Genomic DNA, 264,421 nt, shown 5'->3' with positions numbered 1-264,421 from the left:
TCTTTATGGTTCATCTCTCACATCTGTACATGACTACTGGAAAGTATGTATATTCTTACATAAAAATTCAGTTTTTAAAGAGATGGCATGTACTAATAGTAAGTTTTTTTAGTGCTAGACAGGGAGGCCTGGTGTGCTGTGATTTCACAGGGTCACAAAGAATCGGACACAACTGAACGACTGAACTGAACTGAACTGAAAGATTACTATAAAAATGAAAATAGTTCAACAAGTATATTAAATATAAAGACCCTGCTGCTCCTCCTTGAGTCTGCTCCCAGAGCTCTCCACCCTCCGTCATGTCAGGGAGTCTCCAGCTCTCTCTCCAGCCCAGATCTTTCTCCTGACCTTGACCATAACAGCTGCGCCATGGGTTGGATTTTGTCCCACAACCCTGTCTTGCCCCAAACTCATATGTTGAAGTCTTAACCCTGAGAGCCTCAGAATGTGTCCATATCTAAATTTAGGTAATTAGTTAAGATGAAGTCACACCGCATTAGGGTGGGCCCCTAATCCAATATGACTGGTGTCCTTATGAAAAGGGGAGGTGTGAATACAGACACACACACACTGGGAGAACACCTTCTGAACACGAAGGCAGAGATCGGAATGAAGTGCCCACAAGTCAAGGGATGCCAGAGATTGCTGGCAAGCTACCAGAGCTCAGGGAGAGGCCTGGGACCAGTTCTTCCTGGCAGCCCTCAGGAGGATCCAGGCCTGTTGATGCCATGATCTTGGACTTTCAGCCTCCGGAACTGTGAGACAATAGATTTCTATTGTTTAAGCCACTGGGCTTGTGGTACTTTGTTACAGCAACCCCAGGAAACCAATACAAGGGTCTCCAATTCAGATGGCTCCCTGTCAGGGGGACAGCTTACCCTGATGGTTCACTGCCTCTGACTCAGCTGGGCCAATCGGATTGTCCCTTGCAGGAATTTGGCACTTGATTCTGAGAGACCTGGAACTGGGAGTTGTCATAACTCCCTAGAGCGCCACAGCTCCACAGCTCTCTAGAGACAAAGGGGCTTCCCAGGTGGCGCTAGTGGTAAAGAACCCGCCTGCCAATACAGGAGACGCAAGAAAACTCACTGGTAAAACTTACCTAAGCCTGGAGTTTGTAGGAAAAGTTTGATAAGAAATTCAATTTCTATAATAGATATAGGACTACAATATTCAGATTTTCTGTTTCATCATGTCAGTTTGGGAAAATTGTGTTTTTCAAGGAGTTTGTCCATTTCATCCCTGTTTTCTAATATATTGGCAAAACATTGTTCAAAATACTCCCTTAATATTTAAAAATTTTTTATCTATTTATTTGGCTGCATCAAGTCTTAACTGCGGCATGCAGGCTCTGGGGCAAGTGGGCTTCGTTGCTCTGCCATATGTGGGCTTTTAGTTCCCCAACCAGAGATGGAACCCATGTCTCCTTCATTGGAAGGCAGATTCTTAACCACTGGACCATGGGGAAATCCCTCCCTTAAATACCTGTGGAATCTGTTATGATATTCCCTCTCTCATTGAACTTGATATTTTCTTAGTCATTACTCATCTGATGGGTGAAATTTCAACTTGCATTTCTTGAGACGTGAATGAGGTTGAACGTGCTTTGTTCTCTGCGTTGCTGACAAGTTCCTTTGGCAGCCTCAGTGAAGAGGGCCACGGAGATTCCCTCTGAGGCCCGTTCCAGATCACGAGTTGGTTCCAGGAAGTGGCCGAGCTGGTTCCCTTGTCACCTACTGGCAAACCACAGAGCTCACTGCTCCAGGAGGCTGATGGTATCTGGCCTGTCTGAGCGTAAACTGAACCACAGCTGGTCACTCCCAGAGAGGGACCAGACACGCCCAGTCCTGGCTCTTGGCTGATGTCACCCGCTGCGGCATCCTGAGCCCTTCCCGGGCCCCTGGATGCTCAGATGGGGAGGGGGAGGTTTCTGCACGGCTGGCTCACTGGCACGGTCCATCTTCAGTTCACATTCCACCTGCTCAGAACCTGAGGGCCCGCCGAGCCAGTGTGGCACTCCCACCCCTGGGGCCCTGGTCCCTCACCTGTGACTGTCTTCATAGCACTTGGCACTGTCTTGGGCCAATGTGTTCATATATTTATTTTGTCATTTAATGTTTGTCTCCGGGCCTCTAGCAGCCACTGTTTTGTATCCCCAGGACAGTACCTGGCAGGCCCCTCTGTGGTTCTCTGCTGACATTACCCCTGGTGACATATCATTAATATTTATGAAATAAACATTGCGGAATGGGTGCTGGGCGGGGTGCTTGACATATCTTGTCTCATTTCTCCTTCCTCCCCCACCCTCCTCCAATTTTTGACAAATTTTAAACATTAAGGAAAATGGAAAGCACATCCCGTGAACACGAACACTTGCAGAGCCTCCAGCGGTTAGCATATCATCATATTTGCTTTGTGGTTCTCGCCACACAAATGTACTTTTTGTTGGTGTTGAACCACGTGAATGAGCTTCAGACCTCAAGAAAGTTGTGCCTAAATCCTTTAGCATGTTATCACCCACGAATATAGTGTTCTATGGAGGTCCATTGGCTTCCCTGGGGCTCAGTGGTGAAGAATCCACCTGCAATGCTGGAGGCACAGGAGCCACAGGTTCAGTCCCTGGGCCACGAAGATCCCCTGGAGGAGGGCATGGCAACCCACTTCAGCATTCCTGCCTAGAGAATCCCATGGACAGAGGAGCCTGGCGGGTTACAGTCAACCGGGTTGCAAAGAGTCGGACACAACTGAAATGACTCAGCACAATATGGACCATCCTTGTGCCAAGAAATGAACAAGTACTCCACACCAGATGATGTTACAGAGACATTCCCCCAGTGAAATCCCCCCATTTTAAATTCCCCCAATTAGTCTCAAACTAGGATCCAGTCAGTTTATTTTGGTACAGTGCATTTGGCTGTGAGGTCTATTTACTCTTCACCTTAATAACCCTGTGGAGAAGACACTAAAATTACTAAAATTCCTACTTTACAGGAAATTGAGAGTGAGAGAGGTTGAGGCACTTGCCAGGGTCACATGACCACGAAGTGGGAGACTCGGGATGCAGTCGTGTATCTCTGAACCCCAGACACGGCTTTTCTCCCCATTTCCTACTTCTTGCCCACCCTGGCCCTCGGAGGTTTCTCTCCCAGTCTCTGGAGGCTCCCTGCAAGTCATGGGCTGAGGCCAAGGTGAAGGAGCTGACCCAGTTACTCGGCAATTATTTGCTTTCAAGTTCCTCCAGCCACCTCCTCACCCTGATCTTTTCTCTGTTGCTCTCTGAGATGGTAGCTGTCGGCTGAGAGTGACACGGCGTCCTGCTTCTGCCTCGGTTATTTGGTGGAGGGTCCACCTGAGCTGGAGGAGGGATAAATGTGGATCCAGTGGAGGAATAAGTGGTGGCCTTCAGTCAGGTGTGCAGATACAGGGAGGGCTGCAGCAGGGATGAGAAAACGTCCCACCTGGAAGCATGCAGGCTCACCAGAGGAGACTCAGGAGCCATAAACAGGAAAACAGCTCCCTGAGTCATTGGTTGCTCGCTCCCTGCGAGTCGAAACAAAGAGCCTCCCTTGCTGGGAGCTCCACTCCTAGAATCTGTTCCCCTACAACACAGCACACTGAATGCTCTGCACTCAGGCTTGAAAGTGACTGACCTGTGTGAACAGAGAACCCTGATGAATAGACAGTGACACGTGGGACAGACCCAGCCCTCCTGTGGATTAATGTTCCCACTGTAGCTGACTGCTAGGGGTCTGGGGCTCCACACGTGGAAAGACCTGGATTGGGGCAGGTGCAAGGAACAGGAGACCAGGGGCGGAAAGAGACAAGGAGGGGCAAAGGGGATTGCTCAGCCTCTATAATGCGATGAGCCGGCTCCTGATTATACATACAGGAAAAAAAAAAAAAAAAATATATATATAGGAAATATATATACACGTATGTCTCTAATGGGCCTCCCTCGTGGCTCAGGGGTAAAGAGTTTGCCTGCAAATGTGGCAGACTCAGTTCTGATCCCTGGGTCGCAAAGATCCCCTGGAGAAGGGAATGGCAACCCACTCCAGTATTCTTGCCTGGGAAATCCCATGGACAGAGAAGCCTGATGGGCCACAGATCATGGAGTCGCAAAACAGTTGGACATGACTTAGCGACTAGACAACAACAATATGTCCCCAATGTTTCTGTCTCTCTAAAGACCCTGACAAATCCAGCTTTTGTGGTACAGACTGCCTCTTTCCTGCCGTCCTTCCAGGGCCGCACCTCCCAGAGGCAGCTCCACACCTCCACACCTCCCCGGGCTGAGGTCCTGCCCCTCCCTGACCCTCCTGGGCAGGCACCTGGCACTTTAGGAGTGCCTGTCCCCACCCAGTCCTCGCCAGCCTCGGGCTGTTCTTTGGACTCAGTCCATGGAGTCTTCCTCTATCCAAAACCTCTTGTGTTATGATTATTTTATGAGTCCAGGCAGGCTTTTTAAAATGAAAGCACTCAACTCTCCCCTGGGGCTAGGAACAATTCAATTTCTAGGACACAAAGTCCAACCGCCCTCTGAAGAGGAAGAAGCAGAAAAACACTGCTCTTTTGGTAGTGAGTCTATTGGAAACCGAGGTGGCTAACTTGAAATCAGACCATTCCTACCTGTCAGCTTTGTCTCTTCCTGCTGTCGGGAGCAGAGGTGATGAGATGCTGGGCTTGCACTCACATCAGAGTCCAGGGGAGTTCATGGCCTGCACTGTTGAATGCACACCCGCCGCTGAACTCTGTGCCCAGGCCCCAGGGGTGAGTGACCACAGTGGAAGATGTGGGGGTCTCCCTGCAAGACGCCAACTACCTTCTCAAGGCCTACTGTGCAGACCTCAGATCAGATCAGATCAGATCAGTCGCTCAGTCGTGTCCGACTCTTTGCCACCCCATGAATCACAACACGCCAGGCCTCCCTGTCCATCACCAACTCCCAGAGTTCACTCAGACTCACATCCATCGAGTCAGTGATGCCATCCAGCCATCTCATCCTCTGTCATCCCCTTCTCCTCCTGCCCCCAATCCCTCCCAGCATCAGAGTCTTTTCCAATGAGTCAACTCTTTGCATGAGGTGGCCAAAGTACTGGAGTTTCAGCTTTAACATCATTCCTTCCAAAGAAATCCCAGGGCTGATCTCCTTCACAATGGACTGGTTAGATCTCCTTGCAGTCCAAGGGACTCTCAAGAGTCTTCTCCAACACCACAGTTCAAAAGCATCAATTCTTTGGCGCTCAGCTTTCTTCACAGTCTAACTCTCACATCCATACATGACCACTGGAAAAACCATAGCCTTGACTAGACAAACCTTTGTTGGCAAAGTAACGTCTCTGCTTTTGAATATGCTATCTAGGTTGGTCATAACCTTCCTTCCAAGGAGTAAGTGTCTTTTAATTTCATGGCTGCAGTCACTATCTGCAGTGATTTTGGAGCCCAGAAAAATAAAGTCTGACACTGTTTCCACTGTTTCCCCATCTATTTCCCATGAAGTGATGGGACCGGATGCCATGATCTTCGTTTTCTGAATGTTGAGCTTTAAGCCAACTTTTTCACTCTCCACTTTCACTTTTATCAAGAGGCTTTTGAGTTCCTCTTCACTTTCTGCCATAAGAGTGGTGTCATCTGCATATCTGAGGTTATTGATATTTCTCCCGGCAATCTTGATTCCAGCTTGTGTTTCTTCCAGTCCAGCGTTTCTCATGATATACTCTGCATATAAGTTAAATAAACAGGGTGACAATATACAGCCTTGACGAACTCCTTTTCCTATTTGGAACCAGTCTGTTGTTCCATGTCCAGTTTTAACTGTTGCTTCCTGACCTGCATACAAATTTCTCAAGAGGCAGATCGGGTGGTCTGGTATTCCCATCTCTTTCAGAATTTTCCACAGTTTATTGTGATCCACACAGTCAAAGGCTTTGGCATAGTCAATAAAGCAGAAATAGATGTTTTTCTGGAACTCTCTTGCTTTTTCCATGATCCAGTGGATGTTGGCAATTTGATCTCTGGTTCCTCTGCCTTTTCTAAAACCAGCTTGAACATCAGAAAGTTTACGGGTCACATATTGCTTAAGCCTGGCTTGGAGAACTTTGAGCATTACTTTACTAGCGTGTGAGATGAGTGCAACTGTGCAGTAGTTTGAGCATTCTTTGGCATTGCCCTTCTTTGGGATTGGAATGAAAACTGACCTTTTCCAGTCCTGTGGCCACTGCTGAGTTTTCCAAATTTGCTCGCATATTGAGTGCAGCACTTTCACAGCATCATCTTTCAGGATTTGGAATAGCTCAACTGGAATTCCATCACCTCCACTAGCTTTGTTCATAGTGATGCTTTCCAAGGCCCACTTGACTTCACATTCCAGGATGTCTGGCTGTAGGTCAGTGATCACACCATCGTGATTATCTGGGTTGTGAAGATCTTTTTTGTACAGTTCTTCTGTGTATTCTTTCCATCTCTTCTTAATATCTTCTGCTTCTGTTAGGTCCATACCATTTCCGTCCTTTATCGAGCCCATCTTTGCATGAAATGTTCCTTTGGTATCTCTGATTTTCTTGAAGAGATCTCTAGTCTTTCCCATTCTGTTGTTTTCCTCTATTTCTTTGCATTGATCCCTGAGGAAGGCTTTCTTATCTCTTCTTGCTATTCTTTGGAACTCTGCATTCAGATGTTTATATCTTTCCTTTTCTGCTTTGCTTTTCGCTTCTCTTCTTTTCACAGCTATTTGTAAGTCCTCCCCAGATAGTCATTTTGCTTTTTTTTCATTTCTTTTCCATGGGGATGGTCTTGATCCCTGTCTCCTGTACAATGTCACGAACCTCATTCCATAGTTCATCAGGCACTCTATCAGATCTAGGCCCTTAAATATATTTCTCACTTCCACTGTATAATCATAAGGGATTTGATTTAGGTCATACCTGAATGGTCTAATGGTTTTCCCTACTTTCTTCAATTTCAGTCTGAATTTGGCAATAAGGAGTTCATGGTCTGAGCCACAGTCAGCTCCTGGTCTTGTTTTTGCTAACTGTATAGAGATTCTCCATCTTTGGCTGCAAAGAATATAATCAATCTGATTTTGGTGTTGACCATCTGGTGATGTCCACATATAGAGTCTTCTCTTGTGTTGTTGGAAGAGGGTGTTTGTTATGACCAGTGCATTTTCTTGGCAAAACTCTATTAGACCTCAGTGAGGACAAAGAGCCTGGTCTTCCCAGGAGGGTGGGCTGCTCCAGTGTGGCCCGATGCTAGGCTACATGATGATGCTGGAGACAGCAGGCAGCCCAAGGCCACTCAGGACAAAAACGTCGAGATGAGAGGTCTCAGCAACCCCATAGCCCACAAGGGGGTCCCCCGACTGTCTTTCAGGCCCTAGACTTGGCTCTGTCAGGGTTGAACTGACCTGGTTACTTCTGCTGGTCAAAGATGAGGGGCCGCCAGTCTCAGGCATGGAGTCGTCTGCCTCCCAGGCCCCGGCCCATCCCAATTCTCTAAGGGCTCCCTCTCCCCGCTTCCATCTGTCCCCTGAGTCCCTCCACCCACCTCAAGACAGGTGGTGCTTCCCGAGACCTGTCTCAGACACTGGAAGTGCCCCACACCCTCAAGGACTTTCCATGTGAAAAATAAGCGGGTCTCACGCTTACACTGTGACGCTCCCCCCTGAGATACCCACCCCCTTCATGAGGGAGCAGCCCCGGGACACAAGGGATTCCCCACACACTGCCCTCAAATCCTGGCCACCTCTCCTCCCTGCCGACCTGATGCCAGGACACCGCATGGCCACAGAAGCAGGCCTTGTGAGGCTCCTCCCTGCCCAGGTGAATAACACTGGTAATGATCACAGCCTTCAGGGGAGGCCAGGAGCAGGTGACAGTGTGACGCCCTGGCACTCATGCCCGTGAGGAAGTCTAAGCCGGGGAGGGGGTTTTCATCAGACCTGGCTCTCGGTGATGTCGTACAGATGCTTTCCAAACAGTGAGTGTCTTTGTGCAGACCCTCCCCAGTCCTGCACCCGTGATGCGTGTGACTTGGCTGCCAGCCTGTCAGATACAAGGAGAGGGATGGCTGAATGGAGATGCTCACAGCACAGAGTGAGGTGGAGATACTCCCAGGTGTGGTCCACATGCATCAAAATACCCCAGCTTTCCAGAAGATGTTAAAACAATAATGCAGGCAAGTAGAAAACAAGAGGCTTTCTCCCCCCAAAATAAAAGCCAAATTCATCCGTTAGTGAAACACTGAGGTCTGATGGGGAGACTATTGGAGATCTCTGGCTGTGAAGGAAACTTTTAGGAAACTATTAGTTTTAGGGAACTATTTAGGAAACTATTTAGTTTAAACAGCTTGCTAAAATTTCTTTTATTTCTGTAAAATAAATCTGGCAGGGAAAGCTAGATTTTTTATAATAATGCAGACTGAGAACTTTCCCTACCATGTACCATGAAGGTATACAGCTATCTGTCTAACATCTTTCTTTCATCTATCCATTTACCATAGAGGAGAGTAGTGGCAGAGGGCTCCCTAGGTGGCGCAGTGGTAAAGAATCTGCCTGCCAATGCAGGAGACATAGGAGACTCAGGTTTGATCCCTGGGTTGGGAAGATCCCCTAGAGAAGGAAATGGCAACCCACTGCAGTATTCTTGCCTGGAAAATTCCATGGACAGAGGAGTCTGGCAGGCTACAGTCCATGGGGTTGCAAAGAGTCAGACAGACTGAGCATGCCCACACACAGTGGTGGCAGAGGGTGAGACAAATGAGAGACAGAGAGAGAGAAAGAGAGACAGGGAGAGCAGGACCAACTTAGTCTTAAATACAAACACTGTGAATCTTTGGTCAAGTAGAAGTCGTCGGTCACTCAGCTCTCACTCAGCTCACTCAGAACAAAAACCCTCTAGAGAGGCAAACTTCTAGGGAAAGGGTCTTACATCGCTGTCAGTCTTGGGACCAAGCTCATGGACTCCATCAAGGTCCATCTTTCTCTACAAAGGAACAGATATTTCTATTCCTGGGGACCCATAGAGAACCCAGGCCACAGGGACCACACTGCATGCTATTCTGTGACCACAGAACCTAGCCTGCATCAATCCAAGTTATAGAACCTCATACACAGCCCTGAAGTTCCTTCGGGGCTCAGATAGGGAGACAACCATTGTCAAGATCAATTCCCAATTTCACGATGAACGTCTATGCTTTAGAAGAAAATTGAATCTACTCATTTACCCTAAAGATGTGTGCGGGGATGAGAGTTTTTAGGACAGTATTTCTTAATTGGTTTATGTATAGATTCCTTTGACTCTGCAGTGAATCCTGGGAACATCCTCCCTGCTGCTAAGTCACTTCAGTCGTGTCCGACTCTGTGTGACCCCATAGACAGCAGCCCACCAGGCTTCCCCGTCCCTGGGATTCTCCAGGCAAGAACACTGGAGTGGGTTGCCATTTCCTTCTCCAATGCATGAAAGTGAAAAGTGAAAGTGAAGTCGCTCAGTCATGTCTGACTCTGTGCGACCCATGGACTGCAGCCTTCCAGGCTCCTCCATCCATGGGATTTTCCAGGCAAGAGTACTGGAGTGGGGTGCCATTGCCTTCTCCATCCTCCCTAGTAAAATATATATACTTTGCAGTTTTTGGTGTTGGGAGGCGGGGTCACAGATTCCCTGAAGCCCACCCATGAGCAGCAAGGTAAGGACCCCTGGTCTACAGGCTGAAGCTCTAACCATCTGGCTTATCTATTCCACTGCGTTTTTGCCCATGAAGCTTCTTTCATAGGCCATCGGAAGTCTGGTTTCCACCTGTCTCCTCAGACCCTCAAACTGGGATTACATGACTTAAATACCCTGACGCAGACAGCAGGAGAGCCAGTCTGGTCACTGTGCCTGAGAATTAGACACAGAACCGTGCCGTTTCTGCAAGCAAAATACAACAACTGAAACAGGCATTTAAGCTATGGCTAATTTTGAAGAGACCTTCACTGCGATGATTAAGACAAGGTATAATTTAAAAAACCTGAAGGGGTAAACGCCTGCAAGGATGATGATAGCTCTGGCCAAGGAGGCCAGCTTTTCATAGCCTTATGTTTCTTTGGCTGCTGAGACAGCTCAGGGTCTGTTTGGGCTACAAAGCCTCCTTTTGCTTTGGGGTCTGGAGACACATAAATTTGAGACTGTCTGGCTTGTTTATCTTAAGAGATTTTATTGGAGATCAGACAGGTTTCTGAATCCAACCTGACACAGAAAGAAAAGCTTTCTAGTAACTTTTATGAGCTGAATTTCTCTGTCCCTCCAGCCTCCCCTCCTCCCATCACCATGGCAATGGAGGAGAAGATGAGGGGTTTAGTGCTATCTTGTTTGGGGATCTTAATGGTATCTGCTGAACTGTGTCCCCACAAATTCATATGTTGAAGTCCTAATCCCTAGTAGCTCAGAATGTAACTTTATTTGGAGCTGAGGTCCTTGCAGATGTAATTAGTTAAGGTGAGGTCATTAGGATGAGCCCTTCGTGCACGCATATATGCTTAGTCACTCAGTCAGGTCCGACTTTTTGCCACCCCATGGACTGCAGCCTGCCAGGCTCCTCTGTCCGTGGGATTCTCCAGGCAAGAATATTGGAGTGGGTTGCCATTCCTTCTTCCAGGAGATCTTCCCAACCCAGGGACTGAACCAGTATCTCCTGTGTCTTCTGCTTTGCAGGTGGATTCTTCACCCACTGAGCCATCAGGGAAGGTCCTAATACATCATAAAAAGGGGAGGTCTAGACACAGACATGCATGCAGGGAGAACGCCACGTGAGCATAAAGGCAGATGGGGGAGACGTGTCTACAGGCCAAGGAACACCAAAGATGGACAGCAAACCACTGGAAGCCAGGAGAGAGGCAAGATTCTACTTGACAACCCTCAGAAGGAATGAACTCTGCTGATGCCTTGACCTCAGACTTCTAGACTCTGGAACTGTGAGACAGGACATTTCTGTTTTCTAAGCAAGTGATCCCCAACCTTTTGGGCACCAGGGACTGGTTTCACGGAAATCTTTTCCACGGACCGGGGAGGGGATGGTTTCAGGATGATTCACGTTATTACATTTACTGTACACTTTATTTCTATTATTATGATGTCAGCTCCTCCTCAGATCATCAGGCATAAGATCCCGGATGCTGGGGACCCCGTTATGTCACCTCGTTTATGATACTTTGTTACAGCAGCCCCAGGAAACAAACACACTGACCCGGGCCTTTGGTAGCCCACAAGGAAATGCCTCATTGTCCCGTTTCAGACATCATCAAAAAGTGCTCAACTACACAGATTTTTATAGACCAGGTGGTGGGAACATAAACTCATTCTTGGCCCACCTTAATCTCTGTCTGCCGGAACTGTAACGACATTTCTATTTACAGAGGAGTGTCTGTATATCTGAGATAGTCTGGGAACAAGAGAAATGAAGGTGAGCCATTCACAGCTTGGCTTGAAGAGCTAGGCTACAGTCAGCAGAATGGTGCAAGCACGTTTTCTGCCTGAAAACCTTATGATCAAATACAGAGGTAAGAGTCTTGACGTTACACACCGCAGCTGCACCCCCTGGTGGAGACCACAGGCACAGGAAAAGATTTGCCACTCCAGCTAATACACGGAGCAACTGGGGAAGGGATTTCTACCTGTAGGAGAACACAGGTGAGAAGGGGTCCGGAGAAGCCAGGGAGTCATGAGCTGGGACTCCATGCAGGAGCCTGTTCTCCAAGGAGCCACCTAACTCCCCGAAAGCTGCAGTTGGCCCCTATCTGTGAGAATTAGGAAAAGCCCCACCACTCCCATCCACTGTGGGCAGGCTCACAGAGAGCAGGTGGATTTGAAAAATGTGCCCTTTCCTCCAGGTGACATGGCTCTGCGATCAGGTAAGAGCTGAATTCCAGGTCCTAATGGCTTCACCACCCCCCGCCCAACGCCCCCACCCCCGCCCCAGGCCAGGCATCGGGTGTTCAGTGAGCAGCTTACACAAACGTAAGTAGCCTGTTCTGATTGCTCTCTTGGTTCTCAGTCTGTATCTGCTTCTATTCATGCACTTGTCCCACATGGGTGGGGGACAGCCTGTTGCTCAAGAATAACAGCCGGGACTTCCCTGGTGGGCCAGTGATTAAGACTGGGAGCTCCCAATGCAGGGGGCTTGGGTTCAGTCCCTGGTCAGGGAACTAGATCCCACATGCCACACCTAAAGATGCCACATGCAGCAACTAAGACCCAGCACAGCCAAGTAAGTAAAAATAAATATTAAAAAAAAAAAAAAAGAATGGCAGCCAAGGCTCCAAAAGTGGGTAAGAAGTTCTGGGTGGTCCACATTTTAAGTCCAAAGAGGCCAACAATCAGACCAAGCCTATCCACAGGGCTTACTGAGTGGTGCCTATTGAAAACTTTCCCTTTTCCTCATCCTCCTCCCCAACAACCCCCTCCCCCCAGTAGGGAAGGAGGTCAGCAGCCTTTGCGAGCTCAGTGCTTGTGGGGAGAAGCTATTCTCTTAAAAGGCGGGTGGTGCCTTCCCTCCGTGAAGCCAAGTTGGGGACTGCAAGAAAACCCCTAAGCGGGGTGTCTGAAAAGAGGAGAGTGGAGTCCTTTTCCACCTGATTGTTTGCTGAGCTGCAGAAACCACTTGCCTCCTGAGTTTTTTCTGGAGCAAGTGGGCTGGTGGGGATGAGGTGGTTTTCTGGAGCAGGTGGGCTGGTGGGGATGAGGTAGCTCAGGGCCAGGCCGGCCCAGAAACTTCGGAGGTCGGTCCGGCCGGGTCTTCTGAGTCTCTAACCCGGGTGCACTCAGGGAGGGTGCACTCAGGCTAACCCTGGTGATGCTCCCTCTGACACCCTGGTCTCCCCGAACACCTTCCCCAGTCCCGACAAATAGTGGGGTATCTTGAACCAGAATTCTCCCAGAGAGGTCTTATGCCTAGTGTGGCTCTGAGCCGACCTCTGTGGGGCCACCGGCCTGCCCTGCTGAAGAGCAAGGCATCCTCAACAGGAGGCCTGACTCAGGGCTTGGACCAGACCCGCCTCCACCCGCGGAGATGGCCCCAGGCCGCGTGTTGTTGTCGGGCAGGGAAGCGCCATCCCTCATCCGCCCGCAACAAGGCCTTTTGGAACGGGGTCCAGTCCGCTCCACAGAACTTTCCCGCACTCATCAGAACGTTCCACAGGTGTACTTCGGCCACCCGAAGTTAGAACGTGGTAGTATACCCTTAGATATCGCTAGATGGCGACCCTGCGTTAAGAGAAAGGGAAACATCGCTGGCAACAGCGCCGCTCACGGCCTGCTTGCCTCTCCTCAGAGGCGGGGTCCCTGGAGGGAATCGAGACGGTAGACGGTGCAGGAGGAAGGTGCTGGCTTTCGGGTTCGCCCGGGGACTCCGGGGGCGTGGCTCCTGGGGGCAATTCCTCCCCCAGACGCCCCGGGAGCGGGTGCTGTCCTTCCCCAGGAGCGCGCCCAAACGCCAGCCCAGCTTCCCGCGGCTCCGGAGCTGTGCGCACTCGCGGAGTGGCTCCTCGCGTTACCCGCTGGGGACCGGTTTTGCCCCTAAAGGCTGTTTTCAGGTGAAGCCCATCTCAGGGCAAGGACGTGAGCCCTGCGAGGGGGGAGAGAACACTCTCAGCTGAGCACCGGCCTCCAAGGCACAGGCTCAAGGCCACGGCCAAGGTGGCGCCCGCGCACCGCAGCAAGGTCAGACCCCGGGCGGGTTCCTAGAAAAACCAGAGTGGATCTGTGTGCTCGCAACTGTACAATTTAAATAACAACAACAACAACAACGGGCTTCCCAGGTGGTGCTAGTGGTAAAAAAAACCTTCCTGCCGATGCAGGAGATATAAGAGATGCAGGTTCGATTCCTGGGTGGGGAAGATCCCCTGGAGGAGGGCTTGGCAACCCACTCTAGTATTCTTGCCTGGCGAATCCCATGGACAGGGGGGCCTGGTGGGCTACGGTCCGTAGGGTCGCAAAGGGTCGGACACAACTGAAGCGACTTCGCCAAAACAAACAACAGCAACAATAATGAAAGCTCTGCAGTGTTTGGAAGCTTGTGGAATTGGTCTGAGGGTCCTCAGTTGTGTCCGACTCTTTGTGACCCCATGGACTGTAGCCCCGGTTCCTCTGTCCATGGGATTTCCCAGGCAAGACTCCTGGGATGGGTTGCCATTTCCTCCTCCAGGGAATCTTCCCCACTCAGGGATTGAACCTGCGTTTGCTGCATTGCAGGTGGATTCTTTACCAGTGAGCCACAAGGACGCTGTCTGGGCATATTTGAAAAGTGGCAACTGGAGGCCGCTTTCGAATCTTCACCCTTTATATTAATTTGCAGTACTATATATTTTGTGTATGTTTCATTTCAGTCCTGAAACTCCCTCAGGGCGATGGGGAACAGAGCTTTACTGCAGGGAGGCAGTGGAGAAGGCAATGGCACCCCACTACAGTACTTTTGCCTAGAAAATCACATGGACGGAGGAGCCTGGTGGGCTGCAGTCCATGGGGTCACTAGAGTCGGACACGACCGAGCGACTTCATTTTCACTTTTCACTTTCGTGCATTGGAGAAGGAAATGACAACCCACTCCAGTGTTCTTGCCTGGAGAATCCCAGGGATGGGGAAGTCTGGTGGGCTGCCGTCTATGGGGTCGCACAGAGTCGGACACGACTGAAGCGACTTAGCAGTAGCAGCAGCAATGGTAAATTAATAGCCCAACTAGGGCCGAAACTAGTCCGTGCCGTATCACAGGAAGCTTTTGCCAAGATGGCTTCTGTGCTAGACGCTGTGTAAGGTTCAGGGAATTCAGCACTAAATAAGATGCCAGGTTCCTCTTTTTGATAGTTGATAGTTACTCAGAGAGATGTTGGGCCCTGATCACCCCACCTAAAACAGCGCCCCCTACCTGCCAACAGTCATTACTCTGTCTCCTTAAGTCTCCTCATAGCAAACTACCCCACCTGGGTAAGGTTTATTGCCTATCCCTCCCCCCACTACAGCATCCGCTCCGGAAGCCCAGGAAGATACCTGCAAGTCTCCAATCTCCAACCCGCCCCCTCACCCGGGCTTTCTTGCTCAACCTCTCTTTGGGCAGGGCTGCCCCAGAACTTGCAGTTCTCTAGACGCGTTCCCTGCCACCACAGCTGCTGCCCCAGAAACCGAGTTATGGGTTTCTTGTTTGGCTTCTGGCCCCCAGAGGACACTCTCCTTCCCTGTGGGCTATTCACTGTGCCCCACTGTTGCCAAATTCGGGCTTCTTGTCTGGATGAGGGAAAACATCTTACAGTAACTACCGGAAGTCCAAAGCAGTTCACATGGTTGGGGGAAGAGTCCCCAGCAGCTGCTTTGTCTTCAAGAGACCTGTTTCCCAGGGGCTTCTTAAATCTTGAACTGTTCAAACATGGCAATGGCTCTAGAGAATTTAATGACTGTCACAAGTGTGTGTGAGCGTGTGTGTGTGTGTGTGCGCGCGCGCGCGCGCGCGCACGCTAGTGACATCTAGTGGATAGACAGACACCAAATTGATGCTTTTGAACTGTGGTGTTGGAGAAGACTCTTGGAAGTCCCTTGGACTGCAAGGAGATCCAACCAGTCCATCCTAAAGGAGATCAGTCCTGGGTGTTCATTGGAAGGACTGATGTTGAGGCTGAAACTCCAGTACTTTGGCCACTTGATGCGAAGAGCTGACTCATTGGAAAAGACCCTGATGCTGAGAAAGATTGAGGGCCAGAGGAGAAGGGGACCACAGAGGATGAGGTGGTTGGATGGCATCACCGACTTGATGGACATGGGTTTGAGTGGACTCCGGGAGTTGGTGATGGACAGGGAGGCCTGGCGTGCTGCAGTTCATGGAGTTGCAAAGAGTCGGACATGACTGAGTGACTGAACTGGACTGAACTGAATGGTGTCATTAGGGCTTCCCTGTAGCTCAAATGGTAAAGAATCTGCCTGCAATGCAGGAGACATTGAACCCAACCCGGGTTCAGTCCCTGGGTTGGGAAGATCCTCTGGAGAAGGAAATGGCAATCCAGTCCAGTATTCTTGCCTGGTGAATTCTGTAAACAGAGGAGCCTGTTAGGCTACCGTCCATGGGGTTGCAAAGAGTCAGACATGGCTGAGCAACTAAATTTCACTTTTCATTTCATGCTGTCATTACACATCCCACATTGCACAGGACAGCCCCCCTCCACCCACCTACTCCAGTAACAAAGAATCATCTAGACCAAAATGTCAACAGTGCAGAAGTTGCAAAACCCTGGGACATGGCTTTTTGGGTTTATTTGACTCCTGAATTGCTCCTTAAAAAAAAAACAACTCAATCTGAAAGAAGTTTTGGTGTATATATACATAACGGAATATTACCCAGCTGTTAAAAGAGTGAAATAACACCATTTTCAGCAACATGGATGGACACAGAGATTATTATACTAAATGAAATAAATCAGACAGAAAAAGACAAATATCATATATCACTTATATGTGAAATCTAAAAACAAGAATACAAATGAATCTATTTACAAAATAGAAACAGACCCACAAACATAAAAAACAAACTTATGGTTACCAAAGGGGAAGGCAGGGGTGGGATAAATTGGGAATATGGAATTATCAGGTACACACTGCTATATATAAAATAGATAAGCAAGAATGGTTTACTATATAACACGGGGAACAATATTCAATATCTTGTAATAACCTATAATGTAACATAATCTGAAAAATACGACTGACCCACTTTGCTGTACACCTGAAACTAACACAATATTATAAACCAAATATAGTTTAAAAAAATCTCAATCCAGAGTGTTCCTGTGCTTATTCTCATACTGCGAGTTAACTACTTGTTAACTTGTCTACTTGTTACTAGTTTCTTTTTTACTTTGTGACCTTTTTTCAAACCATCGTGCCAGTTTGTATCATTTCTGGAGCATCGCTTAATGTTCAGTAATATACTGCATGCATGCCTGTGTGCTAAGTCGCTTCAGTGTCTGACTCTTTGCGACCTTATGGTCTGTAGCCCGCCAGGCTCCTCTGTCCATGGGATTCTCCAGGGAAGAATACTGGAGTGGGTTGCCATTTCTCCTCCAGGGGATCTTCCCAACTCAGGGATCCTCCAGGGTATCTTTGCAACCCAGGGATGGCACCTTCATCGGCTATGTCTCCTGTATTGGCAGGCAGGTTCTTTACCACCAGCGCCACCTGGGAAGCCCTCAGTTATGCAGGGACAATGGCAGGATTGCAGTGAGAGGTGGATGCTGGCTAAGTGAGCCCCACTCACTGGATAACTGTTCTACACCTTTGAAAAACTACACACGACTACATATCATGGCACTTTGGTCACACAAAATGAGAACACTAAGACTCAGACTCACTACAACTTACCCAGAGTCTTCTTGGGTTCTATGGTATTACTTTTCTTTAAGAGGTTTAGACTGTGAGTATTTACTGGGTGGGTTTAGAGGAAGTGAGAAACTAAGCAGGAAGAGATACAGCCCCTTGTGTGAGGACAGGTGCTGACACCTAAACGCCTCTTGGGGGCGCTGCTCTCTCTTCAGAACAGCACTTAGTAGGAGTCTGAGGGCTTAGGCTCACCTGTGGTCCCTTCCCTCCTGTGATCAACTGATGTGTTCAGTCCATGAATGATTCTGATGCTGCCATCAAAACCCTTCACACATTCCCGTCAGTGAGGTCAGGGAGACCCGGTTCAGAAATCCTGCTTTGCTGATTTCCTGTCCTCAGGAGGAAAGTGGAATATTTCTGACCAGGCAGTGCAAAGGCACGAAGCATACCCTTGGGCACACTTCAACTCTCACTCTGAATAATTAATCTTGTGCATTATTTTATAACTCTCGGCTCTGCAGAATGTTTACTCACAGTGTTTTGAGTTGAACCATTTCAGATAACTTTTTACCCAGTAATTCCCCTTCTAGAAATTTCTTCCACAGAAACACCTGTACAGGGCACAGAAGTAAATGTGCTGGAATATTTATCGCAGCACTGCTCGTACTATTTAAAAAATTACAAATAATTTAAATGTCCATCCATAGGAGAATAATGAAGTAGTAATAATTATGGTATCTCCATACTGTGGAATTCTATATGTTAAAAAAAAAAAATGCTATAGAGCTATAGGAAGTGACACAAGAAGCAAGTTGCAGGATGTATTAGCTTCATTTTTGTAAAAAAAATCATAAATACTTATTTTACATATATTAAAAGGTGTTTAGAAGCACACGAAGTATACCAAACTCTAGCAAAAGGTTATTTAAAAATTTACATATTGCCTGCATGAAAACATTTTCTGTATTAGCTTTATAATTTAAAAAATGTGTTTATTTTGGTTGTTTTAGAAAAAAAGGCACAAAGTCAGATTTGGTTTTCATCTTCAGCCAGTGTAAGTTTTTTGTGTCCCTTACAGGTTCCTGTTACCCTCCAGGGAGAAGGCTAATGCATGAGGCAGCGGTTTGGAGCAGGATTATTATTGAAGACATCATTCTTATCCTAAAGTCAATCTTTTGGCCAACACTAGCTTTTTTTTTGGCTGCAGAGCATGTGGGATTTTGGTTCCCTAACCAGGGATCAAACCTGCTCCCCCTGCACTGGGAGTGTGGAGTCTTAACTGCTAGACCACCAGAGAAGTCCCAAGACTAGCTTTTCTTGACTGCAGAAGTTGCTTCCATCAGCAAATACAGCTCACTGTCAGAGCTGGTACCCAGGACGCTCACCAAGCGACCCGGCTTCCACGCACTGGTGGGGCCCTTGTCATGAAGCTCTGAGTGCCAGGGCTGGGTGTGTCCTTGGCCTCTGTGTTCCCAGCACCCAGTGCCCTGCTCAGTGTGTATTTGCTGCTCAGAAACTGTTAACAGAATTTGTTGAAGGAAGGCTGTTTGATCTCTTTCGGCTTGATTTTCAGATTTTGGGGCAGTGGGGTGTCTGTGAAGGTGGCTGGAAGTTCCTGGGTCATGGGTGTCTCCTGGGTTCCTAACTCTGTACAGTTGTGAGTTGGCTGAGCCACCTGAGCAGCACCTGGTAAAGTCTTAACACACAGGAGCAGACACTGTCCTGGATTCAGACAGGATGCCATGGAGTTGATGTGACGCGTTTTAGCAATTTGCAGAATGTTTCTCCTACACAGTTGCTGTTGTGTTAGTTGTTCAGTCATGTCCAACTCTTTGCGACCCCATGGACTATAGCCCGCAAGGCTCTCCTCTGTCCATGGGTTCTCCAGGCAAGAATACTGGAGTGGGTTGCCATGCCCTCCTCCAGGGGATCTTCCCAACCTAGGGATCGAACTTGCATCTCTTATGTCTCCTGCTTTGCAAGCAGATTCTTTACCACTAAGCCACCGAGGAAACTGTGATGTAAATGGTAATCACCTTAAATAATGGTAAGTGGGTTCATGGCTGAAGCAAAATCAATCACTTCTGGGGTGTCTTTGGAGCCTGGGTGCCAAAAAGGGATCTAAGTGGACTTGTAACTGCTCTGAGCTCCTTTCAAAGATGCTCTGGACTCCAAATCAGGCCCACCCACATGCCGACTCTCTCTCTGTTTCTGAAAAAGGAGGGTGGTCCCCAGTCGTGAGCTCTCAGAGCTGAGCCTCAAGCTCCCCTTCCTTCTGAAGGTCTCCCCAGCCTCCACCCCTGACACAGAAAACATGACTGGTGGCCCTGCTTTGCCCAGCTCCTGGCCCAGGCCCCTGGCCTTGCTATCCCAGGTCCGTTGCCCCTCAGTCAAAATCTCAGCCAGACCTCAGAGTCCTTACTCCCAGTGATCTTTCCCGGCTTCTGTGAGATAAAAATTCTGACATAGGTGCTCTGAATGCAACTTAAATATGGGGCCTGTGGTCGGTTGATATTTAATGAAAATGCGCAAGAACTGAAAACAAAAAATATTCTTCCTTCCACACCCCCTAGTTCTACTGTACAGAGATAAATATCCATTAACCCTTTCTTGTGTGTTCTCATAACTATCTTCACTCCCGTGCCAGCGCCCACGCACACATCCTCGCCTTTTGGTGGCCAGAGATGGACACACCCTCTGCCAGTCTTATGCATCTTCCTTTTTTTTTTCTTTTTTAGCTTAGCTTGGAGACTGCTCCAAATCAACAGACACAGATTTACCTTATTCTTTTTTAAACGAACTTCTATTTTGAAAGAACTTTATTTGCCTGCACTAGGACTTGGTTGTGTCCTGTGAGATCTAGTTCCTTGATCAGGGATTGAACCTGGGCCCCCTGCATTGCGAGCACAGAGTCTTAGCCACTGGACCACCAGGGAAGTCCTTACCTTCTTCTTTCTAAAGGGCTTTCCTGTTCCACTGTCTATATGGGAAACGCTTGCTGTATTCTTCCTGCCCAGCAGCCTGGGAGAGTAGCATTTCGTCCTTTGAGAGTTCCTTTGTCTCCTCCCCACCTTCAGTCCTATGACTTGGGTGAAGATGGCCTTGACCTCAGCTACAGCCTTGGACATACGACCCAGATCTTATCATTGAGACTAGTTCAAGGGTGGACACGTGACCCAGATGCCAGCAAGGTCAGTGAGGGCCACAGTTTTATCTGAATTATTAAGGTAAGAGAAGCTCTCTTTCTCCTGCTGAACATGCAACCAGGAGAATGTGGTCCTGGAGCAGTTTCCATCGTGTGGAGTCTGAGAATGAAGCCTATATGAAGAAGAATGGAGCCAAGATAGGGAGATGCTTGTCTTGATGGCATGGTTTTAAGAGTCTGGTTCAGGTTTACCTGGAGCCCTCCCTCTCCACCCTGAACTTTTAATTACATGTGCCAATGGATTCCTTTTTTGCCTAAGCAAATTGGGCAGGGCTTTCTGCAGTTCACCCTAGGAAGAGTCTTGCTATAGAAACTGGCATCAAGAATGAGGAATGGCAAGACTTCCTGGTGGTCCAGCGGTTAAGAATCTGCCTTGCAGTGCAGGGGACATGGGTTTGATCCCTGGTTGGGGACCTGAGATCCCACGTGCCTTGGGGCAACTAAGCCCGTGCACCACAACTACTGAAGCCTGCATGACCTGGAGCCCACACGCCACAAGGAAAAGGTCCCACATGACTCAACAGAGATCCTGAGTGCTGCATCTAAGACTCAATGCGGCCAAATAAATAAATGAGGGATGGCAAGGGACCCCAGCATGCTGAATCAGCCCAGTCAAAGAAGGTGGAGATCCTTCTCTTGGTAGCAAGTTGGCCATTCTTATCACATAGTAATGAAGCAACTAATTAAATTGTGGCCATTCAGACTAAGGGCACTGTTCTACTTACATGAGGTGCCTAGACTAGTCAAATTCAGAAGGAGAGAGAGTAGAGCAGTGGTTGCCAGTGGCTGGGGGAGCTGGAAACAGAAAGTGGTTGTTTGCTGGATACCGAGTTTCAGTTTTGCAGGATGGAGGGAGCTCAGGAGATGGATGGTGGTGATGGCTGCACAAAACGTGAACGTACTGAGAGCCACTGAAAAATGGTTAAGATGGTAAATATTACTTTGCATGTATTTTAGTTAAAATAAAACATACACGGATGGAAAGAAACACAGCTCTATTAGGAGAAGCCCCTTTTTGCCTGGGACCTGCAAGCCAGTATGGCTGAGAGTCTGGTCAAATTCTATTGGAAAAGCTGAATTTTCTGCAACAAGCTGAGGGCGCTGCAAGTACAGGCTGAGAGGCAGAAAACAGCCAGAAGAAGGTTGAGACTAAGGAGGCTAGTCACACGACCCGACACTTTGGTGTCTCTTGTATGGTTCACATCTATGAGCTCATAACTCCTAACAACCCACTGGAGTAGATGCTGATTTTCAGATAAGGAAAATAAAAGCAGGAGGAAGTTAAGCAAGGAAATCCTGATGAGGTAAAGCACGGAGTCCTGGCTATGACCTGGGCAGTCAGTGGTTTCTACTCCATGGCACTTGGGAAGAACAGCCTGGAAGCCCCTGGAATCCCAACTGGATTGTGTTGTCAGAGAAACCAGCGCTGGCTCACGAAGCCTCTGCCCCAGGGCAATCTCCAGGTCCTGCTGCACCAGCCTGTGACCCGAGGTGCAGAAAAGCCCCAGCGTGGGGATGTGACGGCTGCCCTGTGCCCCCTCTCCTTCACTCTCACATGCTTCAATTTCCATGGACTCTCCTCTTACCCGAGAACAGTCTATGGAGAAGTTTTGGAAAACCGCTGGCCATACAAAATTATTCAGTGCTTCCAAGATTCATTCACCACAGTCCTCTTTTTATTTATTTATTTTTTTTTGGTGGGGATGATATTAAGTTTTTCTTTAATTTTTAAACTTTTTATTTTGTATTGGAGGCTTCCCAGGTCGTTCTTGTGGTAAAAGAATGTGTTTGCCAATACAGGAGACATAAGAGCCACAGGTTTGATCCCTGGGTGGGAAAGATTCCCTGGAGAAGGGCATGGCAACCCACTCCAGTATTCTTGCCTGGAGAATTCCCAGGGAGAGAAGCCTGGAGGGCTACAGTCCAAGGGATCTCAAAGAAGTAGACACAACTGAAGCGACTTAGCACACGCATAGCTGATTAACAATGGACATCAAAGGGACTCAGCCATACATAGACATGTATCCCTTCTCCCCCCAACTCCCCTCCCATCCAGGCTGCCATATAATGTTGAGCGGGACCTGCTCAACTCCATTGAGCGGAGTTTCCTATGCTATACAGTAGGTCTTTGTTGGTTATCCATTTAAAATATAGCAGTGTGTACATGTCGACCCCAAGCTCCCTAACTATCCCTTTCTCCTATAGTGTAAAGAAACACTATTACAGCTGTCTTTTTAAATTTTTTATTTATTTATGTGGCTATGCCGAATCTTAGTGACAGCATGCAGGATCTTCCATCTTTGTTGCCACAGTGGAATCTTTAGTTGTGGCATGCGAACTCTTAGTTGCAGCACGTACTATTTAATTCCCTGACCAGGGATGGAACCTGGGTCCCCTGCATTGGGAGCACGGAGTCTTAGCCACTGGACCCCTAGGGAAGTCCCTCACCACACCCTCTTTTGTTGTGCACAAGTCCAGGAACTGACACTCATTTCCTTGTTTCATGTGTCTCACAGTTGACTCTGGGATTGGAAAATCTCCTGACTGAAGTCTTTTGGCTATGCTCATTACTTCTGCTTGAACAATCTGCTTGTGTGCGCTACTTGGGGTCCTAAGCTTAGCCTGTGTATTAGGGTTACGTTGAGGATGAGAAAAAGTCAGAGTCATCATCTGGCCTGATTGAAACTGGCAGAGGACAAATCACATCACTGGGGACCCAGGACAAAGAAAGACAGGACAGGGGAGTGGAGACTTATTTCAGCAGATGAGCCATGCTCTGGAGAGAAACACAGGACAACTTGACAGGGGGTGCTTTGCCCCAGTGGAGAGGAACCTCAACAGATAATGTCTCTTCTGTGCTACAAAAAGGACAATGACTTCCCTGGTGGCTTAGAGGGTAAAGAAGCTGCCTGCAATGAGGGAGACCCGGGTTCAATCCCTGGGTCGGGAAGATCCCCTGGAGAAGGAAATGGCAACCCACTCCAGTATCCTTGCCTGGAGAATCCCATGGACAGAGGAGCCTTGTGGGCTACAGTCCATAGAGTTGCAAAGAGTTGGACATGACTGAGCGACTAACACTAACTAACTGACTTCCTGAACTCAAGAAAGAAGGACCTTGAATACCCCATGATTCCAAGCAGCATTATGAGTCATATGGCAAGACTCACATGGACTTGACAATGAGAATTTGATTGTTGACAGCCAAGAATGGACTCGTGAAGGAGATGATGCCAAAATAAGTCATGTGACAAAATATATTCTACTACCAGGCTTTAGTTTCTCCTTGTGTTGGCTTCACAATTTTTTACTTTATTAACTTATGGACAATAAAGTGAATTATTTATGTTTGTTATTATAAATGATCTATTCCTATTCCTCTTATTGCCAAGAGCAAAGACCTTCTTGGTATCCCACGGTAATATGCAGTCTGCTTGCAGATCTCAGGTGATGCCATTGACTTATGGGGAGAAGGTAGTGTGATTTCTCAAGCCCAATCCAAAGGAATAAGAGGAAAAACCTATAACCAGTATATAGGTTCAGCCTTCATCTGTATGGAAATGCCTTTCCTAATATCCTCCCAGTTCAACACCTGCTCAGCCATAAGGACCCCCACACCCTATGCTCACATAATAAGCAGTGAGGAAGTTTCCTTCCAGATGACGGAGACAGGCCAGTAAAGGAAGCCCTTGCCTATTAGGAGACAATTGCTCTCATGGGTCTCATCCAGTGACCATTTTTCCTAGGGGTTTGTGATGTCTTGTGTTATATGGGGTCCCTGACATCAAGTATGAGATGGCTGGATGGCATCACTGACTTGATGGATGTGAGTCTGAGTGAACTCAGGGAGTTGGTGATGGACAGGGAGGCCTGGCGTGCTGCGATTTGTGGGGTCGCGAAGAGTCGGACACGACTGAGCGACTGAACTGAACTGAACTGACATCAAGTATATCCTTAAATCAGAGACTGTCAACTGGTACCTCAGAGGCTGAATCAATCCTGTAGATGTGTGTGTGTGTGTGTGTGTTGTTATTTTTTTGGCTTGTACAAGTTTTCTATTAAAATATGAATTGTTTGCCAGAACTAGAAATGATGAAGTTTCATATAACCACTCATATTTCCAACTCCTGTGGAAAATACCCAAACGCTGGGAAGTGCTGATAACAGTGGAGTGGTGTTCCCACTTGGCCATGACCTGCTGACCTGAGTGAGGGGGTCCTCCACAGTCCCCCACTGATAGGATTTACTCCCTCTTTCCTTCAGATGTCTGCCCCTGGGCATTTGGGTTCACAATTCTGTGCCCTCCTGGTCTAGCAAACACCATAGCAGACACCATCATTCCAGAACAACTCTGCACGTGAGGACACGGGTGCAACATACATCACACTCTAACAGCTAGCAGAAAAATAACCTGTTCTAATGACATTTATTTGGCAGCATCAGGTCTTAGTTGCAGCATCCGGGATCTTTTGTGTGGCCCACAGGTTTGTCTAGTTGCACACGCAGGCTTAATTTCCCTGTGGCATGTGAGATCTTAGTTCCCGGACCAGGGATCAAACCCATGTTCCCTGCATTAGAAGGCAGTTCTTAACCACTGGGCAACCAGGGAAGACCCTATTCTAGTGAAATTTTTGTTTGACAGTTTACGTATTTCCTGTGCCTATTCAGTTGCTCCAGTCATGTCCGATTCTTTGTGACCCTATGGACTGTAGCCCGCCAGACTCCTCTGTCCATGGGATTCTCCAGGCAAGGATATTGGAGTGGGTTGCCATGACTCCTCTAGGGGATCTTCCCGACACAGGAATCAAACCCTCGTCTCCTGTGTCTCCTGCATTGCAGGCAGATTCTCTATCCACTGAACCTGATTGTAAGCAATTCACCAGGCTTTGTATGTCCTTGCCTTAAGAATTTTGGTGGGGCAGAGAGCACAGCAGCTTGAAAATGAAGCTGATTTATACTAAGAACCTAAGGTCACTGATGAGATGATGGGGTGTCCTGGAGAGTGACCTTGGAGAAGTGGTGGAGTGAGGAGGGTGGGCCCCAGCCCAGGAAGGGCAGAGAAGTCTGGAGGCTCCTTCAGGGCAGCAGGGCCACCACAGCTCCATGAGAGCCTATGGAGGGGCCACATGGCCCAGTGGCCTGGAGAGGCAGCTCTGGCCCCAGCACCCCAGGGCTAGCAAAGACTCCACATCTCATGAAAGCCAGGAAGCAGAGTCTGCTCAGCTCAGAGGACAGGTGTCAGCCAGGATGTCCCTTGTAAGCTTTGGGGATTCTGATACAACCTTGAAAGGACAGCAGCTCTCAAAACAGAACGAGATGAAAAGGAATGAAGGACTGACACGTGCTACAACCCAGATGCTGCTCAAAAACAGGCTAAGTACAAAGAAGCTAGGCACCAAAGGCCACATAGTGTATGACTCCACTGATGCAAAATATCCAGAACACGCAATCTCACAGAGACAGAAAGCAGCTAGCAGTTGCCAGGGGCTGGGGGAGAGGGGGATGAGGCGTAACTGCTTGATGGGTACCAGATTTCTTTCTAGGATGGTGAACACATTCTGGAATTAGGTAGTGATGATGGCTGTGCAACGTTGAGGGAGACTGTTAGGAGGCTGGGGTTGCAATCAGACAAGAGGTGAAATGGACTTGTGTTTGGTGAGTGGCTGCAGGAAGAGAGAAGGATGGACAGATGGAGCCACTGAAAGGGAGAATTCATAGGAGTTGTTGGTACCTTACTGGATTTGGTGGAGGAGAGAGCAGGAGGGCTGAGAATGAGGGATCATAGACTCAGGAAACAGATGTGGGATGGGGCCTGGAGAAGGACATGGCAGCCTCCGCATGGAGCCTGAGGTGACCTGGGGTCAACCACAGAAAGAGCCCGGCCCGAGTGAAGACCATCCAGGAAGCCCTGGCCCCAGAATAGAACAGTGGCCTAACACGCGCCTGCACGGTGCTGCCTTCAGCATCGCTCTTGACCTCTCTAACTCCCCGTTCTCAACCTAAACTGAGGATGTTGTCAGTTAAGTTTTGTAAAAAAAAAAACTCCTGGCACGTATTAGAGGCTCAGTCAACTTTAAGTGAATCGGAAATGCTGTTCCACGCGTCCCCTCGGCCCTCGGCTCTCTCGTGCTCACCGATTCCGTCGTTTCTCTCATCTGCCAAGAGTCTGGGCCACGTCCCAGCCCTCACCCTACTGCTCTGGCTCCAGGGTGGCCCGGAGGAAAGCCCCTCATCTTCCTTGAGCCTCGCTGCGTCGGCCGCGGTAACTTGATTCCCGTTTTAATAGAAACTGGCAGGTGGACTGGGAGCCAGGACTCCGGGCTCCCGGCGCCGCGGTCCCCGCTCCGCAGCATCTGGACTCCTGCCGAGGGGGCGGGAGGCCGGCGGCCCCAGGCGGTGGGGCCGTTCGCGCTCCCGGCGCCTCCTCCCTCGCTCCCTGCCCCCGCCCTGCCCGGGTCCCCGCGCCTCCCCGCGCTCCTCCCCCGCGCCTCGGTTCTGCGCTGAGGTTGCGGCTCCGCCGGGCAGGCGCGCGGGGACTCAGGCGGCGGCGGCGGCGGCGGCGGCCACCGGGTGCAGCGGGTCCGGAGCGGGGAGCCGGGCTCAGCCCCGGCCTGCACGAGCCGCGGCCCTCGCCCACCGAGGCCGGCCTGGGGGGCCCGCAGGGCGCGCGGAGCGCCGAGTGCGCGTGGGGCTGGGCCCCGCACCCCGGCACAGGAGCGCGGGCGCGGCGCGGCGGAGCGCGGGGCATGGAGCCGGCCCGGGAGCCCCCCGCGCGCACCCGGCCGCCGCCGCCTCCCGCCGTTCGCCCTGCGCCAGCCCCTGCCGCCCCCAGGCCGCGCTCGCCCGCCGAGGCGGAGGGCCGCGGTCCAGAGGGGCTGCTGCGGCGATCGGGGTCGGGCTACGAGGGCAGCACCAGCTGGAAAGCGGCCTTGGAGGGTAAGCGGTGAGCGGGACGCGAGAGGCGGGACAAGAGTCACCTTGGCCGATCTCCCGTGGGGAGGGCGGGGAGGGCAGTGAGGGCGACTCTGGACCCCCGAGGATGGATGTCAGGGCATCGGATGCCACACTGCGGGGCAGTGGGGAGGAGGTAACTGGGGACCACCTATCTCTGCAGCTAACTCACACTCTGACCTTGGGAGTAGGTTTCTCGCGCTGAGCTTCAATTTCCTCATGAGTGAAGGGGGCGGTTACTGTCCCGCACTCACCTGGGAAGCATTGAGAGAGTGGCTTGACCCTCCAGCAGTGAAAACGCCCTGGGCAAAGCTCAAAAGCTGTAGACCCCAGTCGCGGTGCTAATGCCCTGTGAGAAGGGGTTGGCTGGGAGGTGGGGGTGAACGCCTGGAGGTAATGGACTGGAGAACCTGCAGGGGTCCCACCTACCTCTTTCAGTCGGAGGGGCTCAGGAGGTGACCCCTGACTGGCCAAGGGGGGCGGTTACCAAAGTGGAAAAGAGAGTTTAAGTTCATGAGTTCTCCCAGTCCGCTTGGGTGGCCACTGGTGGTGTGTGGTGTGGGAGGTGTGGCCAGAAGGCTGGTCCTTTGGAAGTTTCTTGGTAAACTTGACACCCAGAGTCCCAAGGCGGAGGACCTGGACAGCATCAGCTAAGGGAAGCCCTTAGCTGGATTACCCAGCCATTAGGGAAGGAATATCAGGATAGGAGGACTTCCTGGAGTAGGTGACCTCATAGATATATGGAAAGAGAAGGAGTGACATGTTCAGGGGTCAAATAGTGAGAGGTAGCCTGTCCCTTGTGGGGAACTGACCTTCAAAGTACAGGATCGGGGAGGGGTGAGAAGAGAGGAGTCCGGAGGACCCAGATTGTGAACGGCGACCCAGGCCTTGCCAGAGTTTGGACTTTGTCTGAGGCAACTACTGAGAGATTTAAAGCATAGAATGAAAATGAAGCGGGTTTCATTTTCCAAGCGAGTTTAACCTTGGAAAAGTGATGGTGGCCCAGAGGGGTCAGACCAAGGCTAGGTCAGCGAGGAAGGTGGAGCTGTGGTCGGAGGAGGGACATAGCCAGTGGCAGCCAGGGCAGGGGCCTGGCCGAGGAGGGAGAGATGGGGCAGCCGTGTCTGCATTTGGCCCAAAGGTGGGTGGACCAGGAGACATGGATGGCCTGAGGGCGGGGTGGGGAAGTGCAGACTTGGGGGAAAGCTGGACACCTGGGTGGTGATTTGGGACAAAGGAGGCAAAGATGTTGGAACTTGGAGAAGAAGAACTTTTGCAGAGAGGCTTCGGGCTGAGAAGGGCTGAGCCCTCTTCTCAGGATAAAGGTGGACAGACCCCTCTCTTTGACGTGCGTCTCCAGGCACATTGTTAGATTTGCATGTGACACCCTGCTTCCCTCCCACCCAAGTTATTTCTTGGTTGCTCACGCCTCTTATCTGTATTCTCCACTCATTCATTTGTAAGCATTTCTCCAGCATCTGCCCCAACCTAGCTCTAACCCCCAGGGGTTAGGGCCATTTCAGAGGTGGTGTGGCCTCTTTCAACACCTCTGGCTTGCCACCTCCTGTCTTATTCCTCATCCTGACCTTGGCCCCGTCTGCTTCCTACTCCCAGGGGTGACTGGGCCAACCACCTGCAAGTTAGGCTGAAGAAGAGGCTGCACGCCCGGCAGGAAATGGTCCAGGGGGTCAGGACACTGGGTCTTCCGGGCCACCCTGTGGTCCGTGTTTACCTGTGGCCCAGCCTCATCTCACCTGTCCGGGCATGGCTCCCTACCTCGCCTGACTCTGGGTCTCGGGGCAGCTCTGGTCCCTTGCCCTTGTTCACATGGTCCATCAGAAACAGGCCCACTCTGATGCCTGTGGACCTTGGGGGCTCAGCCTCCGGGGCCTATGGGCCTTTCCCATTGTTTTAGCACGTGGAGTCTGTGTCCTTGCCAGGGGCCTCCCCTCTGCCAGTCCCCTGAGCATCTCCTGGGTGTTCCCTGGGTGCCGCATCTCCCGTGGGGAGAGGGGAGCTCTCAAACCAGGATGGTGCTCTCCAAGGTCCTGCCCTGTGCTGGCCGCCACACCTCCCCACCCCAACTCATTCATTCTTCCTCACCTCCCACACACACTCCTGGAGGGCCCACTGTCCTGGCGCACCTCTCGGCACAGGGAACATCCCTGTGCTTGAAGAGATCGTGGGGCAGGGGCCGAGGCAGCCTGTTGAGGGGCAGAGAGAACGAATTCTGGGGTTGGCCAAGCCTGAGCCAGATCCTTTCACTGCCAGTGTGCTGGCAGGTTTTCAAACTTGTCCGAGTCTCAGTTTTCCCACCTGCTAAGCTAGAGAAGGATTTCTGCCTCTCAGGGCTACACAGACAGAGGTGCTGGGGTGTAGGGTGTGTGCAGGTGACCCCTTTCCCCAGTCCCTAGAGCCCGGTGGGGGAACCCAGGCAAAGTGTGTGACTGTCTGCTCAACCAAAATCCTTTGACTGCTGGTCTGCCTACTGAGTCCACAGCCCACCCTGAACTGTGTGCATGCTAAGTCCGACTCTTTGCAACTCCACGGACTGTAGCCCGCCTAGCTCCTCTGTCCATGGGATTCTCCAGGCAAGAATACCGGCGTGGGTTGCCATGCCCTCCTCCAGGGGATCTTTCCGACCTAGGGATTTAACCCAAGTCTCCCACATTGCAGGCGGATTCTATACCATCTGAGCCACCAGGGAAGTCTAAGAATACTGAAATGGATTGCCATGCCCTTCTCCAGGGGATTTTCCTGACCCAAGGATCAAACTGGGGCCCACCTAATAAGCCCATGATGAAACCCTCGTTATGGAATGAGTGGTCTGCCATGTCTGTGGACCAAGAGATCAATTTTGCAGCCCTTGCTTAGCCAAGCATCTGTTTTGAGACTTCTTCTTTTGGCTGAGCTGCAGGGTATGTGGGATCTTAATTCCCTGACCAGCTATTGAACCCTCACCCCCTGCGTTGGAAGTGCAGAGTCCTAACTACTGGACAGCCAGGGAAGTCCTTGTCTTGAGACTTCTTGATTTGACCAAGCTGAGCCCTCAGGGGAGCTGTGCTCCTTTATTACCACGTGCTGAATATTTATCAAACCCCTACTGTGTGCCAGCCCCGTGCTGGGGCTTTCCTATAACCGTCACATTTAACCCTCATGTCTGCCCTTCCACGGGCTGGGTAAGTGTCGTGTGTATTTTATACAAGAGGAAACTGAGACTCAGAGAGGCTCAGTGTCTTGCCCAAGGACACACATCGCTCTGTCACAGGTGAAACCCCATTGGGTTTGCCACGAGGCCCTCTGATGTGAGAGCTCTTACCCTGTCCTGACCTGACCAAGGGCATGGGGCTCGGTGAGGCTAATTGGAGAGAAGTTATGCTTGTGACGCACGCAGCTCTCCTCCGTGTGCTCCTCAGATGACCCTGCTGCCTCCAGCAGATATTTTTTTCCTCTTCACAGGTTAAGTGACGTGGAAAACATCTTAAATCTAAAGCTGAGATTAGAGCCCAGGTCTTTAAGACTTTCCTTTGATGAACAGTTAGCTTTATAAATAGGAAGCCAAACAGAAATTCTTCCAATTGAGTCCTCTCCCTGTGGCTATTAACCTTTCCTTCCACCCTCAGCCTTGGGGGACAGGTTGCAAAAGTGATCCAAAGCTGCCATCTGGGTGCTGGAAAGACTGGAGGTGATTGGAGATGGGAATATTTCTGGCACTGGGGGTGCGGGGGTGATGAAAAGCAGCCTGGGGGGTACAAGAGGGGGGCCACAGATGATTCTGCAAATCTCAGGCTATAGATTTTTCAGTGCTCACCAATTCTGAATTTTTAATGTTGAAAGTTTCTTGATTAGGCATAAACCCACAACTTCCTGCTCAAAACCACACACACGCATTTAGCAAAGCCTCTTAAAAATTTAAAAATTACCAAACTCTACATTTGAGAGTTTTTGACTGTCAACTTAGGGACGTCAGCTATGAGTCTCTTTTGTGCTGTGATATGAACGTTGTCGGGATTTGTCTGGGCTTGGAAGCCAAATTTTTTTCAGTTGTTCTTTCTAACATTAGGCTAAATCATATGCATTTATAACGTAAATAAACTGCACCCTCAAACTCCATTTAATAAAGGCCAGTGCATACAAGGAAGGATTGCTGAGTTAGACATTTGTTCTGGCTTGAATTGTATCCCCCTAAAAGATGTGTTGAAATTGTAACTCCACAGTTCCTCAGATTATGACCTTATTTGGAAATATGGTCACTGCAGGTGTAATTAGTTCAGATGAGGGCATACAGGAGTAGAGTGGGCTTCTAACCCAATGTGACTGGTGTCCTAAGAGATGGTCACATGAAGACAGACACACAGGGAGAAGGATGTGACAATGGAGGCAGAGGCTGGAGTGATGCAACTGCAAGCCCAGGAGGGCCGGAGATCACCAGTAAACCAGGAGAAATGAGGACAAAGCCAGGAAGAATTTGCCTACAGGTCTCAGAGGGAGCATGGCTTGCTGACACCTTGACTGTGGACTTCTAGGCTTCAGAGCTATGAGATGACACATTTCTGGTGTTTTAAGCCACCTAGTTTGTGATGGTTTGTTATGTTGACCTAGGAAACTAATACCACATTGTTTGGGGTTGTCCAGCTCCAAGGCCACCCTCGGGAGTGAACGAACTGTCAGATCCTGTAGCGTGTCTTCTGTCTGTCCACAGCACAGTGTCCAGGGCAGTTATCCCGTGAAAGACGAGGAGAGTCCTCCATTCTGGTGATGCTGGAGGTGCGGGCACAGACTCCGCTTTCTCTGAGAGCAGGTGTATATACACATGGTCAAGGGCATTGTCATTCAGGGCAACTAGATTCTCTGTGCGTTTCCAGCCCCAGTTGGTGCTCTGTAACATGCCAGGCGATGACTGCGCCCTGTTAGAGGGAACCCAAAGGTGAGGAAAGTACAACCCTTACCCCAAAGGACCAACTCAATGGACATGAACTTGGGCAAGCTCCAGGAGATGGTGAGGGACAGGGAAGCCTGGCGTACTACAGTCCACGGGGTCGCAAAGAGTCGGACACGACTGGAGGACTGAACAACTGCCCAGAAGGAGCCTGTGGGCCAATAACCATCATGATGGTAGTTGTTGACACTGAAGGAGAGCTTACCGTGCCAGGCACTGCTCTAAGCACAATTTGTTGAATTCTCATAAAATTCTAAGAGGCAGATACTATAATGACTTTGTCTTAAAGACAAGGAAAATGAAATAGAAGCTAAGTAACTTTGCCACAAGAAAGTGGCAGAGCTGGGATGTGAACCCAGGTGAAGTGGTTTACAATGCGGACTGAGAGGTGTTTATGGAAGGAAAAAGAAGGATTCACACAGCGTACTTGCCATGGGCGCCACCATGCAGCTCAACGGCATCAACCTTACAACACGCAGCCCCTGGGGACGGCAGAGCTGACCCAGATGGGGTTCAGCCCTCTGCTCTTAACGGGCCTGGGGCCACCCGCCTCTGGATCCTGCTTAGTTGTCAGTACAAACCATGCCCATAGCAAGGACTCCCGAATGTCTGTTGGACTTGCAAATAAAGACGGCAGACTAAACACATGCATTTTTCTTTCCCTTCTGAAACTCACTAATACAATAGTAAAAGGTTTTTATTTTTTTCCTTTTATTTGGGAGGGGGTCACTGAAGCATGTAGGATCTTAGGTCCCTGACCAGGGATCGAACCCATGCCCCCTGCAGTGGAAGCACAGAGTCTTAACCACTGGACCGCCAGGGAAGTCCCAATAAAGGGACTTTCAAGTAAAGATGGCAGACTGAAGACATGCATTTTTCTTTCCCTTAAAAATCCAATAAAGGGATTTTTTAAAAAGACCACAAGAATAATAAGAACAGGAGAGAAAACAATAGCAACACAGTTGGGAGCTAGGGATCAATGATGATGATCAATGATGATCAGTGATCAATAACTGACACTGACTTCCCTGGGCTTAGAAAGTTCAGGAAGCAGAGGAGCACGCAGGACCCCACACTGGTCAGCACAGCAGTGAGTGAAGAGGGAGCTGATGTTAGGAGGGCTGGGTGAACCCTTGTTAGGAAGACTTCAGGTCCCCAATCCTCTTCCCACTCTGTGAGCCTCTCCCCAGCCCTCTGCCCTGGGGAGAGAGGACATCCAGACACGAGAACATTTGAGAGCAAACGAGGCAGCATCTGCGGCTTGAGGGCTGAAGACGGCCTCCTCACCTCTTGTCCCAGCCAAGACTACATCCTCCAGGAGTGAAAACAGAGGGACAGCCCCCAGGGACGCTGACCCAAAAGGAGAAACCCAAGAAGGTCCACAAACAGAGAGCTGGACTTCCCTGGTGGCCCAGTGGCTAAGACCCAGTGCTCCCAAGGCAGGGGGCCCAGGTTCAATTCCTGGTCAGGGAACTAAGATCCCACAGTCAAATAAATAAATATTAAAAAAAAAATAATAAAATCAAGTGTTAAAGAGAGAGCCTTGAGGACTGACCCAGCCAGGTCACTCTGCTGTGACCTCCACAGTTAATAAGCTCCTCTCACGGTCTCAGAGGCGCCAATACAGTCTTATTCCTCCTGCCTTAATCATGAACAAATAACCAAGGATCTTGAGATGTATGAGGAAAGTCCCTGACATGGAAGCTAGAGATTAAAACACATGAATGGGGGGGTGGGGGAAGCAGTTTGGAAAAAACAGCGATTATATAGACTAAACTTTCTGCCCACCTCTCCCCCAACCCTCCTGCTTCCCCCACAAAATATCAACTAAAAAACTGTCAGTATTATTCAGAGAGAGAAGAGAAAATTTCGCATCATTAAAGAACAGGATGTTTTAAGAGGGAGTATTCAGGGAACAGCAGCAACAAATCCCCCAAAACCTTGCAAGTTAAAAATAATCGTAAAAATAAAAGATTCAGTAGAGAGTGGGAAGGTAAAGTTTAAAAAAATCTTCAGGAAATAGAGCAACAGGCAAAGTGGATATGAGGGCTTCCGCTGTCTGCTCTGGTGCCATGTCCTCTTCTTGTAAGGGCATTAACCCCACCATGGGAGCCCTGACCAAGAACAGATCTGCTGGTAACCTTGATCCTGCACTCGCCAGCCTCCAGAACTGGGGGAGAGATGTGTTGCTTCAGCCATCTAGTCTGGGGATTTTGTTAGCCTGTGAAGACTAAGACAGAAGTGGAGTAGAATTCCTGATTTTGCCTCATCAGCTTAAAGGAGCTTTGGAATTGAAATCAGGATGAGCACACAGAAGTGTAGGCAAAGGGAAATAATTACTTACAGGGAAACAAGAAGTTGTGTAGAAATAATACGCTGCATAGCTTGCTGGGAGCAGCATTTACATTGTCGTAAGAAAAGAACACTCAACTTCCCTGGTGGTCCAGTGGTTACGATTCCTCACTTCCACTGCAGGGGGCGCAGGTTTTATCCCTGGTCAGGAGAGCTAAGATCCCACAAGCTGTGTGGCATGGCCAAAAAAAAAAAAAAAAACCACAAAAAACCTCACCAAATTATCAGTCCAACCCAAACTATGATGTTGAGAGGGTAAGTAGTATGTGAGTGGTCAGGGTGGGACAATAATGCAGAGAATTAAATCTTCCTCATTGTTGTGGAACGTCAATAAGTAATGTCTTAAATAGAAAAGTTGAGCAGTATTGACTTCTTGACACAAAGCTTTTAGAGATTTGGAGGTAAATACCGAAAGAATTTGCTGAAGGAATTGGAAGTAGTTGCCTCTATGGAAGGGGCGATGTTGTTTGGTTGTGTAGTGAAGCCTGGTAGAATTTCTTGACTTTGGATCTGTTGCTTTGCAGATCCTTGATAAAGGACCAGGTTTCTTTTCCCAATCTGTTGTGAAGTACCATACAGATGAATTACTAGAAACAGTATCAGGCACTTGGATGTCACAGGAATGCTGAATTGCTGTAGACGTTTCTACTAATAGATACTTCCTCTTGACTTTGGTACTTAGTTCATACGGGTGGACAACCCAGTGGTGGGCTGTGGAGGTGGTTCTTTCATCTATGCACATATATAATATAAAACAATTTTAAAGGACTTAAAAACAAAAAGGAAGTTCTCATCTACTGGTGGCTCAGCTGGTAAAGAATCCGCCTGCAATGTGGGAGACCTGGGTTTGATCACTGAGTTGGGAAGATCCCCTGGAGAAGGGACCAGCTACCCACTCCAGTATTCTGGCCTGGAGAATTCTACGGACAGAGGAGGCTGGCAGACTACAGTCCATAGGGTCGCACAGAGTCTGACACGACTGAGTGACTTTCACTTTTCACATCTACTAGGATGGCTATAACAAACAAAACTGGAAGCTAACAAGTGTTGGTGAGGAGATGGAGAAAGTAGAACACGTGGTGTCAGCATCTCTGGTAGGATGCAAAATGGTGTTGCAGCTGTGGAAAGCAGTTTGGTGTGTCCTCAAAAAGTTAAATGTAGAATTATCATATGATCCAGCAATTCTACTCCTAGGTATATACCCCAAAGAGTTGAAAATAGGGACTCAAACAGATCTTTGTTGGCCAATGTTCACAGCAGGATGATTCATAATAACTAAAAGATGGAAACAGTCCATCTAACTGTCTGTCAATGTATGGATGGATAAACAAAATGTATGTAATCATACAATGGAATATTATTCAGCCACAAAAAGGAATGAAATTTTGATACGTGCTACAATATGGATGAACACTGAAAACAATATGTTAAGCAAAAGAAGTCAGACCCCAAAAGACAGATATGATTTCATTTACATGAGGTACTTAGGATAGGTGAATATTAGAGTCAGAAAGTGAATGAGAGATTAGCAGGGGCTGGAGAGGGTTGGGAATGAGGCGTTAATGCTTGATCAGTACAGAGTTTCTGTTTGGGATGATGAAAAAGTTTTACAAGTAGATCATGGGGATCAATGCACAACTTTGTGAATGCAATTAACACCATGCATCGCACCCTTGAGCATAGTTAAAAAGGCAACTTTTATGTTATGTGTATTTTATCACAATTAATAAAACTTTCAAAGACCCTGTGTCTAAAGTCTATAAGCGTTCTTTCATTAAATATCAAATTAAATGCCATTTGCAGCAACACGGATGGATCTAGAGATCGTCATACTGAGTGAAATAAAGTCAGACAGAGAAGTACAAATATTGTATGATATCGTTTATATGTGGAATCTGAAAAAACAGAAGAATACAAATGAATTTTTTTACGAAACAGAAACAGACTCATAGATTTAGGGAAGGAACTTATAGTTACCAGTGGGAAGGATTGAGGGGAGGGATGGTAAGGGAGTTTGGGATTGACATGTACACACTGCTATACTTAAAATAACCAACAAGACCTACTGCATTGCACAGGGAACTCTGTTCAATATTATGTAACAACCTAAATGGGAAAAGAATTTGAAAAAGAACAGATATATACATATATAAAATGAATCACTTTGCTGTATACACCTGAAACTAACACATCATTGTTAATCAATTACACTCCAATATAAAATAGAGAGTTAAAAAATTGCTGTGCAGGATTCCACTGAATGAATGCCCAACATTTTATCCATTCTCCCTTTGACAAATATTTAGCTTCTTTCCATTTTCGCACTGTTATGAATAAACCTGCTATGAGCATTTAAAAAATCAAATTAAAATTTGGAGTGAGAACAATAAATAAATAACAATTTAAAGGGAGAAGCCAGAGGATCAGGAAAGCCTTCCTGAAGAAGATGGAGGGTGTGGGGCAGAATTTCAAGAGACAGCAGTGGAAGAGGAGCACTTTGGGAGCAAAGATCCAGCCACAGGGCTAAGAGAGCGAGCTGGGTATTTCAAGGAGTCTGTCTGGCTGACATTAGGGGTGAGGCAGAGAAGCAGCAGGAGATGAGAGACAGCCACAGAAAGAGTTCAAGTGCGTAGCCTTGAGGGAGGGTTTTTAAGCAGAAGTATCACAGAATCAGACAAACCTGTGCTTGAGAATGGCAATTCAGACTTCAGCACCAGGATGGCCTGGACCAGAGGTCTCCAACCTCCAGCCTGTGGACTGGTACCTCCTATCAGATCAGCATTGGCATTAAATTAGAAATAAAGTGCACAATACATGTAATGCACTTGAATCATCCCCAAATCATCCCTCTCCCTCATGGAACCCCTCATGGTCCATGGAAAGATTGTCTTCCACAAAACCAGTCCTTGGTGCCAAAAAGGTTGGGGGCCACTTCCCTGGAGGGCTTGTTCAAACACAGAGTGCTGGGCTCAGCCCCAGTTTCTCAGTGTCAGGACTTGGGGTTGGCAGTGGGAATGGGTGGTAGGGATGGGCCATAATCAATCCCTTTCTCTCTCCTCAGATACCACCACGCGTCTCCTGCTGGGGGCCATCGCAGTGCTTCTGTTCGCCATCCTGGTGGTGATGAGCATCTTGGGTGAGCATGGATGTCAGAGCATTTGTAATTCATTTCCTACACACCTTTCAAAAGCATGTCTAATTAGGTCAAGAAAGGTTCCAGACATATCGTCAACTTTGTGGGGGTCAAAGTAAATAGGAAATAGAGTGTTGGCTCTAGATGACATTTTAGCCTAAAATAATATGTTCACACATCGATTATATTCATCCCCTTAACTAAGCCATGCAGCGAAAGTGGAGACGTTACTTAGGTACCATTACAAAAATGCTTCAAGAACGCTGAACAAACTTGGTGTGCGTTAGGCGGGCAGTGCTTCATGAAAGAGACAGTTTGGGGTTAAGGGCCTTAAAGATCTCATTCACTCACTCAACAAACAGTTATTGATCCTAGCTGTGTGTTAGGCCCTGGGCTAAGTGCTGGAGATATATATATTTTTTTAAAGTGTAGTATGACATCAACTCCCTTGTCCAGTGATAGGGTATTGCCTGGAGGTCTCCCATGTGGTAAACTCTGAAGAATGAATAGTTTCCTGGAGACCAGGAGGAACACAGACCAGGGCATTCTGAGAAGGAGAGTCCAGGGAAACACCAGTGGCAGGCAGGACTGAAAGGGTTGAAGGAGGAATAAAAAAGAGGAAACTGCTACAAGTAAGGCAGGCCAGGCTATATGACCTGGGGCTTTGCTGCTTGTAATGGATTCAAGCCAAAGTGATTTCAGGACCTCTGTCTTTAATCTTTGAGAAGCATCCCAAGACCTCAAAATGGGAGGAAAATCCACGGATAATATCAGTTCTATTCAACCCGCACTTGCAAGGCATGCAGGCTAAGCAGGGCACTGTGGGTGTTTAGAAAAGAAGGTGGTGACCACCAGCTTGGATCCACCTAGACTAATTGCTACAAATTAAACTGTTCTACTGCTGTGTTGGGAGGCCAGGGCAATGTGTAAACAGAGCATATTGTGATTGGAGGAAAGCACAGCAGTCTTCGGACATCCTCATGGAAAAGCATGGCCTATACTTCTAGGTGAGCCTGCAGCTCACTGAGCAGGAATGCCCAAGTGCCCATTAATTAATTAATTGGTGTTGGCATAGGGGTAGCTCCCTTGGGTGCTTGAGTACCATGGGCCTGTTCTTGACTCTGTCCTGGTCTACATTTTAATCAACCTTCTTATATGAGAACAAATGAAAAAAATATGCTTATGGAATTTGTAGGCAATACAACCCAAAGGGGGATGTTCCACAGGCCAGGTGAAAAAGAAATCGAGATTAAAATTCATCCTTAAAAACTCAAATGAGCCAACGTGAATGAAGCGACTGTGTAAGAAATAAACACAAGACCCTGCATTTAGATTTAAATGTGATTTACACGTGTTCTGGGCAGGGGGGCCTGGTTTGGAAGGAGATCATAGGAAAATAGTTGAAGAGTATGGCTGAATTCCTTTTGGCAAGGAGGCCCTTAGAGAATTGCATGGAAGCTCCGGGCTTCCTTCCCAGAAAAGTGCACCTATGCACATACCCACAGATTCTCCTCATTGGAGAGTCTGCAGACTGGAAAATCCACGGCAGCCGGTAGGGGTATGGCGATCACTGCTGGGTGGCAGAGCACAGCTGATGTATCGCAGCCTGTGCTGGTGGCAGCGTTTTAGGGGTGATGTGGGCGCATCACAGTGAGGCAGGCAGGATGGAGAAGGTCTGGAGAGCATCCCCTCCAAGGGATTGTGGAAGAAACGGTGTCTGTTCAGTTCTGGAAGAGGGGGATGTGGGTCCTTCCTCAAGGAGAAGGCAGAGCAGGTCTGTCCGGGTCACTCCAGAGGCAGATCCTGGGTCCGCGGTGCTAGGTCACAATGGGAAGGCAGGTTGAGACTCAGCATTGAAAAGGAATTTCCAGCGCTTCCTCAGCGTAGCCGATGAGGGTGTGGCCAATGAGAGCGGGTGGGAGTGGGGGTCAGAGGTGGGGGGGGCTGCAGGTGGGAGTGGGGGGTTATGGAGCCCATGGAGTCTGGCATGGTTCCCACCCTGGCTGAAGAGAGAGGATGGTCACCAGGTTCAAGTCCGAGTTTCTAGGATTCCACGGCCTCCAGGAGCTCAGAGAGAGAGGAGAACATAACCTGCTATAATACTTCCCCTCACAGGGGTGTCCCTGCCAAATTGCTCTTCCTAGTTCATGTAGTCCTCAGCCTCCGACCTGCCAGGCACTGTGACAGGCCCTCCCCTGAGATGAATGACTGATGGTCACCAAAGACAGGGGAAGTGGGATTTTGGGGGGCCAGGCAGAGGCTCTCCGTGCTGGCAGCTACTGAGTCCCTCCTTTTCCCTGCAGCCTCCAAGGGCTGCATCAAGTGCGAAGCGCCCTGCCCGGAGGACTGGCTGCTGTACGGAAGAAAATGCTACTTCTTCTCGGAGGAACCAAGAGACTGGAACACGGGCCGGCAGTATTGCCACAGCCACGAAGCGGCACTTGCTGTGATCCAGAGTCAGAAAGAGCTGGTGCGTGCGGGGCGGGGCCTGGGCGTGTCGGGGAAAGGGGCGGGGCCACCCGGGACAGCCACGCCCAAGGACATGGTGCCCCTGTGACCTGTTTCCAGACGGGTGGGGTGTGCACGTGGGCTCCACAAGTGGAATCTGAGCAGCTCCACGAGGGGCTCTTGTTCTCACTGCTCTTGTCAAGGCCAGCTGCGTCCATTCCAAGGCTGGTTTGCTGAGCTCAACACAGTTAAGTGTAAGCATTACAAATTATACAGGCACTTGTGAAATGTGAGGGCTTCCTTGGTGGCTCAGACAGTAAAGAACCCGCCTGCTATGCAGGAGACCTGGGCTCAATCCCTGGGTTGGAAGGATCCCCTGGAGGAGGGCATGGCAACCCACTCCAGTATATCAAATTGGCATCTTCAACTAGTCCATGTCAGGATCTGAGGTCCCACCTAACACCCCAAACAGTTATATCACTAGAAATATGAATGTAACACAATGAACAGGTCTCTTGGCCATTTTTGGATTTTGTAGGCAACAGTTCGTGCAATTCAAAATCTAAAATCACTTCTGTTTGTCTCTGATACACAGTCTAATAGCCTCTTTCTGCAGAGAAAGGCCCAGGACAGCCAGTCCCAGATAATCCATCAAGCAATCCCAGGCTTCCTGAAAATCAGGAATGTTGGCATGCTGGGTCCCCAAGCTAAGAGACAAACCCTGTTCCAGGGTTCCTGCCCCATTGGCACATCCCCAGAGTCCAGGTACCTTGAAGGCCATTGCAGTGCATCTGTAAACCCAGCTCCTCAGTCTTGGGGTGCAGTGAGGTGTCTCCTTCACGGTGTCCACACATCTTGAGAGCCAGTCTTCCAAGTTGAGGTTCATCTGTGGATGTTTGAGCAGTCAGGAGGCCACACCTGACTCTGCGGTTTCCCTCTTTCCTTGGTGCAGGAATTCATGTTCAAGTTCACACGGAGGGAGCCCTGGATTGGCCTGCGCAGAGTGGGGGACGAATTCCACTGGGTCAACGGGGACCCATTTGACCCGGACACGTGAGCTGAGGCTTCATCTCCTGGCCACCGAGCTTAAACCGGGGAAGACCTAGCCTCCCAGACGAACCCCCTGAGGGAGAACTTGGTTTTGTGTTAGCTAGAGCCACTCACCTGTAGGGTCAGGAGTGAGGGACAGAGACCTGGGCGTGGGAATGGCTTTACTGTTCCCTCCCCAGTAAAGTCCAGCCTGGTTTGGTGGTCCTGTCCCATGTAGGCATCAGAGCTTCCTGCTGCTGGAAGGGGCCCAGGCTCTTTCCATCTTGTGACTCCCTCATCCCTCTGCACAGCTCAGTGTGGCTCAGAGAAAGGGGAGGACATCCCAGGACAGCCCTCTGCATTGGGCAGAACTTAGCCATATGGCCCCACCTGACAGTGAGAGAGGGGAGGAGCTGGGACTTCTCTGCTGGGCAGTCACATGCTACCTGAACAGTTTTACTATGGAGAAAGGGGATCTGAACTATGGGTCCCAGGAGGGTCCTCTTAGAGAAAACACCTTGAGGGTGTTGGTGGTGTGTGCCAGGATGGTATTATTTGTGTGGCCCACGTGGTGTGGCAGCGAGCATCTGATTTGTGTGGTGCATGTGTAGGGTGATGGTGGCAGCAGAGAGGGGGGCACTTTAGGCTTAGGGAGACACAGGTCAGCACACACAGGGGCGTAATAACCTCAGCCTCTGATCTAGACCCTAAGGCTGGAGGACTAGGCCCGAGGAGCTGGGTGCGGGCACAGCTGCTGACCTGATGTGACCCTCGGGCCACGAAGACTTCCCTGTTCCTGTGTCTCCCTGTCTCCTGCACTCTTCATTCGGTGCCTCTCTCTGTCCTCACTGCCCCTTCCTTTTTTCTCCTTTTTCCTTGTCCTGTCTTCATCCCCAATCTGTTCTCAGAGCTGCTGAGAAAGTCTTACCTTGCTGCTGCCCCTGCCTCTCCCCTTCTGGAAGCTTCTTGCTCCCAGAACCCGGGGAGCCCTGGAGGCTGGGACCCCAGGATGTTGACCACCCAGCAACCAGCAGGCCTTGGGGCCACGCTTCTCTGACCACTCTGACGTGGTTCTGGCCTCCCCACTCCCTCTTGGGGTCCTTCTGATGCCCTCTGAGACCCCTGTTCTGACCTTGGTGGTGGGAGGCTCAGGTCAGGGTGACCAAATGAGTTTAAGAAGAAATGTTGAGATTCAAAAGGGATGATTTTAGGCAGGGAAAAACCCCTGTGCTATTAATAGCTGTAAGAGGTGCAGGCAGGGTGCCGTGGGGAGGTGGGGTCAGGGGAGGCTTGTCCTAGATAGGCTCCCAGTCTCCTGGCATGAGTGAGCTGAGCCTGGCAGGATGGGGAAGCCGGATGGGGAGTGTAGGGTGCGTCCAGGACACGTCTGTGGGCGTCACCAGGGCGATTGGAGCTGTGGACAGAGTTGGGAGATGGTGGGAGCCACACTAGCAAGGTCTATGGGGCGGACTGTCCCAGAGCAGGGCAGCTCCAGAGGGAAGGATGAGTCACAGGGCCTCCGGGGCTGCCCAGCGATGGGTGGCATCTGCCAGCGGTGAGTGCCTGGTCTCGTCTCTCCCGGCCACAGGTTCCCCATTGCGGGCCCTGGGGAGTGCGTCTTCGTGGAGCCCACCAGGCTGGTGTCGACAGACTGCCTGATGACCCGGCCCTGGGTGTGCAGCAAGATGGCCTACACGTGAGGTGGGTCACGCCAGAGGCCACCCTGCAACCAGGCTCCGAGACCTGCTGGCCCGGGGCCCCACTCCAAGGCAAAGCAGCGAGGAGGATGCTCTCTGCCCCTGGGTGCTCTTCCCCAACCCCTGAGTCCTGGTCCCTGGTCTCCTTGGCCCCAGGCAGGTCCTGTGGCTCAGCAGTCAACTCCCACGAGCTCAGTAGTACAGTAGGCACCTGTCCTCAGACACACACGCACACCAACGCACTTGCTTATGCACACATGTGCACACAGCGCCCGCTCAAGTTCACAGTCTACCCTTAGTCAGCCCAACAGGTCTCTCCCTGGCCCCACCCTGGAGCATTTCTTCCTCTGGAGGCCCCGGTGCTCTGAGGAAGGCTGGGGGCTGACAGTCTGCCATACTGTCTGCACACACGGACCCCCCTCCCCAGGCATCTCTCTTCTGGCACCTGGGGAGGCAGGAAGGGCAGCCCCCTCACCTGGCCCCTGCATCCACCTCTCTGGCCTTGCCCGGAGTCTCAGGCAGGCCCCTGCTGTGTCCGTGGTGCTGCTCTGTTGGCCACCGGTGGAATAAAGAGATGACTGGCGTCCAGAGAAGTCGGCTGCTGTTTGTTCCATGGTCGTGGATTGGGGGAGGGGCCATGGCTCGGGAGGACTGTCTAGGGAGGGACCACCAAGAGGCACCTGTGTGGCCGGAGACACATGTAGGAACCAAGGCCAAAAACACGCTCAGTGGCCTCAGGGCACTGTTTAATGTTGCCAGGCCACTGTGTTATTCTTAGATGTCTGAGGGGTGTGCTCCATCTGGCGGCGTCATTACTATTCGACTCAACATGACAAACATTTATTCACACCTATCATGTGCCAGACACCACACCAGGCAGGGGGATCAGCAGCTGTATCCCCCAAGTGAGCACACAGGGAGTAGAGGGGCCAGCTTGGGAAGCACCAGAACATTCTGGGACATGGCCGGGGGATGGCTTATTCTGCCTTAGGAGAGGATGGAGTGAAGAAGGCGGAAGGATGAGAGGAGATCATGTGCATGTTGGGCTGGTTAAGAGTTTGTGCAGGTCCAAGGGCCCCTTCCTGTTCTCCCTTGGTCTGTGGGGAAGGAAGGGGGGATGGGGCAGAGGCTGGCAGTTCCCCTGGGCCTGCAGCGGCTGCAAGTGCCACCCTCTCCAGCACACACCTGGAGCCCTGAGCAAGCGGTGGGGCGGCCTGGGCCTCCCCAGCCCATGGCCGGGTGAGATACAGGCGGGAGCTGCCTCGGAGTTGCATCTGTGAATCTGGGTCCTGGCCCCTTTTCTGAGAAAAGAGCTTGGAGGGAAACACATCCTGCTCTGCTCTGGTCACTTTTACTGTCAGTTTTCAGACAAAACTGTCAGCTTCGGTTTTGTTGATTCTTCTGAAAGCTTTCCAGATATTTAGTAAAATATGGGTATTTTGTGGTTTCATATTTTATCTTCATGGGGACCCAGTGTAGAATCTGTGTAACGAAGAGGTTAAAGGAATGCAGTGTGGTGGTGGTGGCCTGTCGGGGGTTGGCTGAAGCCCACTGCCTTCCCAGCTCCTGTGGGGAAGTGTTTTGAGGGGCTGAGGACTGAGGAAGTGGTCAGCTGCTGTTGCTGCTGCTTGGGTTGGGCAGGAGCTGAAGGGTGAGTAGGGGGGTGTCTCACACTCACACCTGTTCTCAGTCATACACAGGCCTGGGGTTCTCACCAGTATCCTCCCATCAAAGGCTTTGCTGTTGTTGTTCAGTCACCAAGTTGTGTCCGACTCTTTGCGACCCGACAGACTGCAGCACACTAGGCTCCTCTTTCCTCCACTATCTCCCAGAGTTTGCTCAAACTCAGGTTCATTGAGTCAGTGATGCTAGTCTTACCTCATTTAATTCTCTTAAAAAGGACCTGAGGCGGATTATGCTGCCACAGATGACCCAACAGTACCCAGGCAGGGCCCCAAGGCACAAGGAGCGGGGCTGTGCTCTCATTCTGTTTTGTGGGTTCGAGTGGGAAGAAGGGAGCCATGAGGCGGCAGGGAGGAAGCACTGTGGGAGGGCAGGGAATAGGAACCCAGGCCCTTGGGATCTGATCTTTCATTCAGCGCGCCACAGCCTGCTGCCTCAGGGCACACTGGCAGGTGAGCTCGCCTAACCTTGGGTTTGTCCTGGGGTGGCTCAACAATTCTAAATCAGTTCAGCAAAGTTAAAGGAACTCTAAAGCTAAAAGAGATCAAACCAGTCAATCCTAAAGGAAATCAACCCTGAATATTCATTGGAAGGACTGATGCTGAAGCTCCAAAACCTTGGCCACCTGATTTGAAGAGCCGACTGACTGGAAAAGACCCTCTTGCAGAAAAGATTAAGGACAAGAGGAGAAGAGGGCAACAGAGGATGAGATGGTTTGATGGCTTCACTGACTCAGTGGACATAAGTTTCAGCAAACTCAGGAAGGTAGTGGACAGGGAAGCCTGGCCAGCTGCAGTCCATGGGGTCGTAATGAGTCAAACAGGACTGAGCGACTGAGTAACAACAAAAGGAACTCTGACCCAAGGTCATGGATGTTTTCAGAGCTTTCTTATCTATTCCTACCCAGGAAGGAAACACAAGAGCAAAACAAAACACCAGCACGCCAAACTTGAGAAACGTTGAAAATCCTTTCCAAGGTTATAAACCAGCCAGGGACTTCCCTGGAGGTTCAGCGGTTAAAATTCCGCCTTCTACTGTAGGGGGCGCGATCCATCCGATCTCTGGTCGAGGAAGATCTTGCACACTGCCCTGCGCGACCAAAAGCAAAACAAAATACCGATAAACCCACCCAGGCACCCACGCCATCCTGGTGGGCAGTGAGCCAGGCTGGGTGGGCATGCAGTTCCTCCTGAGGCCCCAGGCGGCAGCATGGAGTCCAGACCCTCTGCGGGTTTCTAAGCCTGGAGCTCAGAGCTGTCTCCCTGGGTCGGGGGCTGGGGGGTTGGGTGGGGGTGGGTAGGGAGAGGCCTAGGGTAGGGCTTCCCTTGTGGCTCAGCTGGTAAAGAATCCGGCCGCCATGAGGGAGACCTGGGTTCGATCCCTGGGTTGGGAAGATCCCCTGGAGAAGGGAAAGGCTACCCATTCCAGTATTCTGGCCTGGAGAATTCCATGGATTGCATAGTAGTCCATGGGGTCGCAAAGAGTCGGACATGGCTGAGCGACTTTCACTTCACTTCACTTCAGGCTAGGGAGAAGGGTAGGGGCAAGGTGCAAAGATCCACCCTTCTGCCCCAAAGGACCACCCTCCAGCCCCACTCCTCAACCCCTTTGGAAGATTTTCCCTTCTGAGGCGACTCGCCTGGAGTTGAGAGTGTGCTTAGCTTGGAACCTGGGTGGATTTGAAGCCACACCGCAGCGCTGTCCTCTGAGTAGCCCCTGGAGGGGACGGAAAGGCTGGAGCTCACCTCCCAGGCCACCCTCAGACGTTGGCTATGAAGATGGCGCGAGGAGGGATTTTATTAGCAGGACACAGTGCGGGGTAAGGTTCGTTGCTGTGCTGGCAGGTTCACTGGTGTTTGCTTAGTAAATTCTCTTACAGCCTTAACAGATGAAGAAGCAGGTTCAGGAACGTTAAGGGGCTTGCTCTATCTACATCACAAGCCTAGGGGGTGGGGGATAGAAGGAGCCAAAGGAGCCACCTTGGGAGAGGACGTGGGGTGCCCCTCGGCGATTTTTTTTTCCTGCGCACTTTTATCGCTTTCATATGGTTTTCAGGAGGAATTTCCCATAGAGCGTGAGTGACGCAAATACTGACTACTGCCCTTCTCTCGCTTCAAGGTCCAGTTCGCACTCCCTGGGACTGCTTCTGGGTCGGCAGCAGCCCTCGGTGACCACGCCTTCCCCCAACACCTCCAGCACCGAAGACTGAGCCTCTCACACGGCCGAGTGTGTGGAACTTCTCATCTGTGACGCATCTCTTCACTCATCTGACTGCTCTTGTCTGATTATAAGCCTCTGAATAGCAGGGATTATGTGTTGCTGGCTCTTTGTAGCACACATAACATATGCTCAAAAAAATTGTTGTTGGTGACAATAAGATTGCTGGCGAGTGTCATCTCTTCACCCTTTGCCATGGGGGCAGACAGCCGTGGCTGGCTGCCTGTTAGAGACTTGCCTTTTAGGCTTTAGTGGGCGTGGCATGATTTTAGAGGTCCGGCCAAGATGAGATCTTTAATTTGTTTTGCTTCAGCTAAGTGAGCTCACTCACATTCCCTAAGCACGTACATACTGGGCCGCCTGAGTGGGGGTGGCCTGGAGCACGTGAGCCGAGAGGGAGAAATCCCTCCACCTCTTAAGATGTTCTTTGCATCATACACAGAGGACCAAGAGACCAGGCCCAGGGAGGGCTTCCAGCAGTGACTGGGGTTGGCTGCTGAAGATTCCTGTGATCTCCAGGATAATTATGCTAATGTCGCTGTTCTGTGTGTGAAAGACCACTTGGTTTTCAGAAATGTCCACTGTCAGCTGTGTACTTACACCAGGAGGGGGTAAAGAACTTCAAACTGGGAGCAAGTATGAGATTCACACAGAAGGGCATCCGGAAAACTTCCTGCCATACCCTTCAGAGATACATTCTCAGCCTGGAGGGGATGTGCTTCCTCTTGGCTCTGAAGACCTGCTGGAGTCTAGTCTGGACTATCTCTACCAATGAGCAGGTGTGCAGCTCAGACTGCTGTGCTCAACCTCCCAGACCCCAGGCTTTACTTCTAATAAAGTAGAAATCGTGCCTGCCTGGCCTACCTCACAGGGTTATGAGAACTGTAGATGTTAGAATTTCAGGGATAAAAAATGATCAACCCTGTTCTCACTATCCATGAGGCCCAGAGAGGGTTAAAAAACACGTCCAAGGTTGCGCATCTAGTGGCAGAGCTAGACCTCAGGTCTTGTGGCTCCTCTCTTTGTTGATCTTCTTATTGTTGCACGTATCATGCTTTATTTGTTCACTTGTTCACCATCCACACGGAAGTGTAAGCCCCTAGAGGGTGGGGATCCACTCTCATGCTCCTTTGTTTCTCTGGAGCCTGGTGCATACTAAAGGAACTTAATAAATGTGTGTTGAACTGATCTTGGCTCCTAATTCACATGCTCCTTCCCTCTATACCATGCCGTCTCTGATCTCAGAAATCTGCACTGCCAGTCCAGCTGCCCTCAGAAAGTATGAAAACTTGCAGATGTTTTAGAGAAAAAGAAAAGATGCTCAACTACCTTGCAATGTCGATTAGCATCTTTTAGAGCACAGAATCCATCTGAACAAAGACATACACATCTAAGACAAAATTGGAATAATAACAATGAATGCTAATTAAGAGCTTATAATAAGGCCAGGCATTGTGCGAAGCACTTCACACACATAGTAAGTGCTTAATAAAAAGTTATTATCTTTTTTCACTATGATGTAAACTGAGTAGGGGGTTGGAATATGCTAGCTTCTGTAATACCTGCATTTCAGAGGCTTACCTGAGTAAAGATCTCTTTGTGGCTCACACCGCAGACTAACGCAGGTCAACCACATGGAAAAGCGTTGCTGCATCCAGGGCTTTTGAACATAGAGGCTCACACAGGACGTGTTTTAGGGGATGTGGTAGATGAGGCTACCAGGTACCAATTTTTCCTTTCCTTTCCTTGTGGGTATGTAGAAGGACTGCACTTCCGGGTCTGTTTGAAGGTGGGTGTCAGGTGACACCAGAGCTTTAACCATGGAAAGGTGACATGTCGTTTCCTGGTGGAAACATTTAAGAACCAGTGCACACTCCTCCATATTCTATACTGCCCCCTCCTCCACTGCCAGTCATAATTTTTCTATTTGGAGGCTTCCTAAGACTGAAGCATTCTGAAATGCTAAGTCAGTATGTGGAGGATGGGTTCCCTGGAGGGTGTCTGAATCTGCAGCAGATGTGTAAGGGAGAAAGCCTCTGAGATTTTGGATTTGTTGTGATCATAGCGTATCTTACCCTAGACTAGACAGAGACCTGGAGGTGGCACACGTTCCATCCACAGTTCATTGACCAGGAAGGTTGTGGGAGGCTGAGAAATATCTTCAGCTGTATGCCTGTTGTATGCATGAGATTCTTTTTTTTAATAAATTTATTTATTTACTTAGTTTTGGCTGTGCTGGGTTTTTGTTGCTGCACGGACTACTCTCTAGTTGCGGTGCCTAGGCTTCTCATTGTGGCGGCTTTTCTCCTTGTGGAACGTGGGCTCTAGGGTACTCAGGCTTCCGTAGTTGCAGTGCATGGGCTCAGTAGTTGTGGTTCCCAGGCTCTAGAGCACAGGCTCAATGGTGGTGGCACACGGGCTTAGTTGTTCCTCGAAATGTGGGATCTTCCCAGGGATCGAGCCTGTGTCCCCTGCATAAGCAGGCAGATTCTTTACCACTGAGCTACCAAGGAAGCCCTGCACGAGATTCATGATTCTAAAAGTTGAGGTTTTCATAAATTTTGGAAGATTCCTTACCTTTGTCTCTAAATATTTCTCCTGCCTGACTCTTTTCTCTCCTTCCCGGACTCCAATTAAGGCTGTTGGGTTTGTCATACCTTTTATCCTGTTATCTTACCAGACTGACTTGTTAGTTCTATATTTCAGCAGACTGATCAGGCTTTTTAATTGCACGTGCATCCAATGTTTTATTAAAACAAAGCGTGGGTCACCATGATTCCAACTCCTGAAATCAGCTTCATTTCTCTGTCCAGCTGCTAAGCCAGTGCCATGGATTTTATTTTACCTGTTTGCTACAGTAGTACCTCACTTTCAGAAACCAATGTCTATATTAGTCAGGATAGGCTAATTGCTATAATTTATTGTTGTCGCTTAGTGGTTAAGTTGTGTCTGACTCTTTGCGACCCCATGGACTGTAGCCTACCAAGTTCCTCTGTCCATGGCATTTCCCAGGCAAGAATACTGGAATGGTTTGCCATTTCCTTCTCCAGGGGTATTCCCAACCTAGGGATCAAAACTGCAATTGCTGTAACAAACAACCCGAAAATTTCAGTGGCTTAAATATTATAAAAAGGCTTTTTCTTACTCTTTGTGGCTTTGTCCAACGTGGTTTTATTAGGAGGCCATGAAGTCATTCGGTGGTCCCACGGTTCTCCGAGCTTTCAAAGTCCTTCATTAGCTCTTCCACACTTGGCCAGAAATTGAGGAAAGAGAGCTCGGATAAAAGTAGGAGAGTTTTTTTAGGGCTATTTAAAAAAATATATTTATTTGACTGTGCTGGATCTTAGTTGCAGCACTTGGGATCTTTGGTCTTAGTTGTAGCACACGGGAGCTTTTAGTTCTGGTGTGTGAACTCTTAGTTGCAGCATCTGGGATCTAGTTCCCTGACCAGGGACTGTACCCAGGCCCACTACATTGGGAACTTGGAGTCTAGCTATTGGACCACCAGGGAAGTCCTGGGCCAGCCATATCTATATGCAAAGAAAGCTAGGAAATATAATCTGGCTCTATGCTCAGCAAGAAGAGGAAACGACTTTGAGAGTATCCAATTAGTCTTTGCCACTGTTGGCATTATCCCTGTTTTACAGAAAAGAAATCTGAGGCTTGAGAGGTTAAGTGATCTCTCAGCTTTTACCATCATAAACAACAGAGCCTGGAATTGGACCCAATATGGCTGACTCCAAAGCCATGCTCTGAATTGCTCTGTTACGGATAATGCCTTCTCTCTTATGCCTCATTGGCCAGTGCTATCTTAAGACCTGGGGCAATCGTTTCTCCTTTAGAAGGGCTTCTTCCAAGCACCCACTTTTTCTCTTCTGGTTCTGCCTTTTTATATATCAATGGGTAATTTTTTCTCTTATAAGCAGTCTGGTCCATGGGCTTTTCAGTTCAGTTCAGTCGTTCAGTTGTATCCAACTCTTTGCAACCCCATGGATGGCAGCATGCCAGGCTTCCCTGTCCATCACCAACTCCCAGAGCTGCTCAAACTCACGTCCATCGAGTCAGTGATGCCATCCAACCATCTCATCCTCTGTCATTCTCTTCTGCCCCTGCCTTCAATCTTTCCTAGCATCAGGGTCTTTTCCAGTGAGTCAGTCCTTTGCATCAGGTGGCTGAAGTATTAGAGCTTCAACTTCAGCATAGTCTTTCCAATGAATATTCAGGACTGATTTCCTTTAGGATTGACTGGTTTGATCTCCTTGCAGTCCAAGGGACTCTCAAGAGTCTTCTCCAACACCACACTTCAAAAGCATCAATTCTTCGGTGCTCAGCTTTCTTTATGGTCCAACTTTCACATCCATACATGACTACTGGAAAAACCATAACTTTGACTAGACAGAACTTTGTCAGTAATGCCTCTGCTTTTTAATATGCTGTCTTTGGTCATAGATATTCTTCCAAGGAACAAGCACGTTTTAATTTCATGGCTGCAGTCACCATCTGCAGTGATTTTGGAGCCCAAGAAAATGAAGTCTATCACTGTTTCCATTTTTCCCCATCTATTTGTCATGAAGTGATGGGACTGGATGCCATAACGTTAGTTTTTTGAATGTTGAGTTTTAAACCAGCTTTTCTACTCTCCTATTTCACTTTCATCAAGAGGCTGTTTATTTCCTCTTTGCTTTCTGCCATAAGGGTGGTGTCATCTGCATATCTGAGGTTATTGATATTTCTCCTTGTGATTATGATTCCAGTTTGTGCTTCATCCAGTCTGGCATTTCGCATGATATTCTCTGCATATAAATTAAATTAAGTAGGGTGACAATATACAGCCTTGACATACTCCTTTCCCAATTTGGAACCAGTTCCTTGTTCCATGTCAGATTCTAACCGTTGCTTCTTGATTTGCATACAGGTTTCTCAGGAGGCAGGTAAGGTGGTCTGGTATTCCCATCTCTTGAATAATTTTCAACAGTTTGTTGTGAGCCACACAGTCAAAGGCTTTGGTACAGTCAATAAAGTAGATGTTTTTCTGGAACTCAGTCTGCAGCAGATAAACAGTCTGAGAGCCACAGCAATAAGACATCCAAACAGAATACAAAAAGACATAGAAGCGGAAGTTAAGTGGTTCTGGAGAAGGGTACCTGCACTCCAGTGTTTTATATGTGCTGTCAAATGCCGAGTGTGTCGGTAGATGGGACTAGATCTATAGATGGACGTGTGTAAAGAGAGCACTCATGAATGGAATTAGATGGTCGTCTTACCAAACCAACGTTGTCTTGCTGATGCACAGTGATTGGAAAAAGGTTTGGAATCACTGTCTGTGCAGATGTAACCAAGCTACCAGCCTCTGCAGGGGTCCAGCTGGAGGGTCGCTGGCCTATCCATTTTACCGGGCTCAGTTGAACTAGATGCAGCTGCAATTCCAAATTCCTAGAAAACGACTCAGGCAAAGATCTTACTGTTCAGGTTAAAAGCTGCTTGGAGGACACGTGATTGTGAAAGTGCTCTGGATCAGCGGAGGCAGGTGGAATGGACTTGATTAATCATTGTGCATGGTTTCAGGCTCACAAGACTGGAGGACTATCTGACTTCTGGCTGTTTCTTCTCTGTAGAGTGAGGATTGGAGAAGGCAATGGCACCCCACTCCAGTACTCTTGCCTGGAAAATCCCATGGGCAGAGGAGCCTGGTAGGCTGGAGTCCATGGGGTCGCTAAGAGTCGGACACGACTGAGTGACTTCACTTTCACTTTTCACTTTCATGCATTGGAGAAGGAAATGGCAACCTACTCCAGTGTTCTTGCCTGGAGAATCCAGGGACGGGGGAGCCTGGTGGGCTGCCGTCTCTGGGGTTGCACAGAGCCGGACACGATTGAAGTGACTTAGCAGCAGCAGAGTGAGGATTAGGGTTGTTGCTGAATAGGGTGTTGGGGGGGGGGGTTGGTGGTGGGAGGGAATGGTTTCCAACCTCAAGCAGCACCAGGCAGTGTAAGGAAAGTAGATCTTCTAAGGAAGATCTGTTGGAGGATGTTTGCATGGCTCAAGTTGGGCCTACATCGTGCCAGGTGGGGGAGGGAGGGCCCAAGGGCAGAAGGGAGGGACTGAACACAGTGAAGAGGTCATGAAGACACCTGCCCCATCACTGTTACATTTACACTTTGCTCTTTGTGTATTCTCTGCTTTTACACTTACTTGATATTTGCTTGTGTGTGTGTGCTTAGTTGCTCAGTTGTGTCTGACTCTTTGCAGCCTCATGGACTGTATAGCACGTCAGGCTCCTCTGTCCATGGAGATTTTACAGGCAAGGATACTGGAGGGGTTATTTGCTTAAGCTTAGCTATTCCTAGGGAACAGTTAGGAAACATGTAAATCAGACTCTTGCCAAAAACGTAGTGCACGTGGCTGTTCGGCAGGACCTCCAGGACCCAGCAATATGCCCCCAAAGGAAGGGGAGCTTTGTGAGGTGAGAGCACCTCCCCCCAGAAGCAAAGCGCCAGGGAGCAGAGTCCAGAGCTGCCTGCTGCGTGAAAGCGCCACCTACCTCCTGGCTTGGCCTTCCTCTAGGGGCTCCTTGGCTCTGCTGGGAAATAGTATTTATTATTGGCCTCTAGAGTTCCACTTTCTGTTCATCATCAGTTCAAGGAAAGCAGTGTTTGTTTTTTTTTTTTTTTTTTTGCTTGGAGGAACATATTGACATCAGTAGCTTTGTCTTTTCACTTATTATTTTACAAATTTTATTTATTTATTTTCCTGCTGTACAACAATGTGAATCAGCCATGCGTATGAGCTCAGTAGTCTCAGCTGTGTTGACTCTATGCAACCCTTTGGGCCATAGTCCACCAGGCTCCTCTGTCCATGGAGATTCTCCAGATAAGAATACTGGAGTGGGTTGCCAAGCCCCACTCCAGGGAATCTTCCTGACCCAAGGATCGAACCTGGGTCTCTTACCTCTTCTGCATTGGCAGGCAGGTTCTTTACCCACTGAGCCACCTGGGAATATGTGTGTGTGTGTGTGTGTGTGTGTGTGTGTGTGTGTGTATATATATATATATATATATATATATATATATATATATATATATATACATATATATCCCCTGCCTCTTGAACCTCCCTCCCACCCATTTCCCCATCCCGCCCCTCTAGGTCATCACAGAGCACTGAGTTGACTTCCCTGTGCTCTACGGCAGCTTCCCACCAGCTATCTATTTTACACACAGTGGTGTCATGCAAAGAGTTGACTCATCGGAAAAGACTGATGCTGGGAGGGATTGAGGGCAGGAGGAGAAGGGGACGACAGAGGATGAGATGGCAGGATGGTATCACTGACTCAATGGACATGAGTTTGGGTAAACTCCGGGAGTTGGTGATGGACAGGGAGGCCTGGCGTGCTGCGATTCATGGGGTCGCAAAGAGTCAGACACGACTGATCGACTGAAGTGAACTGAAGTGAACTGTCAATGCTGCTCTCCCAATTTGTCCCACCCTCACCTTCTCACTGTGTCTACAAATCTGTTCTCTATCTCTGTGTCTCTATCCTTGCCCTGCAAATAGGTTCATCGGAACCATTTTTTGTAGATTCCATATGTATGTATTAATATACAATATTTGTTCTTCTGTCTTTTCACTTTAGATTTAAATAACTTTCCAGAGACACTAATGGTGAGATCTTAAACACAGCTGCCCTGTATCTCCCGTTGACATGCTCTTATCTCACTTGGAATATAGGCTCTGCTTCTTCCTCCATTTCCATGGGCTGTGATCCCTGGAGTGCATTTCTCACTGAAGAAGATTGTTGGACGAGTTCTGAAGTTCTGTCAAAATTTTTTGCATGGATTTTTACGGAACTTGAGTTTTGGTTGAGTTGCATTTAGGGTTTATTTGTCCTGAATTCTGGGACACATGGAATTTGGCCAGCGGGAAGGTGGGTTGATTGGGCAATGAAGGCAGCCTGATGTAGCGTGTTCATTTATCCAAATATTTCTTGACCTCCTACTCTGCCTAGCAGGGTAATAGAAGGCATGGAAATAAGAGATGAGAGAAAAATCCTTACCTGCAAGGAATTTGTGGTCCCTGGGGAAGGAAAATCAGGGAAAAAAGGTTGACAGTGTGGCTTACTAAGAAGTATGCACAAGAGGTTGTGGTCAGGGACACCCACCCTATCAGGAGCCTGAGGACGAGCCCACCAGAGGGATGACTCAGGCTGGTTCTCGAGGGGCACCCGGTGTGAGACAAGCAGGAGAATCCCAGGTAAAGGGCAGATGCTTGACAAGAAAGAGCTCTGAAGAGAGGAAGGGACTCTGGGTGCAGGCCCTTCTTCCTCTGAGGCTGAAGGGAGAAAGGCTTGTGAGGCACAGGCTTCAGGAGGGCGTGGGATTGAGAGAGCCCTGTGGGGGCCTGGATTTCTCTGGGTGACTCTGCAGAGTAGGGATTGTGGCTGGAGAGAATGGCAAGTTTTCAAGCAGCCACACATGGAGCCAATGACGAGCACAGATGCTGGCCCAAGGTCCCCATGGTTCTGGGAGCCAGGGTGGAGAAGCAGAGCCATAGATGGTTGAATTCACAGCGAGTAGGTGTAGCAGGAAGCTCAGGGTACCAGCCAAAAGGGTGTGCATGCAAAGTCACTTCAATCGTGTCCAACTCTGCAACACTATGGACTGTATCGAGCCAGGCTCCTCTGTCCATGGGATTCTCCAGGCAAGAATACTAGAGTGGGTTGCCATGCCCTCCTCCAAGGGATCGTCCCAACACAGGGACCAAGCTGCATCTCCTGTGTCTCCTGGATTGGCAGGTTCTTTACCACTAGCATCACCTGGGAAGAAGGGATTCCCTGGTGGTCCAATGGTTAGGACTCCATGCTTCCACTGCTGAAGGCATGGGTTCAACCCCTGGTCAGGGAACTAATATCCCTCAAGCCTGGTGGTATGGCCAAAAAAAAGAGAAGGTGGGTGGGGAGAGTTTAGGCTGGTTGGGGACCTTATGAAACCTGGAGACACAGAAAATGGAGGCCCAGGAGCCTGGCATTCCTGAGGCCTGAGAACACTGGCCACGCAGGACAGGATAAGAGTGCTGGGTGAGGAAACTGGAGTTGCCGGGGGTGTAATATGGTACAGCTGCTGTGGAAAATTTTGGCAATTCCTCAAAAAGTGAAGAATCACCATATAACCCAGCAATTCCACATTCAGGTATTTATCCCAAAGAACTGAAAGCGGGGACTCAGGCGCTTACATCCCCGTGTTTCCAGCAGCATGGTTCACAGAAGCCAGAAGTTGAGTCGTTACTCACTTGTCCATTAACAATGAATGGACAGACCAAATGTGGTGTACACAAACAATGGAGTGGCCCCAGTCTTTGAAGGGAATGAAATTCGGATGCGTGCTATAACATGAGTAGACGGACCTTGAAAACGCTGTTGAGTAAAAGAAGCCAGACACAAAAGGGCAAATATTGTACTGATCCACTTACATCAAGTGTCTTTGTTGTTGTTCAGTCTAGAAAAGGAAAATTTAGAGACAGAAAGTAGGAGGTGGTTTGGGACGATGAAAGTTCTAGAAATAGCTAGTGGTGAGGTTTGCACAACGTTGTGAATGTAACTAATTGATAGTACATTTTAAAGTGGTTAAGATGGTAACTTTTATGTATATTTTAACCACTTTAGAAAAGATTGCTGGAAGGGTGAGAAGGCCCAGTCAGAGGGATGTGGAGTTTCTCACGGTGGTAGAGTGCTGGTGGGCAGTGCTGGGGGCCCTGGTGCTGGTGAGTGGGGGGCTGCCTGGCACTGAAGTCTGGTGAGATGGTGGGCCTGGGTGCACAGGATGGTGACCTCCCACTCAGATCTGGGATGACTTTGGGGAGTGCTTGGGACAGCAGATGATAGCAATGCCTTAGCCCTTAGGGATGGAGCTGGGAAACGGCGAGCTGAGTCAGTGGCAGTGAGGAGACGACCCCCTGTCCAGCTGCCCTGTCCAGCTGCCCAGGAGCAGGTAGTGACATGACCTCAAGACCTCCCCTCTTCAGGCACATACATTCCTGCTGGCAGATTTAAAATGCAGTGGTGGGTTATGAATGTGTTCAGAGGTATTAAATATTTTCCAGAGGGCTAAATAACTTAAGCTGTGACTCGTATTAACAACCTCTGCAGTCTCAGAACTGGTCTGGCTCTAGAATAAATAAACGTGCCAGGGCGAGTGTACAGTGATTCCAAACAGTTTAATGTAATTCCAAGACAAAGTGTGATTACATTTCTACACATATACAATATGCATATGTGAGTTTACAAATTTTAATTAATAACTCGTTTCACCTCAGAGACCGAAAAAATGATCAAAAAGAAACTGTGAGTAACAAGCTATAACATAGTTCACCACAACGGGACCCCCCCCTTCCTCACCCTACAGTTAGTAATATTACAATTAAAATAACTATATTCTTCTATAATTTTTTTCTGTTAAAATCATCTCATAAATTTACAATGCTATTATTAGTTTCCAAGACTAATATAAATTCACTCCATTTTTCTACAACAAAAATGATCATTAATTTAGAAGCACACGACGTCATGATGAAAAACACAAGCATTTTAGTAGCAAGGACTGGATCAGTTAAGAATTATTTTTCTTGTAAAACATTCTAAAGCCAAGTAAAATATCCATTCTTATAACATACCTATAATATGAGACTAAGGAATAGGTTACATATAGGCCTACGACACATTGGTTTGTCTTTTTTTAAAAAAAGTAGACATTTATAAATAAAAAAAGAAAAGAGGGACAATTCACATAGGAAAAAGAGGTACACGAGAAAATACTGTTGCACGCAATAATTTTCACAAAGATTAACATGGATTAACACTTTTTTTTTTTTTTTATTACAGAAACCGTACAGTGAAGGAACACAACAGACCAGGGCTTCTGTAGGGTAACTGAGCTGAGATGACCTGGTAGAGAGAGATCTGGGCGAGATGGCCCTGGGGAGGAGCCACGTTCCTTGGACCGGTGACCGAGCCTCACCGGATCTCCTCTTCCCTGCTCTCTTTCTGGGGAGTGAGTCTTTCTATCCAGAGTGTCCTGATGTGTGGGCAGTTGAAAGGTAAACATTTCTACAGATGCCTTCTCTTTCCATCCTAATGGATACCATTTTTGGAAACGGGATATAATATCAGAGGCTGCAGCTCAATACATGTGGTCAAAGCAAAACGGGATGGAAAATTCCAGTCATTCTGATGTGCTGTACCGCCCTCCCCCACCCCCCAACACTCATCTCTGCCCTGTTACTGGGGACCCAGAGAGAGCAGCAGTACCCTTCGGGGCCACCGGCCTCCACTGCAGCCCGAGGTGGTGCCTGGGTCCCCCGCATCCTGCTTTTCCAGTCCATGTGCGACGGCGCAGCCTGGGTCATCCCTGGCTCCTCTGATATACCAACCAGCTTCCAAAAGCTCCTCTCCTTCCTCATCCATAAAGCTATACTTTTCCTATCCAAAATTTGGTTTGATATATATATATACACACACATATATATCAACATCTATTATCTATACAGTGATTCTCCTAGACTAGAAATCCTACCGCCCCAAAGTATGACTTCCGGGTCTACTTCATTTGGTTAAAGAAACGCACACAAAGAGGATGAGGAGGTGCTTTGGGGGCCAGAAATGATTGTGCCCTGGAAAAGCCATGGGAGAAAGCTTTAAAGGAGCAGTAACGCAACGGTGAAAGGGTAGAAAGTGACGATGAGACGGCAGGGAGAAACCACGAGCCATGGAGGCGTCTACAGGAGTCTGCCGGAAGGGAGGAGAGGGAACTGGGGTGGGGCACGCTTTAGGTTCCATTCAGAAGTCACAGAAAGCTACGAAGGATGGGCATGGTCAAGTCACTTTCCATTTCCCAAGTTCTTCCTTATAACCTGAGCCAAACTATTAAAATAATAATAATAAAAATAAATCCATTGCCCCTTCAACCAAGCAGGCGAATAGCTAACAGGGAGGCAAGACCACCATTGGCAAGGCTAAGTGGATCCTTCTTCCTGGCTCTTGAGAGCTTCCTGGGCGTTCTGGGTGCCTGGGCATGGATGGGGCTGTGGGGACATCAGGGCGGAAGCCAAGGTGGCCACGTGTGGGGGCGGTGGGGGGAGCAGTGCCCCAACACAAGAGGGCAAGGGTGCTGGGAGGTTTGCGTGGAGGCTGGCTGAAAGGAAACGAGAGAGAAGGCAGAGCCCTTTTTTCAGATACAGCATATTTAATAAAAAAAAAAAAAAAAAGCTAATTTCTATTCCTCTGTTTTTTTAAAAATATGATTAAGCCCCAAAGACAATGACATAAAATATATTTGGTTATTTAAATCACGGGAGAAAACCAGAGGAAAGTGATAGTTGAATTAGGAGAGGCAAGACAAAAACTATTTTACAGTGACATTTCCAACCGAATACTGTGATAAGAACGTGCTATCAACAGAGTTCACAAGGAAAAAGCAAGTGCATTAAGAACCACCACCAGTTCCCTGGTCCCAGGTGTTCTGCAGCTTTTAAGGTGTTATTTGCTAAAGGAATGCCCTTTGGATCACAGTAGGTCCTCTGCGCTAAGGTTGTGGCACAAAAGAAGAAATGAACCAAAACATTTAGGGCAACTGGTGCCCTCCAGGCTGCTTCTGCATGGCGACGGGGCCTCTCAATTGTGACCTCTACTTGGATAGATCTCATCATCTGCCCCCCTAGCTGCCCTTCAGTCTCCAGTCCCTTCCTCCTGCTCAGCAGCACTTACAATCTCTAGAAAAAAAGAGTCTAGGCCTCTCCTTTGGGGTCGGCCCACCCCCACGCCTGGAGGATGTACTACTTACCCTCTGTTTACTGAATAAAACACTGAGCTGTTAAAAAAAAAAAAAAAAAAATCTAGATCCCACCTCCTAATGACCTAGGCTTCAAACAGAAGTTTGATAAAGAGTAAAAAGTAAACATATCCTTTTACACTTTGTTTTAAAGGACAAAAGGAATTAAATGACAGCAGATATATGGAAAACTCAACCAGTAAATATAGGCACGGGGGTGTATGACTCTCCCCTGCAAAACACCAATCAGAGTATTGCTGGGGCCCCAGAAATAGCAGCTGTACCCTTGGGGCCACCTGAATCCCAGTGTCTTCTACTGCCTGGTGCCTGCAAGTCAGTGGGTCGATTAATAAATTAAACATTCAAATCAAGACAAAATCAATGAACCAGATGTCTATTCTCTCTGCCTCTTCCAAGATGTCAAAAGGAAGGCCTTGACCACCAGTGTGCATATCACGTGGCAGATCTTCGCACCTGGCCCAGGCTGTGGACTCACCCCTTCCTGCTCAGCCTGGAAATCCCTTTACATTCTCTCGAGTTCCCATGGAAACCAGCAATACGGATGGAAATGCTCATGGTGTGCTACAGTAGGGGCAGAACACGCCTGCCTTGGGGGAATGTGGCCTCCAACTGAAGAGGCAATTGCTGGGGTCCGAAGATGTCAGTTATAAACAGAAATTTTCTTTAAAAAGTACCAGTTTAAATGTAAACTATAAAATACTTTAACTATAAAACGTGGCCAGAAATATGTTTAGTTATCCACAGTCAATTGTTTATAGTTTATGCACTTAAAACGTGACTCTCTTGATATCTTAGAAGGCTAACAGCATTTTACAGTAGCTAAAAACATATATACTTAAACATGTGCATTTGAAACTCACATTTGAAAACACAAAGAATATTCTCTCCCTTGGTTTAATTTCTGTTGTAAAGATTACCTATTTTCAGAGTTCACTTAAGCAACAACGACCAGGATGTGCAGTAATCATTGTTTTCAGCCCACACAGAGTTTATATTTATAGTCTTTTAAATTCCAAGAGCAAGCTGGCTACATGATTTCAAAAAAGGCTAAAACCAGGATGAATGCCCACATTTGAGGTAATTATTGCCATCAGGTCACAGTTTGTGTAAGATAACGTATCTAAAACCTTCTTAAAAAAAAAAAAAAGAAGTCTTCAGGTGTTCTGTCAAGAATTCCAGAATACCTATTCAAACCAACCAGGATCTCAAATTCTGATTAGCTGGGTTTGCTTCCAATGGAATTAAAGCTCTAGAAGACTCTAGAACTTGTGTAAACTACCTAAGAATTGAGGCAAACATGTCTGGAGCCAGTCAATAAGGAAATTTTTAAAGGAAAAAAAAAAAGAAACTGAAAACCCCATTCCAAACAACTGCAGAGATATTTCGTAACAAATGGTAATGGTTTTCCACAAAATGAAAAATCTAGTTCTAAAGCATTGCTAAATTCTTGCCACCTTTCAACCAAAGGAAACACGTTTCTACCTTACTGTTAATCTCCCACCTCAGCCAAAGGCTCCCCTTCCTTGTATCCTGAAAGTTGGCTAATTTTTCTTCAGTTTGCACAACATGTTGCTTCCCATTTCTTTGAGAAGGCTATCTTGAAATAAAACTTAATTTTGTTCCTCTTTCTAAATATCATCTTGATCTTGTCTCTTTTTTCCTTTTTTTTTTTTTTTAATTTTTTAAACACAAAGAAAAAACAGTTCCTGGACACCAGACTCACACGTGATTATTTACAAATTTGGTGTGAATCCTGCCTTTGGTTCTACCCAGAGCTGAAGGGTGGATTAATTACAGAGACCAGAGTCGTTATGATATTTATCAGTGCAGTAAAAAATAGTATTTTGAAGAAAATATATACTTTTAGTATTGCCTTTCTAGAATTAACTATAAGCAAGAAAAAAATATTTTTTTAAAAGAAAAGAACACTTTTTTTTTTCTTCACTCTTATAAGAGTTTGTCGCAGCAGCAGCACTGCTAAAGCTAGTTGGTGCACTGAAAAGGAATCGAAAATGAACCCTACTATGATTAATCAAAAGAAACTCCCCTAAGATTTTCTCTAAAAGTCAAACTAATTCTGCCCTTGCTGCCTGGATCAGATTCAGGACTCCCTCTACATACAGACCTTCTGCTGAGCTCTTCGCACAGGGCAGGGGTGGTGCGGGGCAACGCTCCTGTGAGGCCCTTCTTCGCACACACTCCCAGGAGACAGCTGAGGCCAGCGTCTGTGAGCTGGGCAGACCCAGGTCACGGCCGGCCTTCCCTACTGGCTTGTGTGACCCTGGGCTGGTTACCAGTTCACCAAGCCATCTGCCTCATCTGTAAAGGGACTAGTACTGCCGATTTCATAGGGCTGTTATGAAGACGAAATGAAACGGGATAAACAGGAGCGACTTCCAGCACAGTGTCTGGCACACAGTCAATGGGAGCATCATAGATGGATCACCAGAAACACGAGGCCACTCACTGATGATTATTTAACAAGGGAAACAAATTCTGTTAGTAAAGGTCTCAAGAACACAAAATTTCACTAGAAGCTCGGGGATTTGGGGCCACCCCCAATCCTTGTATTTCCTTTCCTTAACACAGCCTACTTTCTCAGAGAGTCGACTGTCTCATCAACTTCCTCCTCTGTAAATGGAGGAGAGGGGTGTTGTGAATAGGGGTGGGTCTGAGGGTACCGGGAGGCCGTGCTCACTAAGGGCTTGGGATGAGCCTGGTGTATTGAAAGCATTCAACAAATGTTGGCTCCTACTCGAAGGACATGGCAAGTTTTAACAAAGAGACAGTCAACGTGAAATTCTAATGCAATGAGAGTGCAATTAGGGGCTCGCAGAGGCTCCTGGGACTCAAGCTGGGGCGTCAGGAAGCTCCCTTCTGGCAGAGGTACCCTGAGCAAGCATGCCCCGCAGAAGGGTCACTTCTCTGCAGATTCTCACTGAGTCTCAAATGAAGAACTGGCTCAGAGCTGGCTCTCTTGGACTTTTGGGAGCTGCCAGAAGGATGGGAAAAACTTCTCCTAGGTTGGGTTGCTCAAGTGAGTGAGGGTGCCAAAAGCCTTCAAGGGGTTTCTACTGCCTTTAAATATCAGTTCGCCATCTCCATCTCTCCACTGAGTCCCGTCTGTGGAACTCAGAAGTGAGAGTCCTAAGGCATCGAAGTGGAAAAATACTGACCCCCCTGAGCCCGGTCCTGGCGTGCACCTGACCCAGATAGAGCCGCACCTCCTGGCTGGTCTGCTCCGGCAGATACCCGAGGTAACTCAAGGTGAGTTCCACCCACAGATCCATGCAGTACTTCCAGTTTCCTGACAGCAGCAGCATTTGGGGGTTATAAACCTCCACTCCACTTACAAGATGAGCACAGTTTTAAAATAAAGTCAAAAACAAAAAACCCAAAACAAGTCAGGCAAGAGGATATAAACGGGATTGCATCACTGACAGAGTCATTATTGCCGGGAGAGGAAGGACAGAGGAATGCCATTCTGTCCACATCTGGGGGTGTCTTTGAGGAGAGGGTCTTTGGCTAAAGAAAGGAACACTTTCACTTTCCTTTCCAATTTGGTTAGGACAGCTCTAGCTTGCTCAACTCTGAGCCTTCCCCATCTGAAATCTCTAAGACACACCGGAAAGAAAACACAGAGAAGGGGCGAGAAGCAAGTTGGGTCCCTGGGGCTGGAATATTTCATGGCAGAATCGCTTGGGCTGGTGTTGAGCAGTGCTGGGCAAGGTCTGCGACCCACAGAAGGAGCCCTGGCCTCTCTGCTGCTCGAGGGCACCTCGTTTTTCTCTTCTGTTCTGTCCCCGCAGCTACTGAACAGGCCATGGAGAGCCCCACATCCCACCCCACCCCCAGCACCAGAGAACCCAGGACGAGAGCTGGGGCCGGCCGGTCAGCCCACCATGTTTCATCAACCACAGCCCATCAGCAATATTTCCTTAAGCCTCCTCATCTCCTTCTTCCAGTTTCCAAGAAAGTCTGCTCCACTCACTCACACACACTCACACAACCCAAATCCTCCACCACGAGCTTGTTCAAAAATGAGTGTTTGCAATTCCAGAGATCCGGTCGAGGGAAATCTGCCTGTCAGCAGCTGGGCTGATCTTTCCTTGCCTTCCTTACATCCCACAATCTGGTGTCTGGGCGGGTAACGTCTTCCAGCTCCCACAGCCCACCAGCCACTCACCACCAGTAAGGCCAGAATGCAAAGACAGTCCAGGAGACAACCAACCCTTCCTTTCCCTCTGAATTCGACCAACCACATGCTCCACGTCACAGTATTAATTGGCACCAAGCCTCAGACCCTCCCACCCATCGGCCTGCTCACCCTTCCCTTGGAAACAGCCAAAACATCATGAAAGGAGGCACTAAGCACAGAGATGGCGGTGCAAATACCCGAGGCGCCCGCGAGACGACACGAGCAGAAGCAAATCAACCTGCGGTTCCCAGGGCTCCGGTTACGAGGCTCCCCTTGACCTGTCTTTTTTAGCCTGCCCCTCTGAGCCGTGACCATGTTGCTTCAGTAAAGGAGGATGGAGCCAATTCCAGAGCAGATGATGTTCTAGGGTATTTGTGGTCTACATGAAGACTAGGTTGGCATCTCTCCACTTGGGAGCTGGGTCCTGGGGATGGGCAGCCTTTATTCAGCCTATCTGCCAGGGCGACTCAGGGTTGGAGGATGGGGTGGGAGTTCAAGCAGCTGCTGAGGAACCCACAGAGGGGCTCATCTCTCCCACTAGGGCCTTCTCCGAGGGCTTCAGACCCACAGCTCTGTGCTTGGGTTGGAAGAAAAAGGCAGGCGGGGATGCGGGGAGGATACTAATGTTCGCTGAGTGGTGGGGGGCTGGGCATGGCCTGGCGTCTCCCTTCATTAGCCTCAGTGAAGCCCGTCATTCCAGGCCTTATTTCACCCACCTGGGGCCTGGTAGTTTCTGGGTTTGGTGGGCGGTGTGTGGGCACCTCAAGCTGATTTAGAAAGCCCATGGCACCCAGCATGGTGGCCTAAAGGGCACAGTCAGAGCCCAGTGGGCATCGCTGTAAGGCCCCACTGTGCCCCTCCACTGGCCAACGAGTTCATGGGGGCAGCAGCTCACACTGTCCGAGGACCTGCCGGACACGGTCAGTGCTCTTCTGGCCTCCTACTATCCCTATTTATTATTTTTTTGGCTCCACAGTTTGTCCCTAGAATTGTGTGCAGAGATGTACTGGGTGGGGGCAGGGACTGAAGAAGTGGGCAGTGTGGTTTGTGAGGGGCAGGGAGGCTGACATCTCCCAGGGGAAGGTACCACCTGCCTAAGCACCTTCCATCAGCTCGTTACCTTCAATGGCTTCTAGGAGGCAACATTATCTATACACTGAAGGGTATAAGCCACACTTCTGGTGGGCTGATGGGAAAAGGGGGGACTTTTAGGGAGGGCTGGGTCAGCTCTGGGCAGAGGGCTTTTTTTTTTTTTTCCTTGACAGGTCAGTATCAGATGCGAGGCAGGCCCAGGGTCTATTTAGCAGATTTCAGAAGCACAGGGAAGGTTGGAGAGGACCATGCTGAGGGTTCAGCCTCCAAGGAGCCTCCTCAGATCTCTTCCCAGGCCACTGAGAGTCTAGAAAAATCTAGTCTTGATGGTGACCACGAACCATGCTGTCCAGAGCCCAAGTTGGCTTACACAGAGATAAAGGCTTTGATTCTTCTTCAGACTTTTGTTCTCTGGTGGATCATTCTTGACAGCTTTTTCCTGATTCCTGAATCCTTCCTTCTTTTCTTTTCTTTTTGGTCTGACAAAACTGGACATCTGGATGTCCCTCCTGTCTACTCAGATACTCACAGATACAATAAAATAAATTTAAATATTAAAGAGAAAACACAAAGATAACTTGGAATAAATGTGCACTTTAAACCCCCAACTAAAATATCAAAATGATGATTAGGATAATAATTACAAAGGTTAATAACCAAAATAATTAGTACAATAATATTATCTTTATGAGCAGCATGAAACTTTCATTTCCTGATCAGGAAGGAAAGGAAAGAAAATGTCAGGTGAAAGTAACTTCCAACTTAAGTAGACAAAATAATTTTCATTAAAGTGGAAGGCTACGTTGTCTTTTCCTGTTAAAAGATCAGATCTAGAAAGCGCTGGAAGTGAACAGTACCAGGGGTCCAGTATGCTACCCAATAAGGCAAAAACGCTGGCTCGTTTGCAGCCATGACTTGTGCGACTGGGCACGGGGAGGGTTGGACGGGGCACTGCTGCCCTCTGGATGCCGCGAGTCCAGAACAGAGATCCGTCCGCAGGCTGGCGTGGCTCCGTGAGTGCTCGGGCTCACGAGTCCTCTGGCACATTCCCCGCCCCCACCCCCATGGACCACTTTCTGGTTGTCTCAGAATGGCGGCACTTCCCCACGTCCAGATAGAAGATGCATTGACTGTGGCGCCATGAAGACACCATTGTGTCCTGCTGTAGGCGGCTCCCCGGCGGACACGGGGTCCTTCCTTCCTTCCAGGCTGAGGCCGGGACTAAGCTGGTTCCAACCTGGGGACCGATTTCTTTGTCGTTTAAGTAGAATTGATGCATGGAGAGGGGATATTTTCCAGAGTTATTTCACATTTCACAGCTAAGAGCTAAGGTAAGGGCTGGGCTTCGTTACTGAATTAGGTCGGATATCAAGATTAAAAACACCTTTCACAGTAGATCGTTAAGGGATACCGCAGGACGGGGAAGGAAAGTGAGGGAGGCGGGTGCGGACTGCTGTTCGAACCCGGGAGCGATCTCTCTGCACCTTGGAAGCTTGGCTTTGGGGTCAGGGGCTCCGCATCAACCATCGAACAGTGAGGACCACAGTTAAAAATCCCGTCTGGGACCAGACAGCACCTCCCAACGTTTTCGTGTGTAACAATAATTTGCTATGGATAGAGACACCTCTCCACCCCCACCCCCACCAGTGTTCAAAGCCTGAGGAAATTTCCAGAACGTTATCAACGATGCACAGAGGGCAAACGGCAAACTTCCTTGGAAATTTGACTGCCCGTGGGCGTGTTTTCCCAAGGGCGGTCCAAGATCACCGGCTCACCCTCGTGAATGTCCCTCCAGCCTTCTGCCCACCCGAACCCTCAAAGACCAGAAACGAAGGCCTGCCTGGGGTAGGCCTGGGTAACGCGAGGAAAGATTTAGCAGCAAATGACGGTTGGCGGTTGTCTACAGAGAAAGGGATCAGGCAAAATGGTTGAGAGAAAAACACAGCCTGGTGGGGTGGGAGGGTAGAAGCAGAGGCCAGATGGGCTGGGCTGGTGGAGTGGAGTGTGGGGCGGGTCTGAGAACACGGGGCGGGCCCCCAGGCCTGCTCTCCGCCCTGCGGACAGGTGGCGACCGACCCGAAGCCAGTGCCCGGCCTGGAGGCTGCAGGCCACTCCTCTCCTTTGCTCCTTGCGTCAGAAGCAAAGCCAACATTCCTGAAACTGAGATGGGATCTGTGATCCCACAGATGGCAGAGCTAGCCCGCTGGGGGCAGAACTGGGTGAAGGTGCAGGGTGGGGAGTCAGTCTCTCTTGCTTTGTCCACCAGGCGAAGAGCCACGCCAAGCCATCTCCAGCGTCAGCCTCACCCACCACCATCCACCTCCCGCAGCCGTCTCCTGACCCACTGGCTCTCCTAGCCCCTGCCAGTTCCCTGACACTCCTCTGCTAGCAAACAGCCCGGGGAAAGACAACAGCTTATTAAAATAAAATTAAAATTAAAAAAAAAAAAAAGGAAAAGGAAAAGACCAGAGTAAAATGTTGCAACAGCACAGAAGAAGGGCTGAGAGGCTGAGACTCGCCTCAGCCGGCTTCTTGGAGTACCGTGGAAGTAAACCCTCAACCGCGTCCCCGGTCGCTAAGGCACTAGGAGGAAAGGATGTAAAAACCAAGTCTGCGAGAGCCGGAGGCGGTGCCCGGGGGCGGGAGGGCGCACCTGGACCACCGCGCGGGGGACGTGCCTGCAGGAGATCGCCTTTCTTGTGCAATTACAGTGAGGATAGTCTATTGGTATCAATGGGGTGAACGAAAAGCAGCACAGATAGGTGCACACTGCTACATTTACCAGGGTGCTGGCCACGCCGCGAGCCCTAGGCTATGAGACGCGGGATGCACTCAAAGAGAAGAGACGTTTTCAGAAAAGACCAAAAAAAAAAAAAAAAAGCGAGTTTGCAACACACATCATTAATGACATTTTGAGGAATATCATTGCTTAGGGATTTATCCAGAGTGCTCAGAAAAACACACCCTCTCCCGGGGTCCTCCTTCAGCCCAGCTGCCTGCCCGCCCTCCCCAAAGGTCCAGGCAAGTGGACCAGAACTAGGCTCCGCCAACCCCTAGACACCAGCCTCCTCAGGCCACAGCCTGGCCTTTCCAGAGGGCTCCCGACCCTTTATAGAGTTCTGGAAAAATCCCTAATCCTTACGTTCAATCATTAAAAATCTATTGGATTTCCGTATCAGGTGTCCCTGACAGCAAATTCTTAAACGCCACTTGCTGCCATATGAAAATAATCTTTGCAAAGTTCATAAAGTTCTTCAAAAACGGAGGCCCCCCTCCCCCTACTTCTGGAATCTTCTGTGGCTCTTCTTCTTCTTTCCAGTTTGGTGCCGAACGGGTTCGTGAGCTGTGGTTTTTTTTTGTTACTGACGTTTTATTTTTAATTTTTTTTCCTTTTTCTTTTTTAAAATAAAAAGCATAATTTTCTCCCCTCCTTAAATCCCTTCCTTTTCAAAATGTTCTCTCCTCCGCTCTCAGTCCTCCTACTTCCTAGTTCAAGTTTCATCTGTGTCCCGTCCCTGCCCCCTGCCCCCCACCCCTGCCCGTTTGCATTGTTTCTGTGCGGCATCTTCAGTACAGAAGCCCCAGATCCCCTCTCCGTCCCTCCTCCTCTCCCTCTGGCCAGCCTCCCTCCCATCCCCTCCCCTTCCAGTGTTTATATGTAAGGGTACTGGTTGACCTTGGCTGGGCTCAGTGGGTATCCAGTGTAGACTGTGGAGGCTGGAGAGGCGCTGATGTAGGTCTGGTGGGCAAACTGGGCTGGATACTGACTTGGGTGTATGGTGGGTGAGGGCAGGACCCGGGGGCCCATGCTCACGGGGACCTGGTGGACGATGCTGGCGGGTAGGCAGTGTGCTGCACGGTGTGACGCGCCGAGCCTTGGGAGGCCACCAGATGGGCCACGGTGCCCGTGGAGCCCAGGGCCGCGGGTGCTGTGTAGGTGTAGAGGTGGGGCTGGGCAGGGAGGTGGGCGGCGGCGGCGGCGGCCAGGTGGGGGTGCACAGTGCCGTGGCTGGGGCTGTTGTGCGGAAAGGAGTATGGAGCCTGGGCCATCGTGGGAGTGATGTAGGCCTGCTGACGTCGGTGGCTCCCGGCGCGGTCTGCGGCAATGTGCTGTTGAGCCTGGAGAAGGACCAGGAGGACCGCGTTGAGGGGGGTGGGGGGACTGGACATACGCATGCGCAGAAGAGCATGGGGCGGGAGCGGGCAGAGAGGGAGGAAGGTGGGGGGAGTGGGGAGGAGGCGGAAGTGAGGACTTGGGAGAAAGCGGAAGTGAGGGCTGGGGAGGAGAGTCAGGAGGAGGGTGGGGAGGGCAGTGCGGCAGGGATCACAGAAGATGCCTCGTTCACATGCTGGGAAAAATATCAGTCAACCTGTCCGAGAAGCAAGGTGGTGCCCTGCTGTTTCCTGGGCCGGGTGACACACCGACAGAGCCAGCTGCAGAGGCAACAGGAGACAGCATGTCTCCCGAGGACATCCTGCAGCTGTGAAGTGTCACACGGGCCCGTCTCTGAGTGCGGACCACTTTCCTGCCTCACCGTGAAGTCCTGCTCCCCAAACAGCAGGCTCTCAGAAACGTTGCCGTATTCTGAAGTCACATACAAATGAAGCCACCTTCTCTCAGCCAGAGACTGAGTCACAACACACACGTGGTCTTATCTTACCTCCCAGCTACTAAGGAAGCAGGGCTGGAGTCCACTTTGCAATTCAGACCTGAGTGATCCTAGACACACAGGCTGAGTGCTGCCCCTGGAGACACCGCCTGGTTGATACTCCCCTGAGTATCAACCACTGTCTCCCAAGTTTACCGGCTCTTTTCCTGGGTTTGGGGTCCCTGTGTGAGGCCTCCTTCACTGTAATGACTCAGGAGGCCTGGCGTGGTTGGACTCTAGGTCTGTCTCTGGGGTTCTGGGCCGAAGTGGGCCCAGACCCAGTGTTTTACCCTTCGCTGGGCTGAAAAGGCAACATGTGGGCCAGACTATTTTTAAGCAGGCACCGCATCACTAAGGGCTTTGGAACATTAGACAAGTCATTTTGCGTTGGACTGGCTCTCCATGTATTGAGGATCCACCTTTTCCAAGGTGACCTGCAGCAGAGGGAGACCACCAGAGCTCACCAAGGCACTTCCTGCTACCCCAGGGCACCCAGTGAGCTGGTGGGAGGAGAGGGGCAGGGGAGCGTGGCATGTGTGCTTACCTGGCTGAGATTGAGAGGCTGTTGCTGCTGGAAGTGTGGTCCTGGCCGCTGTTGCCGGTAGGCAATTGCTCCAGACGAGCTCCCTGAAGAGTGACCGCTGGTGGAGGTCACGTTGCTGGAGGACTTGGACTTGAAGGAGGACGAGTGGTGACTGGTGTTGACTGTGTCAGGAGGAGGAAAAGGGCACAGGTCAGTCACAGGTCCTTGGCTGCCCGGAAGACCCTGCCCTAGGGGGACAACAGCAGTCTTCCGAGGACACAGTCCTGAGACTGGACGATCCCCATCAGCCGCATTGCCCCCAGACTCGGTGATGATGTTGACTCGGGACTGACACCTGGGCTGCAGCTTGTTCCACTGGTTGGGAGCAAACCCTGATGGACTTTAGAATTACTATCTGGTGACACTGAAAAGCCTAAAGGTCATCTAAGAGGTGGAAGGAGAGCTCTCTGAGGTTCCTTGTGTTTCAGCCAGGGGTGCAGTGGGGGGCCACCTGCCAAGATGCAAAGACACAGTGACAGATGTAGCAGAGTACAGAAAACTGAGTCTCAAAAAAGGGACTGTGGTCTCTCAGACAGCAAGGAGACCAAGCCAGTCAATCTTAGAGGAAATCAACCCTGAATATTCATCGGAAGGACTGATGCTGAAGCTCCAATACTTTGGTCACCTTATGTGAAGAGCCGACTCACTGGGAAAGACTCTGATGCGGGAAGGATTGAGGGAAAAAGGAGAAGGGGGCAACAGAGGATGAGATGGTTGGATGGCATCACTGACTCAATGGGCATGAGCTTGAGCCAACTCCAGGAGATAGTGAAGGACAAGGAAGCCTGGAGTGCTGCAGTCCTTGGAGTCATGAAAAGTCGGACACAACTTAGCAACTGAACAATAATAATATACCCAGGGGTAGGGGGAACAACCAGAATAAAATGAAGAGGGGGAGGCGGTTTATATTAAAGAAACCATTTCAGTCATTATTGGTGCCGAGTGACCTGTCAAATTCCCAGCAGAGTGGGACTTGTGTCTCCAGGGGGCAAAGTCAGAACCGCATGCACGGACACAGGACATATGGAATTGAGAGTGACCGCTCGCCTACCTCTCAGTGTCTCTCCTGACATCAGGTATTCCTGTCCTGAAGCTTTGTCTAGATGAAGAGGAAGTGATCCACAGTGAATGCCAAGAGGCCTTCAGCACAGGGAGTCCGGACACTTGCCAAAACCTGCAATGTCCTCAGCAGACTCCCCAACCCTAAAACCATCCATGTTTGAAGGAGCCTCCCAGAGTAGGGACTTTAAGAGAAGACCCCAGTAAAAGGAGAAGCGGCAAGACGAACCCAGGACCTCAGAAGGCAGGGCTATTTCTCGTGCTGTCAGTTGTGAGAATTTGGAAGATTTATTGGGGATGAGCATCTTTGGGAAACACAAAAGCCTAATACAGACAGTCTCAATCAGGCACCCCGGGACTGTGAGTGTAAAAAGAGCACATCTGGTCATTCCCAGGTGGCGCTAGTGGTAAAGAATCCGCATGTGAATGCAGGAGACACAAAAGATGCGGGTTCGATTCCTGGGTCTGGAAAATCCCCTGGAGGACGGCATGGCAACCCACTCTTGCCTAGAGAATCCCATGGACAGAGAAGCCTGGCTTGCTGCAGTCCGTAGGATCGCAAAGAATCGGATACAACTGAGTGACTGAGCATTCTCTGCACTCTCTGGCTGTTTTAGGGAGTAGGGATGCTAACAATTAATAAAGCACACTTGACATAACTGGGTTGGATCAATTCTATTACAAATCCCAGGGTGATGAGATCAAAGTCATGATGAGGAGATGCCTGAGGCTGGGGCCAGCAAGAGAGAATGCTGATTAACTGTTGATGGAGACAAAGCTGGAGAGTGAAGGCCAATCAGGAACCTGGGAGCAGGAGACTGGGGAGCACACTGAGGGTGAGAGGAGCCTCCTACCCGGAGGCAACAGCCACTCCCCCCAACCTCCCTGCCCCAGTAAAAGGAGAGCTACCTCCCTGGGAAGGGGCGGGTCCTAGCAGAGACCCCAAATTCAACTGTGCATCGGTGCCCAGTGGCCCTCCCATCCTACCCAGTGAAGCATGAGATGCCCAGGAATTTGTATTCTTCGTAAGATTCCAGGAGAGCAGGAGCCAGCCTGGCCCTGGTGGACACAGCTGACCTGCATCATGGAATCAGGGTCTGTGCTCAGGCCAAACTTAGACTCTCAAAGGTCCTCCAAAACCTGGGGGTGGGGGTGGAGGGAGGGGTTCAGGGGACCCATTGTAGGGTGAAGGACGGAAAGCTGCAGATGTTGGCAACTTCAGGACAACTTCAGTCTCCATCGCTCAGCCATAGGGCTGCTGTACTGGTATTCAGTTCCTCCCTGCCTTGTGGATCACCAGCTGTGCAAGCTTCCTGGGCCCAGCTGGGGATGGCACCTCTCTGCTCCTGTGTCAATGCTCTGGGTACTTTGTAGTAATTATACTTGAGGGAGAAACTCTTAAGTGCAAGGGACCCATAGCTTGAGCCTGTAAGTTAGAGAGCTTCAGATGAAATGGATGTGACAGGGCCAGGCCACCATCATCACAGGGACAGGGGTGGGGGGCTGGGTCAGAGCTTGTCAAGTCACCAGAGTAGGGGACCCCAGAATGAGGGAAGAGGGTCTTGAAAGGGACCAAGAGACTAGGAATTTCCTCCTGCGGAGAGAAATGAAGTGACCTCGGAGTGGAGAAGGCAAGTGCTGAGGGTCAAGTTCTTGGGGCATATTTTGGAGCTGGAAGGATGTACAGAGCTCTCTACCTAAGCCTTGTTATTCAGTCCCTAAGTCGTGTCCGACTCTTTGTGACCCCATGGACTGCCGCATGCCAGGCTTCCCTGTCCTTCACCATCTCCTGGAGTTTGCTCAAACTCATGCCATTGAGTCAGAGATGCCATCCAACCATCTCATTCTCTGTTGTCCCCTTCTTCTCTTGCCCTCCATCTTTCCTAGCTGCTCTCAAAGATCCACTGCTCGGGAACAGGCCTGGGTTCACGGGTGGCCCCTGGTGGCCCTGTCTGCACAAGGCCGGTAGCAGAGTGCTTTAGATGCCACATGAACCCTGGAGGGCCTCCTGCATGGCCGTAGTGAGTTAACCTCTCTGTGCGTCTATATTCCTATGTGGAAAACTGGGAAAGTAATGGAAACTACATTAGGGTTGCTGTGAGGACTACCTGAGTTAAAGGACGTAGAATGCTTAGTATCTGGCACGTGTTCAGCTCTTAACAGTGTTAGCTATGGTTGATGTCTTTATTATTGAGCCCTGTTCCTTGGCTAAGGCTGATGCTCAAACAACAGATGTCTGCCCCAACTTGGGACCATCAAGTCCTGTCTCCTGGGGCAGGGAAACTGGGAGCCTGGGGGTCACTGGGTCAGGGTGACGCAGTGCCCAGAAAGCAGGCGTTGGGCCTCCAGTGGCTCAGATCAAGGAGTTCTGTCCCATCCGGGACTTGGTGGTTGACCCTAGTCCTGCATTTTCCTTATAACAGTGCAGAGTTCATTCTGTTGCCGTCCAGAAGAACCTTAACTACCCCAAGAGATCTGAGGAGGCTACGTGAGACATTCTCAGGGATCCTTTCTGAACTGGGACCCACAGAGGGTATGAGCACTGAGAGAAAATGGACCAAAACAAGAATGAAAGAAAATGGACTGTTGGCTGCACGGCCTTTTGTCTTGACCTGAGAGGGCTCAGGGAAGCCCGGGACCCCTGCAAAGGTCCATAATGGGGCCAAATGGGCCCCAGGAGGCCGAGGAAGGCTGCTCTCCTGATTCTTCTGAGCTGAGCTAGGAGGGTTGTGCCGCTAATGGTGGGTGTCAGTGTTGACAGACACCACAGGCTGGTGGGCTGACAGGGACCAGAATGAAGCTCCTTCCTGCCTCCTGCTGTCACTAGGAAGGCAGGTCCTCACAGGGGAACGTATATCTCTCTTTACATCAGGAAATCACACCACGGGCTTCCCCAGAGACAGCAGCATGAGGTGCTTTAGAACCAGCAGCCTTTCTGAGAATTCTGAGAATAACTTCCTTTTTTTTTTTTTTTTTTGGTCCAAAGTATCCCTGAGAGATTCTCATCCCTTCAGCTCTAACAATCTCTGTGGAAATGTAGTGGGGTGAGTCCTCAAAACCACCATGGGCGGCCCACAGCGTGACAGCTGATGGTGGAAATGGGCAGTGGAATGTGAAAGAGGTGACCGGTGGGCTCCACAAAGCCGCCTCTGTCCACCTCGCTGTTGTTCTGGGTCCTAACAGAAAACTGCTGTGTTAGGCGGGGCAAAGCTGGCCTTCGGTTTCCTCACCTGTTTCAACTAGGGATCGGACCACCTCACCTTAACGTTTCAGTAACTCCCAATTTTGCCAGCACCAAGACCGACAAAGCTCTGAGCTGGAAGATGCCTAACCTTCGATGATATGGTCACTGTCTCATGCATCCTCCTCTGTGTTTAAACGGCCAAGGGAATTTCAGCATCAGTTACTTGTGCACCCCCACCCCTGCCTTTATGAATTGCCAGAGGACCTGGGTAAGGTCTGTTCTGAGCCAATTCTTACAGACACTGTCCTGAATTGTACAGGGGCCGTTACTGCTACGGAGTTCCTCTGAGAGGTCCTGGAACACGGGCATCCTCAATTTACAACGCTCATCTCATTCTGTAGATCGACAATCTCCGATTGGAAAACCCTAGGGTCAGACACTTATGAAATAAAGACTTTCAGATTTTAGAAGGGAATTTGATACATATTCAACATTTTAGGTTACCCCCAAAGGAGCCTTGGGCACTAACCACATAATAAAAAGAAGTGAATATTTCTGTTATAAAATACGGGACATTTCACTAACTGGCACAGATATGACTATGACACAAACAGGAATATGACAAAGGGACTTGCAAACAGCCTCTGGTTAGTTCAGGTCTGGGTTTACCAGCCGAGTTTGCTATGAACTTAAAATCTGGTTTTCAGAGCTTTTTGGATTTTGGATTACAGATGAAAAACAGTATGTCATTCTCTTTTTGCTGGTCTTAAGGTTTTCAACAACATAGTCTTGACACCTTCACTGTTAATTAAGCAGGAGAGCACACACCAAGATGTGTGCATTTAAGGCTGTAATCTTTATAAATGGGCTACATGCAGGTGACCTGAGGACTTAAGGGTGTGAGGCAAGGAGAGGTTTGAGGGGTCAATGCCCAGATTCTTAACTTTCAGATGTATCTTTTCCTAAATGGGTGCACTGGCCCTAGGACCCACTGGTTCCCTTAGCCGCCTTCTCTCTCACATTCACCCCTCTTACAAAAGAAAGGCTCCCTTCTCACTCTCCTGAATGTTTGCACTGCCACCAGGTGTGAGAAACCTAAGAAGTGCCCAAATGGAATAATTCCAGAACATATGGTTCCTGAGAATGGTCCCTTGAGAGCAAAGAAAGCCACCCTCAGTAGGAAACATTGAGGGCTGACCAGGCTTGTTCCCACTCAGGCGACAAACTCTTTGCAAACTCCCCACCCATCCATCCATCCATCCATCCACCCATCTGTCCACCCATCCGTGAGATAGTTTAGAAATGAGGCAGCCGTCATCACAGGGAGGACTTTTTGTGACAGATATGAGGTCATCTCTGGCCGCCTTGGCTGACAACAAGGAACCTTCTCAAACAGGATCCTTGGTAAAGATCTATTAACCACACACTCCCCCGACCCAGGGCTTATTAAGTGCTCCTGTAACAAGATTGCGAGCCACAGGAAGCAGAAAACCAGCCTCGAGAGAGATGCTCCTGGCAGCTCCGCCCCGAATTACCTGGCCCCAAGCTGTCACACTCCACCAGCACCTCGCTGGCCTGGGTTTTCAGGGGGGGCACGATGATGGTCCGGGGGTTCCCCGTGCAGTGTGGCTCCAGGCTCCCCTTGGTGTCGAAGGTGGTGGTGGTGTGCCCGGCGCGGTGCTGCACGGAGTAGGGGCTGGTGTTGCTGGAGGAGTCGGAGTAGGGAGAGTCGTGGACCGTGACACAGCTGATGACGTTTTTTCTCTGCTTGGAGACAGTGCTGGAAATGCAAAGAGAGAAACAAGGACCATGAGAAGCTGTGTGGTCAGACACCTGACCGGCCGGGCAGAGCTGCACTTGCTGCAGGCAGGGGCAGGCAGAGCAGGAGAGAGGGTGGGAATGTGACTTCTGCTCTTGAGAACCCTGATGGGGAAACCCAGGTGTCACCAGTCTCACCGGCGGGGTTGGGGGTGGGGGTGAGGATGATGCGAGGACAAGAGAAGAGGCTGGAGTGGGGCCCACAGAAGCTTCTGGAAATGGGGTGAACCTTCCGGGCAGGCCTGGGCTCTCCCCCATTCATCAGGGCTCAGCAGACCTGCCGGGGAAGCACTGGCAGCCCAGAGCTGTGTGGCAGCTGTCCACTAAAAAAACAGGCACAACTCTCTTGAAATTGAGAGTTATCTTTTGTTTGGTGGGAATTCCTAGTCCTTTGGACCACTTGGCGATCAAACCATTCAATCCTAAAGGAAATCAACCCTGAATATTTACTGGAAGGACTGATGCTGAAGCTGAAGCTCCAATCCTTTGACCACCTGATATGAAGAGCCAACTCACTGGTAAAGACCCTGATGCTGGGAAAGATTGAGGGCAAGAAGAGAAGGGGATGGTAGAGATGAGATGGTTGGCTGGCATCACTGACTCAATGGACATGAGTTTGAGCAAACTCTGGGAGATAGTGAGGGACAGGGAAGCCTGGCGTGCTGCAGTCCATGGGGTTGCAAAGAGTCAGACACAAATGAGCGACTAGACAACATCCACCTAGGACTTGGGAGTCCGAGAGACAGCATCTCAAGTGATCCTGAGATAACTGTTCCGAGGAGGTAGCGGGAGGAATCAGGTTATATAGAAGTTTGTAGCAAGGGGCAAGTAGTCTGAACATCAAAAGTGTTAATTAAGGAAAAATAGCTAGGTTGTGACATCCCTGTTTACTATGGCAGAAAATACTCCATTTGACATTACATTTGGAGGCCTGAAATCTCGGATGGCTGTGACATTCTTGTTTACTGATAAGGCAGGAGATATTCCAATTCACACAAGTGCCCTCTGAGCCACCAGGGAGGGACAGAAAAGCACACGGAGCACCCAGCCAGACCCCAGCAACGCGAGGCTGTGGTGTGGAAGAAAAACACCCCTGGGAAGGAAGAGCATAAGCTTTATTAGGCTTGGGGCCTGGGAGACCCCGCCAATTTAGGCAAGGGAGGATAAGACATCCAAGAGGGGCTGCGATGCAGTGAGAGGGATGGGAGAGCGAGGTGCTGACCCTGCTAATCCCGCACACAGCTGAGGAATTGGAGCTGGACCCCAGAGCATCAGCCACCTCTCGGCTCTGAGGACGGGAGGGGCGATGGCTTTGCCGTGCAGGCCACCTAAGACCCCCAGGTCCCCATCTCAGGGAAGTCCCAACCTTCCTACAGCTTCTCCACTGCCGGGCCGAGGGTGGGGGGGCGGTAAAAGATGCCTGTGAGGGCGCTGCTCTGAACCCTTGGTCTTCGTTCTAGAACCGAGACTTCATACACTGATGGGGAGGAACACACTTTGCCTGGCTCTTGGCCAGCACGTTTCTTTTTTCCTGAGATATTTATGTTTGTCACTTTGGGAACCAATTCTGTCTGCCTCGCAGCTCAGTGAGAGGCTGGTGGGATGACAGATACGGAATTGCTTGCTTATTGTGAAAGGTGTAAAAATGGATCACATCTATTTTTGTATATTGATCATCTATTTTTAAGAAATATCGATTGCCTAAGTAAGATGGTCAGTGTCCAACCACTTGGCTAAGAAGCCGGTATTTATAGAGCGCCTAATGGAGCCACAATACTGCCACCTCCCAACCCAGGTGTCTTGCCCAAGGTCACACAGCCAGTGACAGCCAGATTCCAAGATTGATCTCTGCCCCACCTGAGGGCAGTGGAGAAATGAGAAACTGGAGCCCCAGGTCTGCTGGTCTACAAAAGGCTGAGGGGCTGGGAGTGAGTCCACAGGAGGCCTGATGCCTTGCTCCCCGAAGCCTGCACTGCTGACATCTGGGCTGGATAATTCCTCCTGGGGCTGTACCTTCTGTCCCCCGGATCAGGGTGGAAGGGTCCCTCTCTGCATCTGTGGGTAAGGACACAGGCCCGGAAGACAGATGTCTAACTTCAGCAAGTGCTGGTGGCCTTGGGCGACTGTTCAACCTCCAAGAGAGTCAATCTCCTTACCAGTAAGGTGTAGATAATAATAGTACCTACATCACAGGCTTGTTCTGAGAATCAAATGAGAAAATACACGAAGTATTTTGAATGGTACACAACACAGAGTAAGTATTCTATGAAAACTAGCTTCCATTATTAGTGTTACCTCATTTAACATGTGGAAACAGGTTTGCAGGCAAAAAATATCTCTAGGCAAAGTGAGTTCTATGAAGGTAACAGACTTGCTGGAAAAGTTTCCAGTCTAGGAATAAACCAGAAGACTGATAGGAAAGAAGTTAAAACTCATCAGTTAGAATCCTTGGCAATCTATGCTAGGTGGTACAGGGAATTTCAGTATAAAGAAATATAATATGTGTCTCCGCCCTAGGAGCTGATTAAAATCTCAGTGAAGGATTGTATAAAAACATGACAAGTTGCACACTAGAAGTTTTAAAATAATCAGTTAAAGAGAAAGGATGTCATAAAGGCTTCCATGATGAACTGTCAAGTGAGCTGTGCAGATGATAATTAAGAACTCAGAAGAAGGCAAGGAATGAATTGATTGCATACACTTATAGTTCTTCATTCTAACTGATAAAATGGATATATCTTAATTAAGAAAAACTACGTGCATGTGTGCTCAGTCGCTCAGTCACGTCCGACTCTGCAACTCCAATGGACTGTAACCTACCAGGCTCCTCTGTCCATGGGATTATCCTGTCAAGAATATTGGAGTGCGTTGCCATTTCCTCCTCCAGGGGATAAAGAACTACACTTTCTACTTGTAACAGCTGAAATGCAAAAGGCCCACATGCTTGTTGCTCAAACACAGTTTGAGGTAAACAGTTACTGTATGACCCAGTGATTCTGGTCTAGGTAAGTACAAAACGGAATTGAAAGCCAAAACAGACACTTGTATGCTAATGTTCACTGCTGTAGTATTCACCATAGCCAAAAGGTGGAAATAACCTCAGTGCCCATCGGCTGATCAACAGAATAGTATTCAGCCATAAAAACGAATAAAGTTCTGATACATGCTACAATATGGATGAATCTTGGAAATGTTATGCTAAGTGAAATAAGCCGGACACAAAAGGACAGATATTGTGTGATTCCACTTATACGAGATTCCTAGAATAGGCAAATTAATAGAGACAGAATGTAAATTAGAGGTTGGGTACCAGGGGCTGGGGGGTGGGGAGAGGAGTTTGGGGAGTTGCTGCTTAATGGTACAAAGTTTCTGTTTGAGGGGATGGAAAAGTTTTGGAAATAGTGGTGACGGCTGCACACATGAACGTATTCAGTGTCACTGAACTGTACACTTAACAATGGTTCAAGTGGCACACTTTATTACGTATGTACAGAGAGATGGGAATACCAGACCAGCTGACCCGCCTCTTGAGAAACCTGTATGCAGGTCAGGAAGGAACAGTTAGAACTGGACATGGAAAAACAGACTGTTTCCAAATAGGAAAAGGAGTACGTCAAGGCTGTATACTGTCACTCAGCTTATTTAACTTATGTACAATACATCATGAGAAACAATGGGCTGGATGAAGCACAAGCTGGAATCAAGATTGCTGGGAGAAATATCAATAACCTCAGATATGCAGATGACACCACCCTTATGGCAGAAAGTGAAGAGGAACTAAAGAGCCTCTTGATGAAGGTGAAAGAGGAGAGTGAAAAAGTTGGCTTAAGGCTCAACATTCAGAAAACTAAGATCATGGGATCTGGTCCTATCACTTCATGGCAAATAGATGGGGAAACAGTGGCAGACTTTATTTTCTGGGGCTCCAAAATCACTGCAGATGGTGATTGCAGCCATGAAATGAAAAGACATTTACTCCTTGGAAGGAAAGTTATGACCAACCTAGATAGCATATTAAAAAGCAGGGACATACTTTGTCAACAAAGGTCCGTCTAGTCAAGGCTATGGTTATTCCAATAGTCATGTATGGACATGAGAGTTGGACTATAAAGAAAGCTGAGCGCCAAAGAATTGATGCTTTTGAACTGTGGTGTTGGAGAGTCCTTGGACTGCAAGGAGATCCAACCAGTCCATCCTAAAGGAGATCAGTCCTGGGTGTTCATTGGAAGGACTGATGTTGAAGCTGAAATGCCAATCCTTTGGGCACCTGATGCAAAGAGCTGACTCATTTGAAAAGACCCCGATGCTGGGGAAGATTGAGGGCAGGAGGAGAAGGGGACAACAGAGGATGAGATGGTTGGATGGCATCACCGACTCAATGGACGTGACGTGAGTTTGGGTAAACTCTGGGAGTTGGTGATGGACAGGGAGGCCTGGCGTGCTGCAGTTCATGGGGTTGCAAAGAGTCGGCCACAACTGAGACACTGAACTGAATCTGAGTGCCACAACTGAAAAAAAAAATAATGTAATAGGCCCCGAACCACTTAATTGTATACTTTAAATGGGTGAACTCTACGGTACTCAAATTATCTCTCAAGTTTTAAAGTCCATTTGCTTATTCAGGGACAAGAAAGCAAATGGGACTCACAGGGTAGGTGGGGATGAATGACTCAGATGTGGCAGAACTACAAAGTGGGGCACCGGGGAAAGATCCCCAAGCCTGCACAGCAGGGACAAGAAATCTGAGAGCAACAAGAGTTCTGGAAAGCTGTGGAAATGGGATGGACCACTGGGGCTTTCCTGATGGCTCAGCAGTAAAGAATCCGCCTGCAACGCAGGAGAAACAGGAGACTTGGGTTCGATCCTGGGTTGGAAAGATCCCCTGGAGGAGGCAATGGCAACCCACTCCAGTATTCTTGCCTGGAAAATCCATGGACAGAAGAGCCTGATGGGCTACAGTCCAGGGGGAGGCAAAGAGTTGGACACGACTGAGTGACTAACCCACAACACACTGGGAGGAAGGAGAGCTGCCTTACAAAAAAAAAGGAACTGGTGAGAGAAGCTACAGCTGCTCTCTGTGGGGGGGTGGGGCGGGCCTGGGAGCAGTCTGTAGTGTAATAAGATGTTATTACAGGAAACGCCCCCAGCTCTAACCCCCAACTCCTGGCACCATCACAAAATGCTCCCAGGACCAGGGTCAGCGCTGGGAGACTGAGAGCGTGCGGCTTGCCTGCCCCGCCCTTCACTCTCAGCCTCGGTCACAGCCAGTTCCGCCTGATTAAATGACACACACACAGTGACTCATCTGGTCACCTCACTGAACGCAGAAACGTTCTGCTGCAGGTGCGCAGACTGTGGGTGGTGGACCCCACGTGAAGGACAGAGGCTGGCTGTTGCCAAATGTGTCCTCAGAGCTGGCGCTCTGGGCCTGGCGCGGCTGTCCATGTCATTGGTGTGACCTTGGGCAGTGGCCTGGATATACTGGGGTGACCCTGGATGTCCCTCCAGCTCTAACCTGCTATGAAACTGTTAGGGAGAGTGGCATTAAAGGAGCCAGTTGTGGTCCCCTGAATATTTATTATTAAAGACATTTAAAAGAGGATTTGCTTTACTAATTTGGAGAGAAAATAAATCCTTTTAGTAAGTGTATTTTTCACGGAGACCCAGACCAAGGCAATCCCTGCTGACTACCATCCTCCTTAGGTTCTGAGTAGTTTATTAAATAGGGCTTCTGCGGTGGCTCGGACGGCAAAGAATCTGCCTCCAATGCAGGAGACATGGGTTTGATCCCTGGTCAGGAAGATCCACTGGAGAAGGAAATGGCCACCCATTCCAGTATTCTTGCCTGGAGAATCCCATGGACAGATGAGCCTGGAAGGCTACAGTTCATGTGGTCACAAAGAGTCAGACACGACTGAGGGACTAACACACAAATAGAAAACGGGCAAATTAAACACACACACACCCCACCCCCACTAATTCTGGTCAAGCTGTAACCGAATTCAAGGTGGACATACTTGGAATTCTTTACTCAAGTTTAGAAATTGCAGAGAAGCTTCAGCTCAATACGAGTTAAGAATTTTCTGACAACTGGAATTATCTGAACATACAGTGGGCCAATTTGTGAACCAGTGAGCTTCCTGTCACAAGAGGATGGCTTTCTGGCAAGAGTCTTATAAAGCCGACAGCTGATCTAGATGACCCCTCAGAACTAACAAGTGGTGAGTCTTTCCACCAAAAGGGTAGAGGAATTCTGCGTGTCATTTTCTTGATATCTATCAGGAGTGTGGGATAAAACCTCTGAGCTCTTCAGGGATTCCTCCCTTTTTTTGGAGCTGGAAGTCCCCATGCCTGACGAGCAGACAGGTACAACACAGTCTGATGCTGATATACCTACGTTTTTGGGTTTACATGTGACAGGTTTGGAAGAGGTGAATTAATTTGATAGCTCTGTTTCTAATATCTTCTATTGTTAGAATCTCTGTGCTCTACTTGATGTACTATGCAGATTAAAGAACAAAAGGGAAGCTGTTAAATGAGTCAATTTAAAAATGAGCACGCATTTGACACGATGACTACGGATTCTTTTAGCTCCTACATGTCGATTCTGCTGGGATTCATCCCACGACACTGTCTAATTATTATTGATAGCTTATCAATCCCATTACAAACTGGTTAATGGAAGTGAGACAGTGACAAGAGCAGAATGAGAAATCCTTGCTTAAATGGCCTCGACAGAACATCACTTCTGAATAAAGAACAAAGCTGCCAGAGCTCACGACTGCACTGTGTTGTCATGGCAGTAGACGATTTTCATCATTTTCAAGTGATGAAACAAGGAGCTAAGAAGCAAAGAAATCAGCCCCAGTGGAGAACACATGGCTGGAGAATCAGACACATTCTGCGACCCCTTCTCTGTAGGACCCTACCTGGAATATGCTTCTGATTTCCATTTGCCGGTCAATTCCATCCTGCAAGACCAGAGTCAAAACTCATCTCCACCAATGAACTTTCCATGCCATAATCAACACTATATGTGAAATGACATTGATTACTGAATATAGATAATGTTTACTGAATGCACAACTACTATTCAAAATCCTTTACATGTTTTATCCCCTTGAATCCTCACAGCCAGACTATGAGGTGGAGAAAATTATAACTTCCATTTTGAGAACAGGAAAATGTTGGGTGCTTTAGGTCACTTGGATGTTCAAGGTCACATAGCTGGTTGGGGACAGAGCTGGGCTGGAACCAAGCGTGAGCATTCTTCTTCTGCTCCTTTTTCTTTTTGTGACTGAGTGTGGTCTTAGTTTATTTAAAACTTTATATTTTATTGTGGTAAGAATATGCAACATGAGATCTACTTTCTTAAAATTTTAAGTATACAATACGGTATCAGTGACGCTATATAGCAGACCTCTGAAGCTTATTCATTGTAACTGAGATTTATGCCTGTTGATTAGTGACTGCCCATGTCCCCCTACTCACAGCCCCTGACAACCGAGATTTAATTCTTTGATTTTGTGAATTAGACTATTTTACATAGCTCATGTATGAGGTCGCATACTGCACATTTTCCTTCTTTTTAAGGCTGAACAGCATCCCACTGTCTGCACAGGTCACCTTTTTTTATCCATTCATCTGATGGACACTTAGGCTGCTTCTACATCTTGGCTACTGTGACTGATGCTGCAGTCAACATGGGAGTGTAGGTATCTCTTTGAGGTTCTAATTTTAATTCTTTTGGATAAACACTCAGAAGTGGGCCTGCTAGATCACATGGCAGTTCTATTTTTCACTTTTTGGTTGTGCCCCACAGAACGTGGGATCTTACTTCTCTGACCAGGGATCGAGCCTGCACCTCCTGCATTGGAAGCATGGAGTCTTAACCACTGGACTACCTGAGAAGTCCCTATTTTTAATTTTTGTGAGGAACCTACATACTGTTTTCCATAATAGCTGCACCAACTTATATTCCCACCAGCAGTGTCCAAGAGTTCCAATGTCTCCACTTCCTCCATCAACAATGATCAGCTTTTGTCTTTTTGGTAACAGCCATCCTGCCATGTGTGAGGTGATACCACACCATGGTTTTGCTTCGCATTTCCCTGATTATGAGTGAGGCTGAGCACTCTTCATATGGCTGCTGGTACATCTTCTTTTAAGTAAACTCTGTCCAAATCCTTAGCCCACTTTTAAATTTGGTTTCTTTTTTTTTTTTTTTTTCTGTTGGGTTATCCGGAGCCTGCACTCCCTCTTCATCACCAGCTACACAGCTCCTCCTACCCATGAGCACTGAGAATGTAAGGCAACTCAGAGTCCTCCTTCAGGTTCCACCAGGGGCCGAGTCGGCGACAGTGGCATGGGACGTGGGATTGTTCACAGGGACAGCTGCCCCAGCTGATGGAGATGACAGCTGCTGGCCCGGCCACCTGCATGGGGGTGTGAACTGTTCACTGTGCTGTTCCCACTCCCTTTCTACCCAACCAGAAAGAAATGGCCAACAGCCTTTGACTAGCCTGTCACGTGAGTGGAGGGGCTGGGGTCCAATGCCACCAGGCCAGCATGCTCCTTCCAATGTATCACATGGCCTTCGATTTAAAGAAAGCTGAGCACTGAAGAATTGATGCTTTTGAACTGTGGTGTTGGAGAGGATTCTTGAGAGTCCCTTGGACAGCAAGGAGATCCAACCAGTCAATCCTAAAGGAAATCAGTCCTGAATATTCACTGGAAGGATTGATGCTGAAGCTGAAACTCCAATAGTTTGGCCACCTGATGTGAAGAACTGCCTCACTGGAAAAGAACCTGATGCTGGGAAAGATTGAAGGCAGGAGGAGAAGGGGATGACAGAGGATGAGATGGTTGGATGGCATCACTGACTTGATGGACATAAGTTTGAGTAAGCCCTGGGAGCTGGTGATAGACAGGGAAGCCTGGTGTGCAGTCCATGGGGTCGCAAAGAGTCGGACATGACTGAGTGACTGAAATGACTGAGGACCAAAAAAAAAAAACCTCTACATTTTAAATTTGGTGCATACATTCCATTTGAGTTACATTATCCATATATATATATATATATATATATATTTCTCAATATGGACTGTACCTTGCCAGGCTCCTCTGTGGGATTCTCCAGGTAAGAATACTGGAGTGGGTTGCCATTTCCTTCTCCAGGGGATCGATCTTTCTGACCCAGGGATCAAAACCCACATCTCTTATGTCTCCTGCACCAACAGGTGGGTTCTTTACCATTAGCGCCACCTGGGAAGCCCCAAGATATGCATATACACGTCACCATTATGATCACTTTAAACTTGACTACCTTCTGGAGAAATCTGAAACGGGGTCTGGAAGGAGCCAGGGGTGGCCCTGGTCCCCAGGCATCACGCATAGTAGCCGGTGTTCACTCTGCCCCCGCCTTCCACATGCCTGCAGGCCTCTCCTGATCACGCTGGGTCCGTCCCCCGGGCATGGCTCTGCCCCGTGCTTTCCAAGCCGCTCCGGCCCTCCTCCCTCTGCCCTGTGGAAGGCAGGCAGGACAGCAGGTCGTCGCTACACGTCAGCAACGGCTTTGTAACACGGGGAAGTGTAGGACTGGCAGCTGGGGACAGCCGGGTGCAGTATCTTCTCTTCAAGATGCAGTCTTTTCATAAAGTGCAGCCCTTAACCACTGGGGTGTTCTGAATGAAGCCCAGGAAAGAGGAGCCACGGGGTACTCTCCTCAAAACTCACCTCTCCCGGGAAGAGTCAGGTGATGGAAACTGGTTCACTGGATTTAACTTAACACCGCAAAATAACAAGCCCTCCAAATGACACTGCGTGCTGGGTTCCTTTGCTTCTTTCCTCAAGCCTGGCTCTGATGCCACCAGCACAGCACGAAGTTGGCCTGAGTGGGTGTGTGCGCTTTCCCCCGTTAACTGGATGTTAATTCTTCAGGCCGTCTTTTGGGCAGCAGCACATCAGCTTCCTGACTGTGACTTTTCTATAGTAATTTATCTGGATTTTCAATTTAGTGTCAAAAAGAACATTGGGGGGGTGGTGTCACACTTTTGGGGGATAAACAGTTTCAGAATGACCCCTAAAATCCTTAGGGATAATGATGAATCAATCTCCTAGGGAAGTTCACATTTTGGTCAGATTAGCTGTAACACTCAGCATCACTTGCAAAGTGATGCAGGATACAGTGGTGCCCTGATGACCTTGGTAAATGAACCCCGTCTACCAGAAATAGATAATTGAATGAGCAGATAAATGAATGAATAATGGAGACCAGGCAAAATGATTTCTAGTGGATCAGCTGAAATGAGCCACTCTGGTCACACACTCTGGAAGCCTGTATGATGTAGCCCCATGGCCCCTAAAAGACAGCTTCAGCACAAGACAAGGTTGGCAGAAAGGTCTGAATAATAAGACGGGCACCCATAAACTTTCTCCAAGGGAATTTCAAGGGAGAAAACATGGCTTATTCAGCACATGCAGAGAGTCAGCTGTTCCTCTCATCAAAATCATTTATGTGTATTTAAAGTAATTCTGGTTCTACTACCTAATCCTGGGGAATCCAAAAAATATATCTGTTTTCTATCTTTACACAAACAACTCTAGCCATGACCACAGAGCCCCCTCATCCAACATGGAAAAAGAGGAGGCTACTGGGTCTTGCCTGGCCTCCTCGCTTTTTCAAACCTTCTCAAAGAAATGAGAACAGGTGAATTCTGCCTGGCCTGCTGCTAGAGCAGCTGCACTCAACCAATGCCTGGCCTGAGTCAGGGCTCAGTGAACATGCCCTGGACTCCCCACTGCCCTGGCCTGGTGCCCTGCACACAGCAGGTGAGACCATGGGTGTGGGCATGGTTATGGTCAGAGGAGGCTGAGGACATAATTTATAATGTGTTGAATTAATGACTAAGGAGAAATAAATTATTTTTGCCAGTAATTAAGATTACCATTTTCTCACTGTCACAAAACCTGAATCCCAATTCTGCTACTTGGAACCTTTGCCAGTCTGGGTCACTTATTTTTCTCAGACCTCAGTTTCTTCATCTATTAAATGGGACTACAACTACCAGCCTTGTGTCATCTCATCAAATGATGCAGAGACAGTGCAGGTGAAAACTCCTGGGGGATGTCTGTTATAACACCCTTCCTGTCTGGTTCACTCGCCCCCAGCCTGCCCCTCACACTCTGGAGTCCTTCTTATAAGCAGGAGCTGTCGAGTGTCCATCTGCTCTGGCAGCTAACAGTCCCACATGCTGGGGGTCGGGAACGAGAATTTTGCCTTGGCATTCCCCTGAAAATTCTAGACAATGTCACCTGGTCCTGGAGATTTACTGACACGCTTGCGCTTTTGTGCTCAGTGGCTAACTCATGTCTGACTCTTTTCGACCCCATGGACTGTAGCCCACCAGGCTCATCTGTCCATGTCATTTCCCAGGCAAGAACACTGGAGTGGGTTGCCATTTCCTCCTCTAGGGGATCTTCCTGGCCCAGGGATCGAACCTGCATCTCCCTCGTCTCCTGCATTGGCAGGTGGATTCTTTACCACTGAGCTACCAAGGACTACTTGTCTTAGGTCAGCTTTAAAAGTCGCTGCCACGTGATCCCATGCTCACCATCCCTGTGAGCATCACAGGAACCCCCAACCCCCCTCCTTCAACTCTCCAGAGGCTGTGATGAGGCTGAGGGGAAGCCATCGGCATTTGAGGCAGGGTTACAGGGCTAGTACTGGGGCTGAGCCGCAAATAGGAAATGAGGTCAGAACACAGAAGAGCAGAATCAAGTTGCTCACAGCTGGGAGAAATTAGGTTTGGGAATGAGGACGGTGAGGGTCAAGGAGGGACGCGTCCACGGTTCACACTGGAGCCCTGACGGGTAGAGAAGCTTCCAGTCCGAGGGCAACCAGGCGGCTCCCCAGTGGCCTGCCCTGGGGGCATGTCCCATCCTTGTTCTCCCAGAACTGATGCTTTCTTGGGAGCTCCTCAGCATCTCCTTGGAAAGCTGGCCACGCCTACCTAAGGGGAGATTCCCCCCAAATCCCCCTTTCCATGCTGAAATCCCTTTTGTCCTGACCTCCCACTTTCTCTTATCAGCGAACCCCACCTGTTCTTGATCCCCTCTGCCCACCTAAGGCTCTGCCCACCTGTGAGGCTCTGCCCACCACTTATCTCACTGGAATTTGCAGTCTCACCTCCTCTACCCATTGTCTAAGCATATCAGGACCACTGACCTTGAAAAGCCCCCTCTCCCCTATTTCCTCAAGCTATTCCCCCTTTGAATCCCTACAGTTCTCTGCTAGTTTTTAGGGGCCTGGTAACCTGTTTTGTATTATGAAGATTTGTACGTGTCTTATCTTGCTTATTACCCTGCAAACCTCCTGAGGACAGAGACTGTCTACCTTATTTATGCAGCACCTGCGGTTCCGAGCATAATATCTTACCAGTGGGGCCAATAAATATTTACCCTGTTAAATTTTATGATAGTCTGATTTCTAAGAATGAGTACTTGTATTTCTCCCTATCTTTTTCCTCATTACAAAATGCAGTCACATTAATGTGGTCACATTACATGATGGTTTCTCTATAAATAAAATAGCTACCGGTTTCTGTTTTATCCTCCTCAGGTTCCAATACCCTCTCCTACCTTCCTGGGTCCTCAAATGTTTCTTCAAGGCAACAGTTATTTGATCTCTCTGGAAAACACTATTTTCTCATTCTGTGAGCTTCCCATCACACCTGTGGACAGGTGACACCTTTCTGGGTTTCGCTCTGGCCTCAGACTGCAGCCTCCCATGTTTGACGGAATGTCTCTGTGCATCTTGTTACCCTGGGCAGGAGGCAGGCCTGCATCTTCCATGTTATGAATCTCCGGTACTCAGCAGTCCACTGTCACTCACTATCTCTGGTTGTCACACTCGCACCTGCCCATCGGCCCCTTCCCTGCCCTCCCCTAAGTCGTGACTCATCGACACCAAGGTCCTCCCATGCTGCCACATGCTTCCGTTCTGTTCTTTCTGGGCCCTGGGGCTGCTGCAGAGGCAGCCTGTACTTCCGGCTTGCTCTGTGCTCTCGGCCCTGGCAGCGGCATGATGGGTGGAGAGATGGTTTGCTCATCCTCCTTCCCCTCAGATCCACTATTCGGTTCTCTCCTGAGCACATATGTTGAGATTCCGTGTCAATTCAAATGTTAAAATGATATTCCAATCTAGTCAACTGTCAGATTTTAAAATTGCCTTTTTCCACTTGTGGCAAAGGGCCCTGTGAGGTTGCCTGTCCTTCTTATGCCTGATGCCACAGATGTGTGGGCACACTGCTCCAGGCCAGGGCCCAGGCTGTGGCTGGGAGGAGCCTTTCCCTTTGGGAAGTGACTGGGGGGCACGGGCCATGGACTCAGCTTGGGACTGTTCTCCTAAGGAAACAAAGGAAACTGAGTCTCCAAAGGAAACTGAGGCCAGCTCTGGAACAGGCAGGCTGGGAGGGAGGCACTACACCCCAGCCCTCAGCTCCTCGGCCCCTCTGCCACCTGACCCAATGCTAGGACAGAAATGCTCCATCACATGCTTCTCTGAGACACACTGAACTGAGCTAGGCCATTAAAGAGGACACTGGAATGAGCGCTACACAAGCCTTCTCATGAAAAGAAAAGATGCTGAGCTCATTATAAAGGTGGGAAGGGAATACCCCATGCAGCTAGGAATAGTTGTAGTGATAATGTTTTAATCAGTCTATCTGTACATCGCGCAATGATTTCAAAGGTAAGAATTTATTATCTAATCAAAAGGATTTGTGATTATAATCAGTGACATTGTATCCAATTAGGAATTAATAATTTGGGCCTAAATGTGAATGTTATCTTCACATTGGGTCACAGGATGTGCTCTGACTGGCAGGCCTCCCTTCCCGAGTCCTGGGTCCCAATGGGAAGAGCCAGCAGGTTGGGGTTGTGAGATTTCAGATCTACAAGGTCCCGAGGCCCAGGGATGCTAAGGGCCAGAGGACCAACTGTTTGGAGGGAAAAGTTCCAGGGGACCATTAGACAGCTCAAACTTACACCAAACTCTGTTTCAGTCTGGCTGGCAAGTATAGGAAAGAGGCTCTGGCACCAGGCTTAACAGTCTTGCAAATATAATAAATATTTCTTCCCTCTCCCCCAGAAGCATACAGCGAGTGAAATGAGTTCTTACTACTTTGGGAATAAACAGTAATGTTCTCTGGGTAAAAGGCCACGTGGCAGTTTGAAAGACTGGGTTAATCAGACACAGGGAAATTTCTGATTAGTTGGACAATTACCTCAAATTCTGAGCACCGAGGCAATGTTTGAGAAACAGCCTGACCAACTGGGAATACGTTCAATAGCCCGAGGCAGAGATTTTTTTAGCTTATGAGGGCTGAAATACAACGGCACTGTGTGCCTGACTTTCATGGTCTCACGTCCCCCAAATGTAGAGGGCCTATAACTATTTTTTAAGACCAAATTGACTCAAAATTATTTTGGGCTTTCAATAATTATAGAAATCTGTTTGAAAAGTAGAAAGTGAAGCGTCATTCAGTTATGTCCAACTCTTTGCAACCCCATGGACTGTAGCCCACGAGGCTCCTCTGTCCATGGGGATTCTCTAGGCAAGAATACTGGAGTGGGTTGCCATTCCCTTCTCCAGGGGCTCTTCCCAACCCAGGGATCGAATGGAGGTCTTCTGCTTTGCAGGCGGCTTCTTTACCATCTGAGCCACCTGAGAAGCCCAAATCTATTGGACGATCCCCTGAAGTCACTTTAGGGCTCCAGGACATGGCAAGGCCAGGATTCAGGGGCCAGGAGAGAAGGATGGATCATCACTTTGGATGACGGGGAAGTGGTCCAGGCCCACCACCGACTATCTCTGGGTGAGCCGGCCATGCACTGTGCACCCCGACTCTGCTCCTTCCTGGTGTCTGAAGGCATCACGGCCTCACCTGGTGGGGGCGTGCTTCTGCTCCTCCTCCTCGTCCGTGTCACTGCTGATGGTGATGACGCTGACCGTGGGGCTGGGGGTGTCGGGGATGACAATCGTCTGCCGCTGCCGCTCCCTGGTGGTGCTGGAGGCCCCGTCACCCCAGCCGCACGTGACGGACGAGCTGCAGGCGGGGCTGCTGTGCACCAGGGCGCAGCGCGGAGGCGTGTTCTCCTTGACGCGCTTGGACCGCTGCGGGGAGCTGACGGCCTGAGAGGAGGACACCTCACAGGTGGAGACGTTTCTGGAACGACAAAGCCACACCACACTCATGGAGAAGGTCAGGGCCGCCAGGTCCTTGCAAGAAGCCCAACTGTCTAGAAACACCAGCATGGCCAAATTGAGAGGATCACAGGCAGGAAGGCCAAGGGTCTATAAACGGAGGAAACAGGCTGCAAGTGTCAGACATTTCTCTCTCTCTCCCTTAAGCGGCAGGAGGAAATAAACCACAAGTGTCAGAATTTTTTCTCTTAAAATTCTGTGTTGCCATGACAACACCTAGTTCCACCTGAACTTAAACTTTTCTCAAACCTTGCGCTAACCAACGCATTTTTCTTATGGAAGTGTTTTTCTTAAGCTATGTTAATGAAACTATGTGTTTGCTTTGGAATTTGCCTTTCTTCAAAATGGTTCCACCTAAGACTAACTTTTGGCTGATAACAGCTCAACCAACCAGTATTCATATCAATTGTTTTATGGCTGGGGATGACACACCTCCTGCCATCCTATCTCAAAAATGCATATTGTGGGAGAGGGGCCTGGTGAAACTCCCTCAGGCTTGAGGGGTCTCTATCTGATTAATAGCTTTCTAACAGACAGAAAACAGCTTGCCAAAACTAGCATGGGGGCCACTCCTCCTCCCCCTTCTGATGTTTGTGTCAGAAGCTTTCTCTGTCCATTTTTTATACTTTAATAAAACTCTGCTATATGAAAGCTCTTGAGTGCTCAAGCCTGGTCCCTGGTCCTGAAGTTATATCTTCTTTGGAGATCACGAATCCGACACCATTCATCGTAAGCTCTCCATAAATCGGAGAGAGACCAGCACACTCGGGCTTAACCAGACTGCAGAGGCGGTGGCCTGTGGGACTTTCTTTCAATTGCTACACAGATAGGGCAGCATCCTGGCTTCTCTGGGCTCTACCCGCTGAGGGACAAAGTGGGTAGCCAGGGCTCTCAGGAGAGGACAGAGGACCATGCCCAAGGACTGGGCCGGTCTTGCGGTGGGGGCAGATTTCAGGGGTGTCTGCCCCAACGCAGCCCCCTGCCTTCAGGGTCAAAGCCCAACTATGTAAGTTCAATCTCGTCATCCTCCCCAGTGTACTGAGTTAGGTCTTGTTTTGGAGGGAGGTGGAAGAAAAGATATTTGCACATAAAGCTTTCATTTCCTTGCTCACGGCTGGTTTACCACTGATTCAATGACCACACTCATTTCCTAAGACTTCCTGGAGCTAAAAGATCTAAGGTTAAAGTGTAGCTTTGCCTCCTTCCTCCTCTGGGAAAAGGACATAACTATAAAAGTATCTGTGCGGGTATAATTTTTCAAAAATTAATTTTTCTGGGGACTTAATGAGCGGTCTAGTGGTTAAGACTCTGCCTTCTAATGCAGGGCACATGGGTTCAATCCACGGTTGGGGAACTAAGATTCCACATGCCTCACAGTGCAACCAGAAACAAACCCAAAGAAAATCCTGGATTTTGACACATGAGCCTCACAGGAAGCTTACCAGTCTGTTTCAATCGTAATGAAAAACCAGGAAAAATGCAAAACGAAAATGTATGCTTAAGGGACCTGTAACTCTTGATTTTGATCAACTAGAAATTAACTTATCAAAAAGCCAATGTAGTTTCTGGTAACTTTAGAGAAAGAAGACCTTACCTTTCCCCTCCCCATCAACTGTTGATGACCTTGGTTGTATCTATACAATGAGACCAAAGCCAGCCTATAATGAAACTTAAGAGTGTGATATGTCCTTAGAGATTCTAGCACCTTCTAGCTAAAGGGAAGGTAATTAGATGAAAATAATTCCATAAAGGTAGGTCTATTTAATTTTCTATTTAGTCGGTATCACATGTTGCTTGTTCCTTTTGGGGGGCTCCTAATAAGAAGTTTCACTGATAAAATTGTTCTATTATCTGTACTTACCATAGAACTTTATATTTGTTATTACTAACATGGTACAATTTTGAGATTAAGTTTTCACTACTCGAGCAGTTAAAATATGTCTACTTGGCATTTTTAAAGAAAACTATGCCTGATCGTACTGCCTGCCAAAGGGGAGAGCCTTCTGGTTTTTCCAATTGTTTTGCCTAAGGCATTGGTCTTAAAAATAGGCAAACCCATAATTTTCACCATAGTCCCACTGATCTTGAAATGCACTGGCGGTGAGCCTTCTAAAGCCAGCTGGGTGGTAAGAAGGCCACAAAGAGGGACTTACCAACAGGTCAGAGGCTAAGGGTTCTTCTTGCCCCTACCTGGCCAGAGTGAGCACTGAGACAGGGGCCTCTGGGGCCACCCAATCTAACACAGACATGGGTATTCTATCACAGAGCTGTCAAACAAAAGCATTCTGGAAGCCTGCCACTGATCTGACATGAATTTCCCTAAGCTGTCAGAAACAACCAAATAAGAATCTTGTTCAGGAAGGATGACAACTTCAGGAAGTCAGCTCTTGGATTAGTTTTCAAATGAAAAGAGGCAGATCTAATTTCTGGCATCTTGCTATCCAAGGACGTTTAAAAAATTCACTAGACATTTCATGTATTACTTGACTTCTCTTGATTAACCTATTCCAAATAAACAATTAGGGACCGCCAAGCCACTGGAGAGAGATGTAGGAACAATTTTACAGCCATACAATTTTGATCTCGATTTTTTTGTTTGTTAGGAAATCTCTATTTTTTTAAGTAAGGTATATTGAGGTATCATTTACATACAGTGTCAGACACCCCTTTGAATTGTTTGATGAGTTTTGACAAATGTACAGTCATGTAATTCCCATCACAATGCAGATACAGAAATTTGTCATCACCTTGAAAAGTTCCCTCTAGTCCTTAGCAGCTCCTGATCTGATCTGTCTCTATAGTTTTGTTGCTGTTCAGTTGCTCAGTTGTATCTGACTCTTTGTGACCCATGGACTGCAGCACACCAGGTTTCCCTGTTCTTCACTATCTCCCAGAGCTTGTTCAAATTCATGTCCATTGAGTCAGTGACTGTCACCCAACCATCTCAACCTCTGTCTTTTTCTCCTCCTGCCTTTAATCTTTCCCAGCAACCTTCAATCTACACACTCTATAGTTTTACCTTTTCCAAAATACCATATAAAACGAACAAAAGGACATGGCCTTTGGTCAGTCTTAATTTTTTTTTAAGAGTTCATGGAGATGAAACTGGATTTAGAGGAAATGGGAAAGATCATTGTTCTCCTGGTAGTGTCTATGATTAACCAAAGTTACTGCTTATATTTTAGCAAATAGCTGAATCAGTTAAATTTCTGACATTAGACTCAAATAAAACACATTTCTCTACTACTTCTAAAAAAAAGTTATGGTTTCAAAAATGCATCTTCAGAGGGCAGTCTGAGTGTTTTCTAGATAAGTGGAAGGGGAGAGAATCACTCAAGACGGGAACACGGAACACTGTGGTCTGAGGGCCCCACCCTAGGGTGCTGGTAGGGCCAGCACTCACATAGACCTCAAGATGCGTGCCTCCTTCAAAATCCCATTCCAGGGATCCAGATCTTTAACTTCCAATCTCCTTGAAGTTTTCTTTCTCTAACACTTCTTACACACCTACCTCGCAGAGGACTGGTGTTGCTTATTCTTCCGGGAAGAGGTGGTGCTGGTAGGTTGCTGCCGCATCACGTGGGCCACGCCCACATTTAAGGGTTGAGCTGCTGGAAGGGTCACATGACCAGTCAACAACGCAGGCTGCTGCATGATGGGATTGTAATGGCTGCCATGAGCATGCGTGTTCCTGAAAGGGAGACAGGAAAACAGATTCTTTGATGGTTTAATAGAAACAGAGCTCCTTTAGAAGATAAAGTTCCCTCTCGCCCATTCAAAGTCAAATTAAAATCAAAAGGTAGTCCTCACACCGAGGGGAGAGTTGTTGAAGAGATGAGCCTTCCCAGGTGACTTCATTGAGTGTCTCTGGTGTAGGAATGTTTCAGTGGCGTGGACACAATTTGTTCGTGAGTGAGAAAGGGCACATTTCAAGTGGGGAGAATGCCAAGTAGGCGGACTCAGCTTAAGTTCTGGGGAGAGGAAATAAATATTCCCTTCTGCTCTTCAAGACCCTAAATAGCTAACTGGGCTATGTATTTTATTTTATAATTTAAAAAGCGCCTTCAATGGGTTGTTCCACTCTGTGAGGTAGGCAGGATATCTTAGTAATACCGTTTTGTAAATGAGAATATCAGTTATGTGAAAAACAAACTTTGAAGTCTGGGAGGTATGTCTTTCTGGCATTAGGAAGTGCTAACATTCTTTAGAATTCTCTCAGCAGTTAGCACAATGTTCAGGAATGTAACAGCTGATCAGTGAGTTACATGCTTTCTGAATGAACAATTAGATTAACTGAAGGTTGACTAGACATGTATAGAGTTTGGTACTAAGTGAAAATTAGTAACAGACACATGTTGATAGAAATATTTGTAGCCATAATCCTGAAAATGGGTTATGTGAGATCTGGGTTGTATGGTGCTGTTAGGCTTATTCCCACAGAAATATTAAGAGTGATGATGAATTTAGAGAGTTGCCCATAAAAACCCATTTGCTGCTGCTGCTGCTAAGTCACTTCAGTCGTGTCCAACTCTGTGTGACCCCACAGACAGCAGCCCACCCGGCTCCCTTATCCCTGGGATTCTCCAGGTAAGAACACTGGAGTGGGTTTCCATCCAGAAGCCCTTTCCTTCTCCAATGTATGAAAGTGAAAAGTGAAAGTGAAGTCGCTCAGTCGTGTCTGACTCTTAGCGACCCCATGGACTGTAGCCCACCAGGCTCCTCTGTCCATGGGATTTTCCAGGCTAGAGTACTGGAGTGGGGTGCCATCGCCTTCTCCGAAAAACCCATTTAATACATGGTAAAATGAAGAGCTATAGGAGAGTTCATAGGAATTTTTAAAATATTATGAAATTTAGGAAAAAAGTTGAACACAAAGAAAAGAAGTAGGGAGACACTTTTGTAGAGATCCTGATAGGCTTTTGGACATTTAAGTGAACTTTAAAAACTGATGTTATAGCTCCTTTACTTTGTTGCTATTTCTTCTACAGACATGGCATTTTTCCCTTTGACATAGGTCTAGCACTAGCCATGATTCCAGATGTTCTCTGGGCTACATATGAAATGGAGAAGAGACTGAAAAGAAACTGTTGGCTTTAGGTCTCTCCTGTGGTAACCAGGTAAGAGATGAGGAGGGATGAGAGATAAGAAGATGTGCATGAATGAGTTAAGAATGTCAGTATCTCTGAAATTAAATAAGCTGTAAATGCTGAGAGACAAAGGAAAATGGAAGTACAGCATATGTGTGGTCTTCTGGGAGAAAAAGGGGTAAGGAAAAAAACAAGTGGTCAAACAGCTTTCCACTTGGTTGCTGCTGCTAATGAGCTGGAGAGGGAAGGTGGTCTTGCTGAGCGTTCATGCTGTGAACGGGGGAAGGGCAGATAACAGATTTATTGCTGCCTGTCATGGATCAGGCGCTGGAATGAAGTGAAATGTTATTCACTCAGTCGTGTCCAACTCTGCGACCCCATGGACTATAACCCGCCAGGCTTCTCTGTCTGTGGGATTCTCCAGGCAAGAACACTGGAGTGGGCAGCCATTCCTTCCTCCAGGGGATCTTCTCGAATCACGGATCAAACCCAGGTCTCCGGCATTGCAGGCGGATCCTTTACCCACTGAGCCACCAGGGAAGCCTGGCGCTGCATGGTACATGTTAAATCCAGTCAAGTGCTTTGTCTTTTATCTTAAATTTAAACCTCCCAACAATCCGATGATAGGCATTACTGTCCCTACTTTACTGAAGAACTGAGGTTTAGTAACTTTCCCAGGTCACGCAGGGCCAGAAATGAGCCCAGTTTACCTGGCTTGAAAGTGCTTCCAATGAGAGGCGGTGGATGTGGGGGGTGGTGTTGTCAGTGGAAAGTGAACGGGATTGTGATAAATGGCCTCCGTTCCTCTCTTCTTTCTACTAAATTAGAATTAGTAAATTAGTAAGTAGAAAACTAAATGGCAGGACAGAGGACGCTGCAGTTGAGGCTGGACTGGGGGCCTGTCTCTTTGCCTTTCATCAGAGCTCTTCACTCACAGCAGCTTTACGGGACAGAAAAAGAATTGTCGGGAGGTTCTATGGCTGGTTTGAGGACTGTCAGAGGGTGAAGGGTGTGTCCTACCCTGATGCTTCGGCTGAAAGAAAGACAGCCCAGAGGGCCATGAGAAGTTGGGGCCAACTTGGGGGACTGCCATTTGGCTCTGCACTGGTGAAGGTGGGCACTGAGGGTGGTATTGGGATGGCATGCTGCTGCTGCTGCTAAGTCGCTTCAGTCGTGTCCGACTCTGTGCAACCCCAGAGACGGCAGCCCACCAGGCTCCTCCGTCCCTGGAATTCTCCAGGCAAGAACACTGGAGTGGGTTGCCATTTCCTTCTCCAGTGCATGAAAGTGAAAAGTGAAAGTGAAGTCACTCAGTCGTGTCTGACCCTTAGTGCCCCATGGACTGCAGCCCACCAGGCTCCTCCATCCATGGGATTTTCCAGGCAAGAGTGCTGGAGTGGGGTGCCATTGCCTTCTCCGTGGGATGGAATAGGTGGCAGGTATAAGGAAAAGTGGAAAGTGGCCATAAAAACAACAGAGCCACATGTTAGTGATGAAGTTGGTGAGCAAGATGGCATGGAAGGTTCTGGAAACAGATGCAGGGGTTGTGGTGTGCTTGTGGCTGTCAGCTGGATGTCTCTGGGCTCTGTGGAAAGTGTACTTTGATCTCAAAGATATGAGCATCAACTGAAGAGACACACTCAGCAAACAGAGCAGAGTTTACCAGTCCAAATAAACCCCTTTCTGTCAAGCTTTCCCCCAGGAGGTTGGATGTGACTCCAGCGTGCTCACGTGTGAAAACACCTCGAGAACACTTCCTGGAATTGCTAAGGAGCCCCTGGATCTCTTCTGCAAAGAAACAACCAAAAATCATCCCAAGCCAAGTCTGGTAAATCACACTGGTGATCAGATAATGGAACTGAATTTGGAGTTCAAAATGACAACAGATCCTAAAGTAACCAAGCTGGTTTTCTGGTGTCCTGGTATGCTGCTGCTGCTGCTAAGTCGCTGCAGTTGTGTCTGACTCTGTGCAGCACCATAAACGGCAGCTCACCAAGTTCCTCTGTCCCAGGGATTCTCCTGGAAAGAATACTGGAGTGGGTTGCCATTCCCTTCTCCAGTGCATGCATGCATGCTAAGTTGCTTCAGTCGGATCCGACTCTGTGCGACCCCATGGACAGCAGCCCAGCAGGTTCCTCTGTCCACGGAATTCTCTAGGCAAGAGTACTGGAGTGGGTTGCCATTTCCTTCTCCATTATACATTTATTTAAAAACAACCTCTCATTACACTGCAGTTTTAGGCCACATGGTGTGCTCAGGTGCTTAGTTGCTCAATAGTGTCTGACTCTTTGCGACCCCATGAACCGTAGCCCGCCAGGCTCCTCTGGCCATGGGATTCTCCAGGCAAGAATACTGGAATGGGTTGCCATGTCCTCCTCCAGGGGATCTTCCCAAACCAAGGATCGAACCCAGGTAGGCCACATGCTACTCTTTTTAATTTAAAAAGCCCTCTACAAAGCAGGGGAGTCTGGTACTGGCCAGCCTGGCCGCCCTCTGGGTCAGCAGTGGACGTGCCTCCCATCCCAGCCCTGCCTGCGCCTTGCTCACCTCCAGTCGGCCAGCTGCTGGGTGCCGGCCATGGTCTCAGGAATCACAGTTGCGTGCTGCACCGAAGTGTGCGTGGCCACGCCGGTCAGCTGTTGCCACGCCGGGGGAAGCAGGATCTGCTGGGTCCCACTTGGCCAGGCCTGCTGTAGGACAGAGGACACCTGCCATCACTATGTTTGACGATCATATATCAGTTGGCATGAGTCAAGCGCTTATTCTTTGCTCAAGGTTATGCTAGACCCCTTGACAGGTGTGACAGTGGAGACCTGCTCTCTGACCTCAAACACCACGGCAGATAAAATGAGCACATGTGAACTCAATAGAAGATAGTAGGTAGGTATATGGGCAAAGAACTATATGGAAGCGATTCATTCACACTGAAGAATGATTTATTTATAAATCTGCTCTAATGAACCACGTTTAAAATTCCCCAAAGTTCACTTATTGATTTCTTTTGTGACACAACTGTGCACAAGAGATTGAGGGGGTTGAATTGGGTCATACAAGGGTAACTCCTTGCCCTCAAGAAGTTTTCTGTCTAGTATCCTTTATTTAATATCTTACCTTTTGTTTAGCAGTTAGAATGTAGAGGTGCAACTTGTGTTATCTTCTGAATCTAAGTTAACGTAATTCTGAGATCACCAAGTATCTGACACCTGCCTATATCCAAGGGCAAACAGGCATGAAGTAAAATTCTTAGCTGGGATCTTGAGCTTAACTGAGAATACCTTGACTCCTCAAGGCGAAAATGAAACAGTGAGGAAGTCAGAGTTCGATTTTTTATAAGCACCAAGCTATAAATCAGGAACTTTCCTGATTCCTCCTTGAATAGACTTATAGGTGTGCGTGTGTACACGTGTGTGTGTGTGTGTGTGTGTTGTGTTTTGAGCCCTCTGTATCTTCAGTCACTATTCTGCTTGCCTTTGGTTATTGAATGATTCACTCTGAACATAGTTGTCCAAAGTTGGACACTTGAAGGAATGCTGCTAAGGGAAAATACCTCTTGGGAAGGTCAAGGATTTAAAGACTTGGGATCTTAGCTCTTTCTCTCTCTTTCCATCAGGCTGGAGATGACGAACACTGGCTAATTAATATAATGTAGTGCTCCACAAACTGTGCATATGTTCAATATGTGTGTTTTGGCTCATATCAACAAACAAGCACTTCTAGAAATGGATTATAAATTTGAGTCAAAACTTCATAATCAGTGATGTGTACTAAAATGATACAACTTCCTCTTAGATTTGAGTGCATAGTTCACCTGGTCTATCCTATTACCACTGTTGCACATGAGATTCAGTGAGATCTCTTATACCTTTTAGATATTTCCTGTTTGTTTACTGATCTTTTAATATATAGTCAAAAAGCTCAGGGACCACAGATTATACAATAAGTGCTTAAGAAATGTTTGTTGATAAAATGAAAGAAGCAATTCTACCAAGGCAATTAGCTATACTTAACTGTATTTCAGGTTTACTGAATTCAAACACAGTAAGCAGAAAAATAGTTTAATTGATTAAAATAATTATGAGCTCAAAAGCCTAAATGAACAATAGTCTCATTGGCAGTAAGAATTCTACTGTTTTGTCTGGAACTTATTTCAGATCCCATGAAAAGCCTGTGTTTTGACTAATGTCATTTTGAAATAATAAATCTTGATATCAAGCTAAGGACATTATTTCTTCCCTGTTTCCCTAAAATGAATCTTAGCATTTTACCTCAAAGAGATGGGGTAAAAAGATATTTCTGGACCTCTATCCCTGATGGATATGTTCAACTCATTTGAGACAACACTTTGCATCAGGTATTTCTATAATTTATTGCTACTTTATAATCTGTAAGGTTAGAGCCAATATTTCTGGATGCACATTGTGTGCCAGGCATAGAACTAAGACCATAAGTGGATTCTCTGACTTTATCTTAACACCAATCCTGTGACATCGGGGCTATTCTCCCCTCCTATTTTTCAGGTGGATAAACTGAAACACAGAGAAGTTAACTAGCTTGCCTGGACACATAGTAAATTAAACATACGTTTACAGCTCTCCCTCTTTTAAGCCCAACTAAAATGACAGTGAAGGAATGAAAAAGTATATATAGATCCATAAGGACACAGAGAACAGTGAGGGACAGTAACAGTTAACAGAATTTTAGAAGCTGGAAAACAGATGAGAGTGATTACCAAGTTAGCAGACTGAAGGAACAGAAGGTAAAGTCTGACTATCAAACCCTGGGATTCTGTCACCCTCAGATTCCTGGTATGAAGGATTGTTACCCCCTCACCCGCCACCCCCAATCTTCAAGCAGGAACCTGGTGGATTCTCTCCAGGGAAACTGACTATTCCAAGAGAAAAAAACTACAGATACTTTCGATGAGAGGGGACCTGCCAATGAAAATGCTGAGCTCACTCCTTATTATCCGATAGAGAAATCCACCCCGCTGCCCCTGAAGCGTTCCAGTTTTTAGTCCTTCAGTCTTAGATATGAATGAACAGCCAAGGGTCACCAGACTTTAAAGGAAGTTTCTATCATGAAGGAGACTAAAACAAAAAATGAAACTCTGAGGAACAACAACAGTACAGGAATTGGAAGAAAATCTAAAAATATATGTAATTAGTGTCCTCAAAGAGGCTAAACGTGTATATATATCCATGAAACAAGATATAAAGGATATATATCTATATTCTGAGAACAAGAAAACTCTTGGAAATGAGAACAATGACAATAGAAATGAACAATTCCATACAGATGGGGAAATTTTAGAAAGTAGCATAGATAGAATATATACAGGGAAAAGGTGGATGGGGGTGAGGGTGGGAGATATGAAAGTCATTAGATCAGTTCAGAAGTACCAGCGCTCAACTAGCAGGAATTCCACAAAGAAGGAACAGAGAAAATGTAGGGGAAGAAGTTAACAAGGGCAAAAATAAAAGAAGAAAGTTCTCCAGATAAAAAGGGCAAAAATAAAAGAAGAAAGTTCTCCAGACAAAAAGGGCAAACAGGATGTACCGGACAGTGTATTCTAAAAGACTCATGAGAAAGCATGGAGCCGTGAATCTCACGGACATCGTGTCCACCATGGACAAGGAAGGTCTTAAAAAACTTTCCGAAAGAGAGGAAAAACAACAGCACTGAACTTCTCAATGTGCTCAAAGACACCAGTACATCAAGCACACAAGCCTTTGAGAGCTCTGGAAGACTTCGGGGCTGCATAATAACACATACAGAGGAAACTGACCCAATGAAAAGATGGGACAATACTAATTCCAGGAAAAACAACTTATACAGGAAAGGAAGCAGAATCGTAGTACGTTATGAGGCTCAGCTGAGAATAATATAATACAATATTGATGATAATGATAATGTAGATAATATAAAGTGGTCGAATAAAAACTTACAAGGGAGGAAAAGGGAGAAAGGAAAAGTGAGAGAGAGAGGAAGAGAGTGTGCATGCGCGTGGGCCTGTGTGTTCTGGGGATGGAGGGTTAGAGGGCTAAGCATTCTTCCATGGTTGATTGATACCTAAAGTGCAAAATTCAGTAAGAAACAGTTCAAGAATGCTATTTAGAAACATGGATTTAAATAACTAAATGAAACAGTTAAAAAAAAACTGTTTTATTTTTGGATGACCAGTCCAAGTTTGATGCATGAAACAAGGCACTCAGAGCCGGTGCACTGGGACAGCCCAGGGGGCTGGGATGGGGAGGAGGGTGGGGGGCGGTTCGGGACGGGGTAGGGGGGGACACATGTACATCCATGGCTGGTTCATGTCAGTGTATGGCAAAAACCACCATAATATTGTAAAGTAATTAGCCTCCATTTAAAATTAATTAATTAAAAAATGATAGTTTGGGGGGAATGGAAATTGGGGACGGGATAGGCAGGAGACTACTATTTTCTTAGCTGTTTATGGTGGCATTTAACTGTAACAATTAGACACATGTATTACTTTGAAAAAGAATTAAAATTTAAATTCAAAATAACTTCTCCAAAGTCAAACAGCCAGTGAGTGCTGGGGCCGCTATCTGAACATGGGCAGTGGAATTCCAGAGCCCATGCTCTCAGACAATATGCTACACTTTCTGTGGAGGTGACACATAAAAACGACGGCCCAATTCAGGATCAGGTGCCTAAGAGTCGTATGAAAAAGTCTTCCTTATTTATTAGCAATATCAGGCACCCAGCAAGACTGACACAGACAGCAAGACAGAATGGTGGGAAAGACTGGTTGCTGAAAATGACCAGAGAAGGTTTTGAGAAGCGCTGGAGTGGGATCTTCCGCCTCTGTTGTGGCAGGCAGCATCTTCAGTTGTGGTGTGTGAGCTTCGTTGTGGCATGTGGGGTCTAGTTCCCTGGCCGGGGATTCCCAGCCCCCTGCACTGGGAGCGTGGCATCTCAGCCACTGGACCAGCAGGCAAGTCCCTCACTCACAATTTCTGATGGTGGTCAAGATACCAGTTCTTGGCTGGGGGCTGGGCAGACAGAGGTGAAAGCTCCTTTTAGGCGATACCAAAAAAGCATTACTGGTAAGGCGATCCACATGATCACCCTTGTGTTACTGAAATGAGAGGGTGTGATTATTTCCGGACACACATCTTTGGGGTGCACCAGAGAGACTGTTTTCCATTTTAGGGACATATGATGCTACTGGCAAGGGGGGGTTGGAAAATGGCAGAGCAAACAAAGCTAACATGAGGGTGGATTCAAAAGACTATTTCTAAACATGCACAAATTCCTTGAAAAGGTTTAAACATTTAGATAAAAAGAAATATACTGAAATTTGGGGATATATTTAAAGTAATAATATTTGGAGTACCTCTGCCTGATACCTAACCTAATCCCAAGAAAAATGAAGGGGTCAGTGTTAATGTTTAATTACTGCTTTAAAAAAATAGCTGCCATACTAGTTTTTTAGGGCTTCCCTGGTGGCTCAGAGGCTAAAGAATCTGCCTAGTTTTGCAAGTTGCTTATTTTTTTTCCTTTGAAGGGATCATTAAAAAATATCTAGGAGAAAGCTCCACCTTAATAGGCTAACATATTGGAATGGATTGGGTGACAAACAAGAAAAATCAAAAGCAATCAATAAACAAAAAAGACACAGTGACACTGGATAGAACAGGACAGTTCTTTTTTTTTTTTAATTTTTAAGTTAATATCTCTTAGACAACTCTGTATGTTAAGACACTTTGGTCCATCACGTCCTTTTCCAATGGCTATATGGTGTTCCATTTTATGCCCTTACCAATTTAAACAAATTTTCTACCGATGAACATTCAAATTGCTTCCAGCAGTTCCCTGTTATAAGCACTGTAGCAATTAAAATCCTTGTACATGTAATTTTGGTTCACTTCCCCACTTAGAGCTGTAGGTTAAATCCACTTGGAGATTTATGGTGCTCTAAGGACTCCTTTTCAAGTAGGCAGTTGGTAAAGCCCTTCCCTGCTGTGATTAAAGGACTAAGACAAATTCAGAAATGCTGGGCCTGTTGGTTTCCACCGAACTGAACAACGAGTAATATCTACTTTAGCTAGTATGCGATGCTATGTATCATTTCTTTCAGAGATGGTTCTTGGCTTACAGGGTTAAGTATGCAAACACAAAAAAAGGATCTGTAAGTACCCTTTAAGAGTACATGTGAATTCTGCAGGTTTTGGCTCACAGAGGAGCAGCACTGGGAAACTGGCCTGAATTTTGGCTCCCAGTCAGATGAAGTGTGAACAGGCTGCCGTGCCCCTGGAGTGAGTGGTAGTTCTCTTGATCTACCAGGGCTTTTTCTGAACTCCGTACTACCAAACTGTGCAAACAAAAGGGAGCTATGAGGAACAGAGAGGGGAAGGAGTACAGGTGTGCTTTATATACGGAAGGTTCTCTGTTTAAACCTTCAGCAAGACAGAATTTTGTGTGCCACCAGAAACTAGTGGAAGTGGGCATCTGCAGTCTCAATCTGGACATAAGAACAAAGAGATTAAGAACGGCTAGTGTCAATCTCAAACAAGCTGTTCTTGAAAACAGAAGAAGAAGTAATAATATCCACCGTGTCTTATGAGCCTGGGTGTGGTCTCCATGACCAAAGCAGATGAAGATTCTATAAGAAAAAGAAATCTATGCCACTTCCTCACGTACGAACAAAGATGCAAAAATACTAACTGCAGTATTCACAAACAATCCAGAATTGAAAAGCACACAAACACATCAAGTACCACATGATCAAATAAAGTTCACATTGAAAATATTGATACAAAGATGATTTAACGTTACAAAATCTATTAACTTGCTACATTAACAGTTGAAGGAACAAAAACACAGGAGTATTTCAATAGGTGGAGAAAGAACATTTGATGCAGTTGAACATTAATTCATTAAAAAAAATTTAGCAAACTTGATAAAGTGTCCCTAACCGCTCTTTAAACAAAATCTCTAGTGGCAAACAGCAAGAAGAATTTGCTTTAAAGTTAAGTTCAAGTTAAGAATGCTCAATATCAACGCTCTTATTAAACACTGTTTTGGAGCTACTGTTGGCACGGTGTCATGAGAACAATAAATAAAAGTTATAAAGACTGGAAAGGAAGAAACAAAATTGTATCCCTTGTAAATGAAAAAATAGTCTACACAGAAAATCCAAGGGAATTCACAGAAACAATCAGAACTAATCAGAGTTTGGAAGGTGCTGGATAACAAACTCAATGGAGCAAAACCAGTTATATTCCTATTAACCAAAGACAAATAATAAGAAAATATAGTTAATAAAGTTATTAATAACAGAAGTGTAAAATATTTAGGAATGATTCTAACAAAAGAAAACTCTAGTGAAAGGAATAAAAGGTAACCTATATACAGTTATGACTTCCCTGGTGGTTCAGACAGTAAAGCATCTGCCTACAATGCGGGAGACCTGGGTTCAATCCCTGAATTGGGAAGATCCTCTGGAGAAGGAAATGGCAACCGACTCCAGTATTCTTGCCTGGAAAATCCCATGGATGGAGGAGCGTAGTAGGGTACAGTCCATGGGGTTGCAAAGAGACACGACTGAGCAACTTCACTCACTATATATAGTTATATACCATGATCAAGGATGAAATGACAATATTACAAAGATGTCAGTTTTCCTTGAAGTGAATATAAATCCAGTGCAGGTCCAATACACACAAATCAGGGTTCTGGGCTTTTGTCTTGTTTGTTTTGGAATGAAAACTCTTATGTAACAGTGAGGATAAAATTCACATAGAAAAGCAAAGGGACAAGAACAGGGAAATTTTGAAGGACGTGATAGGATCAGGGCTTTTCCCACCAGATATCAAGACATACGTTAAAGTTATAAAATCAATAGCAAAGACAATAGGATATCAGAGAGCCCAGTGGTCTAGAACGGACTGAGTCCAAAATTGTTGTTGTTTAGTTGCTCAGTTGTATCTGACTCTTTTTTGACTCCATGGACTGTAGCCCGCCAGGCCCCTCTGTCCATGGGATTTCCCAAACAACAACAGTGGAGTGGGTTGACATTTCCTTCTTCAGGGGATCTTCCTGACCCAGGGATCAAACCTGTGTCTCCTGCATTGCAAGTAGATTCCGTACCACTGAGTCACCAGGGAACCCCATGAGTCTAAAATAGACCTATGCAATTTGACTACATTAAAATTATCCCCCAAACTTCTGTTCAATAAAAGACACTATAAATAAAGTGTCTTTGGGAACCAACTTCATTTAAAAAACAAAGGTGCTTTAAACTAACAACATTTCAGTCAAACTATCCTTGACTCCCAACAACAGAAGCCATGATAAAGAAACAGTACAGCAAATGATGGGTTAAAATACACGTGCTGGAGTCAGACTTCTTGGGTTTGTGTTCTGGTTCTGTCACCTAATTGCTGTGTGACTTTGAGCCAGTGCCTGTGCCTTGTTTGGCAAAAGGAGACAAACACCTTACCATATTGTGGGGATTAAATCAATAGCAACTATGAAGTGCTCAGCACAACGAAGATGTATTTGTTATTAATGTTTGAGTGACATTAAGGATCGATTACTTATTATCATTACACCACTTTGTTGCCTAAAATTTTCACAACACGTCACAAATTTTCAACCAGTTTCACCTCTGTGATCTTATTTGAGGAATCTACCAGAGTACCTATGTGAACAGATAAGGAAGCTTCCAGCCCAAAGCCTCTGTGATCCTGGTTTTCAACTAGGAAACAAAGAGATAATCTCCAAGGTTCTTTTTCTGCTTTCAAAAAATAGTTTCAATTTATAATAAGGAAATGCTAACTGACTTGCCTTGGGTCACAGAGAGTTATTAGTAGAGTTAGGATTAAAACCTAGGTCTCTCATATTAATCTACATTACAAAGAGACAATAATAATAATAAATTTCTCCAGACTCCCCCTGTGTCTAAATTTCTTCTTGGAACTGTAAGCTAGATACTTAGGAAGGTAATTCACCTGGGGATCATTCGGAATATTACTGATATATTCTAATGACTTGAGGCATCTAACTCACTGCCAGGGAGGGAATTATCAGAGATATATCTCTTTTGTGAACAACATTAACATGTGTCGTGGTAATACCAGTGATAATAAAAAAAGAATTACCTGGGCAAGCAGACCTGGTTGGATCTGAAGAGGCTGAGCTCCTGGGGCTTGAGTGACGATGGGAACGGCGTTTTCCATTCGCACAGAGTAGCCAGCATGTTTAGAGGGAGAGGCCTGCAATCCTAGTGCAGACAAGGGGTGAGGGGGAGAAGGGCTGAGTAACTGGCAAGAGCTGGATGAGGAGACCTTCCTAGCCCACTCTGTCAGCCCTCAGCTTCCCTTTGCACTAGTCCCCACCAGACACTGCCTGGTCCTTTGGAAGTCTTCCCTGCCTCAGTTTTAACTTAAAAAAAAGTCTGTGGTTTTTTTTTCTTTGGCCATGCCACATGGCTTGTTGGGATCTTAGTTTGCTAACCAGGGATAGAACCCAGGCCTTCATCAGTGGAGGCGTGGAGTCCTACCCGTTGGACCACCATGGAATTCCCTCTAATTTAAAATTAAAAAAAAAAAAAAAAAAAAACCAAACCAAAAAACAACCTTTTTGAATGTTTTCAAAGATTCAGTCAAATTAAGGAGTCTTTAAAGCCCAAAGTGAAACAGTTATGCTGACAAATTACAGCAGGAAAACAGCTGCTTTTGTCATGAAGACACATCTGACTGGGTCAAAGCCGGGGAGAGAGGGTAAGGCTGCTGAACAGCACTTACTCAAACTCAACCACGCAGACTTACACCAGGGGGTTTTCAGAACCAAATTCTCGAGTTTTCAAGGTAAACTATAACAAGGTACCCGGTCAACTCTCGCTTAGAATTTTCAGAAGAGTGCCGGGGTGCCTGGCCAGAGGTGGGGGGCACTGGCCAGGAAGTATTTTTCAGAGAGGTTTACACTCTTCACAAGAACGGGGACTGGTGCGCTGTCAGAGGCTGGCAGTGTGCTGTCGATAATCCACACAGAGGTTATCCCACGGGAGAGCTGACATCAGCATAACAACGGGAGCGCACACAATGTGCTGATTTATAGACGGTGGCTGAGCCAGGACAAAACCACTGGCAGGTGGTGCGAATAACAGGGAACGGACTTGACGCAGAAGCCTAAGTCCATTGTTTCTAGGTTGGCTGCCGCAGGATGGGGGCCCTCAAGTTCAGGGATGCCAGGGCTCTCGCGGAAAGAAACAAAGAGGGCTTTAGCAGGACAGAAAAGCATGAGGCCAGCACCGCAGAGGCGGTCCTGGTGGAAGCAGGTGGGAGGCTGGGTCCACTCTGCCTTACCTTGGAAGCCGGGTGGACACACGATGAGCGCTTGCTGGAAGGGGTCGGGCCGGGCGCAGATCTGGGCGGCTCCCGTCTGCAGGGGCATGCTCCGCTGGGCCACCGCGGCCATGGATGCCGCTGAGGGCTGGCAGAGTGCAGATTGGTAGTTTAGTATGGAGACCTCGGGATTGGCTAGGGAAAGAGTGGCACTGGTGGAGGTGGGAGCCTAAAGGAATGGTGGGGATTAGACAAAAATAAACACAAATAAAACATGAGGGAGATGGCATGCTGGGAGACATGGATCCAAATCAAATAAATGAACTCAAAGAAGAGCAAACGAATGAACGAAAACCACGAGCCAAGAAAAAAAGCAAAAACGGGGGAGTGGAAATACAGTTGGAAAGTCTTAGGGGAAAGCAGGCACCTGCAGCCCAGGACACAGAATCACCTTCGATGCTTAGATTCAGGCCTGTTCTTAATATTTTCAGGGCCTGTTCCTAATACTTGCAGGGCCTGCAAGTGCACACGGCATGCCTGCCTGTCAAGTCTAAACAGCAGAGTTAAGGACTGGCTGGAAAGAATTATGATCTGCCCTTCCACGCAGACACAAACACTTTCATAACCACCTGGAAGGCTTTGGTTTCAGTCTGAATCTGGATTCCTTGGCTTGGGCCCTGGAATATGGAGCCGAGTGCCTGCCTGCCTTCTCTCCAGGCTCCAGCTCTGTCCCACAACCTGAGGGCCTTTGGGTGCAGGTATTTGGACTTGGTCTCTACTGGGGAGGATGAAACTAGAAGTGGCTCCTCCAGGCCCCGGGTCTCAGATTCCCGGAGCTTGACACGGAAGCACATGCACTCGGGGAGAGCCTGGGCAGCAAGCCCTTCTGCTCAGGTCTAAGGGTAGCACTTTTACAGATGCCCTTAGATGTTCACAGAGCACAGTTACTGCGAAGAAATAACACTACAGAAATAGAGATAGAGGGGGACATGCTGAGGCTGGGGTTACTTGTTGGAATTCGGTGCATTCTTGTGCTGGCATTCAGCAACTAAGCCTAAAGGGCAAGGAGAAGATGCCAGGGGGTTAAGAGAACTTGAGATGGGTTAAGTTAAATGGAGATGGGTTAGACAGACACTGAAGTTATGTCCTCTCTCCTTTCTTTTTCAGAAAGAGATAGCATTTGAGGTTGAACTTGCATGTGAAGCAAGGCCATGGAAGGAAAAGGAATTCTACATTGGGAATTCTCCAGTTTCAGCCCATCTTCGTGCTGATCCTTCAGTAAGATAGGGGGAGTAACCCATGGCTTCAATTTCAACCTTGTTTATGAGATTTTGCTACTAGAGGCTATAAGGACTAAAAAAGTAAAAAGGGAAAGAGCCACAAGCCTATCGGGAAACATATAAAATTAGGACCTTAGGAAAGGTATGCATATATGTCAAATTTGATGAAAAGGATAAAGTCTCATTTTACATGTCTTTTATATTTTATGCTGAATTTCAGTGCAAAGCATAGAATTTGTTTGAAAGTAATCACCACATTAGGTACTGCCCATGTTTAGATTTTAAGATATTATTTTAACAGCCAGCGTCTGTGCAGCATCACACAGTCAGCCTCCAGGCAGTGTGACTGGGAATGCATGTGTGGCACATGTAGGCCAGCATCTCTTATCACTGTTTTTTATTGAAGTGTAGTTGATTTACAATGTTGTGTTATGTATATATATCCTAACAAAAGGAAACTCTAGTGAAAGGAATAAATATACACGATTTTCCTGTTCCTTTCCATCACAGGTTACTAAAAGGCACTAAATACAGCTCCCTGTGCTGCACAGTAGGGCCCTGTTGCTCATTTTATACATAGTCATTTGCATGGGGCCAGCATTTTGTGTTGTTACCAACGGCATGACTTGTGTTTCCTTTCTGCTCTCTCTGCAGCCTCACCTCTCCTGGAGGCTCCCCTCAGACACACCTCCCACTAGCCACTTGCCCTCTACACACCAGAGTCCACACTCTCCCCTCATCTTCCTGCCTCCTGGCTTCCCTCTTTGGGGCACTGGCAGCAGTCTCCTCCAGGTTCCCACACGGGTGCTCAGTGGCTCCCCCTTCTGGCCAGCCACTGGTCTTGCTGCTCCTTGCTTCCAAATGTCCTGGGAAGGCTCTCCCTCTTTTTAATGACTACTTCCTTCGCTAAGGCCTTCTGTCCTGGTGCCTGGGACCTGTAGGGCCTTGACTAGTGATGTTCTGGTCTCCACTTCTTCTTTTCTAATTCTTCTTGGGCACAGAGGCTAGAACATTCTTTCCAAATGACTACTTTTTGTGTGATACCACCTCTGCTCAAAAGTCTCCGGTTGCTGCCTAATGGGCACTGTGTACGCATCTTAGGCTGGCCCTCCTTCCCATCACAGTTAGGCCCAACTTCCCATCTCAATGTATCTTCTACCCTCCCTGCTCAGGGCAGCAGCCAGACGGCCTGCTCACCGTGCTGGGACTCTGGAGACAGAGAGCAGAATCACAGTGGTTATTCTGTCCAGGAGTTCACCTGACTGGAGGTGGCTGTCTTAGCCTGAGGACTGAGCTAGGCACTGGGTGGGAATGTTTATCACAGGGTACTCCAGGCCTTAGAGAAATGAACTCTTTTGGCTGAGGAGAACGGTAAGGACACCAGTGGCCTCCAGGGGGCAGCAGATTCTAGACGGCCTTTCCTAGAGGGTAGGCAGAAGGGGAGAGGAACAGGCTGGGAAGGAACGCTGGGCCTTAGCAACTAAACGTTCGGGGAATGGCCTGGGAAGCAGGGTCTGTGACTCTTCATGGGAGCAGGGGACCTGTCAAAAGAGTGGATGGCCAGGCAGAATATTCCCGCTGGAACATACATGCTCTGCTATCGAGGGGTGTGGGTGTGTGTGTGCGTACACAGGTGTGTGGTCATCATTAAAGACTGATACTAAGACTGAAGAAGATCTAGGGACACTTTCTTTGGGGAAACTGGTAGGTAGGAATAAAAGTTAAAGTCTCTTAGATACCAGAGGCTGCCTGAGCGAGGCCTTGGAGACTCTTCATGTAGTACATATTTCCTGGGTGTCATCCATATTTCCAGCAGTATATTAGGTGCTAGATTCTGCAAATTTTCTGTAAGAGGTTTGAAAGCTGTGGGTCCCCTTTTAGTTCTCACTGCTGGGATTCTGGTGACAAGACCTGGAAAAGGGCGGGTTTTTTTCTGTGTTGAAAGGAGATCATGTGGACCCGGCAGTGTGGACAAGAGGAGTGGGGGCCTGAGCTGGATGACCGCTAGCATCCATCCCTTCCAGTTCTAGAATTCTCCATCGGGCAGATGTCAGACATGAGAGGATCCCAGCATCTCCTTTACCTTATTCTCACAGCAGGGCAGGGAAGCAGTAGGAGGTACCATCTCAGAAATAACTCTCTTAGTGAGTCATTTCTGGGACCTTTCAAGGGGCTAGGAGTCAATACAAAGAATTCCTGAGGATCTCAAAGGAAAATAATGAAGACAAACACCTTCTTGCAGAGTTGAACGTGACAGTAGAGGGATTTTGTCTGTTGTATATGATATTGGAGTTTTGTTTTCTGACTCAGCTTGGTGGGAAAACAGAATTCCTGACCTTTGCTGTCAGCCCCGTGTCTGCCTTCCGCTCTGCTCCCCACTCACCTGGTTGTGGACAGTGTTCAGCTGGTTGTTGAAGGTCATGGTCAGGTTGGTGGATGTGCTGGGGGCCACGTGCGTGATGAAAGGGGTTTTGCTCTGGTTCACCGTGTCATACATGTTCACCCGACGCTTGCAAATCTCCATGTTCTGGAAACATGATTTGACGCTGTTCATGCACAAGCAGAGACAAAGGTGTCAGGAGAGAGTAACATGGAATTACAGGGGAGAAAATGGAGAGAGAAAAAGAGAGTTAATCTAATAAACGAAAGAACCGAGACACTTCACTTTGGATCTCAAGTTCCTGGATTTCTCAGGCAGTGTCTGCACTTGCAAAAGTTGGTGGTATTTACAGGAATTCCACCCTCCCCTGCCCCTTCCCCCCCACACCTTCTCACTGCCTCCTCCTCATCCTGGGTGGGTAACAGTTCTCCACCAACACAACAGACCTCTTGGCTCTCACTGCATTTCCTCCTGCTGCTGATCTGCTTCCCAATTTCCACAGCTCATTCTTGGCTTTTAAAGTGGTTTCTGGCCCATAAATAAACATGTAAGTTCTCTGATTGGCACTGGTCATCAACGGATGACCTGCCGCCATCTTCCTTGCCCACGCCCTTTCCAGCTAACCCAGGACACCAGCGCCATCTAGGGGTCAGCCAAAGAATAGCCAACCCGGTGTCAGGACCTATTGGCACTCTTGCTCCTCCCTGGATTGTGCAGGGAATGAGCGAAGGGTTCTCATTGGAAAAGACTCTGATGCTGGGAGGGATTGGGGGCGGGAGGAGAAGGGGACGACAGAGGGTGAGATGGCTGGATGGCATCCCTGACTCGATGGACGTGAGTCTGGGTGAACTCCGGGAGTTGGTGATGGACAGGGAGGCCTGGCGTGTTGTGATTCATGGGGTCGCGAAGAGTCGGACACGACTGAGCGACTGAACTGAACTGAACTGAATAGCGGTGAAGCTTACTGACAGCGTGGCGGCTGTTCGCAAGCACTCTTTCACTCAGTCCTACAACCACCACGAGGGGAAGACAGACAACTGTTGCCCCTATTTTGCGAATAAGGATAAAGCAGAGAAGGGATAGGTAATTTGCCAAGATCAAGAGCTGGTTAATGGTAGTCTTCACATAGACACGTGCATTCTCTTTAACTTCCTTCATTCTTCATTTCTTTTCTTATTGTTACCCAGTTACATAAAATTCTCTCCCTCTTTTTCTTCTTCCATTGCATTTTTGAATCAAAACAAAACTCTCAATTATGAAATTCAAGTATAAAAGTGTTGCGGACACCAGCATCAAGGACAAAGAAAGCCATTAGTGGCCTTGACTGGGTGTTTCAAACCCCACCACAGGATTTCCAGTTGTTTGTACATCGCTTCTCACTCACGTCCCCGGCTCCCAGGTGGTGTCCAGGTCAGGAATCTGCCTGCCAACGCCGGCCACGCGGGTTTGATCCCTGGGTCAGGAAGATACCCGGCAGGAGGAAATGGCAACCCACTGCAGTATTCTTGCCTGGAACATTCCATGGACAGAGGAGCCTGGTGGACTATAGTCCACGGGGTCTGAAAGAGTCAGACACAACTGAGCACGTGTGCCACGCCAAGTCTCATTCACTTCTGGGTCATCTTCTAATTAAACTCACTTTTTCCTCAAATGCTAATATTTAGGATAGCAAGATCCCACTGAAATTTCCATTTAAAATACTTATTTTAATTATAAGTAGTGTAGTAACAATAAAATTCTACCATTTTAAGATGACAGCTGCATACTGTACTACGGGTAAGCTAGATTCTGGGCCAGGCAGGTGCTTGCAGGCTATCCCGAAACATCCGCTCCATGAAAGGTCCTCTGAACTGACTTACACGTTTTTTGTGACTTAATCATGACTGACACTGGCCACACAATGCACACGAAGTAAACAATGACTGACTGATGACCCTAGAGAGAAGGAGAACGGATTCCCCGCTGACCAAGAGCTAAAAACACTAATGCTACAATGCCAACACGTTTTGAGCATCGACTCAGTACCAAACCTACAGCTAAGTGCTTGGAGGCTGAAAGAATAAAACAATGGATTTTGTGTTCTTCTGGACTGTATTTAACACATCAATGGTTTTTCGACAATTCAACACAAAGCTTTCAGACTCAGGATTCTGTAACTGAAACGATCGAGTTTTTAGTTTCAGAGGAAAGTACTTTCACACTGGGTTAATGTTGAGAATGGTTTTTAAGGAATTCGAGCACTAGAATCTTGGCATGGAGAAACGAGTGGAGTCTCTTTCATCTGATAATCTAGATGTTGGGGCAGCCCTGGCCCAGCCGCGGGTTTCTTCTGGCCCCAGACTTCTTCATGGTCTGCCCAGCAAATTCTAGGGTTGCTTGGAGATCAGGCCTACTTTGTGCTCAGAGACCCTTCTTTCCTTCCGAGGCCTATTTTCTGAAATCTAAGTTGTCAGTGCTTCCCCTGGTTCCACACCAGGTTCTGAGTTAGGAGCCAGCTGATGCCCATGGTTTCCGTGCTGGGTCTTCACCTACAGTGAAACACCCTGATTTGCTTCCATGCAGAACTAAAAGACAGACGGCACCCTGAGGTCATTCAGCCAAGCCTCAAACTTTATGCATGTGACTGTTCACTGACAGTGCTGGGGGCTTTCCAGGTGGCTCAGTGGTAAAGAATCCACCTGCTGGTGCGGGAGATGCAGTAGATGTGGGTTCGATCCCTGGGTCAGGAAGGTTCCGTGCAGAAGGAAGTGGCAGCCCACTCCAGTATTCTTGCCTGGGAAACTTCTTAGAGGAGCCTGGTGGGTAGCAGTCTATTGAGTCACAAAACAGCTGGACACAGCTGGGCATGCACGAATGTCTCACTGACAGTGCACACGGCTACCAGGAACCCTCTAACGAGCACCCCTCCATCTCCTATCCACAGCTGTTTCTCAGCCATCCCACTTCACTCCTGATGACACGAAGACTGATCTTATGGGGGCCTATGCAGTAAATCACCAAGTCTGCCTTTCCTCTGTGGTTCAGACTGACACCCCTTGACTTACCCCTCCCATACCCAGAAACAGGACAAATCCCGTAATGAGAGCTTGCAAGGGATGGGTCCCAGTTCCTTCTCTGTTCTCGAGTCTGGTTGTTGCAAGCATGCTTCTAAAGTAGAGGCACTATCTGGTTGTTGCAATACAATCTGACTTGCTCAACAGCAGCTAGTAAGGAACAGACCGAAAAGAGAGGAAGCACCACTGGTGATGGGTGCCACACCCTCATTTCTCGTATGCTGCTGAGGGTCAAATCCAGCCTTGAGACTTGACCTGATCTGATTCTGGCTGTGGCGGGGCCCATGGTGACCCATGACTGTCTCGGCTGCAGGCTCTTTCCATGTATCCCTCTCTCTCCTGATGCCACCTGAAACCTGCTGCTCTCTTGAGCACCCTGCTTCTCCCGGCAGACACCCAGGGAGAGGGCTGTTTATTCTTTCATGCCCCAAGTGCCTCAGAGGTTGAAGTGATCTCTCTCCTGACTCTGTTTATAGGCTGAACCGTGCCCCTCAGATTCACATGTTATAGTTCTAACCCCCCAGTACTTAAGAATGGGACTGAATTTGGAGATAGGATCTTTAAAGGTGAAATGAGGTCATTAGGGCGGGCCCTGATCCAATTCCTTAGAAGGAGGAAGAAATCAGGACACAGACAGCGTAAGAGGAAGACCACAGGAAGACTCGGGCAGAAGCCGAGGAAAGAGGCCACAGAAAAAGCCAACTCTGCCGGACACCTAGATCGTGGGCTTCTAGAATAAGAAAATGAGTGTCTGCTGTTCATGACACTCGACCACTTGGTGGTGCTTTGTGATGGCACCTCCTCAAACTAATCCTCCCTTCTCTTCTCTCCCCCTCAGTCACCGAGGCCGGGCCACTTGCTCAGTCCTGCCCATCTGGGAGACTTCGAAAAGTGAAAAAGTGGAAGTGTTAGTTGCTCAGTTGTGTTCGACTCTTTGTGACCCCATGGGCTGTAGCCCGCCAGGCTTCTCTGTCCACAGAATTCTCCAGGCAAGAATACTGGGAGTGGGTTGCCATTCCCTTCTCCAGGGGATCTTCCCGACCCAGGGATCGAACCTGAGTTGCTTGCCTTGCGGGCAGATTCTTTACTGTCTGAGCCAACAGGGAAGCCCTTCGGAGTCACCCTGATTCCTGGTCAGACTCCCTGGCTCCTTAGTTCCTTCTCATCTCCAGGGACCTGTTGTCAATTCCAGCCACCCCATTCCTTGGACCGTCAAGCCTGAAACCGTGCCATTTCCACAACCACAAATTCAAGCATCCCACCTCCTGGGCACACTTTCCACCCATCTGGCTAGTTCAACTATGACTATACTAAGCGTTCTCTGAGCTGATCAGACCACTCAGTCTCTTTGGACCCCTCCCAGCTTCACTTCCTTTTTCTTTTAGCTAAGCCTCGCATAGCCATGACTTTGGATTACAGTCTCTTCACTGCCAACATCATAAATCTGTGTCAATCTTTTTCTCTTAGCAGCGCAGCCAAACTCCAACCTGGAAGGACTCTGTTGATTGTACGCCTTCACCTGAGGAGTTCATGTACACCCCGGGCTTTTCAAATCCAACCCCCACACTCAGCGATTCTGCTCTGTTTCTCTGTTCAATTGTCTCTGCTACCTTCCGCTACCTAAGCTTTCCTACCCTCCTTTAACCACCAATACCCTGTTTTCAACAGGGAGGGGAAGCTGGTGGAAGAAGCCCTCAACTCTGCTCCACTGCACCAGGCACTTGCAACAGCCATGCGCTCTCCTCTGCCCGCCCTCTGTGATGTTGCCTATTCCTCCACCTGCCCTCCGAATCCTGGTCCTTCCCACTACCTCGAGAAACATCTTCTGAGCATCCTTTATCTTTAATCTCTTACTTACTACCAGGCACTTCCCATCAGCCTCTTAAGATGCTCAAGTCTCTTTCATATGAAAAGAAACCCCCTCCTTGGGTCTTCCTGAGTCACCCTTCTATTTCTTCCCCCCACCTTTCACAGCCTTCCTTCCTGAAAGGGTACCATCTATTTCTTCATCTCTCACTCAATCTTTCAACCTGCTAAACTGGTTTCTGCTTCTACCATCCACAGAAACAGCTCTCCATAAGTTACCAGCAACCTCCAAGTTGCCAGATCTGATGGGCATTTTTTCCAAGCTTATTTGACTTGATCGAGCGACAGCAGACCGATCTTTGTTTAACACAACTCCAATCAGCCATTCCCTGGCCATCAATCCTTTAATGACTTCCCATTACTCTTAGGAGAAAGAGCGAAATCCATAACACGGAAGCCTTGCCACTGGCTTATCCTGAGGCCTCATCTCTCCCTGTCCCCAGGTGCTTGATCTTGCCCGTGCTGGGGTCTCCACCTGGGAAGGCCCCTTCCACTCTCACTGGCCTTTCCACCAAGCAGCTCCCTCTCCTTGGGCGGTCACATCTGTGGGTCATCCCCGCCCTGCCTCCAGCAAGGTCCTCGTGTTACATGCTCTGCTTGCCCTTTGTATCCCCTGAGAACAGCCTGGTTATTTGGGGATCTTTGGTTTAGTGCCTTCCTCTCTCCTATAGGGGCTTCCCTGGTGGCTCAGCTGGTAAAAAATCCACGGGCAATGCGGGAGACCCCAGTTTGATTCCTGGGTTGGGAAGATCCCCTGGAGAAGGGATAGGCTAGCCACTCCAGTATGCCTGGGCTTCCCTAGTGGCTCATCTGGTAAAGAATCCACCTGCTACGCGGGAGACCTGGGTTTGATCCCTGGGTTGGGAAGGTCCCCTGGAGAAGAGAATGGGTACCCACTCTAGTATTCTGGCCTGGAGAGTTCCATGGACTATAATAGTCCATGGAGTCACAGAGTCAGACACGACTAAGCAACTTTCACTTTCTCTCCTATAGACTCTAAACTCCAGTGGGCAGGGTACCCATCTGCTCTGCTCCCCACTGCCTCCAGCTCCCGGCCCAGCCCAGTGAATGAATGAATGAATGAATGAACAAACCAATAATCCACGCATGACCTCTGGCTTGTACATGGCTCTGCACCACAGATGCTGCCATTCTGAGCACCTCCCTTCATGCAGACACCCCAGGTCTGGTCCACCCGGCCTCATGCCCTCTCATGCCCCACTGTTCCCTCTTTTTGGTGTTAAGAAAACTTCAGCCCAGGATCCCAGTGTGGCTGCCGACTATTTTTATCAATACTGCTTTAGTGGAACACAGCCTCCCTTGTTGGTTTCTGTAATGTCTACAGCTGCTTTCAACTCTAATGGCAGAGCTGAGTCGTCGTGACAGAGACCATACGGCTACAAAGCCTGAATTTTTTTAGGGGGGAGCCTCGAGGCCTGTGGGATCTTGGTTCCCTGACCAGGGATCAAACCTGCGCTCCTTGCATTGAAAGGAGCCCAGAGTCTTGAACACTGGACCCACCAGGGAAGTCCCTACAAAGCCTGAAACATGCACTACCTGGGGCTTTAAAAAAGAGTCTGCTGACCCCTGGGATAAAGCATCCACCAGGACACCTACTGTGTGCTGTGGGGAAAGTCGAGTAAGTGCGTCATGGTGACGAAGGGGTGGTTCAGGGTCTCGATTGGAGTGATTCTCTTATCGGCGTCTATGGTCAGCATCTTCTTCAGCAGGTCGATGAACTCCCGCCGGTCCGCCTTCTCCACCAACATGTCACTCCCTTCCAAATCTGTGGTCATGTTCACCTGCAAGCAAGTGGGGACAAGTTACCAAGATTCCGCTGGGCCTCCCTGGCCCCATCCCTCTTATTCTGTGCTCTGCAGCTCCATCCTAATCTCTTGGGCACCCCTTCACAACCCCCAGAAGGCTGTGTCTGCCCTGTGGGGGGTGCTACCACGGGTCATCACTGCCCGCAGGTCATAGCTGTTCTCTCTGCAGGAGAGGCTGGTGGGGGCTGCTCAGGGAAGAGAGAGACCCCTGTGGGCACCTGCACACATATGAGTGTGCGGGCGCAGCTGGCTCTGCTTTCATCAGTTAGGTTGAAATGCACCTTGCATCATTGAAAAGAACCATAAGATGAAAAGAATTCTGGAGACTGAGCTTATGACAATGTGAATGTACTGAATGGTATACTTAGAGTTGTACCATTTTAGGCTACACATATTTTCCCATGGTTAAAAAACAATAATTACAACCAAGCAGTGAAAAATAAGATGCAAAAAAGGTTTAGCTCTTTAACCTTACAAGAGAGGTATTGGGGCCTGCTTCCTATACCTACAGCAGGTCAGTCTTCTTGCAGCTCCTGAGCCAGGGTCTGAGTTATTTGAATCCCAGGGTTCACTGGGACCATCTCTGGCAAAGGCAGGCAGGATATCTGAACACAAGATTTTTCTTCCAAGAGCAAGTCTATATGGTGTGTGTGTGTGCTCAGTCGTTCAGTCGTGTCCAACTCTTTGTGACCCTGTGGACTGTAGCCCACCAGGCTCCTCTGTCCGTGGGATTTCCCAGGAAGAATACTGGAGCAGGTTTCCATTTCCTTCTCCAGGGGCTCTTCCTGACCCAGAAATCGAACTCGTGTCTCCTACATCAGCAGGCAGATTCTTTACCACTGTACTGCCTGGGAAACCTATACTAGGATGACCTTTAAAAGCCTTGTTTTGTGGTGCTTTCTTTTCCGCCTCCCTCCCAAGACATGTACTGGAAAGCAATTTCAGTTTTCTCAGAAAATCAAAGCTTCTAATCAACTGACAAGTATACTTTACTTGGAGTTATGAGTTTTGGTTACGCTTATCTTCAGTAAGAAGTGTGTTAAGTGTTCATTGGTCTGGAGCTGTGTTTCTCATTGCTTTGAAGAAAAACTCACTTTGGGTTGCCCTGATTTTAGACTAGGTCTTATTCTAAAAATAGCTGATGTTCTAGAATTCTCTCTGGACACAAAGGTGACCTGAGAGAGACTGACTGCATTGGGTTGAGTGCTCACAGAAGATGGATGTCCTGGTCCCTGGTACCCGGGAATGGGACCTAATTTGGAAACAGAGTCTCAGCAGATGTACCCAAGTTAAAGTCACAATGAAGTAGGGTGGGCCATACAGCCAATGACTGGTGTCTTTGTAAGAGAAAGAAGGGAGATTTTGGACCCAGAGAAAAGAGGGAACATAGAGAACACAGAGAAAAGAAGGCCACATGAAGGAGACAGAGACTGGGGGATGCACATACAAGTCAAGGGAAACTGAGGGTTACTGGGGGCCATCAGAAACTAGAACAGCCTGGGCCAGTTTCTTCCTAGAGCTGGTCTAGAGGGGACATGGCCTGCTGGCACTGTGATCTCAAACTTCCGGCCTCTAGCACTGCAAGAGAATAAACACTGTTGCCTCAAGTCACCAGTTTATGGCCCCTTGATAAGGTGGCACTAGAGAACTCCTCATGGTACTCAAATGAACTAATGGGCTTGAATTCTTCTCATGAAGACATCAGTAAGATTGGCCAGTGCTATTTTACAATTGAGAGACAGTAAACTGAAGCTGTTTTTAAAGAGCTTGTGTAAGGTCTTAAAAATGTTCCACAAACTCAGTGGTATACTTCCCAAGGCTGACATTTCATTGTTTAAGGTCAAAGTCAGCCACCACATTGGAGTCAGGTGGATTTCTACCCCCATCCTCTGTTAATTACTCCTGCAGAAGTGTTGTTGTGTGTGGCCCTGAAAGGGCTAACACTGTATACTCACCCACGGAGCTTACCTGGGCCATGTCATCTAAACAGTTGAAAATGTACTTCCTTGCTTCTTTTGACTTAATCCCCGTCTCTGCTTCATGGTCATCTGGTGTCTGGTCAAGACAGGCAACGGGCCATTGGTAATATGAATTATTTCCTAGTCACTGTGACTCAAACCTGCCAACCTCTGCTTCTCCCCCTGAGGATCTTTTCCCACCTTTCAGAGAGGAGATAGGATTCTTAAAGCGACCTGCCCAGGAATTCCTTCCTCTCCTCCTGCTCCACACTTAGTTCACCCCTCCTCCTTCCTCCCTTCCCATGAACACTGTTGGGGTGCCAGCTCTGAGTCGGGTCTGGGGGGATCCCCAGAAGGCAGTATATGCCACAACCCCGAAAACTACATTCTCCCCTAAGTTTAAGGGATGCGGTTAGGTTTCATATGTGCAAAAGCAGAAGCCTTTTGTCCACACATTTTAAAATTTTAATTTATCAAATTCATATACATAGAACTCTCCCTATGTGTCAGACACTATTTTTTAAAATTATTTATCTATTTAACCGTGTATTTATTTGTGGCTGCATTGGGTCCTCGCTGCATGAGGACTTTCTCCAACTGTGGCCACAGGGGGTTTCTCATTGTGGTGGCTTTTCTTATTGTGGAGCATGGGCTACAGGGCACGTGGGCTTCAGTAGCTGGGAGGCACAGGCTTAGTTGCCCCTCTGCACATGCATCCTTCCTGGAACAGGGATCGAACCTGAGTCCCCAGCATTGGCAGGCGGATTCTCAACCATTGGACTGCAAGGGGAGTCCCCAGGTACTGTTCCAAAGCACGTGAACTCACATAATGCCCTTCACAACCAACTTAGGGAGGCCGATTACCAGCCCATCTTCCAGAGGGACAAACGGGGGCAGAGAGCCTGAGGAGCTTGCCAAGGTCACGTGACTGCTGGCTCTGGAGTCTGTTCGACAGTCCTCTCTGCCTGGGTCCAGGGGACACACGTCTGGTTCCTAAACTGGCCTCAGTCTAGGAAGCCGCTGTTTCCAATGACTATGGGGTTTTGGACTAATTCATGGATCACAGGTAATTGATCCTCCAAGACTCACTCAAGGACAGCACACCTGGAGCTGCTAAGATCCAGGCTTCGATGAGGGAACAGCTGGCCAAGAAGGCCTGAGTCTCCTAACTAAGACACAGAAATGAACCCCGGCCCTGGCCAGCCTCAGCCTCCTCCTGCCAGGACTCTTTTTCACTGGACCTGACCTTGAGCCGCTCACCCTCAACAGCTGCCAAATGCCAGCCTCCCATCAGGAGCCTCAGAGGCCTGCTCAGCTGCCAGATCTCTTTTCTAAATCTTTTGCCATCACTGACCATGCATCATCTCTAATGTATTACAGTTTGGCTGTGGTTTCTGTTAAAAAAATACCCACCCACACTCTTGCAAAAAAAAGGAAACACCTAAAATGAACACAAAACACACTTAAGACGTATATTATTTTCTCCTCCCCAGGAAAAAAAAAAAAACAACATTAATTTTAATTACTAGGCACAGATCAAAGTGAAAGCAAAATATGTTTCCGTTAAAGTCAAACTGCCGGAGTTTACGGTGTGCAGTGAGGCGCTACACCACCTGCCGGCGGGGCCAGCAGACCCCTCCCGGAGCCTTCGTACATTGTGTTGCTGCCTGCAAGGCTCTCTGCATCCTTCAGGGCCTGGCTCAAATGCTCCTCCTCAACCCTCTGCCATAGCAAGAATCAAGGCTCCCTCCTCCAGGCTCCCACATTCTGTTCCTGCCTGAAACAGGGTGCTGGTCATGGGGAGGGGGCAGGGCTTGTCACACAGGTTCAGTCTCCCTCTGCACTGGGAGCTCCTTAAGGGCCAGGGGCCGTTCACTTCTTTCATTTCTCTATCCAGCAGCCAACCAGGCAGGTCATCCAGGTTTACTGGATGAAATTGAGGGAGTTTAGCAATCAGAGCTTGAGGTGCAAAGGCAGTAGGTCAAGCAAAGTGGTGCTTTCTGAACATTCAAAAATCCATCCACCATGTATCAACCACAGTCGCGACCCCGCCATGGCCGAATCAGAGTCAGAGCCAGGACCCATGTGCCTCGGTTAAAGGCTCCCTGCGAATGGGGGTACTTTTCACGGGGACCTTCTTCCCCGAAAGCTGGGTGTTGGTGAGGAACGAGTGGGCGCTCTTCCTACCTTCAGCCTCCACAGAGGATACGGCGAGTCTGTGTCCCGGTTAAAAAACCTAGTTGTCTTTGTCCCCGCGCTTAATAAATATTCTGCTGGCAAACCCTGTGTTTGTGAAATATACCGGATCTGTAAGGAAAGATGGGAATGAGGTCAGGGCTTTTCCTGTCACCATACACGTGGTATACTCACGGCTCTAGCGTCTCAGAGAAAAATGACAATTTTATAGGGAGAGAAAGAAGTAATCAAAGGAAAAGGGAAAAGGAAGAAGAACAAAGAAAGAAAAGCCAGGTGATCTTCAATTGTAAATTTGGATACTGGTACTTGAAGAGAGAACACAGGTAAGATGCTTCAATAAAGGTCGTGGCTAAATTAAAAAAAAAAAGTGATTGAAGGGAAGCAAGGTTTGGGAGACAGTATCATACCTCAGAGCCCCACCCCATGTCAGGTTATGGATGGGGTGCCCATCCAGACAAAGGAAGAGAGCTGGCTGAGAACACCTGTGCTGTCTGGACCCACCTGATCGTACTCTGAAGCTCCTGGATACAGCGGCCAGCCCAGGAACAGCTCTGCGATGACGCAGCCCAAAGACCACATATCAATTGCCTCACAAAATGGTAAACCCAGGATGATCTCAGGGGCCCTGAAAAGGAAGAATGGAAAAAAAAAAGTCATTAGCAATTTGGAAAGGCAGGAAGCTATTTCTGTATGACTTCTAAAAAAAAAAAAAAATCCAGTCTTTCAAATCCAAGCTACTGTTACTCAAGGTCCTGCTGTTCTTGAGCTGGGTTGCAATGATCCCTGCATCCTTTGGCTTGGTCCTCCCATCAGTAGGGAGCCTGGCTGGATGACTGGCTGAGATGCACGGTAGGTCTGAGGTTGTAGAGCAGACCCAGAGGGAACCACAGCTACTGCTTCATTACCATCACACTCCAGCCAGACGAGCTAATCAATGCCTTTCAGATACTCAAGAATTATCTTTTGTAGCTGAAAATCCAGGAAACCAACCTTTAGAGAATGCCCAGGTTTAAAAAATTTTTTTTGCTGAGTGGCATGCAGGATCTTAGTTCCCTGATCAGGGATCAAACCTGCACCCTGAACATTCAGTGGAAGCTCCGAGTCTTAACCACTGGGTTACCAGGGAAGTCCCAAGGATGCCCAGTTTTTACAAAGGAATTCTGAAGTACAGGTATTTTATTTTCAGTCATATATAAAACAAGTTGCCTCCACTCCGAATGGGATTAAATCCAGTATCTGTTTATGCCAACAATCCCTTTTTAGGGGTTTGTATCACACTTTTCCAAGGAAACACTAGTTTTTTTTTTTTTTTTTTCATTACCTTCTAAAGAATTCTCTATTATGACAATTATAGTACCTAGTTCAGGTGTTAATCAGAATTCCATTATAAACCCTTTCCTAACTTTAGAAACTATATTCCTTCACATGATAAACCTGGTTACCTGCTGGAACTTCTAAAGGAAATCACCTAAACTCAAAGAGAAAATTTCACATGTACTTGGTAATCAAAACCAAAGACCACAGAGTAGCTCCGCTTTTCTAGGAATTGGTCATGATTGCTAGGGGTACATTTTGGAGAAAACCACGTTCAGAGCATGAGATATGAACTCAATTTATGATTTTTTTTTTTTTTAAACGTGGCTCAAGGCATTCTGCTGATGCATGGGCCCAACTTCTGTTTTGTCTATCAATGGTCCCCTTGATGAAGTGATCCAGGAAGATGCAACTCCACCTTTTTAGCAGCCTGGAGAGGGAGCCCGGGAGCTGGGAGACTTTTCTCTATCTGGGTTATCTTTGCCCAGCCAGCAGGAGAGGAGGGAGGGAGGGGATGCCAGGAGCACCTCCACTTGTTGGAACTTCGAGCTGAATTTTCCCTGCACAAAGCATCTCCCTGCCTGTTCCTTTAAACTGGCTCTCATTGCTGGTTTTTTTTCTCTACATAATGGTTCTGAAAAAGCAAATATGAACCAAAAGGTCTTGCTATCAAGTCTTTTGATTTTTCAGCTGTAAAAAGGAGTCTCTTCCCTTCCTTGGAGCTGGAGAGGCAGCACTACTGTTGATGCTTCTAGAGCACCAAGACTGTGGTCTGGGTGGCGAGGCCACGGTTGGGTCTCCGTGGGCTTGGAAGGAGGGGATTGCTGCGGAGGGCCGGGGAGCGAGCTGTTACTTAAGGGGTCTCCCCTGTCCCCGTCCCCTCGCTGCTGGGTGTCTTCAGCTCCAGTGTTGCGCCTGGCACTTCGCTCTGTCTTTGGTCTTTGTCTCCTCCCAGCCTAGCTGCTGACGGTTCATGTGGACGTGGGGGATGGCTCTTGCCCTCCGGGACGGATGCCCTGGGGAGGCGTCAGTGCTGGACTGCCCCGGGTCAGGGACCTTCGACCTGGCCTAGGTCACTGTGTCCAGCGGGGCCCCCGCACACCAGGGCTTCCAGAGCCACACATCATTAGGTGGAACTGATGAGACTACCGCAGGTTGCTTCCAGCAATGCCATCTCTTCCGCGGTGGTTTCGGTTTATTTAAAACAAAAACAAAAACAACACATCTTTTTGAAAAGAAGGGCGTATCTCAAAAGAACATGATAGTGAAAACAACATGCTCTTGTTACACATGTGGCAGAACCTGCTTTGCTTTCTGCCCTCTCTCTTCGAGAGTCAGACGTGTCTACCTGCATCCTCTCACGTGGAGACTCGGGCCTCTCCTTGGGGAGGTCCCTGCTCTGGTCTTGAGAAGCCCCTCCTGTGGCAGCTGCTGCTGGCTCAGAATCAGGCATCTCAGCACCTCTGTCTCCCGTTCTTGTGACCTGTCCCTTTGCCCGTTGCAGCCTGGACACTCGGGTCTTAGGAACAGGCTGCTCTGGTTCTGTGTGGCCATCTCTGGACTTGACCATGAGGCTGTCCTTCCTATCAGGTTAATTAACTGGCCCTCATGTCCCAGTACTCTTGCCTGGAGAATTCCAAGGACAGAGGAGCCTGGTGGGCTACAGTCCATGGGATCGCAAAGACTGGGACACGACTGTGTGACTAACTTTCACTTTCACTTTTTCATGCCCTTAAGCAGACTGCTGGGAACCCCTGGAAACCCATTTCTCAGATTCTGTTCCCTGATGATCTGCCCAGCAGAATCCAACAGGTAAGACTGTCATGCAAAGGGCATGCCAGTGATGTTCTTGGGCGAGAAACAGCAGACTCACGTTACAGGTATGGGATCTGTGAAAATCATTTAGTTGGGGACTTCCCTGGTGGTCCAGTGGTTAAGACGCCGAGGTCCTTATACAGGGGGCTCAGGTTCGATCCCTGGTTGAGGAAGTAATATCCCACATGCTGCAACTAAGAGTTCTCATGCCTCAACTAAGACCCAGCACAGCCAGATAAATAGTAAGTAAATATTTAAAAAAATGGTTTAGCCCATCAGAAAACGGAATGACAGCAATTCCTGGCGTCGCGATATATACGGCAGAGGATTTCTTTTGCTGTGATCCTAGTGAGCAAATGCATGGGCATCAGGCAGGGCAGCTGGGAGACAAAAGAAACAGAAGGTGCAGCCCTGTCCCCAACGGGTCGCTGGGGAGGCGACACCAAAGCACAGGTGACAACTGAAGTCGAGCACAAAAACATACACAGTACACACACACACACAGACCTAATCCAAGTGCACACTCTCCTCCAGTGTCTCACAGTACACACACACACACACACACAGACCTAATCCAAGCGCACACTCTCCTCCAGTGTCTCACAGTACACACACACACACAGACCTAATCCAAGCGCACACTCTCCTCCAGTGTCTCCCATCTAAAAACAATAAAACAGAGCGCAAGAACAAAACATGCCAAAACCAAACCTCTCCTAATCCCTTCAGCTCCCTGCAGCTGTTGCCCTAGTTCTCTGTTCTCCTTCCAAAGCCAAATCTCTGAAGAGTCATCTCCGGCAGCTTCCAACGCTCTGTCTCTCGCATCTTCCCTCCCTCCTCTCGCTGGACTTGCCCCTCCGCTCCACTCAAGCGTGGAGCTTGTCGAGGCCAGCAGGGACCACGTCGCGTCCACTGGTCAGTTTCTCAGCTCTGGAGCCTGAGAGTCATGTTTCTTCCACACAGTTGATCGTTCCATCCAGTCTTGAAACAGGCAATCTTGGTCCGCACGACACTACGTGCTCCTGCATTCGTTCTGCTCTGTTGCTCACGGCTTGTCCTCCTCTGTCCAAGTGCTGCCCATGGCAAAGCCCCAGGACCCCTTCTCTTCTTTCATTTCATTGTTTTTCTAGGTAATTCTTATGGGGTTGAACTGTGTCCCAAAGTCATGCTGAAGTACTAATCTTCGGTAGCTCAACGTGTGCCCTTCTTTGGGAATGGGGTGACTACAGATGTCATCAGTTATGATGACGTCATCCTGGAGCAGGGTGTATCCTTCATCCAGTATGACCAGTGTCCTCGGAAGAAGGGGGAGATTTGGACACAGACACAGAGGGAAGATGGCCATGTGAAGATGGAGGCGGAGACTGGAGTGATGCTGTCACAAGCCAAGGAGCCAGCAGAAGCTAGAAGAGGCAAGAAGGCCCCTCCCTGGAGGGTTCAGAGGGAGCATGGCCCTGTCGACACCTTGGTTTTGGATGTCTAGCTTCCAGAACTGAGAGAGGACAAGGCTCTGTTATTCTGAGTCATGTATTTTGTGGTACTCGTCTCTGCACGCTGGGAAAGTGCAACGGTCATTGTGTCCACTCTTAGTGGTTTAAATCCCATTTTGTGTATTTCCAAAAGTCTGTCTCCATCTTGGACTTTTCTCGGCTCCAGCTTTATGTTTCTGATGGCCTGACATCTCCGTTGGAATATCTCTCAATCACCTCAACTTGTCTTTAAAAGGGAACTCTGCTCCTCTGCACCCTCCCACCCCAAATAATTCCTCCCTCTGTCCTCTGTTTCACTAAATGGAATTCCTGTCGCACCCCCACCCCCCACAGCGCCCCATTACTCATGGTGGAAACCTGGGATTGATCGCTGATTCCTCTCTCTCCCTCCACATCCTTGCCACGCAATAATGGCAGCTCCGAAGCAGCTCAACTGGCCCCAGATCCTCCGCTTCTGCTGCCACCGCCCTGGCCCTGACCACCTCACCTGGGCCTTCCTATCTTTCCATCCATCACTGCTTCCTCCAGTCCACTCTCTACCAGCTCAACAGGTCACAGGCCCTCTGCTCGAAGTCCTTCCCAGGCTCCCTGCCACCCTGAGAAGGAAATCTCAGTCCCTCCCCCGCCGGGCACTGTCACCCAGTCCACTCTCGCTCAGTGAGCCCCAGCCTAACCAGTTTCCTGAGCCTTCCTGCGGAGCTGTAGCTTCGGCGTCAAATGCTTTCTCCGCTGGTTCTCAGGTGGCGGCTTCCTTCTCACTCATCCTTCAAACCTGCGCTTAATTGTCACCGCCGCCGACAGGCGTCCCTCGACACCAGTCAGTCTCCATCTCTGGTGCCGTAAATGTCACTTTACAGCACTTTCCCAATAACCTCCTCACCGTCTGTCTCCTCTACTACGTCCAAGAGGGCAGCACAGGGTCTGGCATTTAGGAGCCAATCAGTAAGGATTTGTAGATGGAATAAACCTTTATTAAATATAAGAAAAGTGCTAAAATATGTGATTCAGATGGAAAGTTCTAAGGCTTGCAAACAAAGGAGGGTGGAAGGCGAATCTTCATGAAGGAATGAGAGCCCAGGCGCGAGCCTTTCACCCAGGGAAGAGCAGGCTTCCGTGCATGTGAACGGGCAGGGCTGATAAGGCCCATCTCTTCCCTCTTCCTTTAGAAGCCATCATCCACTCAGCTCCACACTGTGGGCTTGCTGGAGCCCTCTGTGGTCCAGCCCTCTCTTGTAAACCCCTACTCGTCCCCTGCCTTTGGTTTCAACCGTTTCCAATTTACTCTGAAACTGTCCCCCATTCAAAGGCTGTGTCCTCTTGTCTGCACACATGACACTTTGGTCACATTTCTGAGACAGCCTGTCCTTCCCCGCCCCTTCCTCACTCAAACACACCTTGCTCTCGGTGCTGGTGGACTGTGTGGTGAACATACAGACATGAGCCACCAGATCGGTCCAATAAATATTAACTGACCACCTGAAGGACTGATGCTGAAGCTGAAGCTCCAATCCTTTGACCAACCTGATGCGAAGAACTGACTCATTGGAAAAGATCCTGATGCTGGGAAAGATTGAAGACAGGAGAAGGGGACAACAGAGGATGAGATGGTTGGATGGCATCAGCAACTCAATGGACATGAGTTTGAGCAAACTCCGGGAGATGGAGAAGGACAGGGAAGCCTGGTGTGCTGCAGTCCGTGGAGTTACAAAGAGTCAGACACGACCGAGCGACTGAACAACAACTGCTGTATATATATGTCTGGGTGTTTGCCCTCTACTATATCAAGGGCAGGGCCTGTGTTTCTATGTTTTGAGCCACTGGTACACAGAAGATGCTTCATAAAAATCTGCTCAACATGAACCCTCAGGTCAGGAAGGTACTTCTTTATCTGGCCTCTCAGTAATCCCTGGGGAACTGAAGACCCCTCTGCTATGATCGGGCAGATGCCTAGTCCCTGCTCCAATGGTCTGTAAGGCTCCAAACTCCTCGATGTTCAAAGTCAAGTCTAAAATTGGTTTCTTTTTGTTCAGTGCACCTGAAGCATATTCGATGGTTGCTAAGGTGTATTTATTCTTCAGTGAAGAAACCATTATTAGCAGGGGTTATCCTAAGACAGAGTTTAGCGCCCCTTATTTAGTCACTTAGCAGAATAACTCAACTGCCATTTTCCTAAGCATCTCCTATGTGCCAGGCACTGTGCTGGGTGCTGATGATCAGAAACCAGACCCTGCGGTTCCTCCAGGAGTTCACTGTCTAGTCAGAGGCAACAATGGGCCTGCAGCCAACACACAACCGGCGCCCAGCACACGCAGGCGAGGCAAAGCCTGGGGGGCTTCTTGGGAGAGGTGATCGGGCGAAGTGGCCTCCAGGCACAGGGCGGGGTGAGTACATGTCCATCCCTGGCCTCTGGCTGCACCTCTGGCGTCTAGCACAGACACATGGAGCACCCAGGTGCTCACCACACCTCTGAAGAAGGAATAAACCCTTCTGTTTCAACCCCACACCCTCAGCAGGCACCAGTTTTCCCTGAAGCTGGTGCCATCTCCTTGGCAACACTGCCTATATGACAAGAGGCAGACTACTTGGCCTTTCTATTTCAAAGTTTACATGCTTTAAAAAAAGAAAAAAGATCACGTCCCGGTTTCTTGCATGGGGGCTGTTTCTGGTCTCGGTTTGGGTCCCTAGTGGGTAGGACTGCCAGCTTGGGACATGGCCTTTCCCCTCTGGGCTCAGAACCGCCCAGGCTTTGTCAGGGACTCAACCTTCACTTACCAGCCCATGGAATCCTCTTATAGAGGCTCCTCACTGCTATTTTGGGACATCAGAAATACTTGAAACACACACGAAGTGTCAGACAAAATTTGCACCTAAGAAAGAGAGATTGTTCCTTTCCAACATTTCCACAGCAAGACATGGAAAATTCTATCTTTCTACAGAAAGAGAACAGACAACTGTCATTTTCAACACACCAGAGATTAAGCTTTGATATTTCACTCTAGTTGCTCTCCTGACAGTACATGTAGCTGGTGAGGCATTCCCAGATCACGTGCAGAATGTTGTGACCCTATGGGGGAATGACCTCCAACAGAGGCGTGGATACCACCTGAGTTGAGTGGAAACACTCAGGACCCCAAGTTCACAGTGCCATCAGGTTGTGGCTGTATACCAATTTCCTGACGTTGGTAGGAGGATAAAATGAAACAGCATCATCGGAGCACCTAGCACAGGGCCTGGCCCAGAGAAAGCAGTCAACAGATAGTACATCACTTATGTATTATGTACAATGTGTCTAAGGCCATGTGACGGCAATTAGATAAAAAGCATCCCTTTTCCTCATTTAAAAAGTTTTATTACTGTTATTTATTTTTTGGTTGCGCTTGGTCTTCACTGCTGCACGCGCTTCTCTCTAGTTGCAGCAGGCAGGGGCTACTCTCTAGTTGCGGTGTGGGCGCTTCGTATTGCAGTGGCTTCCCCCATTGCAGAGCACAGGCTCTAGACACATGGGCTTCAACAGCTGTGGCTCACAGGCTCTAGAGCATGGGCTCAGGAGTTGCGGCACAAGGGCTCAGTTGCCCCATGGCATGTGGAATCCTCCCAGACCAGGGATCAAACACATGTGCTCTGCATTGGCAGGCAGATTCTTAACCAATGGACCACCAGCGAAGTCCCCCTTTCTTCATCTTAAAGGTCCATTTTCTTCCTTATAAATTTAAACATTAGGAAAACTATTTAAATATATTAAAACATAACCATTAAAGAGTTTTTTCATTTATCTTTACGAAAAAGGTACAAAGATTAATATAACCAACAACGAAGTCCCTGTCATTTAGCTTTAGAAAGAAAACTGCCCATTCACAACCCCCTTTAACTTTAAAGAAGTTAAAGGGATGCTCTTTAACTTCTTCCTACTGGAGAGCATGACCTTAACCCTGCATCACCTTTCACAGTACAAGCCCTTCCTCACCCAACCTCCCCGGCCAAGTTCATGTCTCCATCACCCACACTAATAACATAAGTGCAAGGTTCACGGCCACTCCCAACTCGGGCAATAAATCTGCAACACTAATCAGAGAGCACAGGAAGGACTGTGCATTTCTGGAAAAATGTTACTCAATTTCTCCAGGTTTTTATTTCACCATCTATAAAATGTGATTATTAATCTTGCTTTTTTCCTTGTCTCTGCAGCAGCTTATGAAGATAAATTACGTTTGGTAGAATTATAAAGCAGTTTGAACTCTCTGGAAGCAAGACACTCTGTTAGTCCATGGTATTTTATAATCACTGGTATTATAAGGTGTACTTGAATTGAACTGCAGTGAAAAAGCCTGTTCCCACAAATATATGTAGATTGAAAGTAACCTCAGTATGGCTGGGGCAGAAGCAATCAAAATGTAAAATTGTGTTTCAGATGGGTTGTTAAATCTTATGTTTCCGCCGCAAAAATAAGGAGACTTGGAAAGGCTGACACCCGCTCAGAGGCACTATTTGAGTTGGTGACCTGGACTGGGAGGCAAAGGATTATATCAAGGCAACACAGGACCCTAGGAGGGGCAGAAATCTGAGGACTCGGAGGAGGCTATTTTAGGGAAATTGGACCCCAAAGCCCAAAGGATTTTCACAGAGGACAACCTGAAAGGTGAATGCTGGGGAGTGCCTCGGGGCAGTATTTCTAGAAGATGGGTTCGTACCATGTCAGGGGGACCCAGAAAGGTCCAAGTGGAGATAGCAACTGAGGCTTGGCTAATCCAAAGTCAACCTGGGGTTCGATTTTGAAGAAGATACAGCTTCCTTGGCAAACTGGAGATAGTAAAGAAGCAGCTCCGTCTTTGAGGTGCTTGACAAATGGGTGAAAGGCAAAGTGACTCAGAGACAGAGCTTCAGGAACAAATCACAGGGTGAGGTTGACCAGGAGCCCGCTCATTGTGTGAGCCTGCCCTGAGCCAAGGTGATGAGACTGGTCTAACCAAACGCTGTGCATCCTAAGAGCTCCACACACCCTCCACAGAAGAGATTTTCTTCTGTAAGAAAATCTGCTGTACGACGAGGAGGACGCTGTCCTCTGACAGTGACAAGGCTCTGACTCCAGAAGGGAAGCCAGCAAATATTCCCAACTGGTGCCTGTGGTGGTCCCAGATTGATGTTACATATGCAACGAAATTGTTTCAGAGGGGTTCTAGAAGTTCTTTCTCGGGGCCACTGCTGACAGCCATAAAACTGTGTGTGTGCTATGAGGATTCAAGATCCTCACTGGTGACGCTGCTATAATTGAGCACCTCCAGTTCTCACGAACAGAAATGCTCAAGACATCAGAACAAAGCATCACATCCACCTGGAAAGTTGATTATATATAATCAGGGTTTGACTGTGCTGGTGACGTCATTCTCACGCCATACTTGGACAGTCTCCCAAAGGAAGTGCGTTTCCTTGAGTCAACCAACCATTTCAGGACAATGTTAGAATCAGAGCGGAAGTTTTTTGGATTTGTATTGGCAATGAACATTTTGACTCTGAGGAAGTCTTACCCGGTGTACACTAAATATACGCGCGCGTGCACACACACACACACACACACATACACACACACACCCATCTCCACCCTCCCATTCCCCACCCCTGTGCTGACCCTTGGTTCCCAGCTCTGCTTCAACTCTGCAAAGTTCAGCACTAAAATCTAACCTTCTTGCTTATCTACCAGAAGAAAAGGTTGGATCTGGAACTCAATAACTATAATCTCCAAAGGCTTCTAACAATATTGGTATAATTAGGAAACCGGTTCCCAGATATCTAGAGGATATACTGACGTTAGCCTCTAATTCTTTGTAAATCGCTTTAAGAAATGGTCCTGGGAAGAATGACTTAGACCTCATAATGGGTCATTTTGAAAACATGGACCCTGTCCTAGAATTCCTCATCCTCTTGACATGTATCACGCACTGTGTCTACTCAGCCCACCCCACACCCGGTGGTCCTGTATCTCCCAGGTCTCTGGGGCTTGTTATCATGAAGTCGGGGGATGCTGGAGAAAGCCTGCTCTTGCCGTCCAACACCCCATGGGACGATAACATTACCAGACTTTATGCTCATACTTTTGGCGAAAGTACATGCTCAGTAAATGTCTGTGGAAGCACCTGTTGGCCAGGGAAACGGAATCTCAGATTTCGGCACATCTACATCCGGTCCCATCACTTCATGGCAAATAGATGGGGAAACAATGACAGACTATTTTCTTGGGCTCCAAAATCACTGCAGATGGTGACTGCAGCCATGAAATTAAAAGATGCTTGCTCCTTGCAAGAAAAGCTATGACAAGCCTAGACAGCGTATTAAAAAGCAGAGACAGTACTTTGCTGACAAAGATCTGTCTAGTCAAAGCTATGGTTTTTCCAGTAGTCATGTATGGATGTGAGTTGGACCATGAAGAAGGCTGAGCACCAAAGAATGGATGCTTTTGAACTGTGGTGTTGGAGAAGACTCTTGAGAGTCCCTTGGACTGCAAGGAGACCAAAACCAGTCAATCGTAAAGGAAATCAGTCCTGAGTATTCATTGAAAGGACTGATGCTGAAGCTCCAGTACTTTGGCCACTTGATGCAAAGAACTGACTCACTGGAAAAGACCCTGATGCTGGGAAAGATTGAGAAGGGGGCAACATAGGATGAGATGGTTGGATGGCATCACTGAGTCAATGGGAGTTTGAGGAAACTCTGGGAGTTGGTGATGGACAGGGAAGCCTGGCGTGCTGCATCCATGGAGTGGCAGAGTCAGACATGACTGAATGACTGAACTGAACTGAACTACACCTAGAGATTCTTTTCACACATGTACGGCTCCAGGTTCTTTTATAAAGTTAAAAAAGGCTTTGATTGATTGTGAATAACAACACATGTAAAAAGATGTGCATAGAGCAAAAACATAATGGCGCTGTGACTTATCAGAAAGCATCGCCCGGCATCACTCACAGCCGGGTGGAGAGACGCGGTGGGCATCACCAAGCCCCTCCTGCATACCGACCCCTCTCTGTATGAGGTGGTGACACGTGGCCTGTACAGGAGTGTGTGCATCTTGTAGTGTGGCCCCCATGCCTCCAGGAATCAGGTCCTTAACAGGAGGACCAGACCAGAGTCCTGGCTCACAGGGGCAGGCGTGCAGCGCAAAGCCCGGGGCAGCTGGCTGAGGGGGAGAAAGAAGACAAAACCTCGGATGTCCTTTTTAGTTCTGCTGGTTGACTGTTTCTTCTGCTTTGTTGCTAGTCTGCTGACTGAAACTGAGGGTTGAAACTGCATTTCGAGCTTCCCTGGAAAGTCAGCTGATGCCAAGAAGGCCTCACCCATGAGGCACTGTCACTGGCTGTCACCCTTCGCTTCCTGAGGCCACTCCTCTTTTCTCTGCGCTGGGAGGGAATTTGGAATTTGAGTTCCAGACCCATGGCAGATGCAGCCCCTCCACTTTATTCAGAGTGGTTATGTGTCACCCCCAATGGGGTGGAAGTGGGATGTCAGGCCTGGAAGAAAGGAGGGGTCTCCTTCACACCTTTGAGTGAGTTAACTCAAGGCTCAGCCATTGATGCCTTCAAACCAGGGTGCCGGAGAAGACTCTTGAGAGTTCTCTGGACAGCAAGGAGATCAAACCAGTCAATCCTAAAGGGAATCAACCATGAATATTCACTGGAAGGACTGATGCTGAAGCTCCAATACTTTGGCCACCTGATGTGAAGACTGATTCATTGGAAAAGACCCTGATGCTGGGAAAGATTGAAGGCAAAAGGAGAAGGGGGCAGCAGAGGAGATGGTTAGATAGCATCACCGACTCAACGGACATGAATTTGAGCAAACGTTGGGAGATAGTGAAGGACAGGGGAGCCTGGCGTGCTGCAGTTCATGGGGTCGCAAAGACTTGGACATGATTCAGCAACAGCTCAACAGCCTCTATCCCAAATAAAAGCACACTAAGAAGGTACTATTACTTATAAGAAATTATTGATTTCGGTGGAAAACTTTTCATTGGTTAACACTTAGCTTCCACTGGCCCGTAGTGAGTTCTTAGAAATGCTTCTCAGGGCTGGACTGAACCAGCACGAGGCTGGAGAGCCAGTATGCTGTACTGCGTGGGGCCCCCTGATGCCCAGCTCTTGGCAAGTGAACGGTACCAAAGTCAAGGCTCGTCCTTGGGTTATTTCCCTTCTTATGGCACCAGCTGACTCTGTGGCTCACAGTGCTAAATCAGGAGGCGGTCTTTATGGCTGATGGATGGGGGTGAGGAATACAGGGCCTGGCGATAAACCTGCTCCTTCTTTGAAAGGGAGATGCATTCAGTGTCACCGATTGGAGACATACCAATCAAGAGAGCTGGAGCTGAAACCTGAGATATGGAGAGGAGCCTGCTGAGTAAAGATGTTGAACACATGCTGGAGGGTGACCTTCCCTGTAGTCATGGGGATACTTCCATCCTCAGACAAGGCCTCTCTCCTACTATTGCGCTGTCGGTAGAGAATTATAGAGAAAGAAGGGCCAAGGCTAGCAGATACGCTACCTAAGCAAGTTTTCAACTAAAGCCAGTGGCCACCCTGGCGGATGGAGCAGGTTCTGGTCCACAGAGTGTAGGAAGTGTCCTGTCTGCACGTGGACAGGTGCGTGGAGGAAGAAGAGCCAGGTGGATGAGGCTGGCTCTGCCAGGAGACCAGATGGGCAGAGGAGAATGGAGGCACCATTCTTCACTCAATTCTACTGCAGGACATGCTGCAGAGGGGACTTAAACCACGGTCTGCTCAGACCTGCCCTGGTCAGGGCAAAGATGCGGCCCCCGTGGCGGCTGGTTGTTTGTTCCGACGGGAGTTAGGACGAGAGAGTGGGCATAAATCCCAGGTCTCCAGCCAAAGGCAGCTGATCGAGGGAAAACCTAATATTCAACTTTTCCTAGAGGAACTGGAAACAAAACAGAGCTCCAGTTTGCTTTCTTGTGCTCGCTTGGGTCATGGAGGAAAAACAAAGATGGCTTTTTGCAGCTGACATGAGGGGCTGCCGGAGTGCAGGGGCCGATGCATGCTCTGAAAGGGCCCCCATCCTTCGACTGCTGCAGGATAGAGGGACGGAGGCCACCGGGGACAGCCAGGGACGTCACCGTGACAGACCTACAGCACGCTGCAGACGAGAACCTGGAAGACACTTCTGCGGTGGAAGGGGAGCAGGCTGTCCCCCCAGATGAGAACACCACTGCTCATCTGTCCAGAAACTTGTTTTTCTCATCCGAACAATGGGGCCTCTTTGTAATCCAAGAGCTGGGACTCTTGGATCTTGCCTTTGGAATGGAGCAGCCTTCAGCAAAAGAGATTAAAATGTTCATCTTGTTCCTTGGAGCACCGAACCCCACTCCAGCTGAGTGGACTAACCCAAGTGCAGAAATAGGGCATTGCACATCAGTCGGCTGGGGCTCAGGAGGTGGAGGAAAAGGAAAGGAAGATGGACTTGAGAGGGAGGGGGGGATCTACCTGGTGGGGGCACAAGAGGCGACAGGGCAGAACAATCCAGACTCATCAGGGTGGTCAGGACGAGGCCCTGGAAGCACGCCCAGCATCCCTTCCAACCGCCCTCGCTCCCCACCCCCAGCCGCACCTCCAGTTTGCCTCTATGGAAAGCCCTCCTCTGGCCATCAAGGCTTCCAACTCGAATCCTGCCTCTTCTAGAATTCTGTCCTGACCAAGGCGCTCTCTGAGTCTGTGTCCCCACAACACATCTGCCAATTCCAGTCTTTTATTCATCGCTGCCCTGATAAATTTCTTAAAATGAGAAAAATCTACCAGCGGCTCCTCAGCTGGACAGAAAGCATCTCGAGGCAGTGGGCGTCTGTTATTTATCCCTGCAAACCCGGCCTAAGTGCTGTGGGGGTGAGTCCTCCACATATACGGGTGGCCACGCGCCACACTCACGGGTTGGGAGAGGCAGAGGTCTCAGTCTCCTTTTCCTACCACAAACCCTGCAGGATGTAGTCAATGTTCAATACACAGATGCTTGCTGACGAAAGCCATTTTCTGGGGAAGAAGTAAACACAGGGACTTCTTACTATTTGTTGTTTATGCATCATAGATGATGTGTGGCTTCCCTGATGGCTCAGGCAGCAAAGAATCTGCCTGCAATGCAGGAGATGCGGGTTCGATCGCTGGGTCAGGAAGATCCTCTGGAGGAGGAAATGGCAATCCACTCCTGTATGCTTGCCTGGAGAATCCCATGGACAGAGGAGCCTGGCGGGTTATAGTCCATAGGGTCGCAAAGAGTTGGACATGACTGAGCACGCACATGCATGTGTTTATGTGCCAGGCAAGAGAAGGGATGGAGAACAAGTGAGCCCTGTCTGGTACTTCTCTGATAATGGGGATTTCCATGGAGAAATCCTTCATTTCTAATGGAAGAGGCTTGACCTAGGAAGTGTGTATCTTTAAAAGATATGGAGGAATGGTAGGTGAAGAGAAGAAACTATTTATCTGGAATGGAGGAAAGAAATAACAAATGGAGATGAGAAGAGAGGAGGCAGCTAGGGAGATTTTAAAAGATACAACTGAAAAAAAAAGAAACCACAAGCAATTAAATGAATGTTTGAAAGAATGGTAGTCATCATTGGTACGAAGTTTTGAAAAATCATTTAAAGTAACCGAGCTTGTCACCCTCGCCTCTGTAGAGTGTCAGTTATGTAAGCAGGTCTTTGTATGTGTACATTTAGGCTTGTCCTGGCTTTCCCCACGAGATCAAAAGTTCCTTGAGAAGACAGAGCCTATGTTTGCTTCCTAAGGAAGTGCTAAGCTGCCAGAGAGCAGCCTGGTGGTGCTCTGCACACAACAGGTGTTCAATCAGCATTAACCAATCAAATTCTGACTCCTCGTTGAAAGCCTCTGACGAAACTGTCTAGTTCCTTTTCATTCAGGCTCAAAAAGAGTTTGTTTTTCAAGGAACAAAACAACCCCAAATACCCCCAAAGATTCAACTCTAGATTCAAATTGGTGGCTAAGTGGAACAATTCTGCCTGACTCTTTAACGATGCTAACTTGTGTGAAAAATCAAACAGATGTCTTCCTTCCTGTCTCTTCTGGGGTCCCCTGACTTTACAGAGGCTGACAGGCTTCAGACGATCACAGGGCCATCACTGGGGACTCACCGTTCAGACCAGGAAATCAATACCGCTGGAGGAAGTGTGGCATGTACAACACCGAGGACTTGGGGTTGCGTAGAGGTAAGGCTGATAAAAGAAATACGGCGCATGTTCCCTAGCCTGGTTATGTTTTTTATTTTCTCTGCAATTGCATCAGCAGTTTAAATGTGAGTTTCATTCCTAGGTGCACCTAACATCTGGTGAAAATGACTCCATTTTGCAAGGTGGGGCTGAAGGTCTGTCATCGGTTCCATCATCCCTACTGAGAGGCCACAGCCACATCCCACACCTTTGTCACCGGCCCATCTGCATTATCCTTAGCACCATTTTCAGGCCTGTCCTGCCTGCCTGAGGGAGGCAATTTTGGGAGGGAAAGGCAGGGGGCAGAGGTGGGAAAACGATGCTACGTGGGTGTTTTTCTTTCCCAGTACTGTGTTCAATATGGACAAATATTTGTGTAGCCTCTGTATTTACCATTAATACTGGGATGAACTAATTAGGGACTAAATTTTACTATGGGAAGCAGCAAAGCCTGGGGCCGGAGTTGGGGAGGGGACAAGGAAAGCAAAACCCCCAAACGCAAGAACACAAACACGCTCAAAGCTGGCATCTGAAGGTATTATTCACAAACAATATGGGAAAAGGCAGAAGTGTATTTCCTCTGTTCTTCTAAAGGGAAGTTCAGAAAAAGGTCAGGAATAGAACAATGAGGGCCATCTATCACAGCAGCCTGTAACCTAGAAAGGTTACTTACACGCCTGCAGCCTCCTTTCTCAGTTCTGTAATTACCACTCCCCTTCCACAGATCACACGCCACTACGGGCCTTATGAATTATGCATTTCATTTCCATCCACCTATGCCCTTCTCGGTGACCAGGGCTAAGGTGGAGTGGGCGGGGCGAGGCGGTCCCCCCACCCCCACCCCGCCCCGCGCCCCCCTCACCACCCGGGTGCGCACGCAGACTCGCTGGCCCCAGAGCACAGCGCAAGGCACACTCGTGTGGTTTTGCCTGGTGTTGACCTTCAATTCCCAGACTAAGGTTTTGTTTATTGAACAAATAAGCACTAGCTACCAGCAGGGATTTTCCTAGGGGAAATCACGGTGGGGCACGTTTCCTTCCCCTGAACATTTTTATTGAGGCGAAATGTGGTTAAAATGAGTATTTAGAGTGGTCTTAAAGGAGGCAAAGGCAGGGTGCAGTCTGAGGGTGCGCGCGTGCGCGTGCGTGTTGTGTTGGGTCTGTATGTCTGCGAGGTGCAGCCTGAGTGATGTATGTGGTGTGTGTGTGTGTGTTTTGTGTGTCTATGTTTGAAGCAGGCAGCAGCTCCCACTCCGTCCTGCTGCTGGAGCTGGGATGGGGACTGGCACAGGGGATACCCGAAATAGATACAGTGGCATGAACTTCTGACCTTCTGAAAACTGGCCCCCCTCTCCTACCAATTCAGAGGGCTCCAGGAAGTCTCTGGGGGCTATTAGTCTTCACAAATGATATTAATATACCAAAGCGGGTACCATCCTTGGCTCAGGACACTACTTCTTCGGGATTTTCCTTTCAAATCTTTAAAAAACATTAGGCTCACTAGAGAAGTGTCATCTCAGACAATCCAGAGAATATGAGAACAGGGAAACCCCGTGAAGCAGACAGAGGGAAGCAGTAACTGAAAGCCCTTCCCTGAAGAGCAAACAGTATACCTGAGTCTATCACTGTGAGAGGTGATACAGGTAGAATTTTTAAATCTACTTTTGAAAAGTGCTTTTTGACACATTTGGAGATGACAGTTTTAAGACTGGATATGAAAATAGGGTATTTAATTCCTGAGGTTCATCTCCATAACACAATAGTAAATGAGATGAATATTAGGGATAAATCACTAGGGCATAAATGTTATTCCTTTAGTTTTTTTTTTTTTAAACTACTCTCAATGATCATCTGTTTAAAAAGGATTTACTGACTACTGAACTTCCCTAATGGTACACTGGATAAGAATCTGCCTGCTAAAGCTGGGGACACAGTTCAACCCCCACCTGGGACGATTTCACACGCTGTGGAACAGCTAAGCCCACATGCTGAAACTACTGGAGCCCAGGCTTCACAAGAGAAGTCACTGAAACGAGACAGCAAAGAGCAGCCCCCATTTGCTACACTTAGAGAAAGCCAGTGAGCAGCAATGAAGACCCAGTGCAATCAAAATAAACTAAAAGGATTTACTGACTACTGTAAGCACAGCTGTGACACACAGCATCTAGGAGCCTCCAAGATGGCTCCTAGACGCTCACCTCGTCATATTCAATAGTGAATCCCCTCCCACACTGAATCCTCCCACACAGGATACTGCAGAAACAACGTGACTGCTGAGACTAGGTTATAAAAGACGTTGCATCTGCTACCCCGCTCTCTCTTGGATGGATCACTCTGTGAGAAGCCGGTGGCCATGTTGTGAGGATGCTCAAGCAGTTCTAGGCAGAGGCCCACACAGCAAGAAACTGAGGCCTCCTGCCAACCGCCTGCACCAGCTTGGCACCAGCCAGGACAAAGAGCCACTGAGGAAGATCCTCTAGCCCAGGCCAAGTCCTCGGATGACTGCAGCTCCCCCTTGAGAAGCTGACTGCAACCCTATGAGAGAACTGGAGCAGAACTGTCCAGCCAGGTTGCTCTCAAATTCCTGGCCTGCAGATACTGTGAGATAATACATATATATTATTGTTTTAAGTCAATGAATTTTGAGGTCATACGTTATGCAATGATGGGTAACTAAAACCCACATGTGACCAGACTTCTAAGAGAGGAGGGATTATGCAAAAGAAGCTTGAGACTTGTTCTTGAGACAAGCCTTAGCTGAGCATCTGCCTGGTGCCCATAGCTGTACTAGACGCTCCTCCTAGTCCCTTCTCTGTGGGCATACACACTCTGGATGTCAGTGATCAACCTCTTAAAAAAGTAGGTGGTACAATGAAACCAATGACCAAGGAGAACTTTCAAGTGCCCAGAGGCAGGAATGCCTGAAAGACAGAATAAAGGTTGCAAACTGCTACCCCGTAGGAAGCGTGTGACACAGACACATAAATGGTTTGGCCTGCAAAGGGTTAAAAATCCTTTTTGAATTAGTTGTTAACATTTAGAAATCAAGTGGTCTTTCTTAAAAATCTGGATTTCTGGCTTCTCTTGAAATTCCGAGGCTCCGGCAACTCAGGGCTACAGGTCTGTGCTTGGCAGCAATTAGCCTGGGCTGGGGAGCTCTGCCCCCTTATGTGGCATACAGGTGTGTCTCCCGCTGTGCCCTCGCAGCTCGATGATTTTACCCGCCTGGCCCTACAGGCATGTGAGCTTGCCACCCACAGGAAAGAGGCAAGAGGAAGGACGAATGGAGGAGCTAAGCAAAATGACTGCTTTTAGCTTATATACTGAAGACTTTTTTGAGTGGTAGAAAGCTAGTTATCTTTTATTAAACAAAAAATGTTTCATCAGCAGCTACCCCAGAAGCCAGGGACACTTTAGAACGTAGAAGGAATGTACAATAATGATTACACTTTACATTAAACAGCATGAAGTTTAGAAGGATCCCACGTGAAGTGTATGCAGTGTTTGTTTATGAAGGTCTCCATTACAGAAGACCTCAGCTGAGAGGAAGTGGGATGCCGGAGTCTCACTTTGCTGACCTGGCTTTCGACGAGCACAATAATTCACAATAACAGAAGAAAGGAAGGCTCTGGCGCCATAACTCAGTGAATATCCTCTGGATTCGTCTCTCCTACAAGATACAATAATATACCCTTTTTTGGCCCTCTCCCAACTTTCCATTTGAAATAGGATTAAAATCAGTTTTCAGAGTGGCTTACTCAGGAATTAACTAACCAATCCCTGGATAACTTGATTCCTGAACAATTTCTATACAGTCCTTTGAAAATTTATAGAGGAGGAATGCAGTATTAACAATGTCATGCTCTTAAGACCATCCTTTCTAAACAGTCAAGTGCTGAGTGGGAGGTCAGGGGCCCTTGGGCTTCCTTAAAAAGCTGCTCAAGGTGGTTTTTATAAGAGCACGAGAAAGACACTCTGCCTCCCTCCCCATCCCCGAGCCCACCCCACGCTCAGGGAACGATGTCGTAAATGTGATCACCAGTATTTATGGAGCTCCTCGGGTGTTCCAGACTCTGCTAGAGGGTGATACAAAGTCATGGTTTCTGTTCTCAAGAAGCTTAGCAGCTGGTGGACATGGACAGAAGGGATATACCTCAGATGGCCACTAAGTTTACAGACAGTAATCGCTGTCTTTCATTCAACAATACTTATCAAGCATCAATTCTGTCCTGGTGCTGAGTATTTGGGAATGAACAAAAATGGGGCGTCTCTGCCCTCCTGGGGCTTACACTCTAGTGGACTTCAGTGACTTGATCCAGGCTGGGAAGAACACCAGCAGGTAGGATTTACTGTGACCACTAGGCATGGTAGTGGCTACCCACCCCAGTGTTCTTGCCTGGAGAATTCCATGGGCAGAGGAGCCTGGTGGGCTTCAGTCCAAGGGGTCACAAAGAATCAGACACGACTGAGCGACTAACACACTAGAAGTGGTAGACTTTCAGCTGACTTTAGAGGGTCCCAAGAGGGGAGAGGGCCTGCAGACGGGAAAACTGTAAGTGAAGGCGCAGAGGCAGGAAAACACAGGAGTGTCCAGGGGAACAAGGAAGGGACACCAGGACCTATGACCCAGGGCAGCAAGCACTAACCCTGCATTTCCGGTGCGCTGGTCCTGAGGTCAGATAATGAGCTGTTCTTTGATTCCTTTACTCAGAAAGTACAGACACGAGGGGGTTTGTCTCTAACCATGAGTAACTGGAGAAGATGGCACTGGAGATTATTAAATGTTGTAAAGTAGATGGTGGGGTTAGAGACTTCATGGGACAAACCACACCTCCCACACCATAAAGAAGGCTGAGTGCTGAAGAACTGATGCTTTCAAACTCTGGAGCTGGAGAGTCCCTTAGACATTAAGGAGATCAAACCAGTCAATCCTAAAGGAAATCAACCCTGAATATTCACTGGAAGGAGTGATGCTGAAGTTGAAGCTCCACTACTTTGGCCACCTGATGCAAAGAACCGACTCATTGCAAAAGACCTTGATGCTGGGAAAGATCGAGGGCAGGAGGAAAAGAGTGACAGAGGATGAGATGGTTGGATGGCCATCTCCGACTCAATGGATATGATGAGTTTGAACAAACTCTGGGAGACAGTGAAGGACAGGGAAGCCTGGTGTGCTGCAGTCCATGGGGTCACAAAGAGTCGGACAAGACTGAGCAACCAAACAGCAACACCGGGGCCATATACTGTAAAGGCCTGACACACGGGCCTTGGAAGGAGGCCTTCACGTCCTGTTGGCGATGCCACTGAGAGGTGAGAAGTGAGAAAGGAAGTGAGCCACACAGCCTCAGGGGGCACAGCCCAGGACATGATAGATGATGCCAAGTTTTCCGTCATGTTAGCAAAGCTTTTCCACTTGTTCAATGTTTCTTCCTTCCCAGATGTTGTGTGTGTGTTGGGGGGAAGCAAACCACACTCACCTGGTCCCAAAGACTTGGTCCTTAGTAACATGAAACAGTTCTGTGTATGTGCAGCCTAGTGTGTTGGATGACACAGAAGCAAAACAGCGTCCTAATGGTGCAGAGACCCGACAGAACCATGTTCAAGTGGCCTTAATGGTATGGGGCACACAGAGAAGTGGCTGCTGCCTGAGTGGCTCTTCAAGGTAAACGTCACTTGAAACACATCTTAGGAGCTGCCTCGCACATTTAGGAGGGAGTGGCCCTCTTGTGGACGGGGTTTCACTGACCTGTCATCTGATCCCCTAGGCCCCCCATGATACATCAGTGCAGGCTCCATGGAGGGCGTGGTAGCCAAGCATGATGAGGATTCTTAACAATCAGCCAAGTTCTGATTTCTCAAAAAGTGAGCTCGTCTTGATATTCTTGGTAATATCAACTTTCAAACCTCTCCTTGGATCGCCCACCCAATATTTATTTTGGGAACAGCTTAAATCGAGAGAAAAGCTATTTATTTAATAAGTTAAACAAAAGCTGTTGCAGGGATTCCTCGTGAGTGGGAGGCTGGATGGGGTGATTTCTCAAGTCCTCGCCAACACCATGGCTCTAGGATTCAGTTCCGCCTTCCTTCTGATCACATGCAATTACACAGGCAGGGGGACGCAGAGCGATGGAAGACCACGCATTAGCGTGAGGGCTGTTATGACCATGGAGGAATGCGCAGGATCAGGAAGAATCCCTGGGGGTGAGGGTCCTCAGCCAGAGCTGCGGCCTGTGAGCCAGTGGCTGAACTCCAGGTGCCAACAAGGTGCAGTTAACGTCAGTTGTCAGTAACCACGTTTAGTCAAGGGAGCATCGTCGCAATAAACGCAGACCAGGGCAACAGCAGGCAGAAGTACTGAGAAGGCAAACAAAGCAAGAGCAGATGAAGCAAGTGGTGATAGAGAAGCAGACATCGATCTTCCCTTTGGAACGAAGGGAAGGTGTATCATGAGTTAAGCCGTTAGTTGCAGTGGCCGGCCCTGGGTTCCTGGAGATGCAGGAAGGAGGGGCCAGCAGTGCCGGCTGCCTCCCTCTGTAGCCGCTGCTCATTCCCCGCTGCAAGGCCTTTGCTTTGGGTTCGGATGTGCTCACTTCCTCTTTCTTTTCTCCTTTCTCTTCTCTCCTTCGTCCTTTTTTTTTTTTTTAATTTTTATTTTTGGCTGTGCTGGGTCTCTTGCAGCCTGTGATCTTCTCTTGCTGTGCACAGGTTCAGTTGCCCTGCGGTGTGTGGGATCCTAGTTCCCCAACTAGGGATCGAACCTGCATCCTCTACATTGGAAGGCGGATTCTTTACCACCGGACCACTAGGGAAGTCCCTCCTTCTTCCTTTTAAAGCAGTGTTGGCCGCCATATGCCCCCTCTGATTGGTGGGCTCCCCTTCTCCTCAGACCTTCCGCCACTGCCCATGTAACTCACCCGTCCAACTTAAGATGTGTGATTAGATCTGTAGTTTAGAAACATAACTATTAATTACTTGTGACTAAGATTTGAAAGAAAGAGCCCTCTCCTGCTAGGCCCCCGGAGAAGCAGTCAGAGCTGAGAAGGCCAGGGGGAGGGAGTCTGGAGCCCAGCACATCATTTCAGGTGGGTGGGGACCCCCCCCGCCCCCCGCACCGGGAGCCCCCCGGCCACTAGGAAAACTGCTCTTATAGCAACACAACCTCCTTCTGTGCAGACCCACTGGCCTTCTCAGTTCCCATCCTTAGCCTCCCCACTCTTTCTCTCTAAAGTTTTATTAATGTAGTTTTGGCTACAGTGGGTCTTTGCTGCTTTTCGAAGGCTATTTCTCTAGTTGTGGTGAGCAGGGGGCTGCTCTTCGTTGCAGTGTGTGGGCTTCCCATTGCGGGGGCTTCTCTTGTGGAGAACAGGCTCTCGGGGCTTCAGCAGTTGCAGCACACGGACTCCGTAGTTGCTCTTTTGGGCTCTAGAGTGCGGGCTCTGTAGTTGCGGCACATGGGCTTAGCTGCTCTGCAGCATGTGGGATCTTCCCGGACCAGGGATCGAACCTGTGTCCCCTGCATTGGCAGGCGGATTCTTATCCACTGCGCCACAAGGGAAGATCCTCCCCTCTCTTTGATAGCAGATAATCTTCAACTCATTCTATTTTGGGGGGTGCTGCACTACGTCTTCATTGTGGTGCTCGGAATTAGCGAGCAGATTCAGTAGTTGTAGCTTATTTTGCCCTGAGGCATGTGGGATCTTAGTTCCCCAAGCAGGAATCGAACCCACGTCTCGCAAACTGGAAGGCAGATTCTTAACCACTGGACCACTTTCAAAATCCATTCAGATGTGTAAATGTGCTTCCCTGGCTCTCCACTTCCTCCTGTCATTCTTGTCTTTCCTTTCTGCCTCCTCTTCCTTACTCTGGACCCCCAGCCCCCAGCGGCACTCGTTCACTGTGGTTCACTGTCCAGCATCGGCCGTCAGACGTCAGTCCCAGCTCCTCCACCTCTAGGCCCATAGTCTCAAAGATGGGAGTATCTTTACTTGGGTGCCCCAAATGGAACTATCGCCTTCCCCTTTCAAAATGGGGTTCCTTTCCCATATCACCCCATTTTATCCCAGTAGAACCATTATTTTTTAATCTTCAAAATTAGGGCCCTCAAGTCGTATCTGCCCATGGCATCTTCCCTGAAATCCCAAGTTTCTGATTTCTTTGTTTTGGAGTCACCTTTTCCTCTTCCCTCTCGGGGCCATGACTCCCAGGGGCTTAACCCAGATTTCTGACAGAGTCTCCTGGTTGGTTTCTCTGCCTCTAATCTTTCTCCCTTCCAATCCTGTCTAAGACTCTGCCAGGCTTGTTTTCCCAGAACGGCTTTCATCATACCAACTTCCTTCCTCCAATTTGCTACCCCATGCAATCCAAGTTCTAATTGCCTCCCAGCCCCTGAGCAGCCATTCCCATCTTTTTATCCCATCCTGTTTCTGTTTAATAACTTCTTTCAAGACCGTATCTTCCCTTCTTACTCCTTACTTTTCTGTGTCACCTTCACCTGAAGCGCCTTCTCCATCTCCTATTCAAATCGTAAACATCTTCAGAGTCCAGCTCAAGGCTCTTTATTAGCCTCACCCAGGCTCTTCCCCCCAGGAGCCCCAGACTGCTCTCTGTGCCCCCTTGCTCACTGCCTCTCACAGGAGGCATCACACCAGCCTGGAGACCTCTCTGTTAGATACCGTTTGCTTTGTCTTTGCAGGTCACGATCCCGCTGTTTACAGACTTGGGATGACCCCAGTGTGCCTTCAGACTCATCTACTCAGTTCTTCAGTTTACTAGTCCAAACTCTTCAGCCTGACCTCTGTGGAGCTTGTGACCTCACCTTTAGCTCCTCATCTCTAGATTGGACAGTTCCTGCACATTCTGCCGGCACCCAAACGACCCCTGGCCAGAAGGCCCTGCTTGCTAGCTCTTTAAAAAAAAGTGTTTTTTTGTGTGTTTGTGGTAAAGTCACATAATATAAAAGGTACTATTTTAACTGTACAGTTCAGTAGCACTAAGTATGCTCACATTGTTGTGCAAGTCTCACTATGATCTGTCTCCTGAATTTTGCACCTTCCTAAACTGAAACTCTGTCCCCATTAAACACGAACTCCCCATTTCCGCTCCCAGTCCCCCGGTCTCTGATTATGCAGTCCTATCTCTGCCCAACATTCAGTTCTAGTTCTTCCCCCAGAGACTTTATTGGTACATTCCAGAACTCTCTTCTTTCCCTTCACTCACCTTCATTAAGGCTAATTCTTTCTAGGTGTAGCAGTTTGATCCTTCCAAGTAAGCTTTAAGCTTCTTGATGAAAAACCACGACATCTTTTCCTGGACACCCATGCCTCTGCCCCTAGTCTTACATATTAGGTGCTTACTGAAACACAACTTGTCTTATTTTGCCTCACACCATGCACCTGGCCACCATTCTTCTAGATTCCCTTTAAAAGTTCTGGATCAGGGATCAGGAGACCTGGGTTCTACACCTGTTCCTGGTTAAGTCTCTTAATTGTTATGAGCCTAAGTTGTCTCAACTCTGAGACGGTAAGAATAATTCCTACTTGGTTACCTTATATATTGGGGTAAAGATCAATGGAGTGTCAATAATTCTCTCACTCAATAATTCAATGTTGTGTTATAGATATGACCAAGCTATTAAGGGCCAGTGAGCCAAGAATTTTCAACCCCACTGAGTTATTTTCATGGAACAATTTCCATGAGAAATGGGGAGGCAAAATCAAAATTTTCTTCTTAGAAACTATCTCAGTGCCAATACTGCTGCTGCTGCTGCTGCTGCTGCTAAGTCACTTCAGTCGTGTCCAACTCCGTGCGACCCCATAGATAGCAGCCTACCAGGCTCCCCTCTCCCTGGGATTCTCCAGGCAAGAACACTGGAGTGGGTTGCCATTTCCTTCTCCAATGCATGAAAGTGAAGAGTGAAAGTGAAGTCGCTCAGTCATATCCGACCCTCAGCAACCCCATGGACTACAGCCTTCCAGGCTCCTCCATCCATGGGATTTTCCAGACAAGAGTACTAGAGTGGGGTGCCACTGCCTTCTCCACAGTGCTAACACTGCTGCTGCTGCTGCTGCTAAGTCGCTTCAGTCGTGTCCGACTCTGTGCGACCCCACAGACAGCAGCCCGCCAGGCTCCGCCATCCCTGGGATTCTCCAGGCAAGAACACCGGAGTGGGTTGCCATTTCCTTCTCCAATGCATAAAAGTGAAAGGTGAAAGTGAAGTCGCTCAGTCATGTCTGACTCTTCGAGACCTCAAGGACTGCAGCCTATCAGGCTCCTCCATCCATGGGATTTTCCAAGCAAGAGTACTGGAGTGGGGTGCCATTGCCTTCTCCGGTGCTAACACTACTGGAACCAAATACTAGAAGTTTTGATGGGGGAGAGCCTTTGGAAGCACAGATTTATTAATAAGAGAATTCATCTTGGGTAAAGAGAAGGGGGGAATTGGAGTTCTGATGGGTACATCAAAGTTGGGAGATGCTTCAAAGGCAGCTAAGACCTTGGTCTGTATATCCCCAATCCCAAGTGCCCCCTAGTCCAGCTGCTACTGCAGTCCTCTTCAGGCAGAACCTTGGCAAGTTGCTAAAATACTTAATGATTTTGTATCAGAAGGTCAGGCATTGCCAGTCTTTCTTAAGGAGGGTTCTCCTCCTGAACCACAGGAGACAGAAAATGACCTGAGTCACTGTCATCTTTCTAGGCAGCACCCCAGGTATCCAGGGGAGAAGCTGACTTTTTTTTGCAGATTGTCTTTTTTTGTTTTTATTTTTTCAAATTGGAGTATAATTGCTTCACAATGTTGTGTTGGTCTCTGCTGCAGAACACCGTCAATCAGCCAGGTGTGCTGTGTGCTGTGCTGTGCGCTTAGCTGCTCAGTCGTGTCCTTTGCGACCCCATGGGCTGTATGTAGCCTGCCAGGCTCCTCTGTCCATGGGGATTCTCCAGGTAAGAATACTGGCGTGGGTTGCCATGCCCTCCTCCAGGGGATCTTCCCAACCCAGGGATCGAACCCAGGTCTCTCACATTGCAGGCAGATTCTTTACCAGCTGAGCCACCAGGGAAGCCCTAAGAATACATATATTCCCCCGCCAATCGCACCCCTCCAGGTCGTCACAGAGCACCGAGCTGCGCTCCCTGTGCTGTGTGGCAGCTCCCGTCTAGCTGCCTATTTTACACATGGCAGTGTATATATGTCAACACTACTCCCTCAGTTCATATCCCCTCTCCTTCCCCCTGCATCTACAAGTCCATTCTGTACATCTGTGTATCTATAACTGCATCTCTATTCCTGCCCTGCAAATAGGCTCATTAGTACCATTTTTCTAGATTTCATATATATGGAGCTGGCTCTTTACATACAGTCTAGGGCAGGAGGGCTTCATTTCCCTGAAGCTCTGACTGCAGAAGGAGAGATGCTGACCAGCAGATGTATTTCTCAGTGAGGCCATTTCTCAGACAGCATGTGGCCAACCAAAACCAACAGGGCCCCTATTTTTCTGCTGCCAGAAGGGACAAGGGGCTTACAGAAGCCCCAGCCTGTGGGCTCCGCAGAGCTCCAACCCCAGGCTGGGGCTTTGGTAAGGCTAGAGTGAGGTTGCTCCCTGGCCTCCTGGGGTCCTGGGATGGGCCTGCGGTTAATACCATCATCAAGTCACCACCTCCTGTCATCCTACAGCTTCTGCAGCAGGACCCGTTTCCTCTTTACTCCCTGCCCTTGGCCTAAACCTTTCTAAGGATGTGTCCCTAGCCTGGGACCCGGTGGTGCTACAGCTGCATTCTCTTTCCTGCCCTTTCTTCCTGTCTCACCTTTACGCCTTTATTCAGGTCTCTCGGACCCTTCTTCACACTCTAATCTCCACACGAGGACAGAGCTCATCTTCATTGGGTTTCCTACTAAGCCGCTTCAGTCGTGTCCAACTCTTTATGACCCCATAACCTGCTAGATTCCTCTGTCCATGGGATTCTCCAGACAAGAATACCTTCTCCAGGGGATCTTCCTAACCCAGGGATCAAACTCAGGTCCCTTAAATCTCCTGCACTGGCAGGCGCGTTCCTTCCCACTGGTGCTACGAGGTTTAGTCACTTCTAAAACAGACCTCTTTACAGCTTCACAACCTGTTATTGCATGTTAAAAACAACTGGATACTGAGGTTCAGACTAGCTTGCTCTACGGCTCAAAAATCACCTTTGGATAGGTTTATTTGGCAAGAAAACTTTTTATCAAATACAGACTGTTCACAGGGTGGCAATGTGAACTTTTCTGGAAGGGCCGTTCCCCCAGGTTAGTTCAGTTCAGCTGCTCAGTCATGTCTGACTCTTTGCGACCCCATGGACTGCAGCACGCCAGGCCTCCCTGTCTACCACCAACTCCTGGAGCTTAACCAAACTCATGTCCACTGAGTCGATGATGCCATCCAACCGTCTCATCCTCTGTCATCCCCTTCTCCTCCTGCCTTCAATCTTTCCCAGCATCAGGGTCTTTTCCAACGAGTCAGTTCTTCACATCAGGTTGCCAAAGTATTGAAGTTTCAGCTTCAGCATCCGTCCTGCCAATGTATATTCAGGGTTCATCTCCTTTAGGATGGACTGGTTGGATCTCCTTGCAGTCCAAGGGACTCTCAAGAGTCTTCTCTAACACTACAATTCAAAAGCATCAATTCTTTGGCGTTCAGCTTTCTTTATAGTCCAGCTCTCACATCCACACATGACTACTGGAAAAACCATAGCTTTGATTAGACGGACTATTCCCCCAGGTACAGCCTACCTATTCCTGGGTGCTACTGTCTCTCTCTCCTGGGGAACGGGGAGAAAGCAGCGCTGGGGAAAAGAGAAAAGCCTTTGGGGTTTCAAGTGGGATATAGTAGACATATGAGAAAAGTAAAAACAATCAATTTATTGACTAAGAACCTCAGAACAAACTCAAATAGAATTTGCGTGACCACGGTTGACTGCTGTCTTGTCTACCACAGGGTATTTGCTTTTCCCTTATACCTGACTCAGGCTTTCTTCAAATCCTCTCTGTAAAAAGAAGTGTGAGAGAGAAACAATAGAATGAAAATCATTGTTTACTCTCTGCCCACGAACCATGGGCACGGAGGCTGATCTGAGACCTGCTGCGGGCCACATGGCCTGCAGGGAGGGCTTTGCTCTTACACCTGTGACCACGTGTTCTCCGTAGCCTGTGTGTTTCCAAATCCTGTTTTGATGGCTGAACTCATCTGTGACTCACAGTTCTTTCAGCTGGTGCTGAGGAGTGGGGCTGCCTCTTGCTCAGGGCTAGCCAGTCGGGATACTGAACAAGGAAAGAATTATTCCAAGAAACAGAAGGTATCTGAGTTTCCCTGGCAGATCCAGTGACAGAGAAACTCCTAGGCCTCAGATCTTGGCAGGAGATAGGAAGTGCTTTGAGCACCAACAATGGGAGCTGCACATAATGGAGGGAAAGAAAATCTGAAAAGTCCAAAGAACGTAAACATGGATGTTCCATTCTCTGATCTGCTGTCTCACATTCCAGAAGGTCACAGCTTCCAACAGACACTCTTTATTCTGACAATCCCGGTGGTGTGCTGGCCTGCTGACGCTGGGTGGGGGTGGAGCAGATCATCTATAATATTTGTGGGCTTCTGTGGTATAAATGAGGGCTTCCCAGAGGGTGCTAGTGGTAAAGAACCCGTCTGCCAATGCAGAGACTTAAGAGACGTAGGTTCGATCCCTGGGCCAGGAAGATCCTCTGGAGGAGGGCATGGCAACCCACTCCAGTTATTCTTGCCTGGAGAATCCCATGGACAGAGGAGCCTGGCGGGCTACAGTCCACAGGTCACAAAGAGTCAGACACGACTGAAGCGACTTAGCACGTACAATGCTGTTTATATGCATTAGGGACCAAACGAACTTTAAATAATAGCTCCAGGTAAAACTGGGTTCTTGAGACATTTGAAAAAAACAGACAAACAGAAAAGATATAAAAGCTAAATTCAGTTAGACTCTGGGGTACAGTTTAACCTTGACAGACCAGCACTTTCCACATTCCAACCTGGAAACTAGAGACAGTAACTGATAAGAAGCAACTAGCCCAGAGACCTCTTCAACTCTGTCTCCAGCGGTCCTTCAAGCTCACCTGTGTTCTGAAAGCGTGTGGTCCAGCAACTGTCACCAACAGGCTGAAGGGGTGCCTGGGCATCCCACAGAGCTCCTACGGGGACCCTCTGTCCTCACACCTGACCACTCGCTTCACTGCCACCACCCTCCACCCTCCACGCCTCTACACTCAGGCTTCTGACTGAAAAAACCCTCACCGGGTCACTCTGCGTTCATCTTCCCTTTCCCCTTGTCATCTGCTTTGTTCTCATCCTCCTTTCTCAACTATCCCAATAAGCTTATCCCCCTGAAAACTCCCTCCCTCATCTCACCACGTGGCTTCCGTCTGCACCGCTGTGTTAGAACACTCCCCGTGGAGGACGCAGAGCATCCCCTCGGATGGCCTCTGTGGCGGCAGTGAGGTGGGTCTGAGACCACACTGTGGCCCTATTTCTTCGCTGGCTCTTTTGCCCTCTCCACCACTGACTTAATCCTCCCCTTGACTTTCTTTTTCTAAATAATTTTATTTGTTTATTTTTGGTTGTCCTGGATCTTCGTTGCTACACACAGCCTTTCTCTAGCTGTGAGGTGCAGGTTGTTCATTGTGTGGTGACTTCTTTCGTAGAGCACGTGCGTCGGCGGTTGTGACACACAGGCTGGGTGACCTCACCGCATGTGGGACCTTCCCGGACCAGGGATCGAACCCGTGGCTCCTGCATCAGTAGGTGGATTCTTTACCACTGAGCCACTAGGGAAGCCCATCCCCTTGACTTTCAACTGGGTCCTCCTTCTGCATGTGCACTCATCTGAAGAACACAAAACGGACAAGTCTAGTGTCTGGTCCTAACTGCCCCCGAATTCTATACCTTAATTGTCCAGATAAACATCCCACGGATACTGGAGAGCGACAACACACCACACAAGCAGCTTGGAGTCCCTCATCCGTCTTATTATAGGTACTCTGTCCCCAGCCTGTCATCAACACCCGCACAACAACAGTTTCCAAATGCTTAGAATTCCTTTCCCTTGGTTGCCCTTCCTTCTTCTTATCTTGCATTCAGTACTTTATGAAACCCAGAAGATTCCTTTTCTGTAAAAGATCTGACTTTTGTCATCCCCATTTTCTCAGCAGATGCCCCAGCGATGTAGGCACTGACCCAGCTCTCCTGGGTTGGACTCCTGTCTTCAGCCCCTTGGCCATATTCATCAATCAATCCGTCTCCTAGTCATAATTTTTATTCCATTACTCACTTTCCAGAAATTGACAACTGCTCTTTATTCTCACTACCTTACCAAATTCATCCCTTTTTAAAACTGGTACCTGGTACTTGACTTTCTCTTACACGCATAGTCACTCCAGCTGGGACACCCAGGCCTCAGCTAATCTAAGCCTGCTACTCACTTGAGGATCACCCAGAACTGGGGGTTCAGTGCAAATACTTATGGCGTGACCAGTTCATCTTGACCTTTGGGAATGTTCTTCAGTTGTTCTGTTTCCAACTAGACTGTGAGTTCTTTAAAATCAGTTAAGTCAGTAAGCAGAACTTTTTAAAACAAAAACAAAAACATGGTGATGCTTAGATGGTGGTTTCAATACGGCAGTTACTTAATATACTGTGCTGATGGGCAGTGACCATTAGTAGCCAGAAGTCAGTTTCTACGAGGGCCAGCAACATTGCACAAGCAAAACTATGATGAACCTGTCTTGAAAAGCAGAAACAGAGACACAGAGGTAGTAACAAACATATGGATATCAAGGGGGAATTGGGAGATTGGGACTGACATATATGACACTCTGTATAAAATAGGTAACTAAGGAGAACCTATTGTATACCTCAGGGAACTCTACTCAATGCTCTGTGGTGACCTAAATGGGAAAGAAATCCAAAAAAAGAGGAGATATGTGTATACTTACAGCTGATTCACTTTGCTGTACAAAAGAAACTAACACAACATTGTAAAGCAACTATACTCCAATAAAATTTTAAAAAAGAAAAATAAGAAAAAAAAAATACACCTAGAAAAAGACAGATGACATGGTGAGTACATTTCTGGAAACTGCAATTTTTCAAAATAATTTATTGGTATGGGTGAAGAGCAAGTATTTCACTCTTTGGGCTTTCCTTTTTTCATTAAAAAGGTCAATATATATGTGTTAGGTAAATCAGAGTTTTAAAGAGGTGGGAATGCGCAGATATCTTTAACCTGCAACCCAGTGACCATGAGTTCAGCCTTCTGAGACTCGAGAAGGGGTGCTGGCCAAGGGGTGCTCTTGTGAGAGGGGCTGTCACTATGTCACTAGGATAACACAGAAATCCAAGGCTCACTCGAACCACTAAAGACCCTCTGGCACTTCTTAAAAGTCAAAGGTCAGGTGGCCAAATGTCATTTTATGGACTGGCAAATATCATCTTCCTCCTTGAGGTTTTAACTAGACAGATAAGACACTCCAGAAGAAACTGTTCCACCATGTAAATGACTCTCTGGGAGTTGGTGAGGATGCTTAGAAAGTGCAGACATTCTTTGAGGATGCCACAAATGGATGCAATCATTTGTTAAATGGCACCAAGAGACCTTATTGTTGATGGTATAACCTGCAGTCATTTTGGCTGATCCTTTCAATTCCTCCTTGAAGTGCCATGGAACAAAAATATGCTAAGCAACATATTCAACAACTTTGTAACAATATTTAAAAAAAAAATAACATTAAAGAAATTTAGATTACAAATCTAACACAAAAGCTATTCACTTAAAATTTTTCATATCATTTTAATCACAGTCCACATACAATTTTGCATTCTTTTGTCTGTAACCCCTCCTATATACTTTTGATCTTTATACTTATAATACAGACTCCACCTGACTCTTAATACTCCATTTTCAAGCTTTTATTCTTCATTGCTCATTTGTTGATTCTGTTGTCTCTGACATTCAATTCTAATATCCAACTGTCCAACAATAGTTGGATAATTACATATATGCTGGTAGCTCAGAGGGTAAAGCATCTGCCTGCAATGCGGGAGACCAGGGTTCAATCCCTGGGTCAGGAAGATCCCTGAAGAAGGAAATGGCAACCCACTCCAGTATTCTTGCCTGAAAAATCCCATGGATGGAGAAGCCTGGTAGGCTACGGTCCAGGGGGTCACAAAGAGTCAGACACGACTAAGCGACTTCACTTTCACTTTTAAAAATCAATTAGTCATAATTTTAAGGAATGAGATGATCAGGTGAAAGGATTTAAAACTATTTATGGCTGCTGTTATAATTGGCTAAATTGATCTTTAGTAGCATTGTACAAACACAGAGTTTCAAATTCAATTTTATGATTTTTGATCTACCTCTTGCATTAAGTCACTGCTGTAGGATCCTAAAAGAGTGACTGCCATTTCAGAAATGGCATTGACTTGTTGGTTTTTATTATAAGAAAACCAATAACAACGGGGAAGCTCTTACCAAAAAAGCCATAGTCCTTGGAGAAAGTTTGTACGTTTGTATAATATACAAAAACATATTGGTTAATCTCCTTTATACATAGAACAATCTGGTTTTATATGTAATAAGTGGTGAATACATTCTATTTCACCTGGGTTATCTTTTAGGTAAGAGAGAAGAGAGCATTTATGATTAAATAAATTAAAATTATATCAAATTTGAGTTAATTAAAATCAACAATATCTTATGCAACAATAGTCAGATGACTTACTATTAACCAAGTAAGTCTGATTAATGCTACCTGTTGTGGGAACCAGACATGATTTACTTTTAACTGGATGTCTGGTGAGACATCACTCACCTGCTTTGTCAAGTTGATTTCTTTTAGATTGACTTAGAAGAAATTAACAAATGAAATCAATTCTATTAGAATTTAATGCCATTATTTTTGTGACTAAAATTACAAATGTTATTCAGATATTCTGGGATTGTCTGGCTAATGCTAAAATTGCACATTTGATTGGATACTAGCTGTTGTATTTAGCTGATACAGAATCCAGCTCTGAATTCACATGGTTAATGGAGAAGTAAAAAACAACTGATGACTGTCTTTTATTCCTCTAAATGTAACTATTTACATTGATTGATTTTTGTCTATATGCCTTTTAGCTTTCAAGATATTTTGCAAATAATCAACCACAGAAGAATTTAAGTGGCAGGATCAACTTAACCTTTGCTTTCTAATGTGAGGTGTAGAATTTACAGAAGGTTCAATTCAATTTTCTTATCAAAAACAAGACCAAGAACGTGGCCATAACATTCCTTCCTTGGGGTTAATTAATCCCTTTAGATAACAATTACATTCAACAGTGGAGGGTTTATTATTCTGGGTAGGGAGTGACCTTTCTTGAAGAATCTCTCCTCCTACTAAGGAGGTCACAGTCTATCCCCTCGGCCAGTGGGCCACTGTGTACTCAGCTTGCTCTTAAGTCGTTTAAAAGGATGAACCATAAACAGCAACGGTGATCTCTCACTTTGAGGAGCTGGTGATCTGGCAGGGGAGATAGCTACATGAATAAAAACAGAGGTCACATAAATAAGGGCTTCCCAAGTGGTGCTATCGGTAAAGAACCTGCAGGCCGACGCAGGAGACATTAAGAGACGCAGGTTCAATCCCTGGGGTGGGACAATCCCCCGGAAGAGGGCATGGCAACCTTCCAGTATTCTTGCCTGGAGAATCCCATGGACAGAGGAGCCTGATGGGCTACAGTTCACAGGCTGGCACAGGGTCAGACACAACTGAAGTGACTTAGCATGCCTGCAACATTAATAAACACAGTTTTTCTCCTGCAGACTGAGAGAAAGATCTTAAAAACTTCTTAAATCCAGTTTTTCAAGACTCATTTGTGAATGAGAAAACACAGCTGTAAAAGGTTCTCATAAATTATCTGATGAGTACTGTTCTTACAGAGATTCCATCTGGTGAATGGAGAGATGACCCTGAAACCACAGAAACACAGTGGGAAATTCCTGGGTCTCACCAAATTGTTCCATGAGCAACAGTTCTACCACAGTCACCAAAAAACTTAAGCAATGAAGCAGAAAATCCTAGGATAATCAGAAAGATTATATCTCACAAAAGGCTTCAATAATGATTGTGCGACTACATCAACTGTGATGGGAAAAAACAGTCTACACACATTATAAATGTGTTAGTGTGGCTTTTAGAGGAAATGGATTAAATATAAAGAGCTATTGATGGCAGTCATATGGCAATGAGGTCAACACGACAGCCAGGCACAGGCATACCCATGGCTGAATTTTAAACTGGGATAATTAAGCTTTATTTACTTCCTGTCAGGTCCATCATTTTAATCTTATATTTATGGAGGTTCTAAGAGCAAAATGTGGCACCATTAACAGTTAGATGTAGTTCTTTACTGTGCTTTGTGTTCAGTCACTCGGTCGTGTCTCTTTGTGACCCCATTGACTGTAGCCCGCTAGGCTCCTCTGTCCACGGAATTTCCAGGCAAGGATACTGGAGTGCGTTGCCATCTCCTTCTCCAGGGGATCTTCTTGACTCAGGGCTCAAATTCATGTCTCCTGTGTCTTCAGCATTGGCAGGCAGAGTCTTTACCACTACACCACCTGGAAGCCCTAGTTCTTTACTAGCTCTACTGAAAGATTTGGTTTGAATTGTTCTCAAATTGCTTTCGGACGCTGGGCAGGTGAGAACTTAGAGTAGAGGCTGAACATTTTCATCTCTCATTACCGGTTGGAGAGTCCAGCCTGAGAAGACTCAGAAGTCATACAAGAAGCTGTTCTTCCTTCAGTAGAAAAGCTGTTCTTCCTCCCCGCACAACTGATGGAGGGGTGACAGAGTCAAAGGGTCCCTCCAAGGACCGTCATTAAGATTCTAGACTTTTACAAGGCAGGAGTGACATGACTTAATTACTGATCATTCCCGTAATCGGCAGTGAAGGGAGTGCAGTGGGGCTGGGGTCACACCTCTTATCCTGATACTCAAACTGGATTGTTTTCAACCAAATTTAAACATCTTAGTGTTTCGTTTTTCTTTTTTTTTTTTTTACATCTTCTAGTTTTAACTACAACTTGAAAAGTAACACTCTTAAAACCCACAATTTGAAATAGTTGAACCCAAAGGAGTAATTTGCAACAGAAAGAACATTAAGATATTTTTATAATACTTGAAAACACAGTATTACAAGTGGAATTCAGTGACGTGAAACTGGCATGTCAAACACAACAGAAGATTACAAGAGTAAAGGCAGAATAATTAAAAGAAATAGTAATTATACCAAAGACAGGTTTATAGAAAACCACACTGGTTAACTTTGTATTTATAGACTTCAAAAGAACTGTGAACGTGACATTTTCTCTAATATTGTGATTGCTCTGTACCCAGCTTTATGCCAGTCTCTATAAAGACTGCTGAATACAGATCAGAAAATCAAAGTAGATTAAGAACTATTTCTATGGTCTGTGCACCCAAACAGACTGGACTCCCTTACAGTGCTTTGAACTCTGAGTAAAGTTCTAACGCAGCGACTACAATGCATCTATTAGAAACGGGCATTACCAGAATCTAAGCATTGAGTGCTACAGTTGAGATGGGCAATGCAGACTGTTTTAATTCCTCCCATTTGTTCACTACAGGCAGACCTCAGAGGTTTGGTTCTAGAACACCAAAATAAAGTGAGTCACATGAGTTTTTGGTTTTCCAGTGTATATAAAAGTTATTTTTACATTATACTGTGGTCTATTACGGAGAAGGCAATGGCACCCCACTCCAGTACTCTTGCCTGGAAAATCCCATGGATGGGAGAGCCTGGTGGGCTGCAGTTCATGGGGTCGCTAAGAGTCGGATACGACTGAGCGACTTGACTTTCACTTTTCACTTTCATGCACTGGAGAAGGAAATGGCAACCCACTCCAGTGTTCTTGCCTGGAGAATCCCAGGGATGGGGGAGCCTGGTGGGCTGCCGTCTATGGGGTCACACAGAGTTGGACACGACTGAAGTGACTTAGCAGTGGTCTATTAAGTGTCTAAAAAAGGGTACATACGTTAATTTAAAAGTATGTTGTTGTTGCTGCAAAATACTAGCCATCATTTGACAAGGCAGGGTTGTCACAAACTTTCAATTTGTAAAAACCACACTATCTGTGAAGTACAATCAATCACGGTATGTTGGTATTTACAGTCTTAGTTGAAAATGACACATTTGTGATTTAACATTATGATATACTGTTCTGCATTTTTGTAAAAAGATTTTTATTAATTCTTATAATTTGTCTATAGTTCACTTATTCATTCATTCATTCAATATTTATCTAGTGACAACAACACATGCTCTGCATTGTTTTAGATCCTAGAGATAGCACAGTGAATAAAATAAACACATGCCTGGCAAACATTGCTGCCCTCATGGAATTTACATTCTACTTCGTATAATACTTGGAATGCTAATAGAATTGATTGGCTATTGACTTAGTGATTTGAAAATACGTTACATTTAAGTTGGTATGAGATTATACAATATCTTTGATATGGAAGACTGCTGCTGCTGCTAAGTCGCTTCAGCTGTGTCCGACTCTGTGCGACCCCATAGACGGCAGCCCACCAGGCTCTCCCATCCCTGGGATTCTCCAGGCAAGAACACTGGAGTGGGTTGCCATTTCCTTCTCCAACGCATGAAAGTGAAGAGTGAAAGTGAAGTCACTCAGTCGTGTCCGACTCTTAGCGACCCCATGGACTGCAGCCTACCAGCCTCCTCCGTCCATGGGATTTTCCAGGCAAGAGTACTGGAGTGGGGTGCCATCGCCTCTAGTCAAACTTATAAGAAAAATTGGGACAGTTTTAAATATGTCATATCAACTAATCATAAACTGACTATAGAAAGGTCAGTTCAAGTCTTATCTCCAGAGCATAAGAACTTTAAAAAAATAATTAAAGTAACATTTTTATTAATTCTGGGGTCAATTAAGGTCATTAAACCAGAATCATGATTTATTTAGTCAGGTGGGTTGTCCTCCACATAACTATCCCATCTTTAACTCCTGTTATATTTAAAGAATTTAAATTTTACTATTCTCAGTCACAGTATGATTTAATATTTTATAATGCATTCAGTATCCTTGCAAAAAAAAAAATAATGCAAGTTGGAACAAAGCCAAGAAGGCAAAATTACCACCTGCAACAATTAAGACAAATATTTTAACAGCCATAAATCTGTCTAGAACAGAAAGTCCCAGTGGTTAGAACAGTGGTGATTAGAAAAGCAGTGGTTGGAACATTTTAATGAAAAAAAAAAATTGGGGGGGGGGAAAGGGTAGGTGTCAGGGGAGAAGATGGCCAGGAACTGATTATTAGAGACCTACAGAGTCACCCCCACCTACTCTGGAGCCCAGGGATGGGCTGAGAACGCGGAGCCTGAAAGGGTGTCAGCTGGGAAGAAACAGAAGGAGCATGCTGGCTGGCAGCGAATGAAGAGAGCGGTGGCGGGCGCCTGACCTTGACAGTGATGTACTCTGGTTCTCATTCATATTCTGTCAGCTCTGCTCTCCCCCTCACAGAGGAAGAGTCGGCCAGTCACCAGTGCTTCTGAGCACACTGCCAAATTCCCCCTCTCCGAGCGGCAGTCCAGCTTCGCCTGCTTCTTTTTGTAAGACTAAATGGAGGAAGATGAGATTGGGGGAGCCCCTGGGGACTGAGGTCTGTGGGGCCATCTGTGTTTGACTCTGGGCAGGTGGGGAGGGGGAGGGCAGGAAGATTCAGGCAGGGCGGGGCCAGGTGCCTGCATTTGAGTTCCCTCTCACTGTTTCAAGTGGGTCTTCGCTGTCCTTCGACCTGCAAGGGCAGCAGGTACCTGGAGGAAGTCTGCTTTTAAAACCATCTATTTGCAGCACGTTGTCTGGCGAGGGTAAAGCCCGTTTACAAAGAGTGGTGTTCAAAAACCTGTTGACTTTCGGTTTGGGGATCTTCAGTATAAACACAATAGAGAAGCTATATGTACCCCAAAATAATCATGGTGCAGCAGAGAAACTACACATATGCCAAAATAATTATGGTGCCGGTAATTACAACTTGTGTGGCCTTCACAGTGCATAGGTGTCTTGCCTGACACCCTCTCCTCCATCCCCCGTCCCTCTGAGATGTGCTGAAGGCGGCTTATCAGAGCAGAGAGGTCGGATTTCACACTATGCAAAGTGAGGGAGATGTCTATCTTTAATCTTTTAATCCTTTCCCCTTATCCCACATATAAAGCAACAAGAAACATTACACGAGAAACTGCTTGGTATTGATTAGGTAAAATGGTGACTTAAAGAAAGCAGGGATCCACAAGGACCAGGACAGCCTGAATCCATGGGGGGTGGGGGGCGAGGTGTGGGCGGAGCTTGAGCAGGTAAAGTGTTGGAGGGAAAGGTGGGGAGACAGGCCCTTGGCTTGTGGATGATGTAGGAACAGGAGCACAGAGCGGGGCACCAGACAAGCTGTGAGGAGAAGAGCAAAAACGAATCTCAGGCCGATTGATCCAGCCTGGCCCCTGATGTCAAACCTGGCATGGACCCGACAGCAGCTCCCTTCCACAGAAGGAAGAAAAAGGAACACAGCAATCATGCTAATCAATTCATCTTCTGTTTCCAACATCAATTACCGGAGCGAATTAATTACTCCATTAAGTAGAAGGTTCTCTGTTGATTTAGGTCACTAATGAATATTACCAAGTAAAACTGGATTCATGATTCTGACGTTTTTGCTTCTCATACTCTCAAGACGAGAAAGGGGTGCTGGATGTGACCTTGGGGCTCCAGCCCCGGCCATTACCTCCCCTCCATTCACCCAGGCTCTTCTCTGTAAGAACCATCGAACTGAACCGTCCGAGGAGTCCAGACACCTTAGCATCTGCCTCTATCAGTCTTTAATGTTGGGATAAATGCTCTCATCTTTTCTGTGTCTGTGCTGTGTCTAATTTTAGTTTTATTGTACCAAACTGACTGACGTGGGTTTAACCGCTCTATCTGATGGACGCAACGTTGCTTCGTCAGACAGACAGATGCTTGTTCTTACAATTATTAGCCTGATGTTTTCTGACTAAAATATGGAACAAGATAGGGTATGTTTTCTCTAACAACACGTCCTGCTTGGTGACTGTCTCCTCACCAAACATTTCAAAGTGACTAGTTATGTTAAAAATACCAGCTAACCACTGAGAGAGGTGTGGCAGGCTGAAGCCCCTGGCCTCAGGGTATATTCACAGGCTTAGAGAGACAGGACACACGTGTCTCGATAAACAGCACCACAAGTCAGGGTATGGTCAGCTGGGTGGGACTGACTTGGGTTTTTTTGAAGGAGCTTTGAGGTGGACCCCCAGCTAGTGGTAAGGACTAGGAGAGGGCAAGGGTTTCTAGTTCAGGGACAAAGTGTGCCAAGCCAACTCTCATCTTGAGACTCAAAACCATGCACTTCCCCCCATGACACCTCAGCAGGTGACTGACGGCGGTTCTTGGTGGTTTTCCTACACTCAGCTCCTTCCCTGGTGCAAATCACTGCCACAGCAATGGTCTTCAAACACTCCTCCCATCAGGGCAGTCCCCTGCACAGGAGGACCAAGTGAGGCTGTCCCTCTACAACATGGTCCTAAGGTCCCTGGCTATACTCATCCTTGTTCCTGTGTCTGAGGAGAGGCCGGCATGCTCCTTCTGTGAGTGAGTGAAGTGAAGTCGGTCAGTTGTGTCCAACTCTTTGTGACCCCATGGACTGTAGCCCACCAGTCTACTAGGAGTCTGTGGCTCCTCCGTCCCTGGGATTTTCCAGGCAAGAGTAATGGAGTGGGTTGCCATTTCCTTCTCCAGAGCATCTTTCCAACCCAGGGATCAAACCCGAGTCTCCCACATTGCAGGCAGATGCTTTACCATCTGAGCCACCAGTGAAGGGACATGTAAAAACCAATTTCAGTTTTCAGGCCATGTTGTTGCAACTACTCACCTCGGCCCAGCAGGCGCAGGCACAGCCACAGTCTCCTGGCGATGAGGGGACGGGGCTGGCCTGTGGGCCATGGCTTGCTGACCCTTCAGCAGACATCCCGAGGCTGGGCCCCGCCATGCGGAGCTCTTGACTGTCCCCCTCGGGCCTTCCAGCCCAGAGGCTAGCCTCCTCACCTGGGGTCTCCTCACACTCACTGTGGACTGTCAGCGTCCCACGCTCTCTTCTGCCCACCTCACAGGCCCCTCCACCGTTACACGCATCTGCTCCCCCCAACAGCCCCCTTCAGCAGACACTTGTGGGCCGCCCGCTGTGTGCTCAGCACTAGGTACACGGAGTGCAAGGCCGGTCCTGGGTGTGTAGGGGTGACGGACGGGTGAGGATGATTTCGACAGCTCGGAGGAGCTGGACGAAGCTCCCCTGCCTCTGACCTGCCAGGGCACCTTCTCTCTACAACCAAACACCTCATGCTTCTGCATCTACAGCTGGCAGGAGCGGCCCCTTGGGAGAAGACCGCTCACCCAGTGCCTTGCACATGGTGGGTGCTCAAAAAACAGTGACCGAGGACTTCCCTGGTGGTACAGCAGCTAAGACTCTGCTCTCAATACAGGGGGCCTGGGTTAGATCCCGCATACCGCAACTAAGACCTGGCACAGCCAAATAAATATTAAAGGAAGAAAACCAAAACATGACTAAAATGAATTAAAGAAAATTTAAGTTAACAGTGCCTTATGTCTACCTGACACACGCATACAAATTTTAGAACTTTAAATAAGAACCTACTGTGTAACATAGGGAACTCTACTCGATACTCTGTAATGACCTACATGAGAACAGAGTTTAAAAAAGAATGGATGTATGTAGACATATAACTGATTCACTCTGTTGTACACCTGAAATGAACACAACACTGTATATCAACTACACTCCAACAAAAACTAAAAAAAAAAGTGTATTGGACCCATTGTATACCTTACACGTATGCAATGCTATATGTCAACTGTATCTCAATAAAGCTGGAAAGAATTTTAATAAAATAAATTTTTAAAATTATAAAAGTGTTTAGAACTTTAATATTTCTCAATAAATCCAACATTAAAGTGAGAGGACCGACTTCTACAGAAAACATGACTATAAAAGAAACTCGGTATTAAGTAGGAGCTGGACGCTAACATACGTATTTTTTTATGCATATCCCAAACAACAACAACAGCAACGCAACAGCTCTGTGATGATCCTTCTGGCCAGGCAAAGTGACTCTTACTTTGTGGACAAGCACTTGTGAAGATTATGCTAAGGAGATGTGGCCACTCCAAACAGATTAGAGCAGTGGAAATGGGGCTATGGAATCGTATTAGAAACCCCATATGCTTGGAGGGACCATCCTGAAATTAAACCTCCTATCAAGACACCTTCATGGGGTGCTGCCAGTTATAAATGTGCTACACTCGACTGGGAGAAAATTCCATGAAAGCTTACAAAAACCTTGCTAGAAGCATTAAAAATTCCTAGCCGTTTCATTATTTGTCATTCAGCAAATGTTAATATTTCTTTCTGTATTCCTACTGAAGCTTGAAATTAACATGGCTTTTTGTTTATTTCTTCATTTCTGCACTCTTGTCAGCTCATCTCAGGAATGCATTTTGTTGGTTGGCTGCTGCAGAGCCAAATAAAAAAAAGCCAAAAGACACTCACACCCTGACTAGTGAAAGCCTCTGCATGAAATTACATTTGTTCTTTAACCTCTCAGAAGTAGAACATTCCACTTAAAATAAATATTTAACACCTAGGACGCCTTCTTTCAGGAATCACTTTGACACGGACATTAGTCTCTCTCGGTACCCAATGCCAGAACCCTGGGGTGCAAAGCTTTCTACAGATGAAGCTGAGGGAGAGTGTGGATGGGGTCTAGGAAGGCTGGCAAGCAAGGGCGAACACAGAATTTGCTAAAGCAAATTGATCTCTGAAAATGCCCCTCCCCTACCCAAGACTCTTCAAGCAGAATTTAGCCCAAGTCTAAGTGGTTTTCAAACCAAGATGGGATGCAGGTCCCAGGGAAGGGCCCCTCTGCCCCAGGACTGGTTGTGTCGGATCCAGCCTGCTTCCCAAGGACCCGGCTCTACAAAGCCTCCTCCCCACCGGGAACCTGGGTGATTATCACCCCAGTTTAACTGGTGCCCTGACAGCTCCAGTGGGCATGTGGCTTTGGAACGAGAGCCCTGCCCTGGGACACTCGGAGTGGGCAGCCTCAGACTCAGGTACCCAGTAGTAAGTGCTTCCTTGCTGGCTCAGATGGTAAAGAATTGGCCTGCAATCAATGTGGGAGACCTGGGTTTGATTCCTGGGTCGGGACGATCCCCCTGGAGAAGGGAATGGCAACCCACCCCAGTATTCTTGCCTGGAGAATTTCACGGACAGAGGAGCCTGGCCAGCTACAGTCCATGGGGTCACAGAGAGTCAGACACGACTGAGCGACTCACTTTCACCCAATAGTAAGTTTATGTTGCCGACTTAAAATCCTGCCCCATGGGGGATGCCTTGGGTGTCTGGGGTATGCTGCTTTACGAAGGCTTTGTTTTGAAAAGTACAGACCGTGACAGAAATGGTACTGAATGTCCCCAGGAACAGAATTAACAGGGATGGTATCCAAAACTGGCTTAAGAATGCCTCCAAAGCAGCAGGTGATTTTTTAACTTGATGTTCAGATGGCTCAAGAGTCTTTACAAGACAGACTCTTGCTCACACCTGTGGGCATGTGTGTGTTTAAATGTGCTTCCAGAACTTTCCAACTAGGACAGAAGGGAACAGCTCTCCCGGTTCAGGACACAGCGCCTGATAAAGCTCGGAGGACAGCCTGAGGGTGGCGATGCGTGTCCTTTGAAGGCCGTTTCCGTGGACTGTGTCTCCTGTCTGTCATGAGGACCCCTGACAGACCACAGGGCCTCTGGTTAGACCACAGCATCCCCCGGGGCCGGGGTGCCTGCCCATGGAGAATATCGTGATGCTATATTCATCCTTCCTCCCGGCTGATGTTGACTCATTATATGACAAAGCCACTCTTCAATCTCTATTTCGGGTAGACTTTGCACTTTGGGGGAGCTGGTAACACGCCTCTCCAGATAAAAATGTACAGGAGAGGCCATTAAAGGCAGGCCTCTTAAGTCTTAATTGGGTCAATTTCTTCCCTGCCCCATCATGAAACCAATGTGACCTTTTCTCTGGTGTTGGCTTTTAATCCCTCTTGTTCTTGGCTCATCTTGATAATGGAAACCCATTGCCATCCCACATGAGGACGGCGGACAGGATGGAGGTGAGTACAGAGGAAGAAATCCTGCTTTTAGGGTCCTTCTGTGTTGCACAAATCTACTTCCAGAGCCAACTTCCTGAGTACCTGCTGTTTTACACGCTGAACCCCAAAGCTCCACCCACCTTCCCATCTCCTCCTCCCCTCAACCTGGACAATCAAAGAGGTGACTGTGAAAAATGATCTCCAATGATCACTAAATGCCGTGCTTTAAAAGTCACATTTTCTGTGAATCCAAATTAAGCTCTGTTTACTCCATGGAAATTAAGGTTGCCGCAGCTACCACCCAGAGGCACATTTAAATATTCTCACATGACATGTTCTGTTATTCCAGGGACAAGAGGTTCTCTTTAAGCAAAGTCCAGAATGCAGCCTGGACCCTGCACTGGCCAAGCCCAGTCCACTGCAGCATCCACAGGTCCTGGGAGCAGAGGGCCTCCAGTTCTCTGGGCCAGAATCTCGCCATACATCTCCGTGGAGCCACCTGTGTTCAGGAATGCCTCCCTCTGGACTGGGAGTTGCCCCAGCCCACAACAGCTTGGCCTCAGTGGGCTCTGATTTTTCTACCCCAGGAATCACAACTGCATCCCTCAGCTCTGGTTCCTTCTCTTAATATGCCACCTCTACTGCTGGCACATGGCTTGTGCCCCTCTGGGGACAGACCCTGGGTGATGCCGGGGCTCACAGGAACACACCGACGTGGCCCCCAGCTTCCACCTCTCCTTGGTGCTGCTGACTGTAGGCCACATTGCTTCCACGTGAGAAGGCAAACACCCCTGGGTGCCAATTATTAGCTCAAAATTCATGGCATCCCAGGCCCTTACAACTCAGCCCCGGTTACCTTGCCAGTCTCATCAATCATCACTGTGTATATTCACTCACTTTTTCATCTGTTCATTTAATCATAAAGATCCTCCGAGGCTCCAGTGAGTCAAGCATTGTGATAGACGCACACAGAGACACTAAATAACACCCATCTCTAGATGAGCTTCCTCAAGAAGCTCAGACTTGAGTAGTGGTAGCCGGATCTATCAGCACAGATGTGCAGTAAACGGTCAGGACGAAGGGTCCTGAGAACCAAGGAAGGAGAATGCAGTTCTCCATTTCTCGGGGCCCAGCTTGGATACCACCTGATGGGAAGCTCTCCCTCATCACTCAGCCTCCTCAGGGTCCTTTTTGGGGTCAGGGCAGTAATGAATGTACTCAACCTGGGCCCCCAGAGGCATGAACACCCCTCGAGAGCAGGAACAAGGCTCTGCTCCTCTGTGCTCTCCACACAACAGGCACCCTGGCTTGTACACGGCGGGTGCTCCGCACATGTCTACTGCTGATTCGAATGTACCTGACGGTAAAACTTAGGATCAGGGTCAACAGCAATCCTTCCTGAAGTATTCACTAGAAACCTGTTCCTCCTTCTGATGGAGGGGGCAGAAGTGTGCCAGACGTCTCCAGTCAGGAGTCTGACAGCCAGCCCCAGCTGTCCACTCTAAGCTGTGTGCTTTGCAAAGACCCTCCTCGGACTCCTCCGGACTATTGTATCTGCAGGACAGCAGAGGCCCCAGATGCGGAGCAGGTGGGAGGAGAGGTCCAGGCCTCAGGGGAGTGACACAGCAGCAGGATGAGACTTTCTGGTGGTGGATGGAGGACATGCCTCTCCTCTTAGAGAAGAGGCACATTCACCACTGACACACCATCCCATAAGGCCACTTAGTAATTACTGAACAAAACCTTGCTCTTCATGTGATACCGAGTATTACCCATTGCGGGGGGTTGGCTTTCAAACTCAAGAGTCTGGACTACAACCACTATGACCACGTCAAGCTTGTGTGTTACATACACACACATGGGTTACGTGTACCGAGATTAAAATACTGTAAGACACCATATTAGCTATCTGTTGCAAGGCTGACAAATTACCATGAAACTCAGTGGCTTTAAATAACAGTCATTATCTCATAGTTTTTGTAGGTGGGAGATACAGTAGCGGCTTAGCTGTGTGGTTTGGTTCAGGGTCTCTCGTGAGGCTGTAATTAACGTGATCTGCTTCTAAGCTCACCTACATGACTCCTGCCAGGAAGCCTCTGTTACTTTCTGGCTGTTGGCTGGAGGCCTCAGTTTCTTTCTATGTGGGCTTCCATTGGGCTGTTCACAATACGCACGCAGAGAGATTTTTTTCCCCACCTGTGAGTTTGAAGGCTGCAGATGCTTTACACAATGGCTGTGAAAATTTTAACAGGCTCAGAATTGGAGAAAGGATATTTATCTGTTTGTCTATCCACACACCTATACCTATAAACACAAACATAAACGTATGTGCTTTTTTTAGTGTGCGGGTGGTGGTGGTGGTTTAGTTCCTATGTCGTATCGGACTCTTGTGACCCCATGGACTGTAGCTCACCAGGCTCCTCTGTCCATGGGATTTTCCAGGCAAGAATACTGGAGTTGATTGCCATTTCCTTCTCCAGGGGATCTTCCGACCCAGGAATTGAACTTGGGTGTCCTACATTACAGGCAAATTCTTTACCGACTGAGCTATGAGGGAAGGCTAGTGTGCGGGTAAGTGACATTAAGTACATTCACATTGCTGTGTGATCACCATCACCATCCATTTCCAGAATTCTTTTCATCTTGTAAAACTGAAAGTCTGTACTGATTAAATAACAATACCCCATCTCCCCTCTTCCCTTCCCCTGGCAACAATCACTCTTTCTGTCTCTATGCATTTGACTGCCCTAAGTACCTCATTGGAGAAGGCAATGGCACCCCACTCCAGTACTCTTGCTTGGAAAATCCCATGGGTGGAGGAGCCTGGAAGGCTGCAGTCCATGGGGTCCCTGAGGGTCGGACACGACTGAGCGGCTTCACTTTCATTTTTCACTTTCATGCATTGGAGAAGGAAATGGCAACCCACTCCAGTATTCTTGCCTATAGAATCCCAGGAATGGGGGAGCCTGGTGGGCTGCCATCTATGGGGTCGCACAGAGTCGGACACAACTGAAACGACTTAGCAGCAGTAGCAGCAGCAAGTACCTCATATGAGAGGAAAAGGCAATGGCACCCCACTCCAGTACTCTTGCCTGGAAAATCCCATGGACGGAGGAGCCTGGTAGGCTGCAGTCCAAGGGGTTGCGAAGAGTCGGGCATGACTGAGCGACTTCACTTTCACTTTTCACTTTCATGCACTGGAGAAGGAAATGGCAACCCACTCCAGTGTTCTTGCCTGGAGAATCCCAGGGACGGGGAGCCTGGTGGGCTGCAGTCCATGGGGTCACACAGAGTCGAACACGACTGAAGCGACTTAGCAGCAGCAGCAAGCACCTCATATGAGAGGAATCATGCAATATTTGTCCTTTTGTGACTGGTTTATTACACTTGATGTTTTCAAGATTCATCCATGTTGCAGCTTGTGTCAAAATTTCTTTCCTTTTTAAGGCTGAATAATATTCCATCCTATACACACATCACATTTTGCTGGACTCTTCATCCATCTATGTACACTTGCGTCCCTTTCTTCTTTTGACTATTCTGAATTATGCTGTTACTAACATGGATGTATAATGATTACTTTTAAACATGTTAAATATGTAAACATTTTTAAAATATTTTAAATATTTTCAACAATTCATGTCACTAATAAAATATTATTTCAAGACGTTACTAGGAAATATTCTTGTTTCTGAATTAATGCCGAGGTTCGTGGTTGGGAAACTTTAAGGAATAAAGGTAGATCTTCTCTGGACCCCCGGGGGCTGGGCTGTTCAGCTGGCCAAGTTGGGGCATGGCAACCTGGTGAGTATCACGAAAAACGTAAAGAAACTCAAACTTAACTCTATTCAAAAATGTTAACACTTTAAAGAATAATGTTCACTAGTAAAATATTGTGTTCTTCCAACATCCAAACAAACAACTCCATTGAGACAAGTTTACAACAGACTCTGAGTTAGAGCCTCTGCAAAAGAAATAATTATAACCAAACTTTGGCTCTTATAAAATTCAGGTAATAATTTTAAACAGCTGGAGTGGGAGTTTAAAATTTTTTTTAAAAAAATCAATAAATATATAAAGATAAAAATTCTTCCCTTCTCTCTGTCAGGAGGGCAAACTCCGGTCATTTGGTTTTTAAATGACTTCTTTACTAGGCCATGGCTACTCATCATGAGGTGAAACAGGGCTGCGTGCAAATGAGGGGAGAAAGGGATGCTACCCGAGAGAGTTTCTGAAGCCAGACTATCCACAGCCCTGGGGCCATTCCACAGAAGACGGAGGGGGTGTCTATAGAGACATATGTACTCATCCAGGATTTAACTAAGCTGTTAAAGATAAGTGATCAGTGATGGAATTTTATGTATTCTTCAAAACTCTAAATGCCTACCACTTTAAAAAGTTTATTTGTAACATTCAGCAAATATTCACTGGATTCTTAAAATGTGCCAAGCATTGTTAGGTGCTTGGGATACGGAGCACACTGGTAAAGAAAACGGACAAATGTGCTGAACACAGAACATCTGATGTTATTTAAGAATTTCGGTTTTAATTTGAACAAAGGATATTATGGGTGTTATGCCCCCAACTTTGTCTCAATCCCCCATCCGTGTGTCCAGTCCCCCACCAGGCACCCTTGCCAGGACCCACAGGCCAGCACTGGGGAGGAAATATTAGTTCCCTGGATTCCTCAACTTGCAACCATGAAGCAGCACAGAGCGGGTCTAATGATCAGCCCCTGCTGCTCCAACATAAATGAAATTCTGGCCAAGACAGCCCAGGTTTGTATTCGATAATGTTGTGAGGCAGTTTTGGGGCTGGTGGATGGCTGGTTGGCTGAGAGAACAATCTAGATATGAGATGAAACAAAATTTCCTACAGAGAGGACAAAGGGCCCTTCCTAGCCACGTGTTGCAGAGCTGAGTTTGAGCACATCTGGGGGTGAGTATGCCCTTGTTCTCCAGCAACACAGGTTCCTGTCATCCCAGCCTGCTGTAAGTTGCTGCCAAGGCTGACAAACACAGATGTCCCACTGGGTCTGGAGGGACAAGCCCAGTGGCCACTGTGTGTACACACCCATACTCACAGCCATGCACACACATTTTGTCCTGCTCACTGCCCCAGCCTGCTGAGGTCCCGCTCCTCCTTGACCGTGCGGCTCTGGCATGGAGGACTCTCATTCACCAGGTTCTTTCCAGGCTCTGCAGGTCCCTCGAACTTCTCCACATTCATCCTCTCCAGCTTCCCTGTGGCCGATGCTGCTCACTGGACTACTGTCGTTTAGTAGCTCAGTCGTGTCCGACTCTTTGCAACGCCATGGACTGTAGCCCACCAGGCTTCCCCATCCACAGAATTCTCCAGGCAAGAATACTGGAGTGGATTGCCATGCCCTCCTTCAGGGGATCTTCCCAACCTGGGTCTCCTGCACTGCAGGCGGACTCTTTACTGTCTGAGCCACCAGAGACAACCTGACCTCTTCATGTCAGAAGCAGTTGAGGGCAGCCTGAAACTGGAAAAGCCAGGAAGGTCTGGGAGAACTGGCTTCTTTGTCTCTGACCTCTAGAGTCTGGGTCAGGTGTCAAGAGCCAGGAGGTGGGAACTGTTGGCTGCCATCTGGTCCTCTCCCGGGGGCTGTGCTCAGGGTTGGGGGCGGAAGGTCTGCTCCCAGCTACAGGTACACATCTCAGAGGGCTGGTCTTCTAACTTATTTTCAACTCCGACATACAATTTTAGCATCAAATGCTTCCCTGAATAATGTGGAATGAGGTAATATTTGTCTATCACCTGTATGTCTCTGATGATCACTATTTTTTTAACATCAGAAGTGAATGCCCATGTACAATCACTACCCCTCTTCCCACTTCCCACTTGACCCACACCTGGACAACCAACTTAAAAATATGATTGTTCACTACAAAGGGCATTCTGCTTATGTGTACATTTAATGTTACCAGGATAGAACCTGAAAAAAAAAAAAAAAGGTTGGTGAAAAGGTCCATTAACTGATAAGACTCTGGGGTACTTTCTGGAGCTTTTGTGTATTAAAATATACTTCTAGTTTTACTTATTCTTCTTTTTAATCTTCCCACCTCCACCCCCAAGGCCTACTTCTAGTTCAAGAGTTCATGTTTTCAGATACCACTGCAAGTCAAACTCCAATATTCATAAGGCTTATGAAGAGAAATTCTCAACCTGAAAACATAATTGCCAGTTGGTGACCCAGAACAATAGCTAAAGAATAATCCTGTTACCCATTGGACCATAAAGAAGGCTGAGCACCAAACAACTGATGCTTTTGAATTGTGGTGCTGGAGAAGACTCTTGAGAGTCCCTTGGACTGCAAGGATATCCAACCAGTCAATCCTAAAAGAAATCAACCCTGAATATTCATTGCCACGACTGACGTGAAGAGCCAACTCACTGGAAAAGACCCTGATGCTGGGAGAGATTGAAGGCAGGAGGAGAAGGGGAAGACAGAGGATAAGATGGTTGGATGGCATCATTGACTCAATGGACATGAATTTGCTCAAACTCCGGGAGACAGTGGAGGACAGAGGAGCCTGGCGTGCTGCAGTCCATGGGGTCACAAGAGTCAGACATAGTGACTGAACAACAACAACCCTGTGATAGCCAGGAGGTGCCTGTTGAATGCCAAATTTGCCAGGGGAGGAGGGTAAAAGCAGCCTTGGACCCTCTGGTCTTCTCCCAAGAACTGGGGAAACGGTACACTTCTGTCAGGGAGGCCTGCTCCCTACAGGGGAACATAGACCAACTCGGGCACAGGCAGAGAGAGGACACTTTGCTGCTGTCCCTAATCCAATCACCACAATGAAGTTCACCCACAAAACAGACCCCTGAAGTTCTCATGATTAAGGTTTAGCCAATACAAGCGCCATGACCTTGGAGTTACTTATGTCACATCTTTTCCTATGAAAAGAATCATCTAGCTATCTCATTTAGAATGAAAATAAATATTTCCTGTGAAACAGCCCCAAGTTATTTTCATACAATATCATTTATATGTATTCGCTAGACTGTTGAAGTTGTCCAGGATTCTTTCTGCTAGTCTGCCTGCAATGCGGGAGACCTGGGTTCAATCCCTGAGTGGGGAAGATCCCCTGGAGAAGGAAATGGCAACCCACTCCAGTTATTCTTGTCTGGAAAATCTCATGGATGGAGGAGCCTGGCAGGCAACAGTCCAGGGGGTTGCAAAGAACTGGACACAACTGAGTGACTAACTCTTTCACTTTCTTTCTTCTAATGAGCCCAGACTGGAGCTGTCCCCATGCGAAGCTGCACATCCCTGCTGGTCCCCCACTTCCCCCTGGCTGGAGGGTGACGCCTGACCTCCACCCAACTGGCTCACAGCTCTCACATTATGGCTTGAGTGTTGCGAGAGACTAACTGGGGTAGACAGATACCTAACTCGAAATCAGAAAAAGAGGAGGAGAGGGTCGGGAGAAATGAGCCGGCAATACTGAGAGACACAGAGCTTCCCTGACGGGGTCGGAGACAAGTGGCCCAGGGTACAGGGGCCTGATGGCAGGGACCCGAGGACAGGGAGCAGCAGAGATGACAGACTTCAAAGGGACAGCAGGGCACGTGCTTGGGGGGAGCTGCGCTCAGTGGGTCTGGAGCACCACAAAGCAGACGTTGGTGGGTTAAAGGCCCAGGGACCACATCAACTAAGGGACCCCTACCTGTGTTTAGTGAGCACTGGCCATGGCATCAGGGGGAATGTCCCGGACATTGAGGAAAACTCCATCCTCTTCTGCAAAATGGGGGCGGGGCAGTAAGAGCCACATGATAGTAACTATACTTCTATTATCTTCCAACTGGGAAAATACCAAATGCCAAAAAGCTATGGTAGTCAAGTAATGTTTTTCAATATATGAATCACAAGAATGTCAATGTGCATCAAAAAAAAAAAGTTGCGTGCAGCTGTACCAAACATAACTTACTCTACATACACTATGTGGAGGGAACACACAGTTTTTAAACTACATGTGTGATCAAGGCTCAGCTGGGAGGCAGAAACTAGGAGCATCCAGCTCTGAGACTTCAGGAGGTTAATGACTTGCTCACGGTCACACATCTGGCCTTGAGGCCAGAATCCAGGTCCTTTGGCTCCCGTGCCAATATTTTTGTATTACCTTTAGCAAGTTTGGTTACTTGACTCTGCGGTCACGAACAGATTAGAATGTCACTGCGGCAGGCGGGAGGGGTCAGCATACTGACAGCAGTGAGCAGAGATGGCTGAATGCTGGGAGGACCAGGGGACGGTCACCGTGAGAAAACGTAGATGCTCTGGAGGCAGAAGGACTTAGCTCTATCACTGAGTGGTTGTACGATCCCGGAGTCGGGGGTTCTTAACCTCTCTGAGCCCATTTCCTCATCTATGAAACGGGGATAATACTCAGCTGCAAGAGTCGTGGAGGAAAGAGATAATGTATGTAAAGTTCCCAGCATATAATAGGCATTTAATAAATGGCAGCTCTAGCTATTATTTTAAGAATTCAATGAATATAGATAACAGGAGCCTTTTAACTCTGGAGCAGAGAGAATGAAACATCTACGTAGAATACATAAGTGCACGTCTGTAGTTGAGCACATTTCATCACATCATAATGATAACCCTGAAGGATTAAGAAAAGGCTCAGCTGGGGAGAGAGCACCCTTTGGTAGGAGGAACCTGTGTCTGGGAGTCCGATACTCTGGGCCCAATTCCAGCAGCACTAGTTATGAGCCTTGTGACATGTGACGACCAGTTCCCTGAAACTCAGTTTTCTCATCTATTAAATGGGGATAGTGACAGTCGTTCCTGGCCTTTGGCAGGTGTTTATTAAACGTCAGAGCCTTTGTCTTCTACGCCATATAAGAAGGCAGTGGGTGCTTTCATGTCTTCCTGTTGGATTTCCATCCAGAAAAATGAAAACATTTTCAAGTATGTATTGAAATCGGTAAGTTTCAGTCACCCGGAAAAACGTATATACACACAGGATATTCTTCCATCTCCAATACTGTGCAACTCACATGAGCATTTCTTAATAAAATTCACATTCATCAGAGCACTAAAATACAGTATGGAGCATGCAGGAAGCACTTAATGAATGCTTGCTGCAAATCAAATACACGAAAGGAGTGATAATCCAAGCGAAATAATCCAACCTAAAAACAAGCCACTTTTATGTGCATAAAAAGTGCAAGCTTTCCTTAAAATAATTCATTCTAAAATGAGGGGAAGAATCTGGAATTGAAAAAGCAGGAACACACTTTTTTTCCTATTCAGTAAGTAATCAAGAATGGTTAAGTCTAGGTGTCCTGTATCCCTCAGCACTTTGGGTTTCTCAAGCTTCTCTTTTGACCTTGCTGAAATAAGGCGATTTAATTTCGACTTAGCCGAAATTCATTTCATTTTCCTGGCTCACAAGAGGGATGTATTCAGTAAAATTCGTGCTGCCACAGCTCTCACACGGTCAGTCCTGCCCAGACACACGCGCCGTCAGGGCGCCACCAGACAGCAGAGACGAGCAAAAGTGAGGTTCTGTCCCCTGGCCCAGTGAGGCACAGCCCCATCTCCACCACAGACAGGACGTGCACTGACCGTGACACCCCAGCCACACCTGGCTCAGAGCTCCCTGGGCCATCTTCCCAGGGCGGGACCAAAGGCACATTCTTCCAGGTAGGACCACCTCTGGTCTCTGGAGACACGTGGGAACTCCGCTCTGGTCTACCTGGGTCTCAAAGGGCCCCAGGTGAGAGTTCAGGGGTTGGGGCAAGCCGACGGTCACCTGCTGGCCCGATCACCTGTGTACACTTCAGTGCTGTCCGTGGTCACGCAAGCACGGGGACATATGGTGAAATGCGAGGGTGGGGAGGCAGTGTCTGCTTTGGGTTGGTGGAAGGATGCTGCTGAAGAGCACAAGAGGGCTGGGCGTGCGCAGTGAGAGCGGAGCAGGGAGAGGTTCCCAAGTCAACCGTGGGCGAGCGACGGGGCATCGCGTGTGAGGCGAGATGCTGCCGCAGCCACATCAGAAATTCCCTGAAACACTGCTGAACGACGCTACTTATCTGCCTTGCCTTGGATGACAGTCACAACGTAAAAATCCCCAGGGTCACCCCGTGTTAGAAGCCAGCTTCTCCTGGCTAGCTGCTCCTAAACATGCCTTCCTCTGGCTGCATCTTCGCCATTTTGTCATGAAAACAAAATGCCTGCCTTCAGCCCAGTGCCTGGGCTTCACTTACCAACACCATCTCCACGAAAACCTAATGAAAAAGTAATAAAAGTGATGTATGGTTTATTAATATTCACACTGCCTCCCACTGGCCCGCCAGCATTAGAGGGGGAGGCTGCTGGCAGCCGGTTCTCTGGGAACAGTGGTCCCTTGTCATCAGAGTGCCCATCACTGCAGCGGTTCCAGAGCGAAGGGGGAGACCTAAACATCACTGAACGGCCATCGAGAGGTCCAAAGACACCTTCATCACTGGCCAGCGGGGTGGCCTTGGGGGGTGGGGTCGTCGCACACCACCTCTTGGGGCCACCCCAACCATGAAACGGAGCTGATAATGTCAACCCAGTTACCTGACGTCACTGCTACCGGGAGGGAAACCTCTGTACGCTCGACGCAGAAATGGATCTATCTGAGCTTGAGGATGTTAGAAAGTTTTCTGAGAGCCCGGAGAAGAGCACAGAACCGGAACAAACCAGAGCTGTCGTACTGAATGACTTACGGGACAGACGATTTGTTACAGCCAACACAAACTTCTGAGAGGAGAAAGAGTATGCTCATGGGAAAACTGTTGGGACTTCCCTGGTGGTCTGGGGGTTAAGACTTCGCCTTCCAACACAGTGGATGTGGGTTCAATCCCTGGGATCCCTGTTCGGGGAGCTAAGATCCTGTGTGTGCCTCACTGCCAAAAAACCAAAACATAAAGCAGAAGTAATATTGTAACAAATTTAATAAAGACTTTAAAAATGGGCCACATTATTAAAAAAAAAAAAAAAGGAGAAAACTCTAGGGAAGGAAGATTTACAAAAATAGTCACCAATATCCCCCAAAAAAGATGGTAAAAATTTACCCCAAATGATGGGGCAGTATGACTGGGGAGTGAAACAGCTATAAAAACAAGAGTTTAGTGAAATCTTCTGCCATTTAAGACAGCTTGACTTTGACCATAGTGATTTTTAATTTTCCTTACTGGATTCTTCCTGATAGAGGGGTCTACTTCTGGATTCATCATGGCACACTGCCTGGCTTATGACAGGTATCCAATAACTGCTTCCTGAATGAAGGGGGAAAGAAAAGCCGCAGACTTAGAGAAGACCAGACCTATTATAAACGTGGGAGAACCGGCCAGGAGGGAAAAGCGTATTGCAGGGCAGCAGACACCAAGGCAAGGAGTCTTGGTGTAAAGGATGTTTGTGGAACTTCGGTTGGTTTTGTGGATGGTAGGTGCGGAAAAAGCAAATACGTAAATATACATGTGAAAGTGAAAGTCACTCAGTTGTGTCCGACTCTTTGCAACCCCATGGACTATATAGTCCACGGAATTCTCCAGGCCAGAATAATGGAGTGGGCAGCCTTTCCCTTCTCCAGGGGATCTTTCCCAACCCAGGGATTGAACCCAGGTTTCCCGCATTGCAGGTGGATTCTTTACCAGCTGAGCCACAGGGAAGCCCAAGAATACTGGAGTGGGTTACCTTCTCCAGCGGATCTTCCTGACCCAGAAATTGAACCAGGGGGTCTCCTGCATTGCAGGCGGATTCTTTACCAGCTGAGCTACCAGAGAAGCCTTCTAAAGGTTTGGCCCACTTTAATTTAAGGTTCCAATTCTCACATAATCCAAAGAATATGTCCCATTCACTAGCTAACGAGCAATAAAGTGAATCTTCCCATCTGGGAATAAAAACTTCATCAACCTTAATCTCTTTTTTTCTTAAAGAGTGGCATTTTGTCTCACAAATCCTGCTCATGGTGCCAATTAATGTTTTGCTGAAAGTTTTCACTTTGGTCTCAGGTTGAAAGGATTTGTTAACTGTACATGTTAACATATGTATGTGTTTACATTTAACATTTACATATTAAAAATATGTATATATTTAACACATGTTAAATATACATGTGGTTAGATGCAAATTTGTCTTTCATCCAAAGGCTAGTGAGAATAAAATTTAACTATCTACGTGGCAATCTGGGTTGGGGGTGGGTGAAAAGCAAAGTTTTTACTAGGGAAGACAGCTGATGTGAAAACAAATAAAACCCAGGTACTCTGCACTTCCTCTAAAGGGCAGGGCCAAGAAAGGGTGTGACACAGAAGAGGCAGAGATCTAAGGAAGGGCGGAAAGGGCCAGATGGGAGGCAAGCACGAAAGGAAGGGACCTGTGTCTCCCTGGGGTACTCATTTCTCAGGGGACACACTCTCAGTGGTTTCCTCTTCAGAGAAGTTGACGTTTCTGCGCATTTCCACAGGCCAGGCCCTGCATGAGTGGATTCATTTAATCCTCATGCTTTTCTAAGACAGTGTTGTTGTCCCTGATGTAGGAATTAGGAAGGTTAAATAACCTGCCCAAGGACACAGTCTGGAAGCTGCAGAACTAGAATTTCATTTCAGGTTTGCCAGCTCTAAAAATCAGCAATACCATATACTTTAGGCATACTAAAAGTGTCATAAACAAAGGTCTTTTTTTCTTTTTTTAAGACCAAGATTAGTCTCCCTCATAAGATAGACCAAGCGAGGGAGAGAGAGAGACAGAGACAGAGAGAGCAGGAGAGAGCAAGGCAGGCAGGCAGCCCGGCTCTAGGACCCCCGGCTCACTGCTCATGCTGCACAGCAGCACCGACTTCCGCTTTTATACCCCGAGCGTCTGATGCCCTCAAACAGTAAAGATCAAGCTGTTCCTGGGACTTCCCTGATGGTTCAGTGGCTAAGACTCCACACTCCCAGCGTAGGGTGCCCAGGTTCGATTCCTAGTCGGGGAACTAGACCCTACATGTCACAACTAAAGATCCTGCATGCTGCAACTAAATCACGGCTCAGCCAAATAAATAATGAAAAAAAAAAAAAAATCAAAGCTGTTCCTTTTCTTGCCAAGTCAAAGAAAAAATATATACTTCAGTGTTTCGGCCCAGCACCAGAAAAGTATAAATGAACCTAAAAAATCTGCTTTTGTAAGGATTTTAAAATCAGCTCCCATAGTTACCACACAAATACAGTTCTCAAAGCTACTCAGATTCAAGCTGGCATTTTTTAACAATTCTGGGTCCTAGTAAAATATCCCACTCCAACTTTTTAGCCTGAAAAACTTCCTTTCTTTTTAAAAAGTAATTTATTGAGATGAAATACACATAATATAAAATTTACCATTCTGTGGTATTTAGTATATTCACGGTGTTGTTTGGTCACTACTCCTACCCAGTTGCAAAACATTTCCATCACTCCCAAGAAAAACCTCTTCCTCATTCAGCAGTTTCACCCATTCCTCCCCACTCCCTACCCCATCAACTATTAATCTGCATTCCGTCTTTATGGGTTTATCTGCCCTGTTGCTGGGCTTCCTAGGTGGCATTAGTGGTAAAGAACCCGCCCGCCAATGCAGGAGACACAAGAGATGTGAGTCCAATCCCTGGGTCAGGAAGATCCCCTGGAGGACGGCACGGCAACCCACTCCAGGATTCTTGCTTGGAGAATCCCATGGACAGAGGAGCCTGGTGGGCTACAGTCCATGGGGTTGCAAAGAGTCAAACATGACTGAAGCAACTTAGCATACTGTTCATATAAAGAGAATCACACAACGCTCGACTGCTTGTGTCTGGCTCGTCTCACTCAGCACAGTGTTTTGGATATACACCCATGCTCCAGTGTGTGTGTCAGTACCTCTTTCCTCTTTACAGCTGACTATTAATAATATTCTGTTGTGGGGATACACCACAATCTGTTTAAACATTCATCCCCTACTGGACATTGGGGCTGTTTCCACCTGCGGGCTACTGTGAATAATGCTGCTATGAACATATAAGCATTTGTCTGAGTATCTGCTTTCAGTTCCTCTGGAATAATTCTACGTTTACAATTTTGAGGAACTGCCAAATATTTCTATAGTGGCTGTGCCATTTTATTTGACCACTAGCAATGTATGAAGCCTCCTGAAATAGTTCTTTTAAACATATCTAATTTATTAAAAAAAAGCCCTGAAACGATTATTAATGCTGACCTTTGCGGCTATGAACAGCTTAGGGAATTTATGTAACAGCTTTCCTTTAACAGTTCTTATGAAATCTCTAATCCTCAACCCTCTCCCCTAAGTATGGAAGAATATGTTAATCACCAGAACCCTCAAGACATTAACAATCTAGCTAGTTGCCCAGGACTAATACCTAGGACACAATTACAAAACAAACATAAGTCCAAAAGTTACATCAAATGCAAAGAGGCATAAAATACAGATTTTTAAATGCAACAAGAATTTATAGCAGACAAGGGAGAGACGCACTGGAGAGCAAAGTGACTAAAGACAGATGAATAGAGAAATGAAGTCTAAGACCTTGAAGAACGCGGGTATAATAAATAAGAAACACAATAAGCCCTGGCTTCCATCCAATGGCCGCCTTAAGGACTGGGGGTGGGGGTGGGGTGCTCTGCTCTGTTACTGCAGGGCAGCTTGGGCAGCAAGCACCCTGAGACCCAGAGGAAGAGCTGGGCTCTTCCACCTCCCTGGCCAGCACCTGGCACAATCTCATTTCCCAGGGGCGGTAGGGAACAAATCCCCTGCAGAAGAGCACCCCCCACCACCTGCTAAGAAAGGCGAGGTTGTCACGTTTCGTTAGAAATGTTCAATTTCTGTGGCAAAACAAACCCAGCAATTCTCATGCTGTGCAGGCAAAATTGCAAGTATTTAAGTGTGGTGAGTCTGGATGACTAGATGGAAGGAAGGATCCCATGAATATGTACAAGGTCCCTCCCCGCTTAGGCTGTGGGTGCCTTCCTTCCACAGCAAGAAGTTAGATTTTTGTGCGGAGGGACCCTTCACCACAACTCAGGCCTGTTTACATTTTTCAGTGTAAACTCTAGGGGCCAAGGCTGACCTGCCCCCGAAGGCACGGAGGGGGCGAGGCGCCGGCGTGCGGCACACCTCCAAACGACGCGCACGTGCACTGCAGCTGCGCGCCTGCACCGCGCTCTCCCACCCAGACTCATTCATTTCCGAACGGGAGCGGATGTCTTCCTGTCCTGCGTGTCAAGGATGCTGCGTTTCACTAACACCAGGACAGGGAGGGAACAACAAACAAAAGCAAGTAGTATGCAAATATGAGTGTCGGGTGCCGAACTAAGCAGGTGCCTCCCAATGTGGCGGGAAAACCAATCGTGGCTCCGCGGTCCCTCCAGAGGAGAGTGAGGAGGACAGGAGCCAGGACAGGAGGCCGCTCACATCAAATACATTCCTGGGGCTGCGTGCAGACCGGGTCTGTGCCTCTGCATCGGAGGTTGTTCTAGGTTTCTTGGCTGGTGGGGGCGGGGCGCGCAGGGGCGGGGCAGGGGGAGGTGGGCGGCGCCTCAACCAGGGCAGGAATTGCCAGGACAGAGTGGGACATGCAAGCTGCACCTGTGGGGCTAGTCACCAACATGTGGGTGACCCCTAACAAGGCACTGACCACACAGTGAGATGGTGACAACGCTGCCAGAGCCACCCTTGGTGTTATGGTCACATAAAGCCATGTCCCTGGGGCGAAGAAAATGCAAGCCGTCACCATAACCAAAGGCCCAGGCAAATACAGGCTGTTAGCTCCCACCCAGACAGGGTCTGGAGACTTGGCACTCCCCCTGATTTCTTTGATGGCTTCATGTTCCTGAGACTTCCGTCCAAATGGGTGTGTTCCTAAGAGATGCTCTTTCCAGAGAAGCTGTGGCTCATCCCCCAAAGCTGGGGAGTGGGAGGGTGGGGGGTGTGTCCGCACTGGGTCTGCAGCCTCACACACACACAGATGTTTGACACCCCTTGCTGAACAGAGCTTGTAAAGTAAAGCAATGAGATGAAGATACGGGTCTTTCTATACAAACCATGACACAGAATACCAACTGGGAAAAGTTGGGGAAAATGCTAATGGCTCATTTTCAGGAAAAAAAAAAAATCTATCTTCGATCTTACTATTTCTGTCCGCACCAGCAGAAACCTCATTTGGGTCCACATGGCCCCAAACTCAGAAGTAACATGAGTACATTTCTTGCAGGGGCAGCAAAGCAATTAACTGGTAACACTCTGAGAGCCGAGGTCTCGCTTAATCGTGTCTCCAGAGTCTATGTATGGCGGTGCCTGAGACGTCCCACCACTGCTGATGTACCTGGATTAGTATGGGAGTACCTTGGGAGCACAGGTAGAAGAAAAGAAGAAAAAGGAAAAGCCAGGGATAGAAAGGAAAGGCCAGGCATGGTTAGAAATAGTAAGACAGTGATGGTCTGCACTATGCCCAAAGCTCACAGGGCTGTGTGAGGCTAAGCACAGAGGGGTAAACTCACAGACCTTCCAGGTGCCCGCGGCCCAGTGTGCTACGTCACCTGGTCCAACTAAGGAGATGGCATGTCAGGGAGGCGAGGAGACCCACCAGGAGTCACGGTAGGCGGGACACTGAGACTGGATCTCTGTCTCCATCTCACCTCCCTAGATGTGCCAGCGGTGGCTGGTCATGCCAGCTCCCTGGAACATGGGTTGTTAACATCAGCCCTGGTTCTATCACGGGGTCTAAGGGCCAGACTCTGGTCCCAGGAAGTGTATAATTTCCTTGGAGGTCAAATAGACAAGTGAATAACATGCCAGGTTAATCAATGTCTGAATGTTTCCAGAGGAAGAGATTATTTCTGGTTGTGGTGGGTCTGGCACTTGGCTTCCACAAGAGGAGTGGGACAGGGCTAGGTTTCAGGGTCTGGGTGTTGGGGAAGGTGGGGAGGGACGCTAGGCTGAGGGAGTGGGGTGGGCTCACACAGGTGCTGAGGGTGCGGGTAGGGGGCAAGGGAGAAGCTGGGGCCTTGGAACAGGACTTGGGATTCTGAACCAGGACATCGGAAACAGAGGAAGGGACATGGAATCAAGGAAGGAGCCATGGGGGGCATCTTCTGAGAAGAAAAGGACAACATGGAAGGGCAAGCAAGGATGCCCCGTGCTCCCTGGAACTGGCACAGAGGGAGAGAGAGGCCCAGGAAACGGCAGGGCTGGCCACGAGCTCAGATCTGCAAACAGACGGACCTCCCACTGCAGGAAAGTCACAGAGAACCCGTCTTCAACCGGCCCCTCAGAGCTGCAGAGGGCGCAGTGGAATGACATTTACATGCTGCGGATGCTCCTGTTTCTCCCAAGGAAACGAGTGAAAAGTTCCTGTCAGTGGGGCGGGAACGGAAGGGCCCGTGGCTCTGGGCCCAGCGTGTGGCCTTGGGCCATGGCCCAGTCACTGGGGTGCGTGGCCCAGGTCATGCTGCTGGGAACCGGCTTCATCAGGCCCGGGATCACTGCTGGGGACAGGGGCCCCTCTCCAAGGCCCATCACTCAGAACGCACCCAGCAGAACCCACTGCTTCCAAGATGGCGCACAGGTGCCCTCTCTTTGAGGGAATAAAAGACCCTTCCTACAAAACCAGCCACCCCTCGGTGAAAAGCCAATGTCTCCACAGGTGGGAGGCCTGCCGTTGGGAAAAGCTTGGATTTTAGGAAAGCTACTTGATCGAAAACGATGTTGCTTCACTCCCGGGTTTGCTGGCCAAGGCCATGATGAGGTAAGAGCCAAGGGCAGGGCCCTGCAGGCACAGTAAGGCCGGATGACCAGATTCCACAAAGTCTTCGTCTTCTTTCTGGACTCTGAGATTTCAGAGGTAACAGTCCCTCACGTCTCTGTTTCTAGCGGTCACTGTCCTTCACTTTTAGAGGACAAGTCCATGAACCACACGTGGAACAGCACATGTAAAGAAACGTTGGGACAGAAACACTTCCGTCATCAGCAGCTGTTTATTCCCCAGAGTTGTTTTCACAGTTCCCTGGGCCGGCCGTTTCCAGTAATGACTGTTGCCCTACTGGCCATCCTGTTACAGGATGGACAAAGATATCTCTTTTACCCAAACACAACGCAACACAACAAAAACAGGAAGAGAAACGACACAAGATAAAGTTTAAGGGTTTAATATAACAGTTTCCTTAGAGATCTTTAGGGGTAAATAGATTCTAAATGTTCACTCAGAATTTAAAAAATTTTCTGTGTAAGTTCTATGAGTTTTAGCCCGTCACCATCTTGACAGTCGGGACACTGAGCCATGCCACCTCCCAAAGGTCTCCCTGCTGTGAATATTTACCTTTTACAATGACAACATCTGACTCTCGGTGCCAGAGCTATTTCTATTCTGAGGGTTCACACTTAGTGCATTTTTATTTGCCAATATAAGTTCTAATTTACAAAGAGAAGAAGACTGGAAATTCTTCAGGGGAGGTCAGTGGATGGTAAATAAACACTACCCACGGTCTCTCCCTCATGTTCTGGCCAAAATACTCATTTTTACGGTTAATAATGACATAAACTAAGTTGTGACTGGAGGGTACATTTCTGCAGCCACACGAAGCCGGATCTGAAGGGATGGCAAACATGGAGACCAGCCTACTTCCTGCCACTGAACCGCACAGCCTAACACACATACACCAACCACAGCCACACACCCCCACCTGCCAACACTAATCACATATATAATACACACTAACACACATGCCACACACAATACACCCCCCACATATACAACACACAGACACATACAACATATACCAACACACACACACCCCAACACCCACACAGCCCCACCTACCAACACCCGTCATATACACAGTACACAGTAACAATATGCCAAACGTAATACACACTTCGTATGTACAACACAGAGACATATACAACATATACCAACACACACACACCAACACACCTCCCACATAACAACACATATCACATATACAACACACCAACCACACATCACATATACAACACACATCAACACACATTCACACATCGAAAACACGCAGATTACATACATACACCAACACACATTTACACATCCAAACACTCACGTCATAAACATACAACATTCACACACACACACACATCCCTTCAGGGAGTCCCTGAGCAGAGTCTTGCCTATGACTCTAGTCTTGGCCCCTGGACCTTTCTGATGTTGGCAGAGATGGAGAGTGGAGGCAGGAAGCACGGCAGGTGGCAGATGCACTGTAACTTCCTGAGGCTTGTGTGCCCGGCTCCCCACCGCCCTGAGGTTTTGGTACATGGCTCCCCACCACCCTGAGGCTCATGTACCCCAGTCAAGCAGAAGGTCCGAATAGCAGCGGCTGTTTGCGAGCAGCAAATGCGAGCAGCGGCGGAGGGTGCCAGGCCCGTGCCCTCAAGTCGAGAATGCTGCGCCTGTGTCTCTCCTGACTCAAAAGAGCTGTCGCTCCTCTCCTCAAACACTGACCCCTTCACCGCTGCACGGGACACTGTCTCTTCCTGACACCAAATGAGCCCACCAAACACACTCCTGTAGCGCCTGCTGAATGTGAAGGAGGTGCTGGGCCTCCACGTGTATAAGGGATGATAACGACGCGTGACCCCAAGGAGTGTGGGGATGTTGACAGCTAACAATGATACCAGGTCAAAGAAAACAGATGCTAAGCCACAGGCACATAAACCAGCAAGGGGGCCCAACAGGGAGTGTGACGGTTACTAATGGTCGAGGCAAGGTGCACACGGGTGAGCCACACACCAGCCATCTGGTTTGGTTGGTCCCTAGAACAACCTCAAGAACTGCTGTCATATTTCTTGTAAGAAAAAGAACAGGGAGCCTCAGAGAGGTTTGGGAACTCACCTGGAGTCACACAGCTATAATGCAGCAGATCTGGAATTCACACCCAGGTCTCTGCCAATAGAGTGAGGATGGTAAGAATGACGACAGTGATGCTAACAGTAGCAGCAGGAAAAGTAGTAAGAGCAGCCAGCATGGGCTGAGTGCTTGCCATGTGCCAGGCACACACTGAGCGGTGGGTGATTTACTTTATCCTCTATGGGAGAGCTCTGTACACTCAGCTCCTAAGGAAGAAGACAAAGTTACAGGGCCTGCGACGAGCATGTTCGGAACATCTCACGAAACAGGAAGCAGAGACGGGGTCAGCGGCCTGGAGGACGGCACTGTCTCCACACGCACAAGGCTCCCTGGTCAGGTCGTGCTGCGCTCGGCCCCTTCTTTGTGCTGGGAAGTCATTTCTAATTTTCTGTAAAGGCGTAATGGGACATGACAGATGCTGGCTGATTTCCGGGAACTAATCTGTTAAAAGCAGTCAGCTGTCCTCGGGTTTCAAATTGAACCCTCACAGGTGGAAAGGCAAGATGGAATGAATGTTTTTGGTGAGATGTGTCTGCTCCCCAAAAGGCTGATTAAGCGGACCCGTATGATCCAGGTTTCGGGGGTGCTGGATGCCATGCCCAAGGTTTAGGGCAACGGTGAAAGGACTTGTAGGAAGAGGCTACAAGAAGCTGGGCACGTGGGGGGTCTCCGCTGTGTAACAATGTGAGTTGAGCTATAAACATACGAGGCCACTGAAACCATCTATCCATCCATCTATTCATTCCTTCGTCCATTCATTTGGCCAGCTGGTCACCAGCCCATTTGACACAGGTGCCTCGGGGACCAGCACCTACATCAGCTACTGAGCACCAATGGAAAGAACCCGCCTCCCCCTCACCCCACTGCTTCTACAGACACATGCTTCAGGCACCTCCCCCTGCGCAGGTATCTCGCTCTGAGAGCCTGGCCCATCTTGCATGTCTAGCCAGCAGGCTGGGCAGATCAAAAGGCAGTGGGGTGGAGGCAAGATTCATTCTTTTTTTTTTTTTTTGAGCTTTTAAGTCAGATTCTCCAACTCTTCCAAAACCAAAATCTGGAGTTCAGTTCTGAATTCTTAGCCTCTAATACTTAAATTTGTCCACAAAGGCATTTCGCCTATATTCCCTTTCTATTTAAAAATGCCACACTTGTAGTTGGCGAGGAGGACAAAGCGGATCCCTGGGCAGGGGCTGGAGCTCACACTTTCATGGTTCCTGGGGCCCATGTCATGTTTCCCGCTGATCTCGGCCACAGTCACGTGGTCTGTTCTGCCTCATGGGCTCCCCTGTGTCTGCTCAAGCCCACCCAGACCTCGAACAAGCTCAGCCCACACAAAGGCACAGGACAGTCAATGCCCCTGAGGGCCCTCGGTCTCGGGGTGAGGAGCCTCAGAACCCCAGCCTCCCCTTGCCTGGGGCAAGATCCCTGAGGCCTATAGCAGGCCCCTAACTCCTCGTGGAATCATCCCCTGCCCCCAGCTTCTTGAGGTCTTCTCCCACACAGACGTGTAGCACCCCAGCCCTGCCTTGGGCTCTGCTTTGGGGAGCTAACCCATGACAATTGCTTCTGGAATGTCAATATCTCCATCTCTACCCAGGAACGAGGGCCAGGGGCCAACACTCAACACCGAGAGCCCAGCTCCTCCATCCGGCTTTAAGGCCCTGTGAGCCAGCAGCTGATGGAACCAAGGGAGGAAGGGAAGTCCATATTGGAGCTGCCCTGCGGAGGCTGAGGCTGGGCGTTCCTTCCTCCTCTGGAAGCCTGGTGAGGGGATGCAGGAGGATGGCCGGGTCTGTCCCAGCTGTGAGGCAGAGATCCACTGCTTGGGGGGACCAAGGACAGGTGGGAGGTGGGGCGGCATTCACTGGGGAGGGCACCCAGGACTCAGAAGACATGAGTGGCACCCAGGGAGACCAGACAGAGCCATTCAAAGGCGATGCACTCTGCCTTCTGGGTTTAACAAGACATCTGCGCCGGGGCGGACCAGGACAGTGGAGCCCGACGCACCCCACTGCCTCCCCGGGGGACAGCTCACTCCGTGACAGGCTTGGGGGTAGAGCTGCATAGCTGAGGGCACTCCTACTCGCCTCTTGAAACCTCAGCACAAAGCACAGGGTCTGGCACATCTTCGGAATTCAAAAAATTACTTGTCGGATCCAGAAATGAGGATTACGGCTTCAAACCCAGCTGTGGCTACGGGGACAGTTCAGTAACTGGCTGTAAATGCTACATTGATTGCAGATTATGCAGACAGCCATGTGTATTAATGTCTCTGCCATGCATTAATGCTTCCCCACGCCCACCCACCCCCATTACAACCCCCTCCCAAGCACCCACTTGTCAGTTTACCAACCCACATAAACCCCTCCTGTCCCATGCGTCAACTATTTTTGGATCTTCACTGTCACCACCATTGAAGCAGAAAGGGTCTGACCACAAGGAATCTAACAACTGGGCCCCGAAGGAGGGGCTGTCAGCCACTGAGGTGAAAGGTCAACGGTTCCATGCCAGGCTGTCAACAGTGGCCCCACGGCTCCCATTTTGACGGGGCAAGTAGTAACGCCCTCTGTGGGGTGACGGACTCTGGGATCCAAGCCAACTTGAGCAACAGTTCTCAAAGGACAAAATAATAATTTTTAAAATGTAAATAAAGAAATAAAGCAGGAGGAAACTTCTGGAGGTGATAGATCTGTTTAGGGCACTAACTGCGGTGATAGTTTTACCTCCAAACTCATCAAGTTGTACATATTAAACATGTAAGGCTTTTTGTATGTCAGTCATACAATGGCAACCCACTCCAGTATTCTTGCCTGGAGAATCCCAGGGATGGGGGAGCCTGGTGGGCTGCCATCTATGGGGTCGCACAGAGTCGGACACGACTGAAGCGACTTAGCAGCAGCAGCGGCATACCTCAATAAAGTGGCTTAAAAAAAAAAAGAATGAGCTGCAGAGCTTGTTTAAATCATCCTGCCCCATACCCAGAAAGCCTGTTTCTTAGATCTGTTTTGCAACCCAGGAATCTCCATTTTTAACAGGCACCTGGTTGGTACTGCGGAAGAAGGGTCCTTCAATCACACTTTGAAACGACTGGTTCGTACTCTGAGCTCAGGAGTGGTTCCAGCCCTACCAGCCTCAGGTTTGCGGACGTGTGGATGGTAGTTCTGCAGCAAGGCAGACAACTGGGTCAAGTTTCCGGGGCATCAACACTGCTTTTGCACCTGGGCCCTTGGCCTCCAGGGTCACTCTGGGTGGCTCATGTGATCTGTGAATGTATGTGGCTTCTCAGTGTCTGTGAAGTTGTGTGTATGTGTCCTTCTCCCTGTGGTGGGCATCCGTGTACATCAGCATCTTTGCTAGGGTTGAGAGCTAGCTTCTATCACCAAGACGCTCACAAGCACACCCAGGTGTGCGTAAGTCATGTGTGGGCTTATATTGTGGCATCCGGGTTTATTTGCGTGACTGTGCGTGTGTGTGTGTGTGTAAGAAGGACTACAACACTGGGGTAGAGATACACTCAAAAAAAACCAGAGGGGTTCTCACTTAAGTTCATACTAAAGCAAAATCCAATTTCAAATTATTTCACCACACAACTCAAGGTCTGAGACAAAAGCAAGGAAAAACTAAAGATAACCTAACAGCCCAGATAACTTATTGATTACTTCTCCTCAGAAAGGAGATTGCAACTCTAAAAGCTTCCACATATTTATAAACCACCTCCTTCATTTGGGTGACTGAGACTGCCAGTAGGTTGAAGCTGTCACTCAATGTTCTCAAGGGTGAACTAGCACCCTTTCCTGTTGCATCTGCTGGTAACGAAAGACAAATTAGCTGAAAAGCCAATGCCTGCAGTTGCTTTCAGAGCTCTTCTTTTCAATCAAACCTAACTCCTACTCAGGAATCTTTTACACTTTTTAATCTGCACAAGCTTTGCAGTTTTGGAAACTTATTTTTATGGCTTTATTAAGTTTTGCCCCTTTTTTGAAGTGACTTAAGGCCTTTTGGAAGATCCTGTGTTCCCTGTTGATGGGGAGGAGGTGATGGCGGGTCCCCAGTGTGAACTAATGAGATCAAGGTCAGCCCACAGGAGAGGAAACTGTCCCCTGGCCAAGGACGAAGCCCTGGTCATAATGGGATCCAGACGCGGGAGTGGGGATGGCTCACAGTGGATATTCTATCAATACACCGACTCAGGGGAACACAGTCAGCTGGGGACCCACAGGGCCAGGACTGGAGCTGAGATCTCTCAACTCTCCTCCCAGAGCCTGTTACTTGATAGCACTGGTGGGACTTGAAACCAGGTTCTGGAGGCCAGAGCCTTACAACTGTGCCTTAGGGAAAGCAGAGTCCATGAACAAAAGACAGCAAACCAAACCAACCAACCTATTTCCTCTAGCCAACTCTGCAATCACAATCCCAGAATGTAAAAGCATTAAAAATGTTCACAGGAATTTCCCTGGGTGTCCAGTGGTTAAGAACCTGCTTTCCTGCAGAGGATACAGGTTTGCTCCCTTGTCAGTGGAAGTAGTGACAGACTTTATTTTCTTGGGCTTCAAAATCACTGCGGATGGTGACCGCAGCCATGAAATTAAAAGATGTTTGCTCCTTGGAAGAGAAGCCATGACAAACCTAGACAGTGTATTAGAAAGCAGAGATACCACTTTGCCGACATAGGTCTGTATAGTCAGAGCTATGGTTTTTCCTGTCGTCATGTACAGATGTGAGAGTTGGACTATAAAGAAGGCTGAGTGCTGAAGAATTGATACTTTTGAATTGTGGTACTGGAGAAGACTCTTGAAGGTCCTTTGGACAGCAAGGAGATCAAACCAGTCAATCCTAAAGGAATTCAACCCTGAATATTCATTGGAAGGACTGATGCTGAAGCTCCAATATTTCGGCCACCTGATGTGAAGAGCTGACTCACTGGAAAAGACTCTGACATTAGGAAAGGTTGAAAGCAAAAGGAGAAGGGGGTGGCAGAGGATGAAATGGTTGGATAGCATCACCGACTCAATGGACATGAGTTTGAGCAAACTTCGGGAGACAGTGGACAGAGGAGCCTGGTATGCTGTAGTCCATAGGGTTGCAAAGAGTCAGACATGACTTAGTGACTGAACACCAACAAGAGGAACTAAGATCCCACATGCTCAAGAACAAAAGAAGCCCTGCACTGCAAAGAAGACCCAGAGCAGCCAAAAAAAACATGTTCACATTTATACTGGTGGGGGTGGGGGAATTCCCATTATAATCTATGGCCTCTTCCCTTTATTCATAAATAACCACTGTTGTCTCCTGGCCTCTGCGTTTTCCCAAACGTTTTCCTGCCATTTCAATTGATTAACTTCACTAATATTCTTAATGTCCCTGAATTATTCCTTTGTTAAATCCAAGCCCCTGAAGCCTCAATCAAAATTCTCCACTGTCTGGATTCTCTCACCTAACCCTTCCTTTCCAACCCAGGCCCCCAACTACCTGCAGATGTCATGTTGTTTCCCCACCTCCACCATATTCGCTTATTTATTATTCCAGTCTCTGTGCCTCTCAGGCTGCTCCCCACCCCCATCTCACATTTCCTTTAAGACAGACCTCAACAGTCCTTCAATATATAGCTGCGCTCTATAAATCTTCCCTATTAACCCATCTTGCAAAATCTTTCATTGACTTTGAATCTCTTTTACTGGTTTTTCTCATCACGGGTTCCCTAGAGTCTCAATGAATATCTGCTGAGTGATCAAACATTTGCAATATCAAAGTATCAGAATTACACTCTAGGCAATCTGCTTGTGTCTTTTAATCTCCTCAGAGAAACCATAAACTCCTCCAGATTGGAACTCTTGTGTCTTATCTCTCCCACCCTTCAGTGCATCCACCACAGGACAGACGGTAGGCACCCAATGAACCTGTGATGAGTTGAACCGAATTAAAATGTATCTCCGCCCCCAATTTTAAGATAGTGTCTGAAACCTTTTGAACCAGGCAAAAAAGGTTAGATTATTCTGAAGGAAAAGACTACTGGCCATTTTTTACATCCTAAGTTTTTATACACACCTCCCCCCTACTTCTTTGGTCCTGGTAATAGTCTTAAGTATTTCAAATGAAATCTAGACAAGAGTATTTTGAACAGCTTGGAGCAGAAGCAAACAAACAAAAATTCACACATTTTAATCACTATCTCCTGCCTGAATGGCATGTCTTTTTGTTTTTCCTGGGTAGAGCTTAATATTTAGTCTTGTTTTCAGTCTGCTGGTCACACTGACAGTGGAAATATCCAAGCATCAACTTATTGCTTGCTCCAAAAAAAAAAGAAAAATAACTGGTATCGATATAGAATCAAATGCAGTAGTCCCTCCCCCTTAATCATAGTCAACCTCAATCCAAAAACATTAAGTGAAAAATTCCAGAAACGAACAATTCTTAAGTTTTAAATTGCTTGCTATTCTGAGGAGCATGATAAAATCTCATCAAGTTCCAGTCTATCCCAGCCAGGACGGGAATCTTCCCTTCGCTCAGCATGTTCTGCCCGTGAGCCCCCAGTAGACTCTCCTGGTAGCCAACTCGACGATCAGACTGACTGTGGTATGGCAGTGCCTGTGTTCAAGTAGCCCTTATTTTACTTAATAACAGCCCCAAAGCGCAAAAGTAGTGATGCTGGGAATTCAGAGATACCAAAGAGAAGCCATAAAGAGCTTCTTTTAAGTGAAAAGGTGAAAGTTCTCCATTTAATAAGGAAAGAAAAAAGGTATGCTGAGGTTACTAAGATCTACGTTAAGAATGTTGTTGTTTAGTCACTAAGTCATATCTGAGTCTTAGCAACCCCATGGAGTGTATGTAGTCCAATAGACTCCTCTGTCCGTTTCCCCAACCCAGGGATCGACCCCAATTCTCCTGCAATTCTCCTGTATCTCCTGCACTGGCAGGTGGATTCTTTACCACTGAGTCACCAGGGAAGCCTCTGGGTTGGGGAGATCCCCTGGAGAAGGTAATGCAATCCACTCTAGTATTCTTCCCTGAGAAACCCCATGGACAGAGGAGTCTGGTGGGCTACAGTCCATGGGGTTGCAAAGAGTTGGACATGACTGAGGACTAAGCACTGAGGATTGCTGTGCTCGATTTTTAATAAACATGAATGAAGCCAGTATTCTTCACTAAATGGCATCAAGTTAATAAAATAATAAAAGCCTGAGCATCTTGACTCTGCTGCAGTTCACCCTAAATTCAGGCCAAGACCCAGGAAGAAGTGGCCTCTGGCATCCTGGTCTGGCACCCCCAAGTGCAGAGGGACAATGGCGGCAGGGAGCTGGCCACAGCACTGAATATCCCTCAGACGGGCAGGTAAGCCTACATGATGCCACCCAGACTGCACATTGAGAAAAGGGCACTTTCAAGAGAACGCCTGCCATCCCAGTCCTGCCCAACCACCTCCTCATGCCCTCCCCTGGGGTCCGCAAGCCCAGGCTCCCTTCCGCAGCTGCCACAGCACCAGGCTCACAGCCTCCTTCTTTGCCTGGTTCGGGGCTGCAGGTCCGACAGCTGACCACAGAGGCTTAAGAAGCAGGTGAGTGGAGAGGAACCGGGTGAGCAATACAGATCCACCCCTCCAGAAACCCAGGGGACATGGACGTGAGGCTCTTCCCTGGATGCTCAAGAAGGGATGGGGGGATGGTGATGGATGCAACAGGTGGAATGGCTTGCAAACCTGTTTGAGTCAGGACTGAGATAAGGGAGGTGGGGGACCATGGGGATGCCTGTCTCGTGGCCACAGATCATCCAGGGGAGGGGGTGTGAGGTCATGGATGGAGACCCAAGGGTGAGGGCCGGGCTGGGTCAGGAGACCCTGGGGTGAGGGCACCTGTGCAGATCTGGCCAGGTGGAGGGGTGGGCAGATGGGCAGACAAGGTGGGGACGCGCCAGGACAGCCTCAGAATGGGTTGATGGGCTGGCTGTGCCCATGTGCCCGGGACAGAGGGGTGAGCAGAAAGTGTGGGCACCCTTCGGGGCTGGGCCCACAGGGCCTGGGCACGATAAGGTCGAGGGATTCAGGTTTCACCGCCCACGTGTCAACCTCCTAAATGTGTTGTCAGCCCTCATCTTCTCGTGGGGGTTTTAGTTTCATTTCTTGCCAAACTCCACGAGTCTTGGACCGTTCAAACATTCCCTCAAGCGCAGCCCACTGCCATCTCCCAGAACAGACTCACTTGTTCCTGTTCCTATCCAAGCCCTGAGCACCCACCACATGCTGGACTCAGAGCAAGCACCCAAGTCATGTCCTGGCTCCACTGTCCACCAGCCCCACACGGCTGGTGCCCAGACCCACCCAGTTTACGGGTCAGGAACAAGGCAACCAGCCCAGCCACACACTTTAGTGAATAGAGAAACAAGGCCTCTCTGACCCGAGCCAGGGCTCTCATCTGGGTCCCTCCTGAGCAGCGGCTCTCAACCCTGGCTGCGTGCTGAGAGCCCCAGGACGGCCCTGACAATCACCTGTGCAGGATACCTCCCCCAGAGATGTCCATTCAGCTTGTGGGGACTGGGACCTAAATCAGGTGTTTTTTGTTTTTTTTTAAAGCTCTGTCCACCCGCTTGTGACTTTGACATGGAGGCAAGGGTGGGAAGCTGTATACTACAGACTTCAGGATGGTGAGGGCCTTGCCCCTGCTCTCCTGGCTGTGCTCCCGTCCCCAGCGCTGTGCCTAGCTCATGATAGAAGTGAAATAAATCTTTGTTGAGTGAAGGAATGGAAGTTTCACATTTTCCCACCAAGGGTGTTACAATCCTTCATCTTCCTGACCCCAAACCTGGAGTTCTCCCATCACCAGAGCAGGCGGCCTGGTCCCCAGGCTACAGACCCTCCCCCTGGACTCCTCCTCCTACAGGGACATAGGGCCACCTTCTCAGAGCATCACTTTCATCCCATTACCCTCTGTTGCTCAAATGCGTTGGCGCTTACTCCACGTTTACAGACGCAACTGCAACCCCTTAGTCTGGTAGCTAAGACCCCAGCATCCCGGGGCCAGCTTATCCTTGTGGTCAGCTCTTCCACCCCCCACGGATCCTCTGTTCTGGCCAGGTGGGCAGTCCTCCTGGTCTGCTGTGAGTCTTTGGGGCATTTTGCTGGAGCGACTTCATCACGTGTGTCCCTCTCTCTCCTTCACCTGCATCTGGATTCTATCCGTCCATGATGACCTGACTCCCTGCCAGGCCTTTGCTCTTAGCCCCAGCCCCACCCTGCCAGGAATACCTCCCAAGTCTGAACGTCTACGCCAAGAATCTTACTTGGCTCTGTTTTCAAGTGACTTCTAATCACTGTTTCAAAGTGCAAATGTCCTAATTTCCTGAGTAAATCATGACCACCGAGAGCAGCAATTTTATCTCCCCAGCAGCGACCAACACGGCACATGCTTTGTGAATGCCTCTGGGCATTCAGCATCTCTTATCTCAGGGCACACGGCCTTACCTGTAATATCTAGACTGTAGGTAGGTGGAGCACACAGCCTTGGACACGTGACTGGCGGAACCGAAGTCAATGACCTTCACCCTGTACGGCTGTCTGGATGGATCTACCAACATGATGTTCTCCGGTTTGAGGTCGGCATGGATAAGACCTAGACTTTTCAGTTTCATCAGGGCGGTGGCCACCTGCTGGAGGACCGGGCGAATGTACTTGAGGGGCAAGGGGCTGAACTTGTTCTGCTTCAGAAAGTCATAGAGGTTCTGCTCCAGCATCTCGAACACCAAGCACGTGTGGTTCTTGTGCTGGAAGCACTCGTAGGCGCGGACGAAGTTGTAGTCATCGGCGCTCTCCGTGCTCAAGCGGGCCAGGATGCTCACCTCGATCTGACCTTGGCGGGCGTAGGACGGGTGGTTCTTCAGGATCTTGATGGCCACAATCTCATTGGTGCCCCGTTTCCAGCACTTGACCACTTGCCCGAACGTCCCTCGGCCCAGGAACTCTAAGACCTCGTATGTGTTGGTCATGGAGCACAGCACCTCATGCTGGACCAGCTGGTAATCCCCCTCGCTGTTGGAGCCGCTGTTTTTGGAGGTGGCAGTCGAGGTGGTGGCAGTGGCTACAGTGGCCCCGCTCGCATTGTTCTGAATCATGGGTGGATGCTCTTCGATGATCTGCACGCTGCTCGTGTTCTCGATCTCCTCACTCTTCCGCTTGAGTCCACATTTTTGGTAGGTGTCAAGAAGGCTCACAGTGCTGCGACGCATGAGGTTGTGCGGCCCGCCGAGGACGGGCCCGGAGACGGAAGTGCTGCTGGCTGAGGTCACGACGATGTGCCCGGTGCTTCCTGGGAAGATGATGGTCTGCTCGTACGGGAGGCTGGGGTTGGGGATGGGCAGGGAGGCGCTGACGGTCGCGGTGGCTGGCTGGGACGGTGGCGCGTTCTTGCTCGGGCCGTACACTTTGCTGTGGGAGCCGTACCCGGTCATGTCCCAGTTGGAACTCGGCTCTACTTTCAGTTTCTTCACGCTACAGAAGGCACTTGATTGAAGGGTGTGAGGGGAGAAAACTTGCACATGCGAGGCCATACCTGCGGGGGAGGAAGAGAGATGTTAGTCGTCCTCGCCTGAATGAACGTGACACAGCCCCTTGGCTTCTGACTGGCGGCGTGGGTCCTCGAGAATACTGTCTTCCCACTTCAAATAGGGGCAAAGGGGCTTCCCTGGTGGTCTGGGGGTGAAGAATCTGTCTTGCGACGCAGGGGGACACCAGTTGATCCCTGGTTGGAGAAGATCCCATATGCCGCGGAGCAACTAACCCTGTGCGTCACAACCACTGAAGCTTGCACGCCCTAGAGCCTGTGCTCCACAACCAGAGACGCCCGAGCACCGCAGCTAGAGAGGAGCCCCCGCTTGTCGCAACTTCAGAAAGCCCACATGCAGCAACGAAGACCCAGCGCAGCCAAAAAATAAATAAATTAAAAAAAAAAAGATTGGAAAATGGAATGTATTCCACCCAGAAGCACAATCTGGCCACTAAGCCTGTGGGCCCGGGGAGTTCCGGTAGAAGACTCGTAGGGTGGGAATACGACTAAGTCTCAGAGATGGAATTAGAATACCAGAACTTAGTTCATTATGTTGGGGTTTTTTCCTAATAAATATTGTCTGCAATAGAAACAAATTCTTCCTCAGTTCTCATCGGGTGGCAAACCCAGTTAAACCTGAAGGCTGCCTCAGGTGGCCCGGTTACCTACTGTATACTTAGCTGTCTCACACGGTTGGGTACTCCCTGCCCATACACAGGCCCTGCAAATGTCAGGCTTGCTCATTTGAGGACAAAGCTTCCCACACAGGTCCAATCACAGAGCCACTCATGATCTGCTAGCTTCCGGATGAACCATAATTACCCCCTGGTGTCTTACTCACCTTAAATCATTCTGTAGGGCTGAATCGACCAGCAGTTGGTCTGACGTTTTCACTGAGATAGTCTGAATCATTTTATCAACTTTTTTTTTGGGGGGGGGGTGGGGAAGGCTAGGGGGAATGGGTAGCATAATTCATGGGCTCTATTCACTCACTTTTCCTGCTAAAGTCATGTTATCAATCAATTTATCTAGAAAGTACTATTATTTCATATCAAAACCGCACCCACAATTTAAGGAACCTCAGTAATCTAGAAAACCATAACTATGGAATAGCTGTGCAATTTATAACTATGGTGATGCTGGACACAAAAATTCATAGACAACGAATTAAGGAAAAGTAACAAGGCGATGAGGAAGGGTAAGTCCTTACAGGTAAAAGCAGAAATAAACACTGCCCATCTTCTAAAGTGTAGTTAAGAAACATTTCCTATAAAAGCACACAGGAAGTGGGGCTTCTCTCAAGCACCATCGGTGTTTAGAGATCCTCGTGCATGTCTTTCTGACCCCCTAGCATTGCCTGTGGGTTATTTAACATTTTCCCTTTGACCTCATCTACCTTTTCTCTCAGCAACAACCCACTTTCCATGCTGTCCAGAAGCCTGAGGCCAGCTGCCTTGCTTTCCACCTCTATTCTCTTCATTTCAAAACATCCCTGAATTTATCTCCATCCTCCATCCTCTCTTCCATCTCTCCGGTCTCAAGAGAAGAAGGGTCTCCCTGTTCTGACGCTAAAAGTTCCCCTGATTCTCAGCCTCTCCCATTTCCTTTTGAACTCCCTCCATGACCTATTCTCTTTCAGTTTTCAATTTCTCTATGTTAACTGGATCCAAGTTCTTAGCAGGTACTTAATACAGTTTTGCCAAACGAATCAATGACAGTCTTTTTCTTCTGCCTTCACATTGTGCACATGGACACTCTCCGCTTGGAAGGGGAGTACCAGATGAATTCTTCCCTTTTGATCCTTCCCTTCTTCTCACCTGTAATCAGTGGTTGATGCTCCCTTGTCTTCAAGGCTCACTCTTTAATCCCTCTCCACCCATGCACACATACACACTGGACAGGAATGCCCTCTTAAAGGTAAACAACTTCCTAATTGCCCAATAAATGGCCTTTTTTCAGCCTCTATTCTCTTTGCTCTCTCAGCAACTGACCGATCTGATACTGCCAACCACGACTTCCTTCTTGATGCTCTTATCTGTGTGCCCTGTGAATCTGTAAACTCCCCATCCTGCATCTGATTGCACACTGTGCTGGCTGCTTCCTCTTCCTCCTTTAAAATTCGGGCATCGCCAATGTTTGGACTTTGCTCTCTCTGGAGTTAAGCTCTCGTGACCCCCACACGTTCATCACCGGCCAACTGCTCTGCTGTGCCTTCCAGGAAGGTTATTTCTGCCTCCTGCTACAATATCATAGATGATCTTCCAAAGATGAACTCCCTATCTTTTCCTAAAAATCTAGCCATTTCACCTCCATGATCATGTCCCCATGTCTGTTCATAAAATATTCTTCTAGTCACTTGGTTCCAAAACTGTGGATTTGCCTTTGATGATTCTTCTTTGCCTCCATGGACAAGAAGGTGCGGACTCTTATTTCTCCATCCTCCAAAATGTCTCTTGTAACCACCTCTTTGTTTCCGTTCTTGCTGCCACTTCCACAGTGAAAACATTTATCACTCTCCAGTAGAGAAAAGCAAGCACAGACATCTGGCCTACCCGAGCGCTCTTTCTTCCCCCAATCTGCCCATATTCAGCCACCAGATTATCTTCCTAGAACATTTCTAAGCATGTCACTCCTCTGTCCCAAAACTTTCAATGATTCCTTAGTGTCTAGAAGATAAATTTGAGGACTCTTAACACCTTCACCTTTTGATCTGAACTGCTTTGCTGGCTTCACCTCCAACTATTAATCTTCCTGAACCCAGTTTTAATTAAACTGTTCTACTCACTATTTCTAGACTGTCTCTTTTGTTTCCTACCACCATGCTCTTATGCAGTGCCCCCTACCCCCATCTGGCACGCCTTCACCACTTCTCTCAAGTTATTCAAAGATAAAACAATTCATATGCCTCTTCTCCCCAGGCACCGGCAATGCACAGTGATATTCCCAATTTTCCGTTTCTAAGCCACTTACCACGTGCACTGCCCATTTGCTCACAAATTCATTTCTACCTTGCAGAATATCTTGTCTTGAGTTGAATGACTTAGCTTTTGTGCTATGTAACTTTTCCCATGTTTAAGTCATGTTTCCATAACCAGGCTATATTCAGAGGGCACGCGGTACAGTTTACACCCCATACTTCTTTTTTCTCTCAGCATTAAGCCACGATTGTTATATATAGGAGGCACTCGGTTGATGGAATGAAGCACTCTATCTGACCAGGCCTCCAGGAGAGCTTAGTTCTCTAGCAATAGAGTAATCAATCACCAGTCACAAGTACCTATGGAACCTGGCCTCTCCCCGGAGAATAAAGAAAAACCTGCTTATACTTTTCCACACAAACTGGGGCAGAGCCTAGGCAGCTCCTGTTCTGGTGTCAGCAGCCACGTTCTATCTACACTTCATCCTTGATGTACTCTGACTTCCCAGGGTCAACCTCAGCCCAACACCCAACAGCTGCTCTGAACCCCACCTTGACCCTGACCTCACAGATCTGACGGAGGCTTCCTGAACTCCAGTATCTACTTGTGTGACATGACTACACTTCTGTAGACAGCCTTCTGCCTGACAAGACTATTCTGGCTTGCTCATTCAGAATTCACACTTAGCCTGTTTCTTCCTACTCTACTTTTTGTTCAAGTCAATTTCCCCTCAATTCTACAATAGCACAGAAAATGACTATTCTATATACACCAGTATTAAATAACCATACTGTTCTAGATCAAACCAGTCAATCCTAAAGGAAATTAACCCTGAATATTCACTGGAAGGTTTCATGTTGAAGCCGAAGCGCCAATACTTTGGCCATCTGATGCGAAGAGCCAACTTACTGGAAAAGACCCTGATGCTGGGAAAGATTGAAGGCAGGAGGAGAAGGGGACGACAGAGGATGAGATGTTGGATGGCATCACTGACTCAATGGACATGAGTTTGAGCAAACTCTGGGAGATGGTGAAGGACAGGGAAACCTGGCGTGCTGCAGTCCGTGGGGTCTCAAAGAGTCAGACAAAACTGAGCGAATGAACAACTGTTCCAGATATTTTATACAATATATAAACAACCAATCCCTTGGCTTTTGGTAACTTATCCCTGAAAAGGCAAAGCAGTAAGCATTTCCTATATTCTCTAGTATGAAGCTTGCCCCTAACTTCTTCATCCTTGGTATTTCGAAGCAGAAGGACTAAGGCCAAGGAATTGCGGGGGTAGGGGGGCGGGCTGTGCAGTGAAGAGGTCAGAGGTGGCAGAAGAAACATGCTGAAGTTACACAAAGGAGATGCAATTCTCTTCTCTGTTTTCACTGTTTCAAAAAATCTTGGTGGAAAGGCCAGGGTATAGAAGTGGAATTTTACAAAGGGGAAGAGAATGGCTTATGACTTGTTTGCTACTGGGATGACAGCCAAGGGTCATAAAATTGTGGAAATTGTCATTCACTATCTCTGGTGACAGAGTCCCAGGATCAGAGAGGAGATCTGCATGGCTAGAGACGCCCTTTGCCACACCAGCCTGGCCTGGTATGACTACTGCTGCCCCTTCACAAGATCAGCAGCCACTGTTCTAAGAATCAGTCACAGGTCCTGATACAGTCTTATTTCCCAACCCCCTAGCTTTACGAGATGTAACTGACATACGAAATTGTGGAAGCTTAAAGTGTACAACATAATGATTTGGTATGCGTTGATATTACAAAATGATAATCATAAGGTTAGTTACCACCTCCATCAACTCACACCTTACCTTTTGTATGTGTGTGATGAGAACATTTAAGATTTACTCTCTTAGCAACTTTCAAGGATACAATACAGCTTGTTAACTACAGTCATCAGATTGTACATTACATCCCCAAGCTTACTTATCTTAGAGCTGGAGGTTTGCCAATACAGTCTTATTACCCTTATTCTTTAGCAGAGGTCATTTTGCTCTGTGAAGCAAACTGCTCAAAGAAAATATAGCGAAAGAAAGTCTCCAATAATAATAACAACAATAATTTATTTTTAAATCTCCAACCTATAAGGGATAAAAGACTGCTGGTAGCTGTGTAACTTACTCTTAATCCTACTGGAATAAACAGATTTATCCAAACACTTCTTTTTGAGAGTGTTTTTCTGGAACAAAACCTCCTAATTAATGGAGTCCCCGGGAAGCCCAATCCACACCTTTTGCTTTCGATTTATTCAAACCCCCAAGGCTGGGGACGAAGAAGGCAACAATGTTTATGTTCCCCACTCTGGGAAGAGCTATTTCCTCTCATCTCTTTCCTTTTTTCTTTTTCTTTTTGGCTGCACTGGGTCTTTGTTGCTTTGCATGGGCTTTCTCTAGTTGTGGTGAGGAGGGTCTACTCTCTACTCATGGTGCTCAGGCTTCTCACTGCGGGGGCTTCTCTTGTTGAGGAGCACAGGCTCTAGGGCGCGCGGGCTTCAGGAGTTGTAGTGAATGGGCTTAGCTGCTCTGAGAAATACAACAAAGTTGTGGGATCTTCCCAGACCAGGGATCGAACCCACATACCCCTGGTTGGCAGGAGGATTCTTATCCACTGCGCCACCAGGGAAGTCCTGGTTCCTTTCATTTCTCTCTGTGTTGAACTCTTGTGTTGTACTCTGCAAAGCCTGCCATCCTCCTTATTGGTCGATTTTCTTCTCAGAAAAGGCAGGGGGTTTAATGGACATTTTCTGTTTGATATTACAGCACAATCGCAATTGCTTTTTAAGTAACCTCTGTCCTTCCTATTTGGCTCTTGGAAAAGAAAGAATTTTTCTCCTCCTTCTGTGGGGGACTGGGGTGTGAGGGGGTGGTTCTGAGCCCATGAGGAGGGACCTGGGAAATCACTGTAGGATACATCTGCAAAACTCAACAGCTGCTCCCTAGAGGGGCCACGAGAGCCAGACCAATTCACGAAAGCCTCAGTAGCCTCCCAAGGTAACTCCTGACACTATGGTCGCACTGTCACGCAAATGAACGCACAGCCAGGCACCATAATTTAGAACTCTGGCTTCTAAAAGGCATATAGCCCTGTTACCATCTGTCTCGTAACGAGGTCAAAACATCAACACTGACTATTAGATATTCATCAGGGCCTTGTGTGCTTTTTAATGTTATTGATACAAGTTTATGTGGATGTTATAAAAGTGACCAGTAAGAGGCATTTAAATTTATTAAAGTTTAAGTCAACTAATACAACTGTACGTAATATATTCTTCCTTGCATAGGGCAAATGAAATACAGCCCCAATAAAATGGGCATTAAGATACACCCTACAGTCAGCAGAATTAAAGCCCATGATTTGTAAGAAGGTATTTCTTCTTACCAACAAAGACAAAAGACCTCTCTCTCACACACCCCAAACAAATCCAGGCTCCTGATACTTGGGTGCATTTCTGACAGCCTGTATGTTAAAGGTAAAGAAAAGCACCGGGCTCTCTTTTGGTCACTTTATTCACATCCTCAGTGTGCATTAAAAAAATCATGTGGGACTTCCCTTGTGGTCCGGTGGCTAAGACTGTTTCCAATGCAGGGGGCTGAGGTTCGTTCTCTGGTTGGGGAACTAGATTTCACATGCTGTAACTAAGACACAGCATAGTCAGATAAATAAATAAAAATTTTTTAAAAAGCATGCCTATAAGTCTACACTTCAAAATACTATTTTTAAAAGTGTGTGCTCAGTCGCTCAGTCATGTCCGACTCTTTGCAACCCCATGGACTAGAAACCACCAGGTTCCTCTGTCCATGGAATTTTCCAGGCAAGGATACTGGAGTATGTTGCCATTTCCTACTCTAGGGGATCTTCCTGATCAAGGGACTAAACCCGTCTCTTGTGTTTCCTGAATTGGCAGGTTCTTTACACTGTGCCAAGGATCAAACCCAGGTTTCCCACATTGCAAGTGGATCTTTACCACCTAAGCCACCAGGGAAGTTGAGGCCATTTATGTCCATTGATGTGATCACACTTCATTTCAAACCCTATTACTTAGGAGTCTCATGATTCTCCAGAAGTTAAAATCTTGAGCACCTAGTAGGTACCAGGCTCCAGGCCAGATGTTTCACGAACAGAGTAAACACACGTCTGACTTTGGGATGATCTGGAATTATCCGTCACAACAATTCGATTAGGTAGGGCACCCACCCTACCTTCATTCTTACAAAGGTCCTAGTTTGAAAACTAGGAAGTCAAGTGATGGGTTTAGGCACCTATAATAAAGTGGAAAAAACAGACTCTGGCCCCAAAAGTTCAAACCTGGGTAATTCTATGTGCCTTTTTTGTCTTAATAGTTCAATGAGAAATTAATTTTTCTAGGGTTAAGAATAGTTTTTTTCCACCTTAAAAAAAAAGATTAGTTTAAAAAATTTTCATGATCTTTCTGAGCTCTTAAGTCACAAGCATTTTTAAAAGGTCATTTGTTAAAGGATTGGCTTATTTAGTTCATTTTTTCCCACTTATTTGCTTAGTTTCTTCATAATTTTATATTTCACAATTAGATGAACTGAAGAGTTGCTTCACATCTGAGTACATTTCCTTTTCATTTCACCACCCCAAAATTATCTACTGGAAGATCAGACTCTGGTGAAACTACAGGGATGAGTGAGGGTTCGATTATGATTAAAAAAAAAAAATTAAACTGAATTCAATTGCACTGGAACCTCTCAAAGCTCAAGGGAAGGAATTACAAGCCAAATAGTGGCACCATTTTATCAGGATGTAAAGTTTAATTTTGGTGTTGCAGATCACCACCCAGAATCCAGTTACATTATTAAAGAGAATGGAATCACAAACATCTTAGTTTGGGGATTTCCTGGCGGTCCAGTGGTTAAGAGTCCACACTTTCATTACAGGGGGCAAAGGTAGGTCCTGCAAGTCACATGATGTAACAACAACAAAAACAAAAACAGGGAAAAAAGAGGACACCTTAGTTTAAAAGGTGCCAGCCTCACCGCGTGTATAGTCCTTCGGACACACACTTCTACCAAATAGCATTCAATACAAGCTACAGACTTTTTTTTTTTTTTTTTATGAATCCAGAACTCAAAGGATGGATTAATTCCCATACCTAGCTGACTGCTCTCTCTCTCTTACGAATCACATTATGCACATAAGACATAATAAAATCACAGAATATTTCAAAAAATATAAAAAATATATGAATGTTAGAAAAATGCATCCGAATGGACGTTTAGAAACACTTAGAAAAGAGTTAATCAGTATAATCCTTGATTACCATAATTTGATGCCTTTGGGGGTTGAAAGGTAACAGAAAAAACTTCTTCATTGACATATATAACAATATTCATAAAATTTTAATGACAGTAATCCTGCTTGTCAAGTTTCTATTTCACAAGTACAAAGACAATTTCAGGTTAGCCCGTTTATAAATGATTCATTTCCAAAACTGTATACTAAATGTCCGTAAAACTTGTATATAGTTTTCCATCAAAGTCTAATTATCTGTTAGTTGTATAACGTTAAATGTATAGTCTATCCCGCCAGAAATCAGTTTAGAATCAACCACAAGCTCTACAGAATTCTTTATCAATAAGCACAATCACAATACTACTGATTCCATTAAGGGTTCTCTCTATAAAAAGGCTGGAATTGGGTATAAAAGGAAGCATGAGATATCTAAGACATTGGCCCTGTGCTAAAGGAGCTAAAAATCTCATGGGGTTGCCAAGGTCAATGCAAAGTAAAAAGGACATCTGGCAATTCTGAGCAACATAAACAACTTGCCAAAATAAACGCAACAGGAGTTCAGAGGCAGGAATCACCATGGGCTACCGTAAGGCAAGGGTTTACAGGGGAGGTAAAGGCAGAGTTGAGCTGCAGTTAGAAAGATGTTACGTCTTTTGAAGGGCAGTGTTCCAGCTCCTGCTGACTGGGCCTTGGGAGCCTGCAGCCAGCACTATGGCCCCTGCCCTCAGGAAGCTGAGGCTTTGCTTGGAAACAGCAGCTTAGGAGTTTTTAGTAGTAGTCATACATTAACAAATGCTCATTCCCAACATAACTACTAGTCTACACTGGTGCCCCAACAGTCTGCTTATCCAGAATTGTCATCTTCTGATAACTTCAACCTTCTAGAAGTAATTTTTAAATACTGAAAAAGCTGGTGTGAAGCCCTACCACTAGATACTCACTTTACTATCATCTAACATGCAATTAACAAGTTGGAGAGCAACTATTGTGACTGGGTTTGCTCTGTGTCAGACTCTAGGTGTGCACAGCTCACAAATGCAAGGTCAAGTGCATTTCCCATTTTATTTTTTGTTTTATTTTTTTTAGTTCTACCAGTTTATTGCTACCAACCCATCTCCCTCCACCCTCATACATACATGCTCAGTCATGTGACCCCATGGACTGCAGCCTGCCAGGCTCCTCTATCCATGGACTTTTCTAGGCAAGAATACTGGAGTGGGTTGCCATTTCCTTCTCCTGCATTTCCCATTTTAAAGACAGGTAAGTTGAGTGTGAAAGTGTGTTAGTTGCTCAGTCATGTCTGACTCTTTGTGACCCCATGGTATGTAGCCCACCAGGCTCCCCTGTCCATGGGGATTCTTCAGGCAAGAATACTGGAGTGGGTTACCATTCCCTTCTCCAGGGGATCTTTCTGACCCAGGGATTGAACCCGGGCCTCCTGCACTGCAGGCAGATTCTTTGCCATTTGAGCCACCACGGTAGTCCAAGTTGAGTTTAGGGAGATGATTTAGCTTGTCCAAGCTCACTCTACCACTGGGATCTGAACTGAGGTCTGCCTGACTCACAAATCCATGCTGCTAACCCTTTCTTCTTCTTCATGCTTTAGGGTCTTGGAGTCAAAGCACCAACTAAGGGGAAAGGTACCATAACAGCCAAGAAAAAATGAAACCTGATGTGTGAGAGGAGACTGATCTAAAGTAGGGGTAGGCTGACTGCACACCACCTGGGAAATCAATGCACTCCACAACAGTGTTTCCAAGTCACTGGCATTTCTCTATCCTCTGGTTAGGATGACACTGGAGAAACACCACTCCAAACTATTCACATAAATTTACTTCCTGAAAGAGGTAAACTTCACTTCTCTGATGCATAGTGGACAGAACACTGGTCTTGGGTGAGCTGACCTGGGTTTTCCCAGCAGGGAGGACCTGGAATAAAGAACTGCCTGAAAGAACAGAAAGGAAGCAGCAGAAACCTAAGACTGTGCAGAGAAGGGAGGCAAGACACACTGACGGACGGGACAAAAGGGCAGAGGCGAGGGGGTAATCAAATAGTAACATCTGGGGGCTGAGAGGAGTGGGGTTCCACGGATGGTGACAATGAAGACGGGAGGTGGTCTGAAAGCGTTTCTCTTAGCGGGTGGGATAATGAAATGTGTTTTCAAACAAGTTGAATGACAAACACGAGAGGAGATCCCAGTTGAAATATTCAGTGTTCAACACTTCATACTGAAACTCTGAGACAAGGAAGTGCTGAATTTACCAAAGTCACAGTATCAGGAGCTGCTGGTCACTGACAATCAAGCATCTACTTCCCATTGGCTGAGTTGAATCTCAAATGAAGATAAACCATTTGGAAAGAGAATGGAAATCAATAAGATGGGCTCAGCCTGTACAGCATGAATCAGAGGGGGAAGAGGGCAAGATGACCCTGAACCAGTCCATGCACAAGCCCAAGGGCAAAGGGGTGGAGCCCAAAACACGGCTCAACAAAGATGAGCAGGTCAGAGTGACAAAAATATGGAAAGGGAAAAAGACTGAAATCAAAGGTTCGTGTTCCATGACGGGAACCGGTGTTGCCAAAGATGAGAGCAGAGTCCAGTAGGGAGAGCTTGGTTTGGGAGAGATTTCACTGTGGGATTAGTAATGACAGGGCGGAGACATTCTATAGGTACCAGGAGAAAAACGAGAGAGGAGAATGGGTAAGGGGTCGCTGACCTGAGGGCTGTCCCCAACACCTCTATGAACATGGAATCCACGTGGGAAAAGCTGCTCCCTGGAGAAACGGTGTAGAAAGTAGAGCAGATGGCAAATAAAGTAATCCTTGGGGGCAGAGACGTTGTCAAACACTATGAGTCACACAGAGACGTCAAGGATAAAACGATGGAAAAAAAAAAAAAAATTAAGGGAACAGAAAAAGGGCTACAGGGCCTGGCTGAGAATAAGCCACCAACCCATTTTTTCCCCCGACAGGGTCAGGAGGAGAGAAAGAAGGGGTGCTCCCCTGGGAAAAGAACCAAATGCACCATGTTATGCTCCTTGTTTTCCCAAGAAATAGGATTCTCTTAGACTTTCAAAATCCTTTACGTCATCTTCTTTGAATCTGCAAATTCTACCATAAGCTGTGTTTCTTCAGTTGAGAAAGTATCCTCTTCCTACCATTTGCAAATTCTCCACATACCTATCTACCTACTGGCTCATTATTCATCCAAATCAGCCCTTCTCCATGTTCTGACTGACTTTCTGAAAGTTGCCAACTTCACCTCTGAAAGCTTCATGCCTCCCAAATTCCCCTTTCTATGTCTCTGCCTCATTGCTTGGGACTAAGCCATAAGTCACTGTGGATGCACCAGAATTTCACTGCCATGGGTAAGTACACGCAGCCTACAGATTGATTAGCTAGAGGCCATGTTACCAAGAGTTCATAAGCAATCTGAAAATTGCCAATCCAAGAGAATTCTGGTGAAGGAAAGAAAGATATGATAAAACATGCATGCTTGTTTTAGGAAACTGGAGAATCAATGAGAGGAAAACAAATTTTATACACACACACACACACACATATATATACACACACTCAAAACTCAAAAACTCTGTTTCCAAGGGAACTCCCTGGAGATCCAGTGGTCAGGACTCGGCGTTCTCATTGCCGAGGGCCCAGGTTCAACAATCTGTAATTTGACCGCCTCTGTGAAGACCCTCCCTTAACTGAAGTCACCTTCTGAGGTCCTGGGGTTAGGAATTAAACACACGAGTTTTTACAGGTGGGGAGACAATTCAACCCTTAATGGTAGGTTTAAGGAAACCAAAAGCATTTTGCTACAGCATAACTTTCTCAGGACATACTGTCATTATTTTCTAAGAACTCTCTTTGTTTCTCCCTCCTTGGAGACAAGACAGTCCACGCTGTGACTTCCCTATGTCTTGCCTCAAAAGACCCTGGAAGGGATGTCAGTTAGTTGAATATTATACAAGCAAAAGCTAAGTGATTACTTTAAATTAAATTCTGCATAAGTTTAGGTGACTTATGCAGTGCTTCCCAAAAAAGTCATGCAGGAATATCTCTGCAATGTATATCAAGGAATAATGGCAGTCATTCTGGTATAAAAGAGAACTGAACATCACATATTAATAACACTAAAATGGGAGAGTAAGTTTCTAGTTTCTTTTTTAAAAAAACATTTATTTTTATTTGTTTTCTTTGGCTAGCTGGCACAGAGCATCTTCAATTTTCATTATGGCATGCAGGACCTTTAGTTGCGGCATGAGAACTCTTAGCTGTGATCTGGGATGTAGTTCCCCAACCAGGGATTGAACCCGGGCCTGCTGCACTGGGAGTGTGGAGTGTTAGCCACTGGACCACCAGGGAAGTCCCTCTAGCTCTGGTTCTGGGTGTGCATGCATTTCTGAAGGAGACCTGAGTACACTCAAGAGATAAATCAGTCGCAGGTTAGGTGAGGATGAGGCACTTCTGTTCTTCAGGGCCACCCCTATGTCTGGTGATGCTCAGGGAAGCCTTCAATTGGATTTGCTTGTCCTTCAGAAATGGTTTAGCAAGTCCAAATCAAGACTAAAAATCTAGTAGGCTTTTGATTTTTTTCCCTCTTTCAGGCCCAATAGAGTAGTTATTCTTAAACACCTTTTACCCAATTACGCATTTTACTTAACCTGACCCATCCCATGCCCAGCCCACAACAAACTTGTCTTGTGAACCTAGCTTCCACTTCAAAAATGTTTGGCGCACTCAGGATCAAAACTGAAAATCTACTTTACTCTTTTTCATTTTACTGTTCTTATTACAGTGTTGCTGCCAACTCTTTTGTACCCAACAAATTATGTAAATCTGTTACTCTATATTTGGAGAAGAAAATGGCAGCCCACTCCAGTATTCTTGCCTTGGGAAATTCCACGGAGAGAGGAGCCTGGTGGGCTATAGTCCATGGGGTCACAAAGAGTCGGACATGACTGAGTATGCACACACACACACATTATTCTACATTACTCTGTTACTCTAGGTATATTATATTAGTAAGTATCCCCTCAGAAGATATGTTGGAGTTCTAACCCCCAGTACCTGTGAACATGACCTTATCTAGAAACAGGCTCTTTGCAGGTACAATCAAGTTAAGGTGTTAAGGTGAGTTCTCATCCAATCTGACTGGTGTCCTTATACAAAAAGGAGAAAAGACACACACACACACACAGATTGCCCTATAAAGACACAGGCAGAGCCCAGAGGGGTGCAGCTGCCAGCCCAGGGATGCTGAGGCTGGCTGGGGGGTGCACTGGACGCTGGGAAGAGGCAAGGACGGCTTCTGCCTAGATTCTCGGCGGGAGCCTGGCCCTGCTGACACTTTGGCTTCCAACCTGCAGGCTCCAGAACTGAGAGAATAAGTATCTGTTGGTTTAGATCACCCAGTTTGTGGCACTTTGTTACAGCAGGCCTCAGAAACGCATACCCTCTGGAATATAATTCAAGATGCATTTCATTGAAAAAACATGTTTGTGCTCAAGCTGTGATAAAGTATTTATAACAAGTGCAGAGTCACGCTGGCCGAACGGCAGTTTGCCCTGACAGCCTGTCTTTGCCGCCTCCCGGTTGAAAGACAGTAGAAGCATTCTCAGTCTAAACGCCCATCTCAGTTTTGGAACTGAGGTCCTATGCTGGGGGGTGGTGCTAAACACCCTCTCTCTTTGTACAAATATACTTGTTCTTCGTGTCGGATGTGTGACTTTACAACCACGACTTCACCGGAAGGCAGAGAAAAATTCAGTCTGTCCTCACCAGCTAAATGACAGTTAAGGAGTCCCCGCCGCACTTCCTCACACCTGCCCGCTCAAGAAACCTCAGCTTCTTGCTGTCGTTCAGAGAAACCAGGACATCCCATGCTCAGTGCAACACCTGTTGCTCGCTGCCTCTTGTACTCGGGTTTCTGCATTTCTTTGAACACTTCCCTCATAAGACTGCTATCCACCTGCAAAGAAAACTTTGTGAAGATGTCATTCAGACCCCCGGTAGCCCAGAGTGTAAAGAATCCACCTGCAGTGCAGAAGACCAGGGTTCAATCCCTGGGTCGGGAAGATCCTGGTGAAGGAAATGGTAACCCACTTCAGTATTCTTGCTTGGAAAATCCCATGGACAGAGGAGCCTGGCAGGTGGCAGTCCATGGGGTTGCAAGAGTTGGACATGACTTAGCGACTAAACCATCAACCACCACATCCAGTCCCAGCCATGCCCACAAGGCCAAGTGCATAGGACTCTTTCCCCTGGGTTCTCTTCAGAGACCAAATTCCTTCCTTCCTCCTCTTAAAAGCCCAGTAATATAATCCTTCTTACTTGATTTAAATGGTGACCGCTGTTTACAACAGTAACTCTATGTTACAGCTCCCTTGCTCCTTAGAGAATTTTTTCATTACTCTCAGTTGCCTTTAAAAGTGACATCTGATGAAACTCAACTAGCGATCAATTTGGGAAAGACAGAAGAAGCATTTCCTAACAGTGCAAAGGGAATAAAAACCAGAGGAATGGCGGGGAAAGCAGGCTGGGATGCTGGAAGGGAGAAAGGTCGGGGAAAAGGAAAAGGAAAAAGAAATGAAAGATGGAGAAAAAGTGAGAAAACAGACTGCAGTGAAATGGTATTGTAAGCACAGGTGGAATAATAAAGCAACACTGAGACGTGCTTTGTAAACTATAAAGCATAATAAAAATGCAGCACAATATTATTTATAATATTTGTGTGCAGATGATGCAGATATAAAAACCAGCTGGTACAGGGATCCCTTGGCCAGGCAACCAATAGCCCGTTCTACACTGTGTAGATGGTAGTGGTTCTTTGGGCTGCTGCAAGGACATTTTTATGCTGTGAGTCACTGTCACCAAACCAGTTCTGGTGTCGTTATGACCCAGCAACCCCACAGTGCCGGCCATTGGCACACGGCCTGAGGGGAGGTACCCACTCCGGTGATACCGGGTGTTGCTCTGTCCCCACCCGGAGCACAGAGAAGACGTCAGAAAGCTCTCATGTGTCCCGCTCCAGGGCACAGAGGATGGCAGCTGGTGACATAGCTGGTCCCAACTCAACAGGGTTTGTGTTCCGAAGGCTCATTCCAGGTCATTTCTGAGTTCCTGGCCACTGGTCAGGTGTGGGCTCTGCTGCTTGCTGCTGCAAGGTCTCAGCAAGTGATGAAGCCTCTCTGAGCCTCAGTTTTCTCATCTCTGAAATGGGTGCCTCTTATGATCCTGGTGTGAAGGGGAGGCGTCAGTGTCCTGCTCTCACAGCACAGTCTGGCCCAGGGGGAGCTCTGTCTTGGTGTCAGAGGAGAAGGGAGAGGTCAGCTGGCTCGCTGAGGCCCAGGAACACGCACCCCAGCCGATGCATGGCTGGCCGTGATGGACGGAGCTCACATGGTACCAGGGGCCCCCTCAGCACCATGCCTGGCTGGACGAGGACTCAGTACGCTATTTCTGAATGACTGGACAAGGCAAACAGATGATGAAATGGGACAAGAGCTCATTGGTCACTTGTCTCAAGTGCTGTTCCCCATGGAAAGGGAGGTCTGGTTAGGAAAAAAGCAACTTCCAAGGATTCTGAAGAAGACACAGAGGAAACCGGATGGATTCAAAAGATTCAGATAAAAACTCTATATTTTTACCTGTGCATGCATCCTAAGTCACTTCAGTCATGTCTGACTCTGTGACCCTATGGACTGTAGCCCGCCAGGCTCCTCTGTCCATGGGATGCTCCAGGTAAGAATCCTGGAGTGGGTTGCCATGCCCTCCTCCAGAGCTTCTTCACGACCCAGGGATCGAAACTATATCTGTTACATCTCCTGCACTGGCAGGTGGGTTATTTGTCACTAGCGCCACCTGGGAAGCCCATATTTTTACCTACTTAACCTTAAAAATGTATTGCATTTCTTTTCCATGTAACGTTTGAATGAAAGGCACTATTCCCACACACTACTATATATAAAATAAACAACAAGAACCTACTGTATAGCACAGGGAACTATATTCAATATCTTATAATAACCTATAATGGAAAAGAATCTGAAAAAGAATATATATGCATAACTGAATCACTTTGCTGTACACCCGAAACACTGTAAACCAATTCTACTTCAATTTGAAAAAAATTTTTTTTTAAAAAGCACTACTCCAGGTCATAAATGGAACTCAGTTTCTATGTACAACATACTCATTGCACATTTGTATCTACTGTATAAACTATGACCTAAGCATTTCTGATTGACAATCAGTAAAAAAAAAAACCTGAACACTCCTAACACATGTGATATCTATTTTTAATAAATCATATATTTCTATTTTACTATTATGTTTATTAAAAACACAAAACCAGAATATTTATAAGGATGAAAAATAATATTCATAGTCTAATGCTTTCTTCTGTGCGTGCGTGCTAAGTTACTTCAGTCGTGTCCAACTCTTTGCAACCCCACGAACTGTAGCCCACCAGGGTGCTCTGTCCATGGGATTCTCCAGGCAGGAATACTGGAGTGGGCTCCCATGCCCTCCTCCAGGGGATCTTCCAGACCCGGGGGGATCGAATCTGTGTCTCTTATGTCTCCTGCATTGGCAAGCAGTTTCCTTACCACCAGCGCCACCTGGGAAGCCCCCAATATTTTCTTCTCTATCCCAATAAACTGTTCTGAGCTCTTCACTTTGAAAATTCCTGTTATACCTCAGGTAGCTAAAGCCAAGTAACTTACAATTAGTCTTGGCCATATGATTAAAGTTGGCCAGTAGAAAGTGGACAAGTGAGAAGTGCCACTTCTGGGCAGAAGCTTTCACAGCCAGTGTGCAATTGGCCTATTTGATCCCTCTATCCCTTGCTAAGGTAACCAGTGATGATTCAGGGGTGGGAATAGGAAGTGAATGAGGATGAGAAGGGGCTGAGATCCCAGCTGACCCAAGGGGGACCTGCAGCAAGATGATGCAGCAAACCTTTGTTATTTTAAGTCCCTGAGACGCTGGAAGGTGTCTGCTGCCGCGGTAAAACTTAGTCCGTCCTAAATAGCACTGTGCTTTGCCTTAATGCTGTGCTCCCTAACGAGTCTGGATTAACGAGGTTGAATGTAATCACGTTTGGACGCTCAGCATCCTCACCCATCAAAGTCAGAGCACACATTTCTAGAGACAACTTAAAAAATTCTAAATCGTTCAATCCTTAGCTTTCATAGTTTAGCATCACTTCTGTGCTTTGTGAAAATGCTTCCTGAGAGGAGGAAGGAGAGAGTGGGACGAATGGAGAAAGGAGCGTTGATATGTGTACACTATCACGTGTGAAACAGTCGGTGAGAAGCTGCTGTATAACACAGGCAGCCCTGCCTGGTGTTCTGTGATGACCTAGAGGGGTGGGAGGCAGGGAGAAGAGGGAGGGTTCCCAGGGAGGGAATATACGTGTAATTACGACTGACTTACATTGTTGTACAGCAGAAACCAACACAATACTGTAAAGCAATTTTCCTCCAATTAAAAAAAAAAGACAAGAATTTACAAGTGAAAATAAAAATTAGTTAAAAAAAAAAAGAAAGAAAATGCTTCCTGAGATCAATGTGTCCAATGATGTGACAGCACTGACCCTCACAGCGATTAGTGACTTCAGGTGTGCGCCCACTCATCCCCACCTGGTACTTTCCTGAGCAAGCAGGAGGTAGAGGATCACCCATCACAAATGCCTCTTGTTTGGAAACCCTGAGGCAAATAACTTCCGGGTGACAAAAACGGGAAGCTGTTCTCCAAATCCAAGCAGGAGTCTTGGCACTGCAGAATTCAGGCTTCCCCGCCCTTGTGGGAGAACCAGCTTATGCTATTGCGTTCTCCGGGGAAAATGGACTTTTCACACCCTGCCCCAAGCTGTGTGATGCAATGGTTATGTTCTTGGTAAAGAATATTCAAGTTCTGACATCATAATAACCATGGGTATTACTCATGGTAAGCTCACAAGCCTGGCAAGGCACAGTCTGTACCCTCTTTATCACTGAGGTCAGCAATGGGTGTAAAAATAGCACTGCTCACATGTTCAGGGTACCACTGATTCATTAATGGCCAAAACACTATTCTGGATTCCTGACTTATATGGGATTTGGGACCGAGACGCCTAGACGTGTGCCACAGCATCTGTGACTCCCCTAGTAGGCGGGTTACGCTGCACTATTTCATAAATAGAGATTTGCATATCCTAAAAGAATCCCCAACAATTACAAACCAGGAGGTAAGATGTCATCTTATTTGTGACTGAAAAATGATAAGCCTAAAATATAACTAACCAGAATATCTATAAATCTGGGAACTATAATGTGCAGAACATCCCAAAATAAAGAGGGCTGATGTGACAATAAGCGACGTTGTCCCAGTGAAGTCTATAAATAAGAGTCTGAGATTTTTCATTGTTTTAGGTGGGGAAAGAAGGCATTTGCATCTAGATGCGGGATACTGGTTCTTGAGAGAGAAATATCCCTGGAGGAGAGAGTGATTTCATAATTTATAGGGATCTGGAAAAGCACAGAATGCCTAGTACTCAAATTCTGTGCCTGGTAAGTAGTCTCTGATTTCCAACTGGGACTCCGGAAAGGACCTTGTGACTCAGGGAATGCCCCTGGAGATGCACGCCGAGGAGTAGGTCTCTCTTAAAAGGATTCAGATGAATCAGTCTTCTCTAAGATCAGTTAGCAGGAATCGGTCCTGCTGATCCTCAGAATGCTTGATGAGTTTATGAAGTCAGATTTCCCAGATCTGCCAAGCTGAGGATTCTAGAGGCCGCGGTGGGCATCCAGAAATAGCGACTAAGCGCCTGCTGTGTCCAGGGACCGCCTGGAGTGCTGAAGCAAGGCTACAGGCAGTGTGCAAAACAACACTACTGTTTTTCAAGAGACTGACGAGATGAGTGATAACGAGACAAGATAACTGACCGCAGAAGGCAGGCGCAACCGTTACTGACCAACTGCTAGAGGGGTCACAGGGAGGGTGGAGGTGCAGGAGAACACCCCAAGGGGAAGAAGGAGGCCAATGGCACACAGAGGCCAGGGGACACACATCGGGCTTAGGGACTAAGATGAGAGCTGGTGTTTTATACGCCCACAGGACCTGGGGTAGTTTTTGCAGGTACAATGTAAGATCACTTAAGACAAAAGCAGGGGAGAAGCCATGTAGAGGGAACACAAGGAAGAAGGGTCTGCCTGCGGGGAGGGCTCCTGCAGAGAGCGAGCAAACAAACCTGGAGAGACTGGAGTGAGTGAGATGCGGAGGGCCTTGGTGCCAGACCTCGCCTGTACCCGGGAGAGGGTGCGGGGCTGCAGAGGCGCCTGTGGACAGAGGTGGGGAGGAAAGGACTAGCAGGGCTGTGGCACGGAAAAATGGACTTGCGGCAGAAGCCCGGAGGCAGCCTGCTCACCTTGGAGGCGCATCTGGGAGGTAAGGTCCTGGAGGAACCGTGGCATCGGGTGGGACTAAAGCAAGGTCACAGACAAGAGACCAAGGGGCAGTTAAAGACCTTGGCAACCGGCAGGGAAGGCAGAAGCCAGAGAGGCGTCCACAATAATGTCGGGTCACGGTGACAGCCAAGGGAAGGGCTGGTCCCTTTCTTGGCGTGGCCGAGGGAGGCACGGCCTGGTGGGCATGGCCAGGCCAGCTGGGAACACAGCCCTGGGAACACAGGGGCTCCCAGGGAATGGGGACTCTGCTGCCAGAAAGAGCTCAGACACAACAGGGATAGGGTGGCTGCAGTGTTTCCCTGAGGAAACCCAGACAGCAGACAGCAGGGGGCACTAGTGGGCAAAGAACCCCTCTCCCCGCCCCCCATCCTCCTGCCCAGCCCCTAGCCTGCCCAATACTCAGTGCGTGTTATCTCCAAGGCCTGAAATGAACCAGTGCTCAGGCTGGGCCTATGCGTCCCTGTCCTGTGATGCTGGCCTCGGCTGAAGCTGGGACGCTCTTAGTCCTTAAACTCGAAGACTTACAATCCCGAGGGATGACACACAGAAACCCTTACAGAAACACACGGATCAATCAGAACAATTTGGCCAATTAGGTACTTCTTTAAAAAAATTTTTTTGCTGCCCCACCAGGCATGTGGGATCATCCCTGAGCAGGGGCTGAACCTGCAACCCCTGTGTCGGACGCACAGAGTTGTAACCTCTGGACCACCAGGCAAGTCCCTAGGGTACCCCTTGTTATACACAAGATATGAATGCATAGCATCCGAACTTACGTTCTTCTCTGACAGCTGGAGGAAGTGCCAGTGCTCTGATTCTTTCACCAGCATCAAATGCACTCAGCTTACTCCTCCAAATGGGGAGGGGACCTGGTGCTGCAAGTCCTTCCTGTGTCAGTTTTCAAGAAGGCGAGGAAGGGCAGAAACTCCACTGTGCCTGTTGCCCCGCCTCAAGGTCTTGACCCTGCCAGCCAAGCCCTTTGCATTCTTTTTCAGTTGGAAAATGAAGCTATCAGCTCCATTTCCACTTTCTCTGCATGACTCCATTTCTCCTTTCTTTCTTGGCTCAAGCTATATGGCTCATATAAGATCCCCACTGAGTTCTTCAGTGATTCTTATCTTTTTTCTGCTGAACATTTTTCTAAGAAATGCTGAATCAAAATACAAGGTGGGAGAAGGTATAAGCATACATTTAAGGGGCAGAATGGAAATATAAGAAAGGCGAATGCATAAGCCTGTAGATTTCTTGTTTCCCAGCTTTCACGCTCTCCACACGGTAAGAGTCTTGGGGATGGTGCCCTGTGGAAGTGAAGTTAGCAACCCAGGAATCTGTTTTCTATTCTTACTCCTGCCATAAAATTCCTTGGAGGGTGAGCCAACACCAGTAGAAACCGCTCTGCAATTTGCTTGTTTCCCCCACATCTCATCCAAAGTGTGGTTGAAAGATCACCAGAGTCCACTTTTCCCTGGATGGGGGTGAAGTAGGGTGAAGATGGGCCAGGGTTGGAAGCACCTGGGCAAGTGGGCAGGGCAACCCCAGGCAGGGACTCACTCTCCTGGCCTCTACTCCACAATGGGTTCAGGCAGGAGGCTCCCTGGAGCCCCAGCCGCCCTGCGAAGCTATGTAGAGCCCCGGAATCATGACTCAGCTGCAAAACAAAAAACCAACGGGCAACAAGATGAGGCTTTCTTTTGACTGCAGGCTGAAATGTGGAAAGTTGTCAGAATAAAGCAAAAAAGTGCAGCTGCTGGGAGGCCAGTTGTCTTGTTCTCACAGGAAATCTTTCCTGCTGCTTTCAGGGCAGAGCTTCTTCACCTGCTCAGACACCCAACATCAGTGTAGAACAGGGAAGGGGGTTCTCCAGCCCATGACAAAGATATCAAGTGACTTTTAATATGGGCCATTTTTAAAGTCTTCATTGATTTGTTACAATATTGCTTCTGTTTTATGTTTTGGTTTTCTGGCCCCAAGCACGTGGGATCCTAACTCCCTGACGAGGGATCGAACCTGCAACCCCTGCATGAGAAGGTGAAGTCTTAACTGCTGACTTTTTGAGCTAAGGAAATGCAAGCTGGCCCCAGCACATGAGTTAGAGAAAGGATTCAAGTTTGTGAAAAGTAGAGCCACAGAGAAGGAACCCCCAACAGAAAGCTGAACCGTCTCTATGTAGTTCACACGCTTCCCCAGAGCACAGACCAGGCGGATCTGGGCCACAGAGAAGACTGCAGACCTCATTCCAAAAGGAATGAGAACATCACTGGATCTACGGACGAAACTGGAGTACGAACTGTGGCTAAGACGGGAGCTCTGAATCAGGGCTAAGTTCTCCTGAGTTGGGAACCACACGGCACCCTGTCTCAGGACACAGGACACACACGAGCAGCGTCGGGGCCGTCCACTCGAGCTCTGCACAGAGCTGCAAACGCCTGAAACATCTTCTGACCCACACAGTCACCACCAACCACACGTGGCTACCGAACACTTGAAAGTGCGGCTGGTGTGACCCAGGGACCTTTTTATTTACATTTTACTTACTTTCTTAAAAAATATTTTTAAAATATTTATTTATTTGGCTGTGTCAGGTCTTAGTTGCGGCATGTGAGATTTTATTTCCCCAACCAGGGACTGAACTCAAATCCTGTGCGTTGCAAGGTGGATTCTTAACCACTGAGCCACCAGGGAAGTCCCACATTTTATTTACTTTTAATTTAAATAGCCCTCTGTGGCTAGTGGCTACTGTATTAGATGGTGCAGAAATCAGGGGCCATGATATTTATAACTCACCCTCAAATCATTCAGAGCAAGTAACATTTACATATATATAAATATGTATGTGCACACACACACGTGTGACCAACAGAGTAGAAGTGAGAAAGAGGGAGCGTGTGAGTGAATGCAAATGATAAAAGCAAATGCTGCAAAATGATGACCAGTGAACTTGGTGAAGGAATGGGGCTATTCTTCGCATTATTTTTATTTTTGTTAAGTTTAAAATTATTTCCAAATAAAATGTGTTTTCAGTAGATGAGGGTGAACTCTCATCTGAACTCAGGGTCCAACTGGAACTTATTTGCAGATGGGGGTTTGAAACTAAGAAGTTCAGGGTACCCCCCAAATTTGAACAGATGTCATGGATTTCAGAGGACACTTGATGTCCCCCAAAAGCATGTCTCACCCAAACCCACGACCTGGTGCTTCTCTTCTCCCCTCTTGTTTCCTAGCCTATACATCTATGTCCACAGAGGACTGCACTGCAACAAGTTCTGAGCAATTTTCTAAGTAAAGCTTTATTGACCTACAATCACATACCATAAAAGTCTTTCTTTTAAAACGCAGTTCAGAGGCTGGTAGTCTATTGAGAGTTGGGCGATCATCATCACCATATATTAAATAATTTCAAACATTCTGACTGCCCTCAACAGAAATGCCACACCCATTAGCAGTCCTGTTCCCTCTCCCCCAGCCCCTGGTAACAGCTAATCTGCTTTCTGTCTCCATGGATTTACCTATTCTGGACAATTCATAAAAATTACATCAGATAATGTGGCCTTTTGTGTCTGGTTTCTTCCACTTAACCTCATTTTTAAAAGTTCATTCATGTCATAGCATGTATCAGCATTTCACTCCTTTTTACTACCAAATGTGCTATGGACTGGATACAGCACATTCGCTGACGCATTTGTCACCTGATAGACATCTGGGCTGTTTCTAGTTTCGGGCTATATTTCTGGACAACGCTGCTGAGAACTCATGTTCAAGAGTTGGTGTGGACAGACGTTTGCAGTCTCCTGGGTGGAGACTCTGGAGTGGACCTGCTGAGTTGTGTGGTAACTCCGGGTTTAACCTTTTGAGGAGCTGCCACGCTGTTTTCCAGAGTGGCCTCTGAAGTCCGCAAGAGCCATGCCAGACAGCGGTCTCGGGTAAAGCCCACAAAAGGCAGTTCCGTAGACACGGCTGCCCTTCTGTCATCCTGTGAAACTGCACAGTCACCATTCAAAGCCGGGGAGCTGGGGTTTGTTTGATTCGAGGTAAATAAATTAGGGAAGCTGTGATGTGCTGGGTGCCAGCCGCATGCCCAGCCCCGCACCGTCCCAGCACCTGGCGGGGCAGGCGGGGCTGGCACGTTGTGCGCTGGTGCCAGGCGAAGGGCTCTGTGTGCCCAGAGCAGCTGCAGAACGACGCAAGCCGGCACCCTCTCCGCTGGCCCCCTTGCCACAGCAAAGCCTGGGGAGGGTGATTTACTATCGACCGCAGACTGCTCCCGAAACCACCTGCCAAGAAACTGGCACAGAGAAGGGGGCTAGGACCACGGGTGATCCAGAGAACAATTGGACGGTGGCAGGGGGTGGGGATGTGAAGGTGGTGTCAAAGAGACAGGGCCCTCGGGGCATGTCGCCTGTTAGTCCTGATACACTCCCGGCCGAGGGCTGGGACTGATCCCAGGAAAGTTGCCCTCATCGATGCAATTGGCGACCCGGTATCAGGCTCATCTGTGGTCCCTCCACGCTAGTGGTAAACAAATGTCTGAGCTTCCCGTTAGACAGATACACAAGTCCACTGTCACGCAGCTTGTCTCTGTCTCCTTCCCGCTTCTCTGCACATGTGGACCTGCCGCTACCTGGCTGCCACCTTCTTGATTTCGCAGAAAAGCCCACTCTACCCTCAGAAAGTGTGTCATCTACTCAGAAAGGTGAAATAAATCAGAAAGTTGTCCACTGTTAGAGCTAAAAGTTTCCTTGGAGATTATTCGATCTAATCTTTTCCAATCTCCCATCCTGACCGAAAACCACAGATACTAAATTTCTCTGCAAAGGTGCAAAAGTCACATGGGCAAGTTTTGTGGTTGGGGTGGTGGGCTGGGGAGGTGAGGATGATTTCCGCCCTGGGGAAACCTGGGCCCCGTCACAGCCCTGGGAGCCCCTTCTGCCATGCTGAACTCTGGGCCCTGCAGTGCCCCATTCTCCTGCAACCTGTCACGTGAAGGTTTACGTCTCCCGCCTGGGACAAACTTTGTTGCCAAATGTTTTAAAATACATTGTATTCCCAAGGCAAACTGCTATGTGTTTTACAAGGAACCTCCACCAGGTTTCCTTGTTGCGGGGATGGAGAAAGGGAAGGCGCGGGGCTTGAGAGCTGAACAGCTCCTACCTTGGACAGAGGCTGCCCACCGAGCCCCTCGCAATCTACACGTTCAAGCCCATCCCTCCATCAGTGCCCCCCTAATTCCATGAATATTTAGCAGCTCAATGCAGCTCTGCATTTGCATAGGTAATTGCTGCTATCCCACGTGCCTTCATCCTATAAATCAGCATCATCCACTACGATCACTGTTACTGATTTCTCGGTGTCTGTAATATGCTTAAGCCTTTTAAAATCACAAAGAAAGGGGGGCCAGCACCTGGTCTAAGGAGAAAAGTCTGCGGAATCAAAGGTATGAACACAGACTTGAGCTGTACATGTACCGTCTCACCTCCTCCTCACACCAACCCTGTGAGGCCGTAACTGTCACCCTCTCCTTACAAAAGAAGGAGACACAGAGAGACCAAAAGGCTTAGCTGCTTAAGGTCTAGTAAAATGACAGGACCAGGGTTCACACACAGGTCACTATTACTCTAAAGCCTGTGTGTTTTTCATTAATAATGTGAACGACAACGTTTTAAACATCATACACCTTCTTTCAAGCATGATATGGTTATTATTTGTAACAAGAACAATGCATTGGGAGTTGGAAAACTTGGTTTCAAGTCTGGCTTTGTGTTCACGTTGAGCAAGTCACTTGGTATTTCTGAACACAGGTTTCCTTGTCAGTAAACGAGGTAACGGGTCCCAAAGTGTGTCTACTGACCTGGGAGCTATAAATATCTGTTATGGAAAAAGAAGAACAAAACCTGAGATCAAAATGGTTTAAGGAAGGCCGGGTTAAATCAAATTAAGCTGTTGTTTTTGTTGCAGGACTTCTCAGAGCCTTCAACACACCAGTGCACACTGCGAATCTCCAAGAGGGCCACACAAACATGCCCCATAGCCCAGAGTTATTTATCAAGGGAAACCTTTTCTTTTCCACATAAAGCATTTAATGGTTTTTGGTCAACATGGTAGACTGGAAAATATTAGACTGGATAATCTCCAAGGAATGCATTGGCTCTAACAATGAACAATTTTCTGACTTATCTCACCCTTCCAAGTAAATGACACAGTTTCTGAGGGTAGAGTGGGCTTTTCCGAGAAATCAAGAAGGTGGCAGCCAGGCAGGGGCAGGTCCACATGTGCAGGGAAGCAGGAAGGAGACAGAGACAAGCTGCGTGACAGTGGACTTGCCTATCTGGAGGGACCTCCTACCCTTTAAAAGTGAGGAGCCGTCATCTAAATGCAACTGGACTGGCTTTGTCCTCTAGAGGGAATTTCCTGGGCATTAAAATGATCTGAAACTGTCCTAACTGACTTAAGGGGAGGAATCAATGATATCTGTCCAAAACCCTTGAAATCCACATCCCGGGTAAGGCCATGTCTTCAGGGCAGATGTGTGACTTGACAGTTTTGAAAACTGGTGGTGCTCGCTCCCAAGGGGTTGGTCCAGGCTGGACTGCCAAAGGCCTCTGCTTCTCTGGGAGGCTCCCTTCCCCTGGTGAGTGGGGAGAAGGGAACCCTAACTTTAGAGGCCCCTAGAGGCTTCTGGGAGGGGCAGGAGACCTTGCTGGGCCTTGAGGGGTGATCTGATTTGAATTGGCAGAAAGGGGATAGTTATCCACGCCAGGCTGGGGGAATGGAGAGAGAGGACAAGGGCTGCAAAGACACAGAGGCAGCAGGGACAGGACATGTCTCAGATGCTGAGTATGGGTCTCAGGACACAGAATCATTTCCAGGTCCTCTCAGTAGCTTCAAGGGTTTCCCATAAAACTCCCTTCTCTTTGAAACAGACCCATGACTTTCCTTGGGATATTTTTATATATGACTTGAAATTGCCAAATAGCTCTTGGAAAACACGTGACTCACCATGGCAGTGGCGCTATGGAAAGATGATGATGTTCTCAGATATACCTCCACGTGGTCTTCAGCCCCAAGACCCAGGTGCCCACAGCACAGGATGAAGGATACCCTAGAGCAGCTGCAACTAAGAAAGCTGTACAATCACCCCCTGCTACACTCTCCATCCAGAAAAAAAAATAAGACTTAGAAATAGCCACTGCTCCACAGGTCCCACCAGAGCTCCTTTCTAGCCCCTCAATCACTACCCTTGATGTTCTAGGTTTCAAATTTGGGCTCTAGGATCAAAAAGGCTGAGGGCTCTGTGCTAAGAGCTTTACAAGAGACAGAAGTATTTAAGACTCAGGACATTGGATTTCTGCAGTGGTACAGTGGATAAGAATCTGCCTGCCAATGCAGGGGATATGGATTCGATCCCTGGTCCAGGAAGATTTCACATGCCGTGGGCAACTAAAGCCCATGTGCTACAAACTACTGAGCCTGTGCCCAGAGCCTGTGCTCCACAACAGGAGAAGCCACCACAATGAGAGGACCAGAGTAACCCCTACTCACGGCAATGAGAGAAAGCTCTGCCCAGCAATGAAGACCAAAAGAGAAAAGAAAACCTCAGGGACTGCCCTGACGGTCCCGTGGTTAGGAAGCTGCCTTCCAATGCAGGGAATATGAGTTTGATCCTTGGTCGGGGAACTAGATCCCACATGCTGCAGAGCAACTGAACCCGCACATCGCAACCTAAAGGTCTTGCATGCGCAGTGAAGATCCCGTGTGATGCAACTAAGACCCAATAAATAAATATATATATAAAAAGACTCAGGATACTGGGCATTCAATGTCTTAGCAGTTAGTTCCAGATGTCACCTAAAAGGTTACAGATTTCTGAGAAACCTGGTAAGAGCAATTAACATTGACTGCACACCCATTTTAAAGGCAGGCAGTATCTAGAATAAATTAAGAAGCCTTACGACTCAACAATAAAAAAAGACAAATAACCCAATTTTTTTAATGACCAAAGAATCTGAGTAGACATTTTTCCAAAGGAGAGGCACAAATGGCTAATAAGCTCACGAACAGTGCTCATCAACACTAGTCAATAGAGAAATGCAAATCAAAATCATGAGACACCAAGAGAAGGGAGAAAGCACGTCCACACGAAAACTCGTACACCAGTGTTCACAGCATTACTCGTAACAGCCAGGAAGTGGAAACAACCCAAGGCCCACCAGGCGTTGTATATATGCTGCATCCATACAATGAACATTGCCTGGCGATGAAAAGGACTGAAGCACTGATACACACTGCGACGTGAACGAAATGTGAAAACGTTACACTCAGCAAGAGGCCAGACGCAATAGCCCACATGTTCTAGAATTCCATTTATATGAAATGTTCAGGCCAGGCAAACCCACTGAGACAGAAAGCAGATGAGAAGTTCTAAGGACGAGGGGGAGGGGAGGACGCGAAGTGACTGCTAACAGGTGTGGGATTTCTTTGCAGGAGTGAGAAAAATGTTCTGGGGTCAGATATGTAGTAACCAATACACAACTCTGTGAATGTACTAAAAATTAAGTTGTACTTCAAAAGGATAAATCTTCTGTTATATGAATTGTATCTCAGTAAAACTGTTTGAAAAAGAGCCACAAGGGTAGATGCTTGATATATATTAACACCCAATGAAGCTATTGTGTGTGTCATCATGCCCCTTTTGCAGGCGAGGAGACTTGAGGGCTGTCGGGGAACAGCTAAACTGGCAAGAGGTACCCGGCTGGCCGTGGGTTGGGGTGACGGATTTGACTTGGGTCGCTGACTCCAAAGGTTATATTCTGGCCACCTCATCATGCTGCTTCTTGCCAAGATGACAAGCTACCTGGCAACAGCAGAATGGCTCCTATGGAAAAAATAGCACACCCCAGACAAAGGATCACTGCCCGACACAAAAATGCTAGTGTTGGAAGTCACATTGCAGGGCATCTTGCCAAGTCCCTTCATTTTCCAGATGAATAAGCAGAGCTTCAAGGCAGTCAACTGACCTGCCCCACCAAGGCGGCAAGGCTGGTGGGAACGCTCACCCCTCTCCTTTTACAGAAGACGAGCGGGTGTATTGTTTGCTGCAATTAGTCAGGAATGGAAAGGCAGACAGAGTTCACCCTGTTGGGGCACGCGGGTCAACAGGTATTCAGCAACCTTCAAACGTGCTGGCTGACCCCCGCAATCCAGCCAGGAGATCACTCAAGCCGGTTAGAGCTCACGCTATTTTGCAGTTACCCTGCAATTTCTCTCCAGACCCTGGGAGGGCTCTGAAAAGTCCCACCAGGGTGCGACTGTTCCAAGGATCCCTCGGAGCTTTTGAACTACTTAGCAGGAGCAGGGAGTTCAGGAGTTAGCATTTGAGTGTGAGGATAAAGCCCTGGGGGACTTAAGGAATGTCCTCCCCCGTAATCTGAAGTGACTCTTCGGGGAACCACTTGAGAAGGGCAGGGAAGGAAAAGTGAAAGTGCTACTTGCTCAACTGTGTCCAACTCTTCTGCGACCCCATGTACTGCGGTCAGCCAGGCTCCTCTCTGTCCATAGAATTCTCCAGGCAAGGATACTGGAGTGGGTTGCCATTCCCTTCTCCTCGGGATCTTCCCGACCCAGGAATTAAACCCAGGTCTCCTGCATTGCAGGCATATTATTAACCGCCTGAGTCACCAGGAAGCTGAAATCGAAGGCATTCCCGCTACAGCCGTGGGGTCTTGAATACTTTAATACCTGCTCACTGGCTCCATGGAGATGTTCTGTCTCAGACTTAAAATGTCACAGATCAGGAACTTCCCCAGTGGTCCAGTGGTTAAAAATCCACCTGCCAATGCAGGGGACAAGGGTTGGATCTCTGGTCAAGGAAGATCCTACACGCCTCAGAGCAACTAAGCCTGTGTGCCTCAACTACTGAGCCCTTGCCCTAGAGCCCGTGCTCCCCAGCAAGAGAAGCCACTGCAATGAGAAGCCTGCATGATACCGTTAGAGAGTAGACCCCGCTCGTTGCAACGAGAGAAAGCTTGTGCAGCAACAAAGACCCAGCAGGGCCAAAAATAAATAAAGTTTTCAAAAAGTCTCAACTCAATCTCGCAACCTCGATCCCACAAGCCTCCTCCTCCTGTCTTCCCTTTCCCCCATGACTATACCATCATCACCATTCTCCAGGCTTGCCTTCCACATGTCCCTGGGGCAGCTCCTGTAGTCCACGACTCTTAACCCCCTATTCACTGGACCCAAGCGTGCACCCCCCTTCTGTGCAGGCTCCCCGCAAGCCGTGTCCCAGACTCAATACATGTTCACTGACTCAAGAGGTCACTACCACCCACAACCAATAAAATCCCACACAGCAAGTGGCGGCCAAGACTACCGAGACACAGGAAAAGAGAAGAAGAGGAGGTGGGTGACCTCACGTGAATAGGTCACAGAGAGGTTATTGAATAAAACACTGAGCTGGGAAGAGTGGAGCAGATGGGGCCGGGAGCGTGGATTCTGCTGGAACGGAACAGCACATGGAAACATCGGGGCCACTGGCTGCACCTGCAAATTACTAATTATTTCAGTGTAGTCCCTCTGAACTCTCCATCTGCTGACAGCTACTACAGTCAAATCGTTGCATTCAAATGGAAAACCCCGTGATTTGTAACTTGCACTGGTCGGAGCAAGTTAGTCACCCACTGTTGCCAGCTGAGACTCGGGGACCACCACCTGGAGGACCCTTGGGCTGCCTGGACGCCCATCCGAATCAAGCCCATCCTTCGAAGATCAGATCAAATCAAACACCCCCGGCTGTTTGGGACCTCAGAGTTTTTTCTTTGTGTCACTCTGATGGTGCTCGTGACACCTTACCTCACATCCCTTGGTCTCTTGCTGTTTGTTTAATATTGTCTGCAATGAGTTCATGAGTTCTTGGAGACGAGGGAGACTATGCTTCGGTGGTCTAAGACACCATCACGTTGTCTGTGTGAGTGTGAGCCATGATGAAGGATCATTACTTACTGAGGTCTCCAAGGTCCCAGACATGAGAACAAGCTACTGAGTGCTGACAAGCAGTTTTCCTTCAACCCCGTTTCTCTCCCTAACCTCTCTCAAATGAAAACCCCTGCCCTCTAAGGCTGGAGAAGGAAATGGCAACCCACTCCAATGTTCTTGCCTGGAGAATCCTGTGGACAGAGGAGCCTGGTGCGCTGCTGTCCATGGGGTCACAGAGTCGGACACGACTGAAGTGACTTAGCATGCATGCATGCATTGGAGAAGGAAATGGCAACCCACTCCAATGTTCTTGCCTGGAGAATACCAGGGACAGAGGAGCCTGGTGGGCTGCCGTCTATGGGGTCACAGAGTCGGACACAACTGAAGCAACTTAGCAGCAGCAGCAGCAGCAGCAGCAGCAGCAGCCCTCTAAGGCCTAGACAATTTCGGCTGAACATCCACCAGCTCCCAGCTTGGTCAGGAGAATCCACCCCTTCCTTCTGGGACACCCCCCACCGCCTCCCACACACACTTAAGTCCAGTCTGCTGGAGCGGAGAGGGGCAGGGCAGAGACAGACAGCATCCTCACATAAAGCATCTCTGTGTGACACCCCTCCTTTGACTCGGGGTTTAGAAAAATCACAAGACTTGATGAACCATTTGCTTCTCTGTGAAATCAAAATCATAGCTAAGTTAGAGTTGGAAAAAGGAGCAATTTTTAAATGGTATGGGGCCCTGAGCCAAAGCCAGTGGTGAGACGATGACAACAGTCATTTGTCCGGGGCTGGTTGCACGGTCACAGGGACCCGTTCTTGTTCCATACGAAACTGCATCTGAGAGCGCCTGTCTGTGGTTCCATTTTAGGGTCTGAAACCTTCCACGTGCGCTCTCTCCAAACTAGCATACCCCTGCCACGTGTCCCAGAGGTCGTCAATGTAGTCGGATGGGTGGGGGTGCTGAGCTCTGGGAACTTTTACTGGGCATCTGCACACAGCAAATCCAGTGTAAAACACTCCAGGCGTGACCCTCTTGCCTTCAGAGAAGGTGTTCTAACCTGGACATCATCGACTTCCTAACGCTGGGTCTCTGTGTCCCTCCGGGCAGGTCGGGGCAAGTACACACAACCTGAAAGAGACTTCGAGGTCTCTGGACCCACAGACCCAGCTTCCCCACCCTCTCCGCTCCCACTCGTTCACCTGCCCCATCTCTCTACTGAGTATGGCACCGTCTAAGACGATCTGGACTCCAAGAAGCAGCCCTGTATCAAGCATCTTTTAAGCAAAGCATCTAGAGACGTCTGCTTGTATTCACCTCTCTTTGACTCCCACCAGAGCCCCACTGGCTTCCCTGGTGGCTCAGGTGGTAAAGAATCTGCCTGCAATTTGGGAGACTCGGGTTCAATCTCTGGGTTGGGAAGATCCCCTGGAGAAGGGGATAGCAACCCACCTCTGGTATTCTTGCTTGGAGAATCCCATGGACAGAAGCTACAGTCCACGGGGTGGCTAGGAGTCGGACCTGACTGAGAGGCTAACACTTTCATACTTTCAGAGCCCCATTAGGTGAGGACAAGGCCACACATGGGGGGCACTAGCAAACCCAAGGTGAGCAGTTAACCCAACCTTCCCCTGAACCTCAGTAAAGACCCAACACCTCAGTCTTCTCCTCTGGGTCCTTTCCCACTGTTACTCTTATGTTCTGGATCCACATGCCCAACATGGTGCCATTCGCCACAGGTAGAAACTAAAATTTTAAAAATTTAGTTCCTCAGCCACACTGGGCACATTTCAAGTACCACACAGCCACACAGGCAGCATGTGGCTACCAGGCTGGAGGGCGTGGATCTGGAACATTATAATCAGTAAGAAAGTTCTGCTGGACAAAGCATTTCTGCACAGTGAAATTTAAACTTAGAGGGGGCCAATTTTTTTTTTTTTTAACATCACTTTAAGTCTTGAAGGGCTACCCTTGTAGTTCAGTGGGTAAAAAATCTGTCTGCAATGCAGGAGACCTGGGTTTCATCCCTGGGTCGGGAAGATTGCCTGAAGAAGGAAATGGCAACCTACTCCAGTATTCTTGCCTGGAGAATCCCACGGACAGAGGAGCCTGGGAGGCTACAGTCTATGGGTCCCAAGAGTCGGACACGACTTAGCGGCGAAACCACCACCATGTCCTGAAGCCAACCCTAATGGACATTTGCTTTCCTTAAAAAAATTCCAGCAAGGCAAAAGGCCACCTCAGAGAAACGGCCCTTACACAACAAGCATTCACGTTCTTCAGAAGGCAGTCTGCTTGTCCGTGCTTCTCTTCTTTCTACGTCCTGAACCCTCAGCCCTGCATCCAACTCCTGCGCCAGAGAAAACAGTAGCCCAAGTGCATGGCTGACTCTCAGTCCTCTCCTGGGTTTACACACTGCTGTTTCTCCATGGGCTCTGTTTGAGCTTGCCAGAGCTACCAGGACCCATGGCCAGAAACTGGGTGACTTACAGCAACAGAAACTGACTGATCATCTAGAGGACAGGTTCAAGGTCAGGGAGTCAGCAGGGCTGGCTCCTTCTGAGGCTCTGAGGACGATGTGTTCCACGCCCCTCTCCGAGCTCTGCTGGCTTCTGGAAACCTTTCATGCTCCCTGGATTGAAAAGACATCACCTGAAGTCTTTCAGCGATTTTGTCTGCCTTTCTGTTCACATATGTTCTATCAAGGTGCATGCCTGTGTCCACATTTCCCCCTTTTAACAAAGATACCAGTCATTTTAGGGGCTTCCCTAGTGGCTTAGTGGTAAAGAATCTGCTTGCCAATGAAGGAGACCTGGGTTCAATTCCTGGTCTGGGAAGATCCCCTGGAGGACAGCATGGCAACCCACTCCAGTATTATTGCCTGGAGAATCCCCATGGAGAGAGGAGTCTGATGGGCTACAATCCATGGGATTGCAAAGAGCTGGACATGACCTAGCAACTAAACAACAACCACCACCAGTCATACAGGATTAGGGTCCCCCCCCCATTTCAGTATGAACTCATCTTAACTAACTACATCTGTTGTAATCTTATATCCAAATGAAGTCATGTTCTGGGGACTCAGACTTCACTGCTGGAATCTGGAGGGGGACGCAATTCAACCCATAATGGGCCCTCAAGCCTCCAAGAAAAAGCACCCCTCCTGGCACACCATCTGTTTTCCATTCTCCTATCAATACAAGAAGATTCGTAAGAAGCTACTGAGGTTTGTGGGAGCAGGTGGTGACCCAGGCGGAAGCTTATTCCACATAATGCTGTTTCCATTATCCACCAGGGCAATTCAAGCTCACGATACTAGATTTAACAAGGTCCAAAACCAAAAACCAAAGCCTGGACTTTGGCAGAAGTGCCAAAGGAAAACTGTCACAGTTGTCACGGTCCCCAGATCAGTGCTGGGAAGTTCCTCCACCTTCATCCAATCAAACCATCTCACTGCATAGGTATGATCACCAGGTAACATGACAAACAGATGGGAAAAAAGTCTCTCCTCACCCAGACTCCTTATCACAGTGCTGCTTCCAGTCATCACACAAGTCACTGCCCAAGCTTATCAACTGTGGTCATCAAGGACAGAAAGTCATCCACCAGCCCGGGGACCCAGAAAGATACTTTGGTTCACAGCCTACACATCTGAGTTGCAAGATACAGGAGAGTTATCTATAAATCCAGGCAGCATGGAGTAGAGAAAAACAATAGGCTTCAGAGCTAGAAAACCTGGGTTGACTCCCAGCTTCAACACTGATGAAAGATCTTGGACAAAGTAATTAACCCTCTCAAGCCTCGGTTTACCTATCTGTAAAATGGGGAGCGGGCTTCCCAGGTGGCACTAGGGGTAAAGAACCTGCCTGCCAATGCAGGAGATGAAAGAGACACAGGTTCGAACTCTGGATTCGGAAGATCCCCTGGAGGAGGGCAATGGCAACCCATTCCAGTATTCTTGCCTGGAGAGTCTGGACAGAGGAGCTTGGTGGGCTATGGTCTGTAGGGTCGCAAAGAATCGGACACAACTGAAGCAACTTAGCACACACAATATGGGGAACATGAGACTCAACTCACATTATGTTGAGAAAGACCTGGTGATGGTCATCAATCTTATAATGATGTTTACTGAGCGCTGATGATGTATTCATGGGGTAGGGTGCCACCATTATGCCCATTTTTGAATGTGCACACTTAGGCTTAGAGCTGAGAGCTAGGTCCCTCTGATGGCAAAGCCACACCCCTAACCATTTTGTGATAGGCCTGATATATAGTGGGAGCTCTATAAATGATCGTTCCCTCTGTATCCCACCCCTACTCTCTTCTGTGGTATTGAACACACTGTATAACAATCCATGCCATGCTGCCACCCATCACTGCTCACATCTGCACAAGGGTGGAAAGGTCATTGAACGTCATGTAGAATAAACATCACCTCTGTCAGGACACAATCATTGCCTCATTTGACACTTCCCAAACCCTGTGAGGGTGCTAAGTCGCTTCAGTAGTGTCTGACTCTTTGCGACCCCATGGACTGTAGCCCGCTAGGCTCCTCTGTCCATGGGATTCTCCAGGTAAGAATACCAGAGTGAGTTGCCATACCCTCCTCCAGGGGATCTTCCTGACCCAGGGATTGAATCCACAACTCTAAGGTCTCCTGCATTGGCAGGTGGGTTCTTTATCACTAGGGCCACCTGGGAAGCCCCTCCCCAACCCTTCCTCCCCGATAAACTCTTACTCACCGCAGAACATTCCTGGCGGTTAGGGGTGGCATCTCTGCCCACTTGTCCCTCCTCTGCAGGTCCTGCCCTGTTCTCCCTGTTCATTCCCACCCTCCATTCACACACTTGAGATGACGGGATGGCACTGGATGGTCTGGCTTTTGAGGTCCCCACATCATACAGATGACACTGTCCTTGGGTGAATGGTGGTTTCTTGGTTATAACCTCATGGTTTTAACTGTTAGGCTTCGTCCTTGGGAGTGGTTAAATAAAGATAGATATTAGCACAGTTTTCCACCCAATTATCCTATTTACAGAAATAGAACTCTCCTCTGTGAGTGTTTCAAATAGAGTCCTTAATTTCTGCAGAAGATGTCAACTTTACCAGGTCGATTTCCAAAGCCTCAGTGAGCTAGAAAACAACATGGTAGCAACGGAATATAACCTCAAACCATCTCTTCATATGTGTGTATATATGCGTGTGTGTGTGTGTGTGAACTCTCTCTCTCTCCACACACACACACACACACACACACACACACACACACGTGCATGAATGCTAAGTTGCTTCAGTCATGTCCAACTCTTTGTAACCCTATGGACTGTAGCCCACCAGGCTCCTCTGTCCATGGGATTCTCCATGCCCTCCTCCAGGGGATCTTCCTGACCCACAGATCAAACCTGCATCTCCTGTGGTTCCTGCACTGCAGGTGGATTCTTTACTGTTGAGCCACTGGGGAAGCCCCATAATATATACATGTATGTATACACACACACACAGTATTTCATATTAACATATGTATATACACATATATGGGCTTCCCTGGTGCCTCAGCTGGTAAAGAATCCTCCTGCAATGTGGGAGAGACCCATGTTCAATCCCCAGGTTGGGAAGATCCCCTGGAGAAAGAAACGGCTACCCACTCCAGTATCCTAGCCTGGAGAATTCCATGGACTGTATGGTCCATGGGGTCGCAAAGAGTTGGACACAACTGAGCAACTTTCACTTCACTTTGCACACATATACACACACACCTATTCACACACACACACACACACACCTCTGTTAAAGGCAATGATGGCTGTAAAGACTGTCTGATGGACACAGAGACCAGCATTTCCACTGGTATTTTGGGCATCGCATCACACCACACCAGCAGGCAGCCCGAATTCCACTGACTGAGCTGCGTTCTGATGTTATGCCTGGCGCTTGTGATGAGGGCTGATGTGAGAAACAGCTATAAGAGCCCAGCTGTTCGTTTGCCGTGGGGATGCTGAACACCCCGGTCGTGATACCACTCAGTTCTTCCTAGATAAAAGTCCACACGCAAAATTGAGTTTCAAAGAACAAAAAAACTCTTTGCTTCTCTTGAGGATGTGGGACGTCTTCCTTCTCTGGCAGCAAGAATTACTGAAGTAACCACTGCTCTTTGATCCTCTGAAGCTGAGAGACGATGTGAGGCCCAGCTGAAGCCAACGCAGGGGTCTCACTGTTGGCATATCTGAGATTCCTTTTTCCTCCTGGCTTTGAACTTCTATATTGATTTGTGTTTTTCCCAGTTCTGCTCTTAAATTCCTTTTTGTATTGTATGGGTTATTATAGTCTATGTGTTTATACTGTAAAGCCGATCATAATTTGTAGAACAAGGTGAGGTATAAATAATTAACTGAATAGAACCCAATTGAACTAATTATCATAGCAAACTTAAAAAAAAAAAGACACAATCAGAACAAAACATTAAAAAAAACTAACATGTTGCAGCAGACACTCTAAGGTGCCTGCCTCATAAAGCCATCTCCACTTGCCCTCTGGCAGAGCCTGGATCTGGTTCACACATCACCCTCCCTCACTTCCATCACCACCTCCCACCCTCCCCCTTAGGACTCAGAATCCAATCCTGACGAGTCTAAGCTTACAGCTTCCTGAGTCTGGGAGCCCCTGATCTGGGCAGGGCACATACCCGGCTCCCCCTGTAAGAAGGCAGAGGAGAACGACTGAGGGCAATGAGGAAGGCTCCTTGTTTCGTGAGTGTTTACCTGGATGGCTGGACCAGCAGATGGATGAACACACGTGGTTTTCTGCTGGGCCAACCACACACAATAATTTTTATCATCATTAAGTGTCGGACACTAAACGCACCCAGGAGACACTAAACGTCAGGAGACACAGAGATAAGTGAGAAATGACGAAGAGCTGGAGGAGGCAGACACCCTAAGAACTGCACCCTCCTGAGAACACTGCTCCAAACGTGGCCCTCCAGATTCTCCCTGGAACATCGGGAAGCCTCCAGGGTCGTCTGATTAATGCTTTCAGAAACTCTACACAAGCACCAAATGCCCCCCTACCCTGCTGCCCACTAACAAATGAACGGCTCTTGCTCTTCTACGGAAGAATGCAGAGGACAGGGATCCTGGAGGCCAGGAGAGCTTGGTACTCCACCAGGCAGCACACTCTGTGCATTCTCTGGACCAGGTACGACTGCCCCCCAGGTTTAAATGAACTGCTCTTCAGGTCATTGACAACGCTGTCTTTTCTATCTTTTCCACACCAACACGTAAGCTCAGAAACAAGCATAATATTTTCAATGTACTCCACTCCACCCACACCTCCGCCCCTTCCCACATGCTGATCTGTCTTCCTTTTGGCCAGGTAGGGACTGTGTCTCCTTCTTCTCCACCGTCCCCGTCCTCTGACCTCAGGGGTCAGTTGCTCCCACTCTAAGTCTTTGCGCCTCTTGTGGTCCCCATGACACCGTACCGTTGTCCTGGAGACGCCTGAGAGGCGGTGCATCAGAGCTCTTCCCGCTGCCACGTGGCCTTGCACACAGCAAAACGACATCAGGCTCCTGTGCCATCCAGGAACCCCACCGCCAGACCTCCCTGCCCTGTGACTGTCTCACTTCCACACTCACCCTCTCCCTTCTGCACCAAGCCACAGCCATCTTCCTTCCGGACCACTGAGAAGCCAAACATCTTCCTGAAGGCACCCAAAGCTAACTCCCTGCGGTCAGGACCATGACACCCAATAGCCCTTCATGCCTTTAGGCTTTTGCTTAGGAGGGAATGATTCTCCAAAGTCATCTCCTGTAAAGCAAACCCTACTTCTCACTAGTCTGTACTTCCTCGCAGTAGAAATGAAACAACCATAAAACTCTGCCGAACACATGGGGTACTGGTCGCACCTGCTTGGCTGAAAGGTGAGGGGCTTTACTTGTCAGGTCGAAAATTCCTTAAGTTACAACATCAGCCCAACACCACTGCTACGGCCTGAACGTCTGCACATCTGATTTAATTGCAAGGGGACCCAGGAGAGGCAGAAGTGAGTACAGCTTTGTCCCTGAGACCAGGAAGTCAACACCAGTTCTGTGTCCTCTAAGCTGGGAGAGCGTGGGTGGCCGTCTGCCTCAAGTTTCTTCAGTATCTTCAGGTGTCTTCTCTTCTGTTTCCGGCTGAACCACTTAATGCAGGGCTCTATACCCAGTGGGCCTCAACTGCTGCTGCAAGGTTGACTGCAGAGAGTAAAGTGCTTGCAATAACTGGCTGTCTGATCATAGGAGAGGGCAGCAAGCTGTCACCGGCACGCCCTGAAGAGAAGCCTCTGGTTTAAGACAGGTAATGAAAACCCAGAGTCCAAAGGAGCTCAGTTGAAGGGGCTGGTTTATCAGCTGCACTGAAATCAGAGAGGATGAGCAACCATGGGAGGCTTCTCCACGTCCTGCTGAGGCCAGCCCCAACTCTTTCTCTCTCAGATGGAGAATGGTGAGTGCAGGAAACGAGAAGGGAGAGATGACTGGAGAAAGATACCCAGTGTCATGAGCGATGGAGCAAAATCCCAACTTGGGACCACGCAGAGAGACAGGTATCTCTCAGTCCAGCATGCGTGCAAAAAACCTCGTGCATCATAATAGCCAGACTGCTTGAAACATTGTTTTAGGTTGAGCACAGTAAGAGAAACACGAAAGTAAATCTTAATCTCTGACTCCACACTTCTGAAAATGACCACTCTGAGGGTGGAAGCGTGGTGTGCTGGTGCTATGGGCATGCACGCACGGGCAGGCATGAAAACACACACGTGCACACACACATGCAGTTAAAAAGGTGAAACCGTTGCTTTAATTGTGCCAATCGTGGGACGGGGAAGGCTCCAGGCGAGAAGGCATTTGAAGCAGATTGCCCCATTTAGGGAGATATGATTCTTGGAAGCGAAGACTGGCACCTTTCCTAGACTAAAGGTTGCACTGAATAACCGAGGAGCAGGAGGGCAGCAGCCAGGCTGCTCAACCTGGCTTTGCAGCAGTGGAGGGCAGGGGGGACTGCTGGGAGCCGGCTCCCTGCTCCAGCCCAAGGCTGTATCCAGGTGATCCCCGCGCCTACATCCTTAGAAAGCGGGTGGAAGCTGCGGGTCAGGCCTGAACCACAGGGCTGGGGAGAGGACACAGGACACTGGGTGCCCTGTCCTTTCATTTCAGAGCCATGTGAAGAGCGACAGTGACTTTATCCAAGTCTCTCTCTCAATGACAGAAGGAGCGGGAATGGGAGGCTACTCCATGCGGTCACGTAGTTTGGGGTCAAGGAAATGCCCAGCTGAAGCTTCACTGGCGTTGGTGGAGAAGAGAACCGATGTTATCAGCACCTCTGAGTGGAGGTCATGAACAGAGCTGGACCCTCACTCGTCAGACACACTAGGACTGGTACCTTCTCTCTCAGGAGGAATTCTGAAGGTCACCAAGATCAACTTCTCCAGCAGTCCCACCAGAAGGTGCTCGTTTCCAACACCTCCAGTAGGAAAGGAGTCTGATTCCCAGGGCTGTCCATGTGTAGAGAGTTCAGCATGAAAACGTTCTTCCTGAGGGTCTGATTAAATGTGCCCCCTGTGGCTCCTCAGCTCACTGGTTCCAGGTGGGTCCACAGCTACTGTTCTGACCCACCTGCCCTTCAGATACTGCTTCTGTCTCGCACTGTTCAATTCTCAATTAGTGCCTTTCAGACGAATGTTTTCTTGTAGCTGATTCAGATGCTTTAGGACCATATTCTATCCTACTGTTCCTGTTTCTCAGGTGCTTTAAGGAAATCTATCTAAATGAAGGAATCAGTGAATTAATCAGTCTGTCTCTTTCTCCCACCCTCAACCCATAGATGCCTAATAACATAAGGGTAACCTTGTTGAAAGTCACATCTTTTGAACAAAATTGAGGCAATATAAAAATCCAGTATTGCCAATCTCGAAACCCTTGGACAGTGATCAAAAGTCTCCTGTAAATACACACACAATCTTACCTATTTTTATAAAGTATCTTTTTTCATACACTGATATTGAAGCGAAGTAATTTGTATTCAATCTTATTTTTCTGACATTAAATTATTTCTCTTTTCCTATAAAATATATTTTTAAGTTATGCTATTTTTTCAAAATTTTTATTATACTTTTTTTTTTTACAGCAATTTTAGGTTCACAGCAAAACTGGGCAGAACGTACAGAGATTCCCATGCACCGCGCCCCCCACCCACACTCATTCATCAGCCATGTGCTCTTTAATGTTCTTTCAGGCTAGCTTGAGACCTCGATCTTAAATGTACCACTTTTTTCTATTGTTAAATGTGATCTGTATCCACACAACCACTTTATAAAAGAAATTCTGGAACACAGCCCCTGGTAAACGTACAACTTCTGAAATGTTCCTGAGCTGATCTATCTCATTCAAAACTCCCTTCCCAGGACCAGAACACCTTTACCTAATTTCTCCTGTTTATCTTATGTATCTTACAAAGAAGTCTCCAACAATAGAATCTAGGGCATAAAATCATCCTCCTGCAAAGATAATGAGTCTCCTAGACATAAGTTTCAGCAATTCTCAGTCATTCATGCTAATGTAAGAGAAGGTAGCGTTAGCCATCACAAACGATATATCACACAAAATTGTTTTTACAGGGCTGTTGGATATAACACACGACTTTCCTTCCTAGAGAAAAAAAAAATCCATCCTCTTAATTATATTCTGCCTAGGGTAAAATAATTAACTTATGTGTGCTAAACCACACAGTAATTTTTAAAAGTAGAGGTGCTCTAGAAATACAATAGATCAAATCATTCATTCAAGAAGCATCTAGTAACACCAAATATTTGCCAGGCTACTGGGGACTATTTAGGCATTGGGGATTTAGAACTGAAAGCCCACTCCTGTCCTCATGAAGTCTCACTAGAGTGGGTGACAAAAAGAAACGAAATACACACAGAAATTCGCAAATCAAAGCCACAATGAGACCCTGCTTCACACCCATAAGGATGGCTATAATTAAAAAAAAAAAAAAAAGACATAAGCTACAACGTGGGAAGAACTTGAAAACATTACACTAAATGAAAGAAACCAGGTACAAAAAAGATGATATGTTGCATGACTTCATTTATATGAAACTGTGTAACAGAAGGTAGATTAGTGGTCTCCAGGGAATGAGGGGAGAATGGACCAGGGAATAACTACTAAGGGCACAGAGTTTCTTTTGGGGTGAAGGAAACATTATAAAATTACATAGGGGTAATGACTGCACAATTCTGCATGTATCTTAAAAACCACTGAACTGTACGCTTTAAATGGTGAATTACAACTCTGTAAAGCTTCTAAAAATCCATATGGAAATCAACAGTCTTCATACATACAAACAACAACCAATTAGAATACAATGAAAGACTATTTACAAGCATAAACTTAAGATGTTAACTACATAAGCTTTAAGTAAACTTTAAACATTACTAAAGTACACAAAAAGAGAACACACGGAAAGCACACATGAACTCAGACAAGACTCAAAGTCTTGTAAAGACGTTAATTTCCTCTGAGCAATTTATAAATTTAATGTGATCCCAATGGAAATACCAACAGATTTCTTCTAAAATCAAGACACGTTGATTCCAAAGTTCATATAGAAAAACAAACAAGGGGAACAGCCAGGAAAACTCTGAAAACAGCAACGAGGGAGAACTAGTCCTTTCCTATATTAAAAGACAATATATATCTCAATAATTAGCAACAGACAGACCAATAGAAAAATACAGAGTTTGGAAACAGATCCCTGAGCCTACACTACAGGAATTAAATATACGATAAAGAAGACATTATGATACTGTGGAAAAAATATAAACTTTTAAATAAATGATGTTTGGACAATTGTATATTGGAAAACTATAAGGTTGGCACCAAATCTCAGAGCATACCTGTTTACCAAACAAACAAAGATATAAATGGAAAAACACAATCACAGAAGTACCACAGGGAACTTAAAACCTGAAATAGGTAATGTCTTTTTAACTCTGACTCAAAATGCAGAGGCTATGAACAGAAAGGTAAAAGTGATTACATAAAATTAAAAAGATTTTTAAAGGACAAAAAACACCACCATCAGTGAATCAAAACATATATGACCAACCTAAAAAAATATCTGCAACTCATATCACAAACAATATGTAAAGAGCTCTTAGAAATAAAGGAGAAAAAGATAAACAACAGTAGGAAAACAATTTGCATAAAAATAAATACCAAATGGCATTTAAACAAATGGAAAGATGCTAAACCTCACTTATAATAAAAGAAATACAAATTAAAAACCTACATCGAAATACCATTTCTCACCCACAAGCAAAAATCCAAAAGTGTGACAACAGAGTCTATGGGCAACATTCTGGGGAGTCAGGCACGTTCATATATGGCTTGTTCTAGTGAAACACAATACAAATCCCAACTGAAGGAATTTGTCAATGTCTTTTAAAAGTTACAGATGCACTTACCCTCTGACCATACAATCCCACTTACAGGATTCTGTCCTACAGATGCACCTGCATGAGTATGCAATGACATGTTTATAAGATAACACACTACAGATGGTTTGCTAACAGCAGAGGACTGGATACAATTCAAGATTATGTTAATATTCCATTAACCTGATGTGTCAACAAAATAGGTACTTTGTGGCCATAAAAATGACTGAGGATAATCTCTACTTACTAATATAGAGAAAGTTCCAGAAGATATTCTTAAGAGAAAAGTTAAGATGTAGAACAATATATATGTTACCTTTTGTATAAATAAGGTAACAAACTAACAAACACAAACACATATACTCTCACACAATTTGAATTTGCAAAACAAAAGACTCAAAGGGTCAAGTAAGACACAATAAAAATGGCTATCCTGAGAGAACAAAGTAAAAACTTCATTGTGCATATATAGTGGATTCTTTCTATATAGTTTAAATTTAATTATTTTAATTTTCAAACAAAAAAATGTAGAAAGAATAACTTATTAAACTCCCATAGACCTGTCATCTACATTTAGTATTGGTATACTTTTGACCTTTTGGTCACGAAAACGCATTACCTCTCTCAAAAAAGTTAAATTATAAAATTTCTTAATTAAAATTTCAAAGCTGAAAGCTACGAACCTAATTATATGCTAAACTGTGACACGGTCACCTTGACGAAAAATTTAGAGATTTCAGAACACAGTTTTAATTACACAATTGACCCTGGAACAACACAGGTTTGACCTGCATGGGTCCACTTACACACTGCTATTTTTCAGTAAACATGTTGACATTTTTTTTTGTAGACTTGCAACAATTTGAAATAACTTACAGATGAACTGTGTAGCCCTAGAAATATCAAAAAAATCAAGAAAAAGTTAGGTTATACATAAAATATATTTAGATATACATGTAACATGAAGAGGGCATGGCAACCCACTCCTGTATTCTTGCCTGGAGAATTCCATGGGCCGAGGAGCCTGGCGGGCTACAGTCCATGGGGTCGTAAAGAGTCAGAAACTACTGAGTGACTAACACACACAGGTAACATACAAAATGTGAGTTAGTCCACTGTTTATGTTGGTGGTAAGGCTTCCAGTCAACAGCAGGCCATCAGTAGTAAGTTCTGAGGAAGACAAAAGTTATACACGAAATTCTGACTTTGAGGGAGGCAGGGCTGGGGGTTGGTGCCCCTAACCCCTGCGTTGTTCAAGGGTTAACTGTATATCCATAGTTGGATGCATGCTAAGGAAAAGACAAAAATTACAAAGATGTGTTGAACTTTCTTTTGTAGTTTTAGCATTTGTAATAATATAAATATTAGTATTCTGAAACTTAATTCTTATATTTAGAAGAAGAAATAAAGTTTTCTAGAATAAAGATTTTCTTAGAGAAGAGAAAGGAGTTACAATGATAAAATTGAGGAAAATAAGTGAAAGCACAGGGTAATTAAAACTAAACTAAATAGTATCTAAACTCTTAATTTTTAACAACATGTACTTTCCACTTCTGTCCACTGAAATTCTCTAGGAAAAAAGTCATCTCTGTAGCAATAACCACTCCTAATGTCCAACCTGTGGTGTCTAACACCACTGTCCAATACCACTGCAAAGTCCAAGATGAGTCTGGGGCATTTGTGCCATTTAGCAGGAAAGCTTTTCAAGACTGCAGAGGTCCTGTCAAGAGGTCACATGAGCTAGCTGAAGGGGTCTCACTGCCTAGAATTGTAACAAGAAGACTAATGATTAAAATATGCCAAATCAATAAAAATCCATGACTACATGATTAAAAAAGGCAGAAAAAAAGCCTCATTTCTCACTATTTTAAGTGGCTATTATGCAACTCCTTACTCTGACAATTAATGATTAAAGGGTGCCTGCATGTGTGCGCTCAGTTACTTCAGTCGTTTCTGAATCTTTGCAACCCTGTGGACCACAGCCCGCCAGGCTCCTCTGTCCATGGGATTCTCAAGGCAGGAATATTGGAATGGGTTGTCATGCCCTCTCGTATGTCTCCTGCATTGGCAGGTGGGTTCTTTACCACTGACACCACCTGGGAAGCCCTATGAAAGGGGGAGTATTAGCAAAGATCCTCTCTTCCTAGTAGGAACGATCATTTCAGGGTAACCAGATGGCCCCAATGCAAGAGGAAAAGTTTTACTTTACATAGGATATGAAAAGAATTAGGAAAACACCATTTTACAAAACTTAATGAAACGTATGAGTTCAGCAGGCCAAGAATTATCATTTGGTGTTAAAATCCCTCAGTAAATGGTCTGTATGCCAAAGTTACACCTCACAGAGCACTTTTTGGTCTCAGGGGGAAAACGGGAATGGACAGGGGAGGGTCCAGGCTGTCATAACCCTCACCCAGAGGTTAATCTAAGCATCACTAAGGGTAGGTCCCTGGACACTGAAGCTGGTGCCCAGAATCAACACTGGGGTATTCTAGTCCCAAATGATGAACCTGAATTCATCGAGTCCGTACATACAGGATACAGGAGATGAAGAATCAAACTCAGCACCACCCAAGGAAGAAACCCTGCTTATCTAGAAGACAACAGCTTCTATGGGCAACTGGCCCACTTCTTTAGAGAGAGAGAGAGAGAGGGAGAGAATGTGTGCCAGGCGGGAAATGAAAAGAAAGTTATGACCAGATGCAATGCGTGGTCCTTGATTAGATACTGATTTCAACAAACTGGCTTCAAAGGACATTTGGGAATCAATAATGGAAAAATGAATATGGACAAGGAACTAAAGGAAAAAAATGTGCTGAAATAAAAGTTGGAAACTGTTCGTTAAAAAAAAAAAAAAAAAAAAGCCAGTTACAAAAGCAGTTCTTTTACTACATCATTTTGGTGTAAAAGAAAAGTGTATATATATGTACATATACATGCACAGAAAAAGACCTACAAGGATAACATCGGTAATCTCTGGAGAAAGGAAAGAGAAAGAGGTGGGGGGCAGTGTTTGCTTGCTTTCCTTTACTTTTTTGAATCTCTTGGCCGTACTACACGGCATGTGGGATTCTAGTTCCCTGAGCAGGGTTTGAACCTACACCTCCTGCACTGGCAGCATGGAGTCTTAACCACTGGACCACCAGGGAAGCCCTTTGCTTGCCTTTTTCTTTTCTAACTTTTTATGATGCGTAAGTGATGTTTCTGTAGTACATCTCTTGAAGACTTTAAATAAGGTTTTAAATTTCATCACTGCTAATCTATGAAAGACCATCTAAGACAATGTACAATCTTCCTAAAATATGCTGAATGGTCTGTCCATCGAGAGCAGGCAGAGTTCTTGGGATGCTCCTCAATTTGGAACTCTGCTGCTTAGATGATTCTCAGAGAAATCAAAGATTTCTTCCCCAGACTATAGCAATGCTGTAGTAGAAGGCAATGACACTCCACTCCAGGACTCTTGCCTGGAACATCCCATGGATGGAGGAGCCTGGTAGACTGCAGTCCATGGGGTGGCTAAGAGTTGGACACGACTGAGCGACTTCACTTTCACTTTCCACTTTCATGCATTGGAGAAGGAAATGGCAACCCACTCCAGTGTTCTTGCCTGCAGAATCCCTGGGACGGGGGAGCCTGGTGGGCTGCCGTCTATAGGGTCACACAGAGTTGGACACAACTGAGGTGACTTAGCAGCAGCAGCAGCAGCAGGAAAAAAACTAATACCACTTAAGGTCTGAGAGGGGTGGGGTGATGCTTTTAGAGAAGAAATTAAAGTCAGTGTTCAAAAGGGGTACCACAAATGCCTTGTCAAGCACATTTCACTTTCACTTCCCCTGTGTGAAAACACTACCAGCAAAGTTCAAAAAATCTTTCGGAGAAAAGGGAGACCAGCAGGACTGAACATAGCACTTGAGTCCCATGGAGAAAGCCCCGGATTAGGTGTGCCTGATGGCAGAGTCACCCTCTGACAATAGACACACATTCACACCCACTGACAGACTCGCTATCAGAATGATTTTCTTTAATCACCACTCTCAAATTGAGAAGATACACTAGAGGCTCTAGAAGGGTGACTTTTGCAGGTTTCTATACAAAGAACGATCTTCATACAAAGATCTGTACAAGCAAAAGTACATTGTACAGTCGTGTATGCTGCTTTAACAAGTCTCGGGAAGTGTCTACAATGCATGCAAAGGCAACTCGAGCAGAGAAGACAGAAACGACAACTGAGGCTCTATCTTCCTAGAGTGTGTGGTCTGATGGGGCAGGCAGATGGAAAATACACACACCCAAACACATGGATGCCTGAACACACCAAGTGCCATGAAGAAAAAGAGCAGGGTGTCCTGGGATCAGAAAGGGGCATGTACTTTACCGGAGGAAGTGACATTTCAGTTGTGACTACAGAGTGAGCGGGAACTGGACAAGTAGAGAGTGGGCAAGCCTTCCATGCCAGACTGTGAGCAAAGGTGCTGAAGCAGGAAGGAGCAGAGGACGGTCACCAGGGGCAAAGGGAAGACTGACCTAAAGTGAGGCTGCAGAAATCCACAAGGGCTGTACAGTAGCCATGTGACTCAGGATTTGGGATTTTACTCCAAGTGTCAGGGGAAGCCGCTGGCCATCCCAAATGGGACAGTGGTCACATCTGAGTTACATGTAGAATCAACATGGAGATTGGTTGGAAGCTCAAGAATGAATGGCGGGGGTGGGAGGGGGGGACACGTCTACAAGGCAGTACAGAGAAGATGAGAAGCTGGATTATAGATGAGGTTGCATGTGTGTCAGTCGCTTCAGTTGTGTCAGACTCTTTGTGATGCCAAGGACTGTAGCCCACCCAGCTCCTCTGTCTGTGGGATTCTCCAGGCAAGAATAGTGGAGTGGGTCACCATGCCCTCCTCCAGGGGATCTTCCTGACCCAGGGATGGAACCCATGTCTCCTGCAATGCAGGCGGATTCTTTGCCCTCTGAGCCACCTGGGAAGCAGGATGAGGCTACAGGGGTCCAAACTATACCCTGAAGGCAGAATTCAGCCCAAAGCTGGTTTGTGTAAACAGAGCTTTATTGGAACATCACCCCGCCTGCTCATTTATGTATGGTCTACAAAGGCTTTCACTATCAGGGCAGAGCCAAGTAGCTGTGACAGAGGCCATTTGGCCTAAAGGCAATGGCACCCCACTCCAGTACTCTTGCCTGGAAAATCCCATGGATGGAGGAGCCTGGTAGGCTGCAGTCCATGGGGTCGCTAAGAGTCGGACACGACTGATCGACTTCACTTTCTCTTTTCACTTTCATGCATTGGAGAAGGAAATGGCAACCCACTTCAGTGTTCTTGCCTGGAGAATCCCAGGGACGGGGAAGCCTGGTGGGCTGCCGTCTGTGGGGTCACACAGAGTCGGACACGACTGAAGTGACTTAGCATAGCATAGCATAGCATCTGCTATGTGGCCCTTTTGAGAAAGCCTGCTGACCAATGGACTAGTGGGTGGCAGTGGAGAGAGACAAAGTTCCCTATGTAAAACTGATTGTCGCTATTTGCAGATTCAATAATCTCGCTAATATTTATTTGTAACTTCAAAATCAATCCTCAGCAGGTGCTTTCACAGTCACCCCGGGCATGCACACATGGCCAGGAAAAATCTGGGCTGCGTGATGCCTGATGCCTGATGCCTGTGTTCCCAGCTGAGGTCAAACGAGGTCGAGCTCTGACTTCTTGCTTCACCTCTTATGTCAATACTGTAAGTGAGCTTACCTTCCATGGTCTACTTAGGACCACGTTTTTCACATTTGGGGGTATTTTTTGTTCGGGATTTTTAAATGACCCCCAAGCATCATGATGAATGGGTGTCTAGTGTTTGTAAGTGTGAGCAGGCTGAGATGTGTCTTACAGAAAAATACATGTGTTCAGTAAGCTTCATTCCAGCATGGGTTATAGTGTTGTGGGCTGCAAGTTCAACGCTAATCAATCAACAGTATGTATTAAAGAAGGTGTCATTAAACAAAAACACACATAAAACACAAGGTTCTGTAGTGATGGGCTGATGAAAATATGACCAGAGGCTCACAGGAAGCCAATCCTAGGGACAGAGGGTCATCGTCCCCTAACGTGGCACCCGCAGAGACTTCACAGAATGTAAGCACAGTGAAAAGCAAGAATGGCTGTACTGGGGAGGCAAAAATCAATACAATTCAGTGACGGATTAAATATAAAGTAAAATGAAGTTGAGGATGACTCTCCGGTTTCTAATATGAACTACTGGGCGGAAGGAGATGCTATTTATGGAAATAAAGATTTCTGGGAGAAGTACACACTTCGGGTGGTTGATCAAGATTTTTCTCTTTTACACATTAAGTTTGAGATGCTTGTGAGACATCCAAATAGAGACGTCGTGTAGATTGTTGGCTTTGTGACTTTGGAGCGCAAAAAAAAGGAGTCTAGGTGAAGACACATCTTTGAGAGTCGCTGATACACAGAGGTGGTGTGTGAAAGCCCTCGAGGATGCTTACGTCCCCCAAGAGCAGGAGGAACTCTGCGCCTTCCTGAATTTGCGGGCAGGTGAACTTAAATCTTTATCAAGGTGCTTTGATTTGTTTAATATAAAAACACTTAGGGGAGGAAATTAGGTTAACCTGGTGCTCTGTATCTTTGTTATTGTTTAGCTGCTAAGTCATGTTCCACTCTTTGTGACCTCATGGACTGTAGCCTGCCAGGCTTCTCTGTCCATGGGCTTTTCCAGGCAAGAATACTGGAGTGGGTTGCCATTTCATCCTCTGGGGGGATACTCCCCACCCAGGAATCGAACCTGCGTCTCCTGCACTGCAAGCAAATTCTTTACCACTGAGCCAGCAGGGAAGCCTGGTCTGTATCTAGAACCAGATTAACGGTCATACTCCTTGATCTAATAATGCTTCTTTGAAGAACTGATCCTAAAACCCAGACACCCCTTAATGTTACCCCGAGTGACACTGAGAAACGATTCAGGATAGAAGAACCAGAAACAACTTTAACATCTGGGGAATGTTACACTAACAAAACTACCAATATTTTCCTCTGTGATTTCTTTGACAGATTCTAAACTTAGAAATGTCAACCCCTCTGGAGGTTTAATAAATACCACTTCTGTTTCCTCCCAGCTTTCTTTAAAAATGGATTTTTTTTTTTAAGCCATTGATAAATTTTACCTTTCTCCATGAAAACGCAGGCTGCTTCAGGGTAGGGGTGCTCATCTGTTTCACTCATTGCTACACCCTCAGCACCTAGAGCAATCCCTGGCTTCCTGAATGCGCTCGACAGACTTTTGTTGAATTTAACATTTTAATCACACAGAATTTATGTTGGTATAATGATGTGAGGTGATAACATCCGTTGAGACTTTTCAAATTGCTATCACGTGGTCCCATCCCCATTTGCTCAATCAGGTTTCCTCTTTCCGACTGCTTCGTGGAAACTCCTTCGTCATCTATTAAACGCTCACAGACTTACAGGGCCTTAAATCTGAGCACCTATTCTGCCCGCTGATGGGGCTGTCAAGTTTCATGCCAAATCTGAAGCTTTATGGTTTGGCTTAACACATGGCAGAGCTGGTCCTTCCACTGCTCTTATCTTTCAGACCTGACTGTTCTATGCGCCCACCACCTTGTCTTTCAAGAAGACCAAAAGGAATCAGTGTTTCAAATTTTAAAACATTTATTCAGGTTCTGATTGAAACAAAGAACATTTATATTTGGGGCGGAACCAACATATTTACAAATTTCTCTTATCAAGGAAGGGACTGGAAGGACTTTCTGCTTTGCAGCTAGAGCCTAGTGGACAGGGGCAGGGGGTCTGGGTCCGGGCTACTGGGGGGGGGGGTGGTTAACCTCAGCTCAGCCACCTGTTAGTGGCTAACCTTCCACTACCTCTGAGTGTAACATAGCAGGGACATAACCTACCCTGCTGCATTACTACAAGGTGACAATGATTTAATAGAACTGAAGCCTGAGAACAAAACTGGAACTTCCAAGGGCTCTGTAAGTATTAGCTGTTATCATCTTTCCATAACTTTTTTTCTTAGAGGTCTCAGTAAGATTATTCTCAGATCTCTGTTTTAGCTGCTCAAATGGACCCATGGCTTGGCTGCCCCAAACTATACCCTCCTCTGCGCCAGCTCCTGGGCTAAGACTTGACACTCACCATCTCACTTCTTCCTCATGGATGGAGAGGAGGTGAATGGGACAGCAGAGGGGGGGTGGGGTGGGGGAACAGTCGTTTGTGGCTTCAATGCTCTGGCACCATCAGCCCCCACGGTGGCCGCCCCTGCTCCAAGAAGGTACCAGATCCTTCCTACTGGGGATCCTCCCCACTGTATGCTGCACCCCTCCCACTGCCCCATGTGGAGCTGGGTGGCTGGCTGGTCAAGCCAAGAACACACTCCAGGGTCAGGAGGGCTCCAGCCCTGGCTTATGAGATCCTGGACAGGTTAGTTAGTCTCTGCAAGCCACCATTTCCTCTTCTGTAAATGGAGAAAATCATAGCGCTGTTTATGTCAATTAATAATAATCACATATTGTTACTGGGAGACATGCCTGCCCATTCAGTTCTGGGGTCCCAGCATTGAATTGGATGAACTACAGACTGCGTGTACAGACGGGTCCTGGAGAAGATGGAGCCTCATCCCTCCCGGAGCTGAGGCAGGAAGGCTGGAGGCTGGAGGCTGTCTCAGCTAGGAAGGGCGTCAGAGCTGCAGTAACGCACTGCCAGGTCTCTCTGACTCCCACCCACCCAAGGCAAGTCTCCATCAAAGCAACTACCGTCTGACTTTAAATACGTACGGATTTCTCATTCTGAGTGCATTCCTCTAAAATCGGGGTTCTCAATTAGAAATGCAAATTCCCGAGCCCCACCCCAGACCTACTGAAACAGAAACTGTGAGGGTGGGGCCCGGTGATCTGTTTTAACAGGCCCTCCAGGTGACTGACAGTTTCCAAAGCTGGAGGAGCACTCTTCCCAAACAGCTCCCCGACACAAATGCTTCCCAGAGAGAGAGGCCCAGTGTCCTGCTCTTGGACCCTGACACCTACAGGAGTGTAACGAGGCGGACACACGTCCAAGATACACAGAGTCGGGGAGGGAAGGAGCCCAGCTGGCTGTGGGCAGGTGAGTCGGGGACAGGAGGAGCCCGGCTGGCTGTGGGCAGGTGAGTGGGAAATAATAAGCAGGTGGAAGCAGAGAGGTGAGATGACATCAAAGGGGAGGACAGGAGGAGGAGCAGCTGCCTGTGTCAGTGGCAGAGACAGACAAGACATAGGAGCTGCGGGATGCACTGGGCTCTCTGGTGAGTTTCACTGTGGGAGGAACAGACTTTCCACAGCCAGGAACAGGAAATGGGGCAGTTTCATCAACCCTGCTTTATGGAGCAACCCTAAGTAGAAGATCAAGGTGGAGGAGGGAAAGAAAGGAGCAGGGCATCCAGTGAAGCAATCGGCAGCCAGGACTTTGTATAAACAGGAAATATTGTCGGGTCGCCTTTGTTGCCCAAGCTTTTATCAGCATGGCTCTCACAACAGGGCAGCCGGGGCTCCAGCCCTGAACCCCATACTTTGCAGGTCTCAGCCACACCCCTCCCCAAGGACAGGGTGCTCTCCCAGACCATGCTCTGGGTCCCTGGTAATCCCTGTCCAAAAGGTTTCATGCCTACTTGCAGGCCTTCCCAGGGCAGGTCCCTTCCCCAGGCAGGGGACTGAGTAGGTGGCCAGGAGGCACCCCGAGGTCCAAGGGGAGGTGGAGGTGGTCGTAGGCTGGACACAGAACCCAGGAACTGGTGGGCTGCAGGCCGCCCTGCACCATCGCCCCAGGATTCACCAATGCCAAGTCAAGCCAGCCCTTCGCGTAAAAGTCTATTCAAATACTATGCAGGGTTACTCGTCAGGGTGGAGGACCTCCAAGGGAGGTGGGGAGCAGCACAAGACAGAAGGCCACCCCAACAGGATTTGGGCTAGGGTCACAAGGGCAGGCCTGACAACAGGGATAGGGGTCAAGTTTTGGTCAGGTCAAAGGGAAAGAAAGGATGACTTGAAGCTCTACCTTAGAAAATCAGTATTTTTTAAAATCAATTAATTTTTAAAAATCTAATTCTGCATATGGCACAGCTTGTAGGATCTTAGTTCCTCAACCAGGGATCAGACCCAGGCCCTCAGCAGCAAAAGTCCAGAGTCCACACCACTGGACTGCCAGGGAATCCCCCCCAATTTTTTTTTTTTTAAGCCACTTAATGACTGAAAAGTGCTCTGAGGTTCTGTGAAACCTGTCACAATTGTATCGGTTTCTGTGATTTTGTGTGCATGTGTTTTTGTTAATAAGTAGCTTGTGGTGACAAGCTGAGTAATGGCTCAGGGAAACAGAAGGAATGACTTCCTGACAGAAGGCCCTTTACAGACTGGTGCTGAAGGCACATGGCCTTGCTTTCCTGAGACAGTGGGAAGGAGCCCTCTGGGATGGGCTCAGGCAGGCACCATGGGCGGCAGGGCACCCAGGGGGACTGGAGCCCGGGACCTCCCTCTGGATTTTGGGAGAAGGTTTGTTGTTCTGACAGCCCTGTGGGAACCATCCTGATGGAGCTTCCATGGGCTGTGCAGCCCAGCAAAGCTCACTCAGTGGCCAACATCCTGGAGTTTCTGCGCCCATGGCTGAGGGAGTGCAATGCGGGGGGTGCCTCACTCTGCCCACCTCCAACTCTCAAGACGATGCCTCGGCAGCCTCTTCTCACTGCTCTGGCCTCAGTTTCCTCAAGTGTCTAAGGTGGATACAAGTGTGCAAAGCCTTCCCTGGGGTTATACTGTAACCCAGTGAGATCCTGAAATACTGTGATGCCAGTGTAGACTGTGAGAGAGCCTATAAAAAGAAGAGATTCTTTAGAAAGACAGAATAAAGTCACCCCATGGTATCTGAGGAATGTTGGTTCCAGGAGCCCAATCTCCTTGTATGCGCCAGTCCTTTACATAAAAATATGTAGCATTTGTACATAACGTACATTCATCCGCTTGTGTGCTATAAATCAGCTCTAGATTACTTACAACACCTAATACAATGTAAATGTTATGGAGATACTGGCCAGGAGCACAACAAACACAAGCTTTGGTTTTTAAAACTTTCTGCAATTTTTTTCCCCAAATATGTCCAATCCGTGGTTGGTTGACTCCATGGATGTGCAAGCTATGGATATAGAGGGCAGACTGTAAATATCATGGTACTGCTAACACCAGCAAGCTTCCCTGGTCCCAGACCACCGCGAGCTGGGGAGGAACGTGGAAAGGAATGAATATTCACTGAAGCCTCGGGTCAGGCATGCTGCTTGGTGCTCTTCCGCACGCTCCTGTGTGACGCCAACAGCAGTCCAGGTCCAACACCACTGTGCACACACCTTCCCCTGCACCACATGGCTCACCCTCTGGCTGCCTCACTCCGTTATACCCAGGCCAGGAAAAATTACCTTGTTCAAGAATCATTTCGATTATATTAGTCCCCTTCTCTGCACCATAAAATGCCTCTCAAATTAGCACTCGTTTTAAAAAGCCTTTGGACAACTGATCCCAAACACTTACCAATCTCGTCTGCTGGTCTATTTTGCGCTTACACTCTAGCCAAGCAAAAATGACTTTGCAAATGAATTCCATTAGGCCCTCTGCTTGTTCACCTGGTTACGCCAGCACAAGCGATCTGACGGCTTCCGCTGTCACTCCGGGTAGGACAACCTCACTTATCTGACATTTTTGGAAATAAGGTCGAGCCACAGAACTGATCTATATGAATTAATTTCCTCTCTTCCAGGAACTTAACTCTTTAAGAGGCCTTAAATCCTTTTGGGGGAATAAGTCATGGAACAATTAAATCAAAGAGTTTCTTTATTTATAACCATTTTCTAATGGAAACATTTCTGTAACACATTACAGACATTCCCAGTCTCACTTAACAGAACATAAGGACCATCGATTAACCTCTTCCTGATGGTGCAGGTCATACTCATTAATGAGTAACGGTGATCACAGGTGTGCTGGAGCTGAATATGTACCTGCTTCAGCGGTGTATGCTCCTACCAGCCCCACCCACCATTACAAATTTCCTTGAAATTCACTTTCCTGCAGAAACTCCTTCTATCAGCCTGGGTTCTAGTGTGTAGCGGACACAGAACTCTGGAGGGTGTAACTTGCTGCCTTTCTACAATTTCTGCAAAATTAACTTAACACGCTTCTTTTTTTTTTTTTTGGTCAGAGCTCTATTAATTCTTCATTAGAGAAAAAAAATCAAAATTCCACAACTACCAACAAACCAGAGTTTTCCCAATTGCTTTACCATGTGACTTTTGAAAGGACTCCAGACACGCGTATCATTAAAATCTGTTTCCTTGATGCTATGAAACTAGAAGTTCTCAATAGAACTGGCATGATGGATCACTGATATTATATAAGTCCTTGGAAAATCAGCCCTTTATATTTAACTCCATAGGTTGAATCAAAGGGTAATATTGCTATAGAGGAAAATGGTACAAATATAGGGGGAAACAAAACTTACTGCAACATCAGGATGCAGTCTGTAACTATGCAAACCCAAAGTGCCATAACCCAATGTTAGGGCAGGTTCCAAAATGATCTTTCACTGAGGACAGACAGCACAGCCTGGGGAGAAAATCCCCTGTCCACTCACATATTAAACCGCATTCTTTCTGTGACAATGAAGGTTTTATGAAGTTTACAGCATTAGCACATGCAAGAGTCAATCAATCTTAATTCTGCTTAAACACAGTGGCATTTAATTAATCAGAACCTACTAGAGCAAAAGAAGTTAGGCAAGAATTGCTAAAACAGACCACTTTCAAAAACACCACAAATCTCTTCAACGCTGTGTTTAGAAATAAGCGGCTGGAAAACCACACAATTATTTTGCAGTTTTAAGAGTCTGCTGCTTTTTAAAAAATTGGCAACTATTTCAGCAGCTTACTTTCTAATGGTAAAGTCACCCATCAGAAAATTGCCAATTGAATGACGTTGCCCATCACATCTTTTGTCTTTTGCACTGGCCCTAGACCAAAGATGGAGGGATACGGGCTACAAGTCTGACTTGTAGCTAGTGTCATGAACACCTCACTGACTCGTTGTAGAGAACCTGGAAAAACAGGTATGGCTCTGGCTGACTCAGAACCTCTAAAGAATCTGACAAGTGTCCTTTCTAAACCTGAATGAACCAATATTGCATCAAATTGTCAAGATTTTTCTGAGCCCTCTCTCCTCTTCTTTCGAGAGTAGTTCAACTTTATGTTTGTTTTTTTTTAATGACTTATGTCAGCTGCATTCTGTATGTAGGATCTGTTAAGTAAGGTTCTAGAGAGCTACAAACAGAAGGGTGAGATTCAAAGGATCAAACAGAAGATGGCCTTGTTAGGGTGAGGGATGGTTAGACACAAGTACATACAAGAAAAATAAAGATCAGAACCGAGGAGAGAGCAAGCTAACCAGGGCAGGGCTTGTGTGACGTAAGTTATTACTTAGATATATTAAAAGGAAGTGTCAACTCAACAAGCATTTATGAAGCACCTACTAGGTTTAGGAACTGCATGGCTACTACAGGGGACACAATGATGACTCAGACCTGATTCTTGCCCTCCAGGGGCTCTCCATGAGGCAAGAACCCTGCAGTAAGGGGACCATTATTACAGAACTGTGTCCAGCTTTGATCACCACCATTTTTTCTGGTTTTGTGGAGAAATGAGAGCTCTCAGAGGGAGAGGACCCAAAACAGGCTCTGTGAGGAAAAAGCAACAGTGACTCGGTTACTGCCTTCAAGTACATGAAAGGCTTCAGAAAAAGACACTGAGTCAAAGAGAACAGGTTTGAGTGACAACAGACGAGATCTCAGGCCAACCCAAGAGTTTCTTGACCATCAGATTAACAGAATGCTGGAACTGGTCACTGAGGGAGTTCCTATGGTGGTCTTTTCCTGGAAAAAAATTTTGTGGGTGAACAGACGATTCCAAGTTACGACTGTTCACCTTCCTGAATGCAATAGGGTGAACTCATTTCTCCCGAGGTCCTCTCCTGTCCTGAGCTCCATGCTCCCGCGAGGAGGAGTTGGTCTTCTTCCACAACTTCCTTCCCTGAGGGATCTACAGAGTGACCACCCGATCTATATCCCCACCAATAAGTATCACAAAGCTACCTGGAATTAAGGATCTCAGCCAGGCAGCAAAGTCAGGAATTCATTCTCCAACAGCCACGTAAGATGAATAGGTCCGCTGGTGATAGAACTGGGGACGCCAAATGCCAAAAACAGAAAGTCTCCAAGCGGCATGTGCAAATCAGAAACGTGGTGCATTTACAAAGGTATAAAATGTAAGTAATGAAAGAGGAAGACGGAATCTTCTGCAAATTAGAGATGGTAATTTCCAAGGAAATTTCTAAGGAGATTTGTAATAGGTATTTTCTGCATTCATAAATACTTTTTTGATCCCAAAGAAAATCTTTCTAGAGAAAATAAAGAAATGGTGGTCTTCCCTGTATACCTCAAGAAACATGAGCATGTAAGACGTAAGAACTGGTTAAAGTTCTGAAAGGCACACACGTAAAGGCATTCTATCTTGAGTTCAGCTCTTGCTTAGTTTTGATTTTCACTTCCCATCACCCCTGAACTCAAGGACAGGGACCCCACACAAACGTCTGTGGAATGGATGTTCTAAAGAAGCGCCCTGTCTATAAAGTGGGGGTGAAGGTATCCACTCTGTGGGTCTGTGAGGAGGACAAGTGGGTCACTGTAGGGAGAGGATGTGCCACAAACTAAGCTACAATTATTACCATGAACTTCAGGCATCTTGGCTTCTTTTAGAGGAAAAATAAAGACCTTCCTATATTCCAGGTTTTCCATTTTCTTTCTCTGCCTCCAGTCCTCACCCCTCCCAACGCAGTACTGCCACACGAAATGGAACTATTATGATTTGGGGCCTTTCAAGTTCATGCTTCATCGGATGTTATATAACATCTGCTGGCATTATTCTGAAACTCGCCTTTGACAGCAACCTGAAGAGCTTGAATTGTCATCGTGAGACCACCAGAAAGCACTGGCAAATGACATGTTCGGAGAACAATAAAAAATGTTCACGTATCATATCCTTTCGAACGTCGCTACTTTGTTCCACTCAAAGGTGGTTCCTTCAAGATCGGTCTCTACACAAGGGAGAAAGAAATAAAGAAACAAAAAATAAAATATGAAGAACATGAGCAGCTGCAACTCGCAGAATGCACCACAATTTTTTTTGTAGGAAAATCACGTTAGATGCATGGATCTAGTCCTTGCCTCGTGATCGAGTGGGTGTCTCCCCTCTGAGGAGGCCGTTCGTAAGTAAGCCACCTCGGGGCGCTCCCTTTCCTGGCTGGCTGTCTGGGTTACCAATGGATCCTGATAAAGGGCAAAGATTATCTTTCACACCTTGGGATATTTTCCCAGAGGCACAGCTGCAGCCCCTGAAACTCAGTTCGAACGGTTTGTTGCTTCATTTTTAGAGTTGCAGAGAATGTGCCATGGGAGAAGAGAAATCCTCTACCTGAAACCAGCAGAAGCTCAATGGGAATAAAGACTCTGGAAAGGTCACAGAGAGGGTCAAAAGAGGCTCTTTCTTCCCTGGCCATAGGGGGCTTATTGTTGCTGGTGCCCAAACTGGAAAAGGAATGGCAGGAGATTAATAATTGAAATGTTGCTATTATTGGTTTTCTAAACTATTTGTGGCTTATTCTTTCCCTGGAGTCATCATGCCTGTAAGCAGCTCAAAAGATAGAGGGATTTAACATGTACTGAGAAAATGCCTACTATAGCCTGATGCTTTACATATACTTGTTTCTAATGGAGCCCTGGAACAATCAAATAAGGCTTTGAAAAGAAAAAAAAAAAAAAAAAAAAAAGCTCAGAGAAGTTAAGTAACAGGCCCAAAGCCATACAGCTAGAGTCAAAGCCCAGGTTTCTGGTTCGAGTATTGTACCACACTGTCCGGGATCAAGGATTAAAATTAATTAATGAGCCTTGATTCACTTTTCAAATGTGGTAAGAAGGAAAACAATATTTATACTTACTCATTTTTAAAAATATAAAACATAAACACAGGAAAAGATATTTCTGAACATGTGTCATCAAATTCTTTTAATGGAAGATGATTCAGAATCCATTTCTTGGTAGGTGTCTTCAGGCCCATCTGATGACAGACTTTGATGCTACAGTTTGGGGAAGTCTGACTGTCTGAGCCAACACTAGTGGACAAGGCACAGCCAGGGAGAGAGAATACAATTTAGGGTCCTCTAATTTACACCTGTGGCACTGGAAAAAGCCTTGCTAAGCAAGGTGATGGAGTAAACATAACTGCAAGGAGAATGTTTAACCTTCTAAAGAAAAGAAATCTTTTTAAAGAAGTTTAACTTGATCAGTACCAAGCCATTGAAAACTACTATGCTATTTAGAAACCTATCCTTAAAAGCAGGCTGTGGAAGGCTGATCACACTTTCCTACCCGTTGACTTGTATTATCAAACATACCCCGTTTCAAACTGATCACTTCTCTCTAAATACCTGGCAGTTCAGAATGCTCCACTAATGCACTCAGGCCTTTACATCAAATCCTAGCCTGAGGCAATTGCACCCTATTTAAATAAATGAATATACCCCTGAATTCTGGCTTAAATGCCTCACCTGTCATTATCCTTCTCCTGAGAAGAATCCAGGGTTCAAATCTTTTAGTAGGGTGAAAACTATCAGAAATCGCTCTTGGAGAATTCCACAGGAAAAGCCCTGCTCCTCTGGGATACACACAAGGAGTCCATGTGCTCTGACCGGGATGTGGTAAAAATCAGGTTCGCTAAATCCAGGGGGCATTGCCAAAGGAGGGAAAAAGGAGGTCACTGGAGTCTTAGACGCACTCATCGCAGGAAGTAAATGTGCAATGCCTGATTAGAGGGGTCACCTGTCTGCTTTAGAGCATGACCAACAGTTGCTTTCAAAAAAGACCCAGGCCTGAGCTTGGGCGGTGATGCTGGACTGGTTCAAAAGGGGTGAGGAAGAAGAGAAGAACTACAAAGATTCGAAGAAACTCTCGCAGAATCAAAGGGCACAATGCACAGGAATGATCAATAGAGCACGCACACAAGACTGAGGGGCCCAGGGGTGGCAGAAGTGACCGAGTAGGTCAGCTGGGACATAGAAGGCAGGCTTGCAAATAAAAAAAGTGAGCTCGAGACCTTTGAGATCTGAGATTATGCTTAAACCACAACGTCTTACACACCCACAGGTCTTTATCTGGTGTCGTGCCCTGAAAGAGCACGGTAGGAAGAACCTGAGTGCCAAGTCTTAGCTGCAGGGGGATGGCCTACATTCCGTATGGATTTAGAATGAAAGGAACAGGAGGGGGACAGCACGGTTCCCAGGACGGCTTTCTACCAAGTTGACAAAATACATCCCAACCCACATACCCAGCCCCTTGAGAAAGGGAAAGCAGCCTGTTTTACTATAGTTCTGAATTCAATGCCAAGTTCCTTCTCCAATGCTCACCCGGAGTGTCCAGCAGAGGGAGTCTCAAAGAGGTACTTAATAAAGAGAAAATTGTTTCATTTTAACACTCCATAGACAGTGGGAGCATTGACTGTAGCCCCCTCCCAGAGACTCAGAGGAACAATGAATGCCCGACTGGGTCCTCCTAGTATGTTCACAGAGCCACCGGGCTCGCTCCATTCTGTGTGGTGGAGTGATCAGAAATTTTGTTTTGTTTTGTTGAATGGTTAAATGGACCTTGTGTTCTTCAGAATCAAAGAGGAAAGCCCCTGGAATAACATCTCTCTGTTGCCTTCTAAACAGGCCCCTTTGTTTCTAAGAGAGTCTGAAAAAAAATATTTACAGTCCATAGGTTATTTACAGCCTCGTTACCCAGGGCCTGACTGGTAACTTTATTCCATCCAGAAACCTAATTCATTTGGAGCTCTGGAACTAATAACAGATTTTCTTTTCAGATAAGTTTTTTTTTTTTTTTTAATCTGCCTTTATAACAGAGATAAAACTATTAATGCGTTCCCTGTCTCACTGGCCATGACTGTTCTCCGGATTTATAGAGGATTAAAACCTCGCCCCTCCTCTCCATTCCGCACAAACCCTTGCCTCCTCTCATTTGGTATTTCATCCACAGGATATCTGAACAAAACCGAAAGAAAGCCAGATGGACTGACGCTCAAAGTATGTAAAGGCTGCTACTTCAATGATTTCATGAGAAAGACATTTTCACGAGGAAAATGACTGAAAAAAAAAATCAGACACCCTTTGGTTCAAAATCCCTCCTACTACAAGCACACACACACACACACACACAAAACACATATCGAAGTGTAAAAACTTAGTTGATTCCGGTTTGATTTCTAGCTGGAAACTGACAGAACTGACTGAAGAAAAACGAAAGAGAGAGGGACTGCAGGGGAAACGGAGTATTTGTGCCTTCCGTTCTTGTCTTTCTTCCTAAAGACAGACGAGAAAAAGGACCCAACGCCAGGTGAAGGTGCACCGCGCAGGTTTACCCAGACCGGCGGAGACCAGCGTCTTGGCCGCCTCCCCGACTGGCAAACCTAAACTACATTTTCCCTTACATACGCTAATGCGGGGAGATTTTCGCCTATTTCATTGTTCTGCCTGGCTCTGAAATGGACTTTTCCTCTCTGCCCCCCTCGCATCACCTAGCCCCGCACATTCCGATCCGACAGCCCCCCAAAATCTGAGGCTCGCGAAGAATAAAGGAGTGTGTGTGTGTGTGTGTGTGTGTGTGTGGGGGGGGGGGGGAGTGGAGGGAAACGGGAAGGGAGCTGGGAGGACGGAGAGTGGAAACAGATCACCCTAAAGGTAATTTTCTTTGGGGGGGGGGTGCTGGAGATGGAAAGCTACACCGCATCACCTTTATTTCTTACAAATAAATAAAAAGCACCGTCACGGGTCTGTCTTTTTCCCGGCGCCCCCTCCCACCCAATTTCTTTTCTTCGGCCAGTAGCCCACCCTCGCACACCCCCCACCCCACCCCCCGCCTCCTTCTCCACCCTGGAAATAAGATGTTTGATTCCGGATCCCGGCCGATCGCCGGGCGACCGAGGGGGTGGCGGGGAGGGGGGCGGGCGACCGGTTCGAGCCCCGGGGGTGGGGCGCGGGGACCGGGCGCCGGGGGGCTGCGGGCCGGGGGTGGGGGGGTGCTGCCCGGCGCGGGGCCGCGGGCAGAACAAAGCTCCGGGGGCCGGGCGGCCGGGCGGCCGAGCGGGCGTGGGTCGGCGGAGTCGGCGGGCCGGCGCCGCTTACCTTCGTACACGGGGGCCATCGGGGCCGGGGTGTCCGCGATTCATGGCAACGGAGAAGGGATCGCGGCGCGCGAGCTCGGCCCCCCCAGCCTCAGTCGGAATCTGCCATCTTGAGCCTGTGTCTCCGCTCTCGGCGCAGCCGGGGCCGCCAGCGCCCGCATCACCGCCTCACTTGGCCGGCGCCGGGGGAGGGGGCCGGGCGCCGCCGCCGCCGCCGCCGCCGCGGCCCGGGCCCTGCGCGGGGCTCCCGGGGGCTCCGGGGGGCGGCCGGGCGGGCGCAGCGGCCGAGGCCGAGGGCCGAGCGGCCGCGGCCCCCGAGCGGGTCCGCGGTGGGGCGGGAGCCGGGGCGGGCAGCGCGCGGCCAGTCCCCGGCCGGGGCTCAGCTCAGCATGGCTGTGTGTGTTGGGGAGGGGGGCGCTCCGGCAAAAGTTGCAAGGGAGGCGGGGGAGGGGCGGGAGGAGCCGGGGGAGGGGCGGGGGGCGGGGGACGGGGGCGGGAGCGGCGGCCGAGCGCGAGCGACGAGCGAGCCCGGAGCGAGGAGTCCGCGCGCAATCGAGCGCCGATGGCACGGATGCGAGGCGGGGAAGGCCGAGCGCAGGGCAGGAGCGGCCGGGCCGGTGCAGGGAGAGGGGTGGGTGGGGGGCGGATCCCGGGAAGCCGGGGAGGTTAGGCGGCTCCGCCGGGCGGCGGTGCATGCGCTTCGGTTCTGATTGGCAAGGGAGCCGGTCCGCGGGGGTGGCAGCCAGAACTTTGTGTGCGCGCGAGCTGGGCGGGAGGGGAACCGACTGGAAGGGGATCTTTGGCCGCCGGCGGCTCGCCCTTTCTCGCACCTGGTTGGCGCTCCCCGAGATGGGTTTGGAATGAATGAATGAATGGAGGAGTGGGCGCACGCGGTCCTCCCCGGACTCTCGAGTAAGTGGAGGAGCTTTGGAAATCCAAATGAGGTCAGAGATGCGGGAGCCATTCGGCGCACGCTTATGAAATGCAGCCTTCGGGTGTTCGCTGTATTCCTGCGGGAATCTGGTTTCCGCCCCCATCCTCAGGTCTACGAGGTCTGGAGGGTTAAACCCCTAATCCCTATCACCTAGACGAGTGGTTGCCACCGATTGTTTCCCAGGCCTCTGCCTTCCTCAACACTCATGCCTCACAGAGCTTCAGACGCGCTCCAGACTCCCCAGCCCTGAGGCTTGCCAGTCCACTCCTGCAGCTAGTCTTCGGTTCTTTAATGGGATGCCTGCCATCGCCCCCAACTTAAGAAGACTTGATCTTCCTCTTAGACAGTGTTTTTAAAACTGTGGGTCGTGACGCAGTAATTGATCATAACAGACATTCATTGGACAGCAACCAACTTTTTAAAATAATGAAATGTACTAGAATAGTACACTGCCCTTAGAGTAATTATTTGTTTCATAAACCCTTTGTTTCAGTTATATATACTGGACAACTGTACTGGACCAGGATACAAGTTGTATTTCCTGCTGTGGGTCATGGGTCAAAAAAAAAGTTTAAAGTCTGTATTTGGGGGATGTAAAATAATGAACAAACCATTATTTTCCTACCACCTCTTACTTATCCTTCCCCATCTCCATGCCTTGTGACAAACCCCCTCCAAAAAAACCCCCAAAGACAAGCCCTTTTATACACTCACCTTGTTTTGTTAGTAGTACATCATTCCCCCTTTGCCACGGATGACCTTTGATTCTGCTGTCTTCCTTGCCCCTATATTCAGTGCTACACTTTGCACTGCTTCTTTGAGCCTAATGTCATTCTGATTTGCAGAATCCTTGACTACCATTGCTGAAGGGGCTCTCAGAAATAATCTGGGCCAGCCATGCCCTTCTAGAACTGAAAGAATGAGGCCCGGGGAAATGAAGTATATTATCCAGTGTTACACAGTGTTAAATCTTGGGGTTCCATATGGAGATTCCTTTAAAAACTAAAAGATAGAACTACCCTATGATCCAGCAATCCCACTCATGGGTGTATATCTGGAGAAAACCATAATTGGAAAAAATACATGCACCACAGTGTTCACTGCAGCACTATTCATAATAGCCAAGACACAGAATCAACCTAAATGTCCGTCAACAGAAGAATGGATAAAAATGTGGCACATATATACAATGGAATATTACTTAGCCATAAAAAAGAATGAAATAATGCCAGTTGCAGCAACGTGGATGGATCTAGACATTATCATACAGACTGAAGTAAGTCAGAGAGAAGGACAAATATCACATGATGTCACTCATGTGGAATCTAATTTTTTAAATGATATGGATGAACTTATTGACAAAAAAAGAAACAGACTTACAGATATTGAAAACAAACTTACGGACATATGCACACAACTATAAATAAGATAATCAACAAGGACCTACTGTATAACACAGGAAACTCTACTTAATATTCTGTGATAACCTATATGAGAAAAGAATCTGAAAAAGAATGAATATATATATATATAAAACTGAAATTATTTTGCTGTACACCTGAAACTAACACATTGTAAATCAACTATACTCCAATAAAATTAAAATTTAAAAAAAGGGAGAAAGTAAAATCAATCAATCAACCAACCTTGGGGTCTTGTGTTTTTTGCTTCACACCATCATTCATCCCTTCCTTCTATCCCCTTGTCGTCTACAGGTCACAGCCCAGTTTACCCTAAGCACTTCCACCTTCCAAACACACAGCTCTGTCCATGCCATGCTCCTGCTAACATCCTTCAAAGAGTCAGCCTCTGCGCTCAGGGCTGATTTCCTTGCTTCTTGGCTCTTAATCAAGGCAGGCAGGCTCTGACTTACCTTTTTAAGCACTTGAGTTGAGTTCAGCAAGTCACTGCCTCTCCAGCCGGACTGGTTTCCTCATGGTCCTCTGCCAGCCTTGCCCATCTGTGCCTTTGTCCAAGCTGCTGCTTCCCCACCAAGGATGGCTTCTCCATCTTCTGTCTTTAATCAGACTCTACCTGTGCCTGACTCATTTCCTCCACAAAACAGCCTGAGGGAGCATAAGTTTAAGACAGGCCTGGGTTCCAGTCCCAGCTCTTCCACTTGGTAGCTGTGTGAATTTGATCAAATAGTTTATCCTCTCGGAGCTTCAGTTTCCACATCTTGATTATAACATGACTAGTAATTGATCCTCCATGCTAGCTGTAAGTCTCTATCATGACCTTTACCATACAGGTTTTATCTCTCATCCCTTTCCAGTATTACCTAATAGAACTTCCTTCAGGAATGGAAATGTAACCCTTGGTGGCTGCAGAGTGCATGAAGTGTGGCTGGCGTGACTGAAGAACTGAATTTTTCATTTTAGTTAATAGCCAACATATGGCTGGTGGCTACCATACTGGATAATGCACATAAACTGTAAGCGCAATGGGGGCAGAGACCATCTTGGCTGACGTTCTATCCCCAGCAATGAGCACATTGCCCGACACATGGCAGGTACTGCACAAATATTTGTTCGATGAATAATTAGCTGTCATTTGCTCCCTTATGCCAAGCACAACACCAAGAACTTGGTGTAACTTATTTTGTACAGTCCTCCCCACGGCCCCTGGGGTGGGATTAGATTAGAGATAAAATGTGTACAAAGGGCTAACAGATAGTAGAGTTCCATAAAAGGTGGTTATTTTTATCATGCAAACCTCCCTGTGACCAATCCGGCTGATGTTTATCTCTTCTTCTTCTAGGAAGCACAGTTCCTGCCTGTTATCCACACTCTGTTGTGCTCTGCACACTCCAGTCTAGATGGCTGATGCTTCTTTTCTGTATCAGCACCCTGTCCCCACCACTGGGCTGGCAGCATCCTGGGGCAAGGTCTGTGACACACTTGTCTTCATGTCCCTCGGCTCAGAGCTTGCA

At 47.6% G+C, this 264,421-nt stretch overlaps 2 protein-coding genes across 2 annotated transcripts; one reads left to right on the top strand and one right to left on the bottom strand.

The window, feature by feature from the left end:
* The first annotated feature begins 27,141 nt into the window (after positions 1-27,141).
* Positions 27,142-43,653, top strand: CLEC2L (C-type lectin domain family 2 member L). The gene is made up of 5 exons (XM_005899767.3): positions 27,142-27,465; positions 37,833-37,907; positions 40,208-40,374; positions 41,305-41,405; positions 42,970-43,653. Exons 1-5 carry the CDS (start codon positions 27,276-27,278, stop codon positions 43,079-43,081), a joined length of 645 nt encoding a protein of 214 aa, XP_005899829.2. The 5' UTR covers positions 27,142-27,275; the 3' UTR covers positions 43,082-43,653.
* A 17,817-nt stretch (positions 43,654-61,470) lies between these two features.
* HIPK2 (homeodomain interacting protein kinase 2) lies at positions 61,471-260,994 on the bottom strand. The gene is given in 16 exon segments (XM_070369190.1): positions 61,471-68,944; positions 68,947-69,226; positions 70,301-70,461; positions 76,118-76,362; positions 91,346-91,627; positions 95,177-95,356; positions 99,300-99,442; positions 107,885-108,006; positions 109,091-109,298; positions 112,733-112,895; positions 119,266-119,450; positions 121,443-121,529; positions 123,620-123,739; positions 124,130-124,253; positions 197,094-198,177; positions 260,557-260,994. Coding segments are annotated over 16 exon segments (3,588 nt in total). The 5' UTR covers positions 260,576-260,994; the 3' UTR covers positions 61,471-68,759.
* Between the last annotated feature and the right edge of the window lie 3,427 nt (positions 260,995-264,421).

Source organism: Bos mutus, chromosome 4 (assembly GCF_027580195.1).
Source record: "Bos mutus isolate GX-2022 chromosome 4, NWIPB_WYAK_1.1, whole genome shotgun sequence".
Classification (NCBI taxonomy): Eukaryota; Metazoa; Chordata; class Mammalia; order Artiodactyla; family Bovidae; genus Bos; species Bos mutus.
The sequence above is the reverse complement of the archived record's forward strand: the minus strand, read 5'-3'. Positions and strand labels throughout refer to the sequence as shown.

Excerpts from the sequence above, each read along its gene's own strand:
- CLEC2L (XM_005899767.3), top strand. The coding sequence starts at position 27,276 with ATGGAGCCGGCCCGGGAGCCCCCCGCGCGCACCCGGCCGCCGCCGCCT. Across the intron at positions 27,466-37,832 it reads CTGGAAAGCGGCCTTGGAGG|ATACCACCACGCGTCTCCTG; the intron begins GTAAGCGGTGAG and ends CTCTCTCCTCAG. Across the intron at positions 40,375-41,304 it reads TCCAGAGTCAGAAAGAGCTG|GAATTCATGTTCAAGTTCAC; the intron begins GTGCGTGCGGGG and ends TCCTTGGTGCAG.